Source organism: Bos grunniens, chromosome 1 (genome assembly GCF_055505025.1).
Source record: "Bos grunniens cultivar Pamir isolate PY7600 chromosome 1, Bosgru_T2T1.0, whole genome shotgun sequence".
Lineage (NCBI taxonomy): Eukaryota > Metazoa > Chordata > Mammalia > Artiodactyla > Bovidae > Bos > Bos grunniens.
In genome coordinates, this window is record NC_141165.1 from 115,138,398 (window position 1) to 115,426,755 (window position 288,358).

The window sequence follows — 288,358 nt, forward strand, 5'->3', positions numbered from 1 at the left end:
TTTGTACTCTGGCAATCTGTACACATTTGGAGAGGGAAAGATTCCTTTCTGGATTAAACTAATCATCTTTGTTCTCATTAAGCATATTATTTGCTGAGTCGCTAAATATATTCAAATGATATTGTGTTGGATTAAGGGGACTTAAAGCCTAACCTCACTTCTTTGTCTGCGTACGACTGCCACTGCGAGTTTATTGAGTCCAGAATCAAGCATCCCACTAAGAACCTTCCCTGCAAAGAGGGACTAGAGGATGGGAACTGAAAAGGAAAAAAAATCTGCTTTGTTTCTCTTGAATGGCTGATGATCCAGACAGATGTTTGCCTCTAAATGATGTCAATCCACTTAACCTACTAAAACAAAGGACACAGCCCTGAAAGCAATGTCTCTCTTTCTTCCTTGATACCTTTTTACCTGGGACCCTAATTACTTTTAAAAGGACACGTGAAGAAGCAGTATTGATAACAGTATTGGTTGTATCCATCCACATTTCTTTCTTTTGGAAGAGATGATCCTGGCTTCCCAGTTGGTCTTCTTCACCTGCATCTGGATCACACTGATGCCAAATGCTTCTGCTGTTGCTGAAATCAAGACGCCCCACCCACGATGCTCCTCTTCAATGGAACAGACTCGGTAAGACAGCCATACTATAGTCCCAATTTCTCTCACCAGCTGCCTCAGACCTATGAGGAATATATCTTTAATGGTAGCACACATTTGTGGCAGTGATTGTCCCTAGAGAGAGTGCGCAGTCATCAAAATAAATCACTTCTGGTTATCATAGAAAGAACAGAATCTGGGGTCCATGCTGGCATTTACGTGCTTAATTTTATTCAAAGTAGTTAAAGGGCTCTTGTATGAGTCTTCTCTCAGGGATTGTATTTCTCCAATGAGCAATGCATTTATTATTAATAATGACATGAGTTTAATGTTCCATCAAAAATTTTGGAGTGGAAATTAGTCTAAGTACCGATTTCTGATGTCAAGTACTTGCAGAGTGTATATAGCTCTGTATATTGATGAGACAGTACTGAGAGGCATCAAAACCATTCGTTGTTTTTCAAGATTCGTTTTCCATTTGGAAAATCATCTTTGAAATATCATCCTGAATGTCAATACATTGTCATTATTATCCTATCATCAATAATCAGGGTATATTTGGACCTACTAGTGACGGGGCATAGCTCTCTACTAGAATGACCAGTTCATCTGATTTGCCTGGGGCTCCATGGTCTTTCAGAGAAGGAAATGGCACCCCACTCCAGTACTTTTGCCTGGAAAATCCCATGGATGGAGGAGCCTGGTGGGCTGCAGTCCATGGGGTCACTCAGAGTCGGACACGACTGAGCCACTTCACTTTCACTTTTCACTTTCATGAATTGGAAAAGGAAACGGCAACCCACTCCATTGTTCTTGCCTGGAGAATCCAAGGGACGGGGGAGCCTGGTGGGCTGCCGTCTATTGGGTCGAACAGGGTCGGACATGACTGAAGCGACTTAGCAGCCATGGTCTTTAGTGCTTGAAGTCCTAGGGACCCCCTCAGTCTCAGACAAACTAGAACAACTAGTCACCGTAGTACACAGGTAATGCTTCCCTAGTGACTCAGTGGTAAATAATCTGCCTGCAATGCAGGAGACTCAGGAGATAAGAGTTCGATCCATGGGTAAGGAGGATCCCCTGGAGAAAGAAATGGCAACCCACGCCAGTATTCTTGTCTGGGAAATCCCATGGACAGAGAACCCTGGGGGCTGCAGTCCATGGAGTTACAAAGAATCAGACACAAGTGAGCAACAGAGCATGCATGCAGCCCAGTGCAATGCCTAATACCACCCAGGTAACTTTAATAACCAGTGAATAACCTCCTGTCCTAGAGAAAGTCTTTCCTTTTCCCCAAGTGCAAGATTCCCAAAAAGACCCAGTAGGAGAAATTGAGGAATGAAAGTGAGTGAGATCACCCAGCCAACCTTGGTGACATATGTTTCAGCCAGATTGACCTCACATTTTGAATATTTATGAAGCACTCACTATAAGATTAGGAAAGAGAACATAAAAATTTAATATATCCTTCTGAAGCCTCAGGTTTAATGACCAAAAACAAAAGCACTGTGGGGGAGTGGGGAGGAGTGGTCGCTAGAGTCCTGATTCCTGCTCTGCTCTTAGAAATCAAAAACCATCTCCCACACTTCCCACTTGGCTTCCACACTCAGATCTACGATGTTATGAAGTCTTGTCCCGTTTAAACACTTTCTGTCTTCCCCGGGGCAGTTAGGCAAGCAATATTTAGGAAATGTGAGACTATCCAACCAGGCTGTGTGCTTTTTTCAGGCTGCTTATAACATTTAATATATTTTAGTAGTGTATTGTATCTAATTTTGAAACAAATGGAGATTGCTTAAAATATCCTCTGTGACTTAAACAGTAGGGGGTTTGCCCAGTTTGTTTGGTGGATGTGTAGATAAGAAGGGAGATAGTCACAGGGACTCACCAGCCCACTATTGGTGGGAGAACTGCTGGAGAAAAATCTGCCATGTGTATTTTGTAGGTGTCATTTAACGGACAAGAAGAAAACATCTTTCTTTGCGGTGGTGTAAGAATTCTCTCTTATGTTAAGTGTCTCATTTTTAGACTCCAGTTAAATGAAGAGGGAACCCTGAGCTTTCTACTCTATGGGGCCAAGAATGCTTGTTTTCACTTCTCTATATCCTAAGTGATAAGCCACAATATGATTCATTAAAATTTATACCTACCTCTTTTGTTCTTCAAAGAAAAATCCTCTAGGACTCTAGGGATGGCATAAAATACACACCCTGGTTCAGAAGCAGCCACTTAAGATGAAAGCCATGCATTTCCCCAGTGAACAGAGTAATGCAGCCAGCCAGCTTCTGAGCTGTCACTCAGCACCCTCTCAGGCAGATTTTAAGGCATTTTGACAAAAATACAGAAATTACTACGTAAGACAGTTTATAGAGTAAGGAACCCAGGATAATTTAGACCTTAGTATATGAATAAACGCTGTGAGGTTCTTTACCCCACACATGATCTGATTATCAATAATTAAATAAGTAATGAATTAATAATCCACTCTGTCATAAGTTCAGTTCAGTTCATTCCAGTCACTCAGTCATGTACAACTCTGCAACCCCATGGACTGCAGCACACCAGGCTTGCCTGTCCATCACCAATTCCCGGAGCTTGCTCAAACTCATGTCCATCGAGTCAGTAATGCCACTCATAATGCAAGAGAACTAATAGAATGAACGTGGAAAGAAGACTTGATCTTTCTTTGAAAATTAGGAAGTATATTTGTATAAATTAGGTCACATTTATGTACATTATTTTGAGCTAGTTTTCTTACAGTCAGGCAGTTTATCCTTAAATAGGCTATTAACTATTTACATTCAGAATATAATTTTGCTTTTTGCCCAAAGACTCCCTTTTTTAGCCAAATACTTTAAAAATCTTTCATCCAAAGATTCATCCCTTTATTTCTTAAAAACAGAGTAGGGGAGAGGAGGAGTTGGTGAATAAATTAGGTATGGCAGGGGAAAATGTTCCTGTTTGGCCTAGAGGAGAGATCTGGCTCCCCAGTGATGCAAACAAGATTAGGCATCCAGACTTACTGAATATTTATTCATCCTTTCGGCAATTGTATTGAGTGCCTTCTGTAATGACAAATATTGGGTTGGGAGTTAAGAAGAATATACTGTCTCAGCCTTAAGAGTAATCAGCAGAGTGCCCAGTTTCTGTGTAAATCAGCTTGCAAGAGCCAGTTGTGAAATTTTAAGGCTGCTAAAAATAAACTTATTAAAAATTAACTTATATAGACATACAATTAAATAACTTATTTTTAATGAAAGTAATAAATACTTAAAGTTCACCATTTCCTAACTACTTTACTACATGTTACTATCATGTATTGTTCTCCACTATTTATATCTATTTATGTCTGGAAGAAATACTACACTATACTGTAATATATTATGCTGTGTTATTGTTGTTCAGTCACTCAGTCATGTCCAACTCTTTGCAACCCCATGGACTGCAGCACGCCAGGCTTCCCTGTCCTTCACTATCTCCTGGAGTTTGCTCAAATTCATGTCCACTGAGTCAATGATGGCATCTAACCATCTCATCCTCTGTTATCCCCCTTCTCCTCCTGCACTCAATGTAGTATAGTACATACTACATGGTATAGTGTAACTGTATATGGTATACTAGTACTATATATACTATATACTAGTATATAGTATCGGAGAAGGCGATGGCACCCCACTCCAGTACTCTTGCCTGGAAAATCCCATGGATGGAGGAACCTGGTGGGCTACAGTCCATGGGGTCGCTAAGAGTCGGACATGACTGAGCGACTTCACTTTCACTTTTCACTTTCATGCATTGGAGAAGGAAATGGCAACCCACTCCAGTGTTCTTGCCTGGAGAATCCCAGGGATGGGGGAGTCTGGTGGGCTGCGGTCTACGGGGTCGCACAGAGTCGGACACGACTGAAGCAACTTAGCAGCAGCAGCAGCAGCAGTATATAGTATAGTGTGGTATATACTATGTAGTGTACAATTATATAGTATAATATACTACTGTATAGGTAGTATTGTGTATTACACTAATATAGAATACTATTTTATCATATAAACTGTAGTATACTACCATACACAAAACTTATATTACATTGTATTGTATTGTACTATACTATACTATGGGCTACACACTTCTCTGTCATATCCATAGCTTGAAATCAGCTATGATGACAGTATGGAAATCAGCAAACACTACAAACAGGGCTTTTTTTCCTGGAGTCTCTTGTTAAACGTTTACTAGCACATCGAGAACCTAATGTAGAAGCCAAGAGTGTCCTGCTGCTGCTGCTGCTGCTAAGTCACTTCAGTCGTGTCCGACTCTGTGCGACCCCATAGATGACAGCCCACCAGGCTCCCCCATCCCTGGGATTCTCCAGGCAAGAACACTGGAGTGGGTTGCCATTTCCTTCTCCAATGCATGAAAGTGAAAAGTGAAAGTGAAGTCACTCAGTCGTGTCCGACTCTTAGCCACCCCATGGACTGCAGCCCACCAGGCTCCTCCGCCCATGGGATTTTCCAGGCAAGAGGACTGGAGTGTCCTAGAGATTGCCAATTCAAACTGCTTGGAGGTAAGATAGAAGTGACTGGCAGAGACTGAGGCAATTATAGGCTCAATGTTCCTCTGGGGGCAGAGGCTGGTCAGGTTGACTTTTCTTCTTGGAAGAGAAGTTCAGCCCGGCGTCACTAGATTTCCTGATTTTTCAAAAGAAGAATTCAGATTTTCATGCAAAATTTTCTAATTTAATACAAAAGTTTTCTTTCAGTAATGACTAAAAGCAGAATCATTTTTTCTAGGAAAGGGAAGAAGGCAGAAGACAAAGGAGCTTCAAATGATTCTTAGATGGAATCAGACCAGAAAGTTCTGAGCTAAATCTGGTTCTCTGTCATAAATTAACCTCCCTTATTAAGCACATTTGCTTCTCTTGCCTTTGTCTGTTCCATTTGTCTTCATTTTATTAACCTTTCTACTTGTATGCTTTTTTTTTTTTTCAAGTCAGGGGTCTTCAGATAGGACACTTATGCTCCTAGACTATAATGTTTCCCTAAGGGTGCATGCAAGCTCTCAGAGGCACATGTGAGCATAAAAAGTTTTAAACTAATTATTTCTGGATCTCTGACTTCCTCTGACCTCTTTCCTAAAATGGATCCTCCTGAAAATTTGCCTGCAGTCTTCTCTGTAGCCTCTCTTTAATGATTGCTCTGTCCCATTTGGCAAAATAAAAGCACACACACCTCTTCCTTTGTCTGAATCTTAACTATGTGTGTTACACGAGTGGATAAAACCCACCTGGGTACAAAGAATCCATTACAGATGTTGTTGTTAAGGTAGCTGATGACTTTAGTTTAAATAACACATTCTTTTCCAAACTGAGTGTTTTCCTTTTTTTCTGTTTTTTTTTTTTTTTCTTGCTTTCAACAATATTGAAGAAAGAACCCACTTAATTTGTCAGGTTATAAATCATTAGAAAGAATTCTTGATGATACACCACAATGTGAATTTTGAAAAATAAGAAGGAATTGTTTAAGTTATAGTTCTTAAACAAAATTTCTTCCAACTTCATGTCCATGAACAAAGTTTTTCTGTATTTTCATCTATAGAAGTGAAAAATAGGATCAAGGAAATGTAAATCAAAACCATGAGATATCGCCTCACATCTATTAGAGGGGCTTTATCAAAAGAGACAAGAAATAACAAGTGCAATGAGTAATATCCATACACAGATACACAAAATAGGGAAAATGTACCATCACCTTATTAAGAAATACTTCTCCAATAAAATATAATCATAATTTTAATAATTATTTACAACATTTATATGAGTTATGTTTTGCCCCATTTTTAATAGTCATAAAGGCTACAAAAGAATTTATTTCAATGTGTATACTCGGAAATGTGTCTTCTCGGAAAGAAGTATGATAGGTGATAAAATTCAATGAAGAAAATAAAATGGAAATGCCAGTTTCAAGAAAACAAGAAATGCAACAAAACTTCTGGTTTTTAAAGAGGAGCTTATTCATGTATTTTAAAATGCGTATTCTGAGTATTTCAGGCTCATTGGATACATTTAAAGGAGGAATATAAGTTTTATTTTAAATTATCAATATTTAATTTTAAATGTTATGATGAAAAAATTGAAGATGACTACTTAAATATGTGTGAAGTTTTCAAAATTATTTCAGAGGGTGTCTAAGCCACATAAATCTTTCTGAAAAATAGATGGCGTATAAAATCAAAAGTAAGTGAACACAGGACCTCTCACGGCACAGAAGTAGAGCCCTCAGGTAAGAGGAGGCATGCGTGCACGCAGGTACTGCCAGGGGTGCCTTTCACGCATGCATGCTCAGGCATTCAGCCATGTCCAATTCTGCGACCCCATGGGCTGGAGCCTGCCAGGCTCCTCTGTCCGTGGGATTTCCCAGTCAGGAATATTGGAGTGGGTTGCCATTTCCTACTCCAGGGGATCTTCCCGACCCAGGGATCGAACCCTGTCTCCTGCTTGGCAAGCAGATTCGTAACCACTGTGCCATCTGGGAAGCCCCTTGCCTTTTGTAGCAGGCTGCATGTTCATTGTTCTGGGGATTCTTTATTTATTTATTTATTTTTTGAGGATTAGGATTCTGGAAATTTATTAGGATTTTTTTTGTCCATTAGGGAAGCTACATGCAAAAGATAACAGCATACAGAATATCTTTAAATAACACAACTCCCAGACAGGGACAGGGTGATATTTGGGGGAGGGGCATTCTGTCTTTGCTTCTCTATGTTCTATTTTTAATTAAAAAATTTTTTTTGTTCCTCTGGATGGAATTTCTGAGATGGGTATTCTGGGGATTCTTAATTAAGATTCATCCCTTCTGATCTCTGGAGGGCTATGCTTTTGAAAAGAGTACTAGAGATTGCAGTTGTGCTATATAACTAAAGAAGTTCACAAATTTCCATGAATTTTCACCCAAGGTAACATTCCAATTTTTCTTAAAATAATAACCAGCTAGCTTTTATAAAACGTCTATTATTTTCCAGACTGGTAGTTCTCCTGAGAAATCGTTATAAATGCAAATTCTCATACCTTAAAACTATGGAATCAGAAACTCTGGGCATGGAGCCCAGCAAACCTGGTAACTGAGATTCATGCCAAAGAATATAGTACTCACAAAACATGTGGTAGGGGACCTGGAACACAATAGGCGTTTAATAAAAACTAGCTGCTATTACTTTTTCAATCAATGGATCATTCTAGCTCCTTGAAAGAGGTTTTCTAGTTAAGAGATCCTTGGAAGAAATAGTTCTCTGTGTCAATTATTCATAGGATAAAATGACTTGTGTTTAAAATCAAACTCATTTGTCTTCTACACAAAATCAGATTTGTTCTTCCAACTTCCATATTTCTATTAATGGCAAAAATGCATACATAAATCTCTGAGGGTTTCAGCCAGAAACTTCTGTACTGAAAGATCATATGGGTGCTCTCCGGTGCCCATAAACCTGGACATATTTCTTAAACCAGCTGCTTCAGGATGTGAAATTCTCACCATTAAAGTATTGAGTTAAGAAATTGTGTCCACAAGTATTATGTTAAAAATTGATGTGTATTTCCTGAAGAAGACATGTATCAATGCAAAAGCCAATCAAGAAAGAGTAACTAGAACTTGCCTAGTAGAGCCCTCAGCGTCTTGTGTTATTGCTGCTGCAGACAATGACAGTGATGATGACAGGGATGTTCTTTTTAAAAAAATAATTTCATTTATTTATTTATGGCTGTGCTGGGTCTTCGTTGCTATGTGGGCTCTCTCTAATTGCAGCAAGCCGGGTTACTCTCCAATTGCAAGCTTCTCATTTTGGTGGCTTCTCTTGTTGCAGTTGCTACTCTCCATGCCCAATAGTTGTGCATGGGCTTCGTTGCCCCATGGCATGTGGGATCTTCCCAGACCAGGGATGGAACCTGTGTCTCCTGCATTGGCAGGTGGACTCTTTACTACTGAGACACCAGGGGAGCCCAGGAATGTTCTTCTGGAAGAGGGACTGAGCAAGGTCTCGGGCACCTTGGACAAGAAGTCGGCTGCATGTCACTTACAGAGTTAGAACATGTCTGGGAAGTACATGTCACAGGAATGAGTCAGGGAGACCCAGCAACTCACCTAAGTTCAGAGCCCAGGGAGCCACGGGCTTCGCTCCCAGGTCAGGTCTCCATGCACGCCGGAAAGGTCACCCACTTTGCCTTGGTCCTAGGAAGTGCGCCTGCTTCACCACTGGACCAGTGTTAGGTCCAGTCAACTGTCAGATCACCCATTTCCCCCTGGGATTCCTCTCCATGCCGGTAGCCCTCCCTCAGTTCCAGAATCTACTACAGTGATTCTTCCTTGAATCCCAAGCAACACCTATACTTTTTGCACACTTTGTAAAACACTGTTTTCATCAGTTTTCAATTTTCAGGTCTTTTGTTTTGCTTTTTCTTAACATTCTCTTAGTGCAAGAGGTAGTTTAACTTCTGTGACTCCAAGAATCACTCAGGTACCACGTTGAATGCAGATTCCTAGGCCCTGTGTCCTCTGGTTCTGGTTTAGTTGATCTGGGTTGGGGTCCATGGGTCTGAATGTTGATCATCTCCACCCACATGCTAGTGACCAGGTTTCCCTACTAAAAACCACATTGTCAGGACCACCTCCACACTCAAGTGTGTCATTCAAGGTACTTTACCTTGCATGTCCCACCCTTGTGAAAGAAAGAAAATGTTGGTTGATCTTTGTCTGTATGTAATATGAACTGAGAAAATGAGCTTTATGTGTATATTTTGGACCATACCACGTTGAACACAAAAAGCTAAACTAAATCAAAATATCCACAAGCACATGTATCTCAAAAGCATTTTTCTCCCTTGGAGGTACAGCAAACAAGAAACTAGAATGAGGAAGGAAGACAGTTCCAAAGTGTGGCCCCTGAAATACAAGCAAATCCTCCATATAGAGGACCATGATTTTGCAATGAGACCTGGATTTGGAGGTGAGCACTGTCTTTACAAAACTCCTGTGTTATAATCCATTGCATTGTCAAAAATGGGTTGAAAATTTGAAGCCATCAAGACCATAACACAATACCATCAGTTAAAGAAAAAGAAACACAAACCTTTTACAATGATCTTCTCTTGAATAAGAGCAATTGATAATTTATGCAGTTTAAATTAACCAAAATGACCCATTGTTTACTATACACATTATCATAAAAAGTGTGTTCAATAAATAATATGTCTTCAAAAACAGTGAATGCATATATCTTGCCCATACACCAACATATTGTTTTAATTAAAATCTATTGAGTTATATTACAGTATTCATAAAATCTTGTGAAACATGCTTATGAGCTGGAATGCCTGACTTTTGTTGAAGAACTAGTGTGCCAAATGCCATAACTTCTTGTGAACCACCTCTGCTGAGGGTTTTTCTTTTAATTGCACCTAGCAATAAAAATTGATTGAAATGTTGGAGTGCCAGGCACTGTGCTAAGCCCTTTAATGCGCTGTCTCATTCCACGCTTGCAGTGACCCTATGAAGTAGGTGTTACGACCCTAATATTACAGTGCGGAAGTTAGGGCTTAGAGAAATTAAGAAATGTTCTCAAGGCCATGAAAAAAGTAATGTGGTAGAACCAAGATGCAATGACTGGTAAAGAGAACAGAAGAAACCACAGTGGGAGGATATATTACCTGGAAAAAAGCCTTTCCTCCTGTCAGATTGCTTCATGTGCGCAGTTGCATCCCTGGGGGTACCAAGCTTTTCAGAGATACACAGGGTGTGGTAAAATCACCCAGTTAAGCTGTACTCTCCACCTTAGTGCTAAATGCATCCTGACTCTCCCGCTCCTGACCTAAGGTCTCCCACACCCACAATTTCCTGAACTGACAGCTTTTCATGCTAGAGACGTGGAGGTAAGAGAAGTAGAATAGGTACCACTTTTTGATAATTAAAGCTTCAAGTACTTGGTGTGGGTGGGAAGACCTCGAGACTCATCATATTGTGGTTATGACAAAGGGAAGTGCAACGCACAGGTAGGTACCACAGAAAACTAATGTGTTAACTGGTAAAATTTTAAAGTACATCAGGTAACTCTTACGTTAAGGATTGTTTGGTTTTTGTTCTTTAATTTTCTGGAATCCATTGGGTTGCAATTCTAAGCGTCTGGTTTTGATTTTATTAGGGTGTGTGTGTGCTTAATTGCTCAGTCGTGTCCAACTCTTTGCAACCCCATGGACTGTGGCCTGCCAGGCTCCTCTGTCCATCCAGGGAAGAATACTCAAGTAGGTTGCCATGCCTTCCTCCAGGGGATCTTCTCAACCCAGGGATCAAACCCAGGTCTCCCACATTGTAGGCAGATTCTTCACTGTCTGAGCCACCAGGGAAGCCCTTTATTAGGTTGATGATGCAAGTTTCAGCAGGCATCAGAGTCCCCTGGGGGCTCCTTAGCACCCAGATCACTGGGCCTCACCCACAGAGGTTTTGATTCAGTAGATTTGAGTGGGGTCACCAATTCTCATGTCTTATACTTTTCTTGGTGATGTTGATTTTGCCGGTCTGAGAATCACATTTGATAACTACTGAATTAGATTATTAGCATCAGATTAATTTGCGGTGAGTATAATATTTTGCTTTTCAGGAGCATTTCTCACATTTATTGAACCTAATTTAAGATTTTTAGAAGCCTCAAAATCAGTCAGATTCAAAGATGTATGCTTTTTTTTTTTACTACCTATACATCTATTTTTTAAATTTCTTTTTTTTTTACATCACTACTCAGATGTGTCATCCTTACCACAATTCACCTGAAGATGTACTCTTAACTGCCATTCCCAAGAGACAGTTTATTTCCCCCAACACAATTTGCCCAAAGTTTGGATAATATACTCTGCAACTGTTAGGCAGGTATTCTGGACCTTGGTCTCGACGATTCTAAAGAGTCTCCATTGTGTATATGTACCGCAGCTTTCTTACCCATTCATCTGCTGATGGACATCTAGGTTGCTTCCATGTCCTGGCTATTATAAACAGTGCTGCGATGAACATTGGGGTGCATGTGTCTCTTTCAATTCTGGTTTCCTCAGTGTGTTTGCCCAGCAGTGGGATTGCTGGGTCATAAGGCAGTTCTATTTCCAGTTTTTCAAGGAATCGCCACACTGTTCTCCATAGTGGGTATGGGGAGGGAGGAGGGAAGAGGGCTCAGGATGGAGAACATGTGTATACCTGTGGTGGATTCATGTTGATATATGGCAAAACCAATACAATATTGTAAATTTAAAAAATAAAATTAAATTAAATAAAAATAAAGAGTCTCTAAAATCTTTCCCCTCCCACAATTTAGCTAGAGAACTTTTGTTTGAATTTAAACTTGACCGGCTGTGGGTACCTGGAGCCATTAGGGGGCTCCAGATGCACAGGAATAGCTTGGAACTGGCCTCTCTGGAGTAGTGATTAGCAGCCCAAAATGATGTATTCCCTTCTATACGAATTCAAAAAGCTGCCCTAATTCCTGTTAGGTTAGGTTCGTCAATTTAATGAATTCCTATCCTAGAGGAAAGGGTTTTATGGGTTTATTTTAGACCACTGAAAGCCAGAGAGATTAAGAGAAAAATTGCTGCCCTTGAATTTGGACCTTGAAACAAGCACTCTACACTTTGTAACTCAAAGTGTTCCAAGGACCAGCTACAGAGTCGCTTGGGAATTAGTTAGAAATGCAGAAGATCAGGCCCCACACTAGGGTTTCTGAATAAAAATCTGCATTTTAACAAGATCCCCAGGTGATTCGACTACATTTTACAATTTGAGAAGCACAGTCATAAATTACCAAGAGCCGACCCAAAGCTTTTATCTCAAAACGTTTATGCCTTCTTTCTCCCTCCTCTGTATCACCCCCACCCGCCAGAAAAACATAATATTGATCTTAAGTTTCCACTTCTCTTGATCTGTTAGGGATACATGTTAAGAATTTTTAAAACAATTTTTTTTCCTGAGGCTACTTTCTGGGGGTCATTAAAAATGCAATGGAAATGTACTACTTAGTGGCAGGTGGCAAATCATCCCACGATTAAGAAATTTTTCTGACAGTCATGGACTGGGGCTAAATGCTATCCAAGTGGCTTGTGTATTCAGTCAGTTCAGGCAGAAAAAATCCATAAATTCAGTCAGAAGTGTCAGTCTGGTAGCTCTGAGAAATACAGTCCTTAACCTTCTCTTGTCTTGGTTAGAACAGCTTTTTATACCGGTGACCCATTCTCTGTTCTCTCAAGCCTGCTTTCCTGGGAAACTCAAGCTGCAGAATATAAAAGACAGGCTTAAATTTATCTTCTCTTTCTTTATACTTGTCCATAACACAACACACACACATTCTTCTTTCCTCTTGCGCTAAACGTAACTTCAGCACTTCTCTTCCCTTAATGTTTTCCTAATTAGCTTTAACGTTAAAACCAGCTGCTACTGCAGTGTTTTTTACTTTTATAAAGTATTAGAAGATTAATTGACTCATTATGTGGAAACAGGAGGATATAAATTTAAGGGAGCCTTTTGTTTAACTTGGGTTATAAATTGCAGCTCATTTTCTTTATTTATGCTTTCCCTACCCTTTACGTCTCCCATAACTAAGGGCTTTTTTTGTTTTAGTTGTATAGATGATGATTTCTTTGTTTCTTTAAAGTGAAATCAATTCAGCATCTAGATACTGGCTGCTGAGTTAAAACAAAAGCTGAAGTTGTAAAAGCCACTTGTGTAGGCTTTGCTTGTCAAACAGGAGGACCAGATCGGGAGCTAGGGGGAACTGGCTGTATTCCTGCATTAACCAGCTCTAGCTTTCAGGCAAGGTCTTCAACCTTACTGAGCATGAGTTCCCTCATATGTCAAATGGAGCTGAATTGGTTCTACCTAGCTAACTAACAAAGTGGCTGTAATGATAACATGATATAATATATCACGTATTTTAAATGTACTCCACAAATAAGATGCATAACTTTTATTTAGATCCCCTTATTCCAGCATGCATAAAGTAAGATTGATGATTCTTATATGTATAATATAATATAGTATAATATACATGGCAGTATAAATGTCTGTGCTACCACCTAGTTAGTGATCCTGGGAAATGAACACCTAATTGTAATACCTAATAGTTGTTTAATTTTTACTATATTCCAAATGCTTTACATGAGAATTAATAAGAGCATTTATGAAACTGGTATTATTCATGTTCTGTGTATCACACATTACTATATACTGAATAAGTTGGTTAACACATTTAATGTTAGGTTAGGCTAAGGACTTGATATGCATTTTTTATTTAGTTTCACAGCAACCCCATTAGGCACAGACCATGTATGTTGTATGTATCTCCCCTATTTTACAGATGAGCAAAAACTGAGGCTCAGAGGAGTTAAGGATTACAGAAGGTTAAACTTAGGTTTATATGGTTACAAATTTCATAGTTTTCAATCTTTTTGCTTTATTACCACCTTCTCTCTGAGACTCAGCTCCTATTTTGCAAAAAAGAGTGATCTTTGGAGCTTTTAAGAAGCTCCCAAATTCTATGATTTTGCATCTTGCTTTTACTCACCCTCACCCTCCACTCTGTCCTCAGAATGTCAGAGCAGAGTTTACAGTCCTGGGCCCAGGAGAAGATGCACTTGGGCATCAAATGCAAAGGAGACAAAAATGAGGTCAGATAGCATCTGAGGACAAACACTTTCCTTTGAGATGAAAGAGCTTATCCTGACAAAAATAGAATAAATGGGAGAGAGGAAAGAAGAAATCTAAGACGTATTTAGGAACCCATTCCTAATGGATAAGCCATGTTATTACCCCCCTGTCAGTCCAGCCTTCAGACAACCCTGAGGGCCCAGTGCTTGTCCAGTGGTGACATGAATGTCCTTGTATGGTGGTGTTAGAAGACTGCCCTGGCTTGCAGAGATACTCATCAGTAACTGGGTCCTACTCAGAAGTCATAAACATCCTGAATCCAAGTTGTGCTCACACTTTGTCATAAAATAAACACTGTATGAGAAGCACTGGATCATTCTTTAGTGAAGAATGGACTGATTGTTTCAATGTTTGAATGTAAGACTGGGAATTGTGGTCTGTAGTCTGAGGAATAGATTCACATTTTTGCTGAATTCAGTTCAGTTCAGTTGCTCAGTCGTGTCCGACTCTTTACAACCCCATGGACTGCAGCACACCAGGCTTCCCTGTCCATCACCAACTCCCAGAGCTTGCTCAAACTCATGTCCAAAAAGTAGGTGATACCATCCAACTATGTCATCCTCTGTAAATCTGCTGAATTACAGTAACAATAACATATATTCTATGCAATTTATTGAGTATCCACTAAGTTTACCAACTGTATTATTTCTAGTCTTTACATAAGTCTCCTTGGTGAGACTACTAATGGATCTGATAGTTGAGGACCCTAAGCTTAGAGATTTTACTGACCTTGTTCTCATGTGAGTCATGGAGCTGGATTCCAGCTCTGGTTGGGACTCTAATGCCAAAATTTTCTCCAGGATGTTCTGTTCCCTCTCCAAGGCCTCTCCCATCTCTTCAGTCCTTTGGAGTATTGGAGTTAGTAGGGGGAATTACTCATCCTGAAAGGCCAGACAGGGCCAGGGATGAGATCTTTGCATGAAGTGTATATTTTGATAGCTCTACCTGTTAAAGAGGGCTTCCCCAGTGACTCAGTGGTAAGGAATTCATCTGCAATGCAGGAGATGTGGGTTCGCTCCCTGGGTTGGGAAGATCCCCTGAAGGAAGACATGGCAACCCACTTCAGTATTCTTGCCTGGAGAGTTCCATGGACAGACGAGCCTGGAGGGCTACAGTCCACAAGGATGCAAAGAGTTGGACATGACTGAAGTGACTACTCACAGACATGTCAATTAAAGAAAAAAGGCAAAACAAAATAAAAGCATCAGAGCTAAACCTGATAAAGGAATAATACTGAGCTGTTCCCAAGTTAATGCTTAATCATAATTATCACTAAACAATATTTTAATAGAATTGTCATTATTAACACTATTGGAAGTGATCGGTCCAGTATGGCAGGAAGTAGTTAGCGGTTCAGATGCAAGTAAGGTATTCCTACAGCCTGAAGCAGAAATATATTCTAGTGACAGGCCCAGTGCCTGGATAGTTGAAATCCTTGTAAGTTAGGAATGATATCGAGGGTTTAGATTCATAAAAGAGGGAATCAGTGTAGATAAAGTGAAGGTAATGTCAGCCATGAAGAAGAACTAAAGAGCCTCTTGATGAAAGTGAAAGAGGAGAGTGAAAAAGTTGGCTTCAAGATCAACATTCAGAAAACTAAAATCATGGCATCCAGTCCCATCACTTCATGGTTAATAGATGGGGAAACAGTGGAAACAGTGGCTGACTTTATTTTTCTAGGCTCCAAAATCACTGCAGATGGTGATTGCAGCCATGAAATTAAAAGATGCTTACTCCTTGGAAGGAAAGTTATGACCAACCTAAACAGCATATTAAAAAGCAAAGACATTACTTTGCCAACCATCTAGTCAAGGCTATAGTTTTTCCAGCGGTCATGTATGGATGTGAGAGTTGGACTATAAAGAAAGCTGAGTGCTGAAGAATTGATGCTTTTGAACTATGGTGTTGGAGAAGACTCTTTAGAGTCCCGTGGACAGCAAGGAGATCCAACCAGTCCATCCTAAAGGAGATCAGTCCTGGGTGTTCATTGGAAGGACTGATGTTGAAGCTGAAACTCCAATACTTTGGCCACTTGATGAGAAGAGCTAACTCATCTGAAAAGACTCTGATGCTGGGAGAGATTGGGGGCAGGAGGAGAAGGGGACAACAAAGGATGAGATGGTTGGATGGCATTACTGACTCAATGGACATGGGTTTGAGTAGACTCTGGAATTGGTGATGGACAGGGAGGCCTGGTGTGCTGCGGTTCATTTGGTTGCAGAGTCGGACATGACTGAGCGACTGAACTGAACTGAACTGAACTGAACGTCAGCCAATTAATGGGGGGGAATAGGCATAGATGGTGCACAGGGACTGGTGAGGCATGTCTTGTTTTATAATGTATTATATTGGGGTTTCCCTAGTGGCTCAGATGGTAAGAGAATCCATCTGCAGTGCAGGAGACCCCAGTTCAATCCCTCGGTTGGGAAGATCCCCTGGAGAAGGGAATGACTACCCACTCCACTATTCTTGTCTGGATAATCCCATGGACAGAGGAGCCTGGCAGGCTACAGTCCCATGGGTTCCCAAAGAGTCAGACATGACTGAGTGACTAAGCATACACACACACACAGTACATTTAAAATACAATAATTAGGTGCTTTATTAAATTATATGTCACATGTAGCATATCCAGACAATAAGGAATGAAGTCTTTCTGGCCTGTCCCTTCTAAATACCAGAATCTTGTCTGAAATAACCACTTAGGATCCATCTAGGCAAGATTTATTTTTCCCCAACAATAGTTGAAAGCATTTTTTAATTAAGGGCTATAAAGTTTGAGAATTGGTCACCATGGAAAGGAAACATATGAAGAGTCTATATATAAATATACAAATTATTTGAACATATATATATATACATCAGGGCTTTCCAGGTTGTGCTAGTGGTAAAGAACCCACTGCCAGTGCAGGAGACACAGGAGACATGGGTTTGATCCCTTGGTCAGGAAGATCTGCTGGAGGAGGAAATGGCAATCCACTCCAGTATTCTTGCCTGGAAAATCCTATGGACAGAGGAGCCTGGCAGGCTACAGTCCATGGGGTGGAAAAGAGTAAGACACGACTGAGCACACGTGCATATGTGCATCACATTTCATACACAGTACTAAATAATGAAGTTAGTAGCATCAGCATCCCCTCACACAGGAACAGATGAAACCCTCTGTAGAGTGTAACAAGGGATTGTCTTGGTCTCGGTTTGTTCTCTGGGCACATGAGCCTGATTCTGTGAGACCCAACTGCACACAAATCTAGAACTTGCCTGTCTGGAGTTGCTCCCATTCTGATTTTCAGAATACTCTCAGCATTCACATTTCTAAGGATGTCTGCTTCACCCCAAATGCAAGCTGTGGTTTCTGTTTATCTGGGAAGGGGCATTTCTGAATGCGCAGCATCCTGGGGAGCACCATTGTCAGTGTGTCCCTCTAGCCTCCCCACGTGAAAGAGACTGATTTTTAGGCAAGAGAGGAAAGGCTCCCACATTTGCCAAAATCATGAACTTCATGCTAGTCTGCTCCCTGAATATGTAATACTATATCAATAGATAAGTGAGAAATTTATCATCAAAACTTGAAAAGTAATTCATTTGCAGCATTGATCTCTCTCCACTTTAAATGTTTTCAAAAATAATCCTGATTCCTCATTATATTCTCATTCTTCTTTCTGAAGGATCTCCAGTGCCAGTGGGTATAGATGTCCAGGTTGAAAGTATTGACAGCATTTCAGAGGTTGACATGGTAAGTTTCTCCATGAGATGCTTTTTTCTGAACGGATAGATTCTCAGTAGTGTCAAAATCACTGACGTTTTAATAAATCATCTTAATTATGCATGTTATTCCTGCTTTGCTTAATAAAGTTGAAGTTGCTTTATTCTTTTCTAAGTATTATCTCTGCCCTGGATTATAATTCTCATTCCTTTCTTTCTCTTCTCCTTTTCTTCTATTGGCTTTACAGTGTCCCGAAGGACAGGATATACTTAGCTATGTGACTTGAACCTTGGTACTCAGTATCAGCAAAAAACTGGTCTGCATTCTCCATGCCCAATTTGAAAAAATGATCAAGTGATCCCCAGTGTTGGCTTCTTTTGCTTCTCATTTATCATTTTCCAACCCTCCCTTATTTCACCCTGAAATCACTTTCAGTCTCTTTAGTTTTGTCCTGCTCTCCTCCCTGCTTCCCATGCGAGTGCCAAGTAGTGGTGATGCTGATGTATTGCTGACACGTGCCAGTGTCTGCCATTTGACTTCACAGGCTCAGTGTTTGCCTGGTGCCCTTCAGATCAGACTGAGCATCTAAACACAAATATATGCTTATTAAAGCAATCCAAGCAGTAACCCACAGGATTCCCTGTGGAGTGGTGTTATGGTAATGAATGAACCATTGTATTTATTCACTCTTACCCTAATTCCAAATTACACGTGGCTGGTGCTCCTAGATTAACCCAGAGCAATAATACAATGTACCTCTATTCTGATCCTAAGAAAAACAAATGAGCTCATCGTTACTTGATGACTTGTTTGTGGTTTGCTGAGATTTGTCCTTTGCTTGTGTAGTAAATGTTGAAGTTCTATTATATGTGTTATTTCAAGAAGAATTTGAGTGTTGTTGACAAATAAATGAGAATAAGAAGTAAGCAGTTGGGAAATGTGAAACACATTGTCATTGCCTACATCCTATAACTTAGGTGAAGATAGGAGAATTTCTATTCAAACAAACAAAATACTCGTACCTGAGAGCCAAACAAAACTCAAATAATTGATTAAGCAAAGTTTTTTCTGCTAAAATAATGTTAATCTAGCTTTTTCCCCTCATCCTTGCCTCCTTACAACTGGAATGCATATAAACAAATTAAAATCCTGAGTCATACTGGATCAGAATCTCTGAGAACTAGCTTCTGGGGGATGTGCCGTATTAACAAATGCACAAGTGATTTTTGGCACACTACAATTCCAGCACCACCATTTCCTGGTATTTGTTCTGTGTCTCAAGCTGAAGATCACCATCTCTTTCTCAGGACCTCTGTCAACATTGCTGTTGTTTAGTGGCTCAGTTGTGTCTGACTCTTTTGCAACCCTAGTGTCTGTAGCCCACCAGGCTCCTCTGTCCATGGGATTCTCCAGGCATGAATACTGGAATGGGGTACCATTCCCTTCTCCAGGGTATCTTATCGATCCAGGGATTGACCCACATCTCCTGCACTACAGGAGGATTCTTTACCACTGAGCCACCAGGGAAGCCCCTCTGACAACATGCTTTCCATTAAAATGCTTAAAAACTCCTATAAATGTTGTGTTCAGGTTCTTATAAGACTGTAGTTTATTCAACTTGGGGAAGACCGCTTTACAAAAACAATAGAAATATATGGGTATAAAATCAATCATAAAAGTTAATATTTATTAACAGTGAGAGAAAAAGCAAACTAAACTACCAGAAAAATCAAAATAAAATACCAGACCATGAAGTTTTAGGTCCCTGTCTTCTGAGATCATCTTAGGTGATTTACCAGAGTGCTCAGGTAGAAATGCATCCCACTTATAACCTGTTTCCCCTCAGCAACTTGAATACTTGATGGTTTTCAGAAACTGTGAGCATTCACCAGAGTCCAGGTGAGGAGAGGCTCTGTGACAGAAGCTCAGTAGCCTCATTCTGAATCTACCTGAAGATACAAGCCATTCAGGCACAGGTCGTTAACACCTACGGAAACCAGTGGAGACTGATAGTACTGACTAGTCATCCTGAATCATATTTCTGCTGGCCTTGACTTGTCTCTTTTTCTCCCTGCCTAGGACTTTACAATGACTTTTTATCTCAGGCATTACTGGAAAGATGAAAGGCTCGCCTTTCCCAGCAAGACCAACAAAAGTATGACTTTTGATCATAGATTAATCAAAAAGATTTGGGTGCCTGATATCTTCTTTGTCCATTCTAAGAGATCCTTCATCCACGACACAACTGTGGAGAACATCATGCTGCGCGTCCACCCCGATGGAAGCGTCCTCTTCAGTGTCAGGTGAGGAGCGCTGTCTCCTGCCTTGGGCTCCCTGGCACCGCACCATCTGCACCAGTACTAGGGGGGCTCCCTGCAGGCTGAACTCCCAATATTGCTGTGTTTGGTAATGCTGGAGCTTCAGACAAGCAGAAGATATGACTTTTTTCCTGATTCTAACTCCCAGGTTTTGTTTCTTTAATGATTTTTAATAATTAGCATTTTGTTTATTCTTTTAAAGATTTATTTCTTTATTTACTGGCTGTGGTGGGTCTTTGTTAACGCATGCGGGCTTTCTCTAGTTGTGGAGAGCAGGACTACTTTTCACCATGGTAGGCAAGCTTCTCATTGCGGCAGCTTCTCTTGTTCCAGAGCACAGGCTCTAGGCATGTGGGCTTCAGAAGCTGCAGCGCTTGGGCTCAATAGTTGTGGCACACAGGCTTAGTTGCTCCAAGACATGTGGACACTTCCTGCACCAGGGATCAAGCTAGTATCCCTTGCATTGCAAGGTGGATCCTTTTTTTTTTTTTTTGCAAGGTGGATTCTTAACCGCTGGACCACCAGGGAAGCCCCTAACTTCTGGGTTTTAAAGAATGATTTCCTAATCTAACTGTACCCACTCTGGGCATATTATTGGAGAATGATAGGAAATAAGGCTGGACAAAATGGAGCTAAGACCAATGCCACCCCACCCTGCATCCCACCAAGCAGTCTTGGAATCTTGGATTAACTAAATAATTTTGTTAAGTATGTCCTTCACTCTTCACATGAAGATGTAGTCATCATGCATGTTACCCCTGATTTCTTCATTTAAAAATTGTTGAAAAACAAAATTTTAATTTAAAATATTTGATCTGTGCTAATGGACCTATCCAAATGGTAAATAGGAGTTCTGAATTCTGTTGGATATCAAAAAATTTAATAAAATATTTGTTCAGACACTATGCTATCATATCCCTCCATCGTTACTATAACATTTTTTTTTTTTTAGCCTAATTAGTCCAGTGCTTACTGACTGACCTACCATAGAATCTTAAAAATGTTTGGTAAATCCAAGAAATTCATGTTTGCAAATGTCTTAGAAATCCCAGAAAGATTCAATAGTAAACTGAAAAAGAAGTTAGCTCTCCAGAGGATATCCATGTCCTAATCTCTGGAACCTAGGAAGGTTACTTTACTGGGGGTGGGGGGAAACTATGCAGACATGATTAAATAAAGGGTCTTGAGACAAGGAAATTATTCTGGGTTATCTGGGTTGGACTAAATGCAATCATCAGTGTCCTTGTAAGAGAAAGGCAGAGGGAGGATTTGACACACATGGTAGAGTAGGAAGTAGTGTGATGGTGAAATCAGAGACTGGAGTGACGCAACCACCAGCCCAGGAATGCTGGTGACTTCCGGGAGCTGTAAGAAGCAAAAGATGAATCTCACCCTAGAGCTTTGGGAGGAGGCAGGGTCTTTCTGACACCTTGGTTTCAGTCCAGTGATATTCATTTCAAACTTCAGGCCTCCAGAACTGTGAGAGAATACATTTCTGTTGTTTTAAACTGCCAAGTTTATGGTAATTGTTTACAATGAAAATATGTTCTTTTTATTCATTAAAAACACCTTGCTCGCTCTAGTACAGAGATTCTGTTACTGGACATTTTATAAAAAGCTATCAGTGTTTTTTAAAAAATGAAATGAGAGGAAAGTACCACTTTCCATAAGAACTTTTACATCAGAAGTAACCTAGGACTCTAACAAGTACTGGAATCAAGCCTTAGTAGGGATCAGCAGCTGAACAGCAGCATCTGGCCAAGAAATCATCTGTTTTAAATTAATTTTTTTGATGAGGGGATATCCACTGGAGAAGTAGCTCAGTGAATTGTCCTTACCCTGCACATTCCAAAGAAAGATTTGGCTCTTGCCTGGCTCCTGGGAAATAACCTACAAGCCCTTGGAATATCCTGCCTGATAAGTGTGTCTTTGTTTACCCGAAGACCCTGAGCCACATGGTATCAACTTGACCTCTGGAGAGGCTAAAGACCAAGATCAGCCATGGCTGACCAACCCTCAATTAATGCTTTGAACCCCTAGGCTCACGTAGTTCCCTGGTTGACAATACTCCATGCATGTGGTCATATGTCACTGCTAGGAGAAGTAAGCTCTGTCCATATAGCCCTGTCCAGGACAACTGGAAACTTGCTCCTGGTTTTTCCTGGAACCTGCCCTGTGCATATTAATTTCATTGTTGATTTTAACTGGTATCCTTTCATTGCAATAAATGTTTAGCTGTTAGTATAACAGTTTTGATGAGTTCTATAAGTCCTTCTAATGAAACATTGACGCTGAGGTTGGTCTGGAGATCTCCGAACACAGGAGGACTCAGAATTGTTGTCTGCACAGCTGTTTCAGCTGACAGCAGAGCCAGTCCAAGCCCAGAGCCAGGTCATCTGGTTTCAGGCTTGGTTCTGACACCATCTACTGACAAAGAGTCTCTCCTTGACGAAATTCTACTCAGTGTCCTCTGAACTGTCTTCTCACATTGGCCCTGATTTTGAGCTTCTGTTTCTGTCTCTGCATAGTCAGTTTAGCCAGAGTCCCCTGTCCTCAATATCTGATCACCCTCCATATCTGATAAGGTTCCTCATCCACCTCTCCAGCCCCCAGCTGACATCTGACCACCTGGCCCTCCTTCAGCAAGAATTCTGTTAGGTCCATTTAGCCAGGTTCCCCCGACCCCTTATGTTTCCTCTTAGTAATTTTCCATCCACTGACTTGCACACCCCCCATCCTGGCCTCCTTGTTCCTTTGCTATAAATTCCCAGTTGTTATGTTTGGAGTTGATCCCAATCTCTCTTCCCAATTACAAAAAAAAAAAAATTTATAGTAGCTGTCCTAAATAGAGTCTACCTTACCATTTTTTAAACAAGTGTCATGAATAATTTTTTCCTTAACACTGTCTACCTAATCTCCTTGGCTGTTAATTTATTTATGTGTACTCTGAAGGAAGGAGACTGAAAGACTTCATAAGTCCTTTTTTAAAGTACCAGGAAGATGCCAAAATGAGTATGTTTTGTGTCGCAAGGTTATCCAGACCCCTCCCTGGTTTGGCATTTTCCTGCATGACTATTGACAGTAGAATTCAAAGCACAGCAGATAAAATTGTTTTCCCCCTCTGATTAACTGAGGGGTGCCATGGGTAGGAGCAGCTGTTGCCTTTGTTTTTTGCAGACCTGCTCAGGGGCCCTTTATGAACCTCTGATCTGCTTTTGTAGGTACCACAGTTCAGCAGCCTCTGCCTGAAGCCAGGAAAAGCTGCTGCTGCTGTTAAGTCACTTCAGTCGTGTCCGACTCTGTGCGACCCCATAGACGGCAGCCCACCAGGCTCCCCCGTCCCTGGGATTCTCCAGGCAAGAACACTGGAGTGGGTTGCCATTTCCTTCTCCAATGCATGAAAATGAAAAGTGAAAGTGAAGTCCTTCAGTCATGTCCGACTCTTAGTGACCCCATGGACTGCAGCCTATCAGGCTCCTCCATCCGTGGGATTTTCCAGGCAAGAGTACTGGAGTGGGGTGCCATTGCCTTCTCTGCAGGAAAAGCTAGGAGGACATAAAATGTGAAGAACAGCCCTCATCAGTATGTAAGCCCTTTGACTTAATAGCACCTGAATTATGCATTGTGCACATAGATCTCTGACTGAAAATGCTGCCGGCTTTCCACTCACTCCTGCAAAGATAATTTCCTCAGGTAAACTTGCTTTGTGAAGGAAACCTTTACTCATAGGTTTTTATTACCACCATTCCAGCTCTTTATTACTGGAAACTATTTAGGTTTGAATCTTCCAAAAAGCAGAAAATATTTAAGTCTATTTAAAGTCTTCTCACTTTGAAGTGTGTTTTTCTGAAGACATCTGAGCCAGAAAGTATAGAGGAAGCTGACCAGGAAATGGTGAGATCAGAAGCAATTCTTACAGCAGGAATTCACTCATTAACTCTGGGTCTTAAGCAATCACCTACCTTCCTGGGTTTGCTTCCTTATGGGTTACTTGGATAGAAGATGATGACACCTGTTTGGCATTATTCTTGAAAGGTGCACAAAACAGGCAGAGTGTCAGATAGCTTTAAGCTACATTACTTATTTGACCGTGTGGTGAAATGACCTGCAGTTTTCTTTTTCTTATTCTTCCTATAGGATAACTGTTTCAGCAATGTGCTTTATGGATTTCAGCAGGTTTCCTCTTGACACTCAAAACTGTTCCCTTGAACTGGAAAGCTGTAAGTGTAACCTCCCGATGGAGTGAGTACCTGTAGTCTGAACACACCATCACATACTTGCAGTAAATATCTTAACAAGCATGTGAACATTTTGATATAAGTTAAATATGTTTATCCAAAAAAGCTTATCGGTTGGTTGGTTGCTTGGTCTTTTGGGTAAGAATGATGATGGCAAATTGTCTTGCAGATGAGAAGATAAAAGAGTCAAGAAAAAAATGCTTTGGTAACTACATATTCTGCAGTTTTCACAATGATTTTAAAGGAATAGCTCCTTAAAAACGTGTATTCTTGCTAATGTTATTAACATAGAATGGCAAATTTAGAAAACTCTGCCATTTATGTTCTTATATGAATCCCAACCTTCCATTAGGTGTATCTTGTTTCCCCAGAAAAACCCAGCTCTAGATTTAGATCACCCAGTCAAAGCCCTGTCAAAGGACATCTGAGCCAGAGCCCTGTCAATTACTTAGATCCACACCCCCTCCCCAGCTATTTTTGACATGACTTATTAAACGCTGACTGCAATTTTTCATGATGCAGGTAAAGTGCTGGGAATCTCAATGGATGTCTCCTACAGAGACAATTCTCCCCAAACCCATTGGAAACTCTCTGTCACACTATTTGGTCTTACAAGAGAATTTTCTACAAGCCCAGCTCACTTTGCAATTTCATCCAAGACAGTCACAAAACCAGTTTGAGGCCTAAAGCCTTGGCATCAGGCCTGTGAGTGAGAGGTGGTGCTGTGACATCACAGTGCACACAGACAGGCGAACAGCTGTTTGGAGAGTTTTTAAAGCATCATGTGGGCATGAGAAAACCCAACCACACTCTGTCAGTAATCAGGGTCTAATTTGGGGAGGGTTTTTGTGTGTGTGTGTTTTTATGATATGGGTATTATCAGTCTTTTGGCAAACATATATTTCAGAACCATGACATTGGACCAGACCCTGGGGATACAGAACTTTATAAAGCACCATCATGGACCTCATGGAACTTACAGGAGCTCATTCTAACTGCAGGGATGTTATTTTCTTGTCTTAGATGCCTACAATGAGGAGGATCTAATGCTGTACTGGAAACATGGAAACAAGTCCCTAAACACTGATGAGCACATTTCCCTGTCTCAGTTTTTCATTGAGGAGTTCAGTGCATCCAGTGGATTTGCTTTCTATAGCAGCACAGGTGCAGTATTTTGTGTGGACAAGTCATGAGCATTTATTAAGCATCTGCTGTCTGCAAAGCACATGTGGCTAGTCCTGAGTCCAAACAAGCCTCCCATTTGACCAATAATATATCCTTCTTTTCCCAGCAGCCGTCTCTATCTTTGCAATACAGGTCTTCTTCAGCTGACTATGGGGTACCTTCCAGTAAACCCATCATGAGCTGAAGTACGTTTAATACGCCTAACCTCTTGAACATTATAAAGTAGCGTAGCCAAACTTAAACAGGCTCAGAACACTTAGATTAGTCTATGGTTGGCAAATCATCTAATGCAAATCCTATTTTAAAGTAAAGTGTTGACTATCTCCTGTAATGCAATTGAACACTGTACTGAAACTGAAAAAAACAGAAAGGTTGTCTGGGTACAGAACGATTGCAAGTATATCAGTTGTTTGCCCTCAAGATCGTGGGGCTGACCAAAAGCTGGCTTGCTGCCACTGCCCAGCATCATGCGAGAACATATGGCTAGCATGGGAAAAGATCAGAATTCAAAACTGGAAGTACAGTTTCTACTGAATATTCATCACTTTTGTACCATCATAAAGTCAAAATAAGTCAAAGCATCCTAGGTCAGAGACCATGTGTACACATTTCTGTCTTTATCATGTAAACACCTTTAACTGATGTCTAGCTTCCCCTAGGCCCCTGCAGTCTACTCTTCATACAGCAGACAGAGTGTTCTTTTGAAAACATGAAGAACACAATTCTTTCCTGTTAAAACCCTGCGGTGCTTTTCCACCAAACTTACAGCAGAACTTAAGCTTCTCATCATGGCCCACAGGCCCTACATGATCACTCTCTGCCTAAGGCTCTGACCTCACCAATCACCGCTCGCTGCCCGGCCTCCCCACTTCTTGCTTGTCTTCAAACACACCCACCTCATTCCACCTGCAGGAGTTCTGCTTTCACCTTTCTTTGCCTGGTGTGTTTTCCCTGATTTTTTCATGACCAGCTTCCCTGTTTTGCTCAGAACTTTATTCAAATATCATCTCCTCAAAGAGTGCTTTCCTAGCCATCCTATGTACAATAAACCTCCCTCCTCGCCATTCCCCATGCGTATTTGTCTTCACAGCACTAACCACTTGCTGAAATACATCTCTGTTTGACTGCTTTCTTATCTGAGTGCCTGGCTAGAAAGAGTGTAGGGATCTATCTGTCTGCCTTGTTCTCTGTCTCTCACCCAGCACCTCAAACACGCCTGGGGCATGATAGATGCTCAATAAATAGCAACCGAATGACTTGATCAGTAAAGTGATTCTTGCACTTTATATGCCTATGAGAAGTAAGTACAGATATTGGGGAAATTTTAAATTTTATTTCAATACTTCTTTATTTTTTTGTTGTTACACAGACATACTTTATAATGAGAAAGATTAAAATGGGCTCCTGTATGTGTGTGTGCTCAGTCACTAAGTCATATGCGACTCTTTTGTGACCCCATGGACTGTAGCCTGCTAGGCTCCTGTGTCCATAGGACTTTTCAGGCAAAATACTGGAGAGGGTTACCATTTTCTTCTCCAGGGGATCTTTCCAACTCAGGATCGAACCCAAGTCTCCTGTATCTCCTGCACTGTAGGCAGATTATTTACCACCAGCAACACCTGGGAGCCCAAAATGGTCCCCTAATATTACTTTTTTTTAAAAGAGAAGAATAAAGCATTTTGAAAGTTGTATTCAAATATCAAGTTATTAATATCTGAGTTCATTCAAGCATTTCTTAGGTTTTGAAAAGATCAGCATTTAGAATTTATTTTAGTTCACAAGTAGGTAATAGTTCTTCCTCACATTATCCATGAATTACCAAACAAGGTCACCTGAGAGCCAAATTCAAGTGTTTTTCTCAAATTAAACATATTAGTTTCATAAAAATATTTTATATTTTGTCTTCATGCCTATCATTAAAACAACCACCATAACTGCCACTCCTAAATCAGCTATACAGAAAAAAAATTACAATTCTGGCTCAGTTACAAGAGTCAGAAGTATAGTTACAATAATGAAACTTGGCAACCCACTCCAGTGTTCTTGGAGAATCCCAGGGACGGAGGAGCCTGATGGGCTGCCGTCTATGGGGTCGCACAGAGTCGGACACAACTGAAGTGACTTAGCAGCAGCAGCAGCAGCATCTTTAGCCTTTCAACACAGAATGAAGCCTTAGCATCAACAGGCCATTGAAGGTGACAGTCTTTGGATATAAAGATCTTCTGGGACATTGTCTTGGACTAAGTGCCCAGTCACTGCCCACCTCTTCCATTTCCCTGCTGCCAGTTCTCAAGCCCTTCTCTCTCTTTCATAAACTTCCTTTCTTTCTACCATGTGGCAACCAGATGCAGGTGGGTGGACACTTCCACCCAAAATTTAGTTCAGATGTCAAAACTGGTGATGGTACACAGATGCTGAAAGGGTATACAGAGATTTATTACTTACATAATGAGGTTTTCTAGAGAGAGCAGGGCAGGCTTCAAAGCATATCTGAAAATGTCTTGAGAGAACAGGAAGGGGCCTCTGACTTGGGGTTCTGTGGTGCTTAGAAAGTGGGACTCAAGTGAGGGCTCCTTGCATGGGGCCATGTTTTCATGGTTTGATCTTTCCATCAGTAAAGAGAGAACATCTGGCTTTCTTCCTAGCTTGCCCAGGTGTGGAGCAGAAGGAGAAGTGGAGCTAGAGAGCTATCAGTAGTCAAATATCAAAAATAGAGTCCTACTCTTTTGCACTCCCGGAATGAGAGCTCCACTCCTTTCTAGAGCAACACTATCTTTCCTGGTGGGTAAAGGGAGCTCTTCCCAGCTACAACTTCAACAACAGAACTATCCCTCGTCTCCCCTTCCCAGAAAAACTTCAAGACAGAGCAACATGTCTCCTGCTTGGTTGCCAAAAAAAAAAAAAAAAAATTATTCAGAAAATTATGAGTTAAAAAAAGACCTCGGTGCCCAAATACATTTCAGAACTTAAAAGCATATGCGTGTGTCTTTATGAAGTACTTTCCAGCTTTTCCTTATCCCTTATAATTTCACAATAATTATACGAAGCTATAACATCAGAGATGCTATTATTCCACTCTATAGCCATAATCAAAACTCTCAACTTCGGACTATAATAAAGTGGGATGTAACATGGGTAATACAAGACAATGAGTAGCTTAAAAAAAGGCATATTTTGACTTTAGAGTATAATACATCATGTATCTTTTATTACTCTTGGTAATGAAATTGTTTAATGTTCCTGATGCATATCAACTGATAGTGAGAGAAACTAAAACAAGTAGGAAAAAGAAAGGTAACCAACAGTTAATTAAGAATAGAATACTAGGCATACAGTCTGCAAACTCAGTGAAGATTGACCAGGTATATGTTTGCCTAAATGTTTACCCAATCTGTCTAGTAAGTTTGCCATCTTGGGTTCAGAAATTACTACTGGGGAAGTAGAAGAGTTCTCCAACCTTGCAAAACCTATAACTCAATTTTATTATTTTTAACCTATAGGTTAAAAGACTATAGGTTAAAATATATAGGTTAATATATAGGTTAAAATCCTGAATAATTTGGATTACAGTCAACTGCATTTATAATGGAAAAATTAATCTTACCACTTATTTATAAAAGGTATATTTTCATTATTCATTGCTTACTTTAGGAAAGATTTAATAAGATTGGCATCATTGTAAAATAAAGCAAGATGATATGAAAGAGAAATATGAGAAAGAAAAATGTAAAATAAGCATAAGTTATCATATAGAATCTAACATGTAGTTACCAGGAAATGGCATCAGAGAAGTCCTATAGATGGTCCAAAAGCATGCTCTAACCTTCTAAACATGGTTCCTTGCAGCCAATGTGAAATGGGAAGCTGAACAAACTATGCATATTGACATGACTGCAACTGCTGCTTTGATCAGTACAAACTAATACCAACATGAATTTATATAATTCCAACAAGAGACAAAGAAACACCATTTGGCTACTTTTCAACAGATTAGAATAGATAAATTAATGGTACCCTCGAAACTTTGAAATAATAAAAATTGTTTATGGATACTCCCTTCCCCCAGCCCCTCTTTGAATCCCTAGCTATCTGGATCCTAACTTGGAATCCAAGGACAGAGAAGCTGCTGTGAATCTTTTCCTCCAGATGAAATGTTTCATGTCATTTGTTACAGCTCATAAGTGGTTTATTGGCTCTTGCATCAGTCATTAGCCATATATTGAAGACTTTTTCACCTGAAGAAACACTGCAAACACAAAACATTTTGGAGTAAGGTCTCTAAAGGCCACCCCACAAAATATAATAACCATTCATCCCTGAACAGCAAATATGAAATTTAAAGGAGAACCTTAGAGTCAGACAATTAAACCTACTGCAGTTCAGTTAGTTCAACCAACATTGGAGGCCCAGGTCCTATCCCTGTACTGGGTAAACAAGGGTGTCTTAAGTTCCATGTTACCTAAGAGCTTGGAGTCTAAAGAAGCAGGTTATTGTCACTAAGTATGGCATTTCCACCAAAAAAAAGCCTGTTCTGATGAAAACTTTGACTTTTCCTCATAGGTTGGTATAATAGGCTTTTCATCAACTTTGTGCTAAGGAGACATATTTTCTTCTTTGTCCTGCAAACCTATTTCCCAGCTATGTTGATGGTAATGCTTTCCTGGGTTTCATTTTGGATCGACCGAAGAGCTGTCCCCGCAAGAGTTTCCTTGGGTGAATCTTTCTATACCTTTGTGAAATGTTAATGTGGGAGAAATGTCAAGGAGGGTGAATGAATTGGTGATATGTGGAGAGGGAAAGAGGGTGATGGGTTAGTAGGGATAGTTATGATGTGCACTCAGGTTACAGTATTTGGCTTGACAGCCATAAAGGCAAATTGTAGCTAGACTCTTTCCTCGGAAACCAAGACATTCAGTATGAAGACTGCACCAACTGACCCAAGGTGGAGGGTAGGGAGGAGAGAGGGTGAAGTTATGAAGCAGAAACAGACTCACTTCACAAATGTCTCTTTTCTGCCTTTCAGGAAAACCTCCCTGTCTCTTGCCCAAGTTCACTTCACTTTGCCTGACAAACCCTTACATTGCAGAAGTTTTCAGTTCAAATGAATTTACACTCTACTATTGGTACCTTAATAAATTACCTCTTGGAGAGTCGAATGCTTGAATTTGGAAACATAAGAGCTAGTTTAAAAAAAATTATGGCATAGCTTGTTAATAAATACTGAAATCAGAATCCATTACAGCAGAATTTTAGGTGTCATGGCACTTCAGAGATTACAAATAGGGAAACATTGCCAGCCTCATTAACAGGTGTGATTGTCACTCTATCTAGAGACATCACATGCCACTGTCACACACACAGATTTATGGAAACCACTTCAGACCCACTTAGCGATTTTGATTGAGTCCTTATAAAGTAGACTTGCCAAGCTAAATACTTAGACAACATGTTACTTAATGAGAACCCAGGAGTCAAACCCACCTGCCTTCTTGGCTGGTTTGGGGCAGAACTCTCTCATTTGGGCTGATTTTGTTCTTTCACCCATAATGCTCTGTTTAGGGAGAAGATTGTTATAAGTGGTTCACAGTCATCATAATTATCACACAATTCATTCCAGAAGGAGTGATTTCTAAGTTAATGTTGACAAATTATATGCATACTTCTAAAGATATTTGAAAGACATAAATTGTCATTAATATTAATGATTTGTTTACCTCTTTCCCCTACTAAAAGTTTCAGTTCACAAACATTTGAGTCTTGAATGTCTTCAAGGGGGAAAATACCATCTGAATGAGTAACTAAATTATTGTGGCTGTTCCTTCATATCAGACCAGCCTGGCCCTGACCTCAGTATGGCAGTGGGGCAGTATAGACCCAAAGAGAGACTAAAGGCCCATTTCCAGCCCTTGAGACAGAATGAGAAAGGCATTCAGTCTCTAAAGGTTTATGGACATGAGTTTCAATGGGATCCCTGAAGCTGACTGCTTAGCTCTTATATCATGAAAATGACAGCAATAAAAGCTGGCTCTCAGGCAGGTTGGACTGAATGGGCAACACTGAAATTCTGTGCTGCTTGTGTCTACAGAGTTAGGAAATTGCTAGGCAGATTTATATAAAATAATATACAAATCAGAAGTGTCCCTCCTTCATTTTAATAGAGAGAACAAACATTTCTAGAACACTACTATGTTCTCAGGCTTTTGTTTCCTCCCACCCTCAGGTTCTTTGAAAGATACTTTGCCATCTTTTTTTTTTTTTTTAATTTATTTGTTTATTGAAGTATAGTTGATTTACCGTGTTGTGTTAGTTTCGGGTATACAGCGAAGTGATTTAGATTCCTTTCCATTATAGGTTATTACAGGATATTAAGTACAGTTCCCTGTGCTATGCAGTAGGTCCTTGTTGTTATCTCTTTTATATATAGTAGTGTGTATCTGTCGGAGAAGGCAATGGCACCCCACTCCAGTACTCTTGCCTGGAAAATCCCATGGACGGAGGAGCCTGGTGGGCTACAGTCCATGGGGTCGCTAAGAGTCAGACACGACTCAGCGACTTCACTTTCACTTTCAGGCATTGGAGAAGGAAATGGCAACCCACTCCAGTGTTCTTGCCTGGAGAATCCCAGGGACGGGGGAGCCTGGTGGGTTGACGTCTATGGGGTCGCACAGAGTCGGACACGACTGAAGCGACTCAGCAGCAGCAGCAGCGGCAGCAGCAGCAGTGTGTATCTGTTACTCCCAAACTCCTAACTTATAGATGCACCTAGTAGGGAGCAGAGATCCAGCCCAAGCTTCTTGGCACGTGGTTTGGAGTGACATCCTCCAGAGGAAGGGATACCTCTCAGTAATTTGTACAAAGATGGAGTTTGGGCTTGCAGAAGCCTTGTAACTGCTTATCTCACCTCCTTTTCTTCTTGCCCAAGTTCAACCCTACCACCAGAGTGATACTTCTGTGACACAAATGTGATCATCATACTCTCAATCTCAAATGTGATTGCAGTAAATACACTCAACTTGGAATTCAAGGTGTCCCTTGAGGCTTGTCAGATAAAATACAGGATACTGGGTTAAATTTGTATTTTAGTTAAGCACCAAACAATGTTTGAGTATAGGAACATCTGAAATATTGCATGGAACACACTGATACTGAAACATTATTCATTGTTTATCTGAAGTTCAAATATAACTGAATATTCTGTGTTTTTATTTGCCAAATTTTCAGCCACACCCCTGCCCTAAAATACTTGCCCTAATAGTGAAAGTAGCTCAGTTGTGTCTGACTCTTTGTAATCCCATAGACTGTAGCCTACCAGGCTCCTCTGTCCATGGAATTCTCCAGGCAAGAATACTGGAGTGAGTTGCCATTTCCTTCTCCAGGGGATCTTCCCAACCCAGGGATCAAACCCGGGTCTCCTGCACTGAAGGCAGATTCTTTACTGTCTGAGCCACCAGACTTACCTTAATAAGCTTCAGTCAATTTGAATATTCAGTGTTCTCAAACAGGCCCTTGTGCCTATCTGCTTCTCTCACCTCTGGACATTTGTGCTGACTCCCACTCTATCTAGAATGCCCTCCCTACCTGTCTTTCTCTGGCAAATTTAGCCATTTCTGAACAAGCCAGAAGCCTTTACCGATGGTTTCAGGCAGGTATGGTCTCTCTCATCTTTGAACCACAGAGCGCTTTGTATCTCTCCTAAGGAACCTGCTTCATCTGTTTCCTGTTCAGCTGTGGGGTGGGTTGGTAGCTCATCTTGTCTTCTCTATTAGAATATGAGTTCTTCAAGGATGGTGACTAGCACAGTGCCCTGCACGTATTTTGTGCTTAATATATAGTTGTTAGACTGCCAGTATTTCGCCCACCATGTTTTTAATAGCTGTATTTTAGTTACTAACTGAAAACAATGATGATTCATTTCTCATTAAGACTCTTCTGCATTTGGGTTCATTTGCTGACTAAGGATGAATCATTTACTGGTTAAAACCCTTCCACGTCTGTCTTGTTTCAGATAAAGAACAATAGAGGCAGAACAGCACAGAGTATCAGTTGTGATTAGGCAATTCTATTACTAGAGATAATAGCAATCATAACTCAGAGTATGTATTGGGTTAAAATACTAGTCTATGATTCTACTCAATTTTACACAGATAAGGAGTGAAGAACTCTTACAAAGTTGTTCAAGGATGTTTTTACTGTCATGAAGGGTTCTCTTCTCCCCTCTCTCATCCTCTTCCTTCCTTGCTTGCCTCTGTCATTCCTGTTGGGCCCCTCTGCATTCCTGTTGGGTATCCCCTTTATATACAATGTATAAAGTAATGGGGTCATTTATCAGGAAATAGACAGATATTTCCTGGCAAAGGAAGGCAACTAAAACTTTCAGACATGTATTCATTCATAAAGAAAAATGCATAATGGAGGCTATGCCATATACCTGGAAAATAATACTTAGAAGCTATTCATTTTACCATTATAGAAGTAACTAGAACACCTATGCAGTGGACTCCGGCACCACATCTGTGAGATAATGGTTGGTGCTTTCTGTCCAAAGAGCAGTATTGGGATATCCAGCCTACCTTCCTCTCTCTTACATCACTTAATATTTTCTTTCTGCCTTGGCCCACAGGGGAAATGTTTTTACTCATTTAAAGATGAATGTAGACATCTTTCCTTTCAAAAGAGCTCCCTACAACACAGCTACTGAGGGGTGAACTGACCTAGTAGTTCTAAGTGTCTTCTGTAGGCCCTCATGCCCTCACAAAGATCGATGTGTGTAAACTGCATAGCTCAGGGCTATAGTGGCCGAAGCACTCAACCAAAGCTTCCTTCCTTTCTCTAGTTCCCTTTCTGACTCCTAATCCAGTGGTCTTTGCATTGCATCCCATTTAATCCACTCAGAAGCTGAGATCACTCTTAAATTCTTTCATAGCTTTCTTTCTCACTGTCCACCCATCCCCCAGAGGCACTTGAAGGCTGATCTGAGCTGTCTGTCAGTTACCACCTCTTTAGACTTCTGCCAGTTCAGGAAACATTATCCTTTCCTGGCATGGGGCCCCACACCCCTGACATTCGCCTCATCATGTATGGCAAAACATAGCCAATGAGAAATAAAAATAGATAACAATCCTCCCCTGACTGAAGGGCTCCTAGGATCTCATATGTAACCTTAAGAATTAATAGAGGGGAGAAACTGCATGGCTCAGGGAATTTGAGTCTCAGGGTCCAGACTAAATATTGTCTCAATGCTTTCCTATCTATGCGATTTCAGTAGGTGGGAAGATAATTCTCTAATTCCAACACAGGTCCTTTCTTTGACTAAATGCTCACTTCATATAATTCAAAACTCCTTTATTGCAGTGTTAACTTTAATGGGCTTAGAAGGAATACAATTTGATAAGATTAATGTATTTCTAAGGGGCGGCTCAAGACATAATAAGTGTGTTTAATGTAGCTGTAATACTCCTCACTCTAAATTCTATTGCTTTAGGAATTTATACATCAGTTTTCTCATCCTTTACTCCCTTTTCCCCACTCCCCACCCTCCCTATCTGCTTCTTTTAAACAGGAAAATCTAGAATGCTGGTTTAAAAATAAACTTACCATTAGTTAGTTGGACTACTGTTACTGCTAAGTCGCTTCAGTCTTGTCCGACTCTGTGTGACCCCATAGACGGCAGCCCACCAGGCTTCCCTGTCCCTGGGATTCTCCAGGCAAGAACACTGGAGTGGGTTGCCATTTCCTTCTCCAATGCAGGAAAGTGAAAAGTGAAAGTGAAGTCGCTCAGTCATGTCCGACTCTTAGTGACCCCATGGACTGCAGCCTACCAGGCTCCTCCATCCATGGGATTTTCCAGGCAAGAGTACTGCAGTGGGGTGCCATTGCCTTCTCCGTAGTTGGACTAAGCACCCTTCTAAAGAAAATGACTGCTTGTTTATTGCTATCTGGCAAATATAAATGATCCAATCCCCTTTTATTGACTCAACAGTCATCAGTGTGAAATACATGACAAGAGCATGTATTTGTGTGTTTTTCTAAACCCTTATTTCATCTGCTAAGCCTCATGTTACTGTCACTGAAAAAAAAAAAAAAAAAACCAAGTACTATCTTCCATATCTTCAAAACCCAGTAAGAGGAAACATTTAAAAAATTTTGAACAAATGAGGTAAGCGACTAAACAGGAATATTCATTTAGGATTTTCATAGTTTTACCAGTGAAATCCTGACGGAATAAGACTTCTGGCCTCTTGAAAAGCACAAAATACCTTCATGCTTCCCGACATAATTCCACACTCAGTTTTATAGCATCTTGTCTCAGAGATACTCCATATATAGAGACTGGTCTATAATCTTAAAAACAAAAGGAAATTTCCTTTTCAGGTTCAGAATGAGAGGCCACAGGTTTGCATGAAATAAAAGCATGGGTTTCTATATTCAGAGAGAAGGTTTCAATTCTGCTCCTGGCAAAATTCAGGCTAATTAGCCACTTTTCACTCATATTTCTTTTCTGCAATGTGTGGCTAATATTTACCTAGGTTTGTGGTGGGTAACGGAGAAGGCAATGGCACCCCACTCCAGTATTCTTGCCTGGAAAATCCCATGGACGGAAGAGCCTGGTGGGCTGCAGTCCATGGGGTCGAGAAGAGTCGGACACAACTGAAGCGACTTAGCAGCCCCAGCAGCAGTGGTGGGTAAACATTCAATAAAGGCAAACAAGTTGTATTTATTAATCTCAGCTTCAGCTATACGTACTGCTGCTGCTAAGTCACTTCAGTCGTGTCCAACTCTGTGTGACCCCATAGACGGCAGCCCTCTAGGCTCCTCTGTCCCTGGGATTCTCCAGGCAAGAACACTGGAGTGGGTTGCCATTTCCTTCTCCAATGCATGAAAGTGAAAAGTGAAAGTGAAGTTGCTCAGTCGTGTCCAACTCTTGGTGACCCCATGGACTGCAGCCCACCAGGCTCCTCTGTCCATGGGCTTTTCCAGGCAAGAGTACTGGAGTCGGGTGCCATCGCCTTCTCTGATACGTACACCTGTACCTTAATAAAAATTTCATATCTCCATGTTTATGTAGCAAGGAATGCTAACGGTATCCACCAATATGCACACTGTTGACATGACCATTGTTGGGGAGACCTGAGACTCAGTGAGTCAGTGGCCTGCATGTAATGGTAATTGCTGGAGAAGCATTTAGGTTTCTTATTCTGGAGTTCAAATCCATGTGAAGGTGAGATTTCGGGTTCTCCCACAGTGACTGTCAGATTGCCAAATGGCTTTGGTCTACACCATCCACAGGAAAAAACTTAATTTGAAATTGAATAGCTCTGTAGCGCTGTCATTGTCTTTGATGTGGGCCTCCCTCAGATGAAAACCTTACAAAATGACAGAATTTGTTGAAAAGGTAGGAATGTGTGGCTGAGAGCTGTCCACCTGCTGTGTCTGTACATTTTAGGAGTAAATCACAGTGTTCTTCCTGCTGTTTGGGGCTCTGTCTGCTGACATTAAAATGTCCTCACAACTTATAAAAATCATTAAGGATTCCATTTGCACCTCCCTGGTGGGAAGTTAAGAAAAAAAACCATGCCAGCCAGCATACATTTCGAATATTTACAATACTAGGCTTTCTCTCCAGGCACTACTCTTGCAGCCTCTCTCTGAGAAATCAGTGTAGACACAAAAGAGCTCTCCCTAAAGTTGTCATTTTTATTAAGGAAATCTCAGTCGCTCCTTTCTCCCTTGTCCCCCAGAATCTTGATCTCCTTACCTCTGATGCCCATTGCAGGGATTAAAGAAGGGAAAGGAAGAGAAAAGGAAATGAAAGGGAAAGCAGTAAGAAGGGAATAATAGTAGGGAAGAAGTGGGAAAAATAGGAGACAGGGTAACGGGAGGAGTGGGGCAAAAAGTAATTGGTGTTTAGCAGCTGCTTAGTCGGAGAAGGCAATGGCACCCCACTCCAGTACTCTTGCCTGGAAAATCCCATGGACAGAGGAGCCTGGTGGGCTGCAGTCCATGGGGTCTCTAAGAGTCGGACATGACTGAGCCACTTCACTTTCACTTTTTCCTTTCATGCATTGGAGAAGGAAATGGCACCCCACTCCAGTACTCTTGCCTGGAAAATCCCATGGACAGAGGAGCCTGGTGGGCTGCTGTCTATGGGGTCGCACAGAGTCGGACACGACTGAAGCAACCTAGCAGCAGCAGCTGCTTAGTAAATACTTACTCAGAACTAAGCCTCCACCACCACACTTCCAATCTGAGTTGCAACTGAGCTATAGTTTCAGTAACATGGGACAAAGTGAGAGCAATGACAATGGCCTGTAAGTATTCTATGTGAAAGAAAAGTACAGGGACAGCAATCTTTAATGCTACTAAAGAGCACTCCCTGACAAACGAAAGATTTAAGATTGACATGAAGATACTTTCTTAACCGTAAAAGTTGTGAAATGATGGGGAATAGTGGTGGAAATGGTTTTAGAATTAATTTCTTTTTCAGAAGAATTTTTTTCTATGGCTGATTCATGTTGATGTTTGGTAGAAACCAATACAATACTGTAAAGCAATTATCCTTCAATTTAAAATTTCTTAAAAAATTTATTGGAGTATGGTTGCTTTACAGTGTTGTGTTAGTTTCTGCTACAGCATAGTGAATCAGTTATACATATATCTCCTCTTCTTCGGCTTTCCTTCCCATTTAGGTCACCACAGAGCACTCAGTAGAGTTCCCTGTCCGTAGTTTCTCGTTAGTTATCTATTTTATTCATAGTATCAGTAGTGTATATATGTCTATCTCAATCCCCCAATTCATTTTCCCCCTTTCCCCCCTTGATATCCATCTGTTTGTTCTCTATGTCTGTGTCTCTATTTCTGCTTCAGTTCAGTTCAATTCAGTTCAGTCACTCAGTTGTGTCTGACTCTTTGCAACCCTATGGATTGCAGGACACCAGGCTTCCCTGTCCATCACCAACTCCTGGAGTTGTTCAAACTCATGTCCATTGAGTTGGTGATGCCTTCCAACCATCGAATCCTCTGTCGTTGCCTTCTCCTGCCTTCAATCTTTCCCAGCATCAGGATCTTTTCCAGAGAGTCAGTTCTTTACATTAGGTGGCCAAAGTATTGGAGCTTCAGCTTCAGCATCAGTCCTTTCAATGAATATTCAGAATATTTAGTGAGGTCAGTTCAGTTCAGTTGCTCAGTTGTGTCCGACTCTTTGCGACCCCATGAATCGCAGCACGCCAGGCCTCCCTGTCAATCACCAACTCCCGAAGTTCACTCAAACTCATGCCCGTCGAGTCGGTGATGCCATCCAGCCATCTCATCCTCTGTTGTCCCCTTCTCCTCTTTACAATATAATATTACTCAGCCATACAAAGGAGCAAAACTGGGTCATATGCAGAGACATGGATGGACCTAGAGATGGTCATACAGAGTGAAGTAAGTCAGAAAGAGAAAAACAAATATTGTGTATTAATGCATATATGCAGGATCTGAAAAAATTGGTATAGACAATCTCAGAGAATTTTAAAAAATGGAATACGTTTTTACTTTTCTGGGATGGTTAAAAGAGGCCCAGCTGAGGGTAGGAGCCATGAATCTTTAGGGACATGTCTGACTCTGGAAACTTTAGCTGGAGGGAAGGGGAACATCATGGACAGTGGGGCTGAGGGTAAGAAAAAGACACAGGAAGAGAAACCCAACGGGAGGTTCTGGCTTAGGCTCAAGCTGTACTCGGGTGACTTGCTGAGATTCCCGGCCCTCACACACTTGTGATCAGCAGATAGCGACCTGGAAATGTCCCCCCTGGTGTCCTCTGGCTCTGGAACCTGAAGCTGAATGGTGCTGTCACTGAGCTGTTCATCACTGTTCTTGAATGGCAGGAATCACCACGGTGCTGACCATGTCCACGATCCTCTCGGGGGTGAGTGCCTCCATGCCCCAGGTGTCCTACATCAAGGCTGTGGATGTGTACCTGTGGGTCAGCTCCCTCTTTGTCTTCCTGTCAGTCATTGAGTACGCAGCTGTGAACTACCTCACCACAGTGGAAGAGCGGAAACGATTCAAGAAGACCCGGAAGGTACTGCCTTGCTTTCACTACTGGATCCTTCTTGGAATGTGAAAAAGGCTATCCTCACCCATGCCCTCTCCTGGCAGTATTGCAACCCTTGTATGAAGTTTGTGTAACTTGGCAAAATGCAAGTGTATGACAAATAATCTTGAACTTTACCCTTTCTGCTCTGCACTGGCTGGTTTCCTTAGCATTGCAAAAGAAAGTTTTGCCAGGAGGTTTTCTGTATGAGGAATTTCTCACAATGTGCTCCCCTCTACTGACTTTAGCCCTGGAAAAGAAGGGGTTGATGTACAAATCATATCCTTTCATGTAGATGAATGATGCTGATGGTGTGTGTGTGTATGTGTGTGTTAGTCACTCAAACCTGTCCAACTCTCTGTGATCCCATGAACTGCCAGGCTCCTCTATCCATGGAATTCTCCTGGCAAGAATGCCGGAATGGATAGCCTTTCCCTTCTCCAGGAGATCTTTCTGACCCAGCGATTAAACTGGGTCTCCTGCACTGCAGGTAGATTCTTTACCATCTGAGCCACTAGGGAAGCCCAAGGATGATGATAGCTAACGTTTAATGAGTGTTTCTTGTCTGTTGGCTTTGTGCTAACCACCCAACATATTATATTACTTAATTCTCACTGTAACCTGAAGAGGACAGTACTTTATCACCTTCATTTTACAGAGGTGAAGTAGGAGCAGTTGGGGAGTAACTTTACCAAGGTCACACAGCTTTAGAGGAATCAAGATATGCTTCTGGAGCTTTCCAACTCCAAAGGCTGTGCTCTCAACCAGTAAATAATAGATCTCCACCAAGAGCTAGGATTTATTTATTTTTCTTGTCACTCAGGTGAGTGGTAGAGCATAAAGGAAGGTTCTTCTCTTCACCATATACAGGGAACAAGGTGCCTTCTGGGTCCTAAGTGTTGTCACATATTTCTTATGACATTGCTTTATCAACCTGGATTGATTGATCTCTACCTGCTCCGTTCACAAAGGGTTGGGGCACCAATTGAAGTAAAACATGCTGTTTTACTTCAGAAACCTAGCAGATCTAATTAATATGTGTGTATACATACATACACACATGCAAATTAATTTGATACACATATATATGTATTGCTGTTGTTCAGTTGCTAAGTCATATCCAACTCTTTGCAAGCCCATGGACTGCAGCACTCCAGACCTCCCTGTCCTTCACCATCTTCCAGAGTTTGCCCAAGTTCATGTCCATTGAGTCAATGATGCTATACAACCATCTTATCCTCTGCTGTCCTCTTCTCCTTTTTCAATCTTTTCCAGCATCAGGGTGTTTTCCAATGAGTTGGTTCTTTGCATCAGTATTGTGTATGGTCAAAGTGTGTGTGTGTGTGTATATATATACAGTGTATATATATATTTTCATATGTATGTATATATATATTGCAATAATTTTAATGTGATACATTCACACTGGTTTAAGAAGAAATTCTTAAGTGAGTATTTATACATACCAAAACATTATTTAATATTTTTTATGCTTCTAGTGAGAGTATTTAATCCTTTTTAAAAAGAACATTTTTATATCCTCTTCTTGAACTGAACCCTCATATTGGCTCCACTATGTAGGCCTCAGAGTGGTTATTATCTCTATTTCTAAACTGAAACAGAAGAGTTTTAGTGAAGTGAAGTGATTTGCCTAAAGATCCACAGCTAACAGATCTGCAATCACAATTCAGATCACCTAATGCTACTTCAGTTTTTAAATTTCATATCCTTTGAGTCAAAGCTGTAATGGAAGCTGATTTTGCTTCATCAGAGATTCTTTAGTTCCTTTTGTCGACAGCATGGAAGTACGTGTCTCTGTCACATACACAGTGACTGCTATGCAGGTGTGAGAAAATCAGGACCTTTTAGACAAGCATGCAGTGATCAGAATGCCCACCTCACCTGGGATTTGTTAAGATTCTCACCCAGTAGGTCTGGGTGGGAGCTAAGAGTCTGCATTTCTAAGATGGCCCAGACTCCACTGATCCACAGCACACTGTGAACAGCAATGATTAGGTAAGATGTGAAGGGAAAGAGAAAACAGTGATGAGGAAAAGAATTTTGTTCTTTTTTTATTTTGTTTTGTCTTTATGTGGGCAGTGGTTAACTGAAGAAAGAGGCACTATAGTGATTTTGGCCACCTGTATCTAGTCCTTTGACTCCCCAAAACCTACCTCTTCGTCTTCCCACCTGTACCGCTAGCCACCCCCACCAAAACATCTGTGATCACTGAATTTTTTTCACTTGATCAAGTTGTACACAATCTTCTGTGTACCACAGAAGAGATTCTTTTGAGTTAATAAGCATTATTCACTTTAAACCCCACTCCAGTACTCTTGCCTGGAAAATCCCATGGACGGAGGAGCCTGGTGGGCCGCAGTCCATGGGGTCACTAAGAGTCGGACTTGACTGAGCGACTTCACTTTCACTTTTCACTTTCATGCATTGGAGAAGGAAATGGCAACCCACTCCAGTGTTCTTGCCTGGAGAATCCCATGGATGGGGGAGCCTGGTGGGCTGCCATTTATGGGGTCGCACAGAGTCGGACACGACTGAAGCAACTTAGCGGCAGCTGCATTCACTTTAAAAGACATTTTTTAATTGTAGTAAAATGCACATAACATAGAACTTGCCATCTTAATTGTTTTTAAGTGTACAGTTTGGTGGTATTAAGAATATTTACACTGTCGGGATTCTCCAGGCAAGAGTACTGGAGTGGGTTGCCATTGCCTTCTCCAATACAACCCAGAAAGTGTTCACCTTGCAAAACTGAAACTCTGTACCCATTAAACAACTCCCCATTTCCCCTCCCCCCACCCAACCTCTGGAAACCACCCTTCTAAGCCTCCTTCAAAGTTGCAATTTTCTCAAAAAAGAGTCCTACTTGCCCTTCATATGTTTGTGGGACAAAGGAAAGAGCACAGATTTGGAGTCAAAAGTGATGCCAAACCTAACAACCTAGCTCAGTATCCCAGACTGTCTCATTCTGTATTTGCAAAACGGTGGAATTTCTTCTCTATTACCTTGTTGTGAAGATCAAATGTTATAATAAATGCATCTGAAATTTTTGCAAACTATATAGCGCTACACAAATGTTACATTCTTATTGTGACTAGCGCCCAGAGCATACGCTCTGAAGGAGTAGCAGTTTTGGGAACAGGCTGTTTGAGATCTTTAAAGAGATCTTTAAAGGGCTGGGATGTTCTGGTGAGACACAAGGAAGAAACATGTATCTGAAGGTTTGGGGGTTAATCGATGATACCTCTTCTCTCTGTACCTGAGTTGGGAAACCAGTTTGAGGGAGAGAGAGATGTAGCAGCCAGACAGATGGATGTGATGATCTTATTTTGTTACTGGTAAAGTAGTTTGGAGAAAGTGCCTTAGATCTGTGAGCCAGGGGGGTCCCACTAATATTTCATCCCTGTATCCAATGTACTTACTCTCCTTGGTCATGGGAAAATTTTGATGCTTCAGGATTTCTCTGTAAGGACAGTTTCCTTTACCTCATTTCAGAGAACAAACCTGGACACCAATGCAGATCCAAAGTAACTCCAAAGGGGCTAAGCCACACGTGCTAGTTCCCTCCTCCAAAGCCCTCGGATGATGGGAAAGACCAGGAATGTTAGGCTACAGAGCTCTTCCCTGTGAAACCATGAAAGAATCTGCCTGCAATGCAGGAGATGAGGGTTCCATCCCTGGTTCAGGAAGATCCCCTGAAGAAGGAAATGGCAACCAACTCCAGTATTCTTGCCTGGGAAATCTCATAGACAGAGGAGCCTGGTGGGCTACCGTCCTGGGGTTGCAAGTTCAGACACAACTTAGCAACTAAACCACCACTGGCACCAAGCACAGGTCATTTCCTACCACCACCACCCCATCACCACCACCGCACACCTGTCCCAACCACCCCCAACCCCGGCCCCAGACACCAAGAGCTGGGAGAACAGCAAGGGCCATGGAAAATTTGTCCCTGGTGTTGACCTTTGCCCAGAAAGGAGAAAGGAAACTATTAATATTTTATTTCTTATTCCTTCACCCAAATGTTTTCCTAATTCTAGGACTTAGAATTCAGTCTAAGACCGTCAAAACTACATTTTAAATATAATATGCCTTAGTTATGTGCTTATTTGCAAGCTGGAGAGAAAAAAAGAAAAGACCAGTTCAAAAGCTATTTCTGTTGAAACAGCCAACTTACCTACTTGTGGAAATTAGCAGCCTGCTGGTAAATTGTGCACTGTAAGACTTAATCAGTTTTAGAGATCTAAAATATCATAATGGAAAAAGAAAATGGTACCCTTGTTTTTCAAAGAAGAGTGTATCTTTTCTTAACACTCTAATGACATTTTGGGGACTTCCCTGGTGACTTAAACAGTAAAGAAACCGTCTGCAAGCAGGAGACCCATGTTTGACCCCTGGGTTGGGAAGATCCCCTGGAGTAGGAAATGACAACTCACTCCAGTATTTTTGCCTGAAGAATTCCATGGACAGAGGAGCTTGGCGGCTACAGTCCATGGGGTCACAGAGAGTTGGACACAACTGAGCATAGCACCACAGTGACATTTTTATTAAGATAAAAGTGTGGATGTTCAGTGAGACAACTCAGCAGTGTTCTGGGTGGCTAGCAAAACCACCAAGGGGACTATACACAGTTATTCTATCCTCTGATCCAGAGTTGAACATATTATTAATGTTATTATTGGCTATTGGTTAGTAATTCAATCTTGATGCTATTTCATGTTTATTTTACCCATTTTCATCTTACTATGGAAAGTTTCCGGGACTAAAACAAAAAGGGACAACATAACTCTAATATGGTTTGCTGGTTAGTTTACTGACTGCACAAAATTGTCCCTTTGCGTTTTGAATTCAGTAAAACATTAGGCTTTTGAGTCAGTACAAACAAAATACATGTTTTGGTAGAATTTACTCTGCAGCCTCCGATTTGAATTCTGAGTACTTTCATCCAACAGTAGCCAGTGTATATTGTTCATTTTTAAACCTCCCTATAGATCAAGAAGAGATTTTGTTTTCTCGGAAAGCATCACCAGATGCTATTATTCTGTTTTGGGACAAACAAAACAAAACAAAACAAAACACTGATTAAGCATACTGCTCTGTTTTTTTCTAAAAAGGAAAACTACATTGAAAAACAAGTCCATTTAGTTGATACATCATATTCCATTTCAATTCACAAACTTAGAGCAAACAATTCACACCACTCAGAAACAGAAAGGAACACCTGAAACAATGTCCCTCTTGGGGAAACAAACATTGAGTGGTACAGTCTAACAGGCCAGGACTAAATTAGAAAACATTTTCAATTATAGTTGTGGTACATTTATTTGTATAATGCTCAAATATTTGTATAATACTTGCTCCTTAAATCCATATTAAAAATGGATGTCTAAGACGATGTTTTCCATTTATGATGGTGAGTTTTAATCACACACCAGAAGCAAAACTAGACTTTTACTCTTTAAAATAAGCATTCTTATTATTTATTAAAACTGTTTTAAAAATCTGATTGTTTAGAATTTGACTGTAATTCCTTCTCCTAAAACCATATTCATGACTTACTAACAAAGTCTTTTTGTTAGATTTCTAGAATGTACAGTATTGAGGCAACTCAAGCCATGGCCTTTGATGGTTGTTATCATGACTATAAGACTGACATGGACCAGACTTCCTTTTCTCTACACTCAGAAGAGGACGCCTTGCAAGGAAGATGCATAGGCAATCTCAGTGCAGATTCACCTCGGATACAGAGGAGAAAATCCCTAGGAGGGCAGGTTGGTAGAATCATTCTGGAGAACAACCATGTCATTGACACCTATTCAAGGATTTTATTTCCCACTGTGTACATTACGTTTAATTTGTTCTACTGGAGTATTTATGTTTGAAGAGGAAATCCCAATTGATAAAATGTGTTTGGAGTCAGATTATGTTAAAAACAACAACGAAAACCACCAACTCTTAACTATAAGTTGGATGGTACCAGACTAAACTGGAGTCAGCCAATCACCTATCCTGTCCTAAAGAAAATGTGAAAGTTGACTGATTTACCTCAAGGAAAGACTTTAAGGTCTTAGGAGAATTTGGCTGTATCAGTAAGGGTCACAAGCATGCATAATATGGAAAACCAATTTCCATAGGGAAGGGCTTTGTACCTACTTTATCTGGACTCTCCTTGCTTTCTAAATGTAAATTATCTGCATTTGAGTGAAAAATTAAGCTTGACTATGCCCATGGTGGCTCAGATGGTAAAGCATCTGCCTACAATGAGGGAGATCCAGGTTCAATCCCTGGGTCAGGAAGATCCTCTGGAGAAGGAAATGGCAACCCACTCCAGTACTCTTGCTTGGAGAATCCCATGGACAGAGGAGCATGGTAAGCTACAGTCCATGGGGTCGCAAATAGTCGGACACGACTGACTTTTCACTTTCAGTAAAAACTTTTCAGTGCCAATTATTCAGGGCAACTCTGTTCCTTAGTGCTAGCCAGCTGTCAGATTCCCTGACAGCATTGGATGCTTCTGAGGAAGAATATTAGCATCAAGGTGGCACCATGGACTCTCACACAGCTGAGATCCTCTTGAAGAGCTTCCTTCTTCTGTCTCCAATCAAGTCTTTTATCCTATTTTACTATTGTTTCGTGCATTATTGACACCAAGCAGGATAAAAAAATCTAAACGTCAGTCTTCCCATCCTAATACTAAGTTGCTATTATACATTAATTTTCAATAATAGCATCTTGTAGCTTTCATACCTTTTTGGAGGTATTTAATTAGTTGCCTTTGTTTACCAAATGTTTATTGACCTCCTACATGTACTGGGTACTTTATTAGGTGTTAGATATACTAAAAGAATGAATACAAACTGACATTCCTGCCATCAGTCAGTGCACAGCATAGTAGGAACAGTGAAATGGCAGCTATAGTCAATAGTAAATGTAATGGATGTTAAAGCAGAGCTATATGTACTGTGCTTCTGAGGTTCTGCAAAAGGGATGCCAAAAGAAGGAAAAGAACATCCACAATGGGATGTGGGCTCTTAATTTATAAACAAAGATACTTCCAGACATGGGGTTGAGTGGAAAACACTGAATGAAATGTATGTATCCCATAGCAATCTTTAGTAACTTTGGTGGAACTAAGTAAATAGGGTCGGGTGGGTATTAAATAAATGTTTGGTAAGTAGAAAAAAACTCCAATGTTCAGCATTCATTTTGTAGATTGACAGTGTGCATGTTTTCGTGTTAAGTATTTGTGAAAAAGATTCCATTTAGAGATAAGCTCTTGATAGGAAGTATGAAATATTTCTCATCCTATTTTGATTTCTGGGATTGAATTAAGGGAAATAAATAGTGTATTACTTTCAGGTGTCTTGCCATTTATTTTTTACCATAAAGTGAGCTAAAATTATTTGAATTATTTCATGCCAGGTGAAGAGACAAATAACGTCCTACTTGTTTACCAATAACATTGGTTTTGATTCTCTATCGTTAATGACATAATGTTCCAGAAACTTATTTTCCTCTTCGGTGCAAAAGGCAAATTCTTTCTCTATTATGATTTCCCTCATGGGCAGGCTAATTTGGGGATATTTCATTCTATTTTCTTAATAAAACTCTCCAATTCTTTCAAAACTTTCTAAGGATTATATTTTTCTAGGAAACTGTCCAAAGTTGAGCTAACTTAATTTATTTTAAAACTTTATTTGATTGGAGATAGACAATGAATAAAATTTAAAACTATTTATTAAATAGTTTTTAAGCGTGACTTAAAAGGGATAATATTTTCTAGGATTATATTTTCAAAATGTAAAACAGATTAATATCCTAAGTGGATCTTTGAGAATTTGTAGCTATTATTTAAGCAAAATACTATAGTTGGATTAACATTTCTGCTTCTGATATACTCTGTATATAATTGATGCCAAAAAAAAAAAAAAAAGAGAGACAAATCTACAAATGAACAAAGCAGATCTACACAGTTCCCTTCTTCTGACTCTCTGGTTTTTCAAATATTGCCTCCTTTCTTCTATTTGAACTGTAACATTCAGGACATCTAATGCTTCTCTTGGGCATATTCATTTCACAATTTAAAGTCAAATGCATCATTGAATACATTTGGCAATCTAGACTAGAAAAATGAGTCTCTATCACACTACACTTACACTGGACATTCCTCTTGAGGACCATTAATGAACAATTGTTGGCCAACCAAACGTAACTTTTGTTAATGTCTAGAAACACAGACATTTTATTTTTCAGTAATAAATGTCTAAAATACATTTGCTGCTCAAGAGAATTATTAGAGCATTCAGAGTAAGCTGCTAGGATTTTAGCTCAATTTTCTTTTCAGGTCAGTGACTTCTTGATAACAGCAAGGATGGAGCTGTTTCTGTAAGTTTCATTTCTGCTGGGGAGCAACAAGGTTTCTGGGTTTGGTTCTTATTTCATGAAGAATGAAGTCACACTTACCTGGGAAATCTGTGAGTGGCAGAGAGCATATAATGCTTACCTCATTGTGATTTTCACTTCATTTACTGATTACAGTCTGAAGCAGACTGTGTGTGATTGTTCGCTGAGGGATAAGCTTGGATAAAATAGGAGGATTTCAGAAAATAAGTTGCTTTCCAAGCTTAAGAAAAAGCCAGCCAGCTCTATAAACTGACTAAATATAGAAACAGGCTATTTTATAAGGATTGTGCTAAAAAACCTATAAGCAGATATATTTTAACTTTATTTTTTTTTTTCTGATTACAAAAGAAACACAATTTTATTATAAAAATTAAAAACACCAATCAGCAAACAAAATCCACTTAAACAGTTTTCATTTTAATGAATATTCTTAGATTTTTTTCTATGCATAACATTATATATTTCTAACAAAATATTTTGTATGTATTTTCATTTATTAATGTGAACCCTTATGTCATGGGCTTACCTTGTGACTCAGCTGGTAAAGAATCCACCTGCAACACGGGAGACCTGGGCTCAATCCCTGGGTTGGGAAGATCCCTTGGAGAAGAGAAAGGCTACCCACTCCAGTATTTTGGCGTGGAGAATTCCATGGACTGTATAGTCCATGGGGTTGCAAAGAGTTGGACACGACTGGGGACTTTCACTCACTTACCTCATACCAAACACTGTTGGGGATACGGTAACTGAAGAGGGATACTCCCTGACTTATTAAACATATATTCTGTTTGAAAATGTGTCTAAACTGTGCTGTTTTTAGCTAGGTTTTCTTCCTTGGATTATAAGCAATACTTTTTTCAATTTGTTTGATTCTTATCATTGACAGCTATGCCATTCTCCCCCCTCCCCCACCACCCCCTGCCGGCCAAACTAATCTTTATACACACAGAACAATCCACTGAATGAGTGTACCACTGTTTACTTAACCCATCTCCTATGGGACATTTGCTTTATTTTCCACTGTATGCTATTATAATGGGTTGCAATTAGCAACATAAAAAATATTTATGTGACATTATTTTAGAAACAAATGAAGATTCTAGCCATATCCAAGTTTCAGCATTTATTCTCTTTGTAGAATCCCTGTTTGCTATTAGAATCTGCCATGTCAGGCTCACCTATCTATCTGGAAGCTCTCGGGTATAGATTACTGTCACTGAAGGAACTTTTTATTTTTAGTTCATTTTTTCTCCCAAATTAGAGCCCTCATATATGAATATATATCCCTTGACATTCCCTGTATATAAAAGAAGTTTCAGTATTGTATAAAATACTTATATTAAAGCAGTCCAATTTGTAGGAATCTGGCTTCCTTCCATGATTTTATTGCTGCCACAAACCATCTTTGTAAGTAGGAAAACAATGGAGTTTACAAATAGTTGCCTATGACTTGCTACAAAATCATAGTTTATGGTATATTGTCTTAATCCTTGCAAGCGGGTGAGTTTTCATGAATGAGGTTTCTCGTTTTGTTTTGTGCCACTCATAAGCCTGTTCAAATCACACACATAAACACACAGGTAAATGCACGTGTACCTTTTTTACATGAAGATTAATGAGGAAAATAATTATATCTAATTCTGTTTTATGCTGAAGGTCAAAATTTCAATGAGATTAAGTAACATCCTCAAAGAAGCAAGATAAGGAGGTAGTAAGGAAATTGCTATTTCAACTAAAATTCTATACCTGGTGCTCCTGTTATTTCCTGGCAGGAACTTAGGCAAAACAGTCAGTTACATTCCCAACTACCTCACTTGTGATGGAGCCACCCACTCTCTCCTTGTAAACATTGTTTTAAAACACTACATCAAACTGTAAAGTCCTGCCTAATTTCAAAGTCCTGTTGTTGTTCACTCGCTAAACTGTGTCCAACTCTTTTGAACTGAGTGTGCCTGGCTTCCCTGTCCTATCTTCCAGAGCTTGCTCAAACTCATGTCCATTGAGTCAGTGATGCCATCCAACCATCTCATCCTCTGTTGCCCCCTTCTCTCTTCTCTTGCCCCCCATCTTTCCCAGCATCAGGGTCTTTTCCAGTGAGATAGCTCTTTGCATCAGGTGGCCAAAGTATTGGAGTTTCAGCTTCAGCATCAGTCTTTCCAATGAATATTTAGAGTTGATTTCCTTTAGAATTGATTGGTTTGATATCCTTGCTGTCCAAGGGATTCTCAAGTCTTCTCCAGCACCACAGACTTCTTCAGTTCTTTGGCACTCAGCCTTCTTCATGGTCCAACTCTCACATCTATACATGACTACTGGAAAAACCATAGCTTTGACCACATGGACCTTTGTTGGAAAAGTGGTCTTTGCTTTTTAAAATGCTGTCTAGGTTTGTCATAGTTTTTCTTCAAAGTATCAAGTGTCTTTTAATTTCATGACTGCAATCACTGTCTGCAGTGATTTTGGAGCCCAAGAAAATGAAATCTGACACTGTTTCCACTTTCCCCCGTCTATTTGCCATGAAGTGATGGGGCTGGATGCCATGATGTTAGTTTTTCAAATGTTGAGTTTTAAGTCAGCTTTTTCACTTTCCTCTTTCACCTTCATCAAGAGGCTCTTTATTTCCTCTTCACTCAGATCTGCATATATATCTGAGGTTGTTGGTATTTCTCCCAGCAATCTTGATTCCCGGTTGTGAGTCATCCAGCCCAGCATTTTGTATGATGTACTCTGCATATAAGTTAAACAAGCAGGGTGACAAGCCTTGATGTACTCCTTTCCCAATTTGGAACCAGTCCATTGTTCCATGTTCGGTTCTAACTGTTGCTTCTCGTCCTGCATACAGGTTTCTCAGGAGACAGGTTACGATGGTCTGGTATTCCCATCTCCTCAAAGTCCTATCACTTTCCAATTGCAGTTTGACTTCCCTGGATTTGATAAAGAACTTGAATATTTTTTTCCTCTGGTAAAGAAGTTATGAGAGACAAAATGCATGGAATAATTAAGGAGATTTTTTTTTAGGCTATTGAAATAGGAAGGATGTTCATAATTAGGAACATCTCAAAGAAAAGGAAGGGGACTGAGAAACCCAAAGAGAGCTATAAACAAGAGAGAAACAAGAGAGTCATATCCACTGAGGAAAGGGAATGGTGGGGGTTAACTCAGAATGTATGAAAGCAAGGTGGCCATGTCTCAGAAAATAAAATGGTGGGCGTAGGTTTCAACCTTTGCTACACTTTGCGAGAACACAGGAACTTCAGAAAAAGTATAGCATCATCAGGTGTTCTTCAATCCCCTGCTTAATCGTAATGCTTTTGGTCAATGATGGGGCCAAAAGTGATGACAGATTTCACAGTCACTGGCAAAAAATTGCCAGTTTTCCTTTCAATATATCGCTACTTAATTTGTTTTAGGGAAAAAAACGGGACTGTGTTTTATTATCAGGTCTTTTGAAGGATGAGCTATTACTTTTAAACCTAGGATCAATGTAGAAACTTATTTGTACAAGAGTGCTTCAAAGGCTTCCTACAAAATTGTGCTACTTAGCTGATCACTTCTTGCCTTAGGCAGTCAAAAGTAGATGGAGTTATAATGTCATTAGCAACAATTTTTAAACCTAGTGTGAACTAATAAGGCGTTCTGAGATTGACATGCAAGACTGTGTCCTTTAAAAGTGGCATATATGTTCTAATAGCACCAAGAAGACTAGCTTGATGCCAAGAAGGCATCTGAAGAAAGAAGTTCTCGCATCCACATTGATTTCTTCGCTTCTTCAGAGAGCATTAATGCAGGTGTTTCACGCATTTTGCAATTTAATAAAGAAGTGTTATTAACACCACTCATTAAATACATTTTTAGAGCTATCATACCACCCCAAAATAACTTAAAATATGTTTTGTTAATTAGATGTATCTTGAATGAGGCCATATTTAAATGCTGAATCAAGGTGAAAGGAGGCTTGCTTGGATCATGATAAACACCTTTTAAATAAATATGCAATTCAGGTAGAAAAGAGAAGACTTTGTGAAAACAAGCCCTAATAATTTAATATGACCTGTAAAGATAATATGGATTTGATGTAGGAGAGAAAAATAAAACAAAGGAAAGGCCAAGGTGGAAGCTAAAAATGTGATTGACCCATAAAATGAACTTTTTTTTTTTTTTAATTTTTTTACCCTGAACTCAGACTTTTTATTGTATTCAAGTAAAAACTGGCCAGAACCACAAAGGGTGGCAAAGAAAAGGAGTGGGTGGAGGTTGAGAATGCTGGGAATCAGGTCTTGAGCATGTCAGTCCAGTGCTCCTCTTCTAATTCTGAGTCCTCCTCGTCCTCCTCAGTGCCCATCCGGCACAGCCAGATCAGGTCTCCCCACAGCAGTGAGTTCTTACAGCCAGGGCATGCGCCCTCTAGAGGCAGGAGCTACCCTGGTTCCTCCTGCAGGAACTCCTCTGCCAGGCAGATCACATGGGCCCTTAGGGAGCAGCCAGGGTGCGGGCAACATAGGGGGCTCTCTTCATCCTGGAGCGCACGTGCGCACAGGGTGCAGCGGACGTCGACGTCTTGCTGCGGCTCGAATCCCATATCGTCGGAAGGACCTGCTTGGCTTCTCGGGGGTGGGGCCCGGGGTGGCGGAGGCCCGAAGGCCAGTGGCATGTGAGGTGGCGGCGGCGGGCAGAGGTCTAAAATGAACTCTTTAAAGTCCGATTTATCTTGGGAAAAGATTTGATTTGAATGTAGAGTTAATTATCTTTGATTATTTTGGATAATATCCTGGTCTAGATTGATGCAATCAGATAACTATTGCTCATTTGAACAAAAAATGATGTGTCTTTGGGTAATCAAAGCAATTAAATTACATGACAGTCACTAGGCAATCAATACAATATGCCATCTTGACTCAAATAACCCATTTCAAATTACTCTTATGACTTTATCATTTACCCCTTTTATGCAGTGATTTTACTGCTGGGAAATTTCCAGTGAGTTCCACTTGGTTACCATTTATCACATTGTTGAACCATAGTTTTATGTGAAACAATTGGAACTTGGAGGTACCAGCAGAATGGCTGTATTTTTCATCAGTCATTGTCAAACATGCTTTATTGGTGATTCCTTCTCTGCCCCTTGCTGACTTCTCAGGTGAATTCCATTGCCTCTTGGATACTTTGAATTGTCAATCAGTCCAGTCATCAGTCAACAAGCACACAATACACACACCAAACACTCACTTTGATAACAGCAATATTAACTTTCAGGCATAGACTGATTCAGGTCTGTTTTCCTTCCTGCCAGCTCAGGCCTGCACCCTCAATTGAGGAAACTGTCCAAGGAATAGTGTAGAATCCGCTCTTTCATACCTCCCTGCCTCCCACCCTCCTCCCATCCCACCAGGTTCAGGGGCCAGGAATGGGTGGGGAGGAACAGGCAAAGAACTGGTAAGTGTTTTACTGAAATGATATGTATTTGAGCTGACTTTGTTGATGTCCTCTGGGTAGCAGGTAGGGCCTGTCTCTTGGGCAGACAGCCAGCGCCCTCACACAGGGCCTCACCCTTGGAGTTTAATACTCTGCAGTGGCTATCTTGAAATTGTGAATAACATTATCTTTGACTCTGGTTTTGAAGGGAAGACTTTTGGAACAACTAGCATGTACCAGGCTTGGCATGCACTTCTGCCTCCCACCTTGTGAGATCGGTTCTGGACCTTGCTTTCCCAGACTCCCCACCCAACCCCCATCCCCATGGCAACCAATGGCAACCATGGCAACCCCCTGGCTTCCCTCTGCCCCAGGAGAGGCAGGTACACAGATCCGGGGTGGCGGGTGGGGTTGGACTGGGTGCACATCCCACACCCTGTAATTGCCCTGGGCTGGCAGTGCCATGGTGTGTTTGGAGGGTGACTGGACTGGGGCAAGCCTCTAACCACGCCATCCAGGTAAGGAGTGTGCCCCAGGTGGAAGGCTGCAGTCTCCAGCTGGTTTGCTGTGGGTTGGGGCTGTGACCAGTGCCTCAGGGATTGGTTTCCCCACCCCTGGCCAGGGCACAGCAGTGTGGGACCAATGTTTAACAGGTGGGAGAACTCGACAGCCTGTGAGGCGGGTGCTCCTGTGCATACGTGGCTCCAAGAAGCACCGAAGGGCCCTCCTGCGTGTCTGCATTCACCTTTCAAGTATTCCTATGCTCCTAAGAACATGACATTAAATACTGCAAATTGAAAACAGCACCATTGTAGTAGAGAAAGAGGAGGCAAAAGAAAGGAACCACTTTAATTTTTAGTATCTTTAATGACACTTGGACTTCCCTGGTGGCTCAGACAGTAAAGGATCTGCCTGTAATGCAGGAGACTCGAGTTCAATACCTGGGTCAGAAGATTCCCTGGAGAAGGGAATGGCTACCCACTCCAGTATTCTTGCCTGGAGAATTCTATGGACAGAGGAGGCTGACGGACTACAGTGTATGGGGTCACAAAGAGTTGGACACGACTGAGTGACTAACACTTTCACTTTACTTTACCCCTCCCTTTGGAAGAAGCTCCATGCTTTCATTTCACACTGAGCTCCACCAATTATATAGCTGGCCTGATAACAGGTGTTCAAATGTTGACGTTTTCAAGAGATGCAGACAAAGGTTCTTTTGGCGGTCTACACATTGGGGTGCATTGAAATTAACCCTGAGATTGCTGACTGACCTCCTGTGGCCCCATACCTCCTTTCTGGTCCATGCCAGTGGACCCCTCTGCCTCTTAATGCTTGGCCTTCATCACCTGCTATGTCACTCTCTTTGACAGGGTACCATCCAGATGTACCAAACCCAGGTACTTTGCACAGCACCCACTCCGCCCAGAGGATGCTCAGTGGTCCTTGATTTGACAAATCAAGGGTGCGAGAGGTGCACTTGGGCCTCAGAGTGCTGCCCCGTCCTTCAGGATCCTCCAGGCAAGAAGCAGCCACCTGGGTTTCTGTTCAAAAGCCATTCCTTCAACTCCAAGCCACGACTCAAGGATCTAAGACCTTTGTAAACACACTGGGATCTCCTCTGATAGCAGCCCTGGAGCAGACCAGCACAGCCCACAGCTCAGCAAACACCCAGCTGCTCAAGATGGCCTGTGGATGCCCCAGGTCTCTCTGTTGGTTCAGGAGTCCCTGCCAGTTGTCTTGGGCTGCTGCTGCTGCTGCTGCTGCTGCTGCTGCTGCTGCTGCTGCTGCTAAGTCGCTTCAGTCGTGTCCGACTCTGTGCGAGGCAGGGAAATGCTACAGCAATATCTGCTACACTGATGCACAATCTGCCCGTCAGTTTCCAGCCTTCTCTTTATATACTCTGACTGTGGGTGCTGCTTACGGAACCTGTTCAGGTCTTTTCAGTGAGTCCTACAGGGCAGTATCGAGCACCTCCTCTTGAGAAGTATGGCATGTAACTGCACTATAGTATGACGTTAAACCCTGGGTGGGGGCTACTACTAAAGTAGTGGTTCGCCACAGAGTAATTATGTAGGGTCTAGAGACTTTTTCGGCTGTCACAACTTGGTGTGGGTACCACTGGCATCTAAGGGGTAGAGGCCAGGGATGCTGCTACAATGCAGGTCATCTCCATACAAGAAAGAATTATTGGCCCCGAATGTCAGTAGTGCCCATGGTAAGAAAGCCTGCCTTTGGCTAATAACTTAGTCTCCTGGTACCTCCTTTTCCTCCCATGCAAAATGAGATAACTGTAGCATTCTCGTAGATTTTCGTATGGATTAGTAAGTTTGAGTACACAGCTTTTAAAAGTGTGTGGGAAATGGTATATGGTCAACAGTGGTAGATGTCTCCTGTTTTAGGGCTTTCATTAAAATTTCAAGTAAAAATTTCATTAGGTATACTTCTATACAAGTTATTTCATCACAGTTTATGCATTCATTTTTGGAAATATTTGTTATTGTTAGTTTTGACAAGCATAAGATAAGGGTATACTTTGTTCCCATTTGCTTGTCACTTGACCATCAGAAACAGCTTCTGGTCTCAATCATCTTAACAGAATGAAATAAGGACTTCCTTTGTGTCCCCTCTGGCTGTCTGGAGAGCAAAAATTGCACAGGCCAGAGCAAAGGTGAACAGTTAGTTGATCCTCTGCCTACTGGTTGCAGGCCTCCCCGCCCAAAAGTCCCGATGAGTCAAAAGGAGAGTGTTCGGCCGTAGTTACTCAAATCATTCCTTTTGGTTCTTTGCTTTTACAGCCGGTCTCAAGAATTTCCAGTATCCTTTTTAAATCATTATTCTCTCTCCGGGAGCAACATGGTACAAATTACAGTTGACTTAGTACAAAGCAACACAGCGTAGCAGAGCGCCCCAAAGAAAGCGATGGAGAACCTGCACCACTAACTAGCTCCTTAAACTTAGGCAGCTCACTTCCCTCTTCCCGGCCTCAGTTTCTCCATTCATTAAAGGAACAGGATTGTACTAGATCACGTCCCCCCAAATCCTGAGCCTAATCCCTCACCAATTCAAGAAAAGCCCTCATTTATTTCCTTTAATAGCAAAAAAATAAATCTATGGGGATGAACTCCAAACACCCCTCCGCACCTAGACACTAGGAGTGGCCCCTGCCTCCGTCGGTTAGCCAGCGGGGAGGCCGGTTCAGAGCAGGAGGGGTCGCTCCGAGCATGCGCGCGCCGCGCCGCGCCGCGCCGCCCCGTCCCCGGCTGGCGTAGCCGGCCGTTACGCTGGAGGCCGCGCGCAAGTGGCTTGAATCCGGTGAGTGCTTCCGTCCCGGCCTGGCGCCCGCCTCTAGGCTGTCTGGGGTGGTGCTCATTCTCCCGACGCCCAAGCGCGAGTGTGGGTGGAGCAAGAGCCGGGTAGGGGGGAACCACAGGACTCGGGCCGGGAGCTTCGGTGCACCCCGGCCCCGGCCGGAGAGCGCTGGTGGTCGCTGGGCCCGGGGCGCGGATACTGCGCACGCCGGTTTGGCGCCGCTCAGATCGGGGTTAGGGTCTGGAGTGGCCTAGGCACTGAGAGAAGCCACGTGCTCGGCCGGTGGTCTTGAGACTGGACAAGCACACGAAAGTTCGCAGGTTTCGCAGCGAGTGTGATGCCCGCTCTCGCACTCGTGGCCGGCGGTCTGGGAGCGCGGGCACCACGTGGGCTGTGCTCCCTGGCGGGCCTAAGAGCCCCGGGCTTTACCGCAGGGAAACCTGAAGTTCGGGCAGAGACAGCTGCCTTTTTCTCGCCCCACCCTGACTTTATAAATGACACTTTACCCTCCAGTCGTTCTTTGCTCACTGAATATTTCTAAAATGGCTCCCCGACTGCTGTCGGGTCATGTATCAGGTTAATGAGATCAGGTTGGTGGTTCATGTGTTTTCTGGAAGTGTTGGCTTGGCTTTCGCTGTCTCCAGTGCGTGCCTGCGTGAGTGGTCAGTCATGTCCGACTTTCCGACTCCATTTGCTGTATCCGCCAGGCTCCTCTGCCCATGGATTCTCCAGCCAAGAATACTGGAGTGGGTAGCCATTCCCTTCTCCAGAGGATCTTCTGTATTAGCAGTTAGATTCTTTACTGCTGCACCATCTGGGAAGCCTCCTTGACTACTCCAAAAATCAGCTGTAAATTCGGCGCCAGGCGTTTGATTTCACTGGGCTTATCTTTAAGTGGAAAAACCTGATTTTTCAAGCTTCTTCCACCATCGCTCGGATAGTTTTGGTTCTCAGCCCTCATCCATTGTAACAAGTCATGATTACTAAAATATATTAATGAGGTTCAATCCATTATTTCTAAGATAGAACTGAAAAGATAAGTGGCAATCCCTGCTTTAGGTCAATAGGAGAACCGCTTTTCCCTGTCTTGATAAACATCCCCCAAGAGAAATCTTTTAGGTCGGCCTAGGAAGCAACAGTTAGAACTGGACATGGAACAATAGACTGGTTCCAAAGAGGAAAAGGAGTACATCAAGGCTGGATATTGTCACCCTGCTTATTTAACTTATATGCAGAGTACATCATGAGAAGCTCTGGGCTGGAAGAAGCACAAGCTGGAATCAAGATTGCCGGGAGAAATATCAATAACCTCAGATATGCAGATGATACCACCCTTATGGCAGAAAGTGAAGAGGAACTAAACAGCCTCTTGATGAAAGTGAAAGAGGAGAGTGAAAAAGTTGGCTTAAAGCTCAACATTCAGAAAACTTAGATCATGGCATCTAGTCCCATCACTTCATGGGAAATAGATGGGGAAGCAATGTCAGACTTTTTTTTTTCTGGGCTCCAAAATCACTGAAGATGGTGAGTGCAGCCGTGAAATTAAAAGATGCTCACTCCTTGGAAGGAAAGTTTTGACCAACGTAGATAGCATATTGAAAAGCAGAGATGTTACTTTGCTAACAAAGGTCCGTCTAGTCAAGGCTATGGTTTTTCCAGTGGTCATGTATGGATGTGAGAGTTGGACTGTGAAGAAAGCTGAGCGCTGAAGAATTGTGGTGTTGGAGAAGACTCTTGAGAGTCCCTTGGACTGCAAGGAGATCCAACCAGTCCATTCTGAAGGAGATCAGCCCTGGGATTTCTTTGGAAGGAATGATGCTAAAGCTGAAACTCCAGTACTTTGGCCACCTCATGCGAAGAGTTGACTCATTGGAAAAGACTCTGATGCTGGGAGGGATTAGGGGCAGGAAGAAAAGGGGATGACAGAGGATGAGATGGTTGGATGGCATCACTGACTCTATGGATGTGAGTTTGAGTGAACTCCGGGAGTTGGTGATGGACAGGGAGGCCTGGCATACTGCAATTCATGGGGTCGTAAAGAGTCAGACACGATTGAGCGACTGAACTCACTGACTGAGGCAACCTTGTTGGAGAAGGCAATGGCATCCCACTCCAGTACTCTTGCCTGGAAAATCCCATGGACGGAGGAGCCTGGTGGGCTGCAGTCCATGGGGCCGCTAAGAGTCAGACACGACTGAGTAACTTCACTTTCATACATTGGAGAAGGAAATGGCAACCCACTCCAGTGTTCTTGCCTGTAGAATCCCAGGGACGGGGGAGCCTGGTGGGCTGCCATCTAAGAGGTCGCACAGCAGGCAACCGTGTTACAGGTGATGATGTATCATTTCTGTCAGCTTATTTGAGTATAATTAACCGAGCTTGAGTTTGCCTAGATCTTCTTCTATGTTAGTGGATCTAAAATTACTGCAGATAACTTTTTTTAAAAAACTTTTGTTTTGACTGAGTTACTGCAGGTTTCTGGGCCTTGGCTCCCAGAAATGCTAAATAGGCTTGATAAGGGGCCCATAAATTTGCTTACTAACGAGCTTTCCTGGTGAAACACAGCTCTGGAGATTAAAAGACACACCTCCTTCTGGTTGGTGGTGGCTAAGGTGCCTTTCAGGTCTGAAAAGACTGGACCACCCAAGCTTGGGCTGCCATCATAAGAATAACCCCACTGAACAAACCATCTGTTTTCCCCCAACTCTGTTTTATGTAAGGCTTTTGAGATTTTTTTCCCTCCAAAATTGCATCCAAAAGGTGAAAAAGAAATGCACTCAGCAAGTGTTTGAGGACCCTCCTATGTGTCCTGCTCTGTACTAGCTCTGGGAATGTGCAGATAGGTGTCCTGCCTTAAGACTTCTGGTCAGTGACTATTACCATAGAAAAGAACGTTAGGGCACTTAAAAATATTAAGATTTTGTTTGTGTTTTCTGGCTGTAGAATGGGTATCAATATTGATTTTCTTGTGGAGTTTAATCCTTCAAATTGTTTAGATTAATGGCTGTGTTTCATCTGTGGGCAGTTAGTAAAATAGGAACCTTGAATCTTTTCTTTTGATTTAATATTTTCACACTTTAATGCTATGCTGCTGCTAAGTCGCTTCAGTTGTGTCCAACCCTTTGCGTCCCCATGGAGTGTAGCCCACTGGGCTCTTCTGTCCACGGGATTCTCCTGGCAAGAATACTGGAGTAGGTTGTCATTACCCCCCCCCCCCCCCAAGGGATCTTCACAACCCAGGGATCGAACCTGCATCTCTTGCAGGTTTCTTGCGTTGGCAGGTGGGTTCTTTACCACTAGCGCCACCTGGAAAGCTTCTTTAATGCTATAGTCAACTCAAATTGGAAACAGATGCTTTTTAAAAGCTGGCTTTTTTTTCTCTTGTAGCTGTATAAAAATATTTACTCTTAACTTCTGATTGGGTGGTCTGTGAGGTTTAGGGGCACACTTGTGTTGGCTGTATTCTTCCAAAGTATTCTCTTGTTTAGTTCCTATATTTCTTTCAAGACACACAGCATTTTTTTCTTTTTAACTTTTTGTTTCTGAAATTGTGATAGAGCTTACTATTTTTGTGTGTTTAATGTGGTGGAGTATGTCATCTGTTCTCCTCTCGACCTCCCACAAGCTGTTAAAAAGAATGGTTGTCTTACAATATGGGTAATGTGAGAATCAGAAATAGTAAGTTTGCCTAGTAACCTCTAAGCTAGGTTCCAATTAACTGAGCCTCAAATCATTTCAATATGAACACAGAGAAACAATAAATGATGTAAGTTTTGGCAGTAAAAGTAGTGAAATTCATATTCTGACAAAAGCATTTGTTATGCACTGTTGGGATTTATTTGTTACTGATTGTGGACGGGAAAAATGCTTCAAGTGATCTTATTTTTTGGCTGAAGTATTCTGCACACTTTGTTTCACCACACTTTTTAGTGAATATGCTTACACTGTGTTCATATATTGTGCTTAAAAAAACACAAACCTTTTGTTTACATCTTCCTGCTGCTTGCATTCCTGAAGTAAAGTTTAAAGTGACCAGTTGTGAGGGATAAGAAATGTGTGGCTGAATATGAAATTGCTTTTTCATTACTGAGTACCTTTAATGACGCAGACCTTCTGAGGCAGCCTAACAGTTTTTAACAGTTAAATGTGAGCAGTATGTCAGGGGTCCCTGAACCATCCCCTGGGCCAGTGGTTTGCTAGGACTCACAGCTAATTTTTTACAGCAGATGGAGACCAAGCGCTTCCCTGATGCGGCAGCTGGTTGTCACAGCACCTGTAAAGTGCTGCCAACCAGGGAAGCTCATTCGACGTTCAGTGTCCAGGGCTTTTACTGGGGGCTCATCACGTAGATACCTCTGCCTGGCATATAACTGCATATAATCACATTGTTTGTCCAAAGAGCGAAGTCACAGTGAGTCCCTCTTTTCACTTAGTGGTGTTAGGAACACTTCTGAAATCTAAGTTCCCAGCCCAGACATCTGCACATACTGACTTTCAAGGGATTGTGCATACGTGCATGCTCCGTCACGTCCGACTCTTTGGAACCCCATGGACTGCAGCCTGCTAGGTTCCTCTGTCCACGGAATTTTCTAAGCAAGAATACTGGAGTGGGTTGCCATTTCCTCCTCCAGGAATCTTCCCAACCCAGGGATTGGACCTGGGTCTCCGACGCTGCAGGTGTATTCTTTACCACTGAGCCACCAGGGAAGTCCTCAAGGGATAGAAGGTTAACTCTTTTTTGCACAAGCGGTGCTCTTCACTGAGTCTGCTTTTGTTTGTCCTTGTATTTCTACCTCACTTCTGGGCTCCAAGTAGTAGCAGTACTTTGTCTTATCAAAGCTTTGATTCTTCAATTGAGAAAGCAAACTGGTCTGTTTAACTTAAAAGGAATAGGAAACATTTTCAGCAAATGTATCTTCTCAGTGATATATCTGAAGCCCACCGCCAGGTAAAAAAGCTTAACCCCTTACTCTTCCATGCAAGCTTTTAGTATCAATTTGTATTGTAAACACTTGGTCCTGTGTTTCCTATCAAAACCACTTGATCTTTTGAAGGAACTGTTTGTGGGCATAAAATTTAGAAGCTAAAATGAGGCCACTAGTGAGTTTTACATAGTAGTGCCTCCTTATCCATGGCTGATAATGTTTTAAGGTCCCCAGAAGATGCCTGAAACCATGGATGGCAATGAAGTCTGTATGAACTGTGCATTTGCCCTATTCACAGATAGCTATAATAAATTTTAATATATGAATTAGACATGGTAAGAGAATATCCGAATTGCCAGCATCATTACTTGTGCACTTTGAGGCCATTATCAAGTAAAATGAGGGTCATGTGAGCACAAGCATGATATTGAAACAGTCGATCTGATCAGCAGGACGGCTGCTAAGTGACTAATGGGCTCATACACTAGACAAAGGGATTAATTCTAAGTTTATTTTCTAGATTTATTCTGAATTTATCAATTATAAATTTGTAGGTTATTGTTGCAATGTGTAACATGTTGTTCGGGTATGTACTTCCCAGACCAGACCATTAATTCTTCTCAGTGCACAGTGTAGCTGAAGTATGGCTTAGTTATCATGACAGAAGAGCAGAACATTCTTGATAGCCCAACAACATAGGAAAGCATAACATTTATAAATAAATTACCAGTCTTTGGGAAAAACTTTTTTTTTTTACAAGCACAGTGCTTCTTAATCTTTTTTGGGGATGGGGGCTTCTTTAAGAATCTGGTAACAGCAGTGGACCCTCTCCCCTAGAAATAAATGTACTTTAAAATAGAATTTTGCTGTTTCAGGGAACTCCTGTAATTGAAGTATTATTCTGAAATCCAGATGAAGGGCCCCTGCATGTAAATGTGACAGCAGTTATGGCTTGGTCTCGCAGTTCTGAAAGACCTTTGGCAATACTAGGAAGGTCGATCCTCTTGCTACTCAAGTGTGGTCTGTGACCCAGCAGCAGCATCGTTACCTGTGGGCTTGTGCGCACCTGGAAGCTGGAGGGTGGAGGGCTGCATTAGATATTAATGATGTTGCCATTTTAGTATGCCTTTCGCTATTTTAGTTAAAAAGTTATAGCTTTTTAAAAGCCTTGGGATATGACTGTCTTAGCCTTCACTTTCAGTGTCTAATTGTTTTATTTTTTAATGAAATGTTTCTGATAAAGTGGCAGTTTTCAGGAATAAGCTGAGGTTTGGAGGGAGGCAGTCCAGGTGCTTGAGGCAGCCTCGGGAGCGGACAGGGTCTGGTCTAGCCACCAGGTGGCACCACTGGCCCGGGGGGCCCCCAGGAAGCAGCCGGGGTGGGGCTGTGGCAGGGAGCAGCTGGCTGTGGGTGGCTCTGGATTGAGCCAAGTGTTTATTACGCAGTTGCATCTAATTAGATTTGGGACCTGCTGCTGATTAAAGCCAAATTTTAAGATTTTGACTTTGCTGTGTCAATGGCCACAGGCTAAAACCGTGACTAGAAACTGCTGAGATAGTTGAATCATTTAACTTGGGATAATTATACCTCTAATAAATAATGAATTCCATGACTTAGCGCTTGTGTACAAGGAAACAGGCTTCCCTTTCTGTGACTATGTGCTCTGCATGGTGTCTGAGGTGGAATCACACCCTGGAAGACATGGTGTTGGCTTCAGGTTGTGTGTTAACCCTGGAGGAAATAGCCTTGACTTAGGAAGAGTGCACACGAAGGGCCTGGTAGTCGCGCAGGTCGCTTGTACGTGGTCCTCTGACACTGGCCCCGGGAAACGTAAACTCATGGGTCTTGTTCTTCTGGCAGGTTTGCATGTCCTCACTGCCTTGTCTTGAAGACAGCGATGCCAAAGAAAGCAAGGCCTGCAGGGGATGGGAAGGAGCAAGGGCCTGTTCCTAAGCAGGTGAAGGTGGAGGCAGCCTGTGGACCTTCTTCCCCTTTGAACTTCGACAGCCCCAGTGGCCTCTTTGAAAGTTTCATCTCGCCCATCAAGACAGAGACGTTTTTCAAGGAATTCTGGGAGCAGAAACCCCTCCTCATCCAGAGAGATGACCCTGCGTTGGCCACGTACTACCAGTCCCTGTTTAGGCTCTCTGACCTGAAGAGTCTGTGCAGCTGGGGTATATACTATGGGAGAGACGTGAACGTCTGCCGCTGTGTCCACGGGAAGAAGAAGGTTTTAAATAAAGATGGCAGAGTGCACTTTCTTCAGCTGAGACAAGATTTTGATCAGAAAAGGGCCACAATTCAGTTTCACCAACCTCAGAGATTTAAGGTAACAGGCTCTCTTGGGCAGAATTTTCCTGTGTATTAAAGTACTAACATTTGGCCACGGATCAGCTCAGGGATAAATCCGTTTTGGTGATGATTAGTCTCCTGCCAGTTTCAGAAGGGCCAACACCTGTTTGGTCTTCAAATGCATTCCAACTTCAGTGATTTTTTTTTTTTTTTTAATGTTCCCTTTTGTTTGAACTGTTAGAATCTGCAACAGAGTGGACATGGTTCGGTGTCATTGAGCTGCAAAAAGTAAATTACATTGCAGGTTTATAAAGTTTGTTAAAGTGACATTACATCTCCAGGAGTATTTCTGTGGGCTAGTTTTTGTTTTGATCCATGGTGGACATTTCTCTCTGAATTGTTTCTTCACTGTAACGTAAGGCATGATGGCATCAAGGTGATCATTTTATTCTTGAAGTTGCCTCCCTCTGCTGCCCACATCTCCTTAGCAGAGGCTTCCGAGCAGTGACCAGACCGTGTACTAGACGCACATTTATGGAAGAGACTTCACCCTTGTTGACAACCCACCAGGCTGGCTCTGAGAGTAGGTTCTGGAACTGCTGGGGTGGGTGGAGGCAGTCGTAGGTGGAGGGTAGCTTGGATTTCACAACTGACTAATCTTTTATTTATTCTACATCAGTGATTGACATTTGAGAAATAATCTGCTGCTTCTGTGCCCAGTTTCTGTGTTTATAAAACGTAGATTTAGGATGAGCTAATCTGCTCTCTTAGTTGTTGTTCAGTCGCTAAGTCGTGTCTGCCTCTTTGCGACCCCATGGACTACAGCACTCCAGGCTTGCCTGTCCTTCACTATCTCCTGGAGTTTGCTCAAACTCATGTCTGTTGAGTCAGTGATGCCATCCAACCATCTCATCTTCTGTTACCCCCTCTCCTCCTGCCTTCAGTCTTTCCCAGCATCAGGCTCTTTTCTAATGAGTCAGCTCTTCACATCAGGTGGCCCAACGTATTGGAGCTTCAGCTTCAGCATCAGTCCTTCCAGTGGATATTCAGGGTTGATTTACTTTAGGATTGACTGGGTTGATCTCCTTGCAGTCCAAGGGACTCTCAACAGTCTTCTCCAGCACCATAATTTGAAAGCATCTCTTAGATGTTTGAGATGTTTACAGGACAGGTGTCCAACAACTGAAGGCTCTTTCTGAGTTTTAGAAAAAAAGTCTTATCCCTGTCCAGAAATCCCCCTCTGTGACCCTTGGCTGAGTCAGAATGCCAGCTTCGAGGAGGAGGAGAGCAGTGTGTCAGGTTCCACACTGAGGATGGCTGCTGGCTGCGAGGTGGCGCCTAGGGCTCTGTCATCAGAGTTCTAGTAATGCTTGTCATTATAGATCTTGAGTTGCCTTATTAGATCCATTCGGCCTCCCTCATCTGTGAATGCCCTCCCCTTGTCTGTAGGATTTTGTACTATTTGTACTCTGGATAAAGTCCAAGTACTCTTAGACTTTACAGTACAGGTCCTCATTCCAGATAGTTCATCTTGGGCAATCATGAGCAGTTGAAATACCCCTGGGGTGCCACCCTTTTGGGCATCCTACCTGAAAGGAATTTATAAATCACTTGCAGACCAAGTCATGATTTGCATTCAGAAAATCTGTACATTGTGGTACTTCCCTCTGAGCTAGTCCTTGACTCTTTGCTTGGCTAGAAGTAGCACTTAAAAAAAAAAAAAAGTAGTTTTTAGACACTGAAGAACTATGAATAGAAAAGATCAGTTATGCTGATTACATGTAATTTGTTCACAGACTAGCAGAAAATTATTGTTTGGCACGTATGTGGTGTCCTCTGCGGCTATCATTTCTGCTTAAGTGCGGCACACTTCTCTTCCCCAGTTTCAAGTGGCCAGGACTGTTTCCTTTGCCCTGTTGACTCAGCTCTTTAAGTCACATTCATTAAAGCAGGAAGGATGAGCTTTCCCAGTTTCGGCTCAGCCCCCAGGCTAGGCTAGGAGGCATCCTGGTTATTTGTGGTTTGTTTTTGTTCTTTTAATTATTTATTTTTGGCCCTCTGGTTCTTTGTGGCTCTGCGGGCTTTTCTCTAGCTGCAGTGAGTGGCGGCTTCTCTTTGTTGCAGTGCAAGGGCTTCTCCTTGCGGTGGCTTCTTTTGTAGAGCTTGGGTTCTAGGGCACACGGGCTTCAGGAGTTGTGGTTCCAGGCCCAGGGCACAGGCTCAGTAGTTGTGGTGCACAAGCATAGTTGCTCTGCAGCACGTGGAACCTTCCTGGACCAGGGATGGAACCCACGTCTCCTGCATTGGCAGGCAGATTCTTCACCACTGAGCCACCAGGGAAGCCCCGTTTGTGGGTTTTTTTTTTTCCCTCTGACCTTCCACCACCAGAACTTGAGAAACCTATAAGCTTCTGGAGTTCACTCTCTACACAGGAAGCTGGGTTCTGAGTATTGTATTGTGAGCAGATTTAGTGTTGTCTGTATTTACTAATGGGCATACTGATACCAGGATCGAGAAGTCTAGAGGCAGTTCCTCATTGTCTGGGTTGAAGGACTCGGAGTCAGCACTTTCTTGGTCACATCACAGAATGGGCACAGCTTATTAGCCTAGTTCGTCTGGAAATGAGTGAGGAGGTAACCAGGGAGTGGTAGGCTGTTCCCCACCCGCTTTGGGTAATCTGTGTATCAGGAGTCCAGATGAGTTAACCACATATTTACACATGTTCACTTTTAAATCTTCCAACACACATTTGAAATAACTGAGGCGATCACTGTGGCCTCCACTTTACATGAAAGAAACGAGTTCACATTTGTGACTTACATAGCTACGAGGGAAGGGCTTCTAACTTCAGAATTAAAACATTTTCTGAACCATGTATCTAAAGATCCTCCCTGAAATGTAGCTGGGCTTTGGGCATGTTTGTTTTCACCTTTCTTTAGGTGTTACTGTGGGCTTCTGGTCTTGGCCATTGTATTCAGCTGATTCTGCAGGAAGGTCAGTACAGAGGAGAGGGCCTCCCCGCCCGCCTCCGCCCCCTTCGCTTTTCCATTGTTCTGGGGTCCTCCTTGGCAGCTCCAGACACAGCTGGGGGACAGGAGTCCAAGGAGACAGGTTTCAGGAGCCTTGTTTGTGCCTAAGTCAGTGCTGTGGAGCTGTGACACTTGTACACTGTTGTGCAATTGAAGTGGATTTGAGCTAGTTTTATGCTGTTTCTCACAGTCTTAGAGTGGGAGTCCTCCTTTCACAGATGAAGAAGTTGAAGTCTAGCTTGTAGCTACAACCTGAACTCAGATGGTTTGACTCCAGATCTCTTCCTAGTGGGCCACACTTGGCAGATTGAGAATCTAAAAGTGAAATGAAAAACTTGCGCAAATGATAGGGTTTTCTGTAACCTTTAAGAAGAAGGAGACATGTGCTTCTTAATTATAGACCTAGAAACTTCAGTGGGAGCCATAAGATCACCCATATGGTCCTCAGGCCGTCAGCGATAGACACAGAGAGACAGACAGTTACTGTACAAACGTAATTACACATCCTGCTGGCTGCTCCCAGGTGTACATTAGATTGCTTGGGAGATCTGCGAACTCTTTGGAGCTATTCAGGTGCCATTGAATTATTATTCTTGTGTTAAATAGAAACCTTGAGCTCTGTATGTAGAGTAGCTCAATGGCTTATATGGAAATGTCTCCCAAAGCTTGTTTAATGCTGACCCAATTCTTTCCCACTTGGTATTTTAAATTCTGTAGTTTTTTTTTTTTTTTTTTTCCATTCCAGTGGGTAAGATTGACTTCTAAGCCATGATCATCGTTTACTCAGCAAATCCTTTCAGTATCTTCTGTGTGCCAGGCACTGCGTGTATGGATGCTTAAAAGTTGGGCTTCTGCAGTGTTCTTTGCAGGTGATTTTTCTTTACGGTAGAGGCATGGTTATGGGGCTGCATGAATGTGAATCCTGGATCCATCATTGACAGGCCTCCTTCCTTGTTGGTGTGGGGCACCCACAGGATGATGGTACCCACCCTGTGAGAGGGTTGCCGGGAGGGCTGTGTAACTAAAGTAGGTGAAGCCTAGCACACAGAAAGTGCCGATACCCATGTGGCCCAATTCTGCCTCTCTTCCCCTCACCTGCCTTGGGACAATCAGGTTTCCTTCTCTCGCAGGAGTACGTGGCTCCTCTCTAGGTCCCTCAGTCCGACGAAGGTCCTGAAGAGCTAGTGAGTGAGTGAGAGAGGGGAGTGTTCCTCGACCCCCGTCCCCCGCTCGCTGCCTGTACCCTCTTCCCAGTTTGTTATTTCTGCTCCCTTTGCTTTAAGGACCCTTTTGTCAGGCAGTTCCCAGACCCTTGCCCTTCATCTTGCCTGAACTTCAGACTTAGCCAGCCGGCCCACGGGGGTCTTAGCAGCTCATACGTAACATTTCTAATGTACAGCTTTTCTTTTTTCCCCCGAAAACTCATTCTGTAGCAGATCTTTCCCACTTGAGTGGTGCTGGGAACTAGCTAACCGCCTTAGTCAAAACCCCCAGGGTATTTGTCGCTTATCCTCCCCACTCAAGGCGTGCTGGCAGGGGTGCCTGCCAAGCACATCCTGACTTTTACTCTTCTCCGTCGCCCTCTCCCTCACTCTGATCATCCCCATCTGCACTTCTGCATTTGTTGCTTCCCTGCTGCTGTCTCTTGATTTCCCACAGTCCAGTCTCCTCCACCCGTAGCCAGACAGACCTTTTGTAAATGTGAATGGGGTCGTGTCATTGTCTGGCTTGAAATCCTTCGTGGCTCCCTGTTACCTCCTCCTGTCCATACTCGGGACAGAAGTTCCCTGAGGGTAGAGGTGCCGGTTCGGTCACTGCTGAATTCCTAGCATCTGGGCTTCCAGGTGGCACTAGCGGTAAAGAACCCACCTGCCCATGCAGGAGACGTAAGAGAGAAGGGTTTGATCTCTGGGTGAGGAAGATCCTCTGGAGGAGGGCATGGCAACCCACTCCAGTATTCGTACCTGGAAAATCCCATGGACAGAGGAGCCTGGCGGGCTCATCCATAGGGTCACAAAGAGCCAGACATGACTGAAGTGACTTAGCACAGAGCATAATAGCTGTGCAATAAAGACTTGCTATGCGAATAAGAACAGATTCCTTACTTCTGGTGTATTTTTCTCTCCTTCTGTCTCCACGGTTGTTTCTTAAGGATGAGCTCTGGAGGATCCAGGAAAAGCTAGAGTGCTACTTCGGCTCCTTGGTTGGCTCCAATGTGTACATCACCCCGGCCGGAGCCCAGGGCCTGCCGCCCCACTACGATGATGTCGAGGTGAGAGGCGGGATCTGCCCAGCTGCGGGAGGAGGGAGTGGCCGCCAGCCCAGGAAGGTGGGGTTGTCGGAATTGAGCTGTCGGTCAGGTCGGGGCCCACTCTTCCTGTGTGGGCTCCGGAGAGCTTGACCTCCCTCACCAGGATGTTGGAGAAAATTAACCCCACTGAACTGGTTTCCTGCTCCTTTGGAAAGGGGAAAGATTGTTTATTTACTAATACAAAGAGCTGCACATTCCTCCAAAACATGTATTGATTGAATTTTCTACAGAGAAGTGTGATTGGATTTTTTTTCTTTAATTGCACAGTTTAATAAGGTGAGGTCACAAGTATTCCATACATCTGCTTTTATTTTGTCCTTTTTCTGTAGCTGCCAAAAATACATGCTTTCTTCCGTTTGTGGGAGTCTTGGGGCAGCTTAAATGAAGGTCATGGTTTCGCATAAGCGCTGGCGCCTTGACGAATGTTGATTTCACTCTCGTGTGGCTGCCAAAAAAAGTTAACTCTTGGGCTTAGGTATGTCGTAGTTTTATTTTTGTACTGATACATTCTGTGAACACAGAGATAGTAGGAAATAAAAACCTCTTTTTTTCCTCTTGAGAGCAATTTGATATCAATACATTTTCCAAAAGTTTTTTTTTTTTTCCTTTAATATTTCTAACAGCACTTTAAAATATCTTTGGTTGAATGAAGAATAATAACTTGACATTTTCCTATGTGCCAGGGATTATCTTCAGGGTTTTGGACACTCAGTAATATCTGAAGCTTGGCTTTTCCCTCAGAGATCATGGGCTTCCCACTGTTTGATGGAAGATTTAGAGGAATGAATAGTGAGATAGATAGTGGGATATAAAGAACTCAGTGAGGCTTTTAGGGAAGTGAAAAGAATGACCAGCCTTCCAGTGTCAGAATTTACAGTCACCTGTTTTTAAAAAGTGAATGTCAGTGGTGGCAGCTTTTAAGTGTGGAGCGAGATGTATCTGTGACCCTTTATTTTTATTTTTTTATATCAAAGTTGTGATTCGTTTAAGCCCTGGGAGGGCCAGCACCCAGTGAGGAGGCTCTCTGACACTCTTGGGGTCCTGTGCTCCCTGTAGGTGTTCATCCTGCAGCTGGAGGGAGAGAAGCATTGGCGCCTGTACCAGCCGACGGTGCCTCTGGCGCGGGAGTACAGCGTGGAGGCCGAGGACAGGATTGGGAGGCCCACACACGAGTTCACACTCAAGGTACGGGACTGCCAGTGTGCGCGCCGAGTGTGGTTTGAGGTTTGCGCTTGTGTAGCGGTCCCCCGAGAATGTGTCCAGGAGTTTGGGGACAGGTGGCTCCCATTCCAGGTGGCCCCTCTGGGGGGCCTCGGAGGGAGACCTGGTCTTTTGTACTTGCAGATGTGAGCTGAGGAAACGTCTCCATATGCTCTCTGAGTCCAAAAGGAATGAATTATGAATACGGTAACCACTGACTTTTCTGGAGTAAAAGTCATGGAAGGCATGGCCTTGGGCTGCTTCACCAGATCTAAGGCAGTGGTCACTGCTGGGTGGTAGGTTGCTTGAGGAAAACACGGTCAGGGACCTCTGTTTTTCTTGCTGGTAAAATTTGGGCGCCCCCTTTGCCTCCTGACTGCAGTAGGCCCTCTGCACCCCCTTTCTTCTGCATGTAGTTGTCAGAAGAGTCACCATGAAGGCTCTTTGAGGGGACCTTCCCCAGAAAACCAGGCAGCCCGGGCATGTGCTGGTTCGCTGGCATCTTGCTGCTGAGAAAGTGAGTCCTTCAGCAGTTAGCTGGGTGGGATCACAGCCAGTCCCCAGCACGTCAGGTTGTTGAGAACAAAGTCTAGGATAAGAATAGCTGTGTAATTCAGTTTTACACCTTTTCCTATAAAACTTAATTTCAACAAAATTTAATTTCCTTCAGTGGTAATAAGATAATAGTTAATCTAAATCATTCCAAAGATTTTAACCAAACTGATGGACTTGCATATGGTTGTTTTTGTATTTCTTACATCTTGAAATTACACTTGGTATCTAATTTTTTTTCTTTTTAAATTATTTATTTTTGGCTGCACTGCATCTTCATTACTTTGTGCTAGCTTTGTCTAGTTCCAGCGAGTAGGGGCTGCTCTCTCGTTGCAGGGCATGGGCTTCTCATTGCAGTGGCTTCTCTTGTTGCAGAGTTTGGGTTCCAGGTGCGCAGCTTCAGTGGCTGGAGCACGTGAGCTCGGTCGTTGTGGTGCATGGGCTTTAGTTCGCTTGCAGAATGTGGGATTGATAACACCTTGAGCTTCAGCCTGGCATTTTGCATGAAGTACTCTGCATATGTGTTAAATAAGCAGAGTGACAGTATATATAGCCTTGACACAGGGGTTGAAACCGTGTCCCCTGCATTGGCAGGCAAGTTCTTAACCATTTTGCCACCAGGGAATCCCCTCTGATTCTTACTCAGTGCCTTGTGGCTTCCTGATATTAAAAATCTGCCTGCATGCCATAACTGGGAAAAACTCCCTGTTTATGATGTTGTTGTTCAGTCGGTCAGTCTTGTCTGATTCTTTGCGACTCTATGAACTGCAGCATACCAGGCTTCCCTGTCCTTCACTCTCTCTTGAGTTTGCTCACACTCATGTCCATTAAGTCCATGTTGCCATCCAACCATCTCATCCTCTCACGCTCTGTCGTCCCCTTCTCCTCTGTCTTCTATCTTTCCTAGCATTAGGGTTTTTTTCCTAGTGAGTCAGCTGTTCACATCAGGTGGCCAAAGTATTGGAGCTTCAGCATCAGTACTTCTAATGAATGTTCAGGGTTGATCTCCTTTAGGATTGACTGGTTGGATCTGCTTGGAGTCCAAGGGACTCTGAAGAGTCCTCTCCAGCACCACAGTTCAAAAGCAATTCTTCAGTGCTCAGCCTTCTTTATGCTCCAAATCTCATATCCGTACAAGACTACTGGAAAAACCATAGCTTTGAATATATGAACCTTTGTTGGCAAAGTGATGTTTCTCCTTTTTAATACACTGTCTAGGTTGGTCATAGCTTTTCTTCTAAGGAGTAAGCGTCTTGTAATTTCATGATTGCAGTCACCATCCACAGTGATGTTGGAGCCCAAGAAAATAAAGTCTGTCAGTGTTTCCATTGTTTCCCCATCTATTTGCCATGAAGTGATGGTATCGGATGCCATGATCTCAGTTTTTTGATTGTTGAGTTTTATGCCAGCTTTTTAGAGGCTGTTTAGTTCCCCTTCCCTTTCTGCCATAAGGGTGGTGTCATCTACATATCTGAGGTTATTGATATTTCTCCCAGCAATCTTGATTCCAGCTTAGATCTCATTTCGCATGTAAGTTAAATAAGCTGAGTGACAATATATAGCCTTGACATATTCCTTTCCCAATTTTGAACCAGTTCATTATTCCATGTCCACTTCTAACTGTTGCTCCTTGACCTGCATACAAGTTTGTTAGGAGGCAGGTAATGTCTGGTATTCCCATCTCTTTAAAAATTTTCCATAGTTTGTTATGATCCACACAGCCAAAGGCTTTAGTGTAGTGAATGAAGTAGATGTTTTTATGGAATTCCTTTGCTTTTTCAATGATCCAGTGGATGCTGGCAATTTGATCTCTGGTTCCTCTGCCTTTTCTAAATCCATCTTGTACATCTGGAATTTCTCAGTTCATGTACTGTTGAAGCCTAGTGTGAACGATTTTGACCATTACCTTGCTAGCTTGTGGGATGAATGCAATTGTGCAATAGTTTGAATATTCATTGGCATTGCCTTTCTTTGGGATTGAAATGAAGCTGACCTTTTCCAGTCCCATGGCCACTGCTGAGTTTTCCAAATTTGCTGGCATATTGAATGCAGCACTTTGACAGCATAATCTTTTAGGACTTGAAATAGCTCAGCTGGAATTCCATCAGCTCCACTAGCTTTGTTCATAATCATGTTTCCTAAGGCCCACTGCACTTCACACTCCAGAATGTCTGGCTCTAGGTGAGTGATCATACCATCGTGCTTATCTGGGTTATTAAGACCTTTTTTGAACAGTGTTTTCATGTATTCTTGCCACCTCTTAATATCTTCTGCTTCTGTTAGAACAGAAACATACTGTTTCTCTTCTTTATTGTGCCTGTCTTTGCATGAAATATTCCCTTGGTATCTGATTTTCTTGAAGAGATCTCTAGTCTTCCCATTTTATTGTTTTCCTCTATTTCTTTGCATTGATCTCTGAGGAAGGCTTTCTTATCTCTCTTTACTATTCTTTGGAACTCTGCATTCAAATGGGTATATCTTTCCTTTTCTCCTTTGCCTTTCGCTTCTCTTCTTTTCTCAGCTATTTGTAAGACCTCCTCAGACAACCATTTTGCCTTTTTGCATTTCTTTTTCTTGGGGATGGTTTTGATCACTGGCTCCTGTACAGTATTACAAATTTCTGTCCATAGTTCTTCAGGCACTCTGGCCATTCAGGTATGACCTAAATCTAATCCCTTGCATCTGTTTGTCACTTGCACTGTATAATCGTAAGGAATTTGATTTAGGTCATACCTGAATGACCTAGTGGTTTTCCCTACTTTCATCAATTTAAGTCTGAAGTTTGCAATAAGGAAATCATGATGTGAATCACAGTTAGCTCCAGGTCTTGTTTTTGCTGACTGTATAGAGCGTCTCCATCTTTGGTTGCAAAGAATATAATCAATCTGATTTCAGTATTAACTACCTGGTGATGTCCATGTGTAGAGTCATCTCTTGTGTAGCTGGATGAGGGTGTTTGCTATGACCAATGTGTTCTCTTGGCAAAACTCTGTCAGCCTTTGCCCTGCTTCATTTTGCATTCCAAGACCAAACTTGCCTGTTACTCCAGGTATCTCTTGACTTCCTACTTTTGCATGCCAGTCCTCTATGATGAAAAGGACATCTTTTTTTGGTGTTAGTTCTAGAAGGTCTTGTAGGTCTTCATAGAGCCATTCAACTTCAGCTTCTTCAGCATTAGTGGTTGGGGCACAGACTTGGATTACTGTAATACTGAATGGTTTGCCTTGCAAACAAACCAAGATATTTCTGTCATTTTTGAGATTACACCAAAGTACTGCATTTCAGACTCTTTTGTTGACTATGAAGGCTACTCCATTTCTTCTAAGTCATTTTTGCCCATAGTAGTAGATATAATGGTCATCTGAATTAAATTCACCCATTCCCGTCCATTTTATTTCACTGATTCCTAAAATGCCGATGTTCACTCTTACCATATCCTGTTTAACCACATCCAATACTCCTTGATTCATGGACCTAACATTCCAGGTTCCTATGTAAAATTGTTCTTTACAGCCTCAGACTTTACTTTCACTGCCAGACACATTCACCTCTGGGTGTTGTTTCTGCTTTGGCTCAGTCTCGTCATTCCTTCTGGGGCCATTTCTCCACTCTTCTCCAGTAGCATATTGGGCACCTACCGACCTGTGGATTTCATCTTTCAGTGTTGTATCTTTTTGCCTTTTCATACTGTTCATGGGAATCTCAAGGCAAAAATACTGAAGTGGTTTGCCATTCCCTTCTCCAGTGGACCATGTTTTGTCAGAACTCTCCACCATGACCTGTCCGTCTTGCATGGCCCTACACAGCATGGCTCATAGTTTCATTGAGTTAGACAGGATTGTGGTCCACATGATCAGCTTGGTTAGTTTTCTGTGATTGTGGTTTTCATTCTGTCTGCCCTTTGATGGATGAGGATTAGAGGCTTGTGGAATCTTCCTGATGGGAGGGACTGGCTGTGGGAGAATCTGGGTCTTGCTCTGGTGGGTGGGGCCATCCTCAGTGACTCTTTAATCCAATTTTCTATCAATGGGCGGGGCTGTGTTCCCTCCCTGTAGTGTGGCCTGAGGCCAACCTATGGTAGGGTAATGGCAGTAATGGCAACCTCTTCCAAAAGGATTTCAGTTTAGTTCACTCAGTCGTGTCCCACTGTTTGTGACCCTGTGGATTGCAGCATGCCAGGCTTTCCTGTCCATCACCTTCTCCCGGAGCTTACTCAAACTCATGTCCATTGAGTGATGGACATGTCAGTGATGCCATCCAACCATCTCATCCTCTGTCATCCTCTTCTCCTCTCGCCTTCAGTCTTTCCCAGAATCAGGATCTTTTCCAGTGAGTCACTTCTTCGCATCAGGTGGCCAAAGTATTGGAGCTTCAGCATCAGTCCTTCTAATGAATATTCAGGACTGATTTCCTTTAGGATTGACTAGTTGGATCTCCTTGCAGTCCAAGGGACTCTCAAGAGTCTTCTCCGATACCACAGTTCAAAAGCATCAATTCTTTGGTGCTCAGCTTTCTTTATAGTCCAACTCTTACCTCTATACATGACCACTGGAAAAACCATAGTCTTGACTAGACGGGCCTTTGTTGACAAAGTAATGTCTCTGCTTTTTAACATGCTGTCTAGGTTGGTCATAGTTTTTTTTCCAAGGAGCAAGCATCTTTTAATTTTATGACTGCAGTCACCATCTTCAGTGATTTTGGAACCCAAGAAAATAAAGTCAGCCACTGTTTCCACTGTTTCCCCATCTATTTGCCATGAAGTGATGGGACCAGATGCCATGATCTTAGTTTTCTGAATGTTGAACCTCAAGCCAACTTTTTCACTTTCCTCTTTTCACTTTCATCAAGAGAGTCTTTAGTTCTGCTTTGCTTTCTGCCTTAAGGGTGGTGTCGTCTGCATATCTGAGGTTATTGATATTTCTCCCGGCAATCTTGGTTCCAGCTTATGTTTCATTCAGCCCGGCATTTCGCATGATGTACTCTGCATATAAATTAAATAAGCTGAGTGACAATATACAGCCTTGACGTAGTCCTTTCCCTATTTGGAACCATCTGTTGTTCCATGTCCTGTTCTAACTGTTGGTTCTTCTTTGTATTCTTGCCACCTCTTCTTAATATCTTTTGCATCTGTTAGGTCTGTACCATTTCTGTCCATTATTGAGCCCATCTTTGTATGAAATGTTCCCTTGGTATCTCTAATTTTCTTGAAGAGGTCTCGTCTTTCCCATTCTATTGGTTTCCTCTATTTCTTTGCGTTGATCACTGAGGAAGGCTTTCTTATCTCTTCTCGCTAGTCTTTTCTGCCACAACAAACTCGCTGCTGTCAGTGCCTCTGTCCTCGTACAGGTCACTGATGACCCATGCATCCACAGGAGACCCTCACACTGTCAAAGGCAGGTCTGGTTCAGTCTCTTGTGGCTTCACGGTTCCTTTCCCTGGGTCCTGGTATGCACAAGGTTTTGTTGTGCCCTCCAAGAGTCTGTTTTCCCAGTTCTGTACAAGTTCTATAATCAAATCCTGCTGACCTTCAAAGTCAGGTTCCCTGTGAATTCTCAGTCCCTTTGCTGGATCCCATGTTGGAAAATCTTTTGTGAAGCCTAGAACTTTCTCAACAGTGTGAGAACTTCTTTGGTATAATTTTTCTCCAGTTTGTGGATTGCCCACCGGGTGGCTCTGTGGTGGGGCTAATGGCAGCCTCATCCAAGAGGACTTAGGCCCTACACCTTGCCTCCCACGTCTGCTGCAGCCAGAACCCCTGTTCTGCGCAGACCACTGTTGACCCATGCCTCTGCAGGAGACCCTCAAACACTCAATGGTGGGTCTGGTTCAGTCTCTTATAGGGTCATTGCTCCTTTCCCTGGGTCCTGGTGCACACAAGGTTTTATTTGTGCCCTCCAAGCATCTCTGGTAGGTATGAAGTTTGATTTTAAACATGATTATGCCTCTCCTGCTGTCTTATTGCAGATTCTCCTTTGCCCTTGCACCTGGGATATGTTTCTAGTGGGTTCCAACATTCTCTTGTTGATGCTTGTTCAGCAGCTAGTTGTGATTTTGGTGCTCTCACAGCAGAAGATGAGCACACGTCCTTCTGCTCCGCCATCTTATTTCTTCTGTTATGTGATAGGGGACTTGAATAAATACAACAATAAAGGTATCTTCATTGTTTTGTGCTCTTGGTCAGCAGTTGGCAAAGTATGGCCCATGGGCCAAAAATTGAGCCCGTTGCCTGCCTTTGTATATAAAGTATATGGGAACACAGCCACGACCATTCCTGTGTACTGTCTGTGGCCGCATTCATATTATACTGGCAGAGTCAACTAGTTGCCACAGGGACCATGCGGCCCACAAACCACAGATATTTACTTCACAGAAAGAGTTTGTCAACTGTGCGCTTGGCTGATTATTTTTAAGCCAAGACTAAGCCATCCATGGTGTCTCAGGCCAGGGCTGAGTGACTCAGACTGACATCTGGCTACTTGTCCTGCCTGAGAAGGTTGGGCTCCATGGTGGTCATAGAGGGCATGGGACTTGAAGGTGGAGCCATGCCCACTATTCATACCCATCTGGATCACAGCTCACAGTGAGAAGCCCTGGGTCTTCTGAAAGGAGAAAGATAGCATTGTGTTCTGCAAAGATTCTCAAGTTGTAAGCCTGTTGAGTTTTTAATCCGCGGAACTAACTCTTCAAGTGGAATCTTGTGTAAATGCTCAGTATGTGAAATTGAAGAGCAGAGTTGCCCTGGGAGGGGGTGGGCTTAGGGGGCTACCATGAGAGGCCTGGAGCCCTCCTCACCCTTCTTCCTTCCTACTCAGGTGGCAGCCTGAATGGTACTTCTGCCAAACCTGGGGTCTTGGGGTGAAGAACCCCCCATAATGGAAACACATCTCTGTGGCTTGGGGATCTGGCAAACCTGGGTTTGAATTCAGCTGCTGTCACTTATGAGCTGCGTGTCCTTGGGCAAGATTTTGGTCTCTGTGTCAATTTTTTTATTAAACTGGAGATCATTATGTTTATCTTATAGGTTGTAAATATTTAAAAATACTACTTTGATGTTTCTTTTACAGTGGAATTGCTTGAAAGCAATGGCTATTTGTCAATATATTGCTACCTATCAAATTAGCACAGACTCAGTGACTTGAAAAAACACCACAAACTTTATTGTCTTGTGGTTCTGTGGTTCAGAGGTCCCTGAGGGGTTTCACTGGCTGAAATCAAGGTGTCAGCAGGACTGTGTTCTGGAGGCTCTAGGGAAGAAGCCTGTCCTTGCTTTTCCCAGCCTCTGGAGGTAGTTCACAGTCCTCGGCTTATGGCCCCTTCTATGCAACATGGAGCTTGGTCTTTCTCATGCTGCCCTCTCTCTTCCAGTACCCTCTTCTATTTGTGATTACGTTGGGCCTGCCTGGCTAATTCAGAATAATCCCCCCCGCCCCCTGTCAGCAGCCTTAATTAACCATGGCCATGTAGCCTAAATCTTCACAGATGCCAGAGGTTAGGGTGTTGACATTCTTGGAGACCCTGCCACCATGCCCTATCTTTATTTCCTCTTCTCTCCCACTCTTGGGAACCCTTTCCAGCAGGCGCTCTTGGCCATTGTTCCCCTGGAACTGCTCTGCCCGCCACCTCCACACTGTCAGCTACTGCAGTCTGCTCCGGTCCCCACCTCAGTCTGCCTGTCATCAGTATTTGCCTCAGTGGGCCACTGACACCTGCTCCACTGGCTTCCAGGATGTGACTGTCCCTTGGTTCCCTCTCCACCTGACTGTCTTGTTCAGGTTCTCCTTTGCTGTTATGTCTTCAGTCTTCCTGCTTCTGTAAGCTGGGGTGCAGGACTTGTTTCCTGGACTTCTTTGATCACTGAGCATTCCCTCCCAAGGTTTCAAATACCTTCCACACTGATGTGTTTTCAATGCTGTATTAGCTCTCTAGCCCACATCTAAACTCTAGACTCATAATTCAGCTACTTACTTAATGCCTCCCCCTGGAAAGATAAAAAGATACAGCAAATTCAGTTTTCCCCAAACCAAAGTCTCATGTCCTACCCTGTTCCCAGCCTCCTCCCTGTGCATGTGTCCCCATTCTGCTTGTTTGGGGCAAAAATCCTTGGACACAGATTTATACAAAAGCCTCCTATCTAGCGTTCCTTTTGCAGACTTTTCTGACATAACAGCCATGGTGATCCTTTTGGGATCCTGTGAACCCTTTGCACAGACCTCTAATGACTTCTTTAAACCCAGAAAAAAAGCCGAAGTCCTTGAACTGGTCCAGAGGGCCCTGTGATCTAACCCCTCTGCTGCCCGCCCACCTCACCTTCCACCATCCCCAGCTTCGCTCACTGCCTTCCTGCCACACCGGCGCCCCTCAGCCTGCCAGGCACGTGCCGGCTGCAGCACCTTTGCACCTGCTCTTTCTCCCCAGGACGCTGCACGGCTGTGCTGTGCTTAGTCACTCAGTCGTGTCCGACTCTTTGCCTGCCAGGCTCCTCTGTCAGTGGGGATTCTTCAGGTGAGATTTCTGGAGTGGGTTGCCATGCCCACCTCCAGGGGATTTTCCCAACCCAGGGATTGAACCCAGGTCTCTCGCATTGCAGGTGGATTCTTCACCATCTGGCTTGCTCGTTTCCTGAAGTCTCTACTGAAGTGTCACCTTAGCAGAGTGGCTAAAATAGCACCTCGTACCCCAGACACACCCACCCTGACTGACCTCAGCATCATCCTCCTCACTCTGTCTTCTTTGCATTCACCACCACTCAACATTGTTTATTTGCAGCTTTCTTTTATCCCTCTTGCCCCCACTCGAGTATCTTCATTGCTGATGTCTCTTCTCCCTTCTCAAATGCTTGTTGGTTTCTCTGGAACATGTTCCATCAGGGCAGGGCTTTCTTTGGTTCAGTGCTCTCTCCCTGGCGCCTAGCCTGGTGTCTGGCATGGGCGGGGTGAGTGGAGAAGGGTTGGTCAGGTGTTTGTGGGATGAATAAACAAACAGATGGATGATGAGCTATATGTGTGAGGGCCTCCGTCACAGGGCAGGCACTCAGACTCACAAATGAGAGCTGTAATTATGAGTGATGCATTGATTTACTTGAAAGACTAGTTTCCCTGTCAGGTTGGTGTTACTCAGGGCAAGATAGCTCCTATGAATACCTCATAATTGTATATTGTTTATTGCTTTAAGGCAAATCTTAGCATTAAAATAAAAAATCTCATGATGTTTCTTGAGCTCTTCCTCCAGGACCCCTGGTTGTAGCCAGGGAGCCAGGCTACTTCCTGGGTTGCAGAGAGGAGACACGTGACTCCGAGGACCCCCTCTCTTCTCCTTTCTGCTGTACAGAATGTTCTGTCTGGGTGGGATCAGGCAGGAGGTGGTGGCTCCAGGGCAGGAGTGGTTTGGGGAGATACTTCTCTTAACCGGCTTGAAATCGGACGGGGTGGGGAGGCTCGCCTGCTGGAGGACGTGACTGGGCTGTGGTTGCGTCTAGTGCTCATTCTCCGATGCAGGGCTGCAGGGTTTTTGTCCCTTCTTCCGAACATCCATTGAGCCCATGTGTGCCAGATGCTTAGGTGGGTTAGGCCCTGGGATACAGGATGGATGTGGGCCCTGCTTGGGAGACCACACAGACTGTAATGGGACAGTGGGTAAAATAAAAATTATAATACAGCCACGTGCCCAGCATTGCTCCAAGAGCTTTGGCTGTGTTGTCTCCTTTAATACTCCAGTAATCCTGTGAGATGTGGGGCAGTTGCTTCCCTTTTACACATAAAGGAACTGAGGCCTCGGGGGGTTAAGTAACATGCTGGAGTCCCCAGCCAGTGAGCTCCAGAGCTGTCCCTCCTCACCACCCACTTTGAAGGATGTGGAGGGCGGGTACAGGCTCTCACCTTGATCCCGGGCTAGTTTCAGAGGTGTCTGTTCTCAGCTTACAAAGAAAGTGGCTTCAGGCACCGGAAGCCTCTCTAGGATTGGGTTCATGGTGACAGACTCACGGACACAGCAGAGCTTGACCAGTGGACCCCACAGAGCCCAGCATGCAGACCACTGCCTGGTCACCACTCAGAGGTTTCTAGAACGCAGAACTGAAACTCACAGGCTCTACAAAGGACCAAGAAGACACCCTCCCCACTAACCCCTTCCCCCTTGTCCTCGTCTAGCCGGGAGACTTGCTGTACTTTCCCAGAGGGACCATCCATCAGGCGGACACTCCTGAGGGCCTGGCCCACTCCACGCATGTGACCATCAGCACCTACCAGAGCAGGTAAGCCCTCACCTCTGACCTCGCGTCCCTGACAGCTCTGCTCCGAGCTGTGGTGCCTGTGGCCAGGATCAGGAGGTGTGAGAGGTGGTCGCATCGCTTCTGCTTCTCCAGCCCCAGGGCTTCCTCCATCCCTGCTGGCTTCCTAGTCCTGCTGTGTCCCACCTGTGCCATTGACCCTCTCATCTGGGCCTCCTCCTGAACTGTCATAACCCCATCTCATACAGAACACCGGGAGTTGCCCACATCCCGGGATCGGGAAGACGGGCACCGCTGTGGGTATGGCGGTGTGTCTGTGACGCCATGCTGCACTTCTAGTTTCTTCCCACCCCCACCCACTCACTCTCTCCATTAGAAAAGTTTTTTTATTGTGGCAAAATATTCGTAGACCATTTCATCCATTTTTAAGCGTCCAGTTGAGTGACACTAATTGCATTCACGCTGTTGTGCAGCCATCCCCACTATCTGTTTCTGAAACATTGTCATCACCCCGAACAGAAACTCTGCATCACGGAAACCTCTGGGTCTCTTTTAAGGTTTCCAGTTTTTACAGTTCATTAAAGTCGGAAAGGACGTCTGGAACAGTGAGTCCTAGAAGCACATGTGCTGAAAACAGTTCCAATTAAAACCACGTTCCAGTTCAGCGAGTGCCTTGTCACGTGACAGGACCCGGGCAGCGGCCCTGCCCGTGGTTTCGTGACAGCAGTGGCCTGGCTAGTCCAGGTCCCATTAAAAGCGCCCATCACTGGTTTATTCATCATGAGCCCTGGGCCTTGTAGTGGTTGCTGGGATGGTAGGCGCTAGACTGAAGGGGCTTTGGGAGGACTTATACTCTGGTCATGGTGGAAGGAGGGGAGACAGGTGTGTAGTTCCCAAACAGTGTGGCATGTCCCATCACAGCTTTGCGGAGGAGTCCCTGGGAGCACAGAGGGGTGTGGTTAGCTAAGCTGGGGCATCATGGAAGCTTCAGCAATGATTTGACACCCAAACTGAGGGAGCCCAGGGGATGAGTAAGTGGAGGTGGGCCCAGAGGTCAGAGTGGGACGGGACATTCCAGGCCTGAGGAGCAGTGGGTCTTCGTAGCCTCAGAGCTGTAACTTGCAGAACAAGAGAGCAAGCATTCCTCTGCCTCCTCATCTGGCTCTGCAAGGAGAAGTGAAACACTGTGTTTAAGGGACAGGAGGGACTAAGCGGGAGTCTGGCCTGAAGGCAGAGAGCTTGTTTTAGGTTTCTCTTGTATAAAATGCCTTCTCACCATGGTTGGGTTCCTTGCAGAGGGAGAAAATTTCCAAGGGTGACTGAGGGAGCGGGCAGTGGGAACCGGGCCGTGGGGAGGCTGCACCAGAAGCCCGTTCTGGACCGAAGCAGCTCTGGGCCTCGGCAGCCACGTCGTTGAGCCCCATGAGCGTCCGTCCTCTGGTGTCCTGTCGTTGCTGTCACTCTTTCCCTAGTTCTTCCTCTTTTTCGTTTTTCTTGCAGCCATCAGCTGGTTTTCTGGCTCCCTTAGTTTTCACTCCATTTTCCTTCCTCGGTTCCTGATTTACTCACAACATTGGAATGTCGCCTCATCAGTTACTTCTCTGACTTCCCTCCACCTCCTTGACCCCGTTGGCTTTTGCCACCACCAAGTGACTGTTTCCCAATCTCAGGGGTGAAGAACTGGTAGCTTTCCCTGGTCCCACCCACTGCCCCTGCAGTCGGCAGGGCTGGAAGAGCTGCCTGAGTTAGAGAGGATGCCTGCCGTCTGAGGATGGGCACTGTGATGCCAACTTGTGCCTGTCGGTGGGGCCGCTGCTAGAACAGGACAGGTGTGACGTGAGGGCCGCTGCTCCCCGGAGATGCCCTGTGCTTTGGTCCTGGCGCTCCTTAAGACATTATGGTAGGGTGAAGATTCGGCCTTTCCCTAAGCCTTCTCAAAGGTGGCATTTAGGGCCTGCTCTCTCAGATAGTGGCATGTTGATCTGACCAATTTATGAAGGTGAAACCCTCCAGAGGTGTTGTTTCTAAACTGCAGCCCAAGATCCAGTCTCCTAGAAGAGCACGGAGCTCAGTGTAATATCTGCACTTTAACTCCGTGAGCTACTGCTATGTGACTTATACCTGGGACCCCTCGAAGGACGATAATATTTCATGCTGCTGTGAGGTCTACATGTGTCCTCCAGGTCTACGTTCAGTCAAAGGTGTGAGGCTGGGTGTAGCATTTTGTCAGAAACCTGTGAGGCCACCAGGTGGGAGTGGATGCCGGGGGAGAAGTGTCTCTCACGTGGCTCTTGTCCTCCTTTGCCACTTCCAGGAGGTAAGCATAAAAGTGTTAATTTTGCTTACAGAGTGAGAGGCAAAAGTCATACTGTGAATTTCCATTTTGCATGTAGCCAGCAATTTGAAATCTGCTGGTGACACAGAGGGACATTTTGAGCAGCTCAGAAGTGTTTATAGAGAGAGCATCCCCACAGCGTGTGCATCTTACACTGACACACATTGAGGAGCGAGTGATTCTGAACGCCCCGCAGGAAAAGCAGAGGTAGCTGAACACTGACGCTGGTCCTGAAATGGTATTTCTGGCATCTGGCTTCTCTCTTCTACCCCAGTAAAACCATCATTAGAGTTTAACAAGTTGCAAAATAAATCATTTTGAAATTGTTAATGTTGGATATTTGACTGAGAACAGTGCCCCTCCCGTTACTAAGAAACAAAGGAAAATGTCATGTTTAACTGTTCAGATAATTGCACAGTCCAGGATCTTGCTGTTACCCTACATATATTGCTTTTTGGATTTTTTGCACATACAAATTTTTTTAGGTCCTCTAATCATTGAGAGTTACTTTTCTGCAAAACTGTCAAGGCAGTTATGTAGTTGAAAACGTTAAAAAAAAAAAATTGTTCCTTTGAACTTCCTACTTTATGATAGTCTGTAATTCTGTTATCTTTACATTTAAGATAAATCATGAATAATTTACATTTAAGATAAATCATGAATCCCACCTTTAACTTTGCATGTGAGTGTCTGAGGTGGGGAGAAAGGGAAGCCTGTGATTGATAATGCTCTTAAGTTTTTATGCTGAGTGCAAAGAGTCGGACACGACTGAGTGACTGAACTGAACTGATGTGAAATTATTGGAACTCGAGATTTCAGGGCAGGGGGATTGATGTGTAGTTTGTAGCTTGAGGCTTTTATAATCAGTGTTTTATCCACATGTCTTATGCTTTCATTGTTTTGTTTTTCTTTTTTTTTTTTTTTTTTTTTTACTTGGCATGTGTTCCAGTTCATGGGGAGATTTCCTTTTGGACACCATTTCGGGGCTCGTGTTTGACACCGCCAAGGCAGACGTGGCACTCCGGGCTGGCATCCCCCGGCAGCTGCTCCTGGTAAGGAGCGAAGGCAGGTGGGGAGGGAGGGGCAGCTGTGGCTCCCCGCTCAGGACCCTGGAACCCTTCTCCCATGAGCCAAGCTTGTTTCCTCCTGGGCTGGGTGGTTTGCAAACGACAGAGTGCTGCACATTACTTGCAACCCAAAGGAACAGTGGTGTATGCAGATGGCCCACTTCCTGTATTTCAGGGTGGCAGCAGCAGGCCCTGGGAGCGCTGACTGAGTAGATATTTGAATAACTAATGTGGCTCAGGAACTATAGCCTCAGCACATGTGCGATCCCAAGTTAGGAGAGATCCACTGGAGAGCCTGGCCTCAGTGTGTTCCCTGGCTTTCCTGTCCATCCTGATTTTACCCTGATGGCAGGTTTTGAGATGATGGATGCATTAGGGCTGAGTTGAGCAAAGGTGCCTTCTTGTCTGAAGTGGTCACTTCAGATAGTGATTTTTTTCTTCAAAAGGCAAGGCCAGGATTGCACCATATTCCCAGGGAGCCCTCTTTCCAGGCAAAACGCTAAAAATTGATCTTTTTTTTTGCAAATGGTAGGCAGCTACAGAGGAACAGTGGTTAGGAGGACATAAAGGGGTGCTGTCCTTAAGGGAGTGGCGTGGATCCGTGTTTGTCCTGGGTGGTGGTGCCCATTGCAGCACTCTGGAGACGGGGCCTGGGCAGGAGCGCGGCTGGAGTCTGGGCCAGGACTCACTTCTGTGTTTCCAGCAGGCGGAAAGCACAGCTGTTGCAACAAGATTAAGTGGCTTTCTGAGGATGCTTGCAGACCGGCTGGAGGGCACCAAAGAACTGCCTTCTGCAGACATGAAGAAGGATTTCGCTATGAACAGACTCCCACCTTACTATATGGGAGATAGAGCAAAGCTTGTGGCACCAGGTAGGGCTTGCTGTTTCTCTAGGTGGCCAGGGGCTAATGTGGAATATATTGATGCTTTTTTGGGTGTGCACTTCTTTGAGCTGATGGGAAGTATGAAAGATTTCAGGGTGAACATGAGCCTGTCCTTAGTGTGTTAAGGTTGGACAGGACACGCTGCTTGATGGGGAATGAGAACCCTGTGGTTTGGGGTGAGAAGTATGTATTTATGGCCCCTCTGCAATTCATCATCTGCAGGAAGTTTCAAGAACTTGAACACTGAAATAATCTTGTTGGAAATTAGCTCAGGGATGGGTAAAACGTTGCCATCAGCAGGTGAACTACAGGAATTCACAGGATCATCACAGACCTTCCCCAAGTCCCAGGTGACTGTGACAGGTTTAAGTTACAGATGATGTGGACAGACTGCTGGGTGGATGGTGATACCAGTGTTCTGGGGCACAGACTATACCATGCTCCTGTAGTCTAACAGAGCTGGGTTTATTGACTTGTAACGGGAGATAGCACGCTGCTGGAGACTGCAGACATCTCAGTAAAAGGAATGCAGGGAAGGATTTCTAGGATTTGGGTTTGAGTTAGGTGATTTCAAGAGGGTTCAGGAAGTTGGGCTTTGCTCTGGGTTGGATGCTGTTGGGAAATAGAGACTCTCAGATTGCGTCTCCTGTAAATCCTGGTTATGGTTGGTAGCAGGAGGAGTGAAGTGAGGATGGAGTGACCACTGGTAAAGCAGCAGCAGTCCCTCAGGCTAGCCAGGAGTGGGGCACGTGTGGTCAGTCCCGTGGTCTGGACAGTGTCCTTCCTTTTGCCTGTTGATGAAGTGGTCTCGATTTTCTCTGTCTCGCATAGTCACAGCATGGCCATGTTTAATGTTGGGGTGCTTTAGAATGGCCTGTGTTCAGCAGAACAGGGAGACACAGCTGGGAGTGCCAGGCTGGCTCTCAGGCTGCTTCTCTTGGTCAGGTAGAGGGAGAGTCTCATTTTCACTAACTTTTCAAAAAGCCTTATCCATCACGCGTGGAGGACCAGCGAGACACACAATCTACAAGGTCCCTTCTAACATTCATTCTATGAACATGTTTATTGTAGTTTGAGGTGGGGAGTAGTTTAGAATATGTTTTTGATGCATCCACTCAAAACAGCAATTTTCCCAGCACACGGTTTAATCTTTAGCAGAACAGTTCAGTTCTGAGTATCAGCTTATGTCCCAGTTTTCCTTGTCTTAGCCCTTACTGTCAATATTAAGTTCCCTCAACTCTGTCTCCAACCAGATCAGCCTGTCAGGCTGATCTGTTTGTAGTGGCTGCTTTTTCACTAAGTTAAATCCAACCTAGGAAAGAGAGTTGTTCCTGTGCACTTTATTAGGTGGCTTGTTTTTATGACACAGTGCTTGACCTACCTAGACTGAATAATTCGCCATGGTCATGTAACTGGTAATTGGAGGGATGGTGCACTTTGAGCTCAGGAAGTCCTTTCAGAGTCCACATGTGGAGCAAGCCAGGGACAGAAATTGGAGCGGTGAGAGCGTTCCACGCAGAAGGCAGGGTGGCCCAGTCTATTGTGATAGTGTGTGCTCCCCCGGTACTGGTGACAGCCTTTTAATGAACTTAGAAAACTCTGTTGTTATTTATCTGGTTGACATCTGTCTTCAGTGTAAGGATGAGGTCCTTTGGGATGTAAGCAGTATTTTTAACATCACTGTGAATATCTGAGTTGGAGCAGATGCTCCATGCTTGGATTCACCTGCACATTGTTAACTAATTTTCCCAAACAGTTGCTTCTGCAAACAAGTTTGAGCCTGCTTTCTCTCTGGGTTTTCTAGGTGGACAACTTCCGGGGTTGGACAGCACAGTGAGACTGCAGTTTAGAGACCACGTGGTTCTCACCGTAGGACCCTATCAGGACCCATCCGTGAGTATCCAGAAGGGAAGAGGGTTCCACTCAAGGCATGTCCATCGCGGGCCTCAGGTTATCAGGCTGACAGGTGGCCCTGCCCACCTCCTCTGGGAATCTTCCTCCTCACAGTTCAGTCCCATCTCTCTAGATCAGATTATGCCCAGATCTCACTGCTCCGGTTCCGAAGTTTCCTGCCTGTTGGGCATTTGAGGGTTTGTCCTTAGCTCCACAGAACTCTGCTTCTTCCCCTAGTTAGCGGTTAATGTCTGGTCTCTGCCTCCTAATTAGGGCTAGGTTGCCTTTGCCAAATTATCAGTATAGGTTTCTGGTCTTCCTCTGGTGTGGGACTTCTGCCTTTATGAAAGTGCCCTGCACAACCCTAAAGCCCTTGGGAATTCTCCCGTGCCTGGTGGCTTCACCCTGCTCCTCCTGATCAGCTTTCTTGGGAGGGGCCCGTGAATGACTGGCGAGGTTGGGAGTCAGGGGCACCTGGATGTCTCCATAACCAGACTGTTCTAGCCACCAGGGCCAAACCTGGTGAAAACTATATAACATATATGGAAACCTTGAGATTATATGCTCCCACAGCCTCATTTTTTTTTTAAAAAAGCTAGTTATTCTGATAATCAATTAGTTTGAGGCGTTTATTTTAGGTCAGTGTGTTTGATTCTCATCTAAGAGGGGACAAGGAATGACTCAAGGTGCTGGAAGAGGCAGTAAACTTCCCTGTGTAGGGTGGACACGGAGGGAGGGGAAGCCTACTCTAAGTAGAAGGAAGGTTTTTATAGATCATATGGCTGGTGTTTAGAATTAGTATTTACTCTGTGGTGTTCATAAATTGAAAATTTATGTATACCTAGGAATATTAAATTTTTATGATGCACAAAGAGTTGCTGGTATGGTTAAATGAAGTAACCTGAATGTTTCATTGGTAAGTTGAAATAGAAATGGTTTTTTCATTAAAGTTTCTGAAGGGGCTATTATCTTTTTAAAAAATGACTTACAAGTGCTTATTTGCTACATACAGATAGTAATCTACGACAACTATTTAAAAAATAGTCATTATAACTTGTATTTATGTATCTACATGTTTACATCTCAACTTTTTGCCAGAAAGATTCTTTAGTATTCAATAAATTTCACTTAAGCACTGAGGCATTGAGATTTTTCTTGGTGTTGCCCTATACTACTGGAAAAGCCTCCTAGCACCCCAGTGGGCAGTAGCTTGTTGCTGAGAGCTTTTTTTGTTCTTTTGAAGGATGAAACTCGAGGGGAGATGGTTTACGTCTATCATTCCTTAAGGAACAGGAGAGACACACACATGATGGGAAATGAGGAAACAGAGGTTTGTTCCAACCCAAAATGCATGTTTTTGCTCTGGTTTGGTGCTTGATGGGAGGACTCTATTACCTTTGATGTATGGGTAATGGGCTTTTCTGTGACTGCAGTGTGGGCTTAACTATCCCTGTAAAGCTGTCAATTTGTGAAATGTTAAGTCAGACATTTCTGTAATATATAAACACCTGTACCCACTTTAAAAGACACTGGCATGGGACCTGTGGCCTTGTAGGGGAGGTGTAAAGTAACAAATATGAAGCATTTCAAATGACTAATATTTAAGACTTTAATTCTAATGTATTTTGATTTGGCAAGTAGGGGCTGTTTCTCTGCAATTAAAAAAAAAAAATTGGGGCCACACCCGACAGCCTATGGGATCAGACCCGTGCCCCCTGCGTTGGAAGGTGGAGTCTTAACCACTGGACTGCCAGGGAAGCCCCAAATGACTAATAGGCCTTTCGTGAGTTCTCACAAGGGAATCATTGACTTTTATAAGTTATCTAATTATCGTTTGTAGTTTTTATAAATAGCTTACCTGTAACAAGTTTCATTCTTATGAAGGATCTCAGTAATGATGCATTGAGAATTATGGAAAATGCCACTTAAATGACTGGTTTATCTTTTTTCAGTCTTATGGACTTCGCTTTCCTCTATCATATATGGATGCACTAAAGCAAATTTGGAACAGTTCAGCTATTTCTGTCAAGGACCTGAAGCTGACTACAGATGAGGAAAAGCAAAACCTGGTATTATCCCTCTGGACAGAATGTTTAATCCAAGTAGTCTAGTGGCTTTGCTGCTTTAATAGTAATATATATATGTAAAATTCTGGACACTTGATTCTGCAGAGATTTGTGTGCTGGGGACTCCTGTTGCTTTGAACCAAGGACACGATGAATGTACCTTTCCTTACCTGTGTGTTTAATAAAATGAGATCTACCTCTTACAGGTGATCAGTTGGCCATATGTACTAACAGATGTACATAGAAGAACAGCAAGTTACTCAATGTCCCAGAAAGTGACAAAAGCCATATTTCGACCAGTTTATTTAATCCAGTGTGGTAGAAAAGGCACAGCTCCAATAAATGTAAATTTAACTGTCATTACCTGGTGTTCTTTGGAAGAAATAACTTCTTTAAAGAGCCTCACTGGCTCTAGAAAAATTTTAAACAACAATTAACATGAAAATTTTTTAACTTGGTTTTTTACAGTGAAAATATACATACCATACCTTTGTGTATACACAAGCCCCCCACCCCATTAAAATAAAGTTACCCTAAAACAAATTTCATTAAATAATACTGCCGCATTTAATAAGAGGCACTCACATCTATGGGCAAGGGTGTTTTACAGGTGTTGTTTGAAAGATTACGAAAGAGCCTGAGATTGAAGGAAAAAAAATCCCCAATAATATTTACATGGAAAGACCAAGTCTCTATAAAAAATAGTCAAAATAGTGGGTCTTTGAGTTTAAACAGTTCACTGTTACTTTACATTCTAAAGTGCATATAGATTGATATTTTTAAAAATATCACTGGAAAATTTAATCTTTCTATAGAAAAATAGAGCAGACATTTTTCCGCTTTTCTGGCAAAAGTTGGGGATGAAGAGAACAGTTATCTCAGTGTAAGTTTAAAACCAACTTAGGAGGGAAAAATGCTTGAGAATTCTATAGTGACGGTGGTAATGCTTACTTGAGACTAAGTCCAAGACAATATCCTACCTGATTTTGTTCGAATGAAAGCTATTTAAAATGGAAGTGAAAAACTGAGTTTCTTGTCACAGTTTGTAAAGGAAAATGGTATAGTCAAGGCTGAAATACTACTTGGTTTTAACTTAAAGTTTCCCTTTACTTTAGGCAAAGGAAAATTTATTATACGTAGGTGACAGAGTCCTTCCTTATAAACACTTGAGGGTAGATCAGGGGGGGTCAGCACCAGGATAGGAGTGACCCCTGGTTAGCGTTGTCATCCGAGAGAGAAGGGACAGCCACCGGCTATTTGTGCATTTTTAGTTTAAAGGATCAGGCAAAGAATAGCAACAGAAAACACTCCTGTACTTGCTGAGGTGAACACTTATGGTACTTCATATAAAAGCTTCAAGAGAGAACTCTTAATGCATATCTAATACAGTAGCTTAACAGTAAGCTTTATTAAATATGTTTTCAGATATTGTGAAAAAAGTATTCATCTTCTTAAAAGTATGACTTGACCTGTCGGACTTCGCTTCCCTGTGCCTGGCACTCAACCACACACTTAGTTGTTAATAGCTAATAGAGGGTGATAGCATCAGCAGTGTCCTGTAACTATCGGGAATAGGATTTGTGTTTGGTAGAAAGAGAAAACAGACTTCAAAAAACCTGCTCACCGAAGCTGGAGATCAAGCGGGAGTAGAACCTTCCACAGACATCATAATGCATTCTTCACAGGAATGCCTACTAGCTGGCAAGCATATTTTGAGCTCTTCCATGGTGAAGAGCAACAGTCTTCACGTTTGGGGGAGAAGCCCATTCCACTCAGTGGTCCCAGAGCCTAGGATGGGCAGGTCGTTTCCACAGGGCATGAGGGCCCTCCTCCCTCCATGCTCTCCCAGGGACACTGCGGACTCTCTCACAATATTTCAATGTCCCATTTCTGTGTTTCTTCTCCCTCCAGGGGCTGGTTTACAATTACGTGAGTTTTGTCATAATAATTTCCTCCTAAAACAGCAATTCCAAAAGGAAAGATTAATTTATTCACACAGGTGCTTAACGATTTCACAACTGTCAGAAGGCTTTCGTTCAGCCCACTTGCTGGTGGGGTAGATTCATATGTCTTTATAAAAGCGATGGTCTGAAATGGGAAACTGAGGTTAAACAGGTGTATCTGTTCACCTCAAACCAGACCTCACAGGAGTGATTGAAAGGCTAAGCAGTATAATATATAGATGTATAAATGATGTGCCCTAACAATGGGATTCTTAAGAACACAGTGCTCTGAGCACGCTCTGGCTCAGTGTCACGCTGCATTTTTGTTTCTACACCAAGAGTGGCTGTGACTAACCCAATTAGAGCAACAGCACTGAATAATATTCACCCTGACCTTGTTGAATTCAAAAGTGAGTTTAAATGATACCTACTATAAATTTTAAGAACCACACAATTCAGAACAGAAAGTCAGAGATGTTTCTTTAGGGACCAGATGACATGTTACGGTTGGTGATGCTTCACATTTCGAAATGTTCTCAAAGATCACATAGCAAATGAAAATTTTACCACTCTACTGATAAGAACCTTCATAAGCTTGGTCCTTAGGCTTTTGATCCACCTATAGCTAATTGTTTTGCTTGTTGTTTGTTAAAATGGCATATCAGCTTTTTCAAGTATAATTAAAAATGACTTAATATTTCCCTTATACATAAGGGCTTCTTTTACCCAGGAGGAGGTGGAGGTTTGGAATTCAAAATGAATATCCAAGGACACAACACACTGGCTTTCGTCATAGGCCTACCTTTAACATCAAGGACCAGTTGATCACTGAGGTAGGAGCTGATGGTTCCATTTCTGTTCAGTCTCCACTTCTGCCTGAACTGCCCATGTTCGGTCCAGAGGGCGACTTTAGCTCCAGGTGTGTCTCGACCACCGATGACATCGAGACATGTGTCACTGGCCTGAAAGGTCAAGAAATACATTGGCAGTACTACATTGCTAAAATCAGCTGGACTGAGCCTTTTTTCTTTCATGTGAGTGAATCAGACAAGCCCATCTAAAAAGAAAACAAGACCTGAACCTAAATCTAAAATTATAATCTCAGTCAATTTTTTAAGTTGTTATGGCTGAGGGAAGGCGATAGTATGGAAATAAACCTACTGAACTAGAGGTACTTTTTTTTTTTTCCTGTGATCCCTTGAACCTCAAACTGCTGTGGTTGGAAGGAATCATAATTTTCCATGGTACAGATGAGTATCAGAAAATCACATATCATTTTAGAAACCATGTAAGTCTCAGTGTGGTGGTGGTTCAGTCACTAAGTCGTGTTCAACTCTTGCAATCCCATCTGTCTGTAGCCCACTAGGATCCTCTGTCCACGGGATTTCCCAGGCAAGAATACTGGAATGGGTTGCCTTTTCTTCTCCAGGGCATCTTCCTGACCCAGGAATTGAACCTGGGGTGGGAAGATCCCCTGGATCTTGGGCTTTATTCTTAGGCTTTCCTTGTGGCTCAGCTGGTGAAGAATCTACCTGCAATGCGGGAGATCTGGGTTCGATTCCTGGGTTGGGAAGATCCCCTGGAGAAGGGAAAGGTTACCCACTCCAGTATTCTGGCCTGGAAAATTCCATGGACTGTATATGTATAGTCCATGGGGTTGCAAAGAGTTGGACACGACTGAGTGACTTTCACTTTTGCATTGCAGGTGGACTGGATTGAGCCACCAGGGAAGCCTGAGGTATTTGTTTTTAAAAGAACATCCAGATCTGACAACAGATGGTTAAATAAAGATTTGTTGAATTAGGATTAAATGTTGAGTTAGTGTTAGCTTAAATATATAAGGTCGAGCTTGTTTTTCTTATAAAAACATTGGGTGATGTGCTGGATACCCAGACAATAATTACGTTTAAGTGCTTTTCATTTCTGTTGAAGCATGAGAAAAAGGTTGATAATCTACTGGTGATATAATAAAACTGGTGTCTTATTCCCCATACCATCAAACATAATAGAAAGGGTGCAGAAAAACAAAGAAACCTGAATTTTATTTTCTAAACTTCCTCCAAAAGCAGCAGCTTTCTTCTTCCTTCATTATCTGTTTCAAAGATGTGCTTAGTTTCTCAGTCGTGTCCAGCTCTTTTTAACCCCACGCACTGTAGCCTGCCAGGCTCCTCTGTCCATGGGGATTCTGTCCATGGGCAAGAATACTGGAGTGGGTTGCCATGCCCTCCTACACGGGATTCTCCCAACCCAAGGATTGAACCTACATTTCCTGCATTGCAGGCAGATTCCTTCCCAGCTGAGCTACCAGGGAAGCCTGTTTTGAAGATGAGAAAGGTTCAATTCAACGTGTTTGGAATCACAAAGACAGCTAAATTGATCTGGGCCACAGAGCTTAAGAAGCATCTCAGAAAAGCACACCATCCATTTGGGTATGATGATTTTATCACTAGTTTAAAAAAAAACCATTCAGTATATATTAGTCTTTTTACTTTAAAACAGAATTTTTGGCTATAGAAAGTCTAGTTTGGAAGGCCATTTCACTTCAGTGCTTCAGTAATATATGTCAATGCTTTTATAATCATGCAGCAAACTCTTCATAAGAAGTTGCATTAATTGTATCATGCCATTTGATTTGGGAAGATTCTGGTTTCTAAAAGACCAAAGATCAACAAGCAAGCTATACGATCGGTGGGGCTGGTTACCTTGGATTTAAAGAGTCCTCGACAGTAGTGCCAGATCTGCGTATTCTTCCCGCTGTAGGGAGAGATGCACACAGAGGTTGCCCTGCTGTCGGCCACATTTCCCGTGACTGTCAGGTACCCGTCCTGGGCTCGGTTCCTTATTCTGATGTACACTGAGGGCTGTGGCAGGAGGGGCAAAGCCAGTTAGAAAAATATCTTTTGAATCTGGAAATCAGCCCTTTCCAAGGAAAACTTGAAGGAAACATGTGAGAGGAAACAGAATTTAGCTTATTTATTTATATCTGTTTCAAATTTTCCATTAAAAAACCCTTAGACCACTGAGCACATACCTTCACTTGTACAGTCTCTATTGTCTTTTCTGAAATACACTCTTGGGAGGGTGAAAGGTAATAGTTTCATTCATTCACATTCCGCTATGACAAGGGGCAAATGCAGAATTAGGGACTTAATGAGGTTCATGTAGTAACTACTATGTCCTTGTGGGTCTGGGGAAGGCTGGGGAGTAAGAATAAGGGCAAGGTACTACCTCCATGGATGGAATAACAATTGAGCAGGCAAGGTACAATAATAAGACACGCTGGCTTGTGCTATGATTAAGTGCCAAATGACTGCTATGGGAGGTTGTGAAAAGCCCAGGTGGCTGAGGGCCCTCTAGTAATTTTTTTGTTTCTATTTATACTTTGTTGAAATTGACCTTGATATTTCAAGGAAAGAGACCTTGCATATAGGTGGTCACTGTGTAGCTACTCAAAAATTGGGTAACAAAAAATTTGATCTCTTGGGCCTGGAATATATAGAAAGTTTTCAAATAAGATACTAAGTCTAGGACTTGCCTCTAAGGATCACAGTTACTATTTATTGAGACTTAGTCCTAGATGCTATCAGAATTAATGACCAGAACAACCCTTTAAGAGAATACAAGGGACTTCCCTGGTGCTCCAGTGGTTAAGACTCCACAGTTCCACTGCAGGGGGCACAGACTGGGGAACTAAGATCCTGCATGTTGACAGGGTATGGTCAAAAAACCACCACAGGAAAAACAGAAAGAAAGTATAATTATGACCTGCATTCTTACAAATAAGGGTAACACAGATATGGAAAAACCAGGTTTGCCTGTGCCACAACCCTCCCTATTCACCCTGATGCTCTAAGGCCTGTGCAGAGATGCACTCATTACTCTGCAGTACTCTGAGACATGGGGAATAAAAGACCGATTCCAAAGTTGGCAGTGGAATAGGATGATAAAAGAACAAAGCACCTGACTGAAGCACTACAGAAACTATACTCTCAGCCCCAGGACTCAGGCCTCCAGTCTTAATGTAGTAATATAGGACACTCAATATGCCTGTCTTGGATCAGATGTTGGCATCCCACTTAGAACCTTGTCAAATACCAGTAACACATGATCTGTTACTGAATAAAGAAGCACTATTCAAGCTGAGAAAGGTAAGAGCTAGGGAAGTGCAACAAGGCATTATGGTAAGCCCACCGATGAATATTCTATTTTGAAGTTTAAGATGGATCAGTGTGAGGCTAGTTGAAGTTTGGTAAATTGGTGTCATGTTTAGCCTTCCTATGGAAATAAACATTCTGGGCACTTAAATAAGCAAATAAAAGGACAGTTTTTTAAATCTGGTAGTGTAAAGCAGATGAAAAAGATGTCTTACTTGGTAAAGTGTTTTAACTGTTTCAAACCACTATTTCTGTATTCACAGTAAGATATTTAAATTCCTGTAATTTGTAAGTCTGAATCATATAATTCTATAAATCTCCTGCAGTTATTAATTCTGGAGGCTTCACTACATTCTTTACAACAGTTTCCTTACCTTGTACATGTAAGAAAACAGGTCTGACCTTCACAAAGGACAGTTCCACTTATGTTAGGACCAAACATCACAGTTTTTAATCAATTAGCTCAAGTAAGTGTCAGATTTTATTTTTCTGGGCTCCAAAATCACTGCAGATGGTGACTGCAGCCATGAAATTAAAAGATGCTTACTCCTTGGAAGGAAAGTTATGACCAACCTAGATGGCATATTCAAAAGCAGAGATATTACTTTGCCAACAAAGGTCTGTCTAGTCAAGGCTTTGGTTTTTCCAGTGTTCATGTATGGATGTGAGAGTTGGACTGTGAAGAAAGCTGAGCCCCGAAGAATTGATACTTCTGAATTGTGATGTTGGAGAAGACTCTTGCGAGTCCCTTGGACTACAAGGAGATCCAACCAGTCCATCCTAAAGGAGACCAGTCCTGGGTGTTCTTTGGAAGGACTGATGCTGAGGCTGAAACTCCAATGCTTTGGCCACTTCATGTGAAGAGTTGACTCACTGGAAAAGACTCTGATGCTGGGAGGGATTGGGTGCAGGAGGAGAAGGGGACGACAGAGGATGAGATGGCTGGATGGCATCACCGACTCGATGCACATGAGTCTGGGTGAACTCCGGGAGTTGGTGATGGACAGGGAGGCCTGGCGTGTTGCGATTCATGGGGTTGCAAAGAGTCGGACACAAGTGAGCGACTGAACTGAAGGTAATAATCACCCTTATTATGCACTTGTAGTCTGACTTCTCTGTGATTATACATGAAAGCACTGATATGCATTGTAAGTGCCTTGCTGAAGCCCTAATTTCCAACCTCAGAGGATCACATTTTGATGATTCCTGAATTTCTAAATAATATAAGCCAAAGCAGTGCCAACAGGCTTACCAAAAAGAGGAATTATGACCCATAATACATCCATCTATGGCCAAACTACCCTGAATGCACCCGATCTTGTCAGCTAAGCAGGGTCGGGCTTGGTGAGTGAGTGGACGAAAGACTCAGTACTGTTATAGGTAACTAGAATTCCTCTGCTGGTTTTCAAAGCTGTGGCCTAAATAAACAAATGGAAAATATTAAAGTATTATTTTGAATTAAATGTTTAAGGATAATTTCCTAATACACAATTCAAGAAGAGTAACAATGTTATTAAAAAAAACTTCTATGTAGAATCAGAGACTACTGTTCTAGCTATCTTAAATAACAGCCAGGGACATCCTTCCCAGCAAGGGACCCCCTTTCAAAAGTGAGGGAAATATTCTCGGCATCCAACTGGGCTTCCAGAGTTTCTAACAACATGGGATTCAGTGTTACTACTAATATATAAACTAAACTGAAATCCCACTTCTGCCGTGCTTTTCCCCCACGGGTTTTCAGGGCAGTTGCCCATCATCCTGTGTGACAGGACTGAGGAATAAGCAAGATGCAATGCAGGAAGATCTGTACCACACACTGTGCCAGGGAAGTGCACTGATGCTTAGTATCCCTCGGCCGGGCATCTCTGGTTCTCTCCAAGGACATTGGGAATAAAAACCTTTCATAATAAAGGTGTTAGCACAGCAACATGAGCCAGATGTTGTGTCAATCCTCACGGTGATTTAACCCTCATGATGATACTGAGGGGTAAGCAATGGGATCACTAATTCACCAGTGACAAATCTGAGATGCCAAGGAGTGAAGTGACTCAAAGTCACACTGCTTCTGAGTGGCAGAGCTAGGATCTGAACCAACAGAACTACAGTGGTGGGAATGAGCATGGTGTGCACATATGTGCATGCTCGTGTGTAGACACACGTGTGTGTCTATCCATTATCTATTCAAAAAAACATTTCTCTTTTGCATTCTTTTTGATAAACAGCATTCTGACAGGTGGGAGGTGATACCCCATAATGGCTTTTAATTTGTATTTCTCTGATGACTAGTGATGCTGAGCATTTGTTTATGTGCCTGTTGGCCACCTGCATTTCCTTTTTGGAAAAATGTCTCCTCAGTTCTTCTGCCCAAATACTATGGGGGATCCTCTTCCCACTGCAGTGTCCCCAAGCTAGGGTGCCCAGCGCGGGGCTCCGACTCTCACTCCTTTGGACGAACTATTCTCCAATTATTGGGTCACCCACCCAGGAGATGTGATCTGATTATACTGCAAATCTGTTTGTCCTACTCCTAGTGGCTCCTTTTTTCATATCTTTAGTGGTAGAGGATCTTTTCTGGTGGGTCCCTCTTTTTCATCCATGGTTGTTCTGCAGACAGTTGTGACTTAGGTGTGCCTGTGAGAGGAGGTGAGCTCAGGGTCTTTCTAGTCCTCTACCTTGGTCCCTCTCCATTTTGCATTTTATATGACTGCTTTGAGTTGGGCATGTTTTCCCAACGAAAATGTAAGCTCCAGTAAGGCCTAAATCATGTCTACCCTTATATATCTTCTGTAATTATTTTTTGCATAGTAACAGACATTCAACTTATCCATTTATACATTCATTCCTTCACTGAAAAAATAGTCCCTGAGTGCCTACGATGCGCCAGACATTGTGACAGGCGGAAGTGCAGAGTGAGAAGCCCTTCGTGGAGCTTGTAGAGCTAGAAAGTACCCAATCCAACAAACACATCATTACACACCTCAGGCAGCATCTTGTAGAAACAACCAGGTCTTTAAGGGTGTCATTTAGATTCAGAGAGAGAGAGAGAGAGTAACAGAGACTTCCTGGAGGGCCTGACACTTCAGATGAACTTAAAGGAGGACAAGGCAAAGAATGAAGGAAGAAACTTCTAGACAGAGCCTGTAAGTGTGGGAAAAGCACTCTGTGCTGGTGCACAGCACGGAGCCAGCGTGTGAGGGGGAGACAGACAAGGCTGGAGAAGCCAGGGGGAGCCAGATCACACAGGCCATGCTGAAGAGATGAGACTGAACCCAGAGAACAGTGGGAAGTTTCTGCATAAAAGACTGACAAGCAGTAGGTGTGCAATAAATACTACGTTCATTAAATTGCCAGGATCCATCCTGAGTATTATATAAGCGGGGTTGGGGGAGCCAAATGCTTAGGAGGTGAAACTAGTGCACTCTCAGAGTTGATTTTTTTCCATTGTTTGCTACAGAGCTTAGGATACTTATTTTCCCATGAAAAGACAACAAGGTCAATCAGACTTAAGACTCAAAGCTAAAACCCAACACTGACCTTAGGTACAATTTTATGATTTAGTTTTATGATCCCATCTAATGAGATCCTCTTGTAACATAAATGGCAAACTAAATTAAATGGTCCACTGTTCAGATGCTGTGGTTTATGAAATTTCTACTAGGAAACTGAGCTGTATTATTAGATCATACAGTTCTTTTCTCTGTACCTGCTTCACAGGACGGAGGGAACCAATGGTTTTCCATCCACTGAATGCTCTCCAATTTGGGATCTCATTAGGCTCGAGTAGGATTTGTCTTCCTAAGAAATTGGGTCCTTCATAAGCTATCCACCTATATGAGAACAGGAAAGAAAAAAATGGGATGCTTAAAACAAAGCAATCTCTATCAAAAATACCTCTTACTCTACCATATAGGGTTTATTTGTTACAACTTCTAGGTTTGTAGATTGTTATTAAGAGAAAAAATGTTGGGTGTTTTCATGTTTATTTTCATTTACTGATTTTATTTGGGAGTGCCCGGTCTTAGTTGCGGCATGTGGGCTATTTAGTTGTGGCACGCAACTCTCAGTTGCAGCACGTGGGATCCAGTTCGCCAACCATGGATTGAACCTGGATCCCCTGCATTGGGAGTGCAGAGTCCTGGCCACTGGACCACCAGGGGAGTCGCAAATGTGCATTTTAGTGGGAAAACCAAAGAGGATGAGGAGAAAGTGCACTGGACTGTGGCTCAGAAGATCAGCAGGAACCTGGTTGTCTTCCTTTCAAAACAAGGTCCCCTCCAGCTCTAGAATTCTGTGTTATTTGGATAATACCAGGCTTTTCCCCCTAACATTCTAAGATTCAGACATAGACGATAATCCCTCCCTAACTACCCAGTTAAAAAATACTGGCTTCCTCTCCCGCTCTTAGGCTTGCTGTCCCACGTCCTTCAGAGCCTCTCTGCGTGATTCTAGCAACCTCTGCAGACACACCTCCTCCCACAACGTCTCCCACGAGGACTACTTAAAATTGTCCACAGAAATTCCATCTGAACTCTTCAGACTCGCTCCTTTTGCAAATACTTCTCAGGACCCCAAGGGCCTTCCAGCTGGGCAGAGTGTCTAGGGCTTTGCGGAGTATGTCTGGAGCCTGGAGGCCTACGCCACCGCACACAGTCATGCCCATTCCTTTCTGCATTGGCCTCGGCTGCTTCTGCACCATGGTGTTAGGTGACAGAGGCAGGCTGGCCAACAGACTGAAAAGACCACCTGGCCCCTTGCTGTAGAGGTTTGCCAAGCCTGGCTTGAGGTGGTTATCAAGCTGGACATATAGTTATGGAAAATAAGCTGGGACGGCCAAGAGAAACTGCACTTCTCAGCAGGACCCCAGGTCACGGCACACAGTGCTTTCAGAAAGGACGTGTGAAGATGAGGTGGCTTGTTCAGACAAAGCCGCAGCTCTCCACAGCCGAGATCAGGCTTGGCCAAATTATGCATGGACGAGCGAGACAGATGACCTTCCCTCCACGCCTTCCTGCTAACACAGCCTACACCATCAGACTGGTGCACCGTCAGGACGGTATGGCCATGGGGAGGCTGGGCTGCCTCTCCTGGTTTGTAGACTCTTTAGACAGGCAGGGAAGTCTCACTTATAAAACTGAGATAGGTTCTAATAAACTTGTCCTCCTTATATATTAATCTAATGAATTTCACAACTGAAAAGCATTGAAGCTTGCCCCCATTACCACCGCAGATTAAACAGAACAAAACAAAACCTGTCACTGAGGGCAGCTAGTTGTGCATGCAGTGGTATTCTGGGAGCCATTTGTAGCCTAGGAAAACCCTCAGACAGCCTTCACTCTTCTATCCCATATACCGATTCTCTCACAAAGAATCCAGAACCATGTAACTGTTAAACTTCATTTTAAATCAGTTTATAGTCTCGGCTTTCTCTTTCATCATCCCCAGACAATTTAACAAGGAGAGTTGATTGTCACACAGTTTCAAAGTCATAAGACACACAAACGGCATCCTTATGTTAATTACAGAGAGCAATGTGTTCTTTTGGATGACTTTGGTACCAGAACACCACAGGTGCAGGAGGAGGGGCAGGCTCGGCTGACAGGCACGCTCAGAAATGGCCTGAGATGCAGGTTTTCTAGGAAGCGTGAGAGCTTCAACTTCAGGGCCCCTCACTTTCAGGCCACTTACCATTTCTGTCCTGAATAAATATGCAAGTTCATGCCTAATTTATGTACCCGTCGTTTTTCATTTCTTTTCTTGGACTCATCTTCCCAGACTGTAAAAGTGCAGGCCCCATATGACCTGCACCCACCCTGCCCAACATCCCGCATAAGCAGCGACACTGGAAGGCAGGCTGGCTCAGCCAGGACACCGAGCACGAAAGTAAGTGCCCTAGAACAAAACAGCTCTAGCATAAACAAGACATCAAATCAAAACACCGAAAAGCCCTATCAGTTTTAGTCACTTGTCTTAAGCCCGTAATGGTCTCTTACCTAGTCAAGGTCACTGATTCAATTAGGTTCCTTCCAAAAGGAAAGAGGGCTCAAATTGTTACAGTCACCGGGTCCACCCACTCTAGGACTCATGCTCTGAACACACACATGGCAGTCCTCCCAGACCACTGTCTGCTACTGCATACTGGACACAGTCCACAGTCTTCTCTTATTTGAGAGAAACTACGATTATTACACAGAGACAGAAAAGAAGTGAGAGTACCATCACACCAAGTAACAGAGGCAGCGGGGAACAGAAAGCACCTGTGCAATGCTGACCTGCCACCGTGACTGAAGCAGGCCAGGCCCTCGCCCCATACTTACAGTCCACTTTTCACCCACACGGACTGGGTGTAGAAGTGCAGGTCCTTGTTCAGAACAGAGTTCACAGCCTCTTCTAGATGTAACTCTCTCCCCTCACAGTGTTCCAGAGCAAAAAGGCTAAGGGAGGGTTCTTCAAAAACCTAAAAGAGAAAAGAGAAAGCATCACCAGAGGGTGGCTATACCGTGGTGACATCCCAGTCACAGTGCAGGGTGTTCTAGATCCACTGCTTCTCAGATGCATATAGTGGTTTGCTGCACCTGCAGTGATGAGACTAGATTCCATTCATAATGCTTATTCAATTTTTTTGTAAATTAAAATGGAAATTTTAGAAAAGCAGTCAATCTCATAATAAAAATAGAGACCTGTTGCAGTCACATATTAAGGTCTGAATGTGCTATAAAACAGACCATGTTTTTGGTCCTGCCAGTGCTTTTAGCTGGTCACAGAATAAACACAGAATGGAATAGCACCCTCTCTTCCCAGAAGGTCACAGGCTTAATCACTGAGGATATACGACTTCATGGCTCTAGGCTCTTAAAGGTATTCCTAGGAGGGAGGAGAAGGTATTTTTAACTTAACAATAATAACAAAAAACCAGAGTGCACAGCGGTGGGAGTGATTTCGACATAAAAAGTACTTATTCCCCCAACCCCTCTTGTCAGACAAGAACAGAATCAATTTTGCTCTTTTTCATTCATTTGTATATACAAGATAACCATGCTAGGAGACTTTTGTGGGATGAGAAATCAAAACAAGTCAACATCCTTATGTTTGAGGCATTACTAACTAGTATCTACACTAGGAGAACTGCATAGACATCGTAAAGTAGTAATCCAGAGTAGAAAAAGAGACGCCCTATGAAAATACCCAGTGGAAGCCCAAATTCTTTTTAGCAGAAGGCTGTAGGAATCAAGGAGGCTTCACAAACATGGTGGTGTGTGAGTTCAGTCTCAAAAGATGCCAGTGACCTGCAGAGGCCTAAGGAGAGCAGAGGGAAGGTGCTCTGTGCAAAGAAGGGGACAGAAATGCATGAGCTATGTTAGGGACACAGCAAGTAAACCAGTGTAGCCAAAAGCCCGAGTCCGGCAGGAAATGGTGCCAGGTGCATCCACTGTTTGCTAGTGTGTATCGAGCTGCCTGCTTCTCCTTGCCCCTGACAGAGCAGACTCATTTACTGCGCGCTGGGAGTCCTGGAAGGCATTTGGGCAGAGGAGGAGGAATGGGCTGAGCCAACTGTAACCCGGTACATGGGAAGTAATACAATAGGCAGGAACTGGCTGTTCTGACAACAGTAAATGAACAGTCCAGCAACAGACTCTCACTATACCTGCATAAGACCGGAATGACTTACGAAAGTGTTATTCTTGGCAGCCATGTTAGGAATAGCAAAGATGGAGAATGACTTAAAAGTCCATCATGAGGGCATAGGTTATGTCTGGTGCATTCATGAAGGAATTCTATCCAACTGTACGAAAGAGTGAGGCGATCATTACGAAAGATCTCTGAGATATGTTCATTAGCAGCAAATACAAAGTGAAGAGTAATGCAGAAGAGCAGACTTTTTATGCTACAGTTTGTGTACAGAAGGGAAAATAATTTATGTACACCCATGTATAATATGTGCTTTATACACATGAAAATTTTTCTTAAATCAAGTATAAAGCACCTCCATGGCTAATGTGTCAGAAGACTAGGATCTAAGAAGATAAACGGAGGAGTGGGAGAAAAGTTCTTCACTGCAGGCCTTTGGTCCTTTTTGATTTTTGAACTATAGAAATACTTATTCAAAATTTAAATTGGTAATTATCATGCATATGTTTGTATAGAAATGTAGTTTACGTGTATTTTTCTTTAAATGGATTTGGGGAAACTTATCTGGCAACAAATGAGTGAGGAAAATAGAGTGTAAGTATCAGGACACAGAAAAAATCTTCTAGAACAAAGAAAAAGAACCTGACCTAAAAACAGGAGGGGGGTGTGGAAGGTCAGGATTGGTGAAGAAGGGGTGGCCAGAAAAACTACCACAGTGATAAAAGGGCCCAAGTAAGACAAACAGATGAAGGAGAGAGAAAAACATGTGGGAGTGTGGCCGCGGGCATGGTCAACCCTAACGATGAGGGCTGGAACTGCATGGGTCCACTTATACAAGGATTTTTTGCAATAAATATGTACTACACAATCTGAGGTTGGTTGAATCCTTGGATGTGGAAACACAGAGATGGAGGGCCAACAGTAAAGTCATATGCCAACTTTCAACTGTGTGGACAGTCAGCACCCTTAACCCCTATATTGTTCAGGAGTCAACTCCTGGACTTCCCTGGTGGCATAGTGGCTAAGAATCTGCCTGCCAGTGTAGGGGACATGGGTTCAATCCCTGGTCTGGGAAGATTCCACTTGCTGTGGAGTAACCAAGCCCGTTCTCCGCAACTACTGAGTCTGCACTCGAGAATCTGAACTCTGCAATGAGAGGAGCCACCGCAATGAGAATCCTGTGCACCACCACTAGAGAAAGCCCGTGTGCAGCAACGAAGTCCCAGTGCAACCAAAATAAGTAAAATTTTTTTAAAAAGTCAACTGCGATTTGTCATATATGAGAAACTCTGGAGAGCAAACACGCCTAGCAGCTAAGAACTTTTACTGAGAGCCAGAGGGTTTACTGTTGAGACAGAGGCAGGATAGCCCTAGCAGAAGTGCCCAGTGAACACTGTGCCCTTTGATCTGGAGTTCAGAGAGAGGATCGAATGTAGGGACGATCATTTGGGAGCTCCCAGAACCTGAGTAATAACTGGAGTCAGTTACAGGAAAGGGCAGGGAAGCAGAAGGGGAACAGAGCTGCGCTGACACACACAGCCCGAGTGGTGATGCAAGGCGGGCCTGTGGAGGAGGCAGGATAATGAACCTGGAGAGGAGCCCGAAGAGGACGTGTCACACAAGTAAAGGGGAAAGAAAATCAAAAGGAAGTGCTGGCCTTGCTATAGAATTCTTCCCTGATGTGGAGGAAGAGGGTAACCGTGACAAGGCAGCTTGGGTTCAGCAATCGGGGCAGTTGATAACCAATGCCGCGGGAGCTTAGGGAGCCATCCACCAGAGATGACGGGTGGGATCTAGGCTGTCAGGGCGGAGGAATAAGTAGGGGAGACTGGAGATGAGGCATACAGGCTATATTTAGAAAGAGAAGGAGGGAAAGGGGTTGTGGCCTCTGTGAACACCAGGTATGGTGGAAGGCGGCAGCATCAATAGGAAAAATCTGAATAAGGCAAGGCTAGAGGGGTGGGTTCCAGAGGAGGAAGTGAGGTCCAATCCCCAGTTCAGAACCTCAGACTGGAATCACCCTAAGAGGGAAAGGATCACTTTGAAAAGGATGAACTATGCTTCCTCTGAAATATAAGGAAAGATAAAGGATGCTGAGAAATTTCCAGGTTTTTAAAACTGGTAAAGACTGAATGACTAAACACAAGCACAAAGATGTAAATAATTTTTTCTTTGTTATGTGGCAAAGGTTGCCTGAGGATCACGGAGGGTATGGAGCACTGTTCAACAGAGTTTCCTGTAGTGACAGCCGTGCGGCATACCTGCCTCTTCAGTGTGGTAGCTACCAGCCACCTATGGCCACTGAGCATCTGAAATGTGACTCCTGTGACCAAAGGACTGAATTTGTTTTATTTAACTAAAAAACTACATGTGATTACTACTATGGTATTGGACAGTACAGATGTGGGGTTTGAATATGCTGGAAGAGAAGGCAAGCATCACAGTTTGCAGTGAGACAGTAAGCTAAGTGTGAAAAAGCTGCCCGGGAAGCACTGATTTTCCTTCAGTAAACAACATAAACTGGGTCAGGAATGGATATTCATCTCAAGTTCCTGAGTTCCTGAGTGACTGCACACGTGATCAGGCTTCTCCTCTGCTATCTGCAAAATAAAAACTGGAAGCATCTCAACAATTTATAGAAGAAATGTCCTTACAGGAGAGTCCAGAATAGCAGGTTAGAAAAGCAGCCAATAGCAGGCGCTAAGTTAGTCACTAAAACTGGTGACAGAAATCAAATGGACAATCAAAATCCACAGATAAGACCCTGACTTCATTGCTGGACTTTTCCCAACATCTTCACCCTCAAGCTCATAAAAAAGCATTTCCACTTACCTCTTCTTGTTGAGTTACTAATTAGTAAGGAAGGGCAGGCAGGCAAGGAGCTTGGTGGACTCATGGTCCACCACCAGAAACACTCTCCACAAGTAAAGAGTTTGCTGTGGCGAGAGCAACAGACCCTTACATTAGAAGCATCTAATGATGTAACTGTTTTATATTCCACAGGAAAAAATGAAAAGCTTATGTGAGGATATAATTTAAATGTTAAAAGTGATATTTTAAGAAAAAAGGTCCTGCATATTTACATTTGTTGTCTTCCTTTTGGGGAATGTCCATAAAAATGTTTTTAAAGGGCTGTCATTATCATTCAAACTGCATCAAATTCACTCTCCAGTTCAATGGCAATCTAGGAATTCTATACCTAGAAATTTGCCTTACTGTCATTATCATTCAAACTGCATCAAATTCACTCTCCAGTTCAAAGGCAATCTGGAAATTCTATACCTAGAAATTTGCCTTAAGATAACAATGTGATGAAGCCAAGAGCAGACTCACTGGAAAAGACCCTGATGCTGGGAAAGACTGAAAGCAAAAGGAGAAAGGGGGCAACAGAGGAAGAGATGGTTAGATAGCATCACTGACTCTGGACATGAATCTGAGCAAACTCTGGGAGACAGTGAAGGACAGGGGACCCTGGCATGCTGCTGTCCATGAGGTTGCAAAGAGTCAGACACAACTTAGCAACTGAACAACAACAACAAACAATGGAAAATTTGATGGAGGGGATCTCAAAAATTGTTTTAAAAATGATGAAGCAGGAAGATTGGGAAAATTATTGCAGAAAATGACAGAGGAGGGTATTTGTATCAGTTTACTTAACTCAGTAAGGATCCTCTAAGAGACCCAACACAGAAATGGGTGAAGAACACAAACCGACAGCATTAGCCAAGGATGAAACATGACTAACCAACATGGACAAATGTCCCTCTTTTCCATTAACAACAACAGGATGTCATCATGTGGTCCCATTTATCAAACTTTTCCTTTGAGAACATCTATTGTTTCTAAGTTTAAAGTCATGCCCTCTTTAGAGGTCTGATATATATTTACTCTCTCTTTGTGTTGTGTGTTAAGTCGCTTCGGTCGTGTCCGACTCTTTGCGACCCTATGGACTGCAACCCACAAGGCTCCTCTGTCCGTGGAATTCTCCACACAAGAATACTGGAGTGGGTTGCCATTTCCTCCTCCAGTGGATCTTCCCAATCTAGGGATTGAACCCACATCACTTATGTCTCCTGCATTGCCAGGTGGGTTCTTTATCACTAGTGCCACCTGGGAAGCCCAAGTCCAACTTACTCTTTAAACTATTTTTATTTATATTGGTTTTAATTTATACATACACAGTCGATCTTTGAACAATATATGTTTGAATCGTACAGATTCACTTGTATGTGGATTTTTTTTTTTTCAGTAAATATTTTCATTTTACAGTTCTTTACATTAACTCAAGTGTGGGGGAAAGTTTGTGTTCATTAGAGATCACAGTGTATGGAATTGGAAGAAGTGGGTTTGAGTCCTGATTCTACCCAAATTGTTTCATCTTCCTGCCCTTGGAAACATCAAGTCCTTTGTTTTGAGGTAGAAATAGCCAAACACAGATCTTCCACCGCTTAGAGGGGGTAGGGTGGGGGAAGTGGGCATCTCTAACCCCCTGCATTTGTTCAAGGGTCAACTGTACTTAAATTTATAAATGTACTTAAAGGTTAGGGAGAGTAGGAAGGCTATCATTCAGAAGCAGAAAGCACTGAAATAAATAGAAAGAACTATTCAAAAGTCTTATTTTTCTGATACATTTTCCAAACATGAAAATAGGAAGAATATATATATATATATATATACACATATATATATACACACACAACTAATAGTCTTTAAAACTGATGATGACAGAGCAATCTGACCTTTCCAAGGAAACCACCAGAATTTAACTACAATTTGACCTCTACAAATCTCTGGTTTCAGTCCATGCTAACTCAGAAGACAGCCAACCATTTGGGGCCAAACACTCTTCTTAGGTGTCAGCAGGAACAGAACAGGGCATTCCTGCTGGGTCAAGTCTAAGTCATGCAATGAGGATACAGTTTCTAAAATGTGGATAAGAAATGTGGATAAGAAAGAAAAAGAGTATTTAAACTTCATTAAAAAAAAAACTCATCAGTCTATCAACTAAATATTTTAAATGGTAACAGTGATAATTAACAAGTGACAGCATGTGCTGGGCATCATACAGACACACACACACATGAACTACAGATAAATGTTTGTAAATGATGAATGGAGAAGTGTATATATATATATTTTCTAAGTTTTTTTTAACCTAATTTATTTGGCAACAAAATCCGACCTGAATAAGCAGAAGATTATTTATAATATTTATCCAATTTGTGTAGCTATAATTATATTTTGCTACAGAAATAGAAATATGTTTAATTATGGGGTACTGCCCAGAATATTTCTGGGGATACATGTTATCTGTGAACCAATGAATCATATTATTGTCTAAAATGTGAAAAATTCAAAGTCCCAAAATGCATTCATGTTCAGTCAGTCCAGATCAGTTCAGTCGCTTAGTTGTGTCCGACTCTTTGCAGCCCCATGAGTCGCAGCACACCAGGCCTCCCAGTCCATCACCAACTCCCGGAGTTCACTCAGACTCACGTCCATCGAGTCAGTGATGCCATCCAGCCATCTCATCCTCTGTCGTCCCCTTCTCCTCCTGCCCCCAATCCCTCCCAGCATCAGAGTCTTTTCCAATGAGTCAATTCTTCGCATGAGGTGGCCAAAGTATTGGAGTTTCAGCTTTAGCATCAGTCCTTCCAAGGAACACCCAGGACTGATCTCCTTTAGAATGGACTGGTTGGATCTCCTTGCATTCATGTTAGGAACTGCAAAACCATATTCACTCCTTTAATTCATGCAACTTTCCTTTGACATGGGTACGATTATTATCCGTGCTTTGCAGATGAAGAATTAAGGCACAGGTCACACACAAGAAGTAAAAGAACTAGAAACTAGACAGAATGGCTTCAGAGGCTGTGTTCTTAACCCCTTCACTACAGTTCTAAAATGTTCTAAGTAATTTCATCAGGTAGATTATTTTTGATTGGCAGGTGTGATACTATCTGATGTCATCTTGCTCAGCTGGGCAATGTCTATGACCCCCATTCTTACCTATCACAGCAATTTAACAGGTGTGTCCACCACTTGGGACTTCCCTGATGGTCCAGTGGTTAAGAATCTACCTAACAAGCCAGGGGATGCAGGTTCAATCCCTGGTCAGGGAACTAAGATCCCATATTCCGGGGAGCAACTAAGCCTGCACACCCCATCTATTGAGCCTTTGGGCTCCGGAGCTCATGCGCCACCACTAGGGAGCCTGTGTACCACAACTACTGAAGCCTGTGAGCTCTGGAACTGACGCACCTTGACCACTGAGCCCACGTCACAGCTAGAGTCCATGTGCCACAACGAAAGATCCTGCATGATGCAAGGAAGAGCTCATGTGCCATGACTCATGGTAGCCAAACACATACATAAATAGTAAATAAATAAATGTGAAGCTTGGAGACCCTGTGTACAAGTACTCTGCTGGAAGGATTAACTTACATTGGCACAACTTCTATATATACTGGATAAGATGTTTAAATCTAACTACTAAGCTTCAGTATTTTTCAAAACTATACAGACTTGAATATGAGGTCAAACAAACAATGGGGATGAAATAATTTCCCAGTTTTCAAGATGGTAAAGAGAACATATGTACTTTATATATTTTTTCATTCACTTTTTATCCATATAGAAAGTATTTGAGGTAGAATGAAGTCTGTCAAATGGTCTTTTCCTAACTTTAAAGACAAAGCAAATGTTAAATTGTATTGGTTAGCTCAGTGTCAATATGGAGCCAAGGCTGGAATCTTTCACTCCAGAGAGTATATAAACTGTAACTTGAAAGCACATAATTAAAAGATTTTTTTGAAATGAGCATATGTGGGGGTTAGAAGTTTGGTCTGTGTAATTACACAGACTATCTCTATAGAGCCTGTGTAAGACTATGGAGGGTGGGCACAGGTAGGAGAAGGGGCAAATAGAGAGAGAGAGAGAGAGAGAGAGAGAGATCTCTGACAAAAACATAACAAAAGGGAATGTCCTGTTCAAAGATCACATTTACTGGACAAAGGGGTCATCCCGGGAGTGAGAACGTGGAACTATTTTGTTCACCATTCCCATTTTTTATTAGAGGCTGGTACATGGCAGCTACTCAAAAAATATCTTGTGAAAAAGTCTGACTTAGTGTCTTAAAGACTAAATAAAGGTGCCTTATTCCAATTAAAAAAAAAAAAGAAAAGAAAATTACTTGGACATGTTAATACAAAAAACAAAGCACCTGATAAAATCTTGTCTTATTTCTTATTGTTTAGAAAGAAGAAGACATTATTCAATTTAGCAAACATTTCTGAACTCCTGTTGCATGCCAGATAATTTGCCAAGTGCCTGAGATACTTCAGTAAGTTCAGTCTCTGAGCTGGAAGGAAGCTCTTGAGCTCTGATCTCCAGCAGGAAGTGTCCAGAACTTCCTTTCATGGGCTACAAAGCCCTTCACATTCTCATCTCCAGAGGTCTCTGCAGCCTTGTCTGCCAGAATCACAGTTAGCATCATCTCTACTGCGTTTTGGCATCTCACATCCTTATCTGCCTTAACCAGATCTTCACTCTTACAGGTATCTTTAATTGCCAAGTCCAGTGGAATTCTTCTGTCCCATCACCTGTCTCTCCCTATCGATTATCTTCCCCTCTCTGACATTTCCACCTTTCACTTTATCCTGGCTCTTTTCCTTTGGACAATAAACAGGCTTACTTATTTACATACCAACCCCTGCCTCCCAAAAAAAAAAAAAAAAAAAAAAACAACCCATACAGACTTGTACACTGGCACTGTAGAGTTGAGTTTCAAATCACTGCTTGTATGGGAAAGGTGTTGATATTACCTCAGGATTATGCTAACTGGATAGACTCTAAATGTAACATGTTATTTTATTTTAAAAATACCTACCCGACAACATCACTTCACCCTGATCTTTGCCAAATGAACCATGCCTGAAACACTAAGAACACCTGGACTGAACTCAAGGACAGGAAGCATAATACACTGTGCTGTGTGCAGTGTGCATGGCACGTGTGTGCGTACCATGTGCACCTCAGATGCCGTTCCAGTCCAGAGAAATGCCCAACAGTGTGCTGGCAAAAGGGCATTTGCATCATCTGCAGTGGTGCAAATTTAATAGACGCTCCTAAGTCTCTAATTAGACTCTAATACAAAATCTTCTAAGTTTGGTCTATATAAAACAAAATCGTATAAATACCTCAGTCTATCAAATTTTGGTGTTGCACAACAAATATTAATTCTCGTCTATGAGCTATTATAGTACTATTGAGTGCTTTCATGTGCTAAAGCCTTCACATGCACTAGCTCCTTTAATCCTCATTTTATTAGACAAGAAATCTGAGGCTCAGGGTGGTCAGAAACATGCCCAGGGTCACTCAGCTAACAAGAAATGGTCTGTCAGACTCCCAAACCAAACTCTTCTCCAGTGGACCATAATCCACCTTATCAAAGCCTCTTTCATTTGGCTTAGAAAATCAGTTTCATCACAAATCTACCTTGCTAACTGGTCTTCTTCCTTAAAAAAAAAAAAAAATACTACATTTCAAAAAGAATAAATACTATTTAGATGACCATGTATCTAGTACCCAGAAATAATACCTTTTATTATATTTATATCAAACTGCATAAACAAGAAAAACATAACATGCAGAGCTGAATTTTAATCTCCCTGCTCCCTAGAGGTAACCACTGTGCTGAAGTTGTCAATCTTTCTAGCACTTATACATCCTTTGTTTTTAAACTTTATGTAAATGGATCTTACTGTAATATCCATAGTAACACATGAACCTCACCTACTATACTGTATTTCCTTAAATGCTTCTGCCTTAGTTTGTTTCATCCATCAATGCTGCAACAAACATCCTTATTTTCCCCTCATCCCACTTGATTCTTCTCCCAGTAGTTTTATGTAAATAATACCACTTTTCTGCCACTGACTAAACTCTGCTGCTGTCAGATCTTCCAATATTTGTATCTGAAGTAAGGTAATAAATGCTACCTAATTACTGTTTTAATTTGCATTTACTTGCTCACTAGTGAATATGCTTTTTACATCCTAAGCCATGTTTCTCATATCTATGAACTGCCTACTCATATTCTGTGCTGATTTTTTAAATAAGGTTTCCTTTTTTCCCCCAAGTATTTTGAAAGAGTCCTTTTTATATCCTATACATTAAACCTTTGGAGCTTATAATATATTCTCCTAGTCTGTGGCTTGCTGTGGTAGTCTTAAGAATTGTCCTCCCGTGCCATGCTAAGTCACTTCAGTCATATCTGACTGTGCGACCCTATGGACTGTAGCTTGCCAGGCTCCTCTGTCCCTGGGATTCTCCAGGCAAGAATACTGGAGCGGATTACTATTCCCTTATCCAGGGGATCTTCCTGACCCAGGGATAGAACCAGCATGTCTTACATCTAACCTGCATTGGCAGGTGGGTTCTTTACCGTCAGTGCCACCTGGGAAGCCCAAATTGTCCCCCCATCTCCATGCAAAAAAATGTCTACACCCTAATCCCTGGGACCAGTGAATATGTTATCTGATGCAGCAAAAAGGGACTTAGCAGGTGTGATGAGTTAAGAATCTAGAGGTGGGGATATGTGTCTGGATTATCCATACAGGCTTAATATAATCACATGGGTCCTTAGAAGAAGAAGGCAGGTGGGTCAGAGACAGGATAGACAGCAGAGGGTGAAGTAATGCACTCTGAAGATGAAAGAGGGCCAAGGAATGCTGGGGACCTCTAGAAGCTGGAAAAGGTAACGAAACAGTATCTACCTTAGTGTCTCCAGAAGGAATGCAATCATACTGACCCCTAATTTTACCCCCAAAAGGCCCATTTTAGATTTCTGATCTCCAAAACTGTTAGATCATTTCTGCTGCTTTAAACCACCAAGTCTGTGGGAACTTGTTACAGCAGCAACAGGAAACTGATACACTCGCCTTTTACCCCTCCTATTATTGACTTGTACGTTTTGCATTTAAATCTATCTTGCTCCAATGTCATCAGCATAGTCTCCTATATTTTCTAATTTTTTTTTCTTCCAATGTTATTGAGCTGTAATTGACACATAGCACTGTATTGCTTCCCTAGTGGCTCAGACTGTAAAGAATCCACCTGCAATGTGGTAGACCTGGGTTTGTTCCCTGGGGTGGGAAGATCCCTGGAGGACGGGATGGCAACCAATCCACTCCAGTATTCTGGCCTGGAGAATCCCAATGGACAGAGGAGCCTGGCAGGCTACAGTCCATAGGGTTGCAGAGTTGGACATGACTAAGCACAGCACAGCACTGTATAGTTTTAAGGTGTATGACAAAATGATTTGACCTACATACACTGTGAAACGATTACCACAGTAAGTTTAGTGAATACTCATCATCTCATATAGATACAAAACAGGAAAAATAAGTCTTCCTCATGATGAGAACTGTTAGGATTTACTTCCTTAACAACTTTCATGTATAACATAGAGCACTGTTTATTATATTTATCATATTATGCATTACATTGTTTGGAGAAGGCAATGGCACCCCACTCCAGTACTCTTGCCTGGAAAATCCCATGGATGGAGGAGCCTAGTGGGCTACAGTCCATGGGGTCCCAAAGAGTCAGACATGACTGAGCGACTTCACTTTTACTTTTCACTTTCATACATTGGAGAAGGAAATGGCAACCCATTCCAGTGTTCTTGCCTGAAGAATCCCAGGGATGGCAGAGCATGGTGGGCTGCCGTCTATGGGGTCGCACAGAGTCGGACACAACTGACGCGACTTAGCAGCAGCAGCAGCAGCATTACATTGTTAGTATTTATCTATCTTAGAACTAGAAGCTTGTATCTTTTGGCTCAGTTCAGTTCAGCTCAGTCACTCAGTCATGTCCAACTCTTTGCGACCCCATGGACCACAGCACAGGCCTCCCTGTCCATCACCAACTCCCGGAGTTTACCCAAACTCATGTCCATTGAGTCGGTGATGCCATCCAACCATCTCATCCTCTGTCATCCCCTTCTCCTCCTGCCCTCAATCCCTCCCAGCATCAGGGTCTTTTCACACGAGTCAGCTCTTCAGATCAGGTGGCCAAGGTATTGGAGTTTCAGCTTCAGTATCAGTCCTTCCAGTAAACACCCAGGACTGATCTCCTTTAGGATGGACTGGTTGGATCTCCTTGCAGTCCAAGGGACTCTCAAGAGTCTTCTCCAACACCACAGTTCAGAAGCATCAGTTCTTCAGCACTCAGCTTTCTTTATAGTCCAACTCTCACATCCATACATGACCACTGCAAAAACCATCAGATCAGATCAGACCAGTCGCTCAGTTGTGTCCGACTCTTTTTGACCCCATGAATTGCAGCACGCCAGGCCTCCCTGTCCATCACCAACTCCCGGAGTTCACTCAGACTCACGTCCATCGAGTCAGTGATGCCATCCAGCCATCTCATCCTCTGTCATCCCCTTCTCCTCCTTCCCCCAATCCCTCCCAGCATCAGAGTCTTTTCCAATGAGTCAGCCCTTCATATGAGGTGGCCAAAGTACTGGAGTTTCAGCTTTAGCATCATTCCTTCCAAAGAAATCCCAGGGCTGATCTCCTTCAGAATGGACTGCTCTTGAGTTCTTCTTCACTTTCTGTCATAAGGGTAGTGTCATCTGCATATCTGAGGTTATTGATATTCTTCCCGGCAATCTTGATTCCAGCTTGTGCCTCTTCCCTCCATCCAATTACTCCTCCCCTTTCCTCTGGTAGGGGCTTCTGAAGTGGCTTAGTAGCAAAGAATCCTCCTGCCAATGCAGGGGACACAGGAGACTTGGGTTCAATCCCTGGATCAGGAAGATCCCTAGAGGAGGAAATGGCAACCCACTCCAGTATTCTTGCCTGGAAAATCCCATGGACAGAGAAGCCTGGCAGGCTACAGTCCATAGAGTCACGAAGAGTTGGACATGACTGAGCAACTGAGCGCACACATACACAATCCTCTGGTAACCACAAGTCTGATCTCTTTTTCTATGAGCTTGTTTGTTTTTGAAGTATAACTGATCTACAACACTGTGTTAGTTCCTGGTGCACAATATAGTGATTCAATATTTCTATACATTTCAAAACTATCACCATACGGTCAAGTTGTCAACTGTCACCATATAAAGAAGCTACCTGATTGCTGACTATATTCCCTGCATTGTACATTTCATTCAGGTTTGTTTTCACATTTAGGTTGCCATTAATCCACCTGGAACTTATTTTTGGTGTTTGGAATAGAGCAAGATTCAAACTGTATTTTTTTCCATATAAAGGGCCAACTGTCTTTCATAATAGCCCCATTGAAATGCTATTCCTGTCACCTACCAAATTCCATTATTCATGCAAGTCAGTTTCTATGCTTTCCTATTTCACTCTTTAATTGGCCTCTCCTTGCACCTATATTATCTTAACTATTACTGATGAATAATGCAATATATATATATTTGGTAGGACAAATAAATGATCCTGCCTATTGTTCTTAAAATTAATCTTGGCTATTTTGAACCCCTATCTTTTCCAGATTAATTTTAGAATGAGTCCATCATGTTTTACCTTCACCCTCCTCCTCGCAAAAGACCAAAGATTCTGTAAGCATTTTGCCCCAAATTTTACAAATTTGGGGAAGACCAAAATATTTACAATATTGAGTATTTTCATCTAAAAAATCTCTCTCCATCTTTTATGTCCTTCAAGAAAGTTTTTACCATTTTCCTCATAAAGGATGTACTGGCATTATGTTAGATTTATTCCCAAGTATCCTATATTTTAATTGCTATTAATCTTGTATCCAGCTACTTTTAAAGAATTCATATTAATCCTAATAGCTTATCTGTGGAAAGTCTTGACAATTTTGTTTCTTCCTTTATATCTTTTTTGGTTTTAATCTTATTAAAGTGTCTAAGATTGCAAAATGATATTGAATCAAAGTGGTGATAGTAGAGGCCATTGTCTTCCTCCTAAATTTAAAAGGAAACGCTTCTGGCATCTCACTTGGAAGTGTGATGTTTACTGTCGGCTTCTGTTGGCCTTCATTTTCAAAATGCACACAGTTGTTACTGCTATTAACTATACATGAGTTCATCTGAAAATTTTATAGTAACCAGACTCTTTCACACTTGACAAAGTCATTGCTTCCTTTAATCTGTGGCTGGATTTACAGTCTTCTTCTATTTATAGCTGTACCCCTTATTCATTACTCTCACACAGAATGAATTACTGCCTCGCCAATTCTTATTCTACCTTTTAAGATCATTTATGTCATCACAGTCATAAATTTCATTTAAACTTTTTCTACAACCTAATGTTGCAATGTTTCTTTTGCTTTGCCTGCTTATAGCTGCCAGGATTGGATTATACTTCAAAGGAGGCCAACTTCCATGCCAGGCCACCATGGAGACACTGAAGAAGTAGTAATGAGAAGACTGCTGCTCCCATGGAAACAAAACAAGAGCAGGTTACCTCACACACTGCTAGACCAATAATTAAAACAGTTTACTTAAGTTCCCCATCCACCTCTTAGCTCCTCATCAACTGTTTTGGGGACTGTTACATGGCATTGTTTTTGCTATTGTGTATCCTCAGTCATGTCTGACTCTTTGTGACCCCATGGATGGTAGCCTGCCAGGCTCCCCTATCCATGGAATTTTCCAGGCAAGAATACTGGAATGGGTTGCCATTTCCTACTCCAGGGCATCTTCCCAACCCATTTTTATGGCATAACCTTATTGAAAACTAACCTACCATCTTATTCCCTCAGACCATGTGAATCCTAAGGCTGGACACAATGTTTTTCATGTCCAATTAGAAATATGCCCTGGATATTTATTCTGTTGAACTGGAGGCTGTCAAAGATTTAAAAAATACCTGTTCTAACAGTTTCTTTACAGGTGAGTTAACTGAGGTCAAAATAAGTGATCTGTACAAGGTCACACTAGTGAAAAGCAGAACTCTATGCTTGCCACTTCTTTCACTGTAAAAAGTGACTGAAAATTATGCATTCATGGGCCTCTAGAAGGTAACATATGTCTGCACAGATATAATTCAGCCTGGAGCAAACTGTCATTTGCAAGACACACTGATCTTATATGAAGTATTAAGATTCTTCAATATCATACTATTATGACACTTGAGCACTAAGTCACAGCATGTCTGGGAATGCCAACTACAAGCAACACCCTCATAAAACTCTGCAGTTTTAACTAATAAAAGCAAAATCAAAACATGAGCTCATATATATGTATTGGACTGCAAGGAGATCAAATCAGTCAATCCTAAAGTCAACTCAACTGGATATAACATTTCCCCAAATGAATCCAGAATTACACTGACTGTGGCATAGGCAGCAATATTAACCAATCTATACGAAAAGGCATATCAATACCTAAGTAGGAACATAGAGGGGGGAGAGGGGCTGTGAAAGTAATCAGAAAAGCAGGATAGATAAAGTGCATCTAAAATTTTCCAAAGGAAGGATACACAGCGTCTCGAGAATGCTAACAACTAGGAGAGGAGCCTCTTCTGTGGGTCATGTTAGCTAGCTCAGGTAAACTACTCTTAAAGACATTTACCTCATTTTACCCGAATCTTAAATCTTCTGATGACTAATTCCATTTCCTGGGTTCTTCCAAAAAAGCAGAAAATGCTCAGGACAGAATTCCCAAGTATTTCAGTCATTATAATCTACCTAAAGCTATGACCAACCTAGACAGCATATTAAAAAGCAGAGACATTGCTTTGCCGACAAAGGTCCATCGAGTCAAAGCTATGGTTTTTCCAGTAGTCTATGGATGTGAGAGTTGGACTATAAAGAAAGCTGAGTGCCAAAGAATTAATGGTTTTGAACTGTGGTGCTGGAGAAGATTCTTGAGAGTCCCTTCGACAGCAAGGAGATCAAATCAGTCAATCCAAAAGGAAATCAGTCCTGAATATGCATTGGAAGGACTGATGCTGAAGCTGAAGGTCTAGTACTTTAGCCACCTGATGCAAAGAGCCAACTCATTAGAAAAGACCCTAATGCTAGGAAAGACTGAAGGCAGGAGGAGATGGGGACAACAGAGGACAAGATGGTTGGATCGCATCACTGACTCAATGGACATGAGTTTGAGCAAGCTCTGGGGGATGGTGAAAGACAGGGAAGACTGACGTGCTGCAGTCCATGGGGTCGCAAAGAGTTGGACACGAATAAATGACTGAACAACAACTACAAATCACCAGGTTGGCCTTCTGGTTTACCTGTCAGTCTCCTAGGTCTGATCAACTTAGGGTTTCAGGGCTACCAGGGTGAAGCATGGTTGACATCACCAAGGAAATGTTACCTGTTGAGGCTGACTCCTGGTCAATTTGCAGGTCTTTACTGGAATGCCCAACCTCATATTTCGCCACTAAACCTACTGCCTAAACATGTCTTGAACAAAGCCCTTTCAGGACTTCCCTGGTGGTCCAGTGGTTAGAAACGTGCCTGCCAATGCAGGGGACAAGGGTTTGATCCCTGTCTGGGAAGATTCTATATGTCAAAGGGCAGCTAAGCTCATCGACCACAAGTATTGAGCCAGTGCACTAGAGCCCACATGAGCCACAGCTACAGAAACCTGCATGCCCTAGAACCTGTGCTCCACAATAAGACAAGCCGCTGCAGTAAGAAGCCTGAGCACTGCAACTGGAGACTAGCCTCTGCTTATCTCAACTAGAGAAAGCTGCACAGCAATGAAGACCCAAAAAGCCAAAAATTAATTAATTAAAAAATATAGTACACACAATGATTCAAAAATGCAGACCAAAAAAAAGACTTTTCAAAGATTCAAAACATATCTGGTAAAGGCATTAAGAAAGGTTAATGTTCTCTTTACATGAACTGAATATACTCTTTAATCAGTTCTTGGAGTGAAACGGCTATAGCTCACAAGTCCTCTCCAAGGGGCACCTTCACCAACACTGCTGTATCCCACAGGACCAAACCAGGGACATGCAACGGCACATTTCAGTTTACACAGAAACATTCTGTAGGTTTTTGCTCCTAATTTTTTCATTTTTGACTTCATGAATGTGGAAATGAGAAATAAGAAATGTGACTCCTCAAAGAAAAATAGTAATTCCATTCATTTGAAGCATCTAAGCATCTGTCTGCTAGTTTGATGACAAAAATATGCTAATAAAGTTCCTTTCCCAGTAAATGCATACTACTTTCCAAAGCTTTTTTCAACCTTATCAATACTTAGACTCACCAAAACACATTCTTTTTTTTTTTAAACCAGTTCTCCTGCAATAAACAAGAAGCATCAGTAGCCACTTAGTCTTTCTGAGTTGGTGTCTAAGGGCCACTGAGAGAGATCGGGACTCTATTTTTATTCCTGTACCTCTGCCAAGACTCTATTCTTAGCCTGATACCACAAATATTCTCTCCAGGAATGCCCTGTGAAAGAAGATGATGCTGTTGAGGCTGGGATCAGGATCCTGAGTAGGATCATCATTCCTGGAATTAGCTCTGATTAAAGGTCTGAGTCACTGCCATCACCATGGAGGGCTTCTAGTCATCACTGCATGAATCTCAGCTTTGACCAAATGCTCTCAGGGAATCATCTTAGCTGGACACCTTGAAAATATTCCAGATCTTTACCACTTCCTCTGCAAAGACAGCACTAACCAGGAACAGAATGAATGTCCCGGAGTAGTCATCCTGCTTTTCTCACACTTAAAATTCTGAGTAAATATGACAGAAAGGAGAAACCACTTACTCTATAAATGTAGCCCTCCAAGGTGGCCCAGGTAATTCTGCACACAGTAGGCAGGAAAGCCCTAGTTCCCCAAAACAAGGTTTAAAATCAATACCAATGGAGGTCCATGCCTTAAAAGTAACACTGTAAACCTAAGTAGCCAACAAGCTGTCATGTGACTTATCTAATAGAATGATGAAATGATCAGGTTATTAGCTTTAAAAGTTATAACCATGATACTAATAGCTAACACTTATTGAGTGCTTACCAAATGGTAGGCATTTTACAAGCACCATCACATTTAATATCCTAGTGACCGTATAAAATATTGGGTGGGCCAAAAAGTTTGTTACGGTTTTTCCCATAACATCTTTCAGAAAAGCCCAAACAAACATTTTGGCCAACTTGATACTATTATCTTTTATAGAAGAGAAAATGAAGTAACCTTGTCAATGTCACCCAAAGTGGTTAAAGTATTCATTTAAGCTCAAGGCTATATTAGTTGGCTTTCTAAGTTTTGCATTCTACTCAAAAAAAAAAAAAAAAAAAAAGGAAGAAAAGTATCAAACTTAGGTTAGTTGGATTTCATGAGTAAATCTCAACCTTATAATCTACAAGCAAGTTACTTAAATTTTTATATTTTTCCTTTGTAGCATGTCTTCCAACTTCACATTCTCATTCATGGTAATTAAACAGGACAAGAAAACATCTTTTAAATATGCATTCAGCAAAGTACTTACGTAGTCAATGGGCTTCAGGGATTTGACTCTAGATGTTGGGCAGCCACAGGAAGTAAGGTCGGCATAGAGGCCTTCTTCTAACACACACTGATTAGTGGAAACACCCTCTTGGTAATACAGGAGCCAGCTGAAAAAACAAGCAGGGAAACTTCCAGTGAAACTGTATCAGTTGGCAGTTGGACTCATTATCATGCAGAGGGAAACAGGCTAGGAGTAGGATATAAAAGTCCTGGTGCTGATCAGCAGCAAATAGTCCGAGTAGATTTAAAAAGAAAAAAGCTACCACTATCACTTACTGACTGCTTACCATGTGCCACACTGGGTACTCCACGTGTGTTCTTTTACTGTGTACTCATTAATTTATGAGGGAGAAACATGTCCTTACTTTTATAGACAACACAACTAAGGATTAAAAAAATTAGGTGATTTGCCCAGGATTCCCCTATTAAATGACAGCTGAGAATTGACAGTAAGATATGTGCTGTAAGCTAACCATTAACTTAATTTGGTGCTTTAAGTATAAAAACCTGGGATTAAATTACAGTAATTATTAAGTGCTTCAACAGATCAGAAGTTCTTTTTGAGAGAATAAAAATTTTTACCCTTATTTAATAATGAGCTTGCTCTCAGTTTAGGCTGAGTTAGAAGCTAGACTCCTAAAATCACACACAAGTATTTAAAACCTGACATCTACACAGCTGATAGCTAGCAGAGATTTTTAAAAGGAAATGAATCCTTTAGAATCTTCCACAGCAAATTCTCTTCAGTAGGGCACTCATCAAAATTTTCATTAAAACATGGCATTTTGGCAAGAAGGAGCTCAAGGGAGAAATTATATTGACTGTTACTACTTTAGCTTTGGTGAGTTTAACTTCTAGCCCTATATTTTAAGATCACCAGAACTGTACTGTAGCTAGACAAGTTGAACGTCAGATATCCATAGAGATGCTCCATAACACAATTTACTGCCACGTCTCCTGTGTGATAAGCATTTTATTTTTTAAGGTTTTTTTTTCTTTTTTTTTTTTTTTGATGTGGTCCACTTTTTAAAATTATTGACTTTGGTACAATATTGCTTCTGTTTCACGTTTTGGTTTTTTGGCAGTGAGATATGTGGGATCTTAGCTTCCTGACCAGGGATCAAATCCACATCCCTGTATTAGAAGGTGAAGACTTACCACTGGAATGCAAGGGAGGTCTCTGTAATTACCATTTTATAGCCAATATTTATGACAAAATTTCAATGTGTTGGGCATGCAGCTAAGCCCTTACATGCTTTATTTAGTTCTTATAAATAGAGTCCTTTGAGGTAGGTACTATTATTATCCCAGTTACAGAGGAGGATTCTGTGGACAGAGAAGCTTGGTGGGCTACAATCCATGGGGTCACAAAGAGTCAGACACCACAGAGTGACTAACACACAGAGGAGGAAACTGAGGTTCAGAGGAATGGTCCCATTTGTTTAAGATTACATAGATAGGAAGTCATGACCTGGGCTCAAATCCAGATCTCTAAAGCATTTGCAATCATAAGCAATCACCATAGTTCCTGTATCCTCTTATTAAAACTATTGTTTAATAAATCACACATAAATATAAATAAAATATATAAGTAAAATGTACATTTTGTATGTAGATAGCCCTCCATATCTTCTGGTTTCCTACCTACAGATACGAAGGCCTGACTGTACTAAGCTACTTTACAGAAGGCACTTGAGCATCCATGGATTTTGGTATATGTGGGGGTTTCTGAAACCAATTCCTCACAGATACCAAGGGACAAATGTATACATAAATTATATATATATATATACACACACTATATATATATATAAAATATATATTTGTTTGTAAGTAAATAACATATTTCCAACATGAAGCAATACAGATGACTAATCTATCCTAGACTTCAGTGTCAGGAAAATATATTTGCCTCAAAGGGGGAAAAAAAAATCCAAAACTTCAGTGCTTTATCACAAAATTAAAACTTACCTTGCAAAATACTTTCATTTATCTTAGAAACTCAGAATCGAATACTAGGAACAAAATTATTTCAGGCCCTTGGTATATAGATTTCTCACAAAAAAGCTGCAGCCAATCTATTCAACTGTGTCCTGCTGCTGCTGCTGCTAAGTCACTTCAGTCGTGTCCGACTCTATGCGACCCCATAGACTGGACTATGCAGCCCACCAGGCTCCCCAGTCCCTAAGATTCTCCAGGCAAGAACACTGGAGTGGGTTGCCATTTCCTTCTCCATCAACTGTGTCCTACTTGATGTGTTTTCATATTGTAAAAACTTTCACATCCTTCTTGGAAGTAAGTATAAACACAGTAACATCCAAAGAGGTTCAAAGTAGTGAGGATCACTGGAAATCAGAATGGGAAAAAGCCTAACTTAGGGTTAGTCGAGAAGGTTAATAGAGGAAATGAAGATGGACTGAACTTTAAAAATATATATGCAGATGAGTACTAAGCAAGGTTCACGAACTTACACCCCTGCAGGAGGCCAGGTAGGTAAATATAAATGAGCAGTGTACCAGGTGAAAAAAAAAACCTGGCGATATATCCTATGGTACAATGGGGAGCACACACGCCTCTACTCGATGCCAGCTATTAATAATTATCAACAAAGGTGAATGTTCCCTCATTTTCCAAATCTTCTGATTTCTTTAACAGAAGGTGAAAAATAGTTTCTTCTGGAAAATATCCTAAATCTTAGTAATGATACGAAAAAACTTTCTAAACATAGCATTTAGGCCAACCAAGTAATATCCACTGACAAGATCCACTTGAAACCTATACACTTTTGTTAGGGAGGAAGTTAGGTATGAGCAAAGAGGGGTGGGCCTAGCCAAAGATCTCTGAACAGCATCCCAGACACACCCAGGAGAGTTCACAGATATGCTACAAAATAACCAGAGAGATTTTTCCAACTCTTGCACATGTGTCCAGGGCACACAGTGGATACAAACTAATCACAGGGGCTTCCCCAAGTACCCTCAGGCAGCCAGGAGCCTATTAAGGGTTCATAAATATTCTACACATATATACAACTGACTATAACAGATTTAATTATGGGAAGACATACACACAGAGCCTGCTGTTATATAAGTTGAAACTGTCAATTGGCCTTGAGTGTTTGCTCATTTGCATTCCCTTTCATTGATTGGTGGTGGGTACAAGCCCTCTTTCGCACGGGGCACAACCAAAAGAAGACGAAAGTATACAAAAGGGGAAGCCAAGAAGAATCAGGACGATGACTCCTTGGTGTGGGCCTGCTTCCGCGTCTTGGGAATGTCTGTCTAATAAAAGATCTGTCTGCTTGAGCTGAACTGAGCTGCAATTTGTCTGCTGTTTTAAACCCTTTAGTCCCTTGTTCCAAATTTTTGTTGCAGCCACACAAGAACCAAGGGAGAGAAATAAACTGACTTGACACTTTGATGCAGAGCTGTAAACTACAGCATGTGGGCCAAATCCACTCCACTGCCAGTTTTCCAATAGCTCACAAGCTTAGACTGGTTTTTGCATTTTTAAATGGTTTAAAAAAATATTAAAGATTTTGTGACATGTGAATATTATATACAATTCAAAGCTCAACATCCATGAACAGAGTTTCACTGAAACACAGCCTACTTGTTTATGTGTTGCTGGTGCCTGCTTCTGTGCTACAGTGCTGAGTAGCTGGGACAGAGCCTCTATGGCCCAGAAGGCTAAAAATATCTCCTACCTAGTCTTCTGCAGAAAAAGCTTGCTGACCCCCCTGGTACAGAGGCATAAGGAGGAAAACACACAGCTGAATAAATGCCCAGAGATGGGAGGAAAGGGGGCTAGTATGCAGATAGAATGGAGCTTGGATACGGAAAGTGACACTTTTTTTTGGATGGTAAATCCTGGAAAGGTTCAGATCAATCCTGATCTCGATCTGACTGGTATCAGAGAACGACTGTGGGATTTAAAGAGGAGCAGTAAAAATATTAACCTGGACTTTGGGACAAATAATTGGGCTTTGATTGGTTTGTGGTAAGCACTGGAAATAAGACGACACTAGAGTGTGGCTCAGTAGGAGACTGAAATTCCTCAAATGGTAAACAGGACTCTTGTCTCTACCGGTTCAAGAGAAGAGGAGGAGAACTGATGAGTCCAAGATATCTTGAAGGAAGAAGAGACTTTGATGAGTTATTAGGTAGATGTCTGATAGAGATGCTACTATAAAGACATATACACTTCAAAATGGCTAAAATGGTAAACTTCATGTTATATATAGTGTACCACAATAAAAAAATGATACATAGAGAATATCTGTTAGAATATAAACTGAGAATCACATATAGCCTCATATACATGTAAGAAAGGTCCGGTGTGCTACCACAGTTGGAAGGACATAGAATTAAAACAACAACAAAAACGTAGCCAAAGCAATCCCTGACATGTGATACATGACCTTGGGAAACTAACTCTGAATCAGGGATTTTCAACTGTGAAATGGGGACAATGGATACTTTAAATACAAAGTTGTTTTTTTTTTTTTTTAAATTTAGGAGTAATATGTCTTATCTGGACAAAAATGCTTTTTATAGCTTTCTATTATACTATTCAGTAAACACACAATATAAATATGCAAAATAGTTAGGGAATAATCTAAGATAACAATGAGGAAAAACAATTCAGCAAAATTGTCTCAGAGTTGGCTACTTAGCATTCTCTTTCACAATGGCTCATAACACAAGCTGGGCAAAGTTCGCATAGGCTAATTAGCAATTGACTTATAAAAATTCAGCAAAATACTAGACTCATGTTTTATTTATTAACAAGGAATCCATGTGAAGGAAGATTAAAATGATTAAAATTTTTTCTTTCACTGAGTACTCAAAAGAGAAAGTCAAATTTGTATAAATTTAAAAGAAATTCACTTATTTAAACAACAGCAGAGATCAGCTGATAGACATACTTACCAACCCCGAAGAACTTTAAAAGAACATGGCATGAATGATGAAGTCAAGTCCAAAACTTCTTTTGTGAAATCGATACATTCACCTTGGAACCCTGGTTTACTGAAAGCTTTGAGCTACAAGAGCAACACAACAAACAGATAACAGCTGTTTGATATCATCACAGAAGCAAATGAAAACATTTTAGTCTCATGTACATATAAAAATTCAGAAAAATACTAGACTCATGTTTTATTTATTAACAAGGAATCCGTGTGAAGGAAGACATTCTCTTTAAACTCATTTTTTTTTTCTTATGTGTTTGTCAGAAATGTCACAACACATTTCAAACCACCAGATTCTGGGCACGGAGGCCCAGAAAACAATTCTACCTGTAGAAGTAAATCAGAATCCCTCCTCTGCTAAATTTGGTCCCTGTCCATTGCATCAAGTGATCATTATCTCCTGTGATGAGAAAACATGTGTAAAAAAAAGAAGCAATTTAGTGCTAAACATGAAGGCAGTTTGGATTGGTATGAGGGGTGGCTACGGCTTTTCTCTCCCCAAGCCTTCTTGATTCACAGTTAATAAAAGGGAGAAGGAGAAAGCACGAGCGCGTGCCCATAAATGAGCATGAGGATGCCTGTGAGGCCCCAGGAGCAGATGGCAGAGAAGATAATAATGATGGGATTAGTGCAAGATTTATAGTGAAGAAAGAAAGATGGTTGTGCCATGTATTTCAGCTTACAGGCTTCAGTCTACTGATAGAATACCTTAAATGCACAGCTTACAGCCTTATATTACTATTAACTACATTTTTGCTTTAGTTCTTTATGTCAAGGAAAATTCATGAAATCTCAAATATAATTCCCTTTAGACCAGAGATATAATAATCTGCAACGCCAGTGGCCTTGGATCTCTAATAGGTAAGAAAAAATTAATGAGGCCTATAAATATTTTATAATACACTGGAGCCTTGAAATAACACGGCCCACAGATCCACCCGGCACTGACAGGCCTGTGTTGTAGCTGAGAATGCATCGTAATAAGCAGCTGCAGCACCACCCTCTTTCCTGCCACTGCTTCATCCAGAACAAGGCTTCATTGAGCAGCGGATGCTCGCCTCCTTCATCTTCCCAAGGGTCCTCTTAGGGACGGATGGTCTCTGAACCCTGAGGAACTGTTCCTTGGCTATCTCATTCTGCTCTGACCTTGCCTGGTCTGATATCAAAGCCAAGTCCAAGCCAGAAAGCTGAGAATCCACTCCCCCTTATACAATATGATTTCCTCATGTGAAACGAGGCTGTATTTGGAGTGTTAAAACACCAAGGGACTCCCAGCCTTAGGGAGGCATGACCCGTCAAGTTCCTACCACGGGCCTTTGGTAGGAAAAGGCAAAAGCAAGTCCAAGACAATACAGACCTCTGGAATGCTTCCCTGTATATGCACAGTTCTACATGTCCAGGCAAACTGCCCTGGATTCCTTGATAAGGATTTCAGTTGGTGGTTTTTCAGATGATGCTTTTTAACTTAAAGGTTTGTAGAACGTGAAGCTAAAAAGTAAATCACGTTCAACTCTTCAAAATGTGGAGTGATTTCTCCTACAAGCAAAAATTATCTTTATTTACAATAACAATCAGAAAAGGCACATGAGGATAGAGATCACGGCTGTCTGATTCATTGCATGTATTCCCAGTTTGTTGAATTAATTATATTCATATTGCTGAGTTTAAGATTTACACTTCAATATTTTACCATGAAGCCATGAAATGTCAAATCCTGGACAACTTATGATGCACGTTAATCATATTTCAGATAGTATATGTTATAACTGCTTCTACTTTTTAGTCTTAGTCTTCACACCCAGAAGCATTAAAATTTTCTGTCTCTGTCACTCTCATACAGAGTCTGTCATAAAGATTTATTTTGACTCAAATAGTTAAAATACTCTTTATGAAAACCAAAAAAAAAAGGACTTAATACTGATTTGAATTTATTTTTATCCCCTAAATGAGATATGATTCACTTAAGATGTGTCCAACCCCAGAAAAGTAACACCTCATTTTAACTACCTCACAAATGCCTCAGAATAGAATAATTCTCATCATAATAATGTTCTGAGGATGGACGCACAGAAACCAACTCAGTGACTTCTAATTATAATAATTAATCTGTGGTTTTTATACTGGGTTGGAGAAGGAAATGGCAACCCACTCCAGTATTCTTGCCTGGTGAATCCCATGAACGGAGGAGCCTGGTGGGCTACTGTTCATGGGGTTGCAAAGAGTCGGACACAACTGAGTGACTAAGCACATACTGGGTGAAATTAAGTGGCAGTGTCCTGGTGAAAAATAAGTCCTGTGAAGAGCTAGCTGGATGAGTCACTATTTTGGTTTCCTTTTCTGGTTAATGGAGAATAAATATACAAAACAACTCAGATATGTGGCATAGAACACAGATGAATAGTCAGATGAACAAGAAATGAGTTGTTTCTAATTACACCCATCCTTCCGTGCCATGTAAGCACGGTTCCGTGCCTACCAGCCCCAAATGCGAGTGCACAGAGGAAAAAAGCAGCAGTGTAGCAGTGGTTTCCAAGTGCCTTTTCACATATACTGTCTGGTGTCTTCTTTAGAACTACGCTTTGAAGCAGATATTATCACCCCTTTATGATGAAACTTTTGTAGAAATCCTTTCTCTTTTACTATGTATTTTTCATTTATAATACACATAAACAAATGTAATAGTTCTTCAGTATGACAAACTAAAACCTCAAGAACTTAATTACTGAACAAAGGAAGTTGTGCTTTGTTAATTTATTTCATAATATCAGAATAATTTTTGAATGTAGTTTTATTTATTCCAATGCTAAAATAATTCAACTGAGAACACTCTATCCTATCTAAATGAGATGTTCCGCAGCCCTGTGGACTTCCTGCAAGTAAACGTACTGGACGTTAAAGAGAAAAAGTCTTTGTTTCCACTCTTCCATTACATCGCATTGTCTCATATTGCAGCGCTATGTACTTCTCATATCAACTGCAGATTCTATAGTGATTTTACTTCCCTGTTTACTCAGAGGAGCTTTCTTTACTTAGATAAGTACTACTTCCTGAGTATTTCTGGCCTCTGGAGTCGATAAAAAGGATCTGGTCATGTTGTTCTTATTGTTGTTCTTCAGTCACTAGTCATGTCTGACTCTCTGTGACACCATGGACTGCAGAATATCTCATTTAGACAAGACAGAGTATTCTCAGAGAAATTATTTTAGCATTTGAATAAATAAAACTATCTGGTCTTAGTACCCGCCCCCCCAATGTTTTCCTATACTGCTCTTGAATCTTACTAATATTTGACTTGACTAGAATTATTGTTTTCTTATCTTCCATACATGGTAACAGTAACCACCACTGTTAAAGGGCCTGTGATCTCTTGAGAATTCAATCTGGCTGAATTATCCAATACAAGAAAATACTCAAGTTGCTTTTTCTGAGCTAGAATCACATATAAAATGGAACGGAGGCTCAATATTTAAAGAAATTCAAATTTATAACTATACTGCAAATGGACTTGAAAAAGATCCCAGGAAAGAAAGGTCCTTAGTTGGGTCACAGGGGAGAAAACAGAATTTCTACAGAATGGAGGCCTGGAATACAATCTCACTGGAAACAAAACTCACTTTTATATGAGTTAATCTAGTGAGAGTGCAGATATTCCGGACTTGTGAAAAGAGAGAGACGAGGACATCATGAACATAATTCACATTCTATTTTTCTTTGGTCTGGGAAAAATAAAAATAAAATGCCATTTGCTAATTATGAAGAACTCTATAATGATCCTGTTCTTGTATCATATATTGTAAGCTGGCAATCAGACCTGGTGAATCGACCTTCAGTCACAGGTAAAAAACAATCTTCTCAATAAAAGGAGGTATTCTGTGTCTCAGATAAGACATATATCATCATCCTATGCTTCCACATCGGCAATGGTATTTTTACTAGCGTAAATCTCTACACACGTACTTTTTGGCTTTTTGCTTCTCAGGTGACTTGAGGTTTACTTTCAAATCACCAGCATGTTAAGAATTCCCTCTGTTATTTGAACTGGAGATGTAACTTCCTTCTTATTCCTCAGACAGAGAAAAATAACTACCCCATATAAACACAGCCTCTACCACTGTCAACCTGACTATCACAACTACTTGTGAAGGAGAAAATAACTTTATCGTTAATGAAAGGAACCAGACTATCAGCCAAGATCCGCTTGTTTTCATTTGGGTAACTGAAAACAAGCTAAACTTTCTGAAAATCTGGTCCAGTGGAAATAATAAGAGCTTTGATACTGGGTAAATAAGGCAGCTTTGTCTGCTTGTTACCAAATGTCCAGCTGTCATACACTTGTCAGGACCTTTATTTCACAAGGCAGTGGTTGAACCATATTCAGAAAATAAACGGGGCCAATTTCACTGGGTGTTTGCGGCTGCTTCCTTTTTCTTCAAGTTGGACTGGAAATACTATAAAGAAAATCCTCTGAGCAATCTGTCCCAAACAAGGAAGTTCATTTAAAAAAAAAAAAAAAGGGAATGGAGGAGGAAGGGGAGAAACAGAGCTTAAAAGAATGTGATTTTTTTATCTGCACTTAAAACTTAGAGAATGTGCAGCTTGGAATTATCCCAGTTTTATCTCTTTTATCTACTCATGTTACATTGATTCATGTGGAAAAAAAAAGTGCTTTGAAAGTCCATGGTTGGAGTTTTCTAAGATTCAAAATAAAGATCTGGCAGGAAGTGTCTCCAGAAACTGAGTTATATTCAGAGAGGAAATGTTCCCAAGGGGCCTGAGCTAATCAGAAAATAATAAAACCTGAAAACATGGTGAAGAGAAACATGGCTTAAACTAAGCTGATTTGAGATATATAAACACTGACAGGAACGTGCAAAATGTACACAGAGAAAAAGATTCAACATTATGTAAAACTAGCAAATGTCAAATACTTAGAACCAATCATTCTTTTTGGCTTTTTGAAGAAATTTTTCTAAATTTGTTATTTTAAATGAGACAGAGGAAGCACTGCATTTTACCCCCTTTCTTATATGGTTGTACTGCTTGTACCAAGATATGTTTTCCTTTGATGTAAAGTCTTGGAATTAGATACAAAAAGTGCCTCTTTTGTGACCTTGGGCTGTGTGAAATGATGCTCACTTGAATTCTAAATCTTGTTTTTTCTCATGAATAAATGAGATAAATCCTGACCTCACAGAGTTATTGGAAGCAGTAAGTAAACACAATTTCTAGCTCTCAATGGATAATAAACAAATATTAGGCTCCAGAGTATTACCCAATCCTTCAAACCATTAACATACTAGAAATAAAGAAGCAGGGTTGCAGTTTTACCAGTGCTTTTAAGAAATTTGTGACTTAGGGTTTAGAAATACATTTACATAATAAGCATGCCATCTCTCCATGGTAAGTTTGCTCCTCCACAGGACAGCGTAACATACTATGCTGATTAAGAATGTGATGTTGAAGGATGGATGGGCAACAGGAAAAAAAGAGTGGCAGAGATCTGAGACGAACCCAAAGTGGTCAGTGCTGAAGGTCTAGTAGAAGAAAAACAAAGGACGGTGACAAACCCAGGCCAATGTGGTCAGTAACAAGGATGAGCACACTGGTGCCCACAAGTTCCTAGTACAATATGAACTGCACTGCCATGCAGACACATAAAAGTTATCTGAGGGAAAGAGGCAGACTTGAGAGAAAGGGCACGCATATTTAGTAAGCAATTTTTAACAATTATAAGTTAAGAATATTTTTAAACATACCAAATGTGGAGGCTCATTTATCCCAAGTGGTTCCTGAAACATATATAAAAACATTTTAAGAATTATAATCGTATATTCTTAGTTGTCTTTGAAAGTGCTGAAAATATCCTTTGGAAAACAAAGTATATGATCTGACCAATTTACTAGATTCTTTGCACTGGTAAGGACCCTCAAATAATCTACTAAATTAGTTTATAATAACCTTAATATTTATTACTAATTCATTTTGAGTAATATTCATTTTGAGCTAAAAGAAAAATGTACCCCAGTGTCCATTAGAAAGACAGACCCTGAACTTCCCATACTTCTCTCCCATCACTATCTCATGGGTACCCTTACTGTTCTGCAGTGCTTGTTATTATCCACACTGGCCACACTCTTTCATAACTTTGTAACTTTGCACACGTGGAGATGATTCCTTCTTTTTGAACTGCCTTTTCTGCTCCACTTCCTTTTCTGGAAAGATTGCTTTTATCCTCTTAGACATCACTCAATGCATCTCTTCTTGAAGTCTGGCATGGTCCCCAGAGCCCCAGTCCCTCAGCACTGCTTACACCTGCCTACACACTTCATTTTCTCACTAGTCATACTGTAAGTAATAGTGCATAATAACTGTCTGTCTCCTCTAAGAGACACAGAGACCCATCCGGGCAGGCTTATTCATCTTTTATCTCCAGTGATCAGTCCTGTCTGACATGTCAAAGGCACTAAATACACGCTACTGGAAGAATGAACTGATCAAATGACAAGAGTTCCTAATCACGGAGGTGCTAATACTACCTACTAGCTCTCTATGGAGTCTACAGAAATTCATATGCTGTTTCATTTTCTCTATAGATACCTAACAACATACTCCAACAGTCCCACTTTTTTAAAACCTGTTCTACACATTCAACTGTATGCCATTACATGCCACTGGCTATGTTCATATTTAACTCACCAACTGGATGGGTCGTATTGACATGATTGTATTATTTGATCCTCCCCAGTCAAAAAAGCACTTGTATTTCCCTTTCTCTAAAATGTACTGTTCTCCACAGAAGAACTTCTGCTGGTAGGCAACCCATCTAAGTAGGATAAAAAAGAAAAAGAACAGAGGTGACACAGAATTGAGCAACCAACAATTTAAACATCAAAGAAGCTCATGATTCCTACGAGTCAACTTACACGCCACTTTTAACGTGAATGGACCTTGTTTCACTGCCAAAGCCAATTTCTTCTAAGTCAGAAATTTCCTGATTTGTAATGTCAATAAACTTCCCACTTTCCAGATCAGATTCAAACAGTGTGATTGAAGATTCTATGAAATTCTAAAAAGAAGAAGAGGAAAGTTTAGAGAACACAGGCATTTTGTTTTATGGCTTGCTGTATCTTAGCAATTTTCACATGCTTTGGGGATAATTTTCACACAACTTCAGGAAGAATTTTAAATGGCACTGAAAACAATTTTAATAGGCATTACTCCTAAACAGTTTAAAGAAAACATAAGTCTGAATTTACTTTAGGCAGGGAAATACAATTTTATGAAACTAGAAGTTAGTTCACAGTCAGTAAATTGCTGGGACTTATAGACTATCATATATAACAGTAATTATAAAGGAAACTCAAGTCTAACTTGTGCCTAAAGAGCAAAAGCCACCTGAAACAGAAAGTAAACATACAATGTACTGTGGGTATCGTGGGAGAGGATTTTATGAGTTTAAATATAACAGAATAAATGAAATTTGCTTGAAAAAAAAATGTTTTATAAAAATTAAAATCAGAGGACAACATCTCCATGTAGTCAGACAGAATACTTAAAAATAACAGAAAAATTATAATATCCAACTTGACACGGAATTCACAAAATAAACATTATTCACAAAAAAGACTAATGTTAAAAACAAACAAATGTCTAACTTCACAACAAGAATAAAGCAATTCAAATTAAAACAGATACAGTTTCACTTTTTAAGTCAAGAAATATCTAAAAGACCAGTTTTATCAGGGAATGTCCCTGGTGGAAATATACGTTCTGCAGCTATTTTGGAAAACAATTTAGACATATATTTAAAAACCTGAAATTGTTTATTCTTTGAGTGTGATATTCCTTTTTTCTTGTTTCCTAAAACTAAATGACAGTTAATTTATATGCAAAGATGAATTATTTATCATAGTGAAAAGCTGTGAACAGTATAAATGTCCAAAAGATTTACAAACACAAACCTTTAAACATCCACTGCTTGATGGAATAAATACAATTAAGGAGAGTTTTTAACAAGTTAACAGTTAAAAATATATCACATACTCACTTCTGCCAAGAGCTTTACATGCCTTATTTCTGATGTGATTATTTTACTATCACTCCTATTTTACAGCTGACAAAATTGAGGCAATTCCGATATATCACAGCTATTGAGGGGCAGAGAATTGAATTTGAGTGTAAATCTGTTTGTCTATTCTAAACTCTTAATCATTGTCAGATATAAATGTAAGGATAAAAGAGTAGGACAAAAACTAAAACTTAAAAGCTTGGTAAGATTATAAGTTCTCACAAAACCCTCAACTTTTCATTTAAAAAAGGATAGAAGAAAAAAAAAGAAAAACCAAGAGTGGTTACCTTTGGGTCCAGAAGTTGAAAAATTTTACCCTATATTTTTTCAAAATTTCAAATAGGTGTATTTTTAACTGGAAAATACAGAATGCATTAAAAAAATAAAAACTCTTTATTTCTGCCTATTATTTCATTGTTTGTAGCTAAAGTTTTAGACCTACAGAAAAATGTTATCAGCTTCTATATATCTCAAACACTATCAAATTTCTCATTATGATTATTATTATTACAATCTAAGATTTCCAGGACAAACATTCATTTTACATGAACAAGCAAAACAGTATCCAATAAAAACAAAGCATCTATGAGGAGAAAGAAAATACATTTGAAAAAATAATTCTCTTGCACTTACAACTTAACATGTCAACTGGATTTTAAAAACTGCTGACACAGATGGGTCAAATTTCATTTGAAACTTCAGGAAAAAAGATAAAGGCTTTTTACCAGAAATTTTTATTATATTTTCTAAGCCATATTTGGGTTTTCAATTCCTCCTTGAGAGTAAACATGTGGAACCTGAGAACACCTGTCACCTTCATTACTTTTACATCTTAAAAATGTGGAAGCTAGGTGAATTTAGTCTTTATGATTCCCACCATCTATCCCTCATCTTATTAATAGAATACTTTTCAAACACGTGCACTTATCTTTTTGAGCTTCTTTAAATCCTGATTTTACATATATATGTGTATATATGTATGCATGTACTTGAGAATCCCAGGGACGGGGGAGCCTGGTGGGCTGCCGTCTATGGGGTCGCACAGAGTCGGACATGACTGAAGCGACTTAGCAGCAGCAGCAGCAGCATACACATATACACATATTCATATTTCTGTATCTCATTATAGACATAGATCTGGAATTTTCCAAATATAAACCTAGAATATACATATATTAAATCAAGGCTCGAACATCCTATTAGAGATTTCGTGGGTTCCTTCGTGGCTCAGTGGTAGAGAACCCACCTGCCAATGCAGGAGACATGGGCTTGATCCCTGGGTTGGGAAGATCTCCTGGAGAAGGAAATGGCAACCCACTCCAGTATTCTTGCCTGGGAAATCTCATGGACAGAGGAGCCTGGTGGGCTGCAGTCTATGAGGTCACAAAAATTTGCACACAACTTCGCAACTAAACAACAACAGAGATTTGCTTGCCCAGGACAAGCCTCCCTGATGAAATTTTACAGCCTGGGTGCCATATCAACAAACTTGCTTATATTAACAAAATAAACTTCCGTCACCCAAGGAACATGAACTTGCCTCTGCTTCTTACAACCTGAAAGTACATACCTAGTTCCAGGTGGTTTTGAGGATACAGCGTGGTGATGACAACTGAAGGTGGCCATCTGGGTCCTAGTCAGGAACTGGTATCAACAGCTGCCAACCAAGTCAGGCCCAACCACGATGGGCAGGCCTTCAGCAGCTCTCACACACAGACCTCTCCCCCGCTACTCTTGTGAGTCTGCGATGACCCACCTCTGCTTTTACCTTGTCTGCCCCTACCACTGTTCTCTACTCCCTGTTAGGGTTATAGGGGAGCAGAGATAAACTGAGGTATTCTATGGGCCACTGCATCATGCTGGAGTAAAATGGGAACATGTGCTGTGATTGTGCTTTTCATTGAGAAACTACTTGTGTTATGGTGTGATGTTTACTTGAGCATTGATTTGATGAATCCTATGGCATGGGTTGTGGGAGACTGGCAACCATGAGGAGGGTAAGCTGGGAAGCAGGCCGGAGGCACAGGCCATTGGGCCATGATGCAGCCTGGGGCTGAGCAGAGAAGGAGGGCTTTACTGTCACAGGACCTGGTGCCAAGTACAAGTGCTGGCAGTCCACGGGTTCACAAATAAATATACTCACATGGCTGGAGTCTCTGTCCTTCCTGCTCTGGCTCCCATGCCCAGAGATGTGGCCAAGGGCACAGGGGTCTCCTAACAGAGACACTGTTCTCATTTAACCTCCTCCTTTTGTTTATTCATAGCTTTCTTTGCCTTGTAGCTTCTGCTTTCCATCTTTTTCTAAAAATGTTTCTGAGTCTGTCTGTCTCCTGGCTTTGACCCTTTCTGCTTGTTACACTCAAACCTACCAAATACACAATATCTGATCCAATTGACTAGCTGCCATCAATATGGTGTTCCTGTTGCGGGGAGCTCTAACTCTAAGCCAAATCCAATCATCTGGGGCAAAATCTCCAGGGTCACATGTCCAAAGTAAAATAAATAAAATATGCAAGAAAACACAAAAACAAAAAACCAAACCTTCTAATTGCTTTGTTCATGAGGTGACTGTAATAGGACCCAATTCCTGTGAGGTTACCAGGTTACCATCATTCCAACTATAAGCAAAATTAAATAACTTAAACTTATTAAAAACTTTCAAAGTCATATGGATTAAAGTGGAGCTCTGTTGCTCCAGAAAGATGAATAATGATGGAACCTCAAATCTGCACTCCATTTTAAAGCACTTAAACAGAACCAAAAATCAGGAGAGTCTAATGCAGTCTCAGGCACAGTACTCCCCACTGTTAGAATGAGCTAATGAGCAGTTGCTTCAGGACCAAAAATAAGTCTTAAGGATCAATAATTTGATTACTTTAAAATTCCATAAAATCCCTCAGCTCATCAGGTTCTGGAACTCCTGCACGACAACCCCCTGGGTGGGCAGCATAAAACAAGACACCAAGACACCAGGGGAGATCTGATGTGTCCATTAATTTAGGGGATACAATGGTGTCTGCTGCATACCACCTGGTTTTACAGATCTGAAAAGAGGCCCCGAGTCTAAAAATCAGAACAAAAGCAAATCCAAACCTAGGCGAGTATGAAACTGAGGGAAAATAAGCATACCAAGAAATGTATAGAGAGAGCCAAGAATAAAAATTCCTTCTTTAAGCCCTGGAGTCTAAATTACTGCTATATTCCTTCCTCCTGGTCCTTTTCTCTTTATAAAATAATCAACTCCAAGTCACTATATCTGCCTGACTCATTTGGAATTAGAAACACATTGCTGGTCATCCTCTCCAAAGCACTTTGTGACACAGACCACATTATCCCTAAGGGACATGTCCAAGATCTGACCTTTGTAGATCTAGAGTGTTCCATATACTAGAGCCAGGACATTAGAAGACTGCATTATGTTATGCAACTTTTCTACCTTTCATCTGTTTATTTGATATTATTTCAACTTAGATCTCAAAAGCAGTGCTTTACTCTTTCCCAGGTTAGATACCTTTGAGAGTCTACCTGTCTCACATCGGCTCTGCCTGTTAATCCCACTGTCTATGACAACCCCAAGAGCTGTTCACCCTATGTCTAACAATAACTGTATCATATATTTAAAATTTTCAAAGAGGGTAGATTTTATGTTGTGTCTTATCACAAAAAAATTAATAATTATAAAGAGGGCATGAGGAAACTCTGAGAGGAGACAAGTATGTCCAGGGCCTTGATAAGTCTGATGGGTATATACTTATTCCCAAATGCCTCAATTGTATACAATAAATACGTACAGCTTTCTACATGCCAATCATGCTTCAATAAAGTGGTTTTTATAAAGAGAACCTCTACCCAATTCCATGCTATGTCTGAAGAAAATATTTCATCTGAAAACATTTGAGTGAACATAATTTTCAGACTGTTTTAAATTTATGTAAATAATTCTTTACTATACACGTGTATTAGTCTGCAGAGTAACTATATATTTACTGCTACAAATGAAATGTTAATAAGCTATTGGCTGAATGAGATTCCAGATTTCCACTCCTGAAGTGCTTTTTAGTCTAGTCATTCTGTGACAAGGAAAATGGGAAACGTGACACGGGCTCTACAGTAAGACAGAGTCACCCATCGAACTACAGCTCTGCACCTGGGCACAGTGCCTATGCTCTGAGACCCTCAGTTTCTGTATCTGTAATGTGGGAGTCATAAAACTCTCTATCTCATCATTGTTGTGAAGATTAAGTACAAGTATGCATGTAAAGCCATTAGTAAGCACCTGAAGATGTTAGCAATATCATAATGAGGATGATGATATTATCTTTACAAGCTAATCTTAATTTTTTTAACCTAATTTAAAGAGAATAGATTTTCTTTGAAGGAAATTATGTGTATTAAAAACTATGTGTTAACATTTTCAAAAATAGCCAAAACTTCTATTTGCAGCAGTAGTTTAACATGGCAATTTCTGGCAATTTTTCCAATGTATATTCTCATAGACTGTCTATATCAAGTATCTCCTGACTTTTTAGCTATAGTGTTTTTTTCTTTTCACATTTCCTACTATTTGAAGAATTCAACTAGTGAAATCTTGGAGTTCTGCCTGTTTTAGTCGCAGTCACCTTGGAAGATACCATCACATTTTCTGCTGAACATTTCTAGAAGCAAACTTCGGCTCCACTTTTTTTTTTAAATCAGGAGGGAAATTCTTAAAATCATTCAGTACTAGGTGGGAGATGCTCTGAATCATGATGCTTAACTTCCTCAATGCACGTGGTTATCATGAACAAAAAGAGAAAAAGACGCAGGCTTTATCATGTTTTGTCTGGCGTGCCTTTTAGTGCTCAAGGAAGAAGTGGCTAGAGAAAACCCGTGGCCCTTGTACATTAGAATTGTGTACTAAATACCTCAAAAGCTACCTGTCCACTGCTCAGACAACTTAGAACCCAATCTTCAGTTGGCTCTGCTACACTTCTTTTAGGTAGAACTGGTTTTTCAACTCAGTTTTTTATTAACAAGGATCACTGTGGACAAAAAAAAAAGCTCCCTTATTCCCTGTGATTCTTCTCTCCCATTCTGGCTCCTGCTGCCCAACCAAGTGAGGCGTTGCAACAGTGGTGCTTGTGACCCTGACAGATAGAAACTTAGGGGACAGAGCACACAGAGCCCACCTGGACCCAAGGATCACCCTTCACTGCATCATCAATTCTTTCAAAAGGTGGCTTTGGAGGCCATGCCAGATAGTTTAGAGTTTATATGGGTAAAGATTATTTTGGAAATATACTGCAGTGGTATAACTTCTTAACTATGAGAAAACATGGCCCTCTGAACACACTAAAGAAGTCTCCAGAGCTGGTCAGAAAAGTGAGCAACACCTGATAAGCAAGCCCTGATATCCTGCAGAACTCTCTAGCGTCCTTCTATTTCCTCTTCCCTGTGTTTTCCAGTCCTGGAACATTCTAGACCTCCTGCCTCCAGGCTGACCTCCTTTACCTCATGCTAGTTCTTGATACATTCACCAAAAAAATAAAAACCTTTCTAAAATGCTAATCTAATCACACTCACTAGGCCTAAAATTCATTCCTTCTGGTCAAGTCAAGAAAAAAAGTGTGAACGCCTCAACATGGCATATAAGGCCCTTCATTTTCTGGCTCTGGATTCATCTTCCCAAGCTCTAATATCCTGATTTTACTGCATTTCCAAAACATATCAGTTTCACTTATATGAGGGTTTCTCAACTTCAGCACCAGTAATATTTTAGGCTGATGATTCCTTGCTGCGGAGGCGGTCCAGTGAATTGTAGGGATTGAACAGCCTCCCTGGCCTCTACCCACTAGATGTCTGTAGCCTGACAACCTCCCACCCTCCCAAAGTCATAACAATCCAAAATGTCTCCAGACACTGCCAGATGCCCCCTGCATGAGCTCATCCCCAACACTGGCTCCCATCCTTGCTTTTTAAAATGTTAACCTCTTGCTAAAACACCCGTCTTTCTTCTTCATCCTGTTCCCAAATTTCACTTAGCTAGCTCTCAAACTTGAAATTTCAACTCAGCTGCCCTCTTTTCCTGTCTACTTCAAAAGGGAAGTATTTGACTTTTCTCTGGGTATCCTGAATACTTAGTGTTGAATCCAATCACAGTCAAACAATATCAAACATTTACATAGGTACTACCAACCCTACCACATAGGGAGTCAGTGTCTAGCCATCATATCTCCAGCACCTGACACAATCTATCTAACAGCAGGTGTTCAAAAATGATTATGGAATCAATGGATGAAAAATACAAATATTCTGTATTAATCATGGCAGTTAAGAAAGGCAAGTGATATAAGCTATTCAGTTTAATGGTCTCAGATAGTAGAAACATATTATCATTTTATATTCTACCAGAGGTCATGTTCAATTTTCATGGAAAGCTAAAAAAAAAAGAAAAAGAAAACTAAGAAAAAGGAAGTTAACTTACAGCTTGTAAGTACCGGAAAGACAAGATGGAACCACTTAATGCCCCAAAGGCATTACTGTCTTCAAAATCTCCTTCTTCGAGCAAGAACTGCTGGCCTTTAAAATGTTCTTTTTCATAGGCAACCCATCTACAAATAGAGGACATACAACTGAGTTATTAGTAAAACTGCAGTCAAGAAGAAAATCGTGATAAAGCACCCAGTTGCACATCACCATCTCTTAAAAAAGCAATACATTTATTTTGCTAGCATTTACAGAGACAAATGAATGGTGTAAACTTCATGGATCAATAATTTTTATAGTTTGGAGGCTTTTCCCAACAAAAGGTTAGCTGTTACAGGATTGCAACACCGGAACACATTAAATGTTTGTGGCCTGACCCTATACCACCATCACAGCGTGGTCGGAGAATAGCCTGCCAAGGAAAAAATAATGGAAAGCACAGACAATGAAAAAATACTGCAAATCCACAATAAGATTCAAAGACAATCAGTCTTATTTTTCTGATTAAGCCCTGCTGGAATCACAGAATGATCACTATATTAAACATGTATTTAGGGTTTAACTCGAAGGAACCTGTCATCAGCTTTGGATCAGAAACACCCTCCTGTAGGAGGGTTTAGCAAGGAGAAACTGGGAAATGTGACTGGGCTGATATTAGCCCTGGTGGTCTAAATATATACAAAGACTTCTGTAAATATTTACAGGTAGGAAATGTTGCTCCCACCATTTTATCAGTGGTGATAATGGAAACAGGAAGCACCATGGCAGACTTTCCAAGGACAGAGGTTTCTTGACTTCTAATTTAAAATTATCAGTACCGAACACTGATAAACACTGTTACTCACTAGTTCTTCAGGAAACTTACCTTAATCTGCAGTAACCCACAGTAGCTAAAGCAGCGTGGGCATAGATAAAACACACGCTGCCCTGCTTAAATCTGCCCTTAGCTGGCACTGTGTAACTAGAGTGGGACCCGCTCCAATGGGGCAGATTCCAAGAGTGACTATTGGGCGCTCCTGGGTTGGGGACTTCTGAATTCTAGAGATTGTCAAAATGAAGCCGGGCAGGGCTAACTACATTCTTTTGGGAAGATACAAAAAGTATTCCTAGGAACTGTTTTCCTAGGATACGAAGTAACAGTAGCCACTCAGTACTCTTGAACCCATATCTAATTTCTGTAGGTGTGCCTACGGTAGGGAAAAGGGTAAGGGTGTATGTGAGTTAGAATAAACATTTTATATATATTAGCATATTTGTAATACATAAAGAAACTACTATTATTGTATTCTTAAACTACTATGTGAAAATAAATTTTACAAGAGAACTTTCAAATTCTAAGTTTATATAAATGGGACTATTCAAAACATGCTTTTAATATACCTGAATGGGAAAAACATACAGAAGACCTAATATTAAAGGAGAAATCAGTAAAGTATGACAGTTCAAAAATCTGCACAGCCTTTCTCAATAGATTAAGTTTTAATTAAGATTAAATTTACATATATCTGGGATATTTAAAAATAGATGTTATCTGAGAAAAATTAAGACACATCAACCTCATTTTCTCTAGACTCCTTAAGACAGAGGTGAGGAAGAGTTCCTATTATTTACAGATAAAGTTCAAGAGTTAAAAGTGAAAAATAATGAAATAGTGAAGCAGCAAAAAAAAAAAAAGTAGAATTAGTGAAAAAAATAAAAGTCACCTGTTTATCTTTATATTGGACATCACATTTTTCTCCTGCAGGTGTTATATAAAAAATGAAAGTGTGTATAATATTTTACTAGCCATAATATTTTGAGATTTTATAAAATAATCACAAATACACTTAGAAAATAATGCAAATCAAAATCTAGTTCATGATAAAAATCACTCAGATCTTAAAGGAAAGAAAAGAAAAATATTTTATTACAGGACTAATAAGAAGCACACATGTCCACGGATCAGAGAACACTACGACTACATACAACACAATAAAAATTTATCCAAAACAGATTTGTTTTTAAAGCCTCTGATAAATTTTTTAAATTCACAGGTGAGGAACTGGATAATAACTAATATGTCAGACTGAGACAGGCTGGGGCCTGGGACCCTTCGCTGCAGTGCTGCAATGCTTACACGTGAATAAACCTCTCCTGGAGGAACAAAGTACCAAGAAACTACGGGACTACAAATCACTGTGTTCATGTACAGTTGGGGCAAATTCGGGACAAAAGACACAAAGAGACTGAAAACAAGAAAGAAAAAGCAGGGGGTGAGGAGTGAAAGCGGAGAACTGTGCATGCCCTCTGCAGATGATACCACCTAAGGGGTGGGCAAACCACTAAGCCGTCAATTCCTGGACAACCCCTACCCTCACTCCATATAAGGAACAAGCTCGCCTCTACCTCAGGGAACAAGCAAGCAGGGGAATCCTGCTGTTTGTTCTTGATCCCCTCTGCTGCAACAGGAGCCTTAATAAAGCCTTGCCTGAATTTCCAGTCTGGTCTCTGATCAATTCCTATTGATTAAGGAGGTCAAGAACCTTGATCAGTAACAAGACCATTTACAGATATGACCTACATATCCAATGCATTGCATGGTACATTTCCATTTTGGTTAGTATATCCATTACTTGATCTAGTGTCAGAAACTGAAAAGACTAAGACTAACTGAAAATACAGACCCTTGAGTAATCTTAAACAAGTCATTTAACTTCTTTGAATGAAATATTTGAGCAGCATCTTTTGCTAGAATACAAGGACCAAGTTATATGATGTACTGCAAGTAAGAGATATTGATGCTTAAATTAAAATAAACCAACATTTCAAATATTAATAGTTCAACCTATCAACAGAGAGATTAACATGTTGTCTGAAGGAATTCTAGCCCTGAGTTGACCATGGCAATTAAGTTATGAGGAAAGCTTCTTTTCTATGGTTTTACCTGTGAGGATACAAATACAAAGTTTCACCCCAGTCCAGTAACTGCTGATTCAGAGTAGGGTAGAGGTGCATTGGTTACACTTGGATTGGTTCTTAGGGAGCTTTCTTAAAAACAGTGCAGGACCAGAAGGTAACCAATGTCAAGAACCCTTGATTTTGTAAACGCACAACCCAGGCTACCTCTTTAATGAGAGAGGACTCACTGCCAAGACCCTTAGCACCAAAAGTCAACTGAGGTAGAACAGAGTGAAAATTGGGACTCTCATGCATGTGCATAATCTATTGAGAAATAATCTTGTCTTGCAATTCTTATCTTCTATACTGTGCTTACAAATACTAAGTGCTTAAGTTTTAGAAACTGTTCCCTTCATTTAATCTATCTCAAAATCTCTAATACTAATAAGAGTTCACAGAAAGCTGTCAGTAATAGGTTTTATTTCCCACATTTCAGAAGGGATGTATATTTTTAGATTAAGGTAGGTTGTTTTTGCTCTGCTCAGCACATTTTGTGTGCTGATCTTCAAAACTAGACAAGGGAATTGCATATGGAAAATATATAATACTCACACTCCACCGATGACACGGATTGATCCAATTCCATGAAAATCTACATCATTTTTTAAAAAATTAGGGACAGAATCTATGTGTTCACTGAACTCTTTGGCCTGTCCATGGAAGTGAGGTTTTTCATAAATAATAACCTGAAAAATATGAAAAAAACCACTTAGCATGCTCATATTTTAGAATAGATACATACTGATCTATATGACTCTGAGGGCCACAATCTGAATGAAGGACTACTGTTCATTTTCTTCCTTTATACTCAAAATATAGAATACTGTCCAACATTCACAAGGAATATGTGAGTCTTTATCCATTACAAAGATTAAATATCTTGATAATGTTTCTCTTATATCAAAATACTCAAATATAATTACATGTTCTATTTACCCAAATCCTAGGTCCACTGCAAAGAGTAAACTGTCTTGAACTATCTATGTTTTTTTCTCTGTTCAATATTTGATATAGACCCGCCTTATATTTACTGAATTTCCTCTATTAAGAAACCAAAATTCTCTTGAGTTTGAGAAAACTTGCTATTTCTTACAACATTGCTTGTATGGTCACTACTAATCACTGAGAAGAATTACACATGCATATACTTGAATTTAAATAAAAAACTTCCTGAAAGTTAGAAATGATTGAAAAAAATTTGGTATTCTTATTGGATATTTGGTTCAAATGGAGGAGGGAATGCAGTAGGACACAGATGCCTAGCATTTTGTTTACTTCAAACTTGGATTGGTACAAGTACTTCCCTTCTATTTTTTAAATTTTATTTCCCCAGCATAAGCTGCCCTTGGGGTTCAGGGAAGCGATGACAGTAATAGCACTCATCTACCCACACTTTATCACCTGATCCTATTTATGGCTGATGGCATAATTTGTATACAATTGGTGAATAAAATCCCATGCTTAGACACACTGAACCAGCAAGTTATAGCTTCTTTATTTAAAAAGAAAAAGAAAAACAACAACAACACTGAGAACATTACACAGACTGAAAAAAAAAAATCTAGTACTGCTTCTGCTGTTTTCTACATACTAAATTTTCAGAGTGCTGTATTGGAAGTGATGAAGTATTATTTGGGTTTAATACACACTACATATGTTGAACACATTGAAACTAAGTAAGAAGCAATAATTCTTTGATGAGTAAGTCACAAGCCAACATCTAACAACTTAAAAATTGTGACTGTCTAGGATAACCATTCCATTCACATGCCTCAGACTGCAACTGTCCACAGAAGAGCCAGCCCAAAGTTCTGATGCAGCAGACAGAGAGACTGAGACAAGTCACTCAGGGAGTGTCACAACCAGTTCTGCACTTATTAGGTCACTAGTTCAAAACCTTGGCTGCATGTCAAGAGTCACCTAGGGAGCTCTGAAAAATTTTAACCACACCCCAGGCCAAATAAGTATCTTTTTCAATGGAACCCAGGCATAAGCATTTTTTTAGAACTCACATATGTATGATTCCAACATACAGTGAAATTGTATTAGATTCATTCAGATACTAAGTTTAAAAAAAAATTCCATCTATGTGATTGGGAGAATGGTAGTCAATTCCACAAATTAGGAAGCCCAGATATGGGAAAGCTGGGGGAATTATGCCTTGGTTTGGAGAGGAGGATGGATGAATCCCTGTGTCCCTGCCTGCCTCTGAAATGGTGTACTCTAATTAAACAGAGGTCTGTTTGCATCTTTCATCACTACACTGATTTTCTCCCTATCTCTCTTTACAGGCATTCTACAATTCCATTTCTTTTTCTTTTCCAAAACGTACTTAATTCTGGCATTACTACCACCCCGGTTTTTGGTGCCTCTGCTGTTCCCTTCAGATACTCATAGTTTCAAGCTGACATCACCTGATAGAAGCTGCTTGCATCTCCTCCTGATCATCCTTGATCTCCATCCTGAGCATCACTCCCGAATGCCTGCTGGGTATTTCCACTTGAAAGTCTAGCTATCACCTCAACCCTTGGCCCCCGATAAAATAAGTATCAAACCTATCATCTTTCCAGCCTGTAGGTGCTTACTGGGTCTGACTGGGTTGTCAGAACAGACCTCCACTTTTCTGTACTGAGCCCTCTCGTCATTTGAGCGTGGGCCCTCGGCCACCTCTTTGTGTAGTCACTGCCCACAAACCCAAGATACATTACCTAGATATTGCCAGCATACATTCAGGTAATCACAATTTAACTGTAGTAGTCCCAAATAGTTAAGGGGCTTCCCAGGTGGTGCTAGTGATAAAGAACTCGCCTGCCAATGCAGGAGATACAAGAGATGTGGGTTCAATCCCTGGGTCAGGAAGATCCCCTGGAGAAGGAAATGACAACCCACTGTAGTATTCTTGCCTGGAAAATCCCGTGGACAGAGGAGCTTCATGGGCTACAGTCCATGAGGCTGCAGAGTCGGACATGACTGAAGCGACTTACCACACACACAAATAGTTAAAGATTTATTATCAAACTTTTTAGCCTGCTACCAAAGTCTGTTCAAGACTCACCTTTAAGTTCATAGGCATTTCCACTTTCAGTCCACCCTTAAGATGACAAAAAATTTTAATATTAGATATATTCATATTTAAAATGTAACTAACCACAAGTAACTAAGTAATGTATGTATGTATGTAGGTTATATAAAAACTTGATTGGTGAAGATTACATACCAAATTTAAGTTGTGGTATTTAAAAATTTTAAGTATAGAACTCTACAGTAGTCAAAATCAAGTCAGACTACTCTATATCAATGTAAATGGGGTAAACAAATCTTGGAAAGATACTTTCCAGAGTACAACCACTACAAGGAAGGAAACCAAGCTTTAGTGCTTAAGTACATGTGACCAATCAAAGATTTAATCCCACAGCAGAGCATCTCAAGAAGAAGAGTGGAGTTGTTAGTAGACTGAAAACTTTGATTTGGCAGGGTACATTTCTAAACGACTTAATACTCAATTTCTTCTCTACAAAGGCTTGGGCTTTCTGTGTTAGAGCATTTCATCTTCCAAGTCCTATCACACTTGCTGTCTTGGTGACCACATGGAGATAAGAGCATAAAAGGTAACCCACTCCTCACAAAAGCTCTCGTGTATTAATTTCTTCGTTTCCAGTGCCACGCCACATTGTAATACTCCTTAAAATTTGTTTTTTCTGGTTTTTAGTATTTTTTTAAGGCACAGCACAAAAACGGTTTGTCACATAGCCACTATTTAATTGAACAATTTGCCTCTCAAATAAAAATATTTGCAACAAAATAAATCATTAATACAAACATTTATTACTTTTAAGAAAGTAACCATTCACAGATCTACCCATTTATTATTAATGCTGAACTTATCATTCATTATGGCAATGGAAGAGTATAATATACAACAAGCAATTTTCTAATAAGCATCAAAAAAACAAATTTAGAATTTTTTAAAGTCAGAGTATTACCTTATAAGGAAACTGCATGAATTGTGATAAATATAGTACAAAGTAAATTCAAACATCTAGAAAAACATTAAAATGGAAATGTTTCTAGAAAACATTACAATATTTTCAAAAAGTCTGAAAGAAACAAAACAACAGTGTATGAATAGTTTGCCCATTCTGTAGCAGACATATACATGTCTCAAGACTGAGATGCATGACCAATCATCAGAGCTATCTTATTTTTGAATTCATGGATACTTGGGAAAATGTTTCATTTTATATCTGCTTACCATTTGAAGTGGATGCAATGATTTAATTTCTGCTGCAGAAATCTCAAAGAGTCCATGGTCTTCCTCCAAAACTATAGCTTGCCCCTTGAAATTAATATCTGGGTAGGCAAGCCAACTAAATAAGAAATGAATGGTTGGTTAAAGTATAATAGGAATACTTTAATCTGGCTCTGTAAGAGTCAAAAGCTAAAAAAAAAAAAAAGCTACAAAAAGAAGAAGAAATCTCTGTCACAGAATTACATTAGTAAAACACATTCAAAGTGACACCGCTAGACAACATATAACAATGAATTAACATGTTATTAACTACTTACATTCAGACACTATTCTGGTTTATTATATGTTTTCCAAGCACTGGCATCACTTTCCTATTATATGTTTTCCAATATTTAAAAGCTGTGAAACCTTTAATGCAATTAGGATATAATTGAAAAATAAAAATCATCCCACTATGTTTCTGTTTTAAACTTGGGCAATCAGAGGCAGGGATTCCACTATGCATTCTACACCCTTGACTCATAGTTTCAGAATCAGGATCAGTTCTTGGTTTCCCTCAGGAAGAGTATTTGAAATAAGATTCCTAAAAGAACCATCCAGAAACCAGCTAAACTTGATAATTACAGACAGTTCTCAGGTCTGTGTTAATTACTGGGTCTGCCCAACAGTTCTAACATGTGGGAGAGATGAAGGGAGATGTCCAACAGTGACCCCTAAATTCAACACCAGCCATCATCAGAGCAGATGAAAATGGAGGAAGAGGGAAGAAGGATCCACATTGAACCAGAAATCACAAAACCTATGACTCAAGTCAATCTGGGACTGAATTAGCACTGAACTCAGACCCACAGTCCTGAAGATACCTTCGGAATTAGAAAGGCCTGGTATCAAATCCATGCTTACCAGCTGGCAGCTTAGGACAAGCCACATAATTTCTTCATTTGTGACAGGAGAGTAGCTCTACCTATCTTCCAGGAATAGAAGAGTAATAAACACTGGTACTATAAAGGCCCTCTGTAACTACCAGCACTGAGACAGACACTTTGCAGATAGCTCAGGCTCCAGAGTTTTAGGTCAGGGATACATATTTATTTCTCAGTCCCACAGTCTGCTGGGTGAAAAGACAATGGATTCACCTGTCAAAAATGGTGTCTGGGAACCTGTATCTGTTTCTGTGAGTCATCTATCAAAAACTTAACTGGATCTGAAAAAAAGACGGAATCTGTTTTAAAATATTTGAAAAAGTCTTTCTTAGGTCTCCAGAAGTATACACAGCAAAATTAACACTTCAGAAATGGGTAGGTCACCAACTGAACTATGACACAAAGTTAACTTTGGTAGCCATCAATCACAGTAGTGAAGAGAAGCAGATACATACACGCCTGACTTCACGGTGAAGGACACAGATTTGGGGATATTCAGCTCTTCCAAATTGGGGACCGCTCGCTGGATGTAGATAGGGCAACATGCCGGGTCAGACTGTGGGCAAAGCTCTATCTCTGGAATACTGCAATCCTGGAAAGAATAATAAAAAAAAGTTGACTTTGAAGTATCTAGAGACACACACTGCAGAATCCTCAATACCCTGGATATGCAGTTAAAATTTTTCTCACTGTTCAGCTGAATTTTTAACCAATAACAGCATAAAGGAGACAGTGTTTCTTCTTACCAGTCTGTTAAACTGATTTTTCTAAGAAGTTACATTGACAACATGAAAATTATATGAATATTATTGATTGAAAAACATTACCCTGATTCTTTCTGCTTTGTTTTTAAAAGTCCTGCTCCATTAAGCAATGTTCAAAGTTACCAATATATGAGTGCCAAGAGTTTGTAAGCCTTCCTTCTCAGAAGCATAACAAAGCCATAGGGAGGAAGGGAGTTAAATAAAAGCTGATCTCATGGGGAGCATAAAAAATAAATAACAGAGAGGCACTACTCTCTCAGCGGGTTATCTAAATTACAGTGACAAAAGAAGTAGGAATTAGAGGTGAGGGTAAAGGAAATCTGTTTTCTTACTTGTGGTATTTATTTTCTACAGTATGAGTTGGTTTGAAGAAGAAAGACATTATGAAATTTGATCCTATACTTCATCACACATCCACTGTCACCATGCCTGTCAAACTTTTCTTTAAAATTGCCACTGTCAAGGTCTTTCATCAAGGCCAAGACTTTGACTACGGGCCTAGACCATCGATCCAGTAAGCTTACTCTTTATACAGCTGGGCATGTGGGAAAACCACATCCCTCATCATACTCCTTGACTTGAGACCCAAGCAATTCATATTCATATTTTGGTTTTCCTTTTAAAATACAGCAACGACCCACAACTAACTAACTCACAATAATGTACAACTACACTAACTACCTACAACTCTTCAGTCTTACTGGTGTCCATGCTATCTCTGCACCTGGCCTCTCTAAGCTTTGTAAACATTTCCCTTATTCTAACTGAAGACATAATTTTCTGTATCCTTACTTATGAAAATCTTTTTTAAAAAAATACTATTGGAATATAATTGATTTACAGTCTTATGTTAGTTTTAGGTACATAGCATACCAATTCAGTTATATATATATTTATTCTTTTTAAGATTCTTTTCCCATGCAGATCATTACAGAATATTAAGAAGAGTTCCCTGTACAATCCAGTAGGTCTTTGTTGATTATCTATTTTATATATAGTAGTGTGTATATGTTAATCCCAAGCTCCAGTTTATCCCTTCCTGCCATGTTTCCCCATTGGTAATCATTAAGCTTGTTTTCAATAATTAGTTCTAACTCAAAAAAGACCATATCAAAACCACAATTATTTTTGCCTTCTCTGAAACTACAATCGTGCTGTCTAATCTATCTCAATAATCCTGAGTGTTTCATTATATGACTCAAGTTTCAGCAGCATAATTCTCATCTAGGACATTGTGGTATTCAAATGGCTCTGCTTTAATGAAATAGGTAAATGCAATAAACTATTAGAGGTGACATTTATTAGACTGAACAATTATATTTATTATTATAATCTGTTTTGCAGTTGCAAAATGGTATCTAATTTTTTCATCTTTTTTCCAAACTGAGTTCTATTATTAATCATTATTAACCATTCTGATTAGTGTGTAAAAGCAAGCAAACTAATACATCTTGTTTTCAGAAAGTTCTAAAACACAATACAGTAGGAAGCTATAACCTAAAATATCCTTTAAAGTATAAAAAGTTTATTTCCGTCTAAAGTTTCATTTTAAAAAATGGCCATAAATGTCCAGAAGAGTCACCTGTCAGTCTTCAAGTCTCTTTTGTTTGCTATTAAAAATAGAGTTCTAGTAACATTATTTAAAATGTTCCCCCAGGGATCTGAGGTACAGTAACAGAATACATAACTAAGTGTCTCACACAAATAAGTTTCCTCTGCATTGTGTTATACAAACAATGTTTGGGTGGTGTATTTTAAAAGGGAAAAAGCTAAGAGGCATTTGAGTCTACATCACACAGGGAAACAGTATAATGGAAAAGAGGTAATGATGGCTAAAAAATTGAAAATATAAACAAGATCGCTTACATTCTCAACTATTGTACTAGAGGACTGATTTTTTTTCTCTAGTTGGCTGAAAAAGATTTCACTAATAAGTTCTATTTTCTCCATGGTGGCTATTCACAGAAGTAATGTCTTTTGCAAGATTTGTGTAATTCTTGATGGACAAAGGGAGTAAACAACTAGCCTTACAGGAACATAGCAACAAGAAACACTTTGTACTCTTAGTAAAGAAAAGTTTATATGGTTTCCTCCCAGACTTTTCCAGTCATGATATACTTTCTAAATACATCTTGGTGAACTCTATAAGCTCAGACTATTAAAGCAACCAGTAAGAATGGAGACAAAGCTATGGGAGGGAAACAGGGTAGGAATGAACTACATAAATAGTAAAAAAACAAAACAAAACAAACCTCCAAAAACCAAAAACCCAAGAAACTATTTGCCTCTGCCTTACATGAAATACCTTCAGTCCCTGATCTAACAACGGCTCTCTTGCACCTCAGCTCATTAATAAGGGCAAACCTAATTAATTCCTGAAAGAAGGAAATGTCACTCCTTAAAAAAAAAAATATATATATATATATATATAAATATAATAAATATATATATATTAAATGCATAGTAAACAGAGAAATGTGCAGGATTCACTTTTTCTATTTGAGAAAAAAAGCACTTGACTCAAGTCTCACTGCACTGTTACTCCACCTCCAATTACTTCTGCCAGGGGCAAAGATGACCCTTGGGCAGAATCTACAATTGCAGGTGACTGACGGTATCTTCTGTTACTTGCTCCATTTACAGCGAAGTGAAGATATCATGAAAGTATTGTCTTTAAAGGACAGTCTTTAAAGCTTTGACTACTTAAGATGAGAGCCACTAAAAGATGGTGAAACAGATAAAGCTGCTGTGGGCCTAGGTGAATTCAGAATGGCTGCCATGAAAATGAAGCTATCAAAAAAAAAAAAGAAGAAAATGAAGCTATCAACAGGCCGAAATGTGACAAGTTTACAAAAAGGAAGCATTTTAATGCCTGATTCTTACTTTGTAAAATATTTAGAACAATGCTAATGCCTTTTCTATTCAACGTTCAATAGTTTTATTTTCCTTCCTCACTTAAAGTTGCTAGCAAGTTCAAGTCAAGTGGGCACTAACACAGCAATTAAAAAAAAAAAAAGACTCTATGAATAAACAATGGAAGAAGGAAAAAATGTAAGCATGACTTATTCTTTCTTATAATGCATCCAAAGCAAATGGCGGATGTGCAAATACCCATTTAAATACCCATGCTCAACAGATTGAATTTTTTGTTTGATTTTATTGTTTGATTTGGGATGAGGGTGTGAAGTTTGCTGCTTACAATACCTTATTCATCTTTTTTTTTTCTCCTCACTAGGCCTGGCATGGTGCCTGACATTCACAAGGCAGACACAAAACCACATGCTATTAAATTTTAGAAGATTCCAACTACAAAGTGATTACCTGCTTCAAGGAATTTCTTGTGAGTTAGCTAATGAAGTGAGCACTCAAATGCTGCCTGATGAGCTGAAATGCTTGTGATTAAATTTTTCGATGAAAACGCACACTGCCCTCTATCCTATAGCCATCAATCTCCCCGCACTATCAACGTCCGCCTCAGTGACACAAGTGGCTCTGCTAGGGACTCCCTCACACCTCCCATGCTGCCAAACTCCTGTCTGCTCTCTCAAGACGCCAACCAGGTGCTGCCTGCTCCAGGAGAGATGCATCTTCTTCGTGCCTGTGTGGGCCCTGCACTGCATGTCTCACATCACACAGGCATGAGATTCAGCTGTCCCTGTCCTGGACTCTGAGCAATCTGAAGGAAGACACCGTATGGAACTTGGTTTCTATTCCCAGTGCCTACAACAGCATTCGGTCCAAGAGCAGACACAAATATTTTTTAGACTTAACAGGCTTAACAGTTTTGCAGAAAGTATTAATTCATGCAGACACCCCTTTATGATACTGAGTTTTTCTGTATGCTGTCTGCAACTATCAAGGGTTTTAACAACATTGATCCAAATCATGATAGGGTCCACGTCAAAGTAGACATTTTTAGTATATAAATAGACTTTCTGTAATTTGAAAAATATATATGTTCATGACTGTCACAGGAGTAACTGCACTGAATCATGTACTACATTACTGCTGAAGGAACCCTTAAAATACATGGGACAATTCTGTCCTTATCGCTAACTCACTTCTCTAAACCATCAAGGCACTTCCCACAGTATGTATTATTATATGAGGAAGGCAAGGTCTTCCACATCTTAGTATTAATAAACAGAAAATTAAAAAGCAACATTTTCCCCTTCCTTTCCCCAACCTACCTTCTATAAATTTCTTCTAATGCTCATCTATCTCCCCTTCTCTTGTAAACACCACACACACCCACATATACACACCCACAAACCTCCACTAGAAGAACATATTTGGAAATATCCTAAAGATGTCTGGGTGGTATATTCCAACTACTATTAAAAATACATATATATTACAACATGTAACATTTTATGTGCCATATTACATGTAACATTTAAAATTTTCATCAACTTAATACTTTATGCATATCTAGTAAAAAATTATCACTATGATAATGAAGATTAACAAAATTACCACAATTATGATTAATAGCAACTATTTCTAAGCAGTGCTGGGCCAAAGTACAGCTTTACTACATGACAAATGACACAAAATTTAAAAATCAACTGTTCTGTTACCTTTAAGACACGTTTGATAGAGCCCAACACAAAGTTTCTTTGTGGATGCTTTCTGTTCTGAAGAAGCCAGTCACGATTTAACACCTTTTCTCCTTCCTCCAGAACACATTTCTGACCTTGGAAATGTGGTTTCTCATATAAAATCCAGCTGAACAAATATAAAAAAAGCATGATCAATTATAATTAATCTTCTAAGAAATGAGACATAAAACAAATATGAGAGTTATAAGTCACAGACTACATTGTCTATTCAAATTTAAAAATCTGGGCTATTTTCTACTACTAGCATATAAACCTATTTTGAAACAATGATGTACGGTGAGCAAAGAGTCTAAGAAAGAATATAAGTGCACACAACTTACAGTGCTTCCTAAACACAGCACCACAATCTATGCTTGGGCCTATGTTTACGTATACATACATTTTATAGATGTTATACATACATTTACATTAAAAACAATAGCTTAAAATTTCCAAATTCCACTTCTACCCTAATTTTCCTGTTGCTGGATAATAAAGCATGTGGGTCTCATTTTATTATTTGAAAACACACTAGATCACACTGCTTATAACCTGAATACTGACCAGTGGGTAACCCAAACACCAGACAAAGAAATTCTGGTCCCCGTATGTCCATGAGACATGGTCCATAATAACAAACGAGATTTTCCAGCATTTTGGCAACCCACTCCAGTACTCTTGTCTGGAAAATCCCATGGACAGAGGAGCCTGGTAGGCTGCAGTCCATGGGGTCACAAAGAGTCGGACACGACTGAGCGACTTCACTTTCACTTTACGCCATACAAAGAATCCTTCACTTGTCGCTTATGTCAGTGATACAAATGACTTTAAGCACGTGGCCTTCACATTCCTTACCATCCCACAAATTGTGAACTCATTTTCAAAGCTATGTCTCATTCAACTGAAGCATTCAACTTGTCAAATCTATCCTGCTAATCATGAAGTTACGAAATAACTGCAGGCTGTAAATACTAAAAACAACCTATATTTTCTAATTAAGTTATAAAACTCTAATGATGTTTCAAAAAATTATCTGGAGAGAAACGGATGCAACCTTAATACAAGAAAAACATACAGCATAAGCAGCAAGAAAACAACTTATGGGGAAATATAAAATTTTAAGAGATCTCTTACCAGCCCCTTACAACTTTTATCAGTACCCCATTCGGATAAGACCAAGATGTAGCATCAGGAATATTACAGTAGATCTCTTGTTTATATTTTCTTCTATGGAGATCATAGATAACCATCTGCAACATATAGTAAGCAGGCATAATAACTAATTTTAAGAATGCATTTAAAATTCTAAAATGTCCTAGAATACAGAAAATAAAATATCCTAAATACAAAAAAGTAAATACCACTTTAGATGCTAAATTCCTGAATGAAATAACCATTTACTAAGTCAGTTAAAAGTTTCTACCTTAAACTCCCCAAACCTAAACATAATCTTACTTCTTTTATTTTAGCCTATCTAAGAAACTTATGCTTACCTTTCCAGGTCTTGGGTTACATTTCAGAGTTTGTTTGTCAACATTCTGAAATAATAAAAGTGGAAGAAGTGAGCCATAAGAAACAAACATAAAGATAGTTTACTTTCTTAGCAGTCACAAATCCAATTTATTGCATATTTGTTTAGTGATCATCATTACAAGGTGAACTTCTAGGTATTACAAGGATTAAAAAAGTAAGTACAAAGGAAAATAAAGCTGTGTCTCTGTCCTCAAGAAGCTTACAGTTTGGAAAGGAGAAAAGATGATCACATTTCCGTGACTCTTCTGGTGAGAGATTAGGTTAAACCCTCAGGTACAAAACAATCAAAATGTCAAGTTAAGGAAGTCAAGAGAAATGGCATCAGCATGGAGGTGAGGTGATGGCAGACAGAGGTTCCCAGGAGGCTTGTGTGAGGAAGTGGTATCTAGAAGACCTTGAAAAACAGGATTTCAGTAAGTGAAACAATGTGGCAGGCTGGTGCAGGAGTAGTAAAGAAAAAAACTTCCAGGAAGAGAACATCTTGAGACAAAGTATAGACATCTTAGAGGGTGTGTAACCAGAGCACAAAGTGAGGAGGCTGAACAAACAAAACTTGGGGACCTTGCAACACAGAGTGAAGAGCTTGCACTTGACTTAATAGGCAACAGGAATCATTAAAGAAACATTTCTGCAAAGCCCAGCCTTTCTTTTAAAAGGACCTTGCCTTACAAGCAACTGGCTGGTATTCAAGTATTAGCACTTGCTACTAAGGGTATTCAAGTAAAGATATAGCCCTTGGGAATTCTAAAGGAAGTTCCATGATCTTGGGAATGTCAGAAAGAAATGTCCCAGGTTCAGTGAATATTCTGTAGTAAACATTCAAATATTTCTAAGTTGAATAAAAGTGTAACTGAATTTCAAGACATTTTCCAGCTATAATGTTTTCATCTCCTTTTTCTCAAATTAGTCTGCTCATTGCCCTGCTAAGTACGAACAAAAACAAGACCAAGTACAGTGAGACTGTTGTCAGGCAAACACTTGAAATATTTTAAATATTTAAAATATTTTTAAATATTGCAGAATCTTTTCATGAGACACATTAGTTCAATGGAAAGTGACAATCCTTCTACATTCAATACCTTGAGAAATTCAAAACGTTGTCACAATTTAGTTTGAAGACTAGAAGTCAGCAAAGAACTGAGATTATAACTTGCTTCTCTCTTATGCCTTTTAAATTCTGATGAAGCAATTTTGTTTTCTCAAACATAACAGTCCAACTAAAATACATGAGGTATGATACACTTCAACTAACGAACAAAGTAATCTCTGGTATTTTTTTAAACAATCTTTATACAACCTCAAAACACTGATTTTCCTAATAAGCTTTTAGGTTATTTCAAAGTACTACCCAAAACACTACTTCACTAATTAATAATTATAATAACTTACCTCTGTGAATGGGCTTAATCGGCCAGGGGTGTCTTGAGTGCGGAAATACTTTGACACTGGTTCCTGAAAAATTCCACCAAATCTGGCTCCTTTTTCTGAGGAATGGGTTTTAGAGGTCTGCAAATACTGATGATAAGCACTCTTTAGAGAAGAATGTAGTTTGGAAGTAAGGTCAGATTTTTGTAGAAATGAGGCCTTTTCTGGCCATAGACCAATCTGCAGATTAGAGGTCGTAGGCTCATTTGACATCACATAAGAATTCTTAGAGACTCCAGTACTTTCCCGGTCATCATCAGAGCAAAATGTAAGAGAAGAATCCGGCTGCTTGAAGGTAACAGTTTCCTGCCTTTGAGCTCTCAGACTTCCTTTATGCAGTGGCTCTTCCTCATCTTCCTCTTCTTCCTCTTCTCCGCCCTCCTGTCTGTCATCTTCATCAAAATTCATCTTTAAACGCTCTGATACTGACTGGAGAAGCGATAATACAGAAGACGGCTGGCTTGCATTCTCTCTTGATTTCGAGGCACCATGACGACCAGGTGAGACCTCGCTGGACAGAATGTCCTCCTGAGAGCTGTCATCCTCGTAAATGGGAGACAAAGCCAAGGGATAGATCTTGTACCTTTTGGCCTCTACCGATAAGAATGTTTCTGAACTGTCACTATCAAATGCATCACCTAATTTGGCTTCCTTTTCAAAATGATGGACGAGGTCAGTTCTACTTTCAGACCTTTCACAGGCGAAGACAGGCATGCTGTTAGGAGCTGTGTGAGGAATCAGGAGGGAATGTGTTCGTCTTACCTCGGTGGTAGTATACTTGTCCTCATTTTGGAGGGGCTCTTCATACAGTATAGTAAAGGAAGAGTTTTCTTGCTCCTCCTGAGAAACGAAGGCTAAGTTAGGTTCTTCCTTTTTGTCTCCATACTGTAGGTCTCTTACTTTCTTATATACTGTAGTAACAGATGTTTTTCTGTCCAGCCTTCCCATGGTACCCTCAGGTTGAAAGTCCGGCACTGCTAAGGCTGGGTGGCCTTCATTATCCTTACTTAAGGTAGGCGATTCATAATCCCTGAAGTACGAGGCGAGTCTAGTGTCACCCGCTATCCAGCCTGTCTTCGTTTCCATAGGCTCTTTCTCCACTTCTCCACCACTTCTGTCAGCACCCTCTTGGTATGCTTCTTCAGCCTCAGGTATGGGAGATGTGGCCTCTGCCTGTGTAATGGGCAACTCCAGACCTGTTTCAGGTATTTTCTCAGAGCTGACTGCTGTGGGAAACACTATGTGTTTCCTGATGGTCCCATCAGAATCTTCTGGGAACGTGCTTTCCATTTCTCTCTTAGAGGGTGTGGACAAAGTTCCCCTACTTGTCTCCTTCATATCTCCCTTACATATTTCGAAGGAAGCAGGTACTGCCTTCTGGGGTGCTTCTTTCATTTCTAACACAAAAGGAGGCATCATTTCAGTTTTCCTAATAACCCCTTCAGCACCATTTTGGTAAGTGTTTTCCAAGTCTAATAAAGGTCCTTCAGTCTTTGCAGTGATCCCCTCACCATCTTTTCGGTAGACATTTACCACTTCTAATGTAAGGGACATCACCCCAGTTTTGTCCACCTTTCCTTCAGCATCTTTTTGGTAAACACTTTCCATTTCTAGTGTGGCAGGTATTGACTCAGGCTTTTCAGCAGTCCCCTCAATATCTTTTTGGTAGATACTGTCCATTTCTGACACAACCGATGTCATTCCCGTCTTACCAACATCCCCCTCAGCATGCTTTTGGTAAATATTTTCCATTTCTAATGTAACAGGTGTCACCTCAGTCTTTGCAATATCCCCTTCAGCATCCTTTTGGCACATATTTTCCATTTCTAAAGTGGCAGGCAATCCCTCAGTTTTTTCAATATACCTCTCAGCATCCATTTGGTATGCTTCTCGCATTTTAAGAATTTCAGCTGTTGGTTCAGTTTCTGAGGTACTCAATTCAGCATCCTCTTTATGTGCTCTTCCCACTTCTGACATTGGGGGGACTGCCTCATATTTCATAATATTCAACTCAGCGTCCTTCTTATTTGGTTTTCCCATTTCTACCATGGAAGGTATAAGCTCAATCTTTCCAATATTTACTTCAGTGTCCTTGTGTATTTTCCCTACTTCTGACATTGCAAGGGGTGTGCTTTTGTTACTGTGTCCTGGCAAGCTTTTTTCAGATAAACATACGTAAGTATCAGACAAGCTGCTTTTAGATGTCCCAGGTACATGAGTGTCATCATTCACAAATGGAGGCCATTTGAAATTTAATACAAGAGTTCTTGTATCCTCTGTCTCAGGTTTGTGATTATCAACACACTCTGTCCCCATTTTCTCTTTAGAGTCCTCCTTGAGGAATGAGTGTGTTTTTGCCTTATCATCTAACCCTGTAAGGGGTATATTTTCAGCTAGTAAAACAGTATCTGATTCCTGCAAATTTATACTATCAGACTGCCCATCTCTAGTTCCTGAAAAGGGGGATTTTTGATAGAGAACAATTTCTCTTCCTCTTATTGACTCTGTGTCACTACCTAAGTTACTTTCAGCAAAGAATCTACCTAATACTTTCCCACTGATTTCACATGTGCTTTGATTTATGGCCTGTTCTGACACCAAGAACTCTCTTACCATATCACATGGCTGAACACTATCACTCCTCAGAATTTCTGAAGTATTAGCCTGAAGTTCAGAATCCGAGGTACCCTGAGCATCATTTGCTACAGTTTCTTGGGCTGAATAAATAATCTGATTGACTAATTCCCTAGCTCGGTCCTCTAACAACCAACATACATTCATTTTATCAGAATTAAAAAGGAGACTGTTCTCACCAACCACAGGTGAAACACAGGCCTTTTCTTCCCCTTGGACTTCAGGTATGTTTTCCACAGCCTGCTCTTCCAAATGCTCTGTGGACTGGATCTCTGTCAGTGTCACTTCTGATGGGTTTTTCTCAGGGATGTCTTCTTCCAGGGTACCTGGATTCATTATGCCGTCTATGGCTCTATGTTCCTGGCAGGTACCGACTGAGTGTTTGGATTTTAGCTCTTCCCTGACAGAATTAAAGGCCTCCCCAATCAATGTAACAGCCTTTTTACAGAAATCACTCTCGAGGTCCAAAAGTTGGGCATGTGCTCTCTTCCTTGCTTCTGTGTGCTCAGCAGAGGCCTCAGAACACTGCTGGCTTGAGCTGTTAACTGACGCTGGGGTCCCAGCAACTGCTCCAGTCGCTGCTTCTAAGGGATTGTCAAATTGGGCAGCAGTTGGGAAATCAAGAGATACCATCCCAGTAGGATCTCCCAAATGGTCCTGAAGTGGGGTGACTTCTGCCCCTGTGAGGTCAGATGTTTCTGATTCCAGATAAGAGCTTTTAGGGTCCAACAGGTTAGTTAAGGAGGCACCTTCATGTGTGACATCTATGGGAACTTTTACAGAACTAAAATTATTTGTGGGGTTATATGAACTTCTAACCATGCTAACTTCAGAGTTACTGGAGGAGGAAGGCAGGCTGTGAGTACCACCTCTTAGGGAATGGGCATCCTCTTTATTTCTGGGAGATGAGGCTCTCTTTTCTGTTCTTAGCACAGAAGGATTAGGAAGGAAACTTGAATCCTCAGATGCAAAAGCCTCTTTTCTCAAACTGATACCAGAACCCAGAAAAGGTGACTTGGCTTTTGTGCTGTCAGTTTCTTGGAATTTGGGGGAAGTATTAGCTAAGCTGAGTTGTGAAAAATCAAAAATCTTTTTGCTCCCACAAGGAACTGAAGGTGGATGGATGATAGAAGCCCTGGCTGCACAATTCTGTGCCACTTGCCTAGTAACTTTCTCATCATGAACAGGAGATGAAGTCTCAGGTCTATTACTCTGGAGACAAGCAGGTAGAGCACTGCAGGCTCCCACCTCTGTTCCCTGTACACCTTGATATTTGGAGGCAGAAGGGGAAACCTCAGTTTGGCAACTCTCTTTAAGGCTGGCATCTAAGTATTTCTCTTTAATTTCCTCATGATCCACTAACTGAAAAATTTTGTCCTGTTCAACTTCTAGGGAAGTCAATTCTGATAAAGCAGGATTTGCTGGCACACCTGTGATGTCAAGTGGGGAAGAAATTTCATCCTGAGAAATGTCTCTGGGCTCTGTTCGGGTAACAGGTATCTTGGAGAGACTTAGAGTTTTTCCTGTTTCAGAATGTGACTCAACAGGAACATTGTTCTGACCACCAATGTCAGCTTCTGGTAACATTTCTGCAATGCTATCAGTTTTGGTTTCCAAGGAGAAAGAAGAATCAAGCTTGTCTGCAGTGCTCTCACTTGCTGCGGTGCTTGATAGCACTGACTCTGCTTTCTCAGGGTCTTGAGATAAGCTTGCAGGCTCAAAGCTCAAGTCCGCTGCAGTTATGTCGGTGTCACTGGCTTCAAGATCTAGTAGAAACTGGCATTTCTCCCTGTCAGGAAGAACTTCCTTGGATTCAAGAGCTGTAGGTGCATACTTAGAATGAAGGCCTGTAGGGAGACTCTTCCTGTCCGTGGCCTCCACATGATTTGCCACATGTTCTTGTTGACACTGATGAGACTGACTGGAGATACCAACAATGTTGACATCTCCAGTTTCAACAAGCACAGAAGAACCTTCATTCTTTAAAATAGGGATATCCACCTGGCTCAGCATGCCGACTCTGGAAACAAAGGTAGGGTGTGAAGCACTGAAATCTGACTTATGGCCAAGGCTGGGGGATGTCCTGGCATCAGGTGATGCTATGGCTTGTTGAGGACTCTCAGAGTCAAGAAGGGATTCTGAAATGCGATTTCTATTAAGTTCAATATTCAGTTCAGGGGCTATTTTATTTTCTAAGCATGTTACAACTACTGATTCACTGGTGTGTTTTACAGAGGCAGCTTCCTTTTGATTCATCCTAAAGGGAGGCACTTTGCCATGTGGCCTAACAAGGTTTTTGACTTCTGTTAGTAATAGTAGGTCAGTATCTTTGTGTAGTGACTCAATTCTATCTTCTGGAGCTTTGACAAGACTTGAAGTAGTGGGTTCCTCACCTGATGTATTTTCTGTTTCTTGCTTGATTTCTGCAGGAGCCAAATTTTTCTGTGTGTCTTGGGCAGATGATCTGTTTCCAGCATTTACAAGTTCTGTGTCTGTTACAGCTTGTTTCTGGAAAGCCATGGAGCTGGTGTGATTGGCAGGCTGCTTTGATGAGTTCTCTACCGCTTGCTTGTTAGAACACTTACTCTCTGGCAACTGCAGAGCTTCACGCCTAACTGATTTATTTGGACTTAGCAAATCTGCACTTTTAAGTGTGGTAGGGTCACTCCCATCAGATTTACTACAAGAGAAGTCAGCAACAGCAGAGTTCTCAGCCTGCACTGGTGTCCCATCACTCATCATGGAGCTGGTTCGTTTTACCACAGTTCCTGGTGTTGCTGTCCTCTCCAAGTCCGGACTGTAAGGAATTTTGCTGCTGTTACTTTCTGTAAACAATGCTGAACATCCCAAATTTCTGTCAGTCTGAGAACCTGGTGCACAACTCAAATGGTGCCGTGAGTCAGAATCTCCAGCAGTGGAGCTGGAGCTAGTCACAGAATGGGATGATCTACTCATCTCGGGTCCCCCAGGATAGGCTTTGTTTAAAACACCCCTAGAAGAAGCCGTGTTGGCTAGTCCTTGGTTGTTTGTTGAATGGCTTCCTGTGTTGAGATCTCTTTCGTTATCATCAGAGTCTTCTAACTGGCCTTCAGGCCCTTGTCCTTTCACAGGTATGCCTGTGCTAGCTGATGACAGTAATAACACCATTCCAGCCTCCATCTCACTCCCAGGGCCACGATGTGTGCTTGTACTAGAGTCAAAACTTGCATTTTCTCTGTCTAAGGGATTCACGGTTTCCGACACTGTCTGCTGCTTCAAATACTTCTTAATTTGTCTGGGGCCTCGGTAGGTTGCATATGTTACTAAAGGCCTCTCTGATTTACCATCCATTTGTCTGCAAAAAGAACAGCATGAGAGTATCAGGAAACATAATTAGTGACACTTAACAGCAATTCCAGAAATCATGGTTAAGTGTATCTTTCAAATGCTCCTATTCTTAATATGTCTAAACTTGGGAAGGAAATTCTTGAATGTTTTAGTTCAGGCTGTCTGTATTAAGCATAATACAGATTTGACCAGCAGCACAGGAATGTCAAGCCAGCCTGAATGTTTGAACTCCTCAGAACTGTCCCTTTCACTTGATTATGTCTCTCTCTCCCATGGTGATTAATGGAGAGAACACGGGCTGACAAACCTAAGGCTTAGGTTCTATTAATAGTTTTGATCTCCAGTGAGTGCTTGACTAGAAGGAACCACATTGCCTTCGTGCCTCATATTGGTATCTCATGGCTACATCACTGATTTCTGCACCATATCAGAGTATCATAGCAAGTTTCTCTTCTTTTACTTAGATGTGAATTTGGAACAGCCGCTTTTAGCACAGAGGCAGAGAAGTTGTAAAGAAAACACCTGGCAAGATGTCTAGCCTGCCGTAAGCATTCAGCATATAATTAAGCCAATAAATGACAGAACTGCCTTAAAAATCCTCTCTCCTGTTAAGCTCTTCAGAGATTCAATTAGCATGTGCTGTGTTTAGTCACTCAGCTGTGTCTGACTCTTTGCAACCCCATGGACTGTAGCCTGCCAGGCTCCACTGTCCATGGGGATTCTCCAGGCAAGAATGCTGGAGTGGGTTGCCATGCTCCTCCAGGGGATCCTCCCAACCCAGGTCTCCCGCATTGCAGGCAGATTCTTTACCATCTGAGCCACCAGGTTAGCATAATGAGTATTAAACTGGCTGGGCAAATGCAGAAATAAAAAAAGATTTCTAGCACCAATTCCCAACTTTTTCCTCAGCTCTAGACTACAGTTCCTGATATTCTCAGCATCCATTGTTCTGGAGAATCTTATCTCTGGGAGCTCTGATGCTATGCTACGCTGCCTTATGGTCTTTCATACACACCATTCTTTCCCCTTCCTCCATGCCAGCCCCAAGACAGAAACTCATACCCTCCGAGACTCAGCTCCCAAGTTATTTCTAACGCAAACCCACCCTGGGACCTGTTTACTGTTACTAGAATAGGCAGTTAGCCTCTGATCTCTGGGTACAAACGGCCCTGAGCACAGACTTGCCATAAAAAGATCTATGTACCAATTTATTTCCCTACTAACCTAGTGACTGTTTGAAGACAGATACTATATCTTCATCATCTTTGTATTTTTAAGTGCTCTACAAAAGACCTGACAAATGGTGTATGCTTAATAGCTTTGTGTGAACTAATGAATGGCTTAAGTAAAGCAATGATACTAAATGCTAAGCGATTTGTTTTCGACTTTCTTAATTGGATCCAAAAAAAAACTGATACAAAAGTGCTTTCAGTTCTGCATACTAGTTATATTTTAGTGTCTCAACTACAAAAATGTATGGTAGAAAAACCTGATGCATATTCCAACGTTTTCAGGTTAAACATATAATTAATAAAACATTATAGAACTCATAACTCATAACTAGGAAATCCAGTTATTCCAATAACTAAACATGATGTTTTTTTCTCCTCAATTTTAAAGCAACACCATGAAGAATGATAGATTTGTCTGCATGATAACACAAAGCAAACTTCTGAGATGTAAAATCTTCATCACCTGGCCCCTTACAAAGTTCTTTAATTTTAGCTGAAACTGTTTATTTCAACCTATATAACTGCTGGCCTCTAAAATCCTACCGCACCACTATTATACAAAACTTGTATCGGTTACATTCATTTATTTTTACTGTCCATTTTAAAACAGGTATAAGAAATGTGTAGAGAAAAGCTTTGCCTTGGAGAAGTGATTTTAGCTGCTGCAGGAGTTTCAGGCTAGACCAAAGACAGTTATGAAACAAAGTTAAAATGCTGGATAAGGGAACCTGTCTAAGAGAAAAACACATATAGGTAAATTTGTCATTGGTAAAATCCTATTTTAAAGTGCATAAATTATTCAGAAAGTACAAGAGCTTTTCAAAACAATATATCAAGATCCAGAAGTATGAAAAATGACAAGTTTTGTTTGATTTTTCTTTTAAAAGTTTTTACGTTTTATAATTAAAAATCTACTTTCAAGACTGCAGTGTTTCCCATCCACCCCAAAGATCTCCAAAATGTACATGATGTCCAAAGAAACAGCCCATGAGAGAGAAGGATCCGAAGTTTATTCTTCATGTGTAGTAAAACTTAGGTTTTCTTACTACCAACACCATCCTAACCATTTTACTCTATATCAATCCTTGATCTAAAATAACTTCTACTAAAATAAACCACAGAGAAAAATTCACTCCAAGAAAATTTCAGTTCACTGTAGGAATGCCTTTTGGTAGTTTTGGAGTCCTTTGTAGGGGGGGTTGGCAGAATAATTATTTTCCATTTGGGGAGTTTTCTGGGTACTTTCAATGGAAATGATTAAATTGATTTATATGAACTCGTTTAAATTTCTGACGAGATAATCTCCGGCAGCACCCTGTATGGAAATGTTACATGCTTGTAACTAAAATACGCACTCTTTATACTAAACAACTACACTGCCACGTTTAAAGCACTGAACATCAAAGTCGCAAGCTTAGCTTCATATATTATAATTAGTCCCTGCAGGTACTGATGAGCCAGCCACACTCACACTCTATAAAGGGTTAGTCATGCCAAGATAGTCTATTTTCTACAGTGTTCTTTCACAGGCTGTAGCTGAGTCTTCACAATTGAATAGTATTAAGAATGTAAAAAAAAAAAAAGAATGTAAAACTGTCCTTTGTTAAGTTTTTCCCTAATTAAGAAATAGGAACAAAATGGAAATGTCAAAAAATATAACTTTACAAATAAGCTAAATATGGAAAATTAAAAAGGTTTTCACAAAATAAAGAATGTATTGTCATGTGTTATGTAATTGTGCATGGGATGTGTAGCTTTTCCTATAAAAGTAGAAGTATGTGATCAGAATAATACTAATAGAAAAGTAAAATATCTAAAAAATTCAAATATTTAAGGGAATAGATGTACAGATTGAAAATGTGAAAAGGTTTTTATGCATTTCAGCCCAAACATACCTACCTATCATGTGAAGGCTTACTAAGCCTCCAGGCACTACACATGGCTGTGCTCTATCCTGGATACATCCCATACATCTGATACTACAAAGGTCAACCACGGACATGCATCATTCTTCAAAGAAAATTCTGTAAAAGCCGCCTGAAAATATTAGCGTTAGAGGAAACATCTACCTAATTCACTTTTAGCAAGTATGATTAAGCTACTTTTTTAGCATTAAGATTTATTTTCTTTCAAATTATATAGTTAAGAATATCTTCTCTCACAATAGGGAAGATTTTTAACTCTTTTATGTAAAGAAAAGCTGTAAAACCAGCAATTAAAAAAAAATTCACAATAAAGTTTTGACAGAAGAGTTTCTCATGATGATAGGAATCTGCTGAAAATGGAAGCATTATAGAACATTTTCAAGAATTTCAACCCAATAACAAAGTAGCTTCCTATATAAATTATACCAGAAGGATGAGTTAAAGTATGGAAAGCAATCTAAAAAATGTTACCAAACAAGTTTACTTAAAGGCTTTAAGGATATTAAAAATGAAGTCTATATAGTCAACTATACATAAAAACAATTACAAAGCTGTTTATTATTTTTAATTAAGTGAAGATGAAATCATTTACAATGCTTTTTGATGAGGATTTTTTACAAACACACTTCAAATTATAGCTAATAACTTGTCTAAAATTTGAAAATTGTATTAATAGTGATTAAAGTGATGTGATGTGAAAGTCATTCAGCCGTGTCCGACCCTTTGTGATCCCATGGATTATACAGTCCATGGAATTCTCCAGGCCAGATCACTGGAGTGGTAGCCTTTCTCTTCTCCAGGGGATCTTCCCAACCCAGGGATCTCTAGTAATTTCAAAAGTATAGATTCAATTTTAAATAAAGTTTTATATTTGAAACATGCTCATAACTGACTCAATGAACATGAATTTGAGAAAACTCTAGGAAATAGTGGAAGACAGAGGAGCCTGGTGTGCTGCAGTCTGCAGGGTTGCAAAGAGCTGGACAGGATTTAGGAAGTGAACAACAACAACATGTTCTTAATAAAAATGAAATGTCCATGCTTTTAGCAAATTCATATCACAGAAATAAAACTTTAACCCTTAAAATGCAGATTCTCAAAGTTATTAGTAAATATCTTCTCCAGATGTATTACTGAAATAATGTTTAAAATCAGGTATAAGCAGACGGTAATTATACTGTCAAAATGTATGCTATGCTAAGTCACTTCAGTCGTGTCTGACTCTGTGCGACCCCATAGACGGCAGCCCACCAGGCTCCCCCGTCCCTGGGATTCTCCAGGCAAGAACACTGGAGTGGGTTGCCATTTCCTTCTCCAATGCATGAAAGTGAAAAGAGAAAGTGAAGTTGCTCAGTCATGTCCGACTCTTAGCGACCCCATGGACTGAAGCCTACCAGGCTCCTCCGTCCATGGGATTTTCCAGGCAAGACTACTAGAGTGGGGTGCCATTGCCTTCTCCACTGTCAAAATGTACTATTAACCAAAACAGTATTTAACTTTTATATAATAATTCCTAAACAAATTGACAGTTTTTAACAGAACATTACTAACACTATAAATAATTCTAAACCTGATAACTTGTAGGATTTCTGAAGCTGGGCTGGAGAAAGCCTGTGCCTCAGTCAAAATGGGGGCCCAGTGGTCTTTCTCTTTCCTCTAAGAATCACTGTTCTTTGCTGAGGTGGTTCTGGTGAACTGCCTTAAGCAATTATTCTATCATCAAGGAGGGTTTTACTAAAAAGAAGAGGCACAGAATCCTCTTCCATTTTCTGTTGTCTAATATCAAAGGAAATAACATGACCTACTAATCAAACCCAAAGGAGAAAAAAGAAAAACCGCAAACCTTTGATTCTACTCAATTCCCATGTAACCTCAAAATATACACCATTTTAAACTGCTTTAGAGACAAAAAGTCACTTGGAGAGATTGTTAGATGGCTGTTGGGCCCCACTCCTAGAGACTCTGATTTAGTGGGTCTGAGTCAGATAACCTGCATTTCTAATGCTTCCCAGGTGATGCTGATCCAAGGACTGAACTTGAACAACAGCACTGCTTTGGATAATCCTTTATCATGGACGGAGGAGCCTGGTAGGCTACAGTCCATGGAGGTCGCAAAGAGACGGACACGACTGAGCTACTTCACTTTCACTTTATTATGATGCACCCTAATTTAACCATTTGTCTGCTATTGGACATTTGTTACCAATGATGTGTTCCTACGTATGTTTCAGTAAACACCTTTGTATATCATTAGTAATAACCTACAAGCTTCTCAAGGTTCCTGATACATGCAGCCCTCCACTCACAGCACTGTATATGAGCATTAGCCAAGTCAACTCCAACTCCTACAGAATATTATCACTTATTACTGTTATCAGTTTAGTAGGAGAAAAGTTCTCACTTTAGTTAGCACTTCCTTGATTGCTAGTGAGAATAAATCTCTTCCTCACTTATCTGAATGACTTGTTTTTATTTGTCCATTTTATTCTATTGGTGAGCTAACTATAATGCTTGTCAGTTAAAGCTTTCTCATTTGCCAATTTACTGTATTGCTCATGGTTTTTGGCATAAGAGAGTTTGAAAATTGGAAGCAATTTTGTCTACTGACTTTCTCTTTCCAGATACTTTCCATTGCTATCATGCTTAGAAAACTGCTTCTCACCAAAATAATTCACACTTAGATGCTTTTAGTTTTGTATGTTTCTTAATCATTTTTATTCTACTCTAATATAAAATGACATGACTATCCAGTTTTTATTTTTTTCTCCCAATTGTTACCCAATGTCCTCAAGTTTTCCTTTCTACATGAATGCATAATGCTGTCACATTTGAAGGCTCAAATCTCAAAACATATAAGGGTCTATTTCCAGACTGTCTATTCTGTTCCATTTAAGGATCTAGCAAATATTGCACCAGTATTATGACATCATTTCAATTAATGTAGCTTGATGGGCACATTTTAAGATCTGGCAGGGCAAGTCCCACCTCAGCATTCCTAATGGACAAACCTGAATCCACTTGGGGTCTCAGTTCTCACAACCATAAAATGGGCCTGTGCCTACACCTACCTTAAAAGCTTACTGTGAGGAACTGACTGAAAGCACACATCTGAGGACACTTTGAAACTACAAAGGATTACACAGTTCTAAGCTGTCATCTATATCTGCCTACGGTATTGATGATCTCTTTAAATAACAAGAAAAGTAGAGGTTCTCAAGTAGAGGTTAAATTAAAATCAATGAACCAGATCCTTACTAGCTATGAATGAATACTTATACGTTACACAAAATGTCTAATGCACTCAACATTGTTATAAACATTTTCTGATTAGAAAACATTCATTCTAGCTCATTTGAATAAAAGAATAACAAGTTAGTGCCCATTTGTATGTCAAAGAAAGAAAAAAGGGGTGGTGAAATGCTCCTTAAATTTGTGCAAGATTTGTTTCTTGGAGCTGTGAGAAAGGTTCAAAAGGCTACTTTTATAAATACAGTCAATTTCTTCTCTTAATCCCTTTAATTGGATTCCACAAAGAAATGATATTGATAGAATGTGAACACAAATCATAGGCCTATCTTTGTTCCCAAAAGGCAGATACTGAACACACTGCCTGTCTGACTACAGAAGAATTCAGACAACAGAAAACACTCCCATTTAAAGAAGTCTTAAATCAGAAATAAATCTTGTGGGCTTCCTTGGTGTCTCAGTGGTAAAGAACCTGCCCGCCAATGCAGGAGACATTGGTTCGATCCCTGGTCCAGGAGGGAACACATGCTGTGTGGCAGCTAAACCCACGCGCCACAACTACTGAGCCTGCGCTCTGTGGCCCATGCTCCGCAACAAGAGAAGCCACCGCACGAGAAGCCTGCGTACTGCAGCTAGAGAAAGCCTGTGTGCAGCAACCAAGACCCAGCACAGGCAAAAATTAATAAGTAAATAAAATTATTTTTTAAAAAAGGAAGTAAATATTGTACTATAACAAAGTTAGCACCTAAAAGATATTAGTACCACCCACTAAAATAGCTCAAAAGACCCTAGATATGGTATACAGAATCATGTAATTTTTCACCTAGTAGCAGGGACATAACAATATTTTTTCAAATCCCCTTAATCAACAGTAGTAGAACTGAGGCTAGGTCCAAAAGCTCAATTTTTCAGCTAAGTAAATTTTAAACTTACTTCAGCAAGTCACTGGTTTCCTGTTCACTGTCTTGTGTCGTATCCAAAGAAAAGGCATCTGAGAGCTCGGCTGAGCTGGACTGTTCCTCTGCTGGAAGCGCCTGGGTTCTCAGGGAGCCACCAGCACTTTCCCTTTGGCCCCCTTCCTCATGACGACTGGGATTTCGTAAGTCTTTCTCAGGTTTGTCATGTTCATCTTTGAAAGAAGACTGCTTGGCTTCACTGAGAGATGATTTTCCTGAGATATTGAATAAGTTACCTAGAAACTGGAAGAAGCTTTCTTTTGTCTGTTTATCGCTTTCTCCGATTTTGGCCTCTGAAGTGGAACTGGAAAGGTCGTTGGGCTTTTTGGAATCTTCCTGTGTTGGAAGAGTGATCAGCTGCTGGGCCTGGGTCCTTCTGTCCTCACTTTGGGAAATCTTGGAAAACAAAACAGAGAATATTAAGCATCATCATTTTAAAAATGACAAGGGCTGACTGCTAACCTATTGCGTGACACTCTCTGTGCTAAAGGCCAGGGATATTTCTGTGAATGAGATGGATGGCTTCCACCTCTTAGTAGTTTACAACCTACTAAAGGGCACAGTCAGCACAGCATTAACAACATGATATGGTAAATGTCACAAAGGGAGAAATACAGTCCACGTGGGAGCCCAGGGCTAACTAGTAGGTTTGGGGGCGGTGAGAGCAGAGGAGGTAACTTGGGGTGGGGGGTGTGCCCTTGGAAGGAGACATAGATAGAGCCAGTGGGATGTCCGTGTATCCCCCTCTCTCTCTGCTTCCCCTCCACCCCACGACCTTCCCCAGCCCACACATCCATCTTCTCTCCATGTCCAATGAGGAGTCAGCTTCTAATTTAAAATGACTGGAGGTAAGATTGTAAAAAGAGAAGAGCGAAAGGTAAGTGTGGAGAGTAAGTAAAGGCACACATCATAGCAAACCTTCTATGTATCTCAATTTAGCCCTTGTTATTACAGAACTAATAGACAGTATTCTTATGTGTTCCATACAGACAACACCTAAACAGACTTCATCATTTCTGCTTGTGTTAACCCCTGAAGCTACCACATGATAGAAAACTGTTTCTCAAGAAGATGAGGAAAGACAGCAGCATGGTGTATCAACTGAGAGGGAAAGCCCACTATCAACTCTCCATGGTATGCATGGAGGTGTATCTATGTCAAACCTACTCTCCCAATTCACAGCACCCTCCCTTTCCCCTCCCTGTGTACGCGTCTCTATTCCTGCTCTGGGAACCTGCTGTACAGCTTGGGGAGCTCAGCCGGATGCTAACCTAGATGGGTGGGATGCGGCGGGGGAGGAAGGACAAGAGGGAGGGGATATATGTCTGTTAATACTTGGAGCTGATTCACTCTGTTGTACAGCAGAAACATGAGCTTATAAAGCAATTATACTCCAAGTTAAAAAAAAATGGTAAAACACAAAGCCCTGATATATGCATTAATGCAGATGGTGGGCAGCACCAGGAATTCTTGCAGATGCTGAACACTTTCAGGGGTATGTTTTACCTGCTCATAATTAACCTACTAGTGAAGCACTGGAGAAGGAAATGGCAACGCACTCCAGTATTCTTGCCTAGAGAATCCTGTGGACAGAGGAGCCTGGTGGGCTGCTGTCCATAGGGTCGCACAGAGTCGGACACGACTAAAGCGACTTAGCAGCAGCAGCAGTGAAGCACACTCCATTCTCGTGTACACCATGTGGCTGTGCTGGCAGTCCACGCTCTCTCCTGCTTAAAGCGTCCTTAGCTTCAGGCAAAGGGGCCAACTCAGCCTGCCTTTCCCAACATGCTCACTCACCTACTTGTACGAGGAATGCCGTCTGATAGTATCTGTCAGATGTCACACTCACTGGTCTTTATAAAAGGAAAGCTCAAGTGTGAGTCAGAAAAATATCAGTGTGCCAAGGTGAAACCACCTTAGGCCACTGCAGGTTCATAGGATGAAGTTTTGTAAGAAGCTGATCTTCAAGAAGGCAAGAACATCCAAATGTCATTTGTTCACTTCCTTCCTTGTTTTAATCCAAATTCAAAACAGCTTAAAGGAGTGTTCCACTAACCACTAATAATACTTGGCATATGAATGGCTGCGAAATGTTTAGAACCCATTAGCCTAGGAAATTAATTTCAAGTGAACCATATTTCAAGGTCTGTTCCAACCTTAGGAGTCAGGACTATTTTTGAACAAACACATTAGCATTTTTCTATGTGTTAGAAATACAACTTCTGAGTCTTTTACATTTAGAATACCACCAGCTTTCTAGAGTCAAAGTCTCACCTTTTACTGGTTTCAACTGCAACTCAAGCCCACATATCTCCACCTCATCCACCCAGCATTCTGCTCTTTATGGGAGCCTGCTCTATAAATGAACTGTGCTCTCTCCTCGTGTCAACAGCTTAAATAGCCTCTCAATATGACAGCAGAAAATATGCTAGATGACATTTTCAAAGTGATCATGTGTTAGTTTTTTTGTCCTTTACTCCATTTACTTTGTTGTAATGGCCAGCCACAATGCTTAAGTGAACTGTAGGCTACTCACTAAAATAACACCAATATTCTTAAAATGCATACAGATTCACAAGGAGGTTTTATAAAACTGGGGCAGTGTTGTTTTTTTTTTTTTTAAAGGAAAACAGAATATAATGATTACATTTTTGACATCAACAAAATCAAGACAAAAAACTTCTATAAAATCAAAAATACTATTTATCTCACTGCCTCAATTATTTTTACTTACTTGAAAATTCCTTTCAAAATACAATGGACTGCTTCCAACAGTATGGTACTGGCACAAAAACAGAAGTATAGTCCAGTGGAACAAGACAGAAAGCCCAAAGATAATCCACACACATATGGGCACCTTATCTTTCACAAAGGAGGCAAGAATACACAATGGGAAAAGATAATCTCTCTTCAATTAAGTGGTGCTGGAAGAACTGGACAGCTACATGTAAAAGAATGAAATTAGAACACTTCCTAACACCATACACAAAGATAAACTCGAAATGGATTAAAGACATAAATGTAAGACCAGAAACTATAAAACCTGTAAAGAAAACATAGGCAGAACACAGTATGACATAAATCATAGCAATATCCTTTATGACCCACCTCCTGGAATAATGGAAATAAAAACAAAAATAAATAAGTGGGACCTAATTAAACTTAAAAGCTTTTGCACAGCAAAGTAAACTATAAAAAAGGTAAAAAGACACCCTCAGAAGGGAGATAATAATACCAAATGAAACAACTGACAAAGGATTAATTTCCAAAATATATAAGCAGCTCATACAACTCAATACCAGAAAAACAAGCAACCCGATCAAAGAGCGGGCGAAAGGGCTAAACAGACAATTCTCCAAAGAAGACATATGGAGGGCTAATAAACACATGAAGAGATGTTCAACATCACTCGTTATTAGACAAATGCAAATCAAAACTACAGTGAGATAGTACCTTGCACCAGTGAGAATGGCCATAATAAAAATCCACAAACAACAAGTGCTGGAAAGGATGTAGAGAAAAGGGAACCCTCCTTCACTGCTGGTGGGAATGTAAATTGATAGAGCCACAATGGAAGACAGTATGGAGATTCCTTAAAAAACTAGGAATAAAACCACCATATGACCCAGAAATCCCACTCCTAGGCATATACACTGAAGAAACCAAAACTGAAAAAAATACATGTACCCCAATGTTCCCTGCAGCACTATTTACAATAGCCAATAGACATGGAAGCAACCTAGATGTCTTTTGACAGATAAATGGATAAAGAAGTTGTGGTATATATATACGATGGTACTGCTGCTGCTAAGTCACTTCAGTTGTGTCCGACTCTGTGTGACCCCATAGAGGGCAGCCACCAGGCTCCCCCGTCCCTGGGATTTTCCAGGCAAGAACACTGGAGTGGGCTGCCATATCCCTCTCCAATGCATGAAAGTGAAAGTGAAGTCGCTCAGTAGTGTCCGACTCTTCGTGACCCCATGGACTGCAGCCTACCAGGCCCCTCCATCCATGGGATTTTCCAGGCAAAGTACTGGAGTGGGGTTCCATTGCCTTCTCCCTACGATGGTACTACTCAGCCATAAAAAGGAATGCATCTGAGTCAGTTCTAATGAGGTGGATGAACCCAGAGCCTATTATACAGAGTGAAGTCAGTCAGAAAGAGAAAAGCAAATATCATATATTAACACATATATATGGCATCGAGAAGGATGGTACTGAACCTCATCAGTACCATCCTTCTCGATGCCATATATATGTGTTAATATACAACACAGACATAGAGAACAGACTTATGGACAAGGGATGGGGAAAAGAGGGAGATGGTGAGATGAATGGACAGAGTAGCATGGATGCATATACACTAACATGTAAATAGACAGCCAATGGGAATCTGCTGTTTATGACTCAGGGAACTCAAACTAGGGCTCTGTAATAACCTAGAGGGGTGGGGATGGGCAGGATGTGGGAGGGAGATTTAAGAGGCAGGGGACTAATGAATTAACCTATGGTTAATCCACGTTGATGTATGACAGAAATCAAACCAATATTGTAAAACAATCATCAATTTAAAAAAATTTTTAAATATATAATGGACTGTTTCCTAAGCAAGGAAAATACATTTTGCTAAACTAGTGAATGCCTTCACATTTAACCTTTTTAGAGTGATATATTGGAGAAGGCAATGGCACCCCACTCCAGTACTCTTGCCTGGAAAATCCCATGGACGGAGGAGCCTGGTGGGCTGCAGTCCGTGAGGTCGCTAGAGTCGGACACGACTGAGCGACTTCACTTTCACTTTTCACTTTCATGCATAGGAGAAGGAAATGGCAACCCACTCCAGTGTTCTTGCCTGGAGAATCCCAGGGACGGGGAAGCCTGGTGGGCTGCCGTCCATGGGATCGCACAGAGTCGGACACGACTGAAGCGACTTAGCAGCAGCAGCAGCAGAGTGATATATATAAATTTTTTAAAAAACACTTAATTCTCCTTCCTTTTAATAATCACTTGTTGTCCCAGAATCTCTGTATCTTAAATGTAATAAGAACATTTTCTCAGTTTCCTTATATTTATTAGTTGCTTAATTTTTGCCTAATAATCCTATGAGAAATTTGTGTCAGTAATTAAAATACCTTCAACAACAACAACAAGAAAAGTATTTATAGAGACCAAAATTAGCAGGAAAAGGCACTGTTATTAACATGACAAACCATGTATTTATATAACTACATACTAAAAGTCTGATATAAAATAACTGCTCTTAAGCCTTCAGCCTAGACAGCAATGAAGTTCAGCCTGCCACAAGCTAGAGCCAATGTCACCTGCCAACTGGACGATTTGCCAGTGATTCAACAAGTGAGAAACAGCATGAAAACACTCAGGATTCAAGCAAACACTAATAAAACACTGATTCTAGTTGTCCTCAAAGATGCTGGTACTCTGCATATAACATATAAAAGCTACTTATGAAGGCATATGTATTTTGGGGAATTTAATTTTTTCCCCTACATACTCAATATGTTGTAATGAAGTGTGCTTCGGTCCAAATTCATCTGTCTGTCTGTCTATCCTCTTTGCTATGTGTCCAAAACAGGGAAACACAGGAAAGCATTAGGTACAATGATTAATAAGACTTAGTTGTGGATTCAAAGAGCTGACAGTCTAGCAAGATACTCATCATTGCATCACCATGTGGAGCACTGGAGAGCTATGTACACAATGGGTTGGTCAGTCATGTCCGACTCTTTGCAACCCCAAGGACTGAAGCACGCCCAGCTTCCCTGTCAATCACCAACTCTCGGAGCTTCCTCAAACTCAAGTCCATCGAGTCTATGATGCCATCCAACCATCTCATCCTCTGTCGTCCCCTTCTCCTCCTGTCTTCAATCTTTCCTAGCGTCAGGGTCTTTTCCAATGAGTCAGTTCTTTGCATCAGGTGGACAAACTATTGGAGTTTCAGCTTCAACATCAGTCCTTCCAAAGAACATTCAGGACTGATTTCCTTTAGGATTGACTGGTTGGATCTCCTTGCAGTCCAAGGGACTCTCAAGAGTCTTCTCCAACACCACAGTTCAAAAGCATCAATTCTTCTGCACTGAGCTTTGTTTATAGTCCAGCTCTCACATCCATACATGACCACTGGAAAAACCATAGCTTTAACTAGACAGACGTTTGTTGGCAAAGTAATGTCTCTGCTTTTTAATGTGCTGTCTAGGTTGGTCATAGCTTTTCTTCCAAGGAGCAAGTGTCTTTTAATTTCATGGCTGCAGTCATCATCTGCAGTGATTTGGGAGCCAAAAAAAAAAAAAGGCTCTCATTGTTTTCACTGTCTCCCCATCTATTTGCCATGAAGTGATGGGACCAGATGCCATGATCTTAGTTTTCTGAATGCTGAGTTTTAAGCCAACTGTTTTGCTCTCGTCTTTAACTTTCATCAAGAGGCTCTTTAATTCTTTGCTTTCTGCCGTAAGGGTGGCGTCATCTGCATATCTGAGGTTATTGACATTTCTCCCAGCAATCTTGATTCCAGCTTGTGCTTCATCCATCCTGGCATTTCGCATGATATACTCTGCATGTAAGTCATACAACCTTGATGTACTCCTTTCCCTATTTGGAACCAGTCTGTTGTTCCATGTCCATTTCTAACTGTTGCTTTTTGACCTGCATACAGATTTCTCAGGAGGCAGATAAGGTGGTCTGGTATTCCCATCTCTTGAAGAATTTTCCACAGTTTGTTGTGATCCACACAGTCAAAGGCTTTGGCGTAGTTAATAAAGCAGAGGTAGATGTTTTTTTGGAACTCTCTTGCATTTTCAATGATCCAACATATGTTAGTGCTTAAGATCCTTTGGAGAAGGGAATGGCTATCCATGCCAGTATTCCTGCCTGGAGAATTCCATGGACAGAGGAACCTGGTGGGCTATAGTCCATGGGGTTCCAAAGGGTTGGATATATGGGAGAATCCACTGCAGAGAGGAGATAACATGTGCGCTTGCTCCTGAAGGGCGAGAAGAACATTTAAGACAAGGTGGAGCATGCGTTGAGCACATGTAGTGTGAAGTAAGTTTATTACGGCAAGGGTGTTGCTGAAGAAGACTCGGGCACAGAGGAGGGAGAATGAGGTCGATAAGATGACCAACTAGAAGTGGCAGGTGAGGAATAACAAAGTCACAGATAACCAAGTTTTCTAAATAGGGAGACTAAGTAGTTAAGCCAAAAATGGACAAGGAAAACAGAAGGCAAGAGCCTTTGTGGGGGTTGGGGGAGGTGAGGCAACAAAGCAGATGTCAGACATATTGAATCTGTGGTCCCCGGTGAAGCAGTCAGAGCCCAGTTAAGAATGTGATTTGCCGATACACAGCATGTGCAGGGGAAAGCAGGACTAACAAAAAAGCACTGGGGGAAAAAAAAGATTAAAAGGCAGGCACAAAGAAGGAAACAATCAGTGAAAGAGATGGGGAAGGCCAAAACCAGAACAGTCATCCCAGCAGACATTTCCAAAAGCAAAGGGGAGCAAATGGCAAATGCTACTGGGAGGTCAAGGAAGATGAGGATGGTGCTTCTCACTGTTCTTCAGAAACATGAGGCCCACTCATACCTCAGGAACCGCGCATTCACTCTTCTCTCTGCTAGCATTTTCTTCCCCCACAGAGCTATCGACTCACACCCCCTCACCGCCTTCAGACCTTTACTTAACTGTCATCCCTTCATTGTAAGTTTCCCCAGTCACTCAATCTAAAACAGTAAACTCCTCCACTCCGAAACTGCCTGCATCTCTTCTCTGCCTCATTTTTCTCCTATGCACTTGCTAGTATCAAATACACATTTCACAAACACACATTATTTGATATGTATCTTTCTCTAGAAAGTAAAAGCCACAAGGGCAGGGTTATTCGTCTGTTTTATTCATTGCTGTTTTGTTTAGCATCTTGAAATGTGCCTGACAATAAGAGGTGCTTAAATACTTGCTGGATTAATAAACAAAGGAACTGAAGACCACAGGGAATCCCTAGGAATGCAGGAGAAATAGTCAAAATAGCTCAGCAATTCATGCGTACAGCCCTAAACTCAAGGTGTTAAACAGTGGACACATAGCAAGGAAACAGGAACACTTGGTAAATAGAGGGGAACACTTTTGAGAGATTTTTTTAACTAGAAAAAAGGGGAGGAAAGGTGACAGTTTAAGGTCCAAGACAGAAGAAATGTCTTTTTGTTCCTGTTTTATGGCTCAGCTGTATACCTGGTGGGGAGGGAGTAACTGCTGAACAAGATAAGGATGACAGGTTCAAGAAAGAAAAGCAGAAGGTGATGAGATGAAGAGTACAGTCCCTAATATGTCTAAAAAAGGGGAAGCATGAGCCTCGGAGAATAGTAGGAGTACTTCCTCTTCCAACTACAGTGATAAGGAAGCAGCTAAAGCCTGAGCATTCTGTAAGGGAGAGAAGATGATGAGTAAGGTCTAACACGTGGCTCTGACCTCAGAAGTGAGAGGAGAGACGCTCAGCTGAAGGAGGGATGCAGAGGTGGAGCTGGGATCTGAGCTCCCCAAATAGAGAGAACTTGGAAGAGCGTTTGGGCGAAGGCAGCCAGAGGCTGTGACCAGGTGTACCAAGGAGCAGTCGGGGCCAATATTGATGTCAAGGTATTCATTCTTCTCTGAGTGATGAATTGTAAGATACTGCCCTGTGCTTTGACGCAACAGTGAAAAACAAAACAAAACCCAACAGTCCTGCTTTCATAGAGTGTACATTCCAGTGATGTAAGAACTTGTTTTCAGGTCTAATGGGCATGAGTATGTCAGCTCCTTTGGTAGTCTCTAGCAAGTGGCAGGTGCTGTCCCAACATGATGAATGGCACAGGGAACAAGGTCAAGACGGTCAAGGGATAGGGAGTGTCAGCAAAGCGCCTGCTGAGTGAGAAACAGTGAAGAGCCACAGGACTCCTCCTTGAGTCTCTCGGGCACATGGGTTGGGCGTCCCTTCTCCCTCAGGCTCTGCCTTCATTGTGCACAGCAGGCATGATCCTTACAACACCTTGAGCCCCAGTTCCTTAGCACCCTCAAATCCGATGACCTCCACTTCTGCTGGGCCTTACTGTTTGGCTAACCCTGACCCTTGTCTTTACCCATAAGTACCCAGCCTGTGAATCTCAATCTCCGGCATTCCCGAATTAGTCACACCCTCTCATCTTTTCAGCTCTTTTACCCCACTGTGCCAGGTGCATCAGTCCTTCTGTGTCATCACAGCTTCTGGCCTCTCGTTCTGTCTCAGTTCCCACAAATTTTCATATCTTTTCTGCCCAGTTATCAAATATGGCTAACACACTCAAAGCTTCTTTTGTTTGTTCTTCAGTCATCCCCACCCCCCCAAATTCTGGTTTTATCTTTTCCACAAAGTAACTATGTCTTGGTTTAAAAATCCATGGGGATACATACAGCTAAGTGGATGTAACTGGCCAACAATTCATGATTTACAGTTTCTGCTGGAAATCAGTCTGCAACCTCCCCATTTCCCATGGAAGCTATTTCAAACCTTTACCACATCCCTTAAGTCATCCCCTCCACCACCTCATCCCTCACTGAGCAGAGGACCCTACCTTCCACTTCACAGAGATGCTCTCTCATAGTCCTGCCCCCACCCCTCCTCTATCTGCATCACAGCTGCAGCATCAGTCCCACTTCCTTCATTCGCCCTCACAATGCAGGGAGGACGATTCCTCCTCCAAGGATCCACCAGGGCAGCATTTCATAGTGCTTGATGTCTTCTAAACAGCCCCCTCACTTCCTCATCTGCCCCTGTCCATAAGGCCACAATTCAAAGTTTAAGTCCAGGGCAAGATTTCTCCTCTCTTCACTACCAAACTCACTGATAGAAGTTACCAACTGTCACCATCTTCTTTCCCTTTCCTTTCAGTGACTCTTTAGCCCCTGCAGTCTGGCTTCAGAGACACTTTCATACTTGTTAATTCAACATACTTTTTCTGCCCTGATATAATGTGGTATGACTACAGGAGGTAAGACTGGGTCTGATCCTGAAAGCCAATCTCCTTTTGGCTCCCATGACATCACCCTGAGGTTTCGCTTCTTCTTTCAACATTCTCTCCGCCTCCTTCTAGTTCACATTCTTCTAGCCATCCTTTCTTTACATATTACGTTTTTCCAGCTTCCAGCCCAGGGCTGCTTTACCTTCATGATCTTCTTACGAGTTCTCATTTCTTGCCAATCAATCTGATGATTCCCAGATGTGTATTCTCAACTCAGACTGTATATCCAATCATCAGCTAGCCACCTGAACGCTTCACTGGAACCTCCAACTCAGTACATCCAAACTGAACTTGACCATGTTGTGCCTCCATTCTTGCCCATTTTCTGTAAACTGTAACATTCCCACTTGTTGAACAGTCAGTGAAACGCCAGGACACCATGACCTCGCCCCGAGAAAGCTGCTGGCAGTGAGTGACTTAACCTGTGTCCCTGCTTCCATTCCTAAAGTTCCCCAGTCTGAGCAATGTTTCAGGTTTCAAATCTGACCATCCCTAAAGGGTTTCCCATGCCTGTGCACCCTTGTCAGGATAAAATCCAGACCTCCTAGCATGGCATTCAACGGCCTGGTGGATCGAGCTCCCACGTGCCTTTTATTCCATCTCTTGTCACTTGTAATGCCTACAGGGCCTGATGTCACCATGTGTGTTCTCAGATATTCTCGAGACCTGTTTTCTACTCCTCTCCCCTCTCGCTTCCTCTTACTACAGGTATGTCTTTGCACAACACTATTATCACTGCTGATACCATTTATCCCTTGCCCTCTTTGCCTGGGAAATTACTACCACTCAAGTTTCTCAGAATGGAAACTGCCCGCATACAACATATACATGTGCATGTGTGTATGTGTGTGTTCTTCCCATAAACAAAATCACCACAAGGTGAAGGCAAACAACTTTATGCTTTCATCGCGAGTAGGACTATTACCTAGATTACTAATGGTTACCCAAATTGGGCATTTATAACTAACACCAGATGCCTACTAGAGATTTCTAGTTAGTTTTCTCCTAAGATATCTGGCCACAACACACTGCTTGGCAGAATCGTTCTCTAATGTCAAGACTGAGTAATTGATGGCACCTTTTGGCAGGACTTTTGCTTCCCTGGTGGCTCAGATGGTAAAGAATCTGCCTGCAATACGGGAGACCTGGGTTGGATCCCTGGGTTGGGAAGATCCCCTGGAGGAGGGAATGGTTATCCACTCTAGTATTCTGGCCTGGAGAATTCCACGGAGAGAGGTGCCTGGCAGGCCACAGTCCATGGGGTCACAAAGAGTCGAACATGACTTTCACTTTTTTTGGCAGGACAGGGAATATGGGAACAGAAGGAAATTAGGATAAAATACACTGAATTCAATTTTGAGTCAAATCTCATACCCAGTGACATTCATAGGAAAGGCCCATCAAAGAACCAGCTCCATCACCCTGAAGCTCAGAACAACATACTGGGCTGGAAGGACAGCTTTGTTGTAGGCTAAAATGTAGGTAAAAGTGAAATCAACAAGGGCAGGTGTGTAAGGTAAGAAAAGAAGTTGATGACGTAAAAGAAGAAAAGCCATTCCATTCTGTTATGGTATAAAGACTTCTCCAGTGAAAACACTGGGCCACAATAATAAATGTTTTTAATTCTAGGAGAGCTTTCTTCAGCTCCTTCTGATGTTCTCAAATCAGTATCTGGCACCTCTGGAGACATATTTACTCACAAAAATCTGGAGTAGGTACATGATCCTTCATCCCCAGTTTCCACTCTGACAAGGTACTCCATCACACCACAGAGTAGGACTAAGCGAGGTCTACGAGAGGTTGGTATAGCAAATCACACCAGATATCATGCAATACATTCAACATTCAAGAACACTGGGATATCAAGGCCCCAGACCAGTGTCAGCTGCACTGACAGGCTTCAGCTCTGGCAGTTTGGTCACGTGAACAGTAACACACATTGTCATCTCCACTTCAGGCACCTTGATGGCACTTAGTCTTTAAAGAAGCAATCAAGGGGTGAGATGCTTTGACTTCTAGCTAAAATTCAGTGTGTGTATATATGTTCATGTGTGCCTTCAAGTGTGACAGAAAAATCAATGCTTCAAAAATCAATAGTTGATTTCCAGACACACAGAAAAAGTCAGCACCATTCTTAAACAAAGAGTTAGATTCTAAGCTGGAGTCAAACTTCACGACAAGAAGGCGGCTCTTTTCCTGAGGACATCCTCTGTGTCAGGTATTATACAATGTGGCACATGTTATCTCAGTTCATTCTAAAACATTTCTATAAAATAAGAGTAAGACACCCCTTCCCCCTCTCCCCGCCTGCCGTGACTGAAGAGAACAAGCAAACTTCAGAGAGGCTGAATAAATTTTCCAAGGTTAGAAAGCTACCACATGGAGACCTAAGATTTGAGCCCAGATACATCTGATTCCAAAGACTGTTCTTTCCATCACTGCTTGTAATTTAAAAAGTTGTTCCAAGGAGGTGCCATGGCTGGCAAAGGCAGGGAGTAGTGGCTGACTCTGAGGCTCCAGGCTACTCATTCCCATCACCAACAGGGGAGCTTTCTTTAACCTGTTTATATGTGGGGTTCCAAGTCCAAATACAGTTAAAATTTTTAAAAAGAGTTCTTGTGCTTGAAAAAGAAACACTTTTAATTTTGATATTAAGTTGATGTCATATGGCTATTTGCACTGCTGAGAATAAAGGTAGCAAGCACATATTAAGGCCATAATTTATTCCAAAAATTACTTCAGTAATTAAATTTCTCCTAACTATGAAAACACCCAGTATGTTTAAATTTGACTACCATTTCCCCTCTCCCTCTGGCCAAAAAAGTGTTGAAAAAGACCAATAACGAAAGAAGCAATACAGAAATCAAAATATGAACAAATGCATAATTTAACATATTCATCTTACTAAACAGTACTGTACCCTCAATATAGGTATTGACATTAAGAATAATTTGTGACTACTTTTCTTCAGTGAGTTATTCTTGAGTCACACTTCTACTTTTATGTATCAGTAAACAGTGGCAACAATTTAAAAAGCGTAGTTTTTTTTCAGTAATTTACTTATGATGATATTAAGAATAAGGGCTATGAATTATTAACAACTTACAGTAATAGGCACAATACTGATACTCCGTGGTTATCCCTAGAAACATCACAGGCATACATCAATCATTGCCTTTTAAAAGATGCCAGGGCCTTCACCTGCGTTGTATGATTGGTTATGAGCAACAATTCTAAAATAAGGTGAGAGTCAAACTTTACATAAAGCAGATGCTAAGCTACTGAGAACAAGCCTAAAAGTCATAAATTTATTTAGGCCTGGTTTGGAGATTCCATAACCTATGATCTAGATTTAATTCATTTTATTTAGCTCATGACTCATTCTGAAAACAGACTTATTGCCATAGCTCTTTTAATTTTTAACGAGATTTCTTTTCGGTAAATTAAGTCTGTAAGTTATAAATTAAGTTCACAAATGGGAAGCATTAAGGTGTAGAATTGCATCTGAATTCTCCTGCCTCCTCTCTATAACAGTGTGAGTTTGTTGAGTGACAATCTCTCCACATTTTCGACTACTAAGAGATAAAAATTCTGATTAATACTGGAGACAAACCACAAACACTGATTTCTTCTCTTGTGCAAAACACTCTGAAAAGTTATAAGTACAAAGAGAGGAAGAGCATAGATATTAGCAGATAAGAGATTTCAGAAAAGTCTTAGGTGGCAAAAGCAGGTGAAAGCATGGTAACTGACCAGAGGAAGCGTCCAGCAAGTGCCAGCAACAAGGAACTTTGATCACAAGGGGAAATAATCAATAGACACACTGTCAACAGACCACCCGAAGAGCTCAGGATCTGAAGACCCTTGGTACCACTTAGGACAATATGAGACATGGGATCAAAAGAAGAGTTTGGTTGAGTATCTCCAAATAGAGTACTTGTCGCTCCAGGTTCTTCTTCCATCCCAGGCAGTTACATGATGCTCTCTACCTCCTCCCAAACAAATATATCAATATATATATAGAGAGAAAGAAAGTGAAGTCGCTCAGTTGTGTCTGACTCTTTGCGACCCCATGGGCTGTAGCCTACCAGGCTCCTCTGTCCATGGGATTTTCCAGGCAATAGTCCTGGAGTGGATTGCCATTTCCTTCTCCAGGGGATCTTCCCAACCCAGGGATCGAACCCGGGTCTCCCACATCGTAGACAGACGCTTTACCGTCTGAGCCACCAGGGAAGTCAACAACTTATATATAGAGAGAGAACACCTCTGAAAATACGAGGCTTTGGGGCAGCCTGGATTTGCAGTATGTAGAAATGTTTGGAAATCTGACAATCAAGTCTAGAGCTCAAGAGGGGTGTTGGATAGAGATGTGAGAGCCAAAAGACGAAGTGAAGTAATGAGACTGGAAGATACCACTTTGAAAGACTGATGTTGAGGGTTGAGGACTTTGAGAAACATCCACACCAAAAGAAATTTATCTGGAAAAGAATCAGTGAAGGAAGGAGAACAAGATGGCGGAGGAGTAGGTGGATGTGAAGTACAACTCTCTGCACAGATACATCAGGAATACATCTTCAGACACAGAAGTGCATGCAGAACACTAGCTGAGAGTGGACAGGAGTACCTGACCAGAGGAAAAGAATATATAGAATCATGCAAAAGTAGGTATCAAGCCCTGAGCCCCTGGAGTCGAAGAACTGACTCCAAGACCCTAGACTACCAGAGAACTAACCCTAGAGGGTATCAAATAGTGAGAACTCACACAAAGGAAACCACTTGAATAAAAGACCCAGCCACCAGTAGCACCTTGTGCAGGACGCCTCATCTAAACAACAAACAAAAATACAAACCCAATCATCAGCAGACAGGATTACCACCTCACTCAGCCTTGCCCATCAGAGGAAAAACAAACAAAAACTCAGCACAAATCTCACCCTATACTAAGCTTACACAAACCACTGGACCAACCTTAGGAGGGTAGAAACCAAAAGGAAAAAAGAATTCAACCTTGAAGGCCGGGAAAGGGAGACCTCAAACACAGTAAGTTAAAAAAAAATGAAAAGGCATAGAAATACTACACAAATGAAGGAACAAATTAGAAACACCGAAGTCCAAATAAATGAGGAGGAAATAGGCAAATTACCTGAAAAAGAATTCAGAATAATGATAGTAAAGATGATCAAAAATCTTGAAAACAAAATGGAGAAAATGCAAGCATCAGTTAACAAAGACCTAGAAGAATGAAAGAATAAACATACAGAGACAAACAATTACTGAAATTAAAAATACTCTAGAAGGAATCAATAACAGAATATGTGAAGCAGAAGAACCTATCAGTGAGTTCGAAGATAAAATGGTGCAAATAACTTCTGAAGAGCAGAATAAAATAAAAAGAATGAAAAGAACTGATGATAGTCTCAGAGACCTCTGGGACACTATTAAACACACCAATATTGGAAATATGGGGGTTCCCAGAAGAAGAAGAGAAAAATAAAAGTTATGAGAAAATTTTTGAAGAGGTTATAGTTGAAAATTTCCCCAACATGGAAAAGGAAAGAGTCCCACAGAGGATAAACCCAAGGAGAAACACACCAAGACACAAACTAATCAAACTCCCAAAAACTAAACACAAAGAAAGAAGATTAAAAGCAGCAAGGGAGAAGCAACAAGTAACATACAAGGGAAACCCCATATGCTTAGAGGCTGATCTTTCAGCGGAAACTGCAGGCCAGAAGGGAATGGCAGGATATATTTAAAGTACTGAAAGAGAAAAATATACAACCAAGATTACTGTACCCAGCAAAGATCTCATTCAAAATTGATGGAAAAATAAAAAGCTTTTCAGACAAGCAAAAGTTAAGAGAATGCAGTACAACCAAATCAGCTTTACAACAAATGTTAAAGGGACTTATATAGTCAAAAAATACAAGAGAAGAAAAAAGATCTATAAAATCAACCTCAAACAATTAAGAAAATGGCAATAGGAACATATATATCAATAATTACTTTAAATGTAAATGGATTAAATGCTCCAACCAAAAGACACAGACTGGCTGAATGGATACAAAAACAAAACCCACATATATGCTGTCTACAAGAAACCCACTTCAAACCTAAAAACACATATAGACTGAAAGTGAGAGGATGGAAAAACAAATTCCATGCAAATGGGAAGCAAAAGAAAGCTGGAGTAGCAATCCTCATATCAGACAAAATAGACCTTAAAATAAAGATTACAAGAGATAAGGAAGAACACTCCATAATGATCAAGGGATCAATCCAAGAGGAAGACGTAACAATCCTAAATATCTATGTGCCCATTATAGGAGCACTTCAATACATAAGACAAGCACTAACAGACATAAAAGGAGAAACTGAGAGTAACACAATAATAGTAGGAGACTTTAACACCCCACTCACACCAATGGACAGATCATCAAAACAGAAAATAAGTAAGGAAATGCAAGTCCTAAATGATACATTAGACGAGATGGATCTCATTGATATTTTCAGGACATTCCATTCAAATGCAGAAGAATTCATCTTCTTCTCAAGTCACATTGAACATGCTTCAGGACAGATAACATTGTGGGTCACAAATCAAACCTCAGTAAATTTAAGAACATTGAAATCATCAAGTATCTTCTCCAACCACAATGCTATGAGATTAGATATCAATTACCAGAAAAAAACTGTAAGAAACACAAACACGTGGAGATTAAACAACACATTTCTAAATACTCAACAGGTTACTGAAGAAATCAAAAGGGAAATCAAAAGACAACGAACATATGACAACTCAAAAACTATGGGATGCAGCAAAAGGAGTTCTAAGAGGGAAGTTTATAGCAATACAATCCTAGCTTAAGAAACAAGAAAAACACTGAATAGACAACTTAACAGTCAGTCACTTCAGTCACTCAGTCGTGTCTGACTCTTTGTGACCCCGTGAACTGCAGCACGCCAAGCCTCCCTGTCCATCACCAACTCCCGGAGTCCATCCAAACCAATGTCCATCAAGTCGATGATGCCATCCAACCATCTCATCCTCTGTTGTCCCCTTCTCCTCCTGCCCTCAATCTTTCCCAGCATCAGGGTCTTTTCCAACGAATCAGCTCTTCACATTAGGTGGCCAAAGTATTGGAGTTTCAGCTTCAACACCAGTCCTTCCAATGAACACCCAGGACTGATCTCCTTTAGGATGGACTGGTTGGATCTCCTTGCAGTCCAAGGGACTCTCAAGAGTCTTATCCAACACCACAATTCAAAAGCATCAATTCTTCGGTGCTCAGCTTTCTTTATAGTCCAACTCTCTCATCCATACATGACCACAGGAAAAACCATAGCCTTGACTAGACGGACCTTTGTTGGCAAAGTAATGTCTCTGCTTTTCAATATGCTGTCTAGGTTGGTCATAACTTTCCTTCCAAGGAGTAAGCATCTTTTAATTTCATGGCTGCACCTAAAAAAACTTCTTTTCCAAAGAACAAAAAAACCCCAAAATTAGTAGAAGGAAAGAAATAATAAAGATCCAAGCAAAAATAAATGAAAAATAAATGAAAGAAACAATAGTAAATATTAATATTAATAAAACTAAAATCTGGTTCATTGAGAAGATAAACAAAACTGACAAGCCCTTAGCCAGACTCAATAAAAAGAGAAGAATCAAATCAACAAAATTAGAAATGAAAAAGGAGATGTTACAAGAGAAAATTCAGAAATAAAAAGGATTATAAGAGACTATTATGAACAACTATATCCCAACAAAATAGATAACCTGGAAGAAATGGACAGATTTTTTAGTTCAGTTCAGTCATGTCCGACTCTTTGTGACCCCATGCACTGCAGCATTCCAGGCATCCCTGTCCATCACCAAACTCCTGGAGTTTACTCAAACTCATGTCCATTGAGATGGTGATGCAATGCAACCATTTATCCTCTGTCATCCCCTTCTCCTCCTGCCCTCAATCTTTCCCAGCATCAGGGTCATTTCAAATGAGTCAGTTCTTTGCATTAGGTGGCCAAGTATTGGAGTTTCAGCTTCAACCTCAGTCCTTCCAATGAACACTCAGGACTGATCTCCTTTAGGATGGACTGGTTGGATCTCCTTGCAGTTCAAGGCACTCTCAAGAGTCTTCTCCAGCACCACAGTTCAAAAGCATCAATTCTTTGGCACTCAGCTTTCTTTACAATCCAACTCTCACATCCATACATGACTGCTGGAAAAACCATAGCTTTGACTAGACAGACATTTGTTGGCAAAGTAATGTCTCTGCTTTTGAATATGCTATCTAGGTTGGTCATAACTTTTCTTCCAAGGAGCAAGAGTCTTTCAATTTCACAACTGCAGTCACCATCTGCAGTGATTTTGGAGTTCCCCAAAATAAAGTCTGCCACTGTTTCCATTGTTTCCCCATCTATTTGCCATGAAGTGATGGGACCAGATGCCATGATCTTCATTTTCTGAATGTTGCTCCTCTTTCACTTTTATCAAGAGGCTCTTTAGTTCTTCTTCACTTTCTGCCAGAAGGGTGGTATCATCTGCTTATCTGAGGTAGTCGGTATTTCTCCTGACAATCTTTATTCCAGCTTGTGCTTCATCCAGCCCAGAGTTTCTCATGATGTACTCTGCATAGAAATTAAATAATCAGGGTAATAATATACAGCCTTGAGGTACTCCTTTCCTGATTTGGAACCAGTCTGTTGTTTCATGTCCAGTTCTAATTGTTGCTTCCTGACCTGTATACAGATTTCTCAGGAGGCAGGTAAGGGAGTCTGGTATTCCCATCTCTTGAAGAATTTTTCAGAGTTTGTTGTGATCTACACAAAGGCTTTGGCATAGTCAATAATGCAGAAATAGATATTTTTCTGGAATTCTCTTGCTTTTTCAATGATCCAGCAGATGTTGGCAATTTGATCTCTGGTTCCTCTGCCTTTTCTAAAGCCAGCTTGAACATCTGGAAGTTCACGGTTCACGTATTGTTGAAGCCTGACTTGGAGAATTCTGAGCATTTCTTTACTAGCATGTGAGATGAGTGCAATTGTGTGACAGTGTGAACATTCTTTGGCATTGCCTTTCTTTGGGATTGGAATGAAAACTGACCTTTTCCAGTCCTGTGGCCACTGCTGAGTTTTTCAAATTTGCTGGCATATTGAGTGCAGCACTTTCACTGCATTCCTAGAAAAGTTCAATCTTCCAAGACTGAACCAGGAAGATAGAAATTATGAACAACCTAATTATAAGAACTGAAATTGAAGCCATGATAAAAAAAAATCCCCCAAAACAAAAGCCCAGGACCAGATGGCTTCACAGGAGAATTCTATCAAACATTTAGAGAAGAGTTAATATCTATCCTTCTAAAAATCTTTCAAAAAATTACAGAGGAAGGAACACTTCCAAACTCATTCTAGGAGGTCACCATCACCCCAATATCAAAACCAGACAAAGACAACACAGAAAAAGAAAACTATAGGCCAATATCACTGATAACATAGATTAAAAAGTCCTGAACAAAATTTTAGCAAATAGAATTCAGCAACACACCAAAAAACTCATACACCACGATCAATTTGGATTTATTCCAGGAATGCAAGGATTCTTCAGTATATGCAAATAGATCAATGTGATACACATTAACAAACTGAAACATAAAAACCATATGATCATCTCAATAGATGCAGAAAAAGCCTTTGACAAAATTCAGCACCCATTTACGATTAAAACTCTTCAAAAAATGGGCATAGAAGGCACCTACCTCAACATAGTAAAGGCCATATGTGATAAGCCTACAGGAAACATTATTTTCAATGGTGAAAAACTGAAAGCATTCCCCCTAAGATCAGAAACAAGACAAGGGTGTCCTTTCACCACTATTATTCAACATAGTTCTGGAAGTTCTAGCTATAGCAATCAGAGAAGAAAAAGATATAAAAGGAATCCAGATCAGAAAAGAAGAAGTAAAACTCTCAATGTTTGAAGATGACATGATACTATACATAGATAACCATAAAGATAGTATCAGAAAATTACTAGAGCTAATTAGTGAATTTAGCAAAGTGGCAGGATACAAAATCAATACACCAAAGTCACTTGCATTTCTATATACTAACATTGAGATTTCAGAAAGAGCAATTAAGGAATCAATCCCATTCACCACTGCAACAAAAAGAATAAAATATCTAGGAATAAACTTACCTAAGGAGACAAAAGAACTGTACACAGAAAATTAAAAGACACTAATGAAAGAAATCAAAGATGACATAAACTGATGGAGAGATATTTCATGTTCCTAGGTAGGAAAAATCAACATTGTGAAAATAACTAACTACCAAATTCAATCTACAGATTTAATTTAATCCCTATCAAATTAACAATGACATTTTCACAGAACTAGAACAAAAAATTTCACAATTCATATGGAAACACAAAAGACCCTGAACAGCCAAAGCAGTCTTGAGAAAGAAGAATGGAGCTGGAGGAAACAACCTTCCTGATTTCAGATTATACTACAAAGCTACAGTCATCAAGAGTATGGCACTGGTACAAAAAACAGAAACATAGGCAAATGGAACAAGATAGAATGCCCAGAAATAAACCCATGCATCTGTGGGTACCTTATTTTTGACAAAGGAAGCAAGAATATACAATGGGGCAAAGACAGCCTCTTCAATAAATGGTGCTGGGAAAACTGGACAGCTACATGTAAAAGAATGAAATTAGAACACTTCCCCACACCATACACAAAGATAAACTCAAAATGGATTAAAGACATAAATGTAGGACCAGAAATTATAAAACTCTTAGAGGAAAACATAGGCAGAACACTTGATGACATAAATCAAAGCAAGATCTTCTTGCTTTGACCCACCTCCTAGAGTAATGTAAATAAAAACAAAAGTAAACAAGTGGGACCTGATGAAACTTAAAAGCTTCTGCAGAGCAAAGGAAACTATAAGCAAGATGAAAAGGCAATCCTCAAAATGGGAGAAAATAATAGCAAATGAAACAACTGACAAAGGATTAATTTCCAAAATATACAAGCAGTTCATATAGCTCAATACCAGAAAAACAAACAACCCAATCAAAAAGTGGGAAAAAGACCTAAACAGACATTTCTCCAAAGAAGACATACAGATGGCTAACAAACACATGAAATGATGCTCAACATCACTCATTATCAGAGAAATACAAATCAAAACTTTGATGAGATATCACCTCACACCAGTCATAATGGCCATCATCAAAAAGTCTACAAACAATAAATGCAGGAGAGGATGTGGAGAAAAGAGAATGCTCTTGCACTGTAGGTGGGAATGTAAACTAATATAGCCACTATGGAAGACAGTATGGAGATTCATTAAAAAACTATGAATAAAACCACCATATGACCCAGCAATCCCACTCCTAGGCATATACCCTGAGGAAACCAAAACTGAAAAAGACACATGTATCCCATTGTTCATTGCAGTGCCATTTACAATAGCTAGAACAGTGGAAGCAGTTCTAGATGGAACTGGAATGGAAATGGAAGCAGTCTAGATTTCCGTTGACAAATGAATGGATACAGAAGTTGTGGTACATATACACAATGGAATATTACTCAGGAATGCATTTGAGTCAGTTCTGATGAGGTGGATGAACCTAGAACCTATTATACAGAGTGAAGTGAGTCAGAGAAAGATAAATATCATATTCTAACACATATATACAGAATCTAGAAAAATGGTATTGAAGAATTTATTTACAGGGCAGCAGCAGAGAAGGTAATGGCACCCCACTCCAGTACTCTTGCCTGGAAAAACCCATGGACTCAGGAGCCTGGTAGGCTGCAGTCTGCGGGGTCGCAAAGAGTCGGACACAAGTGAAGCAACTTAGCAGCAGCAGCAACAGCAGCAGTGGAGAAAGACATAGAGAATGGACTTCTGGACGTGTGGAGAGAGGAGGAGAGGGTGAAATGTATGGAAAGAGTAACATGGAAACTTACATTACCATATGTAAAATAGATACCGATGGGAATTTGCTGTATGACTCAGGGACTCAAACAGGGTCTCTGTGTCAATCTAGAGGGGCAGGAGATGAGAGGGAGGTTGAAAAGGGAGGGGATATATATATATATACCTATGGCTATTTCATGCTGAGGTTTGACAGAAAAAAAAATTCTATAAAGCAATTATCCTTCAATAAAATAAAAAAGGAAACAACAGAATAGCTTTGGGGCAGGGTCCTGGTACCCCCCTAAATGAATATACATAATAATATATTTGAGCTATTTTGCAGATACTGAAACTCCTACCAAAAGAAGTTAACTGTGTGCTTCCCACAAGCATCTAGACTCCAGATTGGTTGGACCAGGAGATTGATGATGCTGACTCCCAACTACCTCACCACCAATCAATCAAAGATGGCTATGAGCTGATCACACCCTCCTCTTTGAACCATTACTATAAATCTCATTACCTCCTCTTATGCCAACAGAGTTTTGAGGGCATTAGTCTGCTGTGGCTCCCTTTGCCAGGCAAAGCAATAAAGCTATTCTTTTCTATTTCACTCCCCTCAAAAAAGAATCAGTGAAGGAAACTCAAGGGAATGGCCAGAGGCAGGAACAGAAACTAGAATGTACAAGGTCATAAGAGCAAATATAAAAACATACAACTTCTGGAAAGAAGACAACTTGGAAAATCAAGTGTCTCAACTGGTTATACACAGTAAGAACTGAGAACAAGTTACTGATGGGATGGGTAGCAAGAGGTCAGGTTTCATGGAATTACTCTTGCTTAACAACCATGAAAAAGAAATGCAAAAAAGCAGAATGGTTATCTGAGGAGGCCTTACAAATAGCTGAGAAAAGAAGAGAAGCGGAAGGCAAAGGAGAAAAGGAAAGATATACCTATTTGAATGCAGAGTTCCAAAGAATAGCAAGGAAAGATAAGAAAGCCTTCCTCAGTGATCATTGCAAAGAAATAGAGGACAACAATAGAATGGGAAAGACTACAGATCTCTTGAAGAAAATTAGAGATACCAAGGGAACATTACATGCAAAGATGGGCTCAATAAAGGACAAAAACGGAAGCAGAAGATATTAAGAAGAGGTGACAAGAATACACAGAAGAACTGTACAAAAAAGATCTTCACTACCCAGATAACCATGATGGTGTGATCAATTACCGAGAGCCAGACATTCCAGAATGCGAAGTCAAGAGTGCCTTAGGAAGCATCACTATGAACAAAGCTAGTAGAGGTGATGGAATTCCAGTTGAGCTATTTCAAATCCTGAAAGATGCTGCTTTGAAAGTACTGCACTCAATATGCCAGCAAATTTGAAAAACTCAGCAGTGGCCACAGGATTGGAAAAGGTCAGTTTTCATTCCAATCCCAAAGAAAGGCAATGCCAAAGAATGTTCAAACTACCGCACAATTGCACTCATCTCACGTGCTAGTAAAGTAATGCTCAAAATTCTCCAAGCCAGGCTTCAGCAATATGTGAACCGTGAACTTCCAGATGTTCAAGCTGGATTTAGAAAAGGCAGAGGAACCAGAGATCAAATTGCCAACATCCACTGGATCATTGAAAAAGTAAGAGAGTTCCAGAAAATCATTTACTTCTCCTTTATTAACTACGCCAAAGCCTTTGACTGTGTGGATCACAACAAACTCTGAAAAATTCTTCAAGAGACAGGAAAACTAGACCACCTGACTTGCCTCCTGAGAAATCTGTATGCAGATCAAGAACCAACAGTTAGAACTGGACATGGAACAACAGACTGGTTCCAAATCAGGAAAGGAGTACTTCAAGGCTGTATATTGTCACCCTGCTTATTTAACTTATACACAGAGTACATCATATGAATACCAGGCTGGATGAAGCACAAGCCGGAATCAAGATTTCTGGGAGAAATATCAATAACTTCAGATATGCAGATCACACCACCCTTATGGCAGAAAGTGAAGAGTTAAAGAGCCTCTTGATGAAAGTGAAAGACGAGAGTAAAAAAGTTGGCTTTAACTCAACATTCAGAAAACTAAGATCATGGTATCTGGTCCCATCACTTTTGGCAAATAGATGGGGAAACAATGGAAACAGTGACAGACTTTATTTTGGGGGGCTCCAGAATCACTGCAGATGGTGACTGCAGCCATGAAATTAAAAGACACTTGCTCCTTGGAAGAAAAGCTGTGATCAACCTAGACAGCATATTACAATGCAGAGACATTACCTTTCCAGCAAAGGTCTGTCTAGTCAAAGGTATGGTTTTTCCAGTAGTTACATATGGACGTGAGAGTTGGACTATAAAGAAAGCTGAGCGCCAAAGAATTGATGCTTTTGGACTGTGGTGTGAAGACTCTTGTGAGTCCCTTGGACTGTAAGGGTACCCAGTCAGTCCATCTGAAAGGAAATCAGTCCTGTATATTCTTTGGAAGCACTGATGCTGAAGCTGAAACTCCAATATTTGGCCATCTGATGCAAAGAACTGACTCATTGGAAAAGACCCTGATGCTGGGCAAGATTGAAGGTGGGAGGAGAAGGGGACATCATAAGATGAGATGGTTGGATGGCATCACTGACTCAATGGAAATGAGTTTGAGTAAGCTCTGAGAGTTGGTGTTGGACAGGGAAGCCGGGCGTGCTGCAGTCCATGGGGTCGTAAAGAGTCGGACACGACTGAGCGACTGACCTGAACACCTATGACATGTATGTGAGGCACAATACTAGTTTTCCCATGTCTAAGCAAACCAGGAAGGGGGACCAGAGTCCGATGAGAAAGCATTAAGAGTTAAATAGTGATTATGACAGACTTCCATATGGAATCTTTGGGTAAAGGGTAGCAATAAAATGAAATGATAGACTGAAAGGAAACCAGACCAATGAAAGAAAAAAAAATTATTTTACATATTAAGAGTGAAATAGAAGAATCCAATGAAGATGGAGAAATGAACACCGTGAAAAGCGAAGTCCAGGAGAAGGCAGGAAATTAGAGACCATTATCACCCGTGGGGGCATTTAGGGGGTGAGCCTTGGAAAGTGGGAAGGGATGAAGAGTTTCTGAAGTAGGCAGAAGGGAGCAGGGTGTTATAACATGCCTTCCCTCTCTTTAAAATGATAGACGTGAACGCAGCAAGAGTCTAAGGCTACAAGACAAGAATACACATTCCCTAAAGAAAAACTGAATAGAGTACAGACTAAATATCTGGAAGTTTTACCAGCTAGATATAAAAACTGATTAATACAGAAGAAATTTATATTTCAGTGGAATGGTAGATGCACATGTGAGAAACAGATTTCAATGTTAGCAAAACAGTGAAATTTGTATAGCATATATATTTTAAGAACCAAGAATCTAATTACATCCAAAAATAATACAAAGGTTCTATAGTCTCTAGTTCTTTAAGAAAATATAATTTTTTTTTGTAGCTTAAATTTATAACAAAACAATCTTCAACACCTTGATTTGGTATCTCAAGGTCAAATACAAAAAGAAATGTATAAAAACATTTATTGTACATAAACCTGTTACATTTTACATGGGAGAGGAAAAATGGTGCACATTTTTCCTTATCATGGAAGGCATTATCATAAAATTCAGGTTATGAAGATGGAAGTGTGGCAAGAAATGTCACTTTACAATGGAGCACTATGTTTCAGAAAACCATTCATTAGAAAGAAAACAAATGAATGTTTTATGCTACTTGCCAAGTGAGAAAACTTTAAATGAGACTATTTAAAATAACAGGATCATAAATATCATTGCTAACCTTTTTAGTCCCCCAAAGTATGGGCCTAACTATTGATATTATCAAAATATGTACTTTTTTCCTTTTCTTTAATTGAAGCAACAGGGATTTACTATATAATACAGGGAATTATACCCAATATCATGTAATAACTTACAGAGGAATATAATATGCAAAATACATATTTTTGATGCCTGGCAATAGTAGGTCCCACCACAACCGGGTCTGTGAAGCAAAGATGAGCAAGCCTACCAGTAGTTTCCAGAAAGTATAGCAAACAAACAAGCTTACATGGCCCCAAATGCTTCCACTATACCAGTGAGAGGCTAACCAGACTGCCCATGTATTGATATAAGTAATCCTATAGGCCTCAAACCATAAGAGAATAACTTTCATGACTATAAGCCCTATTTACTTGGGGGCCCAAATCCCAAACTGAAAGTATCCTGAACATTCAAACCAATATATTAAAAATGGATAGAGAAGATGGTAACCATGGGGGCCCAGCCACTATACTGCCCACCATATACACTTACTGAGGCCAGAATAATTTCTGGAGTAAATCTCTGCAGATAGAAAGCAGTTCTATTAGAAACTAAAGTTTCAGGGCCAAGTTTGAAGACCAACATTTTTTTCAGTGAGCTTAACAGCTGAAGTGATACCTATCAGTTCCAGGTTGAGAAGGCAAACAAGTAGCAACCTGGAGAAGAGAAAAGAGCAGGGAAAGCATGAAGGTTTGCTGAAGCTCAAAGGTGGGCTCAGAGGCAATGAAGGACTAAGACAGGGAATGACAGGAACTGGTTGATAAAGAAACCTCTTAGTTGGAGATTTCAGAAGTAAAACACATGCTTCCTGTGAGACAACTCAAGAGCAAAGCTGCACATAAAATGAGAAGTAAAAATCTTGAAGCTGGGCAACTCAGGACATGTAAAAACTGAACAGGACAGAGAAAGCTGCAGAGTCCATGCAGCGGTAAACCAGTGAGTTGACTAATGACCGGCTGCCAAAGAATAGGCAGGAAGTGCTATAAAACCCAGGGGGCAGGAGTTAGTAGCCAAACTCACAAAGGAAGAAGAAAGGAAAGGGAAGCAAGGTGATTCTGATTTTTTTCTTTCAATAAAGTTTAAAAGTAAAAAAGAAAAATCAGATTCTGATTTTTTTTTTCTTTCAAAAATATTTATATTGTTAACTATGGTGGACAAGGCAGGAATAAAAACTGAAAACAGCTTTACCTTTACCATCTTTAAGGCCTCTGGACCTCATGTAATGTTTAAGAGTAATGAAGAATTATCAGTAAAGAAGGATTCAGTTGACTTTCTGGTCCTTCCACTGACCAGGCTAATGTACCTGGGAATCCCTGACAAGCTTTCTCCTTGACTGACTGTCACAAGTCATTTAAAAAGAAAGTAACTGGGCCCAAACTCCATGAATGTCGAACAGCTGTCAGAACTTGATCCTAGCCTCACACTCCCAACCAACACAAACATCCAATTTCTAGGAAATCACTTATGATGAAAAAGAAGTATTATAAGGTTTAGCAGTTTTCAGAGATTTTTAACCACACTTATCAATAACGATCTGCATATAAGTGTAGCATATATGATTTCATGGTTGTTCTGTAGATACAGAGAAAGCCAGTTCACTTATGAGCTAAACAAACATGTCACATACTAATGCCATGTACAAATAGGTCATTAACTTCTATGCCCTCAGAAGCACTCTTAATTGTCAGGAGCATTTGAGTAAACACAACATAAATTGAAGAACTTCCTAGGGGAAAGGGAGAGTGGAGGTTAGATGACACAATTTACAGATTAGAAAACCAAGGCACAGAGAAGTTAAATGTCTCAGTGGAAGACCTCACAGCTGGTTAGTGGCTCAGCTGGGGTAAAAGCAGCACTGTCTCAAGCCTTTCTTCAATGATCTACCCCCAACCCCACTGCAAGATGCAAATATCCAGCAGAACTGGGCTAGAGTTTCCAATAAGGAATAAGACTTTATGCTCTTTTTGAAATGTGAAATGAGATGACAGAATCAGAAAGAAGAGCGAGCAGAAATTAAGAAAAAATCATTTGCTTGATATAAAATAATATTAATTTAAAACTATACCTTCACTGCTTCTGATGAAAGTATATTTTCCTTTTTCTGACTTGTGCTCATGGGCTCATTTTCAACACTGGAAAAAAAAAAAGTTTTTTTTGAAATTAAAAGAGAATTACTGAAATCATACAGTTTCTGTGTTTAATGCAAAAACTGAAAGGTCCTTTTTATCTGTAATGCCCCAAAGATTCACATACAAAGTGTTACACTAAGAAGCTATTGATTTGAGTGTCTACACTTGAAACACACATTCAAAAATGCTCATCAGGCTCCAGACATTTTGGTGAGTCCATTCTGTTTTATGACCAGCATCACACCAACGATGCACCTGAACAAAGCAGCGCCAGTGTACAACTATCATAATCTTGGAAAGTGATGGCCCTCTTTTTGACTGTATTTATCTTAAGGTTCTCTACAGCCCAGTCTTTTTTTAATCCTATGCTAAGGGTTATTTGAAATATATTTCCAATCAACAAATTTTTATAAACTTACAGGATCATATAGAGATTTCTAGGAATATTTAAAAGAGATGCAAAAAAAAAAAAAAAAGAGAGAGAGAGAGAGATGTAGGTTTATCTAATCCCAAGTATGTTCTTGGGCTTCCGTGGTGGCTCCGACAGTAAAGAATATGCCTGCAATGTGGGAGACCTGGGTTTGATCCCTGGGTTGGGAAGATTCTCTGGAGGAGGGCAGGGCAACCCACTCCAGTATTCTTGCCTGCAGAATCGTCATGGACAAAGGAGCCTGGCAGGCTATATAATCCATGGAGTCAAAAAGAGTCAGACACAACTGAACGACTAAGTACACACAAGTGTGTCCCAGATGGTGCCTTAAAAATCTGATTTTCCAGATAGTCACTTTTAACTGTCTTGTCTGGAATACCTTCACAGATATCTTATAAGATGTCATAATAACCTATTTTGCCTATTAGGTACATATACATTTTAGATCTAGATAATTAACTCTTTACGTCAACACGTTATTTTGTTTTCATACTTTCATAATCTGAGACAAATTGAGCAGCTTCACTCTAAAGATTACTGTGGCACTCTACCATGAACTAGGAATCGTGCATGGCCTTGAGGATTTAAGAACAAGTAGGTCAGGATCTTCGTAAAACAAGGTCTAGTAGGGGAGACTGATAAACAAACTAATAATACAGTCTGGTACAAGTACAACTCATTCATAACTGCTGAATGAATGAAGTGGCACGGAGCACAGAGGAAGGAAGAGGCAGAGACTCTGCCCGCTCAGTCAAGTGTCCATGTAGGAGGTACAAAGGCAGGGGTTGATAATGATACAGTATTTGGGGGGTAGCTCAGTCGATAAAGAATATGCCTGCAATGCAGGAGATGTGGGTTCGATTCCTGGATTGGGACGATCCTCTGGAGAAGGAAATGGCAACCCACTCCAGTATTCTCGCCTGGAAAATCCCATGGACAGAGGAGCCTGGCAGACTACAGTCCATGGGGTCGCAAGAGCTGGACAGGACTTAGCGACTAAACCACCACCACCACCGAGTTCTGTTTGTTTGTTTTTAAGATAAGACTGAAGCACAGGATCTTGTGACAGGCAGCGATAATCCTGGAGAGATGAGAATGAGAACAGAGGTTAGTGGATGCCAGACCAAGAAGAATCCGTCTGACCCATCACAGAATGTGACCTTTGTTCTGCTAGCACTGGGAAGCCTTCAGGCAGGAGAACGGCTGGGTGAGGAAAAACACATGGATGGAATCGTGGTGACTGGCAGGAGAGGGAATGGGAAGGGGGGTTCCACAGCTCCCATTAGGATACTAAGCAAGGACACAATTTGTGCTACTTAAGATTTTCTATCCATACAATCCAGTACAATTGAGCAGACTATCCAGGCAACAAATGACAATGATTTAAAAAAAAAGAAGGAAAAAATAGATGATGAACACCTGGAAAATACAATGGATTCAAATTTCATTCAGTCTCGGACTCTATGCAGGAATACAAGGACAGAAAAGATACGGCCATGCTCAAATGCCAGTAAGAAAAATTAAGCATGTAAATAAATACATAAGCTATGTGTTTAACATATGAAAACTCCATAGGGAAAAATAGGGACAAAGTAGAAAAAAAAATGTACAAGTCAGAATTGTAACCCATATTACATGGACATGTCTATAAAATAATGTCTTAAATGGTTAACATTTTAAATGTGAGTGGGTTATCTTTGTTTTTTCCTGTTTTACTAGGCTTATCTTTTGCCACAGGGTTATTTATAATTCAGTTTTTTTTTTAAATTAAATTCAATACTTGTCTATCTAAGCTCAAATCAAAAAAAAGAGGCTGGCAAAATACACATAAAAAGAGCATGATATAAACATTTGGGGTATAACCATGAATACTACTAACCTTGGTGATTTGATAAGTGTATTTTCTAACTACAGTCTATTTTGAATCTAGTTAATTTATAAATATAATCTATCTAAATATATAATAGACAATTTAGTATCCTAGTTCAAGATTTCTGAAAGTATATTTATTTAGAGTGTTCACAGGGTATTCTATAAGCTTGGAGAATGAAATGGCAACTCACTTCAGTATTCATGCCTGGAGAATTCCGTGGACAGAGGAGCCTAGCAAGCTTCAGCCCCTGGGGTCACAGAGAGTCCGACATGACTGAACGACTAACACTATAAGCTCACTGCCTTACTGAAATTGTATATGAAAACAGTAAAAAGTGTCTTTCCCAGTACAAAAGCTCTGCAGAAAATGCAGCTCAGGGTCCATGGGATTTAAGGCAGAAGTTAGGATTTTCAAGTAGCTATAATTATTTCCACACTGTAAACACACACAAAATGCCAAAAAAAAAAAAAAAGTTTTAAGTCAGAACATAAGCATTCTGCATTGCGCAAACAACTGAAGAATTTAAAGCTGAAATCACCAAGAGCAGTTAATATTTGACACTTTGTAAAACTTGTTGAAATTTATATCCTAAGGTTTATCTTTCATGAATCTTATGGCTAAACCAAAATTTTAAAATGTGTCAAGTTTTAAAACAAACAACATTTTAAAATTCTGGATTAAGTAGAAAAATCAGTGCTTCAGTTAAAGCTTTCCCCATGTCCTTCCTGGATGTCTGGAGTCCCTTCTCCATTTGTCTCTGACATCCTCCGGATGGCTCTGGTTCAATCCATTCTTCTTAGACACAGTGATCATTAATCTGACCATGATACTCTTCTGCTCAAAAACTCCTTCAGTGATTCTCCATCAGCTGATGAATGAAATGAAGAGTCCTTAGTGTAACTATAGACAGTTCTTCATGACCTGGTTGCAGATACACCTGTCACCTAGAACCCATTCTCAGAACACACCAAATTCACATACCAGCAAACTACTTTCTCCTCCTGCCTGCAACACCCTTCCCCACCATGTCCAACTCCTAATCCTTCCCAATTGATTTCTATGTTAACCTGTAATTTTTGTGCCCCCACTGCACAGAGTGATACCCCTCATACATTCCTGCTAGTAATTACCATAATGGCTGGTTGGTTGTCCATTTGTCTAACTAGATTTGAACTCATATAACCCAGGGACCGTATCATTCATGGCTGTATCCCAAAGCCTAGCATCGTGCTTGGCACTGTGAAGGCACTCAAGTATGGTTTGTCAGATGGACTGTAAAAATAACTGCTATCAAACATTCTGTTTGTGTCTGCATAATCAGAAAACACTGTGCCATTAAGAACAATATAATAATACACAGTAGTCCTTTTTCCTTAATGACACATTAGTATGTAAGTCTCTTGAAAGAATGTACCATCCACTCTAATCCAGCAACAATTTTTCTCAAAAGATATAAAAGAGAGAAGTCGGGCTGGGAGACGATTACTCAATAGGAACAGAGGTATTTTCAACTGACTTATAAACCAAACACACAAAAATTAGGACAGGATTCATAAAGATACTTGAAACACTGGATATTTAGATGTCAGCCTAGATTTAAAAAAAAAGAAAAGGAAAAGAAGAACTATTAACAGAAAAGTTTCAAAAGGCTTGGACTGGTACTCTCAGACTCAAAAATAAAATACAAGAGAAAGAAAAACTTTTCAAATTCAGATGATCTCAAATCTTAAGAAAGACAAGCCTTTTCTATTGTTCTCTCACAATTTAATCCCCTTTGGGACCTGGGAGTATTTCAATAGCAGTATTTTTAGAAAGTACACATTCTGCTCAAGGGAGGGGGTGAGGAGGCAGGCATCATGATCACACGTGGGCACAAATAAGACTACCTTGAATTTTAACATCCTCATCTAACTTAGCTAACACAACTCAGGAAATTAAATCTAGATAAGCGTCAAGGTCAAAGTGATACAGAAGCTCCTCATTTTTGATGCAGCCTTATTTAGACCATAGCTGAAAACCAGGAATCCAATGTATAGCCATTAAAAATCCACTTACTTTATGCCAGACATAAAATAAAACAAACCCCCTGGGCCATAAAAAAAGAAGGCATTTTTACATTCTAAAGCTCAAATAATTTACACAGAGAGTCCCTATCCTCTCACTTAAAATATCTTACACTATTACTTTTAATCAAATTCTAACAAGATTCCCCAACTCACAGAAAGTAAGGAGGAGAAAACTAGGTCCAAGAACTCAGTCACCAGATATGTCCTTGCACTTTTTAGGTGCCAGACGCTGTTCTTGGTACATACTAGAAAACGAGCAGTGAACACATCAGACAACGCCCTGGCCCTCTTTCCCTAAGAATCCCTCTCTAGAGGCACCATAATCACCTGCACAGTTGTTTATTAAACAGATGTGGGGGCCTGACAGTCAAGGATTCCAGCTGGAGTGGGGCCCAGGAATCCACATTTTCCACAACCGGCATCCCCTTCCGTGGGTTGTTCAGATGCAGGCCGTTCTCTGATCACGTTCTTGATAAACAACAGCGTGAGAGCCTCTTTACTGAGCTGAAACCAGCAACTGAGTGTTGCACAGAGAAAAGAATGATCTGGTTGGAGGGATATCCATTATTTAAATGTGTTATATGGTGATAATTAAAGGATAGGTATCAATTATTTTGAAAGCTCACTCCTGTGAAATAGCACCCATTTTCCAACACTGATGTTCAGCAGAGATGGTCCTAGTGAAGAGCTGTTGCCTGAATGAGCATGCAGGGTATGCAAAGTCCAGTGGGACGGGAAAAAAAATCCCCTCTTTGAGTGTTTACCACAGACTGAAACCCAAGGGATGCTGCTTGGCCTCTTCCAGAGTCAGTCCCTCAAGTGGTGAGAATGCCCCTTCCTAGACGGTCACTGGATAGTCATGCAGGAACGGATGTGGGTGGAGGCAGAGTGAGGAAGACAAAGTTCTTCACTCCTCCCCCTCCTGCAACAAGGCAGTTGAGTACCACCTCTTACTCTGCCGTTTCTCTCACACACCGTTATGGTGGCTGCATCAGAAAAATCTGGAAATATTGAAGAACCGAATACAGCTTCCATAACTGTCTTCCTAAGGCCAGCCCACTTTTCAGTGGATTCCCGAGTCTGTGATTTCTTGCTATTTCCAGAAAGGAGGCAATCTCTGGTACTGGTAACATCATGGCCATAATTCTGAGCATTCTCAAACTCAAGGTGACTTCATAGAAGGTGGTGCCTTGTTTGGGGCTTCCCCAGTGGCTCAGTAGGTAAAGAATCCTCCTGCAGCGCAGGAGACGCAGGTTTGATCCCTGGGTAAGGACAATTCCCCTGGAGAAGGAACCGGAAATCCGCTCCAACATTCTTGCCTGGGAAATCCCAAGGACAGAGGAGCCTGATGGGCTACAGTCCATGTGCCTGCAGAGAGTTGGACACGATTGAGTAATGGAACACACATGCCTGGTTTGGGCATGGCCTTATCTATAAGCAGGACCCCCAACCCACTACCCCCAGGAACTTGCCACCATTCCTAGGGGCCTGTGCTGAGGACTTCTCTTCTCTGCCTCCTCTCTTTCCCACTCTGGGTTTTCACTTTCATCCTAGAAGGGGTGGTCTATAGTCCTCAGCTATGTTGCTGAGGACAGGGAATGAGAATACAGGTTAATCTGTTTCTCTCTTCCCTCACTAACATAAAACCCTGCTAGTTCTGGCAGCCTGGTCCACATCACTTCAGTAAAGCCTTGGAGGACTAAATGAAAAAGACTATGGAACAAGGAGGGGATCTCTTCCCAACCGACTCTGTTTCTTGCTGTTACCAGAAGTGAAAAGCTCTGCAAAAACTCAAAATGGACAGAGGTCTGTTTCAGGGATGGCATGTTATGGACAAAAGGCTCTTCAGTCAAAATGCCCCTTTCTGGATCTTCCTTTTTCAAACACGTACATTGAAAGGATCAGATCAGCCCTCTGCCAGATCTAAAATCACATATGACCCTCCAATAAGCAGAGTGAGTAGAAAGAGGAAAAGTCAGATGAATCTTGAGGCTTTTGTGGTAAAGAAAGAGAAAGACCGTGATCAAGAAGCCAATTCAGTTAAAATATTAGGGCATGACAACAAGGAGACAGAACTTCTACTGTCCCTGACTTCAAAGTGACTGAGGCCACCAAGGGGCCTGTTCTCTATTCCCTTGGATTTCTCCCTCTCATGGCCACTCAAGTGCTGAAATATAGGTTGAACTTTACCCCCATACCCTCCAAAGGGCCTTCTCATGCCATGGGGCATCTACATTACCTTGGGGATCTTTTCTTGAAACACATCTTCACTAGACAAGCTCTAGAGTTCTCTTTGCTCACTGTTGTACTGAAGGTACTGTGTGGTTGTGGTTAGTTGCTCAGTCGTGTCCAACTCTTTGTGATCCCACAGATTATAGCCTGTTAGGCTCCTCTATCCATGGGGATTCTCCAGGCAAGAATACTGGAGTGGGTTGCCATGCCGTCCTCCAGGAGATTTTCCCAACCTTGGGGCTGAACCCAGATCTCCCGCACTGCAGGCAGATTCTTCACTGTCTGAGCCACCAGGGAATCCCAACTGAAGGTACAGTACATTACAGATTAAACTGACTTTTATCTACTGGCCTGGAGCCCCACCCAGCATCTCCAACCCTGCTTCTGCAGGGATAAAAACAGAGTTCCACACTGACAATTTCCAAACAACCATCTGGAAAACTGTCCATTCATAAACAGTGACTGCCAGCAGTAGAGTAGTACTTGTATTTTTTTTAATGACCATTAGCAGAATATAAAACAGGTGGTTATGGCTATTTCTGGGTTTCAAATTAAAAGGTAAGTAAAAGCTGCACTTTTAAGACAGTCAAACAGCATGCATTTTAGCCCAAACATCTGGTGTCTCAATGTCAGACCTCTTTGGAGAGAAACTAGGAGCAGGGAGGAGGGTAATAGATATGATCATGAAGCTCCATGGCTTTGCAGTCTTAGAGCTTCTGACAGTTCTTTCCCCATAATGTCAACCCTCTCCTATAATTTTTCTATCTACCTGGAAGCTGATTTACTTCCTGTTCCTATCACTTGTTCCCAAAATGAGAGCCATAATTACAGTTCAATCACAGGCTACAAAGTGAGAATCTCAGGCGGTTTGACGTGACCTGAGCTGTCCATCTACACGTGACATCAGCAACTGCTGTATTATCCCAAAGTCCTCTTCCTCAAACCCCTCAGATTCTGAACAGTTGTGACAAACATCACAAGGATCAATACCCTGATCTTTTACTGTGACATGAACTCAAAGCAGTACTCTAGCTGCAGTCTAGAATGGGACACTCATTCGTGTACCACTTGACACACCACCTGAGAGAGGAGCTCTGGAGACCCCAAAACAGGTGAGCCTGGACCTTCCCAGTGGCTGACCAAGGTTGACCTCACCTCCAACTCAGGCCCTTCCTCCTCTGTCAAGTCTTCTGAGACCAACAAGCTGAAAAACTACTTAAGAGGATACAAATATATACACACATACAAACCCACGCTCAAGTGATAGTTTTCTTAAAAAGTAATCTTATCATCTCAACTCCTGACCAAGGCTGACCTCATCTGGCCCCTGACTCCTTTCCATTCTGTTGTTTCTGCCTGTTCTGATACCTGTGCCAACATGAGCCTGCTCCAGGATCTTGAAACATGCTTTTCCCTCTGCCTGGAAACTCCTTTGCTCTGATTTGCTCATTTCCTGATCTTCCAAGATTTCCTGGAGAAGGAAATGGCAATCCACTCCAATATTCTTGCCTGGGAAATCCCATGGACAGAAGAGCCTGGTGGGCTACAGTCCATGGGGTCACATAAAGTTGGACATCACTGAACGATTAACATTCATTCATATTAATTCAAGTATCACGTAGGTCTTGGGTCAGGTGTCACCCAGCAGATAGGCCTCATGAGCATCCTCTCTATACCTTACTCTACACTCACTACTTCTGTCACGTCCTCTTCCCTCATCTCACTTTATTTTACTACAAAGCACGTTATATATAAATCTATATAACTTTCCCATCAGAATACAAACCCTCTGTAAACAGAGACACATTAAGACATTCACACTAGATTCTGAAAAGTGATGACCCATCTAAGATCTTTCAAAAGATTAAAATTAAATTATTTTGATTATTTCTAAGAGTATATGTACTATTGTATAAAATGATAAAGCACCAATGTTAAGTGGGAAAAAAAATCAAGTTTCAAAATCCTGAAGAAGACTTTTACTTTTTCTAAAAATATGTATACATGTAGACACACGTATCAGAAGTGATCTAGCAGAATAGCACTTGTCTCTGGGTAGTTATGTATGAGTTGTGCTTTTTTTCCTTTTTGATTTTTCTTTAATTTCATACCTGTTTTAGAAGAGTGTATATTACTATTCAAAGGCAAGCAAAACAAACAAAATCCCAAAGTATTGTAGTTGATTCTAAAAAGCAAGTAAAAACAAGTCAGTGAAAAAATGCAAGCAATGAACCTAGAGAAGACAAACAGCTAAATACTAATAGTACAAACAGTACATAATAGCAATTTCTTCGTATCATAATAAATGTAACATTGCCAAATAAGATCTTATTTACCTACCTCTAATAGAACAATGGAACAATTAAACTGATTACCACACATATTTTCAGCTTTGATTAATATAGCACAATGCCACCTGTCCAGCTGCTGCTGCTGCTGCTGCTAAGTCACATCAGTCGTGTCCGACTCTGTGCGACCCCATAGACGGCAGCCTACCAGGCTCCCCGGTCCCTGGGATTCTCCAGGCAAGAACACCTGTCCAGCCAGGGTATGCTTTTTAGTACTTTGACAGCAAAGACAATAAAAGGTTAACAGTTTACATCTCACGCTACCTGTTTCCAGTTATCAAAATATAAAATTCAAAGAATTTCATTCCTTGTTATAAGCACAGCAATTACAGAAAAAAAATTGTGACCTGCAGGTCATATCCATATTTTGTATAAATTTTAATATAAAGAGTAAAGCAGAAATTTCTAACATATCATGTAGCTATCACATAAAATGAGTACTCATGAGAGCATTCAAATACCATTTTCATGTCATTTCTGTCATTTGTGCTATTTATCATAAAGGACATATAAGAGATGTCCTTTAAAAGGGGATGATGCTCCTTCCAAAGTAAGTTGTGCTATTCTAAACAGCTGTATTTTATATACATGGAAAAGTTGACTTTTGATTTAATCCCCTAATTATAACACTTATTTTGGCTGAATGAATAAAGAGAAGTGGAAAGAGATATAAAATAGCTCAATCTTCATCTACCATCACCAGAAACCAATATAGATTGTCTAAAGTTTACAAATCAAGAGTAGTAAATAGACACGTGTACAGAAAGATCAGAAGGAACAGACTGAAGGAGATTAAAACAGTTTCCTCTAAGAGTGGGCCCACCCCTGTCAAATACTCCACAGCCCGTGAGACACGCTGGTACTTATTTTAAGAAGGGAAGGAAGATTTGTGCTATGTCTGCCTTCCCCACAAAAACTGCAGGAGTGTTTTGAACCAATGCCATGCTGCACTGGATTCCCAGAGGTTAGCACAGTGCCTGGCATAAGTGGTACCAAAGGGATTCTTGTTAAAAACATTGGTGAGCTTTTCAAATCAAATGATGAAAATGTTAGGAACACACAGAGGAAATACCCAAAGCATTTTCATGTGATCTTTCCAGTAAAACAAAAGTCTTCCTAACCTATCCTGCATACACCTGTTACCCTACGGAGTTTTGGCTGGCATTCTAAAGCTGGAAGAGACCTTAGCTATGAGGGCCATCTCCTTTCCTTTATAATCAAAGACTGCGAGAATATTTTGGCTCAGAGTCACATGGCTACTCGAAGTGGATGATTTAGGTGATCTCACAAAAATGAGTTGGTATTTTTGAGGCTCTATTAACTCTACCCAGTTTCACGTTGCAGATTAAAAATACATATACCTCCCTCATACCTGCAGAAAGTATTTAAATATCCAATTATTCGGCATTATAAATATTCCATTTATTTGTAGCCTCGATCATAACTTTTCTCACTTGAACAAGTGAATGGAGTTCATTTTTCCTTTGGAGAATTTTTGCCAACACAGGATCATAAATTATTTTATCCTCTTTTATACAAAGGTATTCACTAGGTCATAACCAGTTTTCTGAAATAGGTAATTCATATAATTTTTTAAGTATAAAAAGGTCTAAAATGAAGAAGTCTCCCTCCTATTCCTCATTCCTTCACCCAGTCTCTCATCCTTCCCAAATAGTTAACACAACAGTAGGAACAGACTTTTTCCATACTCCCCCATTTTCAAATGCAAATGGGAGCGTACTATACACAGTGGTTTGTATCTTGTTTTAAAAAGATTTTTAAATGTATTTTTCTTATCAGTATACAAAAAGCTTTATCATTCTTTTTGACAGCCACGTAATAGTCCACTATATGGATACATGGTGATCTACCCATTAGTCCACTATTGATAAGACTTCATTTTAATCTTCATCTCTTGCTAATTAAAACAACACTGCAATGACTAAATTTGTAGTGTCAACTTTGGGCTTGTTTTGCAAGCTGTATACATCCAGTGGAATTTCTAAAAGGGAACTGTTAAATCAGGGTATGTGAATGTATGATGTTGATAGAGTTCATCAAACTTCCCTCCAAACTGGTGTCTCGATTTACACTCCCGCTAGCAGTGTACCAGAGCTCCTGTATACCTACATTGAACTCAAGTTTTGATTATCAGACAGGTGGCATATGGTATCTTGCTATAGGCTTAATTTGTATCTTTTTAGGAGACTAACCCTTTTTATGTGTTTAAATATAAATTTATAAAGTATATATAATTTCCTCTCTCAACTGCCAGGAGCATCAGTTCTTTATTGTTGTGAGCACTGACCCAGGCCATCTGCAGGCCATGGTCTTATCTGCACTCAAAACATTTTCTAAGCCCTGCCTTCTGTTTGGGTCTTTTTCCCAAGTTGAGCAGAAGCAGCAGTCACAGAATGCTGTAGGTTTTGAATTCAGGAAGGAGAATGACTCCTCACTCTACCACAAGATCTGTGAGACTTTTGATTAGCTATTGGACCTCTCCAAGCCTTAAATTATGTGTCTGTAAAATGGAGTAAAGATTCCTGTCTCATAAGGTTGCTCTGAGTATTAGGTGGTTGTATAGGTTGAAAGCCCCAAGCACAGGGCTTGGATCTTACTAGGGCCTCAATTAAGGGTGGTTTAGTTTTGTCATCACTAATCTGTCAGGCACAAAGGAACACTTGACTAAACAACTAAAGCAAACTTTGGTTGTTTCACTGCTTTGGCACATTTCCAGTTAAATACCCCCAGGGGTTAAACACTGAGGGATAACCCTGCTGGAGCTGTACCAGTACTTGGCATTCATGACTGCCACACAACGAATTATTTCTAGTCACAAAACCAATTTGTTTCTCTGTCAACACCCAACCATTCTGTATAAGGATGTCCACTCACTTGGAATGACGATTTTTTGCAAGAATGTGCTTTTCTGCCTCCATCTAAGACTTGCTGGGTCAAGGAGCAGCAGGAGGGACCGAGGGAAATCACGTCCACTCACCCTGCTGGTACAGCTCCTACACCATCTCCCCACGAGTCTGCCTCGGCAAAGGATGCTCATCAAACCATGCTCAGAGAGAAGAGAGGGAGAAGATACTTTGAAAGCCCGTTCAAAGTCCTCATACAATGTGTGACACTCATGAAACAGTGAGTGTGTTCTGAACCACACAAGTCACACACACCAAATGCACGTTTGGCTTATCATGAGTTCATCTGGAAAACAGAGACGTGCAGGTTTATCTCCTCCACTAATTTAAGAGCTATTTGAGGGCAGTTTCAGTCTTTTATTCATCTTTGTATCCCACACCTTAGCAATATCCTCAACACACAGCAGTCAAATTTCTGGAACGGACAGGCTCAAGATAAACATGACTTCTTGAACTTTTACTTCATGCTAATCCTCTCTCTTCAGTAGACAGTCTGGATTACCTTCCTGAGTTTGAATGTACGTCAATCTGTTTTATAGTTATCGGAGCTGCACTGGCATTTTTGGTATATGTGCACATGAGTGTACTTCATCAGAACTCTGGTAATACTTTGAAGGAAAATTGTTTTCTTCTTTATAAAATTCACTATTACCCTTTTTTACATATTCTCCACTGAGGTGAAATGTTTGCTTCAAAAAAGTTAGAAGTTGTGATTAAGTTTATTGCAGATCAATTTGAGGTACACTTGAAACTCAACACACATTTAGAGTGTACAATCGAGTTAGTTTTCAAGGAAATGTCCTCAGCAAGAAACAGAATCCTCAAGTTAGACATCTGGCAGACACCCTGTTAAACCCAAAAGACAGATTCTCACTTGAAAAAAAGTATGGTTTCAATACCCTAAAACAGTCTATATTTCTACTTCACTGCCAAAAGTAGGTTCTGTGTTTTCCATTAACCTGGAAGCTCAAGATTCTCACAAAATACTCACAGCTGAGGACTTCTGGAATTTTCCAGTCATCTTTGTTGCTGCAGGCATGAGCCTCAGATGTTGCCCTTCAACACCACATAGGTATCTTATTCCACCAAACTATTACTGATTATTTTATACAGTGCTTTCAAATCATTATTTGAAATGTAATCACCATGAAAATTCAGAGCACAAAACTCCTTTTTCTTACATAAATGATGCCGTGGTCAACATTTAACATAACAGCTGGTATCAGAGGCACTATTAACATTTGATGAAACTATCTCCTACACTTCAGCTCACTAGTATCATGGCTCAACCCATTTATCAGCCACACTCAGCCATGGTGAAAAGCAAATAGTCTCTGAACTTTAAATCAAGAGCCAAACACTCTCTAGAGAACTTTATGGTACCCACCCCCTACCATGTCTCAAAAATGCCCACTTTAAGGGCAGGAGTGTATTACCCTGTGAAAAGCCACTAATAAGTGTTTTAGTGAAAAGTGTATTCGTGAAAAGCCACTAATAAGCGTTTTAATGATCCATCAACAGAGATTCACTCCCTCACCTGAGCTAGGTACAGAGGACAAAAAGATAAATAAGACACAGCCCCTGCTCCTTGGGTCTAGTGATCCTGTCTTACCTTCTATCAATGGCACTACATTGGGACACTCAAAGGAACAGTCAAAAAGAGTATATGTGAAACAGTCCACACTATTACCCATTCTGGAACAAAGGAAGGAAAGGTCCAACTAAATTACATATTCAGATGTATTTTGAAGAAGCACAGTTCAGAAGGTTGGTGAGCAAAATGCTGTGTAAAAAGAATCAGAGTTTCTGAGTCAGAGAGACCCAGTCTCAAATCTCACCCCTGAAACTTATCCCAGTTATGATTTGGGATAAATTGTTCTCCCCTGGGAGTGCTCTCCCTCCCGCCCACCTTGGGGAAGGTGTTCTGGGTTCTCCCAATGACTGCAGGGGATGCTCCTGGTAATTAGTGGGCAGGGCCACAGATGCCAAATGTCCTACGAAGGACAGGAGAGTCCAGTTCAGCAAAAAATTGTTCCTTCCAAGATGCCACCTCTGGGAATTATCTTATCCTCAGTTTCCTCAGTTGTCAGAATTTTAAGCATACCAACATTCCAGGCTGAGGGTGATGTTTAAAAAGACGATATAAGTAAAAGTACCCAGCCCAAAGGAGTGCACAGTCGGCTTTTGTTAAATGCTGTTCTTGCCTCACTATCATGTGTGATACAGCAAAGAAACAAAATTGAGAGATCATTTTCTCAAAGCAAGGAAAATTAGAAGGCAGGTATCCTCTGAATTTCACAGTTTAGCAGTACCTGTTGAACGGGGCTTCACAAAAATTCTCTAAATTGAGACCAAACACTCTTTATGACCCAGTGCCAAATCTAATTTTCTTAATGCCTCTTTCACTCTGCCCGCACTGATGTATACAACCTTCAAGAGATCATAATCCCAGGCCTTTGCTCAGCCTAGAAGACCCATCCCCTATTTCCATCCTCCTGGCTAAGTTCTCTACCTGTGGAAAACACCATCAGTGAAGGCCCAGATAAAACCACCTCCCCCATGAAGCCCTCCTGGCTCTCCCCTATCACTTTTGCTGAGCCCATTCATTGCACACTCATAAACCGGGCTAAACGTTACAGCTGTGAATTGAATTCAACTGCAGTTTTCATTTCTATACAATTAAAAACAAATTAATATAAGCACTTTCTGGATGTGGTCAACCACCGAAGATAAAGAGTATTAACAAGCAATTCAACTGCCAACACCTGAATTCACATACGTAACAGTGTTGATGCAAACAGACTTTTAACTGCTGCAGGTTAATGAGAGCAGCATAGAACACAGTATATAAATGACGTGTTCACAGCAAATGATGTCCAAATATCTTACAGCACACCATAAAAGCAAAAATTTTCCTGTGATTCAAGTGGAGAAATATTGGAAAACCTGAATCATGGCATGGTACACAGTGGTACAGTCATGGCAACTCCTCAAAAACTTTGTTTTTTTTCTAGTTGGTACCATATGCATTTTGTGAGTAGCCAAAAAACAGCTGCCAGGATAATGCTGTAAATTTTATTTTTATTGGTCTTGTGGTTATGTCTGTGTTTAATTTTCAATTCTGTTCTTAAGGAATTGTTAAGGAATTCTGTTCTTAAGGAATTTATGTCCCATTTGTATTTTTACCTACACAAGTTACATCATGAAACTCATGTAAGTCAACACTGGGAGTGCAGAAAACGAGACTGTACAACTCAAGTTTGAGAGAATGCACTTCGAGTACAAGAAAAAGTCAGGATGCAGACATTAATCCTTAATAAATGTTAAGTGGCCTCTGAGTTGCAGGTACTGCACAAACTTGTTTTTAACTGAAAAGTAGCTATGTGACTCTGGGCATGTTTCTTTAGCCGTTTTTTATAGTAAAACTAGAATACTGATCATACATGTCTGTCCAACCTCAGGTGTAGTATTTTTTAAAGTATTCTGTTAATTGTAATGTGCCAGACACACCATGGCAACCCACTCCAGTGTTCCTGCCTGGGAAGTCCCATGGACAGAGGAGCCTGGCAGGCTACATGGGGTTGCAAGGAGTTGGACACGACTTAACAACTAAACAAGACACGTCATAGGTACTAGGATGACTGTTTTCAAGTGGTCTCCTCAGCTTCTCCCAGTTCCTTGAAACAGCCTTTTTCTCAGTCATCTTTACATTCCTATCACACCCAGTCCCATGTCTGAACAGACTCCCCTGCATCTAAAATCACCAGTACAAAAGGTAAACCACGCTCCCACTAAAACCAGGAGTTTTTACTGCCTCTAAAAGAAACAGCCAAAATACTCTTACATTTTGAAATAAGATCACAGTGACAAATCACAATTCTGTTTCCAATCTTGTTAACACCAGGGTGTTGTGTTACTAGGACATTTGGTACTACTAAGCGTTTTCATTTGTTTCATTAAACTTTCAATAAAGGCTTTGTGTTTATGTCCTTGAAAAGAAAAGATTTAAGCTCATTTAAAAGGTAAAACACCCACACAAAAGATTATCCGCTATCCCCTTAACATCTGGCAAGTTCTAAAATGGATGAAGGACAAAATTAGAGTTCATATAAGCACAATTAAAATTATGATTGTCAAAAAGCAGCAGTCTGTGCCTCTCTGGAGATAAGGAGAATGGAGAAGTGGTAAGCAGACAGACAAGTTGCGGGAGTGGCTAGCACCAGAAAGAAAAAGAGATTAGATTTGAGAAGTGGCCAAAAAGCCAAAATAGGGCAGGGAGGCGGCAAGCTTTCAGGACAATTCTGATAGGAACATGAAATTGGCCCTTCTAATCCTGACTCAAGGCTAGTTTCGAGTCTACTTCAGGTTTCTCTTAAATACTGTTCCCATATTATCATCCCAGATTGTCAGTGCTGTTACAGTGACGGCAGGCACCAAGGGCTGTCTGCCTACACTAGAATTCTGACATTCTGGTTGAGCCCTGTCAGACTTCAAAACTATTTTTAACTACTATGTAAGTCTGAATTTTAAATTCTCTCTTAAGAGGGCAATAATAGCTGAAGCCTCACAGAAGAAGTCTTCTAGTTGTAATAGGAACCTTCTTGGAAAGATGTGGCAGTTTTGTTAAGAGGATCATATAATGCAAATGCTTCACAAGCAGGGAAACTGAGGAACACGTAAACGCCCAGGATCCAATCACAAGACAGGAATGAATACTGATGGAAGCAGCTCAATCAGTTACAGTTCTGTTTCCTATCCAGTTTTCTTTGAAGCTCTCCAGGAAGCCTTTAACGACTGAAGTAAACACAGCTTTCAGGAGAGCGTCCTTCCAATCACGAGAGATCTTCTAGTGCAATGTGGGGGAAGAGGCAGCAATAAGCCTCTCTAGCCAGCAAAAGTTTTAAACAGCGAGTTGTATATCACTTAACCCCTCTTCCTCCCTCAGGACAGATGAAAAGACTCCGGAACAGGTATTTTTATTAGTCATGAATTTTTCAAAAAGCTCGATTTTACAGCAGCAGGTGGAGGAAGGAGAAAAAACTGCAAAAAGGGGGCACGTTTTTATTATTACAGAAACCAAGACAGCTCGAGTCCAGGTTTCTGGAATCCATCTGGGATCTTGAGGCAGATGTTTTCTCCGAGATTTGGGAAAGAAGGGTGGCATCATTTAAATGTCAGGCAATGGTAAATAAGACTAGCAACGGTTTGACATTTTAATGGGGTCTTGGGAACTCACCATCATCATTCTTAAAAAAAAAAAAAAAATTACTTTGAGAAACTACGATTAAGACGGCAAAATCCCAGCCGAGCGGGTGGCGCTCCAAAGCGTTACCTGTCCTATCGGAGTGGTTTTCGGATCGCGCCCTCCTCGCCCTGGCGGACGGCTGGGCTCACTACTCTTTCTCATTACCGCCGGCAGGACGCCAGGGGAGTCGCTTCTGCCGGAGAACTTAGAGCACACGCGAGTGTGGGACGGGAACCGAACCGCGTCTGGGGACGGGAGATGGGGGGCTGAGGGCCCCGCGGGCTGGCCCGGCCGCTGGCCACGGACTTCACCAGGATTTACAGACCAAGTGATGCGGCGCGGGAACTAAGAAGGAAAAAACTTCAGCAATGGAAGAAGGAGAACAGAAAGTGAGAAGCTCAGCCTGGCCGACAGCGGCCGGCTGCGGGCACCGGGGCCAGGAACCCCCCGTCCTGAGTCGGCGCCCCCGACGACCCCCGCGGCTCCCACCTGGCAGCGTCCCGGCCCGGCGCGGGCGGCTGGCTTGTCCCTGGCCTCTCCTCCTCTTCCTCTTCCTTGTCCCGGGAAGGGCTTCGGGGAGCAAAGAATCGGGAAAAGCTATGCCAGGGGGCGCCGCCCCTTCTCCGGCCGCCGGACATCTCCCCGGCGCGGCAGCCGGTCCGAGGCCGTCCGCTGGGAACGCGTGAGGCGGTGTCCGGAGCCCGGTCCGGGGCCGTGGGACCCGGCGAGGGCAGGAGCTACTCGGCGCGGGCGGCCGGCGCGGCTCAGTCCATCCCGGGCGGTAGAAGCGCGGGCGCGACGGGCTGCCAGCACTACTCCTTCTCGTGCTCTGAGGCGGCTCCTCCCTCCACCCCCGGGCCGCCCGCCCCCAGGAGGAGCCAGAGGCCGCGGCTCCGCCCCGAGTCCGGGCCCGGCCGCCGCCGCTGGACGGTCCCCGTTCTCGGTATGGGCCTGAGATCCGGGGGGACGCACCACCCCGCAACGCCGGGCTCCGGGCTTCCCGCCCAAAAGAGCTCAGCCTGCCAGCCCATTTGTCTTTTCTCTCAATTTTTTCTATTACTGATTTGTTTTTCTATCGTCCAGTCAGTGCAAGGAACGGTTTTCAGACTTTTGAAACAAGTTCATGAATTAAAGTTTGAAAGAAACTCATGAACTAAACTGCGGTACCAGAGTGCCCTAGGCTGCCTTTCAGCTAACGAACAGTAATTCTTTAAACAGTTTCCCAGGGCTGAAGAAGTTGCAGCTACCCCGTGGCCGTCTCAGAAGTTGAGGGCGCCATAAGTGCCGGTTCAGGTCTGTCAACAGGTCCTTTCTGGTTCGGCTGGCTTACTGTCTGTGGGGTAACTTACCTTAACCCAGATGTGCTTTGATATTTCTCACACTCCATGGCGCCGTAGGTGCTGTCCAGGTCTGTCAACAACTCTTTTCTGGTTCGGCTGGCTTACTATCTGTGGGGTAACTGACCCTAACCCAGATGTACTTTGATATTTCTCATACTCCGTGTTATTAATACATACTGCTCCCCGGCGAACCCGCTTGCAAAAACGACGCTGATCAAAAACAAGTATAATTCAAACTATGGGGAAACAAATATTTTGTAGTCATTACACAGACGTCACTGAAATCTGGAAACCAAAAGGTCCTTAAGATTTACTTTGAATTATGTCTAAATACCGGAGATGGCAATGGCACCCCACTCCAGTACTCTTGCCTGGAAAATCCCATGGATGGAGAAGCCTGGTAGGCTGCAGTCCATGGGGTCGCTAAGAGTCGGACACGACTGAGCGACTTCACTTTCACTTTTCACTTTCATGCATAGGAGAAGGAAATGGCAACCCACTCCAGTGTTCTTGCCTGGAGAATCCCAGGGACCGGGGAGCCTGCTGGGCTGCCGTCTATGGGGTCGCACAGAGTCGGACACAACTGAAACGACTTAGCAGTAGCAGCAGCATGTCTAAATACAGTCGTTTGACTTTTCTTAGCTTTATTTTTTTATACATACAAAAAGCTGTAATAATTTATGTATGCAACTTGATGAGACTGAAAAGAAATACACACCATGAAACTGTCATCACAATCTATGCTATAAAACTATCCATGACTTCCAGAACTTTCCTCCCACTCTATTATTATAAACAACTATGACATAACATCTGCCCTCTTAGCAAAGTTTTAAGTATATAATACAGTACTGTGAACTACAGGCACTGTGCTGTAAGTAGAACTCAAAGATTTACTCATCTTGCGTAACTTCAACTTTCCCTTTGACTAATACCCTGTTTATTAATAATGCCCTGTTTCCCCTCCCCCAACCCCTGACAACTCCCTTTCCACACTGCTTCTATGGATTTGACTGTTTTAGATTCATCAGTATAAGTGAATCCAAATATATGTATTTGTCCTTCTGTTTCTGACTTATTTCACTAATAGAGTAGCATAGATTGTTTTTTTTTTGTTTGTTTTTTTAGTTTTGTATATCCTGGTGGCTAGGAGAGAAAATATCAAGGGACCCATTCACCCCAGGTGGTTTGTTTTAAAACCAAGCTGCCCCTGAGAGGGTGTAGAAGTCATAAAAGTGATTATCTTATACCTGTTTGCTAAAAACTCTACACAAGTAAATGAGATAAAATGAAATGTCCAAGGCAGTTCTGACTTGAGGGAGGGGGAAGGAAGGTACCCTGAGGTTGGCCTGCTCTGACTGGAGTCCTGGAGAAGAATATTGTTTATGGGTAGACAGGATGTCCATAAGCCCCATTTCAGCATTAGCTGAGGGTTGTTGAACTTTCCTGCCACAAAGGTAGCTGCCTCCTAGAAGCACTCTAACCCCTACCAACTGCAGCGGAGACCAAGGCTGCTCACCTTAATTTGTTCTGGCTCAGTTTAACCTACCAAAGTTAAATCAGTACAGATTCTTTCTGCTGGGTTCACCCCAGACTATCCCTCAAGATTGATCAGCACTTTCTCTTTTGAAAACCTTCTCCTGTGAGAAAAAAGCTAGAAAAATAAACTAGAATAAGACAAGTAAAGTTCCCAATTGAGTCTTATTGTTTTGGGGAGGAATCTCCATTAAAGGCCTTTTTGCCAGAAAGCCCAGAGAATATGAAAGCAAAGAGTAGGAAGCCAGTTGTTCCCTCCAGCTTGAAGGCCTGGAGAATTAATCTCCCCAAAGGAATGCTAGATGGCTACCAGATGTGTCCAGCCCTTGTACTATGACCAAAGCAGGCCCTACATGCTACTACCTATCCAGAGGGTGGACTGTTCAGGATATTTCTCTGGGGATAAAATCTTATTGGGGCCAGTACAGTTTATCACTGACTTATGGGTTTATCTAATAATGCTATTTAAGAAAATAATTTCTCTAATAGCCCTCAAGGGGAAAGCTGGGCTAGTCATATTTTTTCAATAATCACTATCCTCAGTGGGAGAAGGCATCAGAATCATGTCAGGTAAAGTACTTCATTTATCTAGAAACTATTTATCTATAGTATTGGTGGTGGTAGTTGAGGTAGTAGAATGTTCATCCAGCTAGAATCCCTCTATTAATAAACAGCTTGCAAAGGTATAAGATAGTATAAATGTTATTAGAGACCCCTAAAATAAAGTTGGGCCAATACAAACCTATGATATATATATATATATCATATATATATATATATTCATACTCATATGAAAAAAAAAGTGTTAGTCGCTCAGTGGGGTCAGACTCTTTGTGACCCTATGGACTATAGCCCACCAGGCTCCTCTGTTCATGGAATTTTCCAGACAAGAATACTGGGGTGGGTAGCCATTCCCTTCTCCAGGGGATCTTCCCAACCCAGGGGTCAAACCTGGGTCCCCTGCACTGCAGGCAGACTCCTTACCATCTGAGCCACTAGGGAAGCCCCATATACCAAGTGATCACATTCCTGAATTCACATTGGAAATGACTATGCCAATGAGGTGCCTTGAAGCTTTGGCTTCATCAGCTTCACAGTAAATATGCTTCTGCCATAGATACTCTTTAAATGTCTTCAAGAAAAACTGAATGAACAAATGAAGATGACTGTGCTAAATTCGAATCTCTAAGATCCTTAAAACTCTAAAATTCAACCTTTTTATAGACTTCCTAATGCAATCTTAGAACCCAGTATTCAGAAATTCATTATTATGAGTTCAGAATGTAAGAGCAGATGACATCTAGGAATGGATCAGTACTTGAAAAGTTAATAAATGAAAATTCAGGGGTCATTGATTTATGGCTTTAAGCTAATTTTTCATAGACAAAGTTTGCCTCAATGGAGGCAGGGCACCAGGTACACTTGCATTCATTCAAATGCTTTGCAAACTCTATGAAAAATTAGCTTAAAGCCATAAATCAATGACTCCTGAATTTTCATTTATTTACCTTTCAAGGACTGATCAGTTCCTCATTTAATGAGTATGTTAGAAGCATATTTACTGTGAGGCTGATGAAACCAAAGCTTCAAGGCACCTCATTGGCATGGTCTCTTCCAAGGTGAGTTCAGGAATGTGATCACTTGGTGGTGGTTATGAAATTTACAAAAGCAAATGTTTAAACTGCACAATTAAGACCACAAGCTCTTTTCACTTGGATTTTCCCTCCATCACCTTATTCCTAGAGTCAGCTGGTATTGGAGTTATTGGAGGCCCTTTAGGACATGCTGGGAAATGTGTGGTGTGGATTTTAGCTTGGATTTTTAGTGGGATGTATTTATGTGGTTGTCAGTTTCTCCAAATAGATGTTACTGCTTAATTTCAGTTTGTTCATTGGGCAACTCACCAAGCATTACACCTAAGATACAGGACCAGAGGCACTATCGCGACATAAACATATCCTAAGTCCTCTAACACTGAAAATGTGTGGGTAGTAGAGGTGAAACAAGATTCAAAATGTACAATAGCAAAAGGTGAGTTGTGGAAAACTATTTCAGGCAACAGAAGACAAAACTTAAAAGAATCACTTCTAATTGATGTAATTTCTCTCAAAACACTTATATAATGTAGTGCATACAATTTTTATAATTGTAAATGCAGTAAACTTTTAAATGAAAATCATGTAAAATAGAACTTATGATAATATTTGTTTGTAGGGCACAAACTTATAGCAATACCACAGTGAGTGTGTATGTGGGTATATAATGTTGTATGCTTACCTAGCCTTTCTATCAATACGTATGCTCATCAAAATTTAAGGAAAGACTTTATCTTTCCACTATATGTATAGAAAATATTAGAAAAGGTCATATGAATGAATACACTAACAAAAATATAAGAAAAAATATTATAGAAGTGTAATAGGCAGATAATGGAAAAAATGCTGTTTTTCTAGACTCTGTGACATTTGTAATATTAATCGTTTAAAATTGGTCATTTGTATGATTTATTTTTTCATTCACTTTTATATCTGATTTTTAATTTTAAATATTCTTCTTTAAAGAGAAATTGCAAAAATCTTCAGGTACCTTAAAACCTGGATTTGTCCTTGAGTGCTGACTATGGATCAGAAACACACTCATTCTTAGAGATACAGTGATAAGACCAAGAGCTTTCCCTCAAGACGCAAGTCTGATGGGGTGAACAGATGAGCAAAGCAGATAGGAAAAGAGAAAGTCCTTCTATGAGCATACATAGGATGAACCCCAACTTAGTCTCCAATGCAGGAGACATAAGACATGGGTTCGATCCCTGGGTTGGGAAGATCTCCTGGAGGAGGAAATGGCAACCCACACCAGCATTCTTGCCTGGGGAATTCCATGGACAGTGGAGCCTGGTAGGCCACAGTACAGGGGGTCTCACAGAGTTGGACACAACTGAGGCAACTTAGTATGCACACATGCCAACTTAGTCTAGAAATTTCCATGAAGGCTCACTAGAGGAGATAACTGTCAGTTTATTCTCGTCCTCTGCTTCCTGTGACCACCATGACTTCTACAAAAAGAGTACAATTCAATAGCTTATTTGATATGTGAGAAAAGCTCAAGTTCATCACACTGTAACTGAACTACCATTCCCAAAGCATAAGCACATTACTCCTCAAAAGTATGAGAACAAAGTGCTGACCCTGAAGTCTTTCAACAAGGATGCAAGCATGGTTTAGAAATGCTTTTTGTTTTAAAAAGTCCACCAGAGGGATACATTTCTGTGTGTGCATTACGGCACAGTATTTGCTATGTGGCAGGTGGCCCAGGAATATTAAGACAGCTGTCAACATCAAGAAAAGCATCAGCCCATGAAAAGCAAGCAGATGGATTGGGGCACTTCACTAGCTGCTTCCTGAAATAATAGCTGTGCGAGGCCAAATGAGGCAATGTCATGCTGCCCAGGGCAGCAAAAAGCTATTACTGGCTATACGCACTCAATTAGGAGATGGGGCGGGGGACATCCTCCCCTTTTCTTTGTAGAGCTCAGGTTTTCATTAAGAACCACAGCAGTAAATAAGAAAGGGTGTGTGGAGGGAATCCTGTTAGTGTTTCTCATTCTGTTACATTCTGATCATCATGGCCGGAAAACGCCTCAATCTTGCTGCTTCAGTAAGAGCAGATGGTGAAATTTTAAGTGATTGGTTATTCAGACTTCTATGGGATGCATGAAGTTTTATTGTATTGTTTGTCTGGTTTTTATTTCCAGAACATGTGGAGATTGACATCTTTCAAACACATATCTTTTAATGCTTAAGATGTGTTGGTCTGACCTAAATTACATATCTTCTTTTCTTCCCTTGATATGATGATGATACTTATAAAAGAAATGAATGCTTTACTAAATTATGACATTAACAATCAAATATTTTCTTCAAAAACAGTGCAAAATTTGCTTATACCAAACCATTGATTATAAAACGTATTCCAAAATAGTTATTCACACTAATTCAGTTTGATGTGTCTTGTGTTTGAGTCAAATGCTACCTATAATATAGTCATATGTAGTAGTTGTATTAACTTTTAGAAATGCAGTTTCATAAACATGACACAGATAATGGCTCAGAAGAATACTTTACCATTATATCAAAAACTCAGTTCCTATATTCTGTTTTTCCAAAATAACTGATGAGTACAGAAGTTATGCACTGTATTGGACATATCTGATACACAATTTTAAATGCTTTTGAAGTGTGCTGGAGAAGACTCTTGAGAGCCCCTTGGACTGCAAGGACATCAAACCAGTCAATCTTAAAGGAAATCAACCCTGAATATTCATTGGAAGGACTGTTACCAAAGAAGATCCAATACTTTGGCCACCTGATGTGAAAAACTGACTCATTTGAAAAAACCCTGATGCTGGGAAAGATTGAAAGCAAAAGGAAAAGGGGGGATCAGAGGATTAGATGGTTGATAGCATCACAGACTCAATGGACATGAATTTGAGTAAACCCAGGGTGAAGGACAGAGGAGCCTGGGGTGCTGCAGTCCATGGGGCTGCAAAGAATTGGACATGACTTAGCGACTGAACAACAACATTTTGAAAAGAACAATTGTTTATAAATCTCTGGACTTCAGTATGCTAGTGTGGATTGTAAATTTTGCTTCTTAGGATTCATGAAACAAAGCTTTAGAGGAAAAAGACAATTGGTTTGTGAATTGGCATTTCTTTTTTCTTACTTTGAAATTTTAGAAAAGACATGTTCCATAATCCTGAGTTATCTTACTGTGGACACGTTGTTCCCAGTTTGATTTGCTGCAAATGGTTTAAAAACAAGGCAGAGAGGCAGCTGTTATTGCAAGCAAATGTTTTGATTAGAAAGAGAAAGCAGCTGGATATGCTACATGCTGTCATATAAGATGAACCACAGTTTTCACATGGGAACTCTACCTAATCTAAAATTGAGATTACCATTATTTCCTTCATGGGAACTTTCTTTGTATAAATGGAGTTGACATCTATCAACTTTGTTTATATTCTGGAGTGATAAAGTGCTGATTCTTACCTATGGAAATCTTCCATAGTCTATTACAGAACAATGATATCATTAACAAGCTTTCATAAAATTTCCTTACAAAATATTGCTAAATGTAGTAACAAAACATCCATGGTGGTGGTGTTTTAGTCGCTAAGTTGTGTCTGACTTTTGTGAACCCATGGACTGTAGCCTGCCAGGCTGCTCTGCCCATGGGATTCTCCAGGCAAGAATACTGGAGTGGGTTGCCATTTCCTTCTCCAGGGGATCTTTCCAACCCAGGAATCGAACTCGGGTCTCCTGCATTTGTAGGCAGATTCTTTACCAACTGAGATATGAGGGAAGCCACCCCTTCAAAAAAAAATCCATCAGTTCAGTTCAGTCACCCAGTCGTGTCTGACTCTTTGCGACCCCATGAACTGCAGCATGCCAGGCCTCCCTGTCCATCACCAACTCCCGGACCCTACCCAAACTCATGTCCATTGAGTCAGTGAAGCCATCCAACCATCTTATCCTCTGTCATCCCCTTCTCCTCCTGCCCTCAATCTTTCCCAGCATCAGGGTCATTTAAAATGAGTCAGTTCTTTGCATCAGCCAAAGTACTGGAGTTTCAGCTTCAACATCAGTTCTTCCAACACCCAGGACTGATCTCCTTTAGGATGGATTGGTTGGATCTCCTTGCAGTCCAAGGCACTCTCAAGAGTCTTCTCCAACACCACAGCTCAAAAGCATCAATTCTCCAGCGCTCAGTTTTCTTTATAGTCCAACTCTCACATCCATACATGACTACTGGAAAAACCACAGCCTTGACTAGACAGACCTTTATTGACAAAGTAATGTCTCTGTTTTTTAATTTGCCATCTAGGTTGGTCATAACTTTCCTTCCAAGGAGTAAGCGTCTTTTAATTTCATGGCTGAAATCACCATTTGCAGTGATTTTGGAGCCCCCCAAAACAAAGTCAGCCACTGTTTCCCCATCTATTTGCCATGAAGTGATGGGACTGGATGCCATGATCTTAGTTTTCTGAATGTTGAGCTTTAAGCCAACATTTTCACTCTCCTCTTTCACTTTCACAAGAGGCTCTTTAGTTCTTCACTTTCTGCCATAAGGGTGGTGTCATCTGCATATCTGAGGTTATTGATATTTCTCCCTGCAATCTTCACTCCAGCTTGTGCTTCATCCAGCCCAGCATTTCTCATGATGTACTCTGCATAGAAGTTAAATAAGCAGGGTGACAATATACAGCCTTGACGTACTCCTTTTCCTATTTGGAACCAGTCTGTTGTTCCATGTCCACTTCAAACTGTTGCTTCCTGACCTACATACAGGTTTCTCAAGAGGCAGGTCAGGTGGTCTGGTATTCCCATCTCTTTCAGAATTTTCTAGTTTATTGTGATCCACACAGTCAAAGGCTTTGGCATAGTCAATAAAGCAGAAATAGATGTTTTTCTGGAACTCTCTTGCTTTTTCCATGATCCAGCAGATATTGGCAGTTTGATCTCTGGTTCCTCTGCCTTTTCTAAAACCAGCTTGAACATCAGGAAGTTCACGGTTCACATATTGCTGAAGCCTGGCCTGGTGAATTTTAAGCATTACTTTACTAGCGTGTGAGATGAGTGCAACTGTGCAGTAAGTAGTTTGAGCATTGTTTGGCATTGCCTTTCTTTGGGATTGGAATGAAACCTGACCTTTTCCAGTCCTGTGGCCACTGCTGAGTTTTCCAAATTTGCTGGCATATTGAGTGCAGCACTTTCACAGCATCATCTTTCAGGATTTGAAACAGCTCAACTGGGATTCCATCACCTCCACTAGCTTTGTTCATAGTGATGCTTCCTAAGGCCCACTTGACTTCACATTCCAGGATGTGTGTCTCTAGGTGAGTGATCATACCATCATGATTAATTGGGTCATTTTTGTACAGTTCTTCTATGTATTCTTGCCACCTCTTCTTAATATCTTCTGCTTCTGTCAGGTTCATACCTTTTCTGTCCATTATTGATTCCATTTTTGCATGAAATGTTCCCTTGGTATCTCTAATTTTCTTGAAGAGATCTCTAGTCTTTCCCATTCTATTGTTTTCCTCTATTTCTTTGCAATGATCACTGAGGAAGGTTTTCTTATCTCTCTTTGCTATTCTTTGGAACTCTGCATTCAAATGGGTATATCCTTCCTTTTCTCCTTTGCTTTTTGCTTCTCTTTTCACAGCTATTTGTAAGGCCTCCTCAGCCAGCCATTTTGCTTTTTTGCATTTCTTATTCTTGGGTATAATCTTGATCCCTGTCTCCTGTACAATGTCATGAACCTCTGTCCATAGTTCATCAGGCACTCTGTCTATCAGATCTAGTCCCTTAAATCTATTTCTCACTTCCACTGTATAATCACAAGGGATTTGATTTAGGTCATACATGAATGGTCTAGTGGTTTTCCCCACTTTCTTCAATTTAAGTCTGAATTTGGCAATAAGGAGTTCATGATCTGAGCCACAATCCGCTCCCAGTCTTGTGTTTGCTGACTGTACAGAGCTTTTCCATCTTTGGCTGCAAAGAATATAATCAGTCTGATTTCAGTGTTGGCCATCTGGTGATGAGTCTTCTCTTGTGTTGTTGGAAGAAGGTGTTTGCTATGTGTAGAGTCTTCTTTTGTGTTGTTGGAAGAAGGTGTTTGCTATGACCAGTGTGTTCTAAAAAATCCATATGGAGCTTATAAAAGATATAATTTTGAGTTTTTATAAATATGATAAATAGATTTCTCGATGACCCCATTTTTATTTTGAAAAATTTATAGAAATTCATCAAACAGTAACCTAATTGGTTTTGCAAATAATGAACAAAAGCAGCCTACATCAATTATTTCCATCAGTATATGTTAGCAACTCAATTCCTTCCTTACTTCCTCCAATCAACTTTTCATTGGTAAATAGTAAAAGGAGTTACCTATGAAAAAAGGTAATACAGAAGACAAGAAATAGGAATATTTGACTCTAATACTGAAGTAAAAAGAGAATTCTCATAATTGACTTCATATTAACAACCATTCTTAAATGTCATTCATTTCTACATTCTATCTTCTATTTTATTTTTCTTTCAGCTCCCCAAATAAATACTTTGGGAAGTCAGTTTACATCGTAAGTCATTTGGTTTATTTCTCCTACAGGTGAATGTACTGACATGCAACTTTCAGTTATCAAGTCTGGAAGACAATTAAATGGACCTTGTTTTTATCAACTTCATGGCTGGTTTTAAGTAACTCCAAAAATGATGATTCTCCTTCCACCTGGTTTAATAGGAACTCTGTCTCAAAAGGTCAACAATGGGTATCATCAAATGAAATAGCTGACCACACCACAGTATAGAACTTTATAAAATTATCAATTATATGCAGCCTGAGGGGAAAGGAAATTAAGTTATTTGGTTTAAATTCTATTACTTTCACTCTGATTTTGCCTATCACTTAAGTGGACTATAGTCATAGGGTCACAAAGTCAGACATGAGTGAAGCAACTGAGCATGCATGCATAGGTATATTTAGTCTCTGTGGCTTAAATAAAACACAATCTAGATTAGAAAGAAAATTTTTGGTAAAATTTGGTAAAATCTTTTAATAAAACTTAAGAAGTAGCTACTGGAAAGTCAGAAACTTTTAAACAATATGTATTCACTTAAAAGTTTATTAATCAGTCTACATTTCAGAAAAACAAAAGACAAGAAAATGGAAAATTCTGAAATAAAGATCTAGATAAAGTCTAAATCAAGATCATTGACCTAGTAGTCATTCTTCTAGTACTAGCTGCCACAAACTGGATTAGGAAAGTTGGTGGGAGGAATATATATTAAAAAAAATTTTTTTTTAAGCCCCAAACAATATTCCATCTACAGAAGTATTTTATGGCCTTCTACCTGCTCAAAGAATATTTATTGAATACTTCTAGGTCCTGTGTTTGGTGATTAGAATACACAGTGTGATCCACCCTTAAGAAACTCAGTCTCAAAGAAAGAAAGAGAAGTGACCGTTACAAACTACAGGACAGTGTGATAAACATGAAAAGTGGGACATACATGGGAAAAAGGAAGAAGAAAGTGCCTAACTGTATCACTTGGGCAGACCATACTTTACGTCAGGGACAGATTTCACGAATCAAGCTCCAGAAACATGGATCAGAAAGTTCTGCACTCATAACCATTTAAAACACCTGTTGAGACAGATTTGTATTACAAATGTCACACTTGTCAGAAAGCTGTATCAGAGCCCAGTAGGAGCTCAACATTGGGCTACCAATAGACATATAATTGATATTTGGCATCTGATCTGGTGAGGAGATACTACAGTCCGTGGGTACAACTACATTGTGAATGTACAAATATTGTGTATAACATAGGTATTCAAGGGCTTTGATACGTTAATTTGAAAGTACATTAACTCAACTATGGGCTTTATCCTTTAAAATAATCACAAAATTAAAAAGTAGGTGACAGTGATAAAGTATGAGAAATATGCAAGTAGAGAAACTGCTGCACTGATACTAACTCGACTTACATAATCTGAGTTTACATCTGCCAATTATTGACTGATACAGGTTAGACCAGTAAATCAGGCAGAGGAAGTCTTACTACTAACCAGATATCTAATTTAGGGCCAAAATACAAGGTATACAAGAATCAAACAGTTTGACATTTGTTTGGCATCTTGTATAAACTGCCTTTCTCACGGCTATTACCTTTAATTCACTCTAACTTACAAGGTTGATATTATGTCTATTGTGAAATCTAAGAAGTCACTTAGTCCATGATTACAATTAGTGATTTGAGTGATTTTTGCCCCTAAAAATGGCAGTAGTGCTGTATTGTCTAATATTATATCTACAAATTTCATATATAATGGGTAAACAAGGTTCTACTCTGTAATACAGGGAACTATATTCAATACCCTGTGATAAACCATAATGGAAAAGAATATGAAAAAATGTATATGTATTACTGAGTCACTTTGCTGTATAACAAGAATATGGGCTTCCCTAGTGGCTCAGTCGGAGAAGGCAATGGCACCCCACTCCAGTACTCTTGCCTGGAAAATCCCATGGACCGAGGAGCCTGGTGGGCTGCCGTCTATGGGGTCGCACAGAGTCGGACACGACTGAGCGACTTCACTTTCACTTTTCACTTTCATGCATTGGAGAAGGAAATGGCAACCCACTCCAGTGTTCTTGCCTGGAGAATCCCAGGGACGGGGGAGCCTGGTGGGCTGCCATCTATGGGGTCGCACAGAGTCGAACACGACTGAAGCGACTTAGCACAGCAGTAGCTCAGTTGGTAAAGAATCTGCCTGCAATGCAGGAGACCTGGGTTCCATCCCTGGGTTGGGAAAATCCCCTGGAGAAGGAAATGGCAACCCAGTCCAGTACTCTTGCCTGGAGAATTCCATGGACAGAGGAGCCTGGCAGGCTACAGTCCATGGGATCGCAGAGTCGGACACGACTGTGTAGCTAACTTTCACTTTCAGTCATTAATACAACATTGCATTTCAACTACTTCAATAAAAATTAAAAAAAACAAATAATTTTAGATTGTCTCAACTATTTTGAATGTTATATGTTGTGGAGATTGTGGATTCTATTAAATAATTCCAAAAAGTGTTGCAATTTTCATTTTGTAGAAACATTTAATTGGTTAAACTTCAAACTTGAGTTTGCTCACTGAGGACACCAATCAAATCTCAGTTGACTATTTTACCCTTAGTTGAAAACTCCGGGAGTTGGTGATGGACAGGGAAGCCTGGCGTGCTGCAGTCCATGGGGTCGCAGAGTCGGACAGGACTGAGCGACTGAATTGAACTGAACTGAAAGCTGCTTTGAATTTGCCATTTGTTCATGCATTGAGGCTTAGCTGGAGACTTAGGAAAGTTTATGCTCAGAATTTTAGACCCCCATTGTCTGGATCGCTCCTTTACTGAATGCTCCTCCCTTCACTTTGCAGTGGCTTCAGTTGTCTCATGGTTTGTACGCTCTTCCTCAGGCCAAAAACATGGCCAGTTTTGTCTGTTTAGCCACCCCACACTGTGACTGTGGCCTGTCCTCAGGCTAAAAGGCTCAAAAAGTGAAACTCACCCCATACCAGTGCCTTCTTCTAAGTTTCAATTCGCCTCTGAAACATGCCTACTTCTGTTCATTCTCTATAACTTTCAGGTAGTTGGAATTTTTGTTGTTGGCCAGAATTTTTAGTTAACTGTAGGAAGGCTGGACTATTAGGAACCTAAACGATCACTTACTGCTGGCCCAGGAGCTCATGGTTAGAAGCTTAAGAATATCTTTAGGAATAGAAGTTGAATGAACTTATGTATGTGTGCTCACATACCACCAGGGAAGCCTGAATAAACGTATAAAAAGAGTTAATCACTGAATAATTTAATATTTAGATTAACATAATCAAAATTAACCTTCATTAACATTCAGGATTTAATATGCTCCCAAAATCTGTGGACCAAGACAAAAATTACGTATAATGTTGGCTTACGTGAGGCTTCCCAGGTGGCACAGAGGTAAAGAATTCATCTGCCAATGCAGGAGACGCAGGTTTGATCCTCGGGTCAGGAAGATCCCCTAGAGGAGGGCATGGCAACCCATTCTAGTATTCTTGCCTGGAAAATTCCATGGACAGAGAAGTCTGGTGGGCTACAGTTCATGTGGTTGCAAAGAGTCGGATACAACTGAGTGACTGAACACAGCACATTGGCTTACATAGCCATCCATTCAAGAAATGTGGACACAATATATGCCATGCAGGGTGCAAATAAATTCCTTGCACTTATTTACAGAGATGTGGATGGACCTAGAGACTGTCATACAGAATGCAGTGAACAAGAAAGAGAATAAACATCATATAATATTGCTTATATGTGGAATCCTGAAAAATGATACCAATGAACTTCCCTGCAAAGCAGAAATAGAAACATAGGTGTAGAGAATGTATGCATGGATACTAGGGGTGTGGGGGTGGGTGGGATGAATTGGGAGAATGGGATAACATATATACACTACTATGTATAAAACAGATAACTAATGAGAACCTACTGTATAGCACAGGGAATTCTACTCAATGCTCTGTAGTAACCTAAACGGGAAGAATCCAAAAAATAGGGGATATAGGTATACATATACCTAATTCACTTTGCTGTACAGTAGCAACTAACACATCATTGTAAAGCAATTATACTCCAATAAAAATAAATTTAAAAACTTCATGAGGGCAGAAATAATTTCTATACTAAAAAGTCTACAAACAACAAATGTTGGAGAAAGTATGGAGAAAAGAGAATTCTCTTATCCTGTTGGTGGGAATGTAAATTGGTACAACCACTATGAGAACAGAATGGAGGTCTCTTAAAAAACTAAAAATAGAGTTACCATGTGGCTCAGCAATCCCACTCCTGGGCAAGTATCTGGAGAAAAACATGGTTTGAAAGGATACATGCACCCCAATATTAAACTGAAGTGCTATTTACAATAGCCAAGACTTTGAAAACAACCTACATGTCCATTGATAGATGACTGAATAAAGATGTAGTCCAACTTAAAAGGAAAGCAACAGAAGTAATCAAGTTAAAAATAAAGGAAGACAGATAAAATTTGGGTGAAGTCTGGAGATAAAACTTGGGGAAGGCTGGAAAGATGTCAAAACTAGGCCTATCTCCTTTCAAATGGTATATTAGGGTGAATGCAGAACAGCAACCGATTTTTAGCAGGGAGGGTTGGGGAGAAGGAAACTCATAATATTTCATATATATCCTAAAGAACACTAGACTAAAAATGATTGGAAGGCTTGTAAATCGTTTCTTCTACCATGTACAAGAACCATGTTTAATGTGAAAGTAAAAAAAGACTGAAAAGAGAGATAGGAAAAAAAAGATGCAGTCTGTATATATATATACTGGGATATTACTCAGCCATTAAAAAGAAATAATGCCATTTGCAGCAACATGGATGGAACTGGAGATTGTCATACTAAGTGAAGTCAGTTAGAGAAAAATGAGTATCATATGATATTGGTTATATGCAGAATCTAAAAAAAATGATACAAAACAGAAACAGACTCACAGACTTAAAGAACACACTTATGGTTACCACAGGGGAGGGGTGCGGGGGAGGGATAAATTTGGGTTTAGTGAGTTTGGGATTGACATGTATACACTGCTATATTTAAAATAGACAACCAAAAAGGACCTATCATTACACAGGGAACTCTGCTCAATATTCTGTAATAACCTAAAGGGGAAAGAATTTGAAAAAGAATAGATACTTGTATAACTGCATCACTTTGCTTTACACCTGATACTAATACAACATTATTAATCAATTCTCTTCCAGTATAAAATAAAAAAAGAAAAAAAGTCCTAGAGGAATACTTCTCAAGCTTCAGCATGTATTTTACCATAGGTGACTGGTGAAAATTTGAGAACATCGTTGGATACAGCCTAGGTTCCTCAGAAGGCAGTGCTGAAGTAAAGAGATTTTACATTATTTTATTAGGAAGTAGAGTTATGGGAAAGGACGATTAAGCCAGTTAGGAGAGTGGCAATACAAAGAGATATTACTGAGCTGGATGCTGTTAAATATGACTAATTGTTAGAGTCAGAGGACATATCCCAGAAGCTATATATAGTGAGTCTCAAGACAGTCCAAGATTAATGGGAAAAATAGAAAAAGGGAAGAATTTATCCACTAGTTCTGTCTCCCACTTGTCAATGGTTCCCCAACTGGGCTATATATGTTTTAGAATGGTAGTGGTGGGGACATGGGAACAAAAATAGGGCCCTCTGCACCTACATATAGTTGGTTAGAGCCTATAAGCAGTGGCAGCTAAAATGAGATGGTGAGTCTGAGAGAATCTGAAATGGCTCATAAAATGTGTCTGAAGTGATACATCTTAAAAGACATCTCTGATTACTGGCTTGGTTTGAGGCAAAGAACTATGAAGTACTGTGGCCATATTTTTAACCATAGGTCCCTTTGGGCCAGGCTAGGTTGTGTCTGCTTTGACACTTAGTAAAGAATTAAGCCACTTAGAAGTTTCCAGGTGACCTTCAGTTAAGGCTAAGCTTTCATTCAGCTGCTTTGGGGCAACAAAATGGCAATGCCATATCATTCAATTAAATAGAATATGTTAAGACTTTTCATAGAGAACCCTAGAAACTTCTATACTTGCTTAGAAAACACTTTAGAAAACAGTAGAGAAAAGGATCTTAGTGAGTAGATATTCAAAACAAGAGTGACTAGGAAGTGTAAAAAAGGGAAGATGAAATGCATCAGCTTCCTCAAAAAAGGATTACAGAATAAAGACTCAAATATTCAAACACAGTTGTTGCCTTTGAAATCAAGGTCATGCACACGTTTCTAAAATAAGTACTGAGTCAAATTCTAGAATAATTTTGAGGAAAATGAAACAACTTTTCTAATAATTCCTGAGAGTTAGCCCAGATCTAAGTTTTAACCAGGGCACCACTGCCACCTCCAACACCATACAATATTCTGTAAGGAGGAAGAGAAGGTATGAATTTGGATTCCTCCTTTATACTTAGAGAGTTTACACTTGCAGTTACACTATTTTTTTCTGATTGCAGTTGATTAGAGGATTATCTTAATAAATGCATATATATCAATATTAACTTATGCTTTCTGAAGAACAACTTGAAGCAAAGCTAAAGGAAAAGAGATGGAGAAAAACCTTGAGTTAACTGCATAATTTCAAGGTTTCCTTAGAAAAAGACACTCTTAGCATTTTGGTTTTTCATTTTCTTAGGAAGTGACCTTAGGATGTAGAAACTCTTCCTCAGTTTGCTTCTGGAAGGTAGGATACGTAAGACAGATAATTAAACAAATCTAATGGATCTATTAAGTTAAATGCAAAGTACTAGAAAATGTTTAAATGTAAATAAAGTCTTCTTTGTGGCGCTAGTAATTCTCTTACATTAATAGGAAATACAGACTTCCTTGTAGTCCAGTGCTAAGAATCTGCCTGCCAATGCAGGGGACATGGGTTCAATCCCTGGTCCAGGAAGATTCCACATGTCACAGGGCAACTAAGACCATGCACCACAACTACTGAAGCCCATGCCCTCTAGAGTCCATGCTCCACAAGTGAAGCCAACAATGCGAAGCCCGCGCACCAGAGAGCTAGAGAGAGCCTGCATGCAACACTGAAGACCCAGCACAGCCAATAAATAGTGAATAAAAATAACTTAAAAAATACACTTGCAGACTTCTTAGACATAGTTGTTCCTTGAATCCTATTCTACTGTAGAGCAAACCCTATTCACAAAAAAGACTTAGTGCCTGCTTGCTATGGAGGGGATGCTTCAGAACTGTCCTGATTTCTTTTTAGAAAGAACTGCAGTCTATTTCTTAAGTTTATACCCACTTCCCACACAGACAAATTTTGTGATAACTATTGATAGCTCTGCTTATTATATTTGAAAGTCTGATTAGTAGAAAAATATTGCCTCTTACCATTATAGAGACAAACACAGGGTTTTAGTGAGCAAACATAGCATTAATATAAAACAAAATTCTGTGCTAAGATGTATTTCAAATTAGAAAAACAGATTTTAACATTAACAAGACACCATGTTGACACAGGGTCTTGAAAACTATTTTATTTATTCTCTAAAAATCTTGTCCTCCTATGCATAAATGAATAAAATTATTTACAGTATGAGGGTTTAAAAATGTAAAAAGGGATGATCAGTGATATTTTATGAATCTAGAAAAAAATTAAACTCACTGAATGAGTGGACAGTATTTAAGATACTTATAATCCAGTAACTAAAAAAATGCAGTAAAAGTTTCCAGAAATGGCAAGAGCTGATGTATCACATTTAACAGGCTCAAAAAACAACAAAGAAAAAAAAAAAAAAAAAAACACAAACCTACAACACGGAAAGGATAACGTATCTGTAAGATATTAAACCTGCCCAAGAAAGCCTTGGGGAAAAAGTTAATGATCACTGCTGTGAGTGAACTGAGAGCTTCCTATGACCTTAAGATATGCATTCTGATACATACACATGCACACACACTACAATGAGCCTAAGAAAATAGAGCTTAAATGTGAAATTGGCTTTAACTCCAACATTAATGATTACCCTTAATTGGAAACATAACTCTATCTCATTAATATTTTAATACATGAAGTGAAAGTTGTTCAGTACTGTCCAACTGTGTGACCCCACGGACTTGCCAGGTTCCACTAGTTATCATTTACCTCAAAATGTTGGTAAACTTGAGAAATCTAGAAGTCCAAATCAGATGCTTGGGGATAATCTGTGTGATTAAACTTTGCAACTTTAACATGCCTGATATTTCAGAATTTGCCCCATCTATTTGCCACCCTTTTAAAGAAAAGGAAGGAAAAAAGACTTCAGAGGATCAGGACATCAATATAACTGGTTGGGGGGCCACAGAGGGGTTCAAAGAGCATCACTTTCAGGACTTCTCTGGTGGTCCAGTGGTAAAGAATCTGCTGGCTGATAAACAACAAACAATTAACTTAAAAAATTTAAAAGGGCATTACTTTTCAGCCATTTGAATCTAATTGTTCACCTTTAGTATAATTATTTAAGAAAAAAGTAGGACTTCCCTGGTGGTCCAGTGGTTGAGAATATGCTTGCCAAGGCAGAGAACACGTGGGGCAACTAAGCACAAGCCTCACAATCACTGAAGCCAGCAAGGTCTACAGCCCATGCTCTGCAACAAGTGAAGCCGTTGTAGTGAGAAGCCCACACACCACCACAAGAGAAAGCCCAAGCGCAGCACCCAGCACAGCCAAAACTAATTCTTTTAAAAAAGAAGTAATTTTAAGTTGCTTCATTTCACTTTAGAATGATTTTTAGCTTTCTGAGAGATTAAGAACACAAATTACGGGGACAATTTAGTTTAGACTCAAAATGTGGAGTCCTCTGTTTATTTGCAGTGGAATCACAGGCAAGCTACTTAACTTCCTCTGCCTCACCTTCGTCATCTACAATAGGGGTCGGCAAAAAAAACATAAAATTATTTACTGTCTGGGGCTTTGCATAAAGCCCCAGACAGTAAATAATTTTATGTTTTGCGGGTCACAAAATATAAAATTTTGCTTCTTAAATAAAAAATATGTTGCTCCTTAAATAAAAAACTCTTTAAAAATGTAAGTGTAAAATTTACATTTAAAAAATATGTAAAACCATTATTAGCTCAAGGGCCATACAAAAATAGAACAGTAGTTTGTTCATCTGTGATCTACATAATAGAAGTAAATGCATTTATCTTACAGAGTTGTTACTAGGATTAAATATGAATTAATATGTATATGTAAAGTGCTTAGTGCCTGGCACACAATAAAATATAAAAAAACATAAAAAAGTTTATTATTACTACTATATTTCTAACCAAATTTTATTTTCAAAGTACCTACTGTTCCTCTATGACTTCTAGCATCACATGCTGAATTGAAATTTGGAGAAGAATTTAATTTGTTCTTTTTGGTTTATTCCAAATCACCAGAAAAAAAGCTTAATACTATGTGTCCATGAAGCAGCCATGTGTGGCATTAAAATCGAATGATCAAATGCAAGAGTCAGTAATGGTCCTGAGACAATTCCTTGAAAACCCCAGAAGGAACATCCTTAATGAGAAAGATTCACCATACAATGTATATAACTAAGTTACCTGAAACATTTAATCAAACACAATAATCATTTCTCAAAGTATTTCCTGCCAGTCATAGAAATGAACAAATCTATTTGAACATCCACTTAAGTGAACATTTAATATTTGGTTTAGTTTTTAACTAAGAGAAAGAATGAAATTAAAAGACACTTGCTCTTTGGAAGAAAAACTGTGATAAACCTAGACAGCATATTGAAAAGCAGAGACTACTTTGCTTGTCGGTCCGTAGAGTCAAACTATGGGTTTCCCTGTAGTCCTGTATGGATGTGAGAGGTGGACCATAAAGAAGGCTAAACATTGAAGAATCACTGCTTTCAAACTGTGGTGTTGGAGAAGACACCTGAGAGTCCTTTGGACAGTAAGATCAAACCAGTCAATCCTAAAGGAAATCAACCCTGAATATTCATTGGAAGGACTGATGCTGAAGATATGAAGCTCCAATACTTTGACCACCTGATGCGAGGAGCTGACTCATTAGAAAAGAACCCGATGCTAGGAAAAACTGAGGGCGAGAAAAGAAGGGGGCGGCAGAGGATGAGACAGTTAGATGGCCATCTCCGACTCAAAGGACATGAGTTTGAGCAAATTTCAGGAGACAATGAAGGACAGGGAAGCCTGGCATGCTGCAGTCCATGGGGTCGAAAAGGGTCAGGCACCACTTAGCGACTAAACAACAACAAAGAAGGAATAATCAGAAAGCAGAAAATATGCACCAAGTCAGTTAAAATGCACAGTATTTTAATGTACCAGAGTTACATGCAGGATGTATTTGCCTTAAGTTTTCTCAAAGGTAACTGCATATATTTATAGAAATTACAACATGGTGGGCTGAAAATTTCAAAGGAAAAAAATAAATAATCAGAAGATAATTCATAATTTTTAGCAGACAACCTACAAATGAAAAATATACACAACTCGGCTCTTTTGTGATTTATAAGGCATAGGCTGAATAGGGCCACAGTATAAACATTTAAATGCAAAATATACAATAGGCTAACTTTTCAACATTTTATGAGGTGTCATTGAAATGTAGAGCATAATGAATTAATTTTTGTAACACAATGATGTCTAAACATAAAAAAACATTGCTTTAGCCTAAATACATTTTAATTGCATAATATGTTAAATACAAATGCAATACCCTCAGTGTATATACACTTATATGGCATGCTGTGACCACTAAAGCCCAACTTGCTTCTACATAATCTTTAAATGAAAATAGAGTATGAATGGATGCTTATAAACTAGATTTGGAGATTATGGAAACAAAGCAAACAGTCAGTACCCTCTTCTATATATTTGCATAGGTATGAACTACTGTAGTTTGTGGAATACTAATTAGCTCAGTATTAACATAGTTTTAAGAATTATTCTTATCATAGTCATTTCTGCCCAGTTTAAAATTTGAAGTGTTAAACAGACTTAAAACAAAAAGCAAAAATAAATAAATAAAGCAGTAGTCCCTTGTCTATGACCTCCTCCACACCCATCCTAGTCTCCCACCCCAGAGAAGATTTTTCTATCCTTTTAGCTATTTTTATGGCAGATATCTCTATATTTCTAAAATCAGTATTACTCTTAGCTCTTGAATCATCTATTTTAAACAGATTGTTTTGTTCTGAATCCCAGAACCACCATTTACTAGCTCTGTGACCTTAAACAAATAACATTTTTAGGTCCTTTCCTTGTCTATAAAACAAACACTAGAATCTACTACATAAGGTTATTGTCAGGATTATATGATGCAAAATACCATATGTGTAATAATATTTTGCTCAAAATACAATGACAGCTATTATTATTGTTACCTTATGGTAGCTTAAGGATTTGAATTCTCTTACACCACCACTTTTTCCATCCTCCTAAAATAGTTATAGCATAACAGTTTTTTTGTTGAATTGCAGTGTTTTCATCTTCACATCTTTTTTATATTTAAAGCAACTCTAGATTAATAAGACTCACCTTGTATCCTCATCAAAACCATTTATGAGAAGTTGGCAAACTAGCTAAAATGCTGGATCACTGGAATAGTCTGGGTAATTTTCAATTTGCCAAATTTCAAATCACTGGGACTTCTGGACTAAGAGAAACTGGATTATAGAATTTTTACTATAGTTTTAAAGTTATTATATTCAAATCTCTGTGAAACATGCCACTACTGTAGTCACTGTAATACACCTTTATTACTCACTTACCTTTTGCCTTCTGTTTCTTTCATTTTCACAGCTAAGGATATTTAAGATGCTATGTACTGTATATTACAGTTCTTCTTTATATGGTATATTTTTCAGGATTTACAATACTGCTTTATCCACAGTTCCCCAGTGATTGATTAAAAACAAAGGCTTCTATTTAGTGTTTACAATTTCAAGTAGTCTCTAAGTTGTGAGAAGCAACACAATTTGCAAACAGTAGGTGGCAGAAGTATGTTTAAAATTCTAAAGAACATTTTTGCAGCAGTTCATGCACAAGAAAATCATAGTTGATGAATCACAGTCTATTTTAACAAAGTACCACAGTAAACTGGACGCAATTTAAAGGAAGAAAGAAAAAAATCAACTGTAATAATTAATCTTAAAATGCAATATTTTCATTCAGCCAATGAAATAAATTAGACACTATGTAAGAAAAGATGCTCAAATTTTCCCTCATTATCTTTTAAGTTCTCTGAGGATAAGCAACATGTTTTATTTACCTTATTATCACCATTGCCTAGGACAATGCCAAACTAGTATAGATACAGAGATATTTCATATGTATTCACTGAATAAATGAATTCTGTTTAACTTGGTCTCAGATAATTTGCAAATGTTTGACAGTAAAACACCAAATGCCATGTTAACACAGCATTATTCTTTTTGGCATACAAAGCACACTAGTTGGTACGTTACATTTTAGGTTATGTTGATGGTGACATATAGTAAAGCTTTAATATATATTAATTTACCCAGGAACCCTTATAAATATTTAAAGTTCTTTTTCACAAGCACATCATACCACAAAGTCATATCATAAACTATATTTTTTGACAATTAAAAAATAAAATGCATTAAAGATATCATTAATCATGATGGGGTACTGAGATAACTCTGACTTTATAAACATTCTAATTACAATCAAATGTAGACCTTTACCAAGAAGTTGATAAATCTAGGGAGGGAACTCTTTGGAGGGAAGATTTAGTTTTGATATAATTAATGGCCAGATTAGCATACCTGAAGTCCATTCTTCTTAAAAACCTCATTAAGAGTCCATAAATGCAAGTAGAAGATTATAAAGTATTCTTACATGTAAAGACACCTTTAAAAAATGTAAAGTATTCAGTTTGCCTTAATATATATTTCTTCAACTGAAAACTGTTGAAGTTTCCAAATACTATTTTTTCATGTCTTCACAGACTGGATCTGATCTGATAACAAAAACCAAACAAAAAATTATTAGTCTCTACAGGGCAAAATCTACTTTCTAAAGTAATCAAAGACAAATCTATAACAATAGGTAGAAACCCATGCATACAACTGCTTTTTTTTAAAAGCACAATTCGTATTATAGTTTTTCTTTTTATCACTGTACATGCACCCAATTAGTCAACTAGTTCTACGAGGCTTGTATTAAAAATTCAGTCCCTTGCCTCATCCCTTCTTTCTCCCTTCACAGGCAACTACTTCCAACTCCTTTTTAGGTGATTACCTCTGTATCTCTAAATAATACGCTTTTCTCATTACTTCTTGAACGCAATGTCACATAGGGCTTCAGTTCTCACACATTTGTACACCATCTTCTGCCACCCTCATGATGCTCCCAATACTCCCATTTTCCTAAAACAGTAATGTTTTATGTGAATGCTACTCACTGCTGGGACAAGGGATAAACTTCAGTTTTTTCCTTTCTTCTACTATATTTTGCTTTCCCTGCAGTGAATAATTGCTTTTCATCCCCAACCCTGCCTTTTTTTTAATGTAACTAACATTATACTTCAATCCACTACTCTCACACTGTTTCAGGCTTTACTAGTATGAGGCATAAAACTGGTCAATCTTCACCTTCTTGAAGAACTCTCCATCATAGTCTTGTGCAGACTCTTTAATCTGACCCAGCTGTTCTCCATGCTCGTCCACGTATTTTCATATGAGATCTTTCACTATTACTCTAGGATCTCTTATTATCATCCTAGGGGTTCCTTCACAACTTTCTTGTGCAGATTTCCCTTATTTCATGGTACCTTATTTTTTCTTCTTGCTTTATTCCTTTGTTTTTGACAAGTATACGTCTGTGGCTACTTTAGTATTAGTAAACTGTATAGAAAGTGAACTCTTGAGACTTTACATGGCTGAAGATGTCTTAATTCTCTACAGTTACAATACACTGATACTGCCTGAGAATATTATTTTCTCCCTAGATTTTTCCAAGCACTGCTTCCAAGTGTTGCTGGTGAGAAGTCTGATGCTACTTTGTTTTCTTATCTAAGGAAATCTGCCAATGATATCTCTTATTTTCTTCTCAGGAAATATGGTGAATTTTCCACCATCTTCAGTGTCAATTTTAATGATGCACTTTGGCGTGGGAATATTTTCATTCACCGCCTTGGGCTCTAAAGGGGTGTTATAACTAAAAACTCATCATTCAGTTCTGGAAAATAATGTTTTATGATTTGATGACTTTCCACTATTTTCTCTGTTCTCTTTCAGAAATTCTTACTAGGATTTTGGGCCTCATAAATGACTCCTTACTTTATCTTTTCTCCCCCCATTGTCTTTTTCATACTTTCTTAGAGAATGTCTCTATTTTATCTTCTTTTGATTGAGTTTTCCATTTCTACTTGTTGTTCAGTTGCTCAGTCGTGTTGACGTTTTGCGACCCCATGGACTGCAGCATGCCAGGTTTCCCTGTCCTTCACCATCTCCTAGAACTTGCTCAAACTCATGTCCATTGAGTTGGTGATGTCATCCAACCATTTCTACTATTCTATTATTATTTTCCAAGAATTCATATTCTTTTTCAATTAGTATTCTTGTCATATTCATGAAAGTAATACATTCTTTTATCTCTTTGAGGCTACCTTTAGCGTTTTGAATAGCGTTTTGAAACATTCTCCCTAAATAGTCTTTTTCTAAACTTTTTCTTTTTCTCCATAATTCGTAATGTTTTGTCTTCAATAGCGTTTTGAAACATTCTCGAATAGCGTTTTGAATAGCGTTTTGAAACATTCTCCCTAAATAGTCTTTTTCTAAACTTTTTCTTTTTCTCCATAATTCGTAATGTTTTGTCTTCAAATACTTGGCAATACTTTGCTATCTTCTCATATGTATAAGTGAACACTATAAAGTTGACTGGAATTTCGTTACATGTGTGAGGCTTGTCAAAAGTAATCTTCATCCTAGTGTATAACTAGGCCATTTCCTTGAGAATTTCTAATGTTTAACACCTTTAGATCTTTTCTCTTAGCTGGTCTGACTCCTCAAAGCTGGCTTCTATCTTCTACCTATTGCCAGTGTCTTCTAGGAGAATCAGGAGAAAGCAGAACATGGTTATAATCTTCAATATGAAACTTTCATTTACTCCTCATTTTCAGTTTAGCATTCCAACACACAGTTGTGCTCACTGCTCTCCACTCCAGAGATACTATGCGACTCTCTGCAAAGAATGAACCTTCAATCTTCTTCTCGGGCACGGATGTATATCTGTGCATTTCCTTTCGGTCTCACCTCGTCTTTATTTCTAATTTCCATCAATTCCTGAGCCTTTGAAGAGATCTGCAATGTAAATTAGGATGGTTTCCAGCTTTTTCCAGTGCTAGCTTAGAATTTCACTCTTTCAAGTCTGTTAAGTTATTCAACATTCATCACATATTTGGCTTCAAAATCTGGTTACCATTTTTGTCACTCCTATTCTTTTTGTCCTCAGTCTCTTCACTCTTAGTGAGATTTGAAGGGGGGATGAAACTAAGTGTGTGTCCAATCCTTGGCTTTTCAATGGAATGTTCCTAGTTTATAAAATTCTTATATAAAAACTGGAAGCATTATAAACTTTTCCCATAAGATAAAGTGACTCAGTGAATAAGTTTCATGAGTCATGTGGGACGATGTTTTGTTTTCTCATAAATATTTAAGTTTCGGAGCTAGAAAACAACTTACACTTCTGTGATAGTTTCTATATATTCTCTGGTGGTTTTAAAAAATACTTAATAGTCTACTTATGGATTCTTGTCTTTGGGCCGTAATTGACAATCCCTCCAAAAGAGAATAGAATCAGGGCACAAAATGTGTCATTTAATACTTTATTCTCAGTTTTTCAACCTTAAATTTAAAATAATAAAATTAAATTGATCCAAAATGAACCAGGGCCTTCCTGTTTATGATGTTCGGAAATTTCAGAATTTTGCAAGGAAAATGAAGAGATTTAAGTTCAGAACATCTTTCAAAGATTTACAGAAAAACTTCTTGATAGTAAGTTAGCAAGAAGAGGCACAGACTAGTCTCCTAAATTTACTGCTACTTATTTTGCAAGGTAGGTTTTCACCTGTTTTCAAATCCAAAGACAGGAGCATCAAAAATATAAACTATTTACTATAACATAGAAATTATGAACAAAGGATCTCCTACTCAAAACCAAACTGATATAGTTTTAAATCTGCATACTAAGTTTCCTCTTCTGTTAAACAGAGAAGTTACATAAAAGGATAGGTAAACTGAACATTTTTTGAGTGCTTTCTTAAGCTAGGCACTTTAATAGAGAGCATTTCATTTAATCTATATGGCAATTTTAGATATTTTATTTTTTAATTTTAAAGATGAGGAAAATTATCTGTATAATATAAAGACATTAGTTAATAATTAACAAGTAGTGGGAATATATCTGACAGACTCAGAAGTCCACGTGTTTTTTACTTCTACATCATGCTGCCCACATAAAATGGGGATACTACTACTTACCTTGCAGAGAATTGTAAAGTTTACATAAAATAATATGGCGACACAAGGGCACAACTTTTTTTTTCAATAATGTATCCTTCTTATAGAGATTTGGGAGTTAAGATACAAAGATAATGGATCAGAAAAGTCAATGACAAAAATTAGAGTTGGCAAGTGGCATTGTGATGTTGGATCACTCCTGACACCTAGTGGCCTTATTGTTACAGACAAAATAAAAAGATGTACAATTTAAAATCCAGATGACCATCACTTATTTTCAATTAAGTACTGTGCTTTGTATTTTTTATTATGGGTTTCCATTCACACTATATCTCTGCTGTGAGCAATAATAAGTACTTAAAATAAGAAATAAAGGTTGACAATATGTTTCTAGTGTCTTCTTTAGAATGTTCCTTTGTAATCTATTTATGTGGAATCAGTCCCATAAAATGGTCACTTTGATCACTTCTTTACACAGTCTGAAAAACTAAATTGTTGTGTTCAAAGAAAAATCCCACTAGTGATTCTGAGAACTTTTAGAGGTTCTCAGTCAAGTTTCACTTAATTGTAAAACGTAACTAGAAGGTTCTTTGCAGTGTAATGGTAAATGGCATGATGACTATATAAACACAAAAGAGGGAAACCAAAATACAGCAGTCTGTGCAGTTAACTAGAACACATTTTACTAATAACACAAATATTTATTAGATATACATTTATAGTACTTTGAACTAAAGAAATATTATGTCTCTATGTATGTAAGTAGGCTACTCTTAAAATCCACCATGACATACAGTAGAGAAAAAAAAATCACATATAGCTCGAATAAAAAGAATGTGTAGAAGAAATTAAATTTATAGCCACAAGACCACAGCTCATGGATTAACAAGTTAATCTCATTATTCACCCTTATTCAGGGCAGGGAGGTTCCTAAAAGAACTCATCCACTGTCCTGCTCAAAAATGGAAATTTTTTTGCCTGACCTTCAGGGTCCTATAAGAAGAAGGACTTATAGAACTTGGTTTCATGCACATTCACGTTTTATTTCTCTGTGTGGGTCACTGTGCTTCAAGCCTTTCCTGTGTCTTGTGGACAATGTAACCTTAGGGAAAATGATAGATCTTAATTTAATCCCTGGTATAGTAAGCTTGTACCGTGATAGCTATTTTGATGAATAACATATAGAACTGTGATATATAGAAACACTAATAGAATACCAGTATATAAAGTACTAAATATGAGTACTAAAATTTGTAGAAACATGCCATGTATAAATGGAGCTATATGTGGAGTACAGCATGACTCTTGAAAGACACATGCCACAAAGATTTTTATTGACAGCAGGTCTAAAATTTACCCCAAAATTCAAATGTGCTTCTATTACTAGATCTGACAGAAACTTATTGCTATAAATTAAAATTATATTCTAGAGTTGTCATGTATATTGATATAAGTAGTTTTTATTTAAATAAATCCTTTATAAAAATGTAATTGAAGTAAATGGAGCAAGGTATTGGATACTTACTGTATTGTATTTTCTGATAGCAGAAATAGATGGAAACAAGAGGGAAAAAGGCAGTGATATAATAAAAATAAAATGTAAAAAAGGACAGAAAATGTGACCGGAAAGAAAATAAAGGCTGAAGATGCAGTTTTTTATGATGTACCTTGAAGCCAGTCTACACCTTCTTGCAATCCTTCTCCTTTTATGGCATCACTAGCACTGAAATAAAACCAACAGAAAAATACACATTTCATCAAAAAACTGTAAGAATAAATAATTACAATTTTGCCATATGGCAAATTAATATATTTAATAACATATCTGAGCAAAACTGGTTAAGTACTGAAACTGAATATACATAGGATATAAAAGTCTGAGTGCTTAGGATCAAGACATGAGAAAACTGTTTATTAATTTACATAGACATTTGTAAAAATATATCATTAAAATCTTACTATTTTAGGACTATTACTTGGACTGGCATTAACAAAACATATACTTTGAGTTATTCTCTCAGTAGTGGGATTATAGAGCACACCATCCTACTTTCCCCTACCAGCCCCAATGATTCAATAGCATTTATTTATTAGAAATACTTTACTTGGGTTGTAATTTAGCCATAGGATGGAGTGACTTTATTTGAAATGAAAATTGATATCTAAAAGGCATAAATCTGTAACTCTGGTAAACTGGTAAAATAAAAAAATCCCAGTAGAAGTCAATCATAGTTTTATATTTCTTGGTTTTACAAACCTCAATAGGTTGTTTAACTCTTTGGCCTTCAGTTTTTGCTTCTGTAAAATGGGGGAATATTACCACTGGCCTCATGTGATTATTATAAGAATTAAATATTTGAGATATGCATATAAAACATTGAATACAGTCTTTTCATTGTTGTTCCATTCTTGAAAGTAAGTAAGCCTAAATCCTTGTGACATTATTTTATAAATAATAAAAATTAAATTATATAAACTAAAACAATAAAATGTAGAGGATTTTTTGAGTATGAAATAATCTTTTTCTAAGACTCTGACAGTTTCTCATGTTACTGATATAATTATCTAATAACAATTAGTATACATAATTAGATTTTCTGTATGATTAAGATTGCTTTTAGTATGCTGAAGCATGATTTTAAAATGTACTAAATTATCTTAAAACAATTAATTTGATTCTAATAAAAAGAGAAATTACTTTCAAGGAATTATTTATTGGACCAAGAACATGACTTACAGAATTATTTTAAAATAGGAAGGCAGAAACAAATATCATGAGATATGCAAGCAAGATATTCAAAGCAAACTATGGATTACCTTTATTAACAGCAAAACATCACTAACTGAAATACTTATACCAAGAATGATCAACATATTGACTTTTATCACAAACTTCTAGTACCACATAAGAGAACAGTGCCATGAAGAAACCCTTAAATCTTGCACTTTTCCTAATAATTCCCAAATATTTAAATTCTACCTTTCCTTTCAAATAAATTATAAGACTCATAACTGGAATAAAAGCCAGAGTCTTCACCATTTTCTGCAAGGCACTATGTGACACAGCCCCTGGTTATTTCTCAGGGGCCTCATCTACAATTTCCCCCTACCTCTCTGTTCCAGCCAGCAAGGACTTCTTGCTGTTTCCAGACAACATCAGGCACATTCTCATCCAAGAGCCTTTTCACTTACTGGCCTCTCTATCTGGAAAAGTTATTCCTCCAAACCTTTGTGTGAATTGCTTCTTGACTTCAATTATATCTCAGAGGGAGACCACATTCATTATTCTTTCTCTTACTATTCTACTTTTTTTTTCACCCTCCCAACTGATGTTTTTATTATCTGTCTCCCTCTCAAGATAGTAAAAATGCAAAAGCAAACATATATCACTCTAGGGACTTAGTCAAAGAATACATGGGAAGAATTAAAACAGAATCAGACTTGAAAATCAGAGTTGATTATATGTTTAGTAAAATGGTCAAAAATTAACCAAAAAAAAAAGTCCAGACTATACTTCTCTATAATCTCTCCTTTACTACCCAAATTTATTTGTACCTAAGGCAAGAGAGATGCAATATTTTATCTCTGCACCACTCAGCATTACTTTTTTTCTTCAAAATTAAAGGAGAAATTTATTTTTAGTTCAAATAAAAACCTTAACAAGTGAAACACTAATTGGAACTTAGATGTCCAGTTTGAATTAAGAAGTCAAAATTTTAGACAAACTTAAAAGAAAAACTTAACATTCTTCTACAAGATGTACAGAAAATGAAGAAACTGGCAATATGCTCTGTCCATATCCTTATAACATCAGCTATTTTTTTCTCTTACTAAAATAAGTTAAGGTGTCACAAATAAATAAACCTAATAGAATTCAATAGCTAATTATTAAGGAGAAAGACATTTTCCATTTGCAAAATTAATTTCTACTTCAAAATTAATAGGAAAACTATATCTTTTACTAATTAAAATTGACCTGTATTTTGAATGTTGTACTTTCCATTAATGTAGTCAGCACACTTAGGGCAAAAATTAAATTATTCTACTTTAGATATTATCATTTTAAGCATGATTTACAAAACTAGAAAGGTTCTACCTTAAGATAGTTCTCTACACCAACTCCCTCCTTTCTTTACCAACAAAATACCACAGAACCTCAAATTCCAACTCAAGAATAATTTAGTAAACACTGACTTTTCCTCTGATTTCCAAAGTAAGGAGGGTTTTACTCATGATATGTGGCCTTAGGTACTGAAAAATTTCAAAGGATTTCTCAAGTGCTATAGTATTACTCTTTCAGCACCATGGTTAGCTCTTAAAGTTTTCCTCTGAGTTCTATCACTTCCTTCTTTCCTAGATTTCTTTGCCTCTGTGTTCAGCCTTTCTCTATAGAGAAGTTTGGGGGCCAGGGAGAGGTGAGGGCAGGGGTGAACAGAGGGAAGCTTAATGTAACATAAGGTGGTGGTGTAGTCACTAAGTCATGTCCGACTCTTGTGACCCCATGGACTGTAGCCTGCCAGGCTCCTCTGCCCATGGGATTCTCCAGGCAAGAATACTGGAGTGGGTTGCCATTTCCTTCTCCAGGGGATCTTTCCGACCCAGGACTCGAACCCGGGTCTTCTGCACTGCAGGCAGATTCTTTACCAACTGAGCTATGAGGGAAACCTTCATAGGGTAACATAAGGTAGCAGTAGGCATTAAAATACTATCTAATATGTAACTTCTGGTTATCCTCATCAGAATATTTTGGCAGAAAAACATACTGGAATTAAAGATATTAGTAAGAAACTGCTTTCCAAAAAAAATGTATAATAATATCAGACTCTAATTATTTAAGAGTTCAGTTTTACAGTATGTCCAAATAAGAGATTTTTATATTCTGTTTATTCATATCAACATGTATTTATTGTGTATATCTCCTAAGTACCTATGAGTAGGTACCTACTAAACAGGCACTGTTACTATTCTGGGAGTTAGAGTGAAAAAAATCGATGAAATCCCAGGTCTCATGGTACTAATGGTCTAGTTTAGGAAGACAGACTATACAAGAGAAAAGAAAAAAAAGAAGAGGTCATATGGCAATAGACAAATAAAGCAAAGTAAGGAAAAAAAACACAAGAGATGGGGGTAATGTATAGTGATATTTCAGAGAATTATCAAGAGAGGTCTCTTTCTTAAAGAAAGTACAATAGTAAGCAGGAAAATTGTTTTAAAGAATGATTCAGACAAAGGGAAAGTGCAAATGCCTTGAGACGCAACTGTGGTTGGTTGATTCAATGTGCAGAAAGAAATTAGTGTGGTTGAAGCTGGGTAAGTAAGCAGATTGGTTAATTCTTTTAAAGAGTTGTTTTAGTTTTTCTATCCCTGAAAAGATTTGAAAAGGTTTTAACAATAATATATTACTGAATACCTGCAACACTACAATTTTATAAAACATAAAATCTTTACCTTTCATCCTACCATGTTAAGTCACTTATATAGTGAGCTTGTAAAAAAAACCCTGAAGTTGGAGATTTTTTCAGAATGATAAAATGAAATGTAAATAAAAGACTTTACCAAATATGCCATGGTTTATCTTTGATGTCCTCTAAACACAGCAACTGAGATACTTTTACAGATGTCAATGCATCTCTAAGATCCATTTTGTTTGCAAAGAATAAGATTGGTATTCGACGGTGCTTAATGTCTAAAAGAGAAAATAAGACTATCATCACACTTCTAGCTTTTTATCTTCTCCAAAATCCTTAAAACTGAAATCCACTAAAATTGTCTTCCAATCACTTCTTCCCATATCACACATACATAAACATTTAAAGGCATATACTGTCAAGCATATATTTAAGTGATAATAGAATTTAAAATACACTTCTTCCTAAGGTTATCTGTGCAGTCCGTGGAATTCCACAGGCCAGAATACTGGAGTAGATAGCCCTTCCCTTCTCCAGGGTATCTTCCCAACCCAGGGATTGAGCCCAGGTTTCCCTCATTGCACGTGGAGTATTTACCAGCTGAGCTACAAGGGAAGTAAGATTATCTGCCCTCTTGTTGGAACTGTAAACCAAAGATGGATGAGGGTGGGAGTGGCGGGCTCATTAAACAGTTACTGAACAGCACCTAGCAAAGAGTCAAACATTTTGTTTCATTTTTACTGTCAACACAAAGGAAGAAAACTTCAAACAGAAATATTATAGAAGGAGGATAAGAATGTAAATGGACTAGTCAAAAGACATAGGGTGGCTGAATGGATTTTTTTAAAAAGACGGATACATAGTTTGCCTATAAGAGATTCACTTCAAATACAAAGTAACAAACCGAAAGTGAGAGGATAGAAAAAGATATTTCATGCAAATGGAATGAAAAAAATGGTGGGGCAGCAATGTATATATCAGACAAAAGAGACTTTAAAACAAAACTATAAAAAGAGGCAAAGAAGGACATTAAAGGACAGTGTTCATGGGATCAATTCAAGCAGAAAAAGACAGTTGTAAATATGTATGTACCCAACATAGGCGAGGTTAAATATATAAGGCAAATATTAACAGATGTAGAAATTGACAGCAACACAATAATAGTAAGGGGTCTTTAACTTCCCCCTTCCATCAATGGACAGATCATTCACATAAAAAGTCAATGAGGAAACAGTAGCCTTAAAAGACACATTCAGTTCAGTAGCTCAGTAGTGTCTGACTCTTTGCGACCCCATGAACAGCACGCCAGGCCTCCCTGTCCATCACCAACTCCTGGAGTTTACCAAAACTCATATCCATTGAGTCGGTGATGCCATCCAGCCATCTCATCCTCTGTCGTCCTCTTCTCCTCCTGCCCTCAATCCCTCCCAGCATCAGGGTCTTTTCCAATGAGTCAACTCTTCTCATGAGGTGGCCAGAGTACTGGAGTTTCCGCTTCAGCATCAGTGCTTCCAATGAACACCCAGGACTGATGTCCTTTAGAATGGACTGGTTGGACTTTCTTACAGTCCAAGGGACTCTCAAGAGTCTTCTCCAACACCACAGTTCAAAAGCATCAATTCTTTGGCACTCAGCTTTCTTCACAGTCCAAATCTCACATCCACACATGACCACTGGAAAAACCGTAGCCTTGACTAACGGACCTTTGTTGGCAAAGTAATGTCTCTGCTTTTGAATATGCTATCTAGGTTGGTCATAACTTTCCTTCCAAGGAGTAAGCGTCTTTTAATTTCATGGCTGCAGTCACCATCTGCAGTGATTTTGGAGCCCAAAAAATAAAGTCTGACACTGTTTCCCCATCTATTTCCTATGAAGTGATGGGACCAGATGCCATGATCTTAGTTTTCTGAATGTTGAGCTTTAAGCCAAGTTTTTCACTCTCCTCTTTCACTTTCATCAGGAGGCTTTTTAGCTCCTTTTGACTTTCTGCTATAAGGGTGGTGTCATCTGGATATCTGAGGTTATTGACACTTCTCCCGGCAATCTTGATTCCAGCTTGTGCTTCTTCCAGCCCAGCGTTTCTCATGATGTACTCTGCATATAAGTTAAATAAGCAGAGTGACAATATACAGCCTTGACGTACTCCTTTTCCTATTTGGAACCAGTCTGTTGTTCCATGTCCAGTTCTAAGTGTTGCTTCCTGACCTGCATATAGGTTTCTCAAGAGGGAGGTCAGGTGGTCTGGTATTCCCATCTCTTTCAGAATTTTCCACAGTTTATTGTGATCCACACAGTTAGATCAATTTAATAGATATTTACTAAAAATGCAAATTAAAATTACCAAGAAATATCACCTTACATCTGTCTGTCAGAATGGCTATGGTCAAAAAGAACACAATAAATACTGGTGTGGATGCACAGAAAATTGAACTCTTGTACACTGTTAGGTCAAATGGAAATTGGTGCAGCTACTATGGAAAACAGAATTGAAGTTTCTGGAGAAGGCAATGGCACCCTACTCCAGTACTCTTGCCTGGAAAATCCCATGGACGGAGGAGCCTGGAAGGCTGCAGTCCATGAAGTCGCTAATAGTTAGACACGACTGAGTGACTTCACTTTCACTTTTCACTTTCATGCATTGGAGAAAGAAATGGCAACCCACTCCGGTGTTCTTGCCTGGAGAATCCCAGGGACGGGGGAGCCTGGTGGGCTGCCGTCTATGGGGTCGCACAGAGTTGGACACGACTGAAGCAACTTAGCAGCAGCAGCAGAAAACTAAAAATATAACTCATGGTAGTTATATGAGTCAGCACTTTTACTGTTAGGTATTTATAAAATAAAAAAATAATAATTTGAAATGATACAAGTACCCTAATGTTCACAGCAGCATTATTTAAAATTGCTAAGATATAAAAGCAACCTAAAAAAAAATAAATAAAAGCAACTTAAGTGTACTTAGCAGATGAATGGATAAAGATGTGGTACATACATACAATGGTATACTAATCATCCATAAAAAAGAATTAAATATTACCATTTGTAACAACATAGATGGACTTGGAGGGTGGTATGCTAGATGAAATAAGAGAAAGACAAATATTGTATGACATCACTTATATGTAAAACCTAAAAAAATACAACACCTTCTGAATGTTAAAAAAGGAAACAGACTCACAGATATAGGTAGCAAACTAGTGGTTACCACTGGGGAGAGGGAAGGGTGGAAGAGAAGTTAGGGGTAGAGGATTAAGAGAAACAAACTACTATGTATAAAACAAATAAGCTACAAGAATATGTTGTATAATACAGGCAATATTTCATATTTAGTATAAATGGAACACAACTTAAAAAACTGTGGATCATCATGTTGTACATGTGAAACTTATATGATACTGTACATCAACTCTACCACAACAAAAGGATATGGAAGATATGTATAACACTATCAACTGATATTTACAGAATTCTTCACCCAAGTACAGCAAGATACACATTCTATGGAATTGCAGATGGAACATTCACCATGTTCAACCATATGTGAGTGACTGATCTGATCTAAGAATGAAAATCTTTGAAATAGGTTATTTGATCAAATAGAATTAAATTAGAAATCAATAACAAAAAGACACCTAAAAAATTCCAAATATTTGGGAAATTAAATAATAATACACTACTAAATAATCCAACCATCAAAGAAGAACTTACAAGGTAAGTTAGAAAATACTTTGAGCCAAATAATAAAGAAATATATCAGAATTTGTGAGATAGTTAAATCCTCAGAAAATATGTATTGCTTTAAATGCTTTTATTATAAAAGCTAGATATAAAATGCTTTATAAGAAAATAAATATATAAAGTCAACAATTTCTACTTCGATCTGAAAAAGATAAAGAGAAAATGAAATTCAATTTAAATACAGGAAGTTCAAAATAAAAACAAAAATTTGTTAAAAGAGAGCAGAAATTAATGAAATCTGAAAAAGATACATCTGCAGAGGAAACTGACAAAGTTAAAAGTTTTTCTTGGAAAATTAGTAAAACCGTATAAACTCTCTAAAAGATGGAGCAATAAAAAAGGGAGGAAACATAAATTACCAATATTAGAAATGAAAGAAGATATGTATATCATATGGGTCTTAAAGACATTAAAAGGATAATAAGAGGATGATACAATTTTATGCCAATAAATTCCACAACTTATATAAATTAACAAATTAACAGATTTGGTTATATATTACTATAAGTGACCCAAGAAGAAATACAGAACTTTAATAGCCCTACCTCATTTAAAGAAATTGAATTTATAGTTCATGCTTCCAACATACACACAAAATCCTGAACCAGATGGCCTCATTAGATTTTATTTAATGCTTAAGAAATAATACCAATTCTTAACAAATCCAAAACATAAAAAAAATAAAGAGGAGGAGTAACTTCTCTACAGCCCTCCCACAAAATCAGAAGAGGCTATTACAAGATAGAAAATGACAAAATGAAATCCATTATGCTAAGTGAAATAAGTCAGAAAAAGACAAATACCATATGATCTCACATGTGAAAGCTAAAGAAGACAAACAATATCTACAGAAAACAAAATAATGGATGCAGAGAAGAAATTGGTTGCTGCTGGAGTGGAGAGAGCTTGAAATGGATGAAAGGGGTCAAAAAGTTCAAACTTCCAGTCATGAAATAATTTATGAGATGTAATGTACACCATGGTGACTACAGTTAGTAATACTGTATTGGGTATTTGAAGGTTGCTAAGAATATATCTTAAAAGTTCTCATCACATGAAAAAAAAATTTTCTAACTATGTGTCCTGATGGATGTTAACTAGACTTGTGGTGATCATTTCACAGTACAGTTGACCTTTGCAAAATGTGGGGGTGGAGTTCTGACTTCTGCACATTCAAAAATCTGTGAATAACTTCATGGCTGGTCCCCTGTATTTGCAGTTTCACATTTGTGGATTCAGTCAACTTTGGATCATATAGTACTACTGTGGCATTATTTGAAAAAAACCACACACAAGTAGACCTGTGCAGTTCAAATCCCAGTTGTTCAAAGGCTAATTGTATATACAAATATCAAATCACTATGTTGAATACCTGAAACTGATGTAAAATTATATGTCAATTATATTTCAAAAAATGTTCACACCAACTTTATTCATAATTGCCCTAAACTAGGAACAGTTCAGGTATCAATTACTAAACACTGGATAAACAAACTGTTACAGTAATATAATAAAATATTACAAAGCAAATAAAGGGGTACACAAGTGATACATACATCAACATGGGCAATTCCCCAAAACATTACAATGAATATAAAAACCTAGGCACAAAAATGTATGTACCTTTTCCCACCATTAATATGAAATGGTAAAAAAGGCAAAATTTTGGAGACTGAAATCAGATTAGTAGCTCTTCTTGCCCCTTGTAGGGGTGCTGATTAGAAAGGGGCATGAAAGAACTTACAGGGTGATGAAAATGTTCTGTTTCTTGTCTGGGAGTGTATAGACAGGAACAGTTACATAAATATATGCATTTGTTAAAATTACAGAACTGTATACGATGGGCTCAATAAGGACAGAAATGGTATGGACCTAACAGAAGCAGAAGATATTAAGAAGAGGTGGCAAGAATACACAGAAGAACTGTACAAAAAAGATCTTCATGACTAAGATAATCACGATGGAGTGATCACTCACCTAGAGCCAGACATCCTGGAATGTGAAGTCAAATGGGCCTTAGAAAGCATCACTACGAACAAAGATAGTGGAGGTGATGGAATTCCAGTTGAGCTATTTCAAATCCTGAAAGATGATGCTGTGAAAGTGCTGCACTCAATATGCCAGCAAATGGAAAACTCAGCAGTGCCCACAGGACTGTTTTCATTCCAGGAAAAGGTCAGTTTTCATTCCAATCCCAAAGAATGCTCAAACTACCACACAATTGCACTCATCTCACACACTAGTAAAGTAATGCTCAAAATTTTCCAAGCCAGGCTTCAGCAATACGTGAACGGTGAACTTCCTGATGTTCAAGCTGGTTTTAGAAAAGGCAGAGGAACCAGAGATCAAATTGCCAACATCTGCTGGATCATGGAAAAAGCAAAAGAGTTCCAGAAAAACATCTATTTCTGCTTTACTGACTATGCCAAAGCCTTTGATTGTGTGGATCACAATAAACTGTGGAAAATTCTGAAAGAGATGGGAATACCAAACCACCTGACCTGCCCCTTGAGAAACCTATATGCAGGTCAGGAAGCAACACTTAGAACTGGACATGGAACAACAGACTGGTTCCAAATAGGAAAAGTAGTACATCAACGCTGTATACTGTCACCCAGCTTATTTAACTTATATGTAGATTACATCATGAGAAACGCCGGGCTGGAAGAAGCACAAGCTGGAATCAAGATTGCTGGGAGAAATATCAATAACCTCAGATATCTAGATGACACCACCCTTATGGCAGAAAGTGATGAGGAACTACAAAGCCTCCTGATGAAAGTGAAAGAGGAGAGTGAAAAACTTGGCTTAAAGCTCAACATTCAGAAAACTAAGATCATGGCATCTGGTCCCATCACTTCATGGGAAATAGATGGGGAAACAGTGGAGGCGGTGTCAGACTTTTATTTTTTGGGGCTCCAAAATCACTGCAGATGTGGTGACTGCAGCCATGAAATTAAAAGACCCTTCCTCCTTGAAAGGAAAGTTATGACCAACCTAGATGGCATATTCAAAGACATTACTTTGTCAACAAAGGTCCATCTAGTCAAGGCTATGGTTTTTCCAGTAGTCATGTATGGATGTGAGAGTTGGACTGTGAGGAAAGCTGAGTGCCGAAGAATTGATGCTTTTGAACTGTGGTGCTGGAGAAGACTCTTTAGAGTCCCTTGGACTGCAATGAGATCCAACCAGTCCATTCTGAAGGAGAACAGTCCTGGGTGTTCTTTGGAAGGAATTTTGCTAAAGCTGAAACTCTAGTACTTTGGCCACCTCATGCGAAAAGTTGACTCACTGGAAAAGACTCTGATGCTGGGAGGGATTGGGGGCAAGAGGAGAAGGGGACGACAGAGGATGAGATGGCTGGATGGCATCACTGACTTGATGGACGTGAGTTTGAGTGAACTCTGGGAGTTGGTGATGGACAGGGAGGCCTGGCGTGCTGCGGTTCATGGGGTTTCAAGGAGTCAGACATGACTGAGTGACTGAACTGAACTGATACAGTGTAAACAACATGTTTTGTTGACATCAAAGAACAAAACATCATAGATGACCCCAAAGCACAGACATTACAGACTGAAAGACACAGACATGTACCTGGATGATTCAGAAGAGTACGAAGTTCTTCTTTGGCCACAACCATTCTCAATTTATCACTACTATCAATGACAAAAATAATGGCTTGTCCTTCTCTGTGTAATACAAAGAATGAGAAAAATTAATGATAAACAAACATTTTTCTATGTTAACTATTCATTTGCATATCTTAAACCATTTATTATGTCTTCATGTCCTATGATGATTTATCATTACAGGCGTTGGTGCTGTTCCTTATTAGTTTATATGAGGAATTAATACTGCCATATTTTGGTTAATATATTAACCAAATAAGTCACATTTTGTGCAAAGTAATTTTTATTCATTTGGTCATAACATGGTAAATTTAATGACTCATTTCATAATTTAAAAAAATAACAAGTTGGGCTTTTCTGGTGGTTAAGAATCCACCTGCCAATGCAAGGGACACGGGTTCGATGCCCAGATCCAGGAAGATCCCACATTATGCAGAGTAACTAAGCCCATGTGCTACAATTACCGAACCCACACTCTAGAGCCTGTGAATCACAACTACTGAGCCAAAGCGACTCAACTTCTGAAACCTAGAGCCCATGCTCTGCAATAAGAGAAGCCACCACAATGAGAAGCCTGCATACTGAAACTGGAAAGTAGCCCCAATCACTACAACTAGAGAAAGCCCATGTGCAGCAACGAACTCAGCATGGTCATAAATTAAATTGTTTTTAAAAAAGGTAAAAACATAATCCTATTACACAGGCACAATCATTAATATTTGCAAATAAATCATTTTTAGCATTTTCTTTGTAAATGTGTGTATGCATATGCACTCAGTCTTGTCCAACTCTTTGCAACCCCATGGACAGCAGCCTGCCAGGCTCCTCTGTACATGGAATTTTCCAAGCAAGAATATTCATATATGAATATCTACATCTGTATTTAAATGGAACCTTGCTGTTTTATTCTGCCTTTCTGATATATATGTACACTTCCTTGATCTTTTTTATAGTAGTTTGAACTACTTTTATATGAAACATTAAAGCATAAAGAAGCTTTCAATAAATTTTTTTTGAAAGACGTCTTTCAATAACATCTTTCATTATACTGTAAAGTATAATGAGTATGTCATTAAATATTGTATCAAACTTCTATTGTTGGGCTTCATAGCATACTTCCAATTTTCATTACTATGAAAAACTTTGGGATAAACAGCCTCCCAAATACATTTAAAAAATTTCTTGATACTTTAGGAACAGAATGCCTAGGAATACATAATAAAGTTTTAGATAAACACTGACAAATTAGAAATGCTATATCAATTTTATAATACTATCAGCACTTTTTCCACTCCCTGGCCAGCATGGCTCTTATTCTTTTCAATTTTTTACCATCCTAACACCATATTATTTTACTTTGCATTTTATTAATTTCTTGTTAAGTTCAATATATTTTCATATATTTACTAGACATTCATATATTTTTTGTGACTCACTTATTTCAGTCATAAATCAAGATTTTTAAAGTTCAATGTCATTAGTACTCACATGCATATAAAAAATAAAACAACTTTTTTTTACCATTGTCTGCTATCATTTAAAAAGATGAATGCATTTTATTATAGACATACATTACCAGTGGATATAGAAACTGATACAACTGGAAATATATATCAAGAGCTTTAAAAACATTCAGTCACGTTGAGCCAATAATTTCATTTCTGAAATTTATACTAAGGAAACATGAAGTATGACAAAGATTTATACAGTAATATGTTAACTGAAGAATTGTTTATAATCTTCCAAAACTGAGAACAATCTTTATGTCCAAAAACAGAGAAATAATTAAGCAAATTTTGGCATAGGAAGGAATATAAGAAAATATTAGGTTGCCATGAGAGTTACATTCTTTTTATGTTTTCCTGACTTATCAGAGAATGTTAAATGAAAACTATACAGCACATGGTGCATGCTTTAGAAGGCTCCTTTCTCAGTTATGTTAAATGTTATTTCAAAACAGAAGAAACATACTTAAAAGATATATTTTCTAAACATTTACTCCTTTCCCAATATGCACTCTTTATATCTTAGGCTTTATTACTTTTTCAAAGAGAAATATGCAAAAGCTATACAATAATTAACATTACAGGATCAAATGAATGACAAAGTAAACTTCCTTTATAATCTCATTAGTACCCAAATGCTATTGATGATGCAGTACATATTACACTAAGAATTTTCTTCTCTCTCAATATATAGTAAGCCTACATTTTTATTAAGAATAATTTTCTTTATATAACTGAGATATGACAAAAATATCATTATAAATAATTCTCAACACACATTCTTTCATATACATGTTTGCCCAGCAGTCCCAGTCATCTGTACTTTTCTGAAAGCAAAAATTATGGCTGGAGGGTATGAACATTTTTCATTTTAACAGATATTGAAAAATTACCCTAAAAAGATGTTACATTATCTGTAAGAGTAGCTTGTTTTGCCAACAGTAGACTTAATTAATCTTTTTAACCTTTTTTCAGTCTAATAGATTAAAATGTACTTGTTCTTTCACAATCAGAAAAATATAGCTACAGAAAATTTACTATTACTATAGATTTCTGAACAGTAATCATATTCAGCATTCCACCTACAGTGTATCTAAAATATTCCTGAATTCATTAACTTCTTCCAAAAAGATTTTAAAGAAAAAGAATGTTAAAATTGGAAAAAAAAATTTCCTTTAAATACTATTTTTTATGTAGTTTTACATTTTCTGTAATAAAAAATTTTTTAAGTATTAAATACATTTTTAAAAACAGTTGTTTACCAAATAATTGGAAGAGGAATTTAAAAAATCCTATACTGAAAACTCAAGTTGCCTTAAAAACAAAAATACCTCACATTTCCCTGAGAGAATTTAATGCAGAATACCACAAACATAGCATATTTGGATCCTAGCAACTTGATAGCTGTTAATCTGAAGTAACTGGTGAACACCTGATTTGCACATGCAGCAAAACATCTTGTTTAGAACTGCTTGTTGAACAAATGGATCAACTGTTGATGCTGCTATTTTAACTAAATTTATTCAGTAATTATATACTGATCTGTGTGCCCAGAATCATACTTGATCTTGAAGAAATAATCTGAATAAGAAAAAAATCCAACCCCCTTGATTATATGGTTATAAGATTAGAGAAAAATGAATGGTGAAGTACTGTGCCAACAATGGAGCCAGAATAATTGGGCATCTCCACAATAAATGGAATCTCCATAGAGGAGGTGACTTTTGAGCTAGTCCTTAAAGAATGAATATATCAACCTTAAGCTGCAGAGAAGTAGAGTAGAACGGGACATTAAAAACAGAGACAACAGAACATGCAAGGCCCAAGGTTATGAAGAATCTGAACCATTTGACAAATAATGTCAAGTATGATCATATATTTTTTAAAAACTTAGGATGTATACTTAAATTACATAAAAATAAACATTGCAACCTAGCCCACATAATCATTTGGATTTTTAATCACTACTTGTTGTTAAAATATAACCATCTAGTTAACCAACATTTGCAAACATACTTACTTATAATAGTGTTCCCAGAGATTTCTGTATCTTCCTTGACCTGACATGTCAAACACTGTAAAAGACAAACTATAAGACAAAACAAACAACAACAAAAATTATTACATTATAAGCTACTAAAACTTTAAATTATTATCAATCAAAGAAACCACCCTTGAGTATACAGTGTTCAACTTGGGCCAGCTTTCAAGTGCCACAGAATACATTTTTTGAATATAAATATGATTTTATAATAGTAACATATAAAAAATATATTTTTCTTTGCTAGTAAAATTATAATAGTCAGAACAAGGAAGCAACCTAGATGTCCATCAGCAGATGAATGGATAAGAAAGCTGTGGTACATATACACAATGGAGTATTACTCAGCCATTAAAAATATTACATTTGAATCAGTTCTAATGAGGTGGATCAAACTGGAGCCTATTATACAGAGTGAAGTAAGCCAGAAAGAAAAACACCAATACAGTATAACACATATATATGGAATTTAAAAAGATAAAACTCCAATACTTTGGCCACCTCATGCGAAGAGTTGACTCATTGGAAAAGACTGATGCTGGGAGGGATTGGGGGCAGGAAGAGAAGGGGATGACAGAGGATGAGATGGCTGGATGGCATCCCTGACTCGATGGACGTGAGTTTGGGTGAACTTTGGGAGTTGGTGATGGACAGGGAGGCCTGGCGTGCTGCAATTCAAGGGGTCGCAAAGAGTCGGACACGACTGAGCGATTGAACTGAACTGAACGATAACCCTGTATGTGAGACAGCAAAAGAGATACAGATGTATAGAACAGTCTTTTGGACTCTGTGGGAGAGGGCGAGGGTGGGATGATTTGGGAGAATGGCACTGAAACATGTGCATTATCATATATGATCGATGCATGATACAGGAAGCTCTGGGCTGGTGCACTGGGATGACCCAGAGGGATGGGATGGGATGAGGAGGGAGGTGGGAGGGGGGTTTAGTATGGGGAACACATGTACACCTGTGGTGGATTCATGTCAATGTATGGCAAAACGAATAAAATACTGTAAAGTAATTAGCCTCCAATTAAAATAAATACATTTATATTAAAAAAATTTTTAAGAAGAGTTTATCTGAAGAATAATCCAGAGATAGTAGTACGAGTATTTTAACGTCAGTGGGCTTCTGAAACAACAGATTCCTTTTTCTAAGAGTAGCAGGAATAACTAGATAGATCTAATACCATTTTTCACCCACAACTTCTTAATCACAAGTTTAATAAAATGAATTACCTAGACGATTTGAATTTCTGTATGCTGAATCCTATTGTTGGAACTATATCTTGAGACTGAGCCTTTAAGAAAAGAGACAAAGTTTAGAAATTTGCAATTACCGAAAATGCATTTTTCCTCAGGTTAAAAGTACCCAGTTTTTCCAATTCTAAAATCTGCCACTAAGAAGATGAAAGGATTAAACAAAATCATAATTTTTGCAAGGAGATCATTGTGTGTGAATTCTTTATAGAAGTTTAAGGTTTACTAATTATAAATCTGCATAATGTGTTGTCTTAATTCACATTTTGAGGCTTGCTGAAAGTTACCACCAACTTAAAATAGTTTCACAAGTCTCTTTTAGCTCACATATAGGACTTCCTAATCTTCCATACTTACTGAGTTTGCAAATGCTACAGAGGGGCTTCCCAGGTGGCACTACTGGTAAAGAACCCATCTGCCAATGTAGGAGACATAAGAGAGGTGGGTTCGATCCCTGAGTCGGGACGATCCCCTGGAGGCGGGCATGGCAACCCACTCCAGTATTCTTGCCTGGAGAATCCCATGGATAGAGAAGCCTGGCAGGATACTGTCCATGGGGTTGCAGAGAGTCAGACACGACTGAAACGACTTAGCAAGCAGGATGCGAGCTACAGAGGATTGTCTTCATGTCTAGATGGTGAATATATATGGTCTCTGCTTTCATGAATTTATAATCTAGAGAAGGTAAACAGCAATAAATAACTAAGATACCAATTGTGAACAGTGCTAAGTACAATGAAAGGTGATTGAGGTGGGAGGCAATGGGGTGGAGGAGGGTTAGTTTAGCAGCCTGTCTGAGAGAGGTGACATCTCACCCAGTAAATGTTAAGAAGGAAAAAAGCTATGACAAGATCTGGGCAAAGAACCACCCAGTCAAAGGAAATAGCCAGAGCAATGACTGCAAGGAAGGGAGGAACTCACCACTCAGGAAAAGTTGAAGGCCTGTATGTCTAAAATATATTTATTAAGGGAAAGACTGTATGTAACCAAGTGAGAGAGGTGGGGCCGTGGTGGAGATCGAGTGGAAAAGAGATTGCAAGAGGGCAAGAGTATAATGGGAGACCTGCTGACATGATCCACCGACAAGTAAAAGACCTTAAATTGGTAAGTTAACTTGTCAATTAAGTTAACTTAATTGTACCATCAAGACTTTCTCCTTTTGAATAGAAGTCCATTCACTTTCTGACCCAGATGCCTAGCAGTTATTCTTGACTCTTTCCTTTTTTTACATCCCCTATACAACAATTCTCTAAGCTTTACTGATTCTGGCTCACTAACTTAGCTTAGGTCCTCATCATTTCTTGCTTCAAATTACTAAAACAGCTCCTGATTACTCCTAACTGCTAATACACCATCTAAACAAGTTACTTTTCTAAGCCTGCGTTTTCTTAAATGTAAAATATATCATTACTACCCTTAACTCTTAGTGTTTTCATGAGAATTAAGTAAGCTAATTGATGCAAAATACCAGTGTCTGGTCCATAGTAAACACTCAACAAATGGTTGTTATCATTAAGAATTACACTCTCACTGATTTCAGTTTCATACCCCAGTCTTCTTCATACTGCCAAAAGTGTAACCTAAAAAAAAAAAATTCCCTTTTGAGTTCATCACGTTGCTTTCATGTAAAAAGAGGAGTAGAGGGAAAATTGCTGCCTCACATCATTATGTTCACTTTGGTAGTTTACTCCTGAAAATTTAAAATTCAAATGGAAAGACATAAGGTGAAAGGTCCCTGGAGCTTGGTCACCTTAATAGTAATGTGCTAGTGAAAAGACTTCCCAGAGCTGCCCTGATTTTGGCTTTCTGGAATTTGTTTACTCAGCTTTCCCTTCTATTCTGTGAGCTGCCTAGTAGTATTCTTCCAAAAATCTATCTCTTTATGTTAGACAGAATTTATTTCCTGTTACTCAGATTCTTACCTAATATCTTAGGGGTCCTTCACTGTACAACAAACTTTGGAATACAGAGTTTCCTAATTTTTGTTGTCCTAAAATACATACTGTTTTGATTTTATGAATTTTCATGTGCCAATGTGATAAAACCATCAGCTATTGCTATTAGGAAAAAAATAACAATAATAACAAAAAGTTAGCTGAACGTTTAAAGAAATCTCAGAAAACACAGCTCAAATGAGTAGCCTTGAACTATAATTCTAATCACTTAACTGTAATTAGAAATTGGCTAGCCTGTCCATAATCACCCAGTTTCTTTACAAACTCTTTTGTTTCCAGAGAAGCTACCCTTTAATTTGCTGTTTTAACAGGGATAAAATTAATCAACTTTCTTTTCTTCACTTCTAAAGTTCTAGTGGAAGATAATTAGAAAGAAGAAACTACACTAATTAATTAGGACAGGACAAGATATGTGAGCTGGTACTTTCAGATTCAAGTGTGATTCATTTTCCTCTAAAGAATCTGAAATAGTCTTCACTGATTAATTTCCCTCTGCCCTATTCAGGAACAAATACATTTGATGATTCTCTAAATTGGACAGGGGATGCTTACAAACCAAGTGAAGAGTGCAGGAATTATTACCTAAGTGTCTCAGGCCATCTGAGATAACCCAGTAATAGATCAATATCAGTAAGACTAGAACAAGGTTTCTAAGAGAGACCCTATTTGATAAGTTTTACTAAATCTGTTGAAAATGATATCCTTGGCACGATGAGTAATCATTCACTGCCAAAAAATGAAAATTAAAAAATCACTATCAGTCCATTTGTACAAAATTACATTTAACTACTAAGAAATATTCTAGGTATTTGGGAAATCCCATGGAGAGGAGCCTGGCAGTCTACAGTCCATAGGGCTGCAAAGAGTCAGACGTGTCTTAGCAACTAAAACAACATTATTGAACAATGTAAGATTTATGCTCTTATGAATTTAATTTTATGATGAAGAAAAATGTAATAAACAACTTATCAACTGAATATGTGAAGCAATTTCAGATTGTTTTAAATGTTAAGAATATAAAACTGGATATGATAGAATGAGAGCATTTATGTTGGGGAATGGGGCAAAAGTTAGAATTTTAGAAGATATTAATAGAGCACATCTCTTAGTTTGACAGTAAGACCAGATTCCTGAAAAGTTATCAGGTTAAAATTACCTCTTTTCTCTCCTTATCAGTTTAGAAAGGATCAGCAACCTTAACATATTAACAACAAATGAACATTAAGAGAGCTTAATATTAAAAACTAGTTTGGGCTCAGGAAGTATCTAGTTATCTAGAAACTGACTTTATCCCTCTGCAAAAACATATAAGAGACTATTTTACTATAAAATGAGACTTGTAATTTCTTTCAAGACATTTCCTAATAGAGGATCATAGATTTCTATTCAGTTCAGTTCAGTTCAGTTGCTCACTAGTGTCCAACTCTTTGCGACCCCATGGACCGCAGCACGCCAGGTCTCCCTGTCCATCACCAACTCCCAGAGTTTACCCAAACTCATGTCCATAGAGTCGGTGATGCCATCCAGCCATCTCATCCTCTGTCGTCCCCTTCTCCTCCTGCCTTCAATCCTTCCCAGCATCAGGGTCTTTTCCAATGAGTCAGTTCTTTGTATGATGTGGCCAAAGTATTGGAGTTTCAGCTTCAGCATCAGTCCTTCCAATGAACACTCAGGACTGATCTCTTTTAGGATGGACTGGTTGGATCTCCTTGCAGTCCAAGGGACTCTCAAGAGTCTTCTTCAACACCACAGTTCAAAAGCATCAATTCTTTGGTGCTATATTTTCTTTATAGTCCAACTCTCAAATCCATACGTGACTACTGGAAAAACCATAGCCTTGACTAGACGGACCTTTGTTGGCAAAGTTATGTCTCTACTTTTTGATTTCTATTACTCACCTTAAATCATTAAAAATAATATTTCTCATAGTGGATATAAGCTCACAAGAGACTGTTTTTGGGTTCAAAGGTAGGGAGGAAGCAAGTGTTTTATCTGTGCCTGGGTGACAGGTTTTAGGGCTTTAAGAAGTCCCATTTCAAGTGTCTTCTTGGCTATAATCACGAAGTTGTTTTTTTAATTTTTTTTTTTTTTTAAGTAAAACAACTTAATCTGCTCTCAGAAGGTAGAGGTCAATTGCTCTGAGGAGACAGGATAGTTGCCTAAAGATTAACGCTCAGAAAGTGGTGTCAGAAATTAGACGATCCCCTTAAAAATAGCCCTGGAGTTAGTCTAGGCTAGTTCCATAATTCACCAGTGGTAGCAGAGAGATGCATATGCTGGAAAACAAAAGATTAATTAAAAAGCCTCAGTAATTGGCTGCATGCCCAGATGTTCCTGAGGACTCTCCCTGACTAGTATAGTATGTTAGGCAGGGTCAGCAGGTCTTGCACAGGACTAGCCTGAAATTGGGATATTAGAATATTTTAAGATGATACACTGAGCTCAGGATGCCTCCTTCCCCTGCTGCCTCAAATGATCAATAATGTTTAGAGAAGAAAGCTGTTCCCATCCATATCAAAGAAGATTATTCCTAAGGTAATAACCATGTCTTGGGACAGGAGATCACTATACTGTTGGGGATGGTGGAAAGAGATAACATAATTTCCATTTTGTTCTTTGAATGTCATTTCTGCCAATCTGAGTACAGTAGGCACCAGGGGGCTGGCATACTTTGATACTATTAACTGTGGCTCTGGTTTCAATCATTTTGTACTTATCTGACACAACTTTTACAAAAAAATTTCTTTTGAAGATATTCCTTGATGTAGAAAAAAATGGCAATATCTCCTATAGAATAGTACCTTACCTGAAGAGCTTCCTTATAATCTTGTTCCCTTATGCCACCAGGCTAACCTGCAGAAGTGCTGCACATCACCAGCCACTAAGTTTCTTAATATTAGCCCAGGTTGATCTACTGACAGCCAAACCATCTGTGGAACTAATTATAGACCCACAGCTGAGTATGGTTCTCTAAATTCAATTTGGAGCCCATTCAAGTGGGTAGGGGAGAAGGCAATGGCACCCCACTCCAGTACTCTTGCCTGGAAAATCCCATGGATGGAGGAGCCTGGTAGGCTGCAGTCCATGGGGTCACAAAGAGTCGGACGCGACTGAGCAACTTCCCTTTCACTTTTCACTTTCATGCATTGGAGAAGGAAATGGCAACCCACTCCAGTGTTCTTGCCTGGAGAATCCCAGGGACGGGGGAGCCTGGTGGGCTGCCATCTATGGGGTCACACAGAGTCAGACACAACTGAAGTGACTTAGCAGCAAGTAGGTAGGTTGCTATATCTTCTTCTTAAAGACTGTTAAAGAAATTTATTACAATCACCTCAGTTAGGAGACAAACTTTTTAACCCGTTCCTTTCCTTATTGGTGAAATCTCTTTTCCCTGCTTTCATATAGAGAAGACTCCATTAAAACGACACTTCTAGCTACTCTATTTCTCCTCTCTAAATTTATTCCTCTTCATGGGTGGGGAGGACTTCTTTGATGTCTCAGTTTGTGAAATTGAAACAACCTTCTTGGTTCTGCCTCTCTCTCATTGAGAGCCACATGCTTCTTTTTTTTTTTTTCCCCCATATATTTACTTTGTATTGAATTTGTTAATGACACATAGTTTTTGCACTGCCAAACCATGCCTGAGAATTCAAAGAAAGAAATGGTACAATGGACAGCCTCATCCACCCATCATTCAGCATATTAAAACTTGATTCACGTGCACTTCGATAATTCCACATATCTTTTAAAAAGTTGTAACAAGGGTTGGGATTCTTAAGTCTCCTTGCAGGTCTTTAGATTTCTATGCCATTAAATAACTTTTCCCATATATTTATCTCAGTTCCTCAATAACATAACCCCCAACAAAATTTTGCTGGGAAAAATGCACTTTTCAGGGGATTTATGTGGCTCAAGGTCCAAGAGATTATTTGTTAAAAGATTTTTGTTTCCCAAATGATGTCTTCAGATTAACCAAGAATCCTTTGTTTTTCAATCATCCAACCTCTCCTTGGCTGGCTTAGCTACTCACCCAAGCACATCAGAACACAGGCATCCTGCCTGCCACCTCAAGTAACTCCAACATTATTGCCCAGATACACTTTGCAGGTTCCATCAGGTGATTCTGTTCGCTTCCCAGGAGTGGGATTCCTGCATTGACACTTTTATCAAGACTCAACTCCTAGAGGAAAATGCTCCCACAACAGGATAGTTTTACTCACCCATTTGCTTTACTCTTGCCAGTAGCAAGTCTGCAACTCCTACATGTGGCAAAGGGATTTTATTATAGAGAAACCCAGACTCTGCATCAAGTGGTCACATGCCACTTTGAAATATTTCTACTGAAGATATAAAACTAGGAAATTCAGACTATCTCATTAGACGGAAAGACTTTTCAGTAATCCTGGGTAGCATCCTGGTGTCCCTTTTCAGGACTAAAAATTACTGGATGGTTTAAGCTGTAATTATTAAAAACAGAAGTGCTACATCACCTGTCTTTCGCCTCTGACTCTCCAAAATGATCAACTTAAAGACATACCAAAAGATTGATACCAAAGCTAGGCTGGGACAATCACTGCATCTACAGAATACCTAACACCTTAAATGTTTGGGCACAAGAGCATCTGGAATTCTTGTCAAAGATCATGCAAGATCTGTGAAACTTAAGTGTATTTCAGGTTGAGGTTCTGCTCTTACAGCTTTGAATTTGTAAGGACAGGACAGTGACTCCCTTGGCCTGAGTAGAAACTAAACAAAGTCTTTCCACCAGTTTACTATACAATTTAGACCTGATTAGAGGAGGCTTTAGCAGCACCTGAAGTAGAGCCCCCTGCATTTACTGCCCTTTACATTAAAGGCCATTTAGTTCCACTCTAGGGATTGGCAAATTCATGAGACATTTCACAATTCCAATGCATACTTCAGGTTACTAAGCTAAGCAATATGCTCTGTAAAAGAACTATTCCAAGTGATAGCAAAAAAAAAAAAAAAGCCTTAATATGGAACACAGAAAAAGCATTACCCAAATAACAAATTACTAAAAGAAATAAGATTCTTCCCTCCTACCCCTTTCCCCACTTGGTGACCAAAGTTTGAATTTAATTTGTGGTTACCTCACAATACAACTCAAAGTTTTAAATTATAAATCAGAGCCCTATAGATTTTCCAAGCACATCAGTTGAGAGCAGCATGTTCTAGGAAGTCTAATCCAGCCACAGTCCACCTCAGAGTGTTCCTTATAGATGGGGCACAGGACAGGTTAATTAAGGTCACTTAAATCTTCATCTTTTATTAAAGCAGATCAGAACCCAGATGGCTGACTTTCTGCAGGATTTCTGATAGGAATCCAGTAGAGCTGGTTTCAAGTTTCACATCGATACTTAATAGCTGTAACCTTTTTATCCAGAAGTTGTGATCCACATGAAGTCCACAATGAGTGCAGCAAATCTGAGGTAGTCAACCCTTAGGAAGGCTCAGTATTTCCAGCTTTCTACATGCTTGGTAGTGGACTGCAGGGATGGGTGCGTGTCACTATAGATTTCTGGTGGTCCTTGTGGTGCTTTCCTTGTTGTGGTCAACCTGGCTCCAGGAGGCCTATACACACCACTAGTCATTGTTGGTTCTGGGGTTTCTGTAACAACTACTGGAGCAGGAGGTACTTGTACTAGAGCAGTTTTATTCCAAGGGCCTGAAGATTTTTCTACACCACCACCACCACCTCCACCTTCTTCCCAATTATCACTTGGATCTTCTCTCTTTTCATCTTCTTCCTTTTCACTTATTTGCATTGCTTGAACTCTTAGGCCGCTGTAATCAACTTCTTTTTGCTCAAATTCTTTCTACTCATCTTCCTCCTTTGTCACAACCTTGGTGGCGGCCCCAGGGCCAGTGGCCCCCAGGCCCGCGGTCCCGCTATCGCCTGGCCGGGTCCCCGCGCCTGCCCCACCGCCCACTGCGTCCGTGGCTCCACTGCTCCCACCAGCGCCTCCCGCCGCGCTCGCCGCCCGGTTGCTCCGCTCCTTCTTCTTTTTATCTCTCTTGGCGAAGAAGTTGTCTAGGTTCCGCTCCTCCGTCTCAGCCACGGCCCCGGCCTCCTTGGCCCGGATGGGTGGGGCCGGCGGCGGGCCAGGCCCACTGGGGCTCCGAGCTCGGGGTAGAGGCCGGCTCGGGTCTCAAGCTCCTGGGCGCAGCGACCCACATGCTTCTTGAAACCATGCATTCTCATCTGTTCTTAACCATGCAGTAAACCTAGACAAGCAGGATCTCTCCCTGAGGAGGAAAGCTTGAATTCTGGGACATGAATCATAGCTCAAGAGAGTGTTAGCAAGTCCTCTGCTGCTGCTGCTGCTAAGTCACTTCAGTCGTGTCCGACTCTGTGTGACCCCATAGACGGCAGCCACCAGGCTCCCCCGTCCCTGGGATTCTCCAGGCAAGAACACTGGAGTGGTCTGCCATTTCCTTCTCCAATGCATGAAAGTGAAAAGTGAAAGTGAAGTCGCTCAGTCCTGTCTGACTCCTAGGGACCCCATGGACTGCAACCTACCAGGCTCCTCCATCCATGGGATTTTCCAGGCAAGAGTACTGGAGGGGGGTGCCATTGCCTTCTCCGAGCAAGTCCTCTGGCCAGACCTAAACCTTGCCCTCCAAAATTAATATTTCAATAAAACTGCTATGTTTTTTAAAATCTCTGACTTTAGCACATCTATTTCAGCTGATTCCCAACTTGATTGGAGAGCCCCTTAAAACTCCTAAATTACCTTTTTTTTTTTTTTCAGTCCTGTGTCTTTATTAAAGAAAGTTAGAAAGAAACTAGATCTGACAAACAATGGGTGACGTGCTGGCTAGAAGGGAGGGTGCTGGGCTTAGGCCCGGGGGATTCAAGGGCAGACTGATGGCCTGGGAGGGACCAAGAAGATCAGGTCCTGGCAGCAGCTGAGGAAGTGCCCGAGGATGAAGATTCATGGGGGTGGGTGATCAGCTGGTTCTGCAGGGGGTCCAGGGCGGTCCTTGGACCCCCTTTCTTGAGACCACCCTTTCTTGTCTACCTAGATCATCCATTGGTCCTGATCCTGTTCGTTGCCTTCCATGTCCACCTCATTGACCTCTCCGTCATCAGGTGACTCATTGTAGTCATTCATCTCATCCATGTCCTGCATGTCCTCGTCATCCTCTGAGTCCTCTTCACTGTCCTCGTCGTCATCTTCATCTTCCTCTTCCTCGTCGTCATAGTGCTCTGAGGCCGGCTTGCCAATAGGTACCAGGTTGTTGTCTTTCTCTGCAATGCTCTGGAGCCAGGCCTGATGCTGCTGTTCTTGCTGCTGCAGCTCTGTCTCCTCCACACAGGGTCGATCCAGATTAAACCACAGTGTCTCAGTCACACGGGGGTAAACAGTGAGGGGAACAAGGTGGACATGGCTCTCTCGAGGAAGCGGCCAATGAGTTGGAGCGCTTTAATGTTAAGGGGAGTGTGAGCAGGCAGCTCCTGAGGAGGCGGATCAGGAGAATGGGGTTTCTCTGGGGTAGGGAGGGAAGGAGGGACGAGGAGTCCTAAATTACCTTCTAACTCTATTTTCAACTTCTTATCCCAGCTGTCTCAAACTAACTGCCATCTGAAAATACACCAGTAGTTAGTTGTTTCACATGGCAAACTCTCCCATGTAGAAGAAGGGAATGATGACCTCAAGAAAAGAAATGATGGCATTTTTGTAATTTGAGAGCAATCTCAAATTAAACAGAAGTGAAAATGAAGCTGTTGGGGAAAAGGCGGTGGGGGACAGTAGGAGTTCTCATTCTGCCCAACCTGAAGCACTATTTGGAGGCAATGAAGTCCACTTTCAATTACCATATTTAGGAGCAATGCTTCCTACTATTCAGCCTGTCAGTCATCAAGAGCACCAGTTTCCTAATTTTGAACCATCTGCTCGATTTATGGTGGGCTGCTGTCTATGGGGTTGCACAGAGTTGGACACGACTGAAGTGACTTAGCAGCAGTGGCAGCTCAATTTATATGCAGGCTATATATTTTTTCATCAACATTTTCCATTGATTGACTAATGGTTTTTATCTACATAAAAGTATTTACAACTGTCAATGTTAACTGTTTACCTCTATCCACTCTCCTAATCTTTCATACTTTGTTGTTGTTTAGTAACTAAGTCATGTCCGACTCTTTGCAACGCTATGAACTGTAGCCTGCAAGGCTCCTCTGTCCATGGGATTTCCTAGGCAAAAATACTGGAATGGGTTGCCATTTCCTTCTCCATAGGACCTTAACAACCCAGGGATCAAGCTCACTTCTCCTGCACTGGCAGGTGGGTTCTTTACCACTGAGCCACCAGGGAAGCCCCTCTTTCGTACTTACAGGACCCCAATTACTAATGGAAGCAGCAATATGTCCTGCTTTAAAAAAAAAATCCAGCCTCATTTACAGATAGGGTAGCCAGTGAGGTGAAAGAGTCATTAGTTGAGGCTTCTGAGTAAGCTCTTTAAAGAGGACTTATTTGGCAGGAAGACTTATTCTTTTGCCTTGTTCTTTTCTCATCTCTGCAACTTAGGATATAGACAGCATATTAAAAAGCAGAGACATTATTTTGCCAACAAAGATCCATCTAGTTAAGGCTATGGTTTTTCCAGTGGTCATGTATGGATGTGAGAGTTGGACTATAAAGAAAGATGAGTGCTGAAGAATTGATGCTTTTGAACTGTGGTGTTGGAGAAGACTCTTGAGAGTCCCTTGGACGGCAAGGAGATCCAACCAGTCCATTCTGAAGGAGATCAGTCCTGAGTGTTCACTGGAAGGACTGATGTTGAAGCTGAAACTCCAATACTTTGGCCACCTGATGCGAAGAACTGACTCACTGGAAAAGACCCTGATGCTGGGAAAGAGCGAAGGCGGGAGGAAAAGGGGACAACAGAGGATGAGATGGTTGGATTGCATCACCAACTTAATGGACATGAGTTTGGGTAGGCTCCAGGAGTTGGTGATGGACAGGGAGGCCTGGCGTCCAGCAGTACATGGGGTCGCAAAGAGTCAGACACAACTGAGCAACTGAACTGAACTGAGGATAGTTAACTAAGATGGCCATGTGGAGATTCTGAAGACCCTGAAGAAAACCAGGCACTAAGGATAGCAGAGAGGAAAGATGGAAGATGCCTGGACCATGCAGCTGCCACACCAGCTCTGGAATATTTATTCTGGACTCACTGAGATGACAGAAAAAGAAGCCTCCATCTTCAGTCCACTGTTATGTCGGTTTTCTTTATATACAGCAGAACCTAACTGTAGCTTATACTTCCCAGATGGAACAGTAGTAAAGAATAGGCTTTCCAATGCAGGAGGCACAAGAGGTTTGATCCCTGGGTGGGGAAGATCTCCTGGAGTAGGAAATGGCAACTAACTCCAGTATTCTTCCTTGGAAAATTCCATGGACAGAGGAGTCTGTCAGGCTATACTCCATGGGGTTTCAAAGAGTTGGACAAGACTGGGCACACAGCACAACTGGGTACACAGCACAACATAACTCATACATTATGTGGTGAATGTACTAGCTTATACATATATTTCACTTATTTAAATAATACATTCATGTATTGATGACTTACATGACTTAAAGTCATCTTGCTTGCTACTACCGATATGCATGTAACACTATTGGGAACGGCTAATTATCCATAGAATCTGTAAAAATGATCCACCTTTCCCTTTGTTTTGCTCCTCTTGTAAAGAGAAAGTCAAAACGAAGGCAATGCTACCTGAATGTAAACTCCACAAATTTTTGAAGAGCTTTTGTGAAGAAAAGGCATTTGGAAAATATTCCAGTTTAAATAGTCAAGATTTACCTACATATCAGCATAAAATACACTTCACGTTATGGCTGGCTGATACTTATTACTTTACTAAAGGTATCACAAATTTAATAAGATTTCATAATGTGACAATGAAGTTGCAATGACAGACAAAATAACCCTCCATTAGCTTTCTTTAGCAGAAAATATATAATGTATCTAACAAATATACTTACATTTGAAGGTTTAAGTTTATTAATGATTGTTGTTTTGCCACTATTATCCAGCCCAAGGCACAAAACATGAACCTCCTTCTTTTTGAGGCCAAGCAAGCCTGAAAGTCTGTCTAGCAATCCCATAATGTGAGGCAAGGATTCACAAATCAGCTGCAAGTCAAGGGAAAAAAAAATTAACACAGGCACCTTAAATATGGAGAATATAAGCATATGCATACCAAATTTTCAGAATTTAAAGTCAGTGATATTGTGAAAACCATGTCAATGTAGCTTTGCATTTAGTAAACAGAGTTTAAGCTGATTAACAGAAAGGAGTCTTAACTGAAATGCAGATTGGCAGCTAATAACCCCTAGCAACATAGAATAATGCCTTTGAAATAAATGTACATTTCTTATTGTAACTTATAATACTTAAGAACAAAATGTGGTTTACTTAATATCCTATGGAGTCTCCCATTTGTGATACTTGAGAACATCTGCAGCCTTTTCTGGAAATCTGGAAATGTATGGGTAGTGATGTTCACATGGAGCCTGCTGCTAAAATAGAAAGTAGAAGGCAGACCAGAATAACAAAAAAACTGAAATTTTAGGCTGCCTCATTTGAGTCCACTGGTTAAATCTTTTTCTAAAGCTAACCCCATTGTTGCATTTTGCAATAATATGAAGTAATAAATATTAAATTCACCATTTTTGTTTGCTGACTATATTCACTTTAGACAGAAACAAAAAATCCTAATTGATACATTCATCTTAACTTTTCCTTTGTCCTTACATATCTTGGTATTTTTGTAAGTCAACACAAATCCATTTGGGAAGGTTATGTATAAAACACACACATACACACAAACTGAACCTTAATACATTTTTGTTTCTTTGAAATTATAACTTATATGAAATATTCTGTTAAGTATTTTTTAAAAGAATTTTAACTAATGTACTAGTGAAGAATATGAGCGTAAATACCCATCTTACATTTTAATCTCTTCTCAAATACTATAAAAATTTCCTTGTTAATCTGTTCTGAAGTTAATTTGTCCCTGAAGTCCCCGTTCAAAAATCCTTCAAATGCAAACTTTCAAAAAAACTCCATCAGCAATGCAAATGTGTAAGTATTTTGATGTCAAGTAAAATTACTGATGACATATGGCTGGCTATGTGATAACTTTATGGCTATTCATACTGTTAGATTTAGACTTCAAATCTCCCAAAGATACTTCCTTTGGGTAAACCACTATCCCAGTCCCTCAAAACATTAAAATGTGGTGGGAGAAGAGAGATACATACCCCTTTTGGCAGCCCTCAACTGTGGCAGGGACTGCTACAGCAGTAACCACTATATACCTGTATTCCAAACATTTCCTAATACTCTCCAAACCACCATTTTAAAAATTCTCTAAATACTAGTCTCATCTCTATCTAGAAACTTGCCATCTTACAGCTCCTTCAGTATTTTTTATTCCATACCAAAAAAGGCAAGACCATACCTTGAAGGATGTGAGGATGCAGCAACTTGAAGTAAGTTTCCAAGACAACTACATCTGAAAGGGGGCTGCATCATCAGTTTCGGTTAGGCCCCTTCAGGGATCATTATGGACAGAAATTTCAAAACTGAAATTGGAAAATGATGTGCAGAAGGGAGGGTGCAGTGCCCTAACCAAACACAGGGCCACAGTTGTCTTACCCAAGGGATGGGTTTCATTTGAGATATTCAGCTTGTGCTGCTTGAATTGACTTTTCTTGTGGTAGAGATTCAAATCTCACTCAATCCATTCCTTTAAATCTCAGCTTAAGCATAGGCATTTGTAGAATCTACTTTAAGTTAGCTTTTTGATATCATCAAACAATTCATACAGATCATTTTAATTTAATTTGCCATTACTCACTATGCTATTAATTATACTAAGCATATTGATATAGTCTTGTATCTTGTTTTTCATTTCTGATAGGATTTTGAATACTTTAAAAATATGACCACTTCTTGTATCATCCCCCTCTGAACAGGGCATTGATTGTTAAAAGCCTGATATCTGAATATTTGTTTTTTCACAGAACTATGGATTTTGATTTTCCGTTCCCTTTTCCTGGATTATCAAACACCTGATGCTTGTCACTGAAATGCTTTGGGACACACAATTTAAAAAAGAAGTCAGCTGTTCTAAAAGATATAATTACATTTATTGAAGTTGCTTTGTAAACAAGTATCACATAGTCTTATATATGCTTCTATTTTTTAGTAATTATACATTTTTATAAATTTACTTTTTGCATGTATGAAATAAGGAAATAAAAGATAACAGTTTAAGTCACTCAATATTCATTAGCCATGTCCTGGGTGCACAGGAGGAAATGCAATTAGAGTCCTAGAGCCATGATTCTCAACCCTGGTTGCACACTGAAGCCAACTAATTGGATTAGTATTTCTGAAGATGGCATCAGGGCATCCGTATTTTAAAGAACCACACAGTGTTTCTGACGTAGAATCACTATTGAGAATGTGAGACTTTTAGAATAAAGTCTAAAATTTCATGCATAGCTTTTAAACTTGTACACAATTTGGCGCCAATCCACCTTTTCAGTTCCTTATCTTACTCTTTCCTCTCTATGCACACCAGACAATCAAATTCCCTTAGCTGTTATCCGAGAAACAGCTTTTTTTTTTTTTTTGGTCGCGCGCGGGGCATGACGATATTAGCTCCCCAACCAGGGATGGAAGCTGTGCCCCCTGCAGTGGAAGCGCGGAGTCTCAACTACTGAACCGCCAGGCAAGTCACAGAAACTGCTTTCTAAAGGACTTTTAAAACTTGTTGCCAGAAAAATCCTAAAGAATTTGGATGCTATCGACAGTTAAGAGCTTGGAAGGTAGGCTATAGGGAGAGAGGAGTTGAGCAAAGGAAACACCGTGAGAGGTACTTTGTAACTCTATAAAAATGTTTTCAGGGAGAATTACAGAACACTCTTCCTAGCCCCAATAAACATTTTCATTCAGCTTTCAGTTTTTGATGGTGAAATTTCAATTACACTTTCTACACAGCAAACAAAAAGGCCCCAATTGGGCAGTGTTAAAATCATCCAATAAAACAAAAATTCACCCAAAGCAGTTCAATGAGTTTTCTGAGCCACCAGCCCACTTTTTTTTTAGTCCTCACACATTAGAAACAACTACACGGAGTGAAAAACATGAAGGAGCAATTCTAAAACTGGTGGGGGCGGGGACTGCAGGCGGCTCTGGACACAAACATCGGGGTTGAGGAGATACCTGCTCTTTGCGGTTAGTCTTGTGGGCCCGGGAGCTGCTGAAGAACAGGAATGAACGCACTCGCTCGTCTCCGTCTCGGGGATGGGAATATGGTGCGGGGGTTCTGGGTACCTTTCTTTCTAGGCCTCCACAGAAAGGATGCCTGGACCAGAGCAAAGCCGCCTCCGCAAGTTGGGTAAAGGGGTAGTAGTCTCTTCCTCAGCCCAAGTATCTGCGGCTGGGCAGGCGCCTAGGTGCGTGGCGTTCCCACGGCAACCGGAGGTTCTTCCGGTCCAGAGCCACGCCTCCTCAGAGGTCTTAGCGCGTCTGCCGCCTTGCTCCTGTTAAACGGATTGACGAGCTTCCCAAAATGCCTGAGGAACAGTGAGGAGTATTAAAGAACTGTGAGCAAGGGTGACGGGTTGAACTGCCGCCTCCTTGCCAGGAACCGCGCAGCCCCGCTGTGGAGCATGATGGGAGTTGTAGGCGCGCGCATAGCCTGCTGGGAGGTGCTTGGCGTCCGCGTGGGCCAAGGGCTTTTCTCTCAGTGCGCTCTCCCCGCCCTTTCGGGAATGTCAGTCTCAGGGATCAGCGCTCCCTGCTGCGTCGGGGGTACAGAGGAGTGTGGATTTCCGTGGAGCACGGGCGCAGTGTGGTGGCGACAACTGCAGGACCCAACTGTGCGCTCTAGGGCGAGGAGTGCAGGGGAATTGCCTCGTTGCCTAACGCATCCACCCTCTTCCAGGCTCTGCGAGGCCTCAGGTCCAAGAGTCCTGGGGAAGCAAAACTGTTCACGTGAGCAGGGAGAGGAGATAAACTCACAGGCATTTTTCGGCAAAGGAAGTCTGCCTGTAACCGGGCTACTGAGCTGTCTGATCTCTAGAGATTTCCATGAGGCATAATCTCTTATGATTAGGTTACAATCCCCAGAAGCAAATCGGCAGCTGGTCCGGAAGGGAATCAGTAGCTTGAACGCTTAAAGTTAGCTACCCTCTTAAGATGCTCTGGAGTTTTACAGTAATGGACTTCCCTTGTGGCTCAACTGGTAAAGAATCTACCTGCAATGCGAGAGACCTGGGTTTGATCCCTGGGTTGGGAAGATACCTGGAGAAGGGAAAGGCTACCCACTCCAGTATTCTGGCCTGAGGAATTCCATGGATCCATTGGGGTCACAAAGAGTCGAAAACGACTGAGAGTCTTTCACTTTCACTTTAGCAAACGGATTCATCTTTGTTGGCCATGAATATGAGATTATTTCCCCCCTCCAACTACCTGGTGTTATGTTTACTACCCGACCTGTTCTTTGGCTTTTCAATTATTTTGGCCTATAAAGTGGATTGCGTGCGTGCGCACTTGCTAAGTCGCTTCCGTGTTGTCCCACTCTGTAACCTGCCAGGCTCCTCTGTCCATGGGATTCTCCAGGCAGGAATACTGGAGTGGGTTGCCATTTCCTTCTCCAATTAAGTGGATTAACAGAGTGAAAAAGAGACTAGAAGGAATTATATATTAATAAAAGTGATAATGGGAGAAAGGTTGTATTTGCATGATCATGAGGTGCTTTTTCTTTTTTTTCCAAATTTTCAAATGTGACTCATTTTTTACAATGGAAAAAAAAAATGTGCTTCTGGGCTAGCGACTCTGTTGAAAGACAAAAACTAGTAAAACACAAAACCCCCAAAACCTATAGCTGCATATCCAAAAGAACTTATTGACCAAGTCTTTGGGAAAAAATGGAATATGGAAATATATTCTTCCTTATTGTGTGGCCTTAGGCCAAATAACCCTGCTCTGTTGTTCAGCTTCCTCACCTTCAAAAACATTATATAGTTCATTTGGTGGTTTTGAGGAATAAACAGGTAACAGAAGTATGTATGTTTGACACATAGTAGGTGTTCAATAAATAATTTCCTGTCCACCTTTTGTCCTGCAATTTTTATTATATGGATAAGATTTTTAAATGTGGTCCTTTAACTTCTGACTAAATTTTACAGTAAGGTGTTGATTATTTTTCTGTGTGTCTGGATTTTGCAACTCACTTTGATAAAAGTTGGAAGTGAAGTGCTTACAGCCAGATTTGGCCTTCTTTTTTTTTTTTTTCTTAGAGCTAAGCAGAAATCTTATGTTTCAGGAAACTATAGTGGACAGACTTAATTTTCTTGTTTGGAATTGATATTTTCTGCCTCTGGATTGAGTTCTGTTTTTGATTAGTACAAACATTTCGTGAAAACTGGAAATAAAATGGAGAGATGGGATATCCAACTTTTCAGTCAATTTAAGCAGATGACATAATTCTTCTGAAAAGTTAGCTAAGTGAATTTTTAGGGTACATAATTCTCTCACAAAAATTTAGCTAGGTAAATAGTTATCTTAGATATTTGTGGTTGCTGTGTTGTCTTCTTATTATTAGAGTTGAAATAGTGGTATGAAACCCACAGTCTAGTCAATAATCTGGAAAATGCCAGTTTTGAAACTAACAACCTTAAAAAAAGTAAATATTCCATATGGTAGAATCTGCTGTTTTGGTGCTTTGCCAACCCAAACAGATCTCAACAATAAACTCACAGTTCAGCATACAAATTGGTTTCACTTGATTTAAGAAGTTAGTTTGGCTCTCCTCATTATGAGAATGAGAAGCTTTAATAGTCATATTTAATTTTATGAGGGCTACTTAAGATACCTGTTTAAGGAAAGAAAATTTCAAGTACTCTATTACTAGATAAATTTCATACTGGCTTTTGGAACTGTATAGAAGAACTATAAATGAGAGAAGAGTGAGATATGAATATAGCTCTATTCTGATTAATTCATGATACTTTTAATGTCTTTTCTTACGAAGAATTTTAAAAAACTACAGAAAATCCATGATTTGTAATATACTGGAAGATTTTGGAATGAAATGTTGGTGGTCTAAAGCTGTTTGAACAATTGTACATTATTTGTATCTTTGGGTCATCTGCAATTTGTATACAATATTACCTATGCAATGAGCATTTAATTTATTTGAATCTCACAAAATATTTTGCTGATATAAAATCACTACAAAAATATGTACTAATTATTTATAGTGATTTATGTGACTTTCTTCCCTGGTGGCTCAGATGGTAAAGAATCCACCTGCAATGCATGAGACCCAGGTTAAGTCCCTGGGTTGGGAAGATAATCTGGAGAAGGGAAATGGCAACCCACTCCAGTATTCTTGCCTGGGAAATCCCAAGTCAGAGGAGCCTGGCAGGCTATATAGTCCATGGTGTCCCAAAGGGTAGACACAACTGAGCAACTAACACACACATGTGAATTTATGTCTTGATCTTAATATTATTTTGAAAGATTACAGCTGTGATTTTGTCTTCAAAATTACTAATATATCTAAAGAGCATCTAGATTTAATAGACTAAAAGGTAAGTTATATTAAATAATGATCAATACAATAATACAAAAGCCACAAAGTCAACCACCAGAACTGTAACTTTTATTTGCTAATAGATATTTTAATAAACAGGCTTACTCCATCTGTAAGACCCTGATAATGCCTCTTAGGAAATCATAGAAAAATAAAATACAGTAATTAGTAACTTGTACTTTGTACAAAAATCTTATTATGTTGCTCAGCAGATAGGTTTGCTAAACACCATATTCTTTCAGCAAATAGATAGATGACATATGTAATGCAGCTCACCACAAACAATCCCTCATTGAGAGCTGAGCATTCTAAAACACTATAACTTGTAAGCATGCCAGCACATGAAAATTTACATGAAACATATTACAGTAGATTTTTGTAAGATGAAAACAATACCACCTTCAAGTAAGTTTGGATTACTTCACTGTCATAGTGAAGTAGATAATAGGTAGGATTGAAGTTCTATAGTTAACTCCCTCTTACTGTGTCTATCTTTATACCATGTTGTGATGCAACCAGTAAAGAGAACCTGAGTGGAAGGCATATATTGAAGCTCTAAATAGTGATATAATACCAAGGAGAAAAAATGATGCAGTGGTGCTGCACTTCCTTATTCCCACAAACAGATCTTTTCTCCTTTTTGCACGAGTAGATGGGTACAGTACTAAATCCACAATTAATGATAGATAACTTTATGACAAGTTACAAAGAAATACATTTTAAAAATCATTCATGCTTACAGGAAGGAAAAATGTTTTCAGCTGAAGTTTTTCATTAGTCAAATATTACTCTATGAGGGATTAAATGTCTCAACCTAGACAGATGTTAATCTAGGCATTTAATATAAATGTACTACTTAGTATTTAATAAACTTTTTAGGATTTGTGTTACAAAGATTTTTATAACTTAAATTTTTGAATACACTGCAACTGTCAAATCTACCATTTAATATTGGACATGGCCATTTAAATATTAAGTGTTTAATCAAATACATATTTGTAAGTACACATATATATTTTTGGCTATGCTAAAAGAGAAAAAAATAGATAATCTTATTCCATTATTCACAATCTAATTTTACATAAAATCCAAAGAATTATTATGCACGTATAAATTCCAACACACTGAATCACATAAGGTCTATCCAGAAATAAAGCTGCAAGCATAATGAAAAAAATCACACTCCTGCTATAGGATCAGAGAGAGGGCACAATGAAAAAATAACCATATAGCCCATGTGTTTCTCCTAAATGATAGATGTTTTTATGTGAAAACAACAAATAAAAGTATTGTTTCACCAAAAGATTAGAGCCTATCTTTTTTTTTTTTTTTACAAAAATTCAGATGGTGTGGCAAACCCTCTCAAAACAGTGTTTTGAGAAAATTGACTGCATGAATGTACAGTACACATCGTTTAAGATTAAACTAATTTTTATAGACTTTAAATTAGAATAGCTACATGATGTTTCTGTCTTTTACTGTAATAAATATAAAACATGAAAAGTGTCTATGACATTGACAAGTCCTCAATTTCTACATTATGGAAAAAGGACTCTGTTATCAGCTTCTTTGGAAAACTCAGAATTCAGTTTCAAGTCTTCCAAGTAAGATGTCTCAAAAATATTAAGTAAAAATGGCTTTAAAATATTTTATTCAATAGGTCTTTTTCCTGTGGTCTATTATGTACAAATACCCATTGCCTATGTTTATATATGCATGTATATAGGTATATAAATGGGTGTGTGCATTTCCCCTTTAGAACTACTAACACATCTCTCCTTCAGCCTTTACTCCTTTCCCACTCCCCATATTGAATTTTATCTCCTCTTGGTAAAATGCAACTACTCACACAGTAACATACTTACCTTTCTATCACAAATCTACCAATCTATCTGCATATCACACACTCTTCCTTCCCTCCCATTTTAGTTCTTTGTGTCTCCTCATATCAAAAACTAACCTTCCTACTTATGCCATGAATCCTAATCTACCTCTCAAAGCCATTTCTAATTAAATTCTCTCTTGCATAATCAGTTTCCTCCTTTCTACCAGATCACTCTCATTAGTGTATAAATATGAATTCTTTCTCTAAACATACACACACACACACACACTACTCTTGACCCTACATCTACTTCCAGTTACTCAGCTACTGCCTATTTCTGTTGCTTTCTTATGGTAAAATTCCTTGAAAGAGTTGTTTATAGATTATTGACTCCACCTTCTTTCCTAAAGTATCTTCTAATCCACTTCAATCAGGCTTTAATTTCACTACTTCAAAGAGACTGTCCTTGTCAAAATCATTAGTAACTTCCATTTCTTTATTGTAAACTTGACTTCTTAAAGCATTTAATCCATATGGCCAATTGGATTTTTTGTTCTCTACCTTACCTTACACTCCTCAGGGTCCTCTGCTGGTTTCTAATTCTCCACTTAACTTTTACATTAATACCACCTGGATCTCAGTCAAGGCCTACTTGTCTATCTTACAGGCTTTTCTTAGGTGATTTAAAAACCTTAAATACTACGTATATACTGAAAGTGAAAGTGAAGTTGCTCAGTCGGTGTCCAACTCTTTGTGACCCCATGGACTGTAGCCTACCAGGCTCCTCAGTCCATGGAATTTTCCAGGCAAGAGTACTGGAATGGGTTGTCATTTCCTTCTCCAGGGGATCTTTCCAATCCAGGGATCGAACCCAGGTCTCCCACTGCAGGCAGATGCTTTACCGTCTGAGCCACCAGGGAAGCCCATATATATACTGATGACTATTAAATCTTGATGTCGAGCCCTGATTGCTCCTTAGAACTCTTATGTACAACTGTCTGCTTCATATCTCCATTTGAATACTTAACAGGCATCTCAGGCATTACATGGCTAAAACTAAACTCCTGATTTTTTCCCTCCAAACCTGCTTCTCTTGTACCACCACTGACTATGTTTCTTATTTTCCAAATGTAGAGTTTATCTTTGATTTTTCTCTCTTCATCTCTCAGCCCAATCTATTAGCATGCTCTGTCTTTAAAATACCAATATCCATTGCCTCTCTCCATCTTCACTACTTTAACTCTAACAAAGTTACCGTTTTTCTTTTTCATTTTTTGCTTAAACTATTTCAGTAGCCTCATAATGTTCTTTGACCTCTATTTTGTTTTTACCTCTCTTTGGCTCATAAACTGTGTACCAAGGACACCGTTATCTCTACCCTCAAACACTCCAAACTCACATATTAAATTGTTCCTTCTACTTGGAATTTCCCCAGATTTTTTCATGACTTGTTTCTTCATGATTTTCAGATATTGGTTTAAATATCACATCCACATTCAGAGAAGATTTCCCTTACCTCTTAATAGAAGAAGCCACAGTCATGCTATGTAACCATATTAATTTAATTTTCAGCACAGCACCTATCAGTACTTCTTCACTGTATATCTTTACCACTAGGTCAATCCCATGAGACAGGGGCTTTTGCTTGTCTTGGTCACTTTGTGTCCTCTGTGTTTAGAATAGGACACTGGTACAAGATAGCGTTGAATAAATGTTAGTTAATGAATGAATGGACTTATGGATAAATATATATTTAAAGTACATCAGTATATATACTATTTTTAACATTAAGAATTATACAGTTTTGGACTAGCAAACAGACATGATTTACTTTAATTTTATTTGTTATATCTGTTCCCCATGGTATAAATAGCTTTAATTGGACAAATCATTATTTTTGCTATTTTTTATATTACACTGTTGCTGCTGCTGCTGCTAAGTCATTTCAGTCGTGTCTGACTGTGTGCGACCCCACAGATGGCAGCCCACCAGGCTCCCCTGTCCCTGGGATTCTCCAGGCAAGAGTACTGGAGTGGGTTGCCATTTCCTTCTCCAATGAATGAAAGTGAAAAGTGAAAGTGAAGTCGCTGAGTCGTGTCCGACTCTTAGGGACCCCATGGACTGCAGCCTACCAGGCTCCTCTGCCCATTGGATTTTCCAGGCAAGGGTATTGGAGTGAGTTGCCATTGCCTTCTCCTTATATTACACTACAGATATCTATTTCATTTAATGGTAGAGTGACCAAGATTGTAAGGTGAGGAAGGAAATGTTTTGCTTTCTCAAAGGAATTTTTGGAGGCTCTGAAGAAAATAAGCAATTGATGCAACATTGGAAGGGTTTTACCTTTTTTTTTTTTAAGTATTCCATTTAGTCAAATTTAAAAAATTGAATAAAAGTAAACAGTGGAAAATAACTATAAAAATATATGCTCACTATTTTGAATATACAAAGTCTAATGGAAGATTTTCTTTTTGTATTTCCATTCATGAGAAAATAAAAGTGTTTGCTTTCTTCAGCAGACTTAATGGAATATATGACCAAATTTATATAAAAGAAGAGTTGAACTTAAAAAGTAATAACTTCTAGCCACTATGTTATGTTTTTTGACTTCAACTTCTCTGAGAATTGGGAAATTATAATCAATATTAGAGAGATTGAATGGAAATATACAAAGCAATTCTTTTTTTTTTTTTAATACTTAAAATAACCGAAAAGAGAAGGCAATCTCCTTGAAAGAATCTAAGCAGTTAGAGGTCATAAGATATAATGTACAACTAATACATAAGTATCATATTTTTTAAACATTTAAGACTATGTGTAAAAAGTACTTATTTACATTTTACACATTATCTTATACATTTATGTGTATCTGTATAAAAGTATAAATTGATTCTAAAAGGCTACCCTTTCAACTCAGTTATTTTTACCTGCATCTTATATATTCTGTTTTACATTTAATAAAGCACAAGAAAAATCTCATTATTAATAGGAATGAATCATTAATAACTATAAAGTGTTTTGACAGTCTGATATCCAATTTTGCAGGGTAAATTCTTTAATTATATATGAAATAGTTCTTTAGAAATTGAAAGAACTATTAATATAGAAATGCTAATAATTGTGCTCATTTGTTCTGTTGGTAAACATAAATTTAAATTTTTGATATTTTGGGGACGATTTCTAACTGTATATAGCAATACGTATTTTAACAATTATCAGTGAACATATTTATATTAGAATCTCATCCTCAAAAGGTATTTTAGTTTCAAAATTACCAGGAAGAGTAACATGACAATAATTTTCATTCACTGTTTTCTATTAATTTTTTGTTTGCTTTTAAAATGGGAATAATTAATAGGTATATCACAAACTCCTCTTTGTATTGCCTTTTTGTCTTTTCCTCAGTTTTTAATGGAATTTGGTCCATTTTCATATTCAGAATTCATGCTCTGTCTCTGATTTTTTTAAAAATTAAGGTTATTATAGAAGGTATAACTAACATTTTAGGAAACATGGACTGTTAATTAACAATTATTACATCAAAAGTAAAAATTAAGCTGTCAAAGCTTATACTGCATATAAAATTAAACCTAAGTATAGTTTGTTAAAAATGTACAAAGCTATTCAAGTTTCCAATAATATACTCTAAAGAAAAAGTATGATTAACAAAATGATTAATAATATATCATAAATAAAGCACATATAGTTATCTTTAAAATCTACTCTCACTCATATTCATGTTAGGAATGCTCAGGTATTGTGCCTTTCCAAAAAACAAACGCTCCCATTTCACATTTTGATTTTTTTCCCTTGGAGACCTAAAACACTTAAAATTATGTCAAAACTCCATTTCTGTAAGAATAAAATGAGATTTTTGCATTATATAAATATATTAATACAATTTCTTTAAATACATATATATGGCATAGGAAGAACAACGTCAAATTAAAGCAAATTAAACACTTCAATAATGAACATTTATGCATGTTAAACCTTATTTTCCAAGCAGTACATTTTAAAAAGCCTCAGTCTTTATTTTCATATTGTCCATGAAAATTCAGTGCTGTTTTAAAGATACTTTTGAGTATACCGCAATAGTAACTCTAGATAAAATACCAATGGATTTTCAAACAAATTGGTTTTTACAATGCTCACATCAGTCACACTGACAAAAAATAGCTTGTTAAGTTACAAGTCTGTTAGCAAAAGAGTGGTCATTGATTTTGTCATAGAGCTTCTAAAGACCACACGTTTAAGCAGATTTATTTGAGTAGTATAATGTGGCAATAAATAAAACATGTACAGTTAAATAAAAACTTCATTACAACTTTAATAATAATACTGAGTAAATAATTCTAAAGAGCGCAACAATTATACTTTATATGACAAATGAAGTGATGGTAATTAATTCCGTCTTCTCTCTGACTGAGTGAAGATGTGTTTAAGTGAAAATTTAAGAAAAGCAATTTCTATTTAAATGCGTATATTTCATTCTACAAATTACTAAATGTGGAAGAGAGACCTAAATTATTATAAAAGCAAAAGAAGATGACATTCTAAGTTAGGTAAAAACCTTAAAAGTGTATTGTTTATTTTTTTTTATGATTTAGCACTATTCACTCCATCTATCATGATTTCAAAAAATTAAGTGATATTTGGTCTTTCTAGAACAAAGGTAAATTAAGACTGTTCCAAGGACAATGATCTATAAACGTAGAAAAACTAGTTTAGAAATGTTCACATCGATACTGCTTGTCATATTTAACTCATGAAAACAGTGACATCTATCTACAAAGTTAATAATGCTTAAACATAAAATTTGATTTAGATATATGAAAAAAATGAAGATTCTCATGTCCTTGGAGTTTTCTTTATAATAATGTATTATTTTGGAATACGGACAGTTCTCTCTTCAGTGAGGGCCAATGACATGGAGATTCTGATGCTAACTAAATAAGAATCCCGAAGTAGGGTTGTCCTCCTTTTATTATTTTGTTGAACACCTTAAAGTCATATCTCAGTTGTTCTGATTTACAGTTTGAGTTATTATCTTAACCAAAAGTAAGTTTATCATGACAAATTAAAGAGTAGCCTAAGGTTACAAATAATGAAGAAATATGGATGAAAACAAAGCTTTACTTGAGAGAAAATTTTCAATAATTCTGATACTTTTCTAATTTACAACTCCCAGGAAATTGTGTTAATTTGTATTTTATTTTCTAATTGAAAGTAGATACCACATCTTTATATATAATACATTTAAAAGCGATCTTTCATCCTCATCTGTCAGGTAATTTTCTTTTAATGCTTTTGTATTCTTAAGGATTAATTAGGTCTAAAAGATAGTCGAATTCTTTGAGATTTTCCTCTTTAAAAGAAACAAATCAAAATTTCTTTTAAGAATATAGAGATTTGGTAATTCTAATAAACCAGTGTGGAAATTCAAGCAAAAACCTTCTTTATTTTGTTTAGAAAGAAACTTTGCTTTCAATGCACAAGTGCAAAAATATAACAAAATGGAGTGGACTTGGTACTATTAAGATAAACCCAACACTGTGTTTTTAAAAAATGAAATTTATTTTTCTTTTCTAAAAGATGAAATTTATTTTTTAGTAGTGCTTTGCTGCCTGTAGTAATTGTAGCTTACTTTTCATTTTTTGTTTCACTTTTAAAGTAATTTTGAATCAACATTGATAGGCTAAAATTATCCTTCAAATCTATTCATGTACTGTTAAATAAAAACTTCATTACAACTTAAAAAATATTACTGAGTAAATAATTTTAAAGAGAGCAACAATTATACTTTATATGAAAAGTGAAGTAATATAATTCTGGCTTCTAAGTTGCCAATGCCAACAGGATTTTGTTACCTCCTTTGAATTAAGAGTGAATAACCTAAGTCTTCCAATATAAATATCCTTTTTTAAACATTTTATATAAATCCATCATTAATTTGACATTCTAATTATTAATCAGAAGAAAGAGGCTTCGTTAAAACTACATTCTGATGACCCGCATCTTCCTCTGGATCTTTTGTCTTTTCTCTCAGGATACAGGTATATCATGTCACATCCTCTTATAACATACAAAAAATATATTTTATCCTAAGAAATCTTTGAAACACTTGCCTAATACTTGTCTTTTTAAGGGGATAGTAAGAGAAAGATGGGGCATTTACTCTTCTGAAATGTAAGATTTTTCTTTTCCTTTATTTCATCTAGTAATATGTTAGCTCTGGTTGTGAGTAATCATTTCTTTCCTTTCTTAAATATGTGCTGGGCCATGCTTAGTTGTTCAGTCAGGTCCGAATCTTTGAGACCCCATGGACTGCAGCCTGCCAGTTTCCTCTGTCCATGGAATTTCCCAGGCAAAAATACTGGAGTGGGTTGCCATTCCCTTCTCCACAGGGTCTTCCCAACCCAGGGATCAAACCCAGGTCTTCTGCATTGCAGGCAGATTCTTTACCAGCTGAGCCACTAGGGAAGCCCTTTGTTAAATATATCATGTTGGAAAGAATTTTATGCAACCATTGCAGTCATATACTTATCGTTACATTTCCTAGGGCCAGTGAATTGGCTTGCGCAGCAGAGTACCCCAGCATTGTTTTTGAAAAATGGTTGATGTTTTCTAACTAGAGGCACCTTTGAGGTAGTGAGTCTACACATGAACTGAACAGTCTGCCACAGGACAGAGGTGGTATGTGACTCCCGAGGAGAGTCAAATGATAGGTAACAAGAGAGACTGTCTTAGAGACTCAAACAAGTGTGCTCCCTTCTATCAGAGGAAGTATGGAGGTGTCTATGAAAAAATTTGAGGTCCAAAATATTTCCTTTCATAGGGACTCAAATCCAATCGCAAATAAACAAGGTTTCATTTATTTAATGTATTTTTGTTCTATAGAAAGAACTAAGTGACGTGGAAATTACAGCAAACATGGAAGATAGGCTCTAAGTTTTAAGCTTAAGAGATACTTAGAGGTAAGGACAGTACAGTCAAACTCATCTTTGCCATAAAATTTTATGCATGTAAGGGACACCTTGTAGATATTTGTTAAACTGAACTACAGTTTACACTGCCTTTATTGAACATTATTATAAAAAGTGAAAATCTTTTGAAAATGCTGGTCATAAAAACAAAAAGTTGGATGACTTCAGTGCCCTGTGTTCTAATGGAAGAATACAATCAGTCTACCTTTTGGAGTCAAAAGCCTCTTGATGAAAGTGAAAGTGGAGAGTGAAAAAGTTGGCTTAAAGCTCAACATTCAGAAAACGAAGATCATGGCATCCGGTCCCACCACTTCATGGGAAATAGATGGGGAAACAGTGGAAACAGTGTCAGACTTTATTTTGGGGGGCTCCAAAATCACTGCAGATGGTGACTGCAGCCATGAAAATAAAAGACGCTTACTCCTTGGAAGGAAAGTTATGACCAACCTAGATAGCATATTCAAAAGCAGAGACATTACTTTGCCAACAAAGGTTCGTCTAGTCAAGGCTATGGTTTTTCCTGTGGTCAAGTATGGATGTGAGAGTTGGACTGTGAAGAAGGCTGAGCGCCGAAGAATTGATGC

At 40.0% G+C, this 288,358-nt stretch overlaps 4 protein-coding genes, 2 long non-coding RNA genes and 2 pseudogenes across 38 annotated transcripts; 3 read left to right on the forward strand and 5 right to left on the reverse strand.

Moving 5' to 3' along the window:
- The first annotated feature begins 218 nt into the window (after positions 1 to 218).
- Positions 219 to 48,243, forward strand: GABRR3 (gamma-aminobutyric acid type A receptor subunit rho3). 2 transcript variants are annotated; one of them, XM_086410879.1, is made up of 10 exons: positions 219 to 630; positions 9,467 to 9,585; positions 17,984 to 18,051; positions 20,101 to 20,324; positions 24,477 to 24,559; positions 25,601 to 25,741; positions 30,323 to 30,475; positions 39,628 to 39,824; positions 45,434 to 45,625; positions 48,199 to 48,243. In XM_086410879.1, the coding sequence occupies exons 1-10, from the start codon at positions 506 to 508 to the stop codon at positions 48,241 to 48,243; spliced, it is 1,347 nt and encodes a 448-aa protein (XP_086267005.1). In that variant the 5' UTR covers positions 219 to 505. The 2 variants fall into 2 exon arrangements, with proteins under 2 accessions (XP_086267005.1, XP_086266998.1); XM_086410872.1 differs by lacking the exon at positions 48,199 to 48,243 and having other exon boundaries at positions 9,473 to 9,585; positions 45,434 to 47,212.
- Positions 48,244 to 56,916: 8,673 nt separating this feature from the next.
- Positions 56,917 to 93,511, forward strand: RIOX2 (ribosomal oxygenase 2). Of its 27 annotated transcripts, none has more exons than XM_086410928.1 (11): positions 56,917 to 57,568; positions 63,764 to 64,232; positions 69,377 to 69,496; positions 70,592 to 70,720; positions 81,433 to 81,536; positions 84,797 to 84,899; positions 85,618 to 85,786; positions 87,603 to 87,691; positions 88,935 to 89,021; positions 89,644 to 89,760; positions 92,415 to 93,511. In XM_086410928.1, the coding sequence occupies exons 1-11, from the start codon at positions 57,546 to 57,548 to the stop codon at positions 92,523 to 92,525; spliced, it is 1,521 nt and encodes a 506-aa protein (XP_086267054.1). In that variant the 5' UTR covers positions 56,917 to 57,545; the 3' UTR covers positions 92,526 to 93,511. The 27 variants fall into 27 exon arrangements, with proteins under 27 accessions (XP_086267054.1, XP_086267111.1, XP_086267094.1 ...); XM_086410985.1 differs by having other exon boundaries at positions 56,917 to 57,149; XM_086410968.1 differs by having other exon boundaries at positions 56,917 to 57,082.
- CRYBG3 (crystallin beta-gamma domain containing 3) lies at positions 90,044 to 216,206 on the reverse strand. 4 transcript variants are annotated; one of them, XR_015167246.1, is made up of 23 exons: positions 215,769 to 216,206; positions 198,098 to 198,164; positions 170,195 to 170,613; positions 156,862 to 162,865; positions 155,433 to 155,477; positions 155,074 to 155,189; positions 153,919 to 154,066; positions 149,030 to 149,166; positions 147,655 to 147,769; positions 146,458 to 146,493; positions 146,111 to 146,267; positions 143,955 to 144,088; positions 140,464 to 140,590; positions 132,856 to 132,998; positions 132,629 to 132,755; positions 131,689 to 131,721; positions 125,892 to 126,004; positions 120,941 to 121,067; positions 102,169 to 102,308; positions 99,558 to 99,681; positions 94,403 to 94,561; positions 92,503 to 92,662; positions 90,044 to 91,712 (listed from the first exon to the last, which is right to left on the reverse strand). XR_015167246.1 is itself a non-coding variant. In XM_086410895.1 (22 exons), exons 1-22 carry the CDS (start codon positions 215,915 to 215,917, stop codon positions 91,624 to 91,626), a joined length of 8,712 nt encoding a protein of 2,903 aa, XP_086267021.1. In that variant the 5' UTR covers positions 215,918 to 216,206; the 3' UTR covers positions 90,044 to 91,623. The 4 variants fall into 4 exon arrangements, 3 of the variants coding, with proteins under 3 accessions (XP_086267021.1, XP_086267038.1, XP_086267028.1); XM_086410895.1 differs by lacking the exon at positions 146,111 to 146,267; XM_086410912.1 differs by lacking the exons at positions 146,111 to 146,267; positions 198,098 to 198,164 and having other exon boundaries at positions 215,769 to 216,149.
- Positions 93,981 to 117,394, forward strand: LOC147380149 (uncharacterized). Of its 2 annotated transcripts, none has more exons than XR_015167311.1 (2): positions 93,981 to 94,129; positions 116,828 to 117,394. It is a non-coding gene; the product is annotated as an uncharacterized LOC147380149 (long non-coding RNA). The 2 variants fall into 2 exon arrangements; XR_015167310.1 differs by lacking the exon at positions 116,828 to 117,394 and adding an exon at positions 96,504 to 97,317.
- On the reverse strand, positions 214,995 to 215,624 carry LOC147380150 (uncharacterized). The gene is made up of 2 exons (XR_015167308.1): positions 215,367 to 215,624; positions 214,995 to 215,280 (listed from the first exon to the last, which is right to left on the reverse strand). It is a non-coding gene; the product is annotated as an uncharacterized LOC147380150 (long non-coding RNA).
- Positions 216,207 to 236,586: 20,380 nt separating the features above from the next.
- Positions 236,587 to 276,280, reverse strand: ARL6 (ARF like GTPase 6). Its single transcript, XM_086411232.1, has 8 exons — positions 275,585 to 276,280; positions 272,329 to 272,478; positions 260,334 to 260,395; positions 259,074 to 259,142; positions 255,514 to 255,608; positions 248,333 to 248,462; positions 244,444 to 244,499; positions 236,587 to 239,274 (listed from the first exon to the last, which is right to left on the reverse strand). The coding sequence occupies exons 2-8, from the start codon at positions 272,449 to 272,451 to the stop codon at positions 239,249 to 239,251; spliced, it is 561 nt and encodes a 186-aa protein (XP_086267358.1). The 5' UTR covers positions 272,452 to 272,478; positions 275,585 to 276,280; the 3' UTR covers positions 236,587 to 239,248.
- On the reverse strand, positions 265,872 to 268,815 carry LOC147380152 (protein CDV3 homolog pseudogene; annotated as a pseudogene). The gene has a single exon (XR_015167319.1). The product of XR_015167319.1 is annotated as a protein CDV3 homolog pseudogene (transcript).
- LOC147380153 (anaphase-promoting complex subunit 15-like) lies at positions 269,247 to 269,735 on the reverse strand (annotated as a pseudogene).
- Positions 276,281 to 288,358: the final 12,078 nt, after the last annotated feature.

Excerpts from the sequence above, each read along its gene's own strand:
- GABRR3 (XM_086410872.1), top strand. The coding sequence starts at position 506 with ATGATCCTGGCTTCCCAGTTGGTCTTCTTCACCTGCATCTGGATCACA. Across the intron at positions 18,052-20,100 it reads GCATTTCAGAGGTTGACATG|GACTTTACAATGACTTTTTA; the intron begins GTAAGTTTCTCC and ends CTCCCTGCCTAG. Across the intron at positions 39,825-45,433 it reads GATTCAAGAAGACCCGGAAG|ATTTCTAGAATGTACAGTAT; the intron begins GTACTGCCTTGC and ends TCTTTTTGTTAG.
- RIOX2 (XM_086410928.1), top strand. The coding sequence starts at position 57,546 with ATGTATCAGGTTAATGAGATCAG. Across the intron at positions 69,497-70,591 it reads CCCACTACGATGATGTCGAG|GTGTTCATCCTGCAGCTGGA; the intron begins GTGAGAGGCGGG and ends TGCTCCCTGTAG. Across the intron at positions 87,692-88,934 it reads GACCCTATCAGGACCCATCC|GATGAAACTCGAGGGGAGAT; the intron begins GTGAGTATCCAG and ends GTTCTTTTGAAG.
- CRYBG3 (XM_086410895.1), bottom strand. The coding sequence starts at position 215,917 with ATGTCCGGCGGCCGGAGAAGGGGCGGCGCCCCCTGGCATAGCTTTTCC. Across the intron at positions 154,067-155,073 it reads ATAAAAGTTGTAAGGGGCTG|CTGGATTTTATATGAGAAAC; the intron begins GTAAGAGATCTC and ends ATATTTGTTCAG. Across the intron at positions 147,770-149,029 it reads TTCACCGTGAAGTCAGGCGT|TTGGCTTGCCTACCCAGATA; the intron begins GTATGTATCTGC and ends TTTCTTATTTAG.
- ARL6 (XM_086411232.1), bottom strand. The coding sequence starts at position 272,451 with ATGGGATTGCTAGACAGACTTTCAGGCTTGCTTGGCCTCAAAAAGAAG. Across the intron at positions 255,609-259,073 it reads CTCTGGGAACACTATTATAA|AGAAGGACAAGCCATTATTT; the intron begins GTAAGTATGTTT and ends TGTATTACACAG. Across the intron at positions 248,463-255,513 it reads TACTCTTCTGAATCATCCAG|ACATTAAGCACCGTCGAATA; the intron begins GTACATGTCTGT and ends TTTCTCTTTTAG.